Source organism: Schistocerca americana, chromosome 2 (assembly GCF_021461395.2).
Source record: "Schistocerca americana isolate TAMUIC-IGC-003095 chromosome 2, iqSchAmer2.1, whole genome shotgun sequence".
NCBI classification, from domain to species: Eukaryota; Metazoa; Arthropoda; class Insecta; order Orthoptera; family Acrididae; genus Schistocerca; species Schistocerca americana.
In genome coordinates, this window is record NC_060120.1 from 965159522 (window position 1) to 965447879 (window position 288358).

Sequence of the window (288358 nt, forward strand, 5' to 3'; positions counted from 1 at the left end):
AAGAGGCGGATAACATTACATGGGTATTCATAAAATCAATGGAGTAGTGACAACCAAACGACTGTTCGGTTGGTGTGTGGAATATATGAAACTCGCGACGTACAACGAGACTTTCGTAAGAATGTTACCCACACAATTCCGAATATAGCAAAGACCGATAAGCGTGAGAACTATTACATAGTCAGCTTAAAAGTTCATGCGTCCAAGGTGCTGACAAGAATAAGATATAGAAGACTGGAAAAGAAAGCTGAGACTCTGTTACATGATGAGCAGTTCTGGCTTTAGAAAAGGTAAAGGAATCAGAAGGTGGTTCTGACATTGCGTTTGGCAATGGAAGCAAGACTGAAGAAAAATCTAATCGCGCTCACACCATCGGTCTAGAAAGGGATTTCGATAATGCAGAATGGGGCAACATGTCCAAAATTCTGAGAAAAATAGGAGTAAGCTAAAGACGGCTAATACGCAGTACATATAAGAAACAAGGAAGGAAAATAAGACTAGATAACCAAGAACGAATTGCTCAGATTATGAATGGTGTAAGACAGGGATGGAGTCTTTCGCCGCTATCGTTCAGTCTATACAACGAATAAGTAATGAACGAAATAAAAGAAAGTTTCAAGGGTGGGATTAAAATTCAGGGTGAAAGGATATCTACGGTAAGATTCGCTGACGACGATGCAGTTCTCAATGGATGTGAGGAACAACTGTAGAATATGTTGATTGGAATGAACAGATGAAGTCTAATGATTACAGAGTAAGGATTGAGAATAAATCGGAAAAAGACCAAGTAACGAGAGGCAGCAAAATGAGAGCAGCGTGAAACTTAAACACTGTTGATCATGAAGTACGCGAAGTTAAGAAACTTTTCTACCTTGGAACCAAAATAGCCATGATGGACGAAGGAAGGATGACATAAAAGCAGAGTAGCACAGGCAAAGAGGGAATATCTGAGCAAAAGTAGTCAACTAGTTTCAAACACAGAAATTAATTTGAAGAAGAAATTTCTCAGAATGTGCATTTGGAGCACGGCGTTCTGTGATAGTGAATCATGGGCAGTGGGATAAAAGGGACAGGAGAGAACAGAGAGTTTTACATATGGTTCTACAGAGGAACGTGGAAAATTAGAATGACTGATAAGGTAGGGAATGAGGACGTTCTCCGGATAATCGCTTAAGAAAGAAAGATATGGGGAGAATGACAAGAGAAGAATAACCTCCACTGTTCTAGAGGGAGCTGGAGAGCCAAAAACAGTAGAAGAAGACAGAGACTTGAATACAAACAGCAATAAATTGATGCCGTAGGTTGCAAGTGCTATTCTGAGAGGAAGAGATTGGCACAAGAGATGGAATACCTAGCGGGATGCTTCAGAATAGTGAGAAGAAACATGACATAAAAAAGAGTGCAATTAATATGCACCTTTCTCTTGGTGGCCGAATAAAACGAAAAGTATAATTTCAGTACTATTAAAACACATTACAGTGGCCAGCACTTTAACGCAGTAATTTTGTTGAACTGCTACCAGACGTCCATGTGCATCATACTTGGTCTCCTGTAGCATTTGTTTTACTTACATATGAAGATCAACCCCATACGCTTCTGTGTAGCCCATACCTGACGGTGTCATTCCTCACCATAATATACTACAGTCGGAAGCGAGGGAAGGGCTACCGTCTGCTTGTTTCCGTGTTTGTCGTTCTCTCTCCTCCATTATTTTCATTGCCACTACATCAAAGGCAATAGAACTATTAAGCAATTCACGTCGGACATTGATTCTCTTAATTTTAACCAACAAAGTAGCTCGATATCAGTGCCGTCTAAGATTCCCGTTTACAAAATTGTTGGTGATTTCGTGACCACATGACGTATTGTATGTGCGGTTTTGTCTCTGGATTTTCCGTGTGACCTTTGTTTAACAAGTTCTCTGACATTCCGCGAGGACAGGAGCTTGGGATTGTCAAAGTTTCACGCTCCATTGCTGGTACCTGTCGGTATGACGTCTGAGGAATGCAAGTTCTTGTTGCAGAAAAGAGCTACCACTCGCGTTTCTTTTAAGGGAATTCATAGTTCACGAGCAGGACAACAATTTTGGCAGCAACATAAAAGCTTCTAAATAAATGGATCGTGAATACCTCTGCTGTAGCGAGTGACTGTTGCAGGTAGCAAGGGGAGAACCATAGCGGTAATGACCAGGGAAAGGCCCTCAGTCGTTGGCACGACAAGTACATAATTACAATCTCTAGACGTAGGCTCGACTCCATTTCGCCACCAGCAATGGGGCGTGAACTTTGGACAATGCCACCCACTCGTGCCGCCGAAACGTCAGAAATGTCGCCAACAGACGACACGTTATTCCCACTTACTGCCTACATACGATCCCAGCAGCGCGCAAGTAAATTCTTTCAACGACTCATTTAGGGCAACCCTATTAGTACTGCAAATACTTGAGAATTGACAACACAAAAATTTCATATGCGGTCTCCTTAACCAATGCGCTTCATTTTCCCAAACATTTAACAATTTGAGGCTTAATACCGCTGTTTTTGCCTGTTCATTTCATTGACTATCATTTCACGATATGAGATAAATTTAACGTGAAGTACTCCAGGAGCTTACCATCAATTAGCCAACGTTTCACAGTCAAGTAAGGGGATGCCTTATTTTGTTATAGAATTTCGTAATTTTATCTCTCCCAGCTTTGTTTTCTCTTTTCTAAGGGTCTCCCTGTATACAGGGTGTCCAGGAGGAGTAGTCAAGTATATGATAGGAACAATAATTCGAATCGAAAAGTATAGAAAATATGGGCTCTAAAATACGTACCTTAAAGAGCTGTGATCACTTGTTCGTCATCGATACTGTGAAACAAATCTGTTCTACTGCAAGCTCTTTGCCTTCTATATTTTTGGAGAAGATCGTGCGGACCAAAACAAGAAAAAATTATCTATTAAACATGCATTTGCGTTCTCATGGCTGCAAGCAGCTGTTCGCAAGAAGAGAAGTGTTTCACAGTATCGAAGATAAACAAGTGCTCTTAACTCTTAAGGTATGTATTTTAGAACCCTTGTTTAGCGCATTTTTTCCTTCCTTTGGTTCGTACTAAATCTACAGCAATATTCCGCAGGTCACGAGACGAAGTGTGGCAGAGGGTATTTTTCGTAACACTAACTGATCCCCAATTTCCTGATCCACTCGCGAATAGTGAGTGGCAGAATGATAGTCGGTAATCTTCCGCATTAACTTCAGTTTCTCGAATTTTTTCTTCCCCGAAAGTACTCTCGCGAAACGTCAATAGTAAATCTCTCAGTGATGTACAATGCATTTCTTGTAGCACCAGCCATTGGAGTTTGTTGAGTACCTTTGTAACGCTCTCGTGCTGACTAAGCGATGCCATGACGAAACGTGCCGGTCTTCGTTGGATGTTCTTTGTCTCTTCTATCAGTCCTGCATGGTAATGGTCCCAGATTGCTAAAAAATACTCACTACCTCTCAAGATATGGAAGGAAAAGAGCTACTGCAATAGAAGAGATTAGCTTCACAACATCGTAGATAAAGAAGTGCTCATAGCTCTTATGGCACGGATTTTAGAGCCCATGTTTGCTAGACATTTTCGGTTCGCATTATCGTTCCTATCATATCGCTGAATATTGACAATTCCTACTGCGATATCTTGTTTTTAAGTTTTAGGGTTTACCGTCACTCTACAATTGTGGGGGCAGTAATATCATACAACCCAGAAACTTCCAGTATATTGAAGAGTATTGCACAAAGGACTGTGCTCTGGTTTTGAATACAAAGATGATGGGGGAGGGGCGGTGTTCACCCACTGGGGGCCGAACCGCACAATGACCCTGGGTTCGGTGTGGGGCGGCGGTGGGGTGAGTGGACTGCTGTGTTCTTTTGTGGGCTTGTGAGCCACAGAGGGCAAGGGCGGGGACGAAGCCTCTCCGTCGTTTCTAGGTCTCTAGTTCCATACAATACAATACGATACAATTGTTTTCCTTCCATTATTATTTATGTTACTACGTATCATCCTTTCTTACACCAAGTAGAAGTTTCATCTATTACTCTTTGTATTTTGTCATCATCATCGAAGGACGTTACATGTTTATAGATGAAAGTATCCTTGGCTAACAGTATGACTACTGCTGACTCCATCTGATGAAGTGATTATATATACGCCGATCAAGTATCAGGACACACACATATAATGGGAAGTTGACCACTAGATGTCACGGGAGGTGGTCCCACAAGTATAAAATGAGACGAGGAGTGTTTCGTTGTCAGCAGAGAATAAGTAACAGCAGAATGGGTCGGTCAAGAGAGCTCATTGTCTTGGAAATGAACTAGTCGTTGGATGTCACCTGAGTACGAGATTCATCAGGGACATTTCGTCTCTTCTAAAGCTGTCCAACTCGACTGTATCTGATGAGATTGTGAAACAGAAATTCGAAGTAACAGTCACAGGTAGACCAAAGCCAAGCAAACATTATGTGCCGATGAACAGCTACGTCGAGCGGTTTCGAGTTTCAAAGCAGTCCAGCTAGCGTAATCACTGTACGTAGTGAGTTAGAAAAAATGTAGTACAATGATCAAGCAGCTCCTCATTAGTCACAATTTTTTCACTCAGTGATAAGTGACAGGTGAGGTGCTGTATAGAGCGACGTCGCTGGATAGTGGTTGACTGTAAACGACTGATTTGGAGTGATGAATCACGCTATATCCTGTGCGTATCCGATGGGAGTGTTTGGATATGGCGAACGCCTGGAGAACGTTACCTTCATGTGTAGTGACAACAGTGACGTACAGGCGAGGTTTCACATTATCAGGGTATTTTTATTGGGTGGTTGAATGATCAATGAGATGATAACGTTCTACGAGTCGGGACGTGGAATGTGAGAAGCTTGAACGTGATAGGAAAGCTAGAAAATTTGAAAACAGAAATGCAAATGCTCAATTTAGAAATAGTAGGGGTCGGTGAAGTGAAGAGGAAAGAAGACAAGGATTGCCGGTCAGATGAGTATAGGGTAATATCAACAGCTGTAGAAAATGGTATAACAGGAGTAGGATCCGTTATGAATAGGAAGGTAGGGTATAGAGTGTGTTACTGTGAACAGTTCAGCGATAGGTTTGTTCTTGTCAGAATGTAAAGCCAAACAACACCAACAACGATAGTTCAGGTATACATATCGACGTCGCAAGCTGAAGATTAAGAGATAGAGAAAATGTATGAGGATATTGAAAGGGTAATACAGTGCACAAGAGGAGGAGGTGTACTTGTAAATGGCCGGGTGATACGGGAAGATTTCAGTTAGATTACCTCATGGTCAGACAGAGATACCGAAATCAGGAGACACAGACTCAGATCACAATACAGTAGCGATGAAGAGTAGGCTGAAGTTTAAGACATAAGTCAAGAAGAATCAATGCGCAAAGAAGTGGGATACGGAAGCAATAAGGAATGACGAGATTCGTTTCTCTAAGGCTATAGATACAGGAATAAGGAATATCTCAGTAGGCAGTACAGTTGAAGAAGAATGGCCATCTCTGAAGTGGGCCATCGTAGATGTCGGGAAGGAAAACATAGGTATAAAGAAGGTACCTGCGAAGAAACCATGGGTAGCAGAAGAAATACTTCAATTGATCGATGACAGGAAGAAGAACAAAACTGTACCGGGAAACTCAGTAACAGAGAAATACAAGTCGCTGAGGAATGAAATAAATAGGAAGTGCATGGAAGCTAAGACGAAATGGCTGCAGCAAAAATGTGAAGACATCGAAAAAGAAATGATTGTCGGAAGGACAGTATCAGCATACAGGGAAGTCAAAACAGTCTTCGGTGACATTAAAAGCAAGGGTGATAACATTAAGAGTGCAATGGGAATTCCACTGTTAAATGCAGACGAGACAGTGGATATGTGGAAAGAATACATTTAAAGCCTCTATGAAAGGGGAGATTTGTCTGATGTGATAGAAGAAGAAACAGGAGTCGATTTAGAGGAGATAGAGGATCCAGTACTAGATTAAGAATTTAACAGAGCTTTGGAGGACTTAAGTCAAATAAAGCAGCAGGGATAGATAACATTCCAGAGAATTTCTAAAATCATAGGCGGAAGTGGCAACAAAACGACTATTACGTTGGTGTGTAGAATGTATGACTCCGGTTACATACTATCTGACTTTCGGAAAAGCATCATCCACGTAATTCTGAAGACGGCAAGAGTTGACAAGTACGAGAATTACCGACAATCTGCTTAACTGCCCATGCATCCTAGTTGCTGACAAGAGTTATACACAGAAGAATGGGAAAGAAAATTAAGGATACGCTAAATGACGATGAGTTTGGCTTTAGGAAAGGTAAAGGCACGAGAGAGGGAATTCTGTCGTTGCAGTTAATAACGGAAGCAAGAGTAAAGAAAAATCAAGACACGTTCACAGGATTTGTCGACCTGGCAAAAGCGTTCGACGATGATAAATGGCGCAGGGTGTTCGAAATTCTGAGAAAAGTATGGGTAAGCTATAGGGAGAGACGCTGTAGAACAGCCAAGAGGAAATAATAAGAGTGGACGACCAAGAACGAAGTGCTGGTATTAAAAAAGGGTGTAAGACAAAGATGTAGCCTTTCACCCCTACCGTTCAATCTGTACATCGAGGAAGAAATGATGTAAATAAAAGAAAGTTTCAGGAGTGAAATTAAAATTCAAGGTGAAAGGATATCAATGATACGATTCGCTGACGATATTGCTATCCTGAGTGAAAGTGAAGAAGAAATGATCTGCTGAACAGAATGAACAGTCTAATGAGCACAGAGTATGGATTGAGAGTAAATCTAAGAAAGACGAAGGTAACGAGAAGTAGTAGAAATGAGAACAGCGAGAAACTTAACATCAGGGTCGATGGTCACGAAGAGGATGAACTTAGGGAAATCTGCAACCTAGGCAGTAAAATAATAAATGACAGGCGGAGCAAGGAGGACATCAAAAGCAGACTAGCAGTTGCAGAAAGTGCATTCCTGCCCAAGATTAGTCTACTAATAACAAATATCAGCCTTAATTTGAGGAAGAAATTTCTGAGAATGGACATCTGGAGTACAGCATTGTATGGTAGTGAAACATGGACTGTGGGAAAACCGGAACAGAAGAGAATCGGAGCATTTGAGATGTGGTGCTACAAATGAATGTTGAAAATTGGGTGGACTGATAAGCTAAGGAATTTGGTTCTGCGCAGAATCAGAGAGGAAACGATTATGTGAAAAACATAATCTGTTAAGACACAAGGGAATGACTTCCATGGTGCTAGAGGGAGCTGTAGAGGGCAAAAACTGTAGAGGACTACAGAGATTGGAATACATTCAGCAAATAATTGAGGACATAGGTTGCAAGTGTTACACTGAGATGAAGAGGTTAGCACATGAGAGGAATTCGTGGCGGACCGCATCAAACCATTCAGAAGACTGATGACAAAAGAAAAGAGTGTGGTCCACTTGTTACGCTTAACAAAACGCTAAATACACAAGATTATTAAGACATTTTTCGGACGTACTATAGAGGAAAAGTTCGGAGACGATGGTCGTTTGTATCAGGATATTAAGGCATAAAGCAACGTTTGTGAGGCAATGTTTAGTGGAGAAGGAGAATCCGGAAATGGACTGGCATGCGCAGAGTCTCAACCGATACTCCAGTATCTCGACCTGAACTTAACGGAATATCTTTGGGATGAGTTAGAAAGTCATCTTAGCTCCAGAGAGAGGCGTAAGACATAACCTTCTCTCGTTTTGGCTCTTGAGGAAGAATGGGCTTACATTCCTCTAGACATTCAGACACTTCATTGGAAGTGTCCCCAGCAAGTTTAAAGCGTCTAAAGGCGAACGGTGGCCTCTCATATCAGTGTCCAGTAACGCGTGTCCTTATACTTTTGATCAGGTTGTGTATTCAGAATATTACATGCATCATTATACTTCTTTTGTTTGGACACAGCACATGTTACTTTAGTTTCTGATGAAGATTCGGTGCCCAGTATAGCGTGGTGGTTAGCGAATAATAACTGAGCCAATAGGTTGCCACCATAGATACTCGGTGTAAGTGTGTCTGGTTTAGTAAACTACGATGTGCTCCAGAGTGGAACACCTTTCGGAAATCTAGGGAGACGTTAGTTACCGGCTCGCATGCACGTTCTCTTTGCAAGATGTCGTGTATGAATCAAGCTAGCTGTGTTTCGCACGTTTGGTTTTTCTTGTAAACTTGCTGCTGCTTTAACAGAGACTTGTTTTTCTACAGGGACGTGGTCATATGTGATACTCTACGGTCCTGCAACAGAAATACGTTGACACGGGTCTGATGAAAGTTTGTTATTTGCGTTTCGGGAATTTGTACATGCTTTGATGTCTCAAACGTCAAGCGACAATTTTGAATCTCTTATTATTCACCCGCAGTCTTTGGTCAGAGTAGCTGTGTCTCTGAAAGATGGGATCGTTTTGTCATCGCTGCTTGGCACCGAAAAGCGCGGAAGTTCTATCGTTTGAGGAGCAGAGAGGCAAACGCCGAGCAGAGCCCTCGTGGCAGTGTAGACGTAAAGTTAGGTGCATTTATGTTTAGTAAATGCTTTGTGTTTGAATATTGTGAAACAGAGGAGAAAGATTCGGTTAGTGATTCAGAATGAAAGGAGCTGCAAAGAGCATATAAAGAGGAAGTAAGGTAATATTTTTTATTTAGTTGCTTTGCAGTCGCGCGTAGTTTGAAACCGTTGTTGAATGAGACAGCCATATATATGGACTTCAGATTTTTCATTAAAGACTGAGTAATTTTCGGTGTAAGGTATTTTTCATGTTTATTGATTATTTTTCTAACATCTGTGAGAGTAAGAGTTTGATAGAAGTGTTGCCCTTTATTACTGTTAATGAGTGTTGTAACATGAATTTCATGCAAGTAATAATATAGCAGATAATTTAAAAACAGTTTGTTAAAGAAATATGTCGTCTAAGATCATTGTCCACAATCTCCATCCAAACTTTTTTTTTCTCTCTCTGGTGCCCGCAGTGCAAAATATCTCTTCTGATGACACGATGTGTATAAAATAATCTACTTGTTGACTGGAGCATTGCACAAAGCGCTCAGAAACTACATTCAGAAATTTACTGCTGAGGTACAGAGAATAGCAAGCGCAGCGTTTCCAAGCAATTGCAGTACGAAGTAAGATATTATCATTTCAGTACCAGGTTGCTACGAAAACTGTCAACGCACAGGGACCATTTCATCAACAGCATTGTTAGGCAGGTTATTAACGCACAGGGACCACTTAGTTTAATGAAAGAGATTAATAGTAAAATTCTGGATTCAGCCAGTTTGCACATTCTGGGAAATACTATCGACCAGTATCAAATTCATTTTGTGTTCTCGCAGGAAGCTGTATTTGGTTTTTCTCGCAGTGGAATATGCACGAAGCCACCAACGCTAAACGATAGAAAAGTTACAACCAACTACGCAAGCCAGTATGAGTTCAAAATCAAACAAAAATAATTTTTATATGAAGCTTTTAATGTCAGCGATACTGATAACTAATCCTGTGAGGCTGATCTTTTGTCCGTTTTATAAACTTCTCTAATCATACGGGATTATTCGCCGCGCAGGAGATTCTCCACGAATATGAGACATTAAACGAGCTACTTCTGCAGCGTATTCAGCATAAAATCTAACTGGAATTTCATCAGGGCCTAGTATCTTGAAATCTGTAAGTAGTCTTCATTGATTGTCAACAGTGGCGGTGATAATACCAACATCTCCATTTGCGAATATGTGTGAAGATTATTTCTGCATCGTACTTCCGTTTTAACACCAGACGGATTGAGTAATTGAAGGTGAGATTTACATCCATCAACTGACTTTAGATATGACCATAATGTCCTACAAGTTTCTGATAGATCTTCTGCCAGGACCTGACTGAAAATTATAAGTGGCATCACCCTTGGGCATTATTATTGATGCAATTAACTTGTCTCTGTCAGTTTCCCTGGAGTCTCCACTGTAGCGAAAGTATAGTAGACGCCACACATTCATATTATAGTAGTCTGTGTTTCCGCTTCTCAGAATTGTACCTTTAAACCGAGGTGGGTTTTTGACGTCTTTACATGATACATACGTATTTAGCTATACAGCGCTTACGAGGTCTTTCACCTTCAGTTATAACTGTTCTTCGTTTTACAGGATCACAACTAAATGTTCTCAAAATATTCCTTTACATAGTATGTCTACGGCTATAAATTCGACCAAACACAAATACTCTACCGTTTTTATTAATAATGTGATCTCTTATATATCTTTGACGTCCAGTACTAACGTGGCTGAAATTGCATTTTACAATCATTTCCATATGTAGTCGCAAAGATAATTAGGTAGCTACACAAAATACGGAGGTTTGTGCTACAGCTAGTGCGAGTTTTATCTGCTTTGGGATATCTGTGCTTCGGAGAAAAAAACATCCGAAATGACTTTTACAATAACTGACGTGATGCACAACAGCTCTGTATCAGTGATAGAGTTTTTCTTTTCTTTGCCTTGCGTTCAACGTAGAGCATCAAGAAGATAGCACATCAAGAAGATAGCGGGATTCATTTATTCCACATTCTGGGCGGAGGTAATGTTGCAACTGACACATGCGCGTTTCGGTGAACCACTCGCATCTGCGTGCATAACAGAAATTTCATGTGTCTATTTTTGCTGGTTAGTGGTCGCAATGAGCTGCTCGCACAAACATATTATAGCGGTATATTGCTCGAAATTTAGTTATGTGTTTGCGCTGTTGACTAACTGGAGTGTGTAACTGGATGAACAACGCGGCACAAAAAGGCGTAATACAACACAGAGCCAATTTCATAACCAGACAATTACGTTTGAGTCTTTCGGATGAGTTGGCTATAAACAATAGGCAGGGAGGTTGCATTCGACAAATAATTTCGCCACCGCAGCAGTATCATTGCTGATTTGTCAACACCAAGCGAGTAAATGGAACAGCATCTCAGACAGCGAAACACTACACAGCTGGTGCCTGAATCGTTGTATTCTCAAGGCGATAAATTTCTTCTTTCTTATCCCAAAGAAAATCCATTTAACTGTTTTGAGCTTTCCCAGTGGGATATCAGTAGCTTTTCCTTTTTCATTTATTGTATGAATATATTTATCCATTCAACTGTTTTGAGCTTTCCCAGTGGGAAATTAGTAGCTCTTCCTTTCTCATTTATTGTATGAATATATTTAGTTTTCACTCGTCTGATTGTTTTAATGCAATCTCCCGTTTCATTCTACACTATATCACTTTGCTCTTATGCGTATTTCACTTCTTATATTCAAGAAGAATGATTATACTCTACAACTCCCTAGATGGCAAATTTTCTAGAATAAACGATCTAATTGCACCAGAAAGTACGCCGTGAAATTTTTTGGAAGAGCAATTCTGTTGCAAATTAATCATGAAATCCGACCGCGACCTTACTTCAATGGCCCAACTGGCAAGGACAGTGCGTCTTAATGACGAACGTTTGATTCGGTCGTGTCCGGCTAACGATTTTAATCTGCCAGTATGTTTCTCGGTCAAACTAGTTTCCATTTATTTGTGTTACAGAAATTCATTCTGTTAACGTCTGAGGGTAAATCATCCGTTGCTTGATGATTACCGCTAAATAGGCTCTAATTTCATTAGAACGAAACATAAGAACAAACTGTGTTGTATCCTGTCTCAGTGCTTACAGACGTAACGCCTGGGTATCATGGGTATAATTCATTACACTAGAAATTGTTTCTGTTGTATGAGGTCAAAGGAATTGCTGTAAATCGTAGATATGTAAAAAACTTAAAAATGTCATAGTTAATTGTAACTGCATTGTACAGTAGTTATTAATTTTAGATTTGTTTGCGCCACAGAGTGGACTGCCGAGGCAGCGTGTGAAAAGGTTATTATACTGATAATCTCTACTGATAATCTCTGAGTTTCTTTCCGCATTAAAAATACAAAATACAAAGCACACCAAACACACAACTAACACTCATCGAAGGTTTTCGGCAACTTATCTTTGTTTGTGACGTCTATGCTGTTGCTGCAATCCTCTCCCAGACATTCCCAATAGAGTCTACCTTTGTTTTACTTCCATTTGGGATTTAATTCAAAAGAACGATAAACTCTACTACTGCATGCCTTGACCGTATTGGTATGGAATGAATGAGAAAAGTCACTGTCTTATAAACTCTTTATGTGGTGTCACCGCCGGACACCACACTTGCTAGGTGGTAGCCTTTAAATCGGCCGCAGTCCATTAGTATACGCCGGACCCGCGTGTCGCCACTGTCAGTGATAGCAGACCGAGCGCCACCACACGGCAGGTCTAGAGAGACGTACTGGCTCTCGCCCCAGTTGTACAGCCGACGTTCATAGCAATGGTTCACTGACAAATACGCTCTCATTTGCCGAGACGATAGTTAGCATAGCCTTCGGCTACATTTGCTACGACCTAGCAAGGCGCCGTATTCAATTGATATTTATTATGTGAAGCATGTATCATCAAGCGCGATGTTCTACAATTGTGGATTAAAGTTAAGTATTACATCATCTACGTACTTTATTTGACATTCTCAAGATATTGTCCTGTTCCAGACCTCACGCCAGTCAGCGTGTAATTAAACGCGTGCATTTCGGCCTCCTCTAGAAAAACAGTGTTGGCTCTTCTGCCAACACTACAAAACTTTACACCACTACGGAATTTTTACGGATGGTTAGCAGATAATTTTGAAGAACGATATCTTAAGAACAAGAAAAGGTGAAGTTTAAAAATTGTTTTTGATAGCGACTGTTCATCATGTGGCTGAGCAAGTTGCAACCAAAATAACGTGTAAAATTAATACATGTCAACAGACGTAGACACAGACAGTCGGTGGTATTTTGTTGATAAAATAAATACGTTACAAAATATGTTGTAACATTCAAGAACCGTTATACTTTATTAGACTACCACTGGCCGAAGAAACTTTTAAGACTGCAATGGAAATTGGGCGTGGCAGTAAGTTAAGTCAGAGTTCATCCCAAAAAAGGTATACATAAAACCGAATGTGAGGCTGAAATTAACGTGAGATGAAGCAATCTACCCCACACAACATCTGAGATACATCATTTAGTGATGAATATCAAACTGATCACTGTTTATAGCTAACTGATGACAGGATCACCTCTGTCGAGTTACATTCTAGAGGCGACAAGTACTTCCAACCATTATAATGTATCTAATTCCAATTACAACACTGCAGCTTTTTTTACATTCTAGCGCACGTATGCTTCCCCTTTCACTGGTAGCAGTGCTCAACCAGGCTGTCAGGAAAACCATCAAGTAGAATATCTGGACCCTGGCGTGGAGCTTGCCCCCCGAAATGGGTGTCAGAAATAAAACCAGGAAAACCAAAATACAATGGATTGGCTTTTCTTCATTAAATATATACATTACAATGTACATTGTAACATACAAGAAACATTATGTACTACTGGATTACCACTGGCGTAACAAGGTTTTAATTAACATTAAAACGTTATACTTAGGGTTTTATACGGGTACAAGATTTTTGGATGAGACACATATTTTAAATTTTAAAATGGGATACGGAAGTTTACTGCACTACATTTTCGAATCTGGCTATTACTGTTGCACAGTAAGAGAAAAAGTGTTCTATATGAATCAGAATTTAATAAAGGATCACAGTTTTTAAAGTATGTAGCTTACACATATTCGTAAAAGACATACATAAATCTCTGGTTATAGTTTCTCCAGAATTTTATACATAGTTTACCAAAGATATAGCGGTATTGCAGTGACCAGATACATGAATGTAGCAAAAGTAAAACTACAAGAATTTTAAAACCAGATACGTAAACTAAATCACAAACATTTGGAAACACTCCTATTACTTTCTAAGGTGTGTAGGAATCCAAGTAAAAGTCAATATACACTCCTGGAAATTGAAATAAGAACACCGTGAATTCATTGTCCCAGGAAGGGGAAACTTTATTGACACGTTCCTGGGGTCAGGTACATCACATGATCACACTGACAGAACCACAGGCACATAGACACAGGCAACAGAGCATGCACAATGTCGGCACTAGTACAGTGTATATCCACCTTTCGCAGCAATGCAGGCTGCTATTCTCCCATGGAGACGATCGTAGAGACGCTGGATGTAGTCCTGTGGAACGGCTTGCCATGCCATTTCCACCTGGCGCCTCAGTTGGACCAGCGTTCGTGCTGGACGTGCAGACCGCGTGAGACGACGCTTCATCCAGTCCCAAACATGCTCAATGGGGGACAGATCCGGAGATCTTGCTGGCCAGGGTAGTTGACTTACACCTTCTAGAGTACGTTGGGTGGCACGGGATACATGCGGACGTGCATTGTCCTGTTAGAACAGCAAGTTCCCTTGCCGGTCTAGGAATGGTAGAACGATGGGTTCGATGACGGTTTGGATGTACCGTGCACTATTCAGTGTCCCCTCGACGATGACCAGTGGTGTACGGCCAGTGTAGGAGATCGCTCCCCACACCATGATGCCGGGTGTTGGCCCTGTGTGCCTCGGTCGTATGCAGTCCTGATTGTGGCGCTCACCTGCACGGCGCCAAACACGCATACGACCATCATTGGCACCAAGGCAGAAGCGACTCTCATCGCTGAAGACGACACGTCTCCATTCGTCCCTCCATTCACGCCTGTCGCGACACCACTGGAGGCGGGCTGCACGATGTTGGGGCGTGAGCGGAAGACGGCCTAACGGTGTGCGGGACCGTAGGCCAGCTTCATGGAGACGGTTGCGAATGGTCCTCGCCGATACCCCAGGAGCAGCAGTGTCCCTAATTTGCTGGGAAGTGGCGGTGCGGTCCCCTACGGCACTGCGTAGGATCCTACGGTCTTGGCGTGCATCCGTGCGTCGCTGCGGTCCGGTCCCAGGTCGACGGGCACGTGCACCTTCCGCCGACCACTGGCGACAACATCGATGTACTGTGGAGACCTCACGCCCCACGTGTTGAGCAATTCGGCGGTACGTCCACCCGGCCTCCCTCATGCCCACTATACGCCCTCGCTCAAAGTCCGTCAACTGCACATACGGTTCACGTCCACGCTGTCGCGGCATGCTACCAGTGTTAAAGACTGCGATGGAGCTCCGTATGCCACGGCAAACTGGCTGACACTGACGGCGGCGGTGCACAAATGCTGCGCAGCTAGCGCCATTCGACGGCCAACACCGCGGTTCCTGGTGTGTCCGCTGTGCCGTGCGTGTGATCATTGCTTGTACAGCCCTCTCGCAGTGTCCGGAGAAAGTATGGCGGGTCTGACACACCGGTGTCAATGTGTTCTTTTTTCCATTTCCAGGAGTGTATGTAAACAATGCAGTACTAAAATCAAATGTTAGAAGCAAGTTAGAGACAAAGAACTATTATACGAAAATACTATAGTAGGAGGCAAACACACGATCCACCTAATGTGACTGTAGGTTCATCTATCGTTTACCGGTGGGAGATCATTGCAAACGTATCTGGGGCTACAATTACTACTCTGCAGAACATACTCCGCCGGAAAACATCTACAGAAACAGCCTAAACCTGTTACTCCGGGTCTTTCTTACACCATTACTCCTTAGTGTAATGAGGTATTAATTGGTACCGCCACCGTCATCAACATTAGTTCCCAACGGACCTTTAGAATGAAAAAGAATTTTCTTTGTACACTTATTTTTGAAATGACGATAGATGAATAATATCGCATTTATTTAGATGTTTTATTAAACCACGAACTGATGTGTCAACGAGGCATTTGATACTGTTTACTTCTAACAAACATTTTTTGTTTTATAGAATGACGAAGGAATTCTCAGTACATCGTGAATGCTACCTACAACTCCTCAGAAAAGAAAGCTAACTATCCACATTAAGAGTAGACACTAGTATCTCTGCACTACTAATCTCCCTAGAAATACTCGATTCTCCCACACCCTTCACAGCCATTCACAATCAAACAAGCTAAAATGTAAATCACTTGATTGCTAGACTTCTTAATTCTGAACTGCAGCACTGTAGTACTTCAGGGTGATAATTCTTTGTTTTTGACTACTGCCACTGAAAGTAACAGGTAGAAAACATGGACTACATGAGGAAGAGAATAATAATTATTAGCAAGTTATGTAATCAGTATTTCAAGCTCCTGCGGTAGTGATAACAGTAATAATCTTTTAAATAATCTGCTTTGATTTGATGGTGCTTTTGTTTTTACCCTCTCCCCCCCCCACCCCCCTCCAAGAGAATTTCATTCTACCGACCAGGGTACCCCGGTGGTCCACACGCGTAGTATGGTGGCTTTCGTGCCCCTCCTCAAGGCCGTGATTCGGAGTGAAAGGGCTACTGTCCGTTTGTAGTTGTCCAGTACAGAAATCGCGTGAAGTTTTCTGGACTGAAAGGCTTCTGCCCACTGTTCAGCCGCCCTCTCAAGGCACAAGGCGCCTAAAGTTGAGGTGGACGCGGACTGGAACGAGCTGGTTAACGTGAGTTGCCCTCTCAGCGCTCTCCAGCGGCTTTTGTCGGCTTTATTTGGCTCTCAAACCATACAGCTTCTCGAGGAAAATGGCGCGCTTAAATTATTTGCGTTACCTCTGTTAGCGATTGTCGAAGAGGAGCAGACAAAATCGCGCAGAAGGTACTCGATTCATCGTTAGGTCGAACAGCGAATTGCTGGTGGAGGAAGACTACATAATGCTGCACAACGATCTAAGATACATAATAATATAAGTTACTTGTTAACTCACAGAATTTTCATCCCATTATCGGTTTTAAGTTGAATATAAATAGTTAACGTATACCGTTTACTGTCAGTCTGTATGCATAATATTCATATTGTCGAAGTTACACTGACTGCCAACACTCTTGAACAACGTAGTTCATCGTATGAATTTAAAATAAAAAAATGGTTCAAATGGCTCTGAGCACTATGGGACTTAACATCGGAGCTCATCAGACCCGTAGAACTTAGAACTACTTAAACCTAACTAATTTAAGGACATCACACACATCCATGCCGAGACCGAATTCGAACCTGCGACCGTAGCGGTCACGCGGTTCCAGACTGAAGCGCCTAGAACTGCTCGGCCACACAGGCCGGCATGAATTTAAATATCGAGATTAATTTTGTGATGTCTTTCGCGTGAAGGAAGAGATTTTTTTGAAGCCTCTGACATAATATCGACTTTTGTGACAATACATCAGTTAAATTAATAAGAAACACAAAAAAATTTGCTACTTTTCTTTCACAGTTCAGGAGATTACGATGCTATCAACCGTGGTTTCGTTAGAGCACTGCACCTCTGTATATGGCATAGACACTCTAGTCATTGTGTCTACAAATGTCATTGTTTGATATTGAATAAGCAGATTGTATCAAAAGGACGCGCCTTTGATAGGTCATCATTGCGCCCTAGTATTGAAACGGTATACTTTCCCTGCTCACAAGTTATAACACTAAAAAAATCCCTTACCTACCGATATGCAGTTTCCTGTCATTTTATTGTGATCAATCATATCAAAAACGACACGTTTTCGAGAAATCTTCAGTTTGCTAATGCTATGAAACAACTTCTATTCGTACCATCACGTACTTTATGAGAAATGGAACCGACAAAAGCCGATGTTTAACGCCGTACAGTATGGCAGCTGCTATGTTCTGCTTGTAACGGAAACTGATGTCGCATCTTAAAGGCCACGTTCCTTTCCACCAGTCAAAAAGCTGGCGTGAGAGATTATTTATTTCAAAAATGGTTCAAATGGCTCTAAGCACTATGGGACTTAACATCTTAGGTCATCAGTCCCCTAGAACTTAGAACTACTTAAACCTAACTAACCTAAGGACATCACACACATCCATGCCCGAGGCAGGATTCGAACCTGCGACCGTAGCAGTCCCGCGGTTCCGGACTGCAGCGCCTAGAACCGCACGGCCACCGCGGCCGGCATTTATTTCAAGCTCGGCAGTGTAGTGGAATGCGGAATTCCACACTGTGACGTCATGCCCGTGTGCGTTTTAAAGTCCCGTGAGAGGACGACTTTACAGTTTCCTAGAGTTGACTACTCCTGTCGTGTGCTGAGGGAGAGGGAAAAAAGGGGTTACTGATCAGCCTGCGCTCCTGAGCGGTACAGAGCAGAAGGCAGAAGGACAATTCACAGTGAAGGCATTTGATTGTTTTCTTCTATCTGAGCTAACACTTGTACAGGCATTTACTAGAAATGCAGATGGTGAGACTCAGTACGGAACTCGTTGTGGAGACTCTTGGACAAACAGGGTTTTGAAATAGTTGTTTATTCCAGACAAGACTAACTAATACACTGGAGGCTAGTTATAGGGTCAGGAAAAGCATGAATATCACTGTTACAACAGAAGTCAGTGCAGAAGTCCCAGGAGGGGATGCCAACCACAGTGGCAAACACTATCAGCATCTTAAGGCAACAACTTAGTTGCAAAACAAATCATACTGAATGTGACACTGTTCGCAGAGGCACTACGAGAGAGAAAGAGAGAGAGAGAGAGAGAGAGAGAAAGAGAGAGAGAACAGACGTACGCAGAGCTGGACCGAGGCTGGAGTCGACGGGTGCGGATTCGGCGCCCAGATCGTCTCAGTGATAACTCTGCCAAAATCTTGATTCTAGGGGTTTTAAACAGCAGCAAACATCCACACCCTACAGATGTGGATGTTCTACTAGGCGTAATCGATGTGGGTTTTCCACATTGCACTATCTCACTCTTTGTGATTAATCGTACTGTAGTGCGTGAAGGTCTACCTGTTAGAGGACAAAACTCGATCAAAGAAATTGGGGCCTCTCTGTATTTGCTGAAGCGACCATTGCCAAAACGTTACTTAGTTCTGGACATTACTGCCACGAAGTTCGTGGAGGACGGAAATATCAAACGGGTGATTTTTTCTATGTTTCAAAATTCGTAAACAGTAATGTGACTAATTCCTGATTCACCATTTAATAGCTGAGGCTGTTGTGGGGGTTATCATTCTCTGCAACTAATGTCGCAGTTTCATTATTCTCTCCAGCAACTCTTCTTCGACTGTTTCTCTTTCGTGACTGTACAATTCCGTCTGCGGAGAACTGTCGATTAACCCGCCAAATGTGAGTGCGTGATAGTACTCCGTCCGGAGAACGTTGAATATAAAGCGTTACAATATTTTCAGTGCTGTTGTCCACTTTCTCCATCTATGTAAACTGTTTCAGTTTCCTCTTCTATCTGTTTTCTCTTTCTCTATAGTCTGCCTTCTACACTATCCAGTCAAACTAATGTGACACCTGTCGGAAACCTTAATAAACACTTTTTGCAGCGTGGACCGCTGCAAGACGTGCAGGGAAACAGGGAGGATCTGGGCGGTACCAACAGGGATGTGGAGCCATACCGACACCAATGCAAGTGCAGTGCCTTAGATGGCAGCTGGCAGCTGGCCGCTCCAAGTGGTCCCACAGATTCGCGGTGCGATTTTTACCCGGGTACTTCGGTAATTGGGGGAGTACGGTGCTCTCAGAACCACGTTCGTACACTGCGAGCTGTGTGACTCGTTGCGTTTTCCTGCTGCTAGATGTCATCTTACGAGGAAAAACGAACTGCATCTAGGGTTGTAAATGGCCCCAAAGGATAGGCAAATGCTTGCGCTGATCCGCCGTGCCTTCCAGAATGACGAGATCACGGAAGGAATGTCACGAAACCCTTCCCCAGACCGTAATGCTCCCTCATTCGGTCTGGACCCTTCCGAAAATTGTTGTACGGTGTTTCAGACGTTTCAGACTGAGAAACAAAAAACATCATTCATTTAAAAGGCAACCTGTCGCCACTCAGTCGACGTGCAAATTCCAGCCTTCGTTGCCGATGTACAGCAGTCAATACGAGTGCATGTTCCAAACGCCTGCTGCAAAGGTCCATACTCAGCAACGTTCGCTAAATTGTCTTTGAGGAGACACTACTGGGAGCCCCTCGCTTCATTTGGGGCGTCAATTACACAATAGTTGCGCGTCAGTTCGCCCGTACACATTCGCAACCATCATTTACACCTGCTTTTCATCTTTATTGAGTTTCGATTCTCCCCGAAGGGGCGGGCTGGCAGCAGCTTAGTATGCCGCTCTTCAGCTTACAGAATTGGGTTTAAAAAGACGAAGATAATAAATAATAAAAACAGGCGATAAAATCGGAGACTTAAATGGTAACATGGCGGAAAATCGTGGAACTTAAAACATAGGGTTGATGCTAATGAAATACATATGAAGCAGACAGGTAAAACAATAGATAACTGAAAAATACGGCGACAGTCTGGTTTCTGTTCGCAACACTTTGGAAAGACGAAACAACACTGAACATTCACTTGAACACTGTACCAAAAAGTTGGCACAAATATGACATACCACAGCCGAGGGCAGACGGGGGGGAACCTGGACAGATGCTGGAAAAAAAAGGGGGGAAGGAGAGAAAAAACGAAGGGGGGGGAGGGGGTTACCCCTCCAATCTAAGGCCCATTATGTACCACAGATGCCTCGGCGCCGGTTTTGTATAGCACCGTTTTCGCCACTCACTGTATACTTTACTGTGGCATCAAGCCAACAGTTTACAGAATTAGCCGTGTCGTCAAAAGCCTATGACTATGCCCGTTTGGACTTCAGATGAATCACTCCGTTTCCGCAATACGACAACGATGCTAGGTTATCAGCCTCCCAACGACACGTTGTATTCACCCTCCACTGCTAGTGCTGCCATCTGTGAGTGGTTATTGCACCTTGAAATCAAACATAGGCTGTAGCCACGTTAAACTGACTAGCCTCTATAACTTGTAACACAGTAGGGTTATGAAGGAACGTATTTAAGAGATTTGGGACGACTGCGCAATGCGATCAACTCAGATAACAAATGAGTGAATCCATCAAACAGCTACATCGGGAAAACTGCCAAAACAATGAGATGTTTCCCACGCGCATCTGTTTTTGTGCTTTTTGATCTAAAACATTTTGCTCGCCATACTACAATTTTGAAACAGAATTTTATTTGGCGATTACAGCCCCATCCATCACGCAACGACAAAAGTTACATATTTTTCCCGTGTACTCTACAATAAAAATAGAACGTTACTACATTAAATTTCAAATTGTTCTTTTGTCCCAACCCCTGGGGGCGGGCAGAGGGTCAACACCGGTATCGTCGGATAGCATTTTTAAAAATAGTGAGTAGGTATTTTTCACTTATTAATCCGAGGTGTGGTTTTCGAGTTGTCTCAAGATGAAAAAGCTCACCTTGTGTACATCATCCCTTATCAACAGTTTTAACTTACTCTTAAAACATCGAAAAGCCTCACTGCTCTAAATGAACCTGTCTCAGGTCTGTTGCGTACTATACCTCTATTTCCATTTTTCCTATGCCTACTTCCAATTACTGAGCACAGATTTTTCTTAGAGACAGATCTACGGGATGACATGTTTTAAAAGATGGTTTTCCCTGTCGCAATTTCTTTCTATAATTTAACTTGGTTCCCATTACACCCTGGTGATTTGTTCATTTTACTGATTTCTGCTATTTCTCAACGCCACTGATTAATGACCACTATTCACCACAGCAGTAGCATGAGAAGAAATAAATTGGTCAATATTTTTGGATTTTCCTTCATAAAGGATTATTTTTAAACCGAGTTAAGCGTATTTGCTTGTGCTGTCCTACTCTCAAACTGAGTTCCTGCGTCATCCATGAATGCCACCGACTGCCCTTACATACGACCAGAATTTCGTAGAGTTTTGAAAATGGTCTTTTCATAAGGTGCTGTTACAGTAGTCGTGGAGGGCATCAATTTTATCCTACCGTCACAAAAACGAATTTCATGAAGCGTTTAGCCGTATGCTTAGCTTTACACCGTTTCAGTCCGCCTGCTTAGCTGGGTGGTAACATGATCGCTTCCCATGCAAGCAGGCTTGGGTTCGATTCTCGGCCTGGTTGGAGATTTTCTCCGCTTGGGGACTGGGTGTTGTGTTGTCTTCATCATCATTTCATACTCATCACCGGCGCGCAAGTAACCCAATGTGGTGTCGACTGAAATAAGACTTACACTTGGCGGTCGAACGTCCTCCTGGCCAACGATGCCATACGCTCATTTCCATTTACACCGTTTCATTTACGAGATTCTTTTCAGGTACTGTATTCAGTGTTGGGCACCATCTATCAAGAACTGTTCTGCTAGGTATAGCGCTTGGTAAAATGCTATTCTAAACTTTATCCAAAGTTCTTGTACATGATCCGCTCAGAGCAAGTGCTTCACTTTTCCCTTTTTATCGAGTATCCTGAACGTATAAATCTTTCAGCATTAGTTACCCTTTGTATTTCGTTAATCAGTCTTAATAGAGATGAAATTAGTCTCAATGTGGGCATCATCAAAGAGATCAGGTCCACTTCTTACGATTTCCATCATGAGTGGCCTTACGATCTATCTGTTCCAGGTAGTTCCCCGAGAACACAGTATTGTTTCACAAGATTTAAAAATGGTTCAAATGGCTCTGAGCACTATGGGACTTAACTTCCGAGGTCATCAGTCCCCTAGAACTCAGAACTACTTAAACCTAACTAACCTAAGGACATCACACACATCCATGCCCGAGGCAGGATTCGAACCTGCGACCGTAGCGGTCGCGCGGTTCCAGACTGTAGCGCCTAGAACCGCTCGGCCACACCGGCCGGCTGTTTCACAAGATATCTTGTTGTAAACACCACTGACAAAGCTGTATATATCACTGCTGATCGTTGTATGATTAAAATCTTATACGATGCTGACATTTCGTTAGTACATGTAACACCGCTGGCCAAGGTGTCCATCAAATAATCGCTTACACACGACCGACTGCCGCAAGCACCTGGCTTAGTAATACGCAACCTTTCACTCCCCGTCAGAGTGATTAAGTGCCACCTGGGGTTTCTATGCGAAAACATGCTGTTTCTGGCTGTGTGTAAATAGAACCCGCGAAACCGGAAAGTGGCGTCAAACTGGTGATCGTTTGTAATGTATCCCTCGAAAAGAAATACTAGTTATGAAATAAATTTAGTGGAATTCAATCCTTCGAAAGCTAACTGTTCGCAGTCTGGATACATCGGAGTGTTCTCAACAGTACAATAAAGGTAAACGTGTTAATAAATATCAGTTCTCATTAACATCAAACCTTTATTGCTAAAGACATTCTGTTACCTGCTGTAATTTTTTTTAACTTGGAATTAGTTGCAGAGTCGTTACTGGGGAGCGGAAAAGCTTGATGACGGCAGGCTGTGATAACACGTTGTGTAACGCAACAGAATGATACATAGAATGTCTTGCATTACACTAAAGCAGTAATCGGACTTCGTGGCAAGAAATATAAGTTCCAGGTGAAGCGTATCTTGTAATAATTGTGTTAGTTTTTCACGTTTTGGGTTAATTTTTAAAATGAACCTATTACTGTGCAAGGACAAATATTTCACTATCATCATCGTTTTCAAACTCCAGTTTCCCGGGTGTGGTGTACAAGCGCTCGCCATCTCCTGTCTTCATACATCTTCTACTCCAGGACAGCTTCCCATTTGTGTCCTTCCTCTTCCACATCTGGTCTTACAGCCTCTATCTAGCGTTTTCTTGGTCTTACACGTGGTCTTATTCCTACGAGGCTCAGGCTGAAATACATTCTGGCACGTCTTGGGCTGTTCACTCTGATTATGTGCCCATACCACTGAAGCCTGCGTCCTGTATGACACTTGTAACAGGAACATCAATATCAGCTACTTTTCTGTTCACCTCAGTCCTGATTTTGTCCTTTCTAGCTGTCTGATTCATAGTTCTAATGAATCTCATTTCTGCTGCCCGAATTCTACTCAAGTCTTTGTTTAGTAGGGAACATATTTTTAAACCATACGTTAGGATTGCTACAAAATAGGTGTGGTACACGCTTTTCCTTTTCGTGGCATTTTATCATCCGAGAGAAGACTTCTGATTTGACTGTAAAAATTAGATGCTTTCTATGTCCTGCTGAATATTTCCTGCTTAACGGTGTCGTCTTTCGAGATTATGCTTCCTGGGTACTTGAAATGTGAAACAGATTCTACTTTGATTCCATTTAGAAATATATTTGAGGTTGCTCCTTGCCTGTTGATGATCATTTCTACTGTCTATATTTTACTTACTTTTATTCCGAAATTTTTGAATGTGTTGTTTCAGTCATTAGATTTCTTCTATGCTTCAGCTTCTGTCCCTCCCCCCACTATGAAATCATTAGAATAAACAATGGGATTAGGTTCACTGTCTCTTTACTTGGTAGATTTTGTGATCTTGTCCATTACTATCATAAACAGGAGTGGTGATAGCGCACTTCCTTGTTGGACACCTCTCTTTGTTTCAAACCATTCTGATCGTACGTTGCCTATCTGGACAATGCTGTAACACTTTTATGTCAGCAATCTTACTGCAAAAATAAGATTCATAGTACCTCGTTCTTCCTCAAGCGAAGGTTCTACTATCTTTCTAATTCTCATTTCTATGATCTTTTCTAACAGCTTCAGGGTGTGTGACAGCAGCGTGATCCCTCCGTAATTTCCACATTTTCGTCGACTGCCCTTTTTGAACAGAGGGATGACGACCCTTCACTTCAGTCTTCTGGAATTTTGTTTTCTTTCCAAATCACTGATAGCAATTTATATAACCGGTTTAAGTCTAATACTCCAGCTGCCTTTATCAGGTCTGAACTGAAATCATCAAACCCTGTAGACTTTTCATTCCGCATGCTCTATAACGCTGTTTCTATCTCACACCGTGTTAATGGGTACCCTTTGGTTTGCATTTCATTAACTATTCTACAGCCGTTGATAATTGTGTTGTCCTTGTCTCCATTTAGCAGCATGTTGAAGTACTTTTTCATTTCACGCCTAATCCTTTCCTCTGTTCGTAATAAGTTACCGTCTTGTGTTTCCAGTGCATGGATATTTACATATACGTTTCGTTTACTCTTTAGTACTCTGTATAATAATTTCCTACTTCTCCGACACATTTTCTTTAGTCTTGTAGTAAAGTGGTCCTAGGAGGTTTCTTCCTGGATCAGTCTTTTTACAGTTAATTTCTTTATCCATTATTCCTGAGCTATGTTCAATTGCTAATTCATTTCGTGTATCTTCTGATTTCTGTTTTTCATGGTCTAATATTCTTTTCAGTATGTTCCTATGTTTTACTGCTGACTTTAGCCGATCATTCCGTCAAGGTGTTTCCTTCTCTTTTGGTGTGGCACTCGTTTTTCCACATAAGTCCGTGGATTCTCTAACAAGGGTTTCTTTGAATAAGCACTATTCTTCTCCTACTCCCCATTTCTCAGTTTTTGGTAATTTGGCTGCTATTTGTGCTTTGTACTTTTGTTCTTTTCCATCTCCTTCAACAACCAAGTCTTAATATTTGACATTCTCTTTTGTTTAAATTTTGGCACTTTAACATGTTCTAGGTGAGTAGCTGATAATATTTCATAGAACATTTCATATGTTAAAAGTCGTGGAGTCCATATTACATGTAAGGCATGAAATTGCAAGCGAAGAGTTAAAAAAACATTCTCTATGACACATTTTTCTCAAAGCAAAATATAGTGGAAAGCGGAATGCCTCGTCTGCTGTTACCGTCGACATGACAGGAGGTATGTGTGGCCGTGTGGTTCTAGGCGCTTCAGTCGGGAACCGCGTGACTGCTACGGTCGCAGGTTCGAATCCTGCCTCGGGCATGGATGTGTGTGATGTCCTTAGGTTAGTTACGTTTACGCAGTTCTAGGGGACTGATGACCACAGATGTTAAGTCCCATAGTGCTCAGAGCCATTGAACCATTTCTTGACAGGAGGTATGTTTCCAAGTCTCTCTGTACATTTTATTACTTGTTTTGTTCAAATAGTTTCTGCAATTCGTTTATAGAATCCTATAGGTGATGTTTTGTGAGTTTTTCTATATTTCAGATATATGTATTGGTATTGTATAGTCACTCTTTGAGAGCAGGAGGACCGAATGCTACAGTATCGTGTCGTTTAAATATTAATTTCATACAAATTAGAACCTGCATATTGTGACGTCGGAGCCATTTGTTACGTTGTATACAACATATGTATTTTATATATTTTTATTTTTAATTTATCATCATGAATTTTTCTTTTGTGATAGCATGATTCTTTCTCTCAGGGATATTATCTTTTTTTTTATCACTTTTACTTACGTGCATAACTAAATATGAAACGGGTTCTTGAGGGGCCGCTGTTATTCATGTACTAACTTTAGATTTTGAACGTGGTGACTGAAATATAGTTGCTGTTAACTGAATTGAATGTAATTTAGTTAATTTCTATTTATTGATTGCAGGGCAAAGCTCGAGAGAAATTTGATTGTTGCCGTGGAGCGGCCAACATAAAACTTACTGAACTCATGGAATCTGTATATTTTAAAAAATGAACTTCAACGTAAATTAATTATCTGTTGCAATTTAAAAAGGTTCCTATAACTAAATCTCTCGCATTTACAGTTACTGTTAACACTTTGAAAAATAAATTAATACTTCGGCGCTTAATGGCCGGCCAGAGGCTGCATCGGAAGATGAGCTTCTCGCAGTGCAAATTACTGAAAAAATTGCTTATTAAAAATAGTTAGCCACTGCGAACATTTGAGGTGACAACTATTACAAAGAAATTGATTTTGTGATAATAATAACAAATTTATTATTGAATAATACAGAATAACTTACATAAAATATGTGTAGCCGCTCAATGGCTGCCTTCCGTATAGCGAAACAAAACTGTGTGTGTACCATAAAATATGTCCTTTCTCCTAGGCTGTACAATCGCGTCTCTTTCGATCCTTTTTTATTTACATAGACATTAAATAAAGATGCTACTCTTAAATTATCGCTGCACATCAGTTTTTCAAGAACATTAACTGTATATTTTAAACTAATTATATTCATAAAATACTTAACTACGGTTTACAACCTATAAAAATGTCAATATTTATGTAACGTACCGTCACAATATCCTTTTTCCAGAAGTCCGACGTAATATTTGCTGCAACGTTTTCTTACGTAAATGTCAATACCGAATGTGACCGTGGACGCGAGGCACAGTTAAGTTGCCAGTAATGACTGCGGACTCAACCCAACAAGAACGCTCCGCTCCGAGCCACACAGCGTTTATCACAAATGTGGCTGGGATCCTGACAGCGCACCGCCACTAGCGTTTCTGGGTTCGACGCCAACCTGCCAGATGTATTTGGGTCTGGAAGTCGCCGTCCTCTGTTCAAGGCGAATCAATGAATCTGGCTGCAACGTGAGCATAGCTCCTGCTCCGCGCTAGAGAACCAACATGCTCGGTCTGAGGAGGTCAGTACGGCCACCATGACTAGTTTACCCCTGCTCCCCCACTGTCCGATGTGGCTGACATTACCGAACAGTGACAAATATGTTAATTACAGTATGTACTAGAGAAGTGACGTATTCTCTTAAGTTTCTATTTAGATCTAGAGGTAAGTCTGATGGTCGATAGAAAGTTTTGATCATAAGTTTATGCCACCACTGAATCTAAACAATCTCGCCTGCAACTACAGTTTATATTTCGGTGGATCTGAGTTTGTCTACTGCAACAAATATTCCACGTCGCCGGCCGGAGTAGCCGAGTGATTCTAGGCGCTACAGTCTGGAACAGCGCGACCGCTACGGTCGCAGGTTAGAATCGTGCCTCGGGCATGGATGTGTGTGATGTCCTTAGGTTAGTTAGGTTTAAGTAGTTCTAAGTTCTAGGGGACTGATGACCTCAGACGTTAAGTCCCATAGTGCTCAGAGCCATTCTACGTCCATTTTCCATTCGTGTATCTCTCCGTAACACACTTCCCTCTGTCACAAAAATTTCACGGCTGTTAATTTCGCATATTAACCAGACCTCTGTACATAGTACTGTGCGAGGTCCTGTGCGTTTTAGGAGCGCTTCAAGCTCTGGCAGTTTGTGGCGAATGCTTCCCGTAAGTTGATGCTGAATGCATTTTATGACAGCCATGGTTTTGGTGCAAACCGGCTATGAGACTCTGAACACGAGGCGTCTTGGGAAGCAGTCCAGTGGGTTGTTTCTGCTCTACGAGAACGCTCCACCTAATTCCGCGCAGGACATAATCAACACTACTGCATCTTTGGGCTATGAAGTACAGGTTATTGCAAATGACTGAAGTGATTTCACGGGTTTGCTATAGCAATATTATTTTACATATTGTCACAGGGGTTTGCACGTATGTAGAAAGCTCAAGAAAGAAGTTTTTTTTTTAGTATTGCAAGTGCTCCATATGTGTCCCTCTACTGCTTCTGCAGATATCAAGTCGACTCTTGCCACGTTCTGACGCAGCGTGACCCCTTCATTATTACAAAAGTACTGCTGATGCGAGCTCGCAATTCTGGTCGATTTGTTTCTGGAGGAGGCGTGAACACTGAATCTCTTACATAACACCTCACAAAACAGTCGCATGGAGATTGGTCAGGAGAGAGTGGAGGCCATGAGATGAACTACTGATCATCAACCCCATTACAACCGATCCTTCAGTTTCTCGGTTCCTTATTTAAGAATTAACGAGTATTATAATAGAAGTGGGGTGGAGCACCATACTGGTGACAGATCAGGTCCACACTGTCAGTCTTCAGTAGTGTCCATTAAAATTATCCGGGCTGTTATGCCGTGGTCGGTTGATGAATTTTGTCTCAATTCCCAACGTTTCGTCTCCGACTGCAGGAGACATCTTCAAGGGGGTCCGTAGGTCGATGGAAGGTCCAACACACCCACTGGCTCGCTACTGACTGCCGCTAAACTCCGTGTCCGCGCGCTCCCGCGCCGCGGCGTGACGTCACGTGTTTTGAAAACGTCAGTGCAATTGGCCGCTGTCCGTCATCGTTGATCGCCGTTGCCATCATCCAGTAGTGGACGGGTGGTACACATCTTCTTTAACACCGGCATCCATATGCCGTTTAATTTCACGCCCTCCTCCTTTCGGTTGAAATTATTTGGGTGTTTAGCGATTTAGATTGCCTCCCTGTAGAGCCTTTCGTAGTATCCGCTTGTGGCCGCTAGTACTTGGGTCTCCTCGAAACGAATATTTTGGTTCCCTGGCTGGAAAGCATGCTCCGCAACAGCTGATCGTTCCGTTTCTCCTCTTCTACAATTTCCCTTGTGCACTTCCAAATGTTTAGAAACAGTTCTTTTAGTGGTACCCACATAAACATCACCACAGCTGCATGGGATCCTATACACTCCAGCTTTTTCCAAAGGCTTGCGAGCGTCCTTGGCAGGCTTAAGGTATTCCTGTATCTTCCTGGTGGGCTTGTAAATTACGGTAATATTCCGCTTCGTCAAGATCCTCCCTATTCTTTCCGTTACATTTTTAACAAACGGCAGGAAAACCTTAGATTTTGCAGTAGCCTGTACGTCAGTATGATTTCTGCGTGGCTGCCTCAACGCACGTTTTATTTCGGCGGACGAATATCCGTTCTTCATTAGTGCATTGTGGAGATGTTCCATCTCAGCGTCGAGCAACTCAGGTTCACAAATATTTCTAGCTCTGTCCGCTAACGTCTTGATAACATCCCGCTTCTGTTGTGGGTGGTGGTTCGAATCCCGGTGCAAATAACGGTCCGTGTGCGTGGCTTTGCGGTGTACTGAGTGGTCCAAACTACCATTTTCGTTTCTAAAAACAAGCACATCGAGGAAATGTAATTTGCCGTCTACCTCCTCCTCCATTGTAAACTGAATTCTCGTGTTTATACTGTTCAGATGTTCGTGGAACCGGCTTAGTTCCTCCCTACCATGTCTCCACAGCACAAACGTGTCATCCACGTATCGGAACCATACATTTGGTATTTTGCTGGCAGTACCTAAGGCCTGTTCTTCGAATTTCTCCATAAAGAAGTTTGCAATCACGGGACTTAGGGGGCTTCCCATAGCCACGCCATCCGTTTGCTCATAAAACTGTTCATTCCACTTGAAGCATGTGGTCGTCAAACAACAATTAAACAGTTCTGAAATATCGGCAGGTAAAATTCGATCCAGCTGTTCCAATACATCAGTAAGTGGAACCATGATAAACAGCGATACCACATCGAAGCTGACCAATATGTCCTCCGGCTGGACCACTATGCCATTCAATCTGCTGATGAAATGTGTCGAATTCATTATATAAGATTCCGAACGGCCCACATGTGGTTTCAACAGCGTAGTCAAAAACTTGGCTAACGAGTAGGTGGACGAACCTATGGCACTTAGTATCGGTCTTAACGGCACATTTTCTTTATGAATTTTGGGAAATCCTTAAAACCTCGGTGGTAGCGCAACCGAATTGCACGGACCTTTCTGTACACTCTCTTCAATGGAGGACTTTTTTATTAACCACGACACAGTTCTGAGAACGTTGTTAGTTGGATCCTTATTTAGCTTCCTATATGCTTGCGGATCCAGTAGATCAGTAATTCGTTTCGTGGAGACGCAAGTACTAGCTTCCACAAGCGGATACTACAAAAGGCTCTACAGGGAGGCAATCGAAATCGCTAAACACCCAAATAATTTCAACCGAAAGGAGGAGGGCTTGAAATTAAACGGCATATGGATGCCGGTGTTAAAGAAGATGTGTACCACCCGTCCACTACTGGGTGATGGCAACGGCGATCGACGGCGACGGACAGCGGCCAATTGCACTGACGTTTTCAAAACACGTGACGTCACGCCGCGGCGCGGGAGCGCACGGACACGGAGTTTAGCGGCAGTCAGTAGCGAACCAGTGGGTGTGTTGGACCTTCCATCGACCTACGGACCCCTTTGAAGATGTCTCCCGCAGGCGGAGACGAAACGTTGGGAATCGACATAGAATTCATCAACCGACCACGGAATAACAGCCCGGATAATTATAATGGACATGATATTTCCGGCCGTGAAAGTCTACATTTTAGTATCAGTCTCCAGTAGTGGCATGAACCAATTTTCCAGCACGTCCATATACACGTATCCTGTAATTATCCTGTAGAGAAGGGATCACAAACTGTGAACAGGGAGACTGCACAGAATGCGTTACTTTTGGTCAGTCTTGAATGTGCGCCACGATAGCGTGGGAATTATCTTTCCCCAAGATTCGCACGTTGTCTGTTTTCGCTGTGCCACCCACAGAAAATGTTGCTTCACCACTGAAGATGGGTTTCTCACAAAACCGATCCCCTGGCATAAGCTGTTGCAACTGTGTCGAAAATTCAAGGCATCTGACTTTGTCATCTGGAGTCAAGGCATGTATCAGTTACAAGCGTTAAGGCTTCAGCTTCAGTCGTTTCCTTGAGATCTTCCAAACAGTCGATTGTGGTACGTTCAGCTCTCTGCTTGCTCTGTTCGTCGACTTTTGTGGGCTAGGTGCTAAACGCGCCCGCACGCAGTCGACGGTTTCTTAACTCACTTTAGGCCGACACATTGATTTCCCCTTGCGGAGGCATACTGCAGCTTTGAACTGCTCACACCGTCGTCAAATGGAGTATGCAGTTGGTGGATTTTTGCTGAACTTCGTTCTCAAGTGTCGTTACACTGTTGCGGCAGACTGATGTGAATGAAACTCGTACTGATCCACCCTCGTAAGTTCCTAACATAGCGCAGAGCGACTTTTTCCTCTTTCCCCTGATGAAACAACCATTGCGTGCCAGCAGTTTTTAAAATGACGATGAGGTGATTTTCGAGGTGGAACGTTTCCTGAACAGTCAAAAGACCGACTACTAGAGCCTTGGTCACCCATCGTTGAAAAAAATAAGTGGCTTTGAACGGTGATTATGCAGCGGACTAACACGAAGGTCTATGGTCATGGAGGACGAACACTAAGACCAAGGCTGTAGTTTCATTATTTCAGGGTGATAATTAAAACGGCTGGTGTATGCCAGCTAATGTTCCTATAGAATTATCATGTTGAAGTCAGGGCGTACAGCCTCTTGCCTCTACGTAACAACTTCTTGTTCATATTCGGCCTTTAAAGACCAGGATACCCCATATGGTAAAAATCAGAATCCTTTGAGAAAAGTTAAGCTTATATATGCATATCAAGAGGTCAAACGGCAAGCCAGTACTAAACAAAGAGAGGAAGACTGAAAGGTAAAGGGTTACGTAAAATCACTATATAATGGAAAGGAACTTCATTATTATGGAAAGGAAAGATGAAATGGGAGATATGATGCTGCGAGGAGAATTAGACAGACTACTGAATGACCTAAGACCGAACAAGGTATCACGACTACACGATAAAATTATTAAGGAGCAAACATAACAATACCATTTAACCTGGTACACACGATGTACGACACAGGCTAAATAAGATCCTAATTTCAGAAAAATGTTATAATTTTGGTTCAAAAAATGCCAGGATTTGACAAGCGTATTACAAAAACATCTGTTTAATAAGTCATGAATGCAAAATGCTTACAAAGATTATTTAAAGATTAGCAGAAGCGGCCCATGGCAGTGGTTTGGTTTCCAGAAATATGTAGGAACATGAGAGGTAATACTACCCCCACACTCTCTTAAAATATAGTCTACAAACGGCAAACCAACATTTACGCCATTTGCAGAGTGAGATAAAGCGTTAGTTGAAATCAACGGTGATGCACTGTTTGAAATTCTGAAAGTAGCACTGGTAAAATGTTGGTATGGAAACTGGACTGCAGTAGGAGTTACAGAACCTCACAGGCAAGCAGTAGTTGAGGACGCTATGAGACAAGGTTATCATCTATCCTCAATGATTTATAGTCTGAGGAAGCAGCAAAAGATATGAACGAAAATTTTGGTAACGGATTTAATTTCTCAGGGAGAGAAAATATAAACTCTGAGGTTTGCCGATAGCGTAATTCTGTCACATGACATGGACATTTAAGACCAATTGAATGGAAAGATTAGTGCCTTGAATGGGCTTGTGAGATCAGGTCAGTCAAGGGTAGTGGACTTATATTAATTCAGGCGATACTTAGAGAACTAGATCATGTGACAATAAAGGCAGTAGATTACTTTTGTTCCTTGGGTACCAAAGTAACTGAGGACAGCCAAAGTAGGGAGAATATAAAATGCAAAGACACAATAGCAGGAAAAGTATTTTCGAAAAAGAGTAATTTTTTTACATCTTTAAAAATTTAGGTATCAGAAAGCGGTTTGTCATTGCTTCTAAGGAAGTAAAGTATGGACGGTAAACAGGACAAGAGAGAACAGAAGCTTTCGAAGTGAAGTTCTGCGCAAGGATACCCCTCACTCACGAACACTACAATCTATCTATTTCTACACGAATTACGTTTCTAGCCCATCCATAGCTTTCGTCGGAGTATCAGTTCGGTATCTAATAAGACTTTATCTATCAGGATGCGAAAGTTACCTAACTACAGTGCATACATCGTCCCTTGCAAACACTTCTCTATGTCTCTGGTCACCTCCATGTAATATACGAGTATATTGTCAATAAGAAAGCATTTAATTAAGTTTAATGTAACAATAGGTAAAAAATTAGAGTAATTTACTTTAAATTAGCAAGACAATTTAACAGTCACGTGTGGAATTTGTGGTAGAAATGTTCCAAGGGTGGGCGATACATTAACATCTGATCATTGAACTGTATTTTTGAAACAAATTTTGAAGTGTCAAACTTAATGCTCATATCTGAACCAGCAGTGTGAGGAAATAGAACAGGCAGTTTAGAAGCTACACTATGCAGGAAGTTTGTAGGTATACTGTCGGCCGTCATAACAGCAATGCATATGATTAGCTTTTCAGCAACTGCACAAAGTAGAGGGGGTAACACCAACTACTTCTGCTTATAGAATTAATTTGATCAAATCTGAATATTTGTAGCTTTGCAAAAGATCGTTTTAAAGTCTGAGTAAGAAAGAGAAACATCTACCACTGCATATTGGGATTCGACTACGGCATTACAAGACGTTGAGTATGGCCCTCTTGAACACATAAATCACATTTTTGTATGACAGTCGAGGAATACTGATCAACAAGAGCAGCTATATCGTCTAACGATAAACTGCAGGCTTCATAGACCGTGAATATTCTGCAGTCGAATCCCAACATGCTGTGGTACATGTTTCTCCTTCTTATACAAACTTTAAAACGATCTTTTGGAAACCAACAAATATTTAGATCTGATCAAATGATCCCTATATACAGAAATAGTTGGTGTTACCCCACCTACTCTGTTGAGTTCTGCTGGAAAGCTAATCATCTGCGTATTCTAGCAGGTAGTACACCTCATCCAGCGTTCTGAGTGTTGCAGTTATGACGGCAGGCAGTGCACTTGCTACCTTCCTCCAGAGTCTAGACTCTAGACAATTTACATTAATGCCGCTTAATTTATTTCCTCACACTATTAACTCTAATATCAGCGTTACATTTCAGACATTCAAAATTTATTTCAATAAGACGTTTGAATAATTATAGTACTAATTATGGATGTTTCTCTCACAAATTCAAAATGTGATTGTTAACCTGTTTTGCTACTTTAAAGCAAATTTATCTAATTTTTTGCTGTTCTTACTTTAAACGTCGTCAAATGCTTTATTGTTAACAATAGACTCATATATTGGGGATGGCTAGAAATACAGAGACATGTTTGCAAGGGACGATATATCCTCCATAGTTAGATACGTTTATACTGATTGACAGAGTCTTATTAGATGCTGAATTGATACTCCGACCATAGCTACAGATGGAACAGAAGCGTAATTTTTATAGAAATAGATTATAGTGTTCGAGACCGAGGGGTAACAACACGCTACAGCTGATGTTCTCAGGTAATTTTAGTAAGTCTAATATACAGGATACAGTGTCACAGTTCTCCGGGATATAAGTTCACACAATTTGGTTCCGGCTGAAATTCAATCACAGCGTTTCACTGGAGTGTTCTTACATAGACAAAGTCCTTGAGGTCGTGTCAGTATTGAGCGATAGGCTGCTCGAGGATGGATTGAAGACAGAATCCATCTGAGGCAGTGTGATACGATTCTCGTTCTTCTGCAGAGCAGCGGGGTAGCGCACTAAATACCTGTCCAGCGGATGGATACTTTAAGATCCCTAGTGGTGAGACTCACTTTTTGGAACTATCTATAAACTGATGTAGATTAAGATCCCAGATATCACACACTGAAACCATTCAGGCTGGTGGGCCCTCGTTTACAAGTAATTGATGACACAAGTTACCAACTTTTTTTTTTTTTGGGGCCACTGAATAGCATTTAAAAAGGCGTGTTATGTGATCTGGTTGTGTAATATAGTGGATTGGATAACGGCTTCACAAGCTGGAGGTTGTGTGTTCGAATTTCGTACGGAGTACTAATTCCTTTAATGTTTAAATCTTCATCGAAATGACTTTGATTACCATTTTGTTCAATTATTTGACTTAAATGTAATTTTTTTAATTCCATTCCTTTGTCACATAATTTTAATCATAATGTCAACTCCTTTATTTGCTCTCATTTATCTTCCTATCATTCTTTCTCCACCTGAAATCTTTGTCCATGCGTTTTTAAATAATTTTATATATTAACTTCGCTTTAATTTCTTTTGTTGTATCATCGTGTTTTTCTTTTCAGTCCACTTTATTATTAAGCCTATTTCTCTTTTTTCTTGAATTTCGTTTTACTTATAAATCCGTCTTTCAGTTAAATTTTCATCTGCGTTATTTTGTCCATAGTCCAATAGATATTTAGGTTACGTTTTAAATGTTTGCATGTTGATTACCGTGCAAAAAATGCACATCTGGCAAAAAAAAAAAAACATTTTTCGCACCACTGCACGAATATAAATAGTTTACTTCGTCTTTTGTTTTTCAGCTGACGGATCGGAATTTTCAAATACTTGAATGTTATAATAGATGAATACAACTACATTCATATTCCAGGTGGAAAAATAATGATATAAGTAAAAATGAAACCATAGAAAAGGTTCAGACCGTAGTTAAAATGATGTGACAAAGGAACAGAAATAATAACTTCCATTCACACCAATTAGTTGAACAAAAATAATGATCGTAGTCATGAGCCAGCCTTTGTGGCCGAGCGGTTCTAGGCGCTTCAGTCTGGAACCGCGAGACCGCTACGGTCGCAGGTTCGATTCCTGCCTCGGGCATGGATGTATGTGATGTCCTTACGTTAGTTAGGTTTAAGTAGTTCTAAGTTATAGGGGTCTGATGATCTCAGATGTTAAGTCCCATAGTGCTCAGAGCCATTTGAACCATTTCGTAGTCATGTCGATAAACATTAAGAAAAATGTGGTATACATGGCGAGAATTGAAACCAACAACCTTTTACATGTGAAGCTGTTATCCTATTCATTTCACTACACAAGCAAACCGTCTAGTGCGATCTATATAATGCTACTGCGCATCACACAAAATTACTATTTTTTTTCGTCATCTATTCACAAACGAAGGCTCACGATGGTGAATGGCTGCAGTGTGTGATACCTGGGATCTTGACCTACACCACGATACAGATAGTTTCAAAAAGTCAGTCGGACCGCTCGGGACCTCTCCCTGTCAGCAGTGAACAGGCACTCGACTCGTTGAAGCGAGCTATTGGACGCGGTGGCAGTGAAGTTTACGGCGATGTTTACACCTGTGGCGGCGAGGCTGGCGCTACACAGTACCATGGCCACTGCCGGAAATTCAGCTGAAAATAATCTGACGTTTTTGTGTCATTTCCAGACAGCTTTGATTTTATCTCCAGAGGAATTACCCGGTAAGGCTATGTGGTAACGCAGCAGTAGCAGGAACGAAGTGGGTCACATCACTAGGTGCAATCACACTTCGAGTAAAGTAGAGCCCACTTACAATGTCGCATAGTAGTGGCAGAAGGAGAGCGTAGAAAATGCTTTCGCGGGCAGACATGATGGCTTGTGGTTAACGTGATTAAAAATGTTGATGATGAGCTAGAGAAGGGATTATCGTGTCGGCAGAGAAGGCGAGTTAACATTCAGCCAATGTGTTAATGATGGGCAAGAGGATGATTTAAAGATTACGGAAGAAGAGACACTAAGCTGAGAAGAGTGGAATCCAAGCAACGAGAGCAAGTGGTCATAATCAGTGTTCCAGTGACCCGGCAGCAATTTCTACGCTATCACGAACAGTATAGAGAAATACAAGTTTTGGGAAAACTAGACTGCTTTTGTCACATACAACTGTCTTTGCGTCTGCTACAAAACTCTAAGAAAAGTTGTTTTGTCTATGGTATTTAGGTTTTCAAACTAAAGGTGGGAAAATAAACGTTTTATGTCTGGACGAGAGGACTTAATTGCAAACAGGGTATACTTCATTACGTTTTACGGAAGAATGAAACATCAGAACTGAAGTGGCCATTGGTTTGCTTCCATGAAACATGGATTCACACACTTAACACCATAAGAAAATGTTGGCAAAGGGACAGCGTGCGAGGAGTATCGTCGCATGAAAGTATCGGTCAGCAGTTAATTATTGTTCATGCAAGCAGTGTCATGGGTTGATTATTAAGGTTCATTTCTCAAATGTGAGTCCAAAACCAAAACTCCGACCTGTCACTCAGAAATGGACCATTAAGTATTTTCCTAATATACACAACTTGCCATTAAAATTGCTACACCAAGAAGAAATGCAGATGATAAACGGGTATTCATTGGACAAATATATTATACTAGAACTGACATGTGATTACTTTTTCATTCAATTTGCGTGCATAGATCCTGAGAAATCAGTACCCAGAACAACCACCGCTGGCCGTAATAACGGCCTTGATACCCCTGGGCATTGAGTCAAACAGAGCTTTGATGGCGTGTACAGGTATAGCTGCCCATGCAGCTTCAATACGATACCACAGTTCATCAAGAGTAGTGAATGGCGTATTGTGACGAGCCAGTTGCTCGGCCACCATTGACCAGACGTTTTCAATTGGTGAGAGATCTGGAGAATGTGGTGGCCAGGGCAACAGTCGAACGTTTTCTGTATCCATAGAGGCCCGTACAGGACCTGCAACATGCAGTCGTGCTTTATCTTGCTGAAATGTAGGGTTTCGCAGGGAGCGAATGAAGGGTAGAGCCACGGGTCGTAACACATCTGAAATGTAACGTCCACTGTTCATAGTGCCGTCAATGCGAACAAGATGTGATCGAGACGTGTAACCAATGGCACCCCATACCATCACGCCGGGTGATACACCAGTATGGCGATGACGAATACACGCTTCCAATGTGCATTCACCACGATGTGGCCAAACACAGATGCGACCATCATGATGCTGTAAACAGAACCTGGATCCATCCGAAAAAATGACGTATTGCCATTCGTGCACCCAGGTTCGTCGTTGAGTACACCATCGCAGCCATGGTCTAAGAGCTGATAGTCCACGCTGCTGCAAAGGACGTTGAACTGTTGGTATAGGTGGTTGTTGTCTTGCAAACGTCCCCATCTGGTGACTCAGGGATCGAGACGTGGCTGCACGATCCGTTACAGCCATGCGGATAAGATGCCTGTCATCTCGACTGCTAGTGATACGAGTCCGTTGGGATCCAGCACGGCGTTCAGTATTACCCTCCTGAACCCACCGATTCCATGTTCTGCTAGCAGTCATTGGATCTCGACCAACGCGAGCAGCAATATTGCGAATCGCGATACGATAAACCGCAATCGCGATAGGCTACAATCCGATCTTTATCAAAGTCGGAAACGTTATGGTACGCATTTCTCCTCCATACACGAGGCATCACAACAACGTTTCACCAGGCAACGCCGGCCAACTGCTGTTTGTGTATGAGAAATCAGTTGGAAACTTTCCTCATGTCAGCACGTTGTAGCTGTTGCCACCGGCGCCAACTTTGTGTGAATGCTCTGAAAAGCTAATAATTTGCATATCACAGCATCTTCTTCCTGTCGGTTAAATTTCGCGTCTGTAGCACGTCATCTTCGTGGTGTAGCAATTTTAGTGGCCCGTAGTGTATTTGAAGGGAATCACATTTTATCATTACGAATCAAAATTAACTGGCGATAACATTATTATCCTTCACAGCATGCTAATTTTTAAAATATTTTACCTTCTTTCACTTATAGGCTCTTTATTACTGGTTACAAATTAGTCATTAACTCACAAGCTGAGGAGTGGGGTCGAGTTTTGAAATGCTCTTTAAAATGATGGGCAAATGAAAAAGCTAAAGCTATGATTAAAATGTTGCAGCAAACGATCTTCAATTTAAATACAAGTATTTGAATTAAAAAAATGACTGAAGTCTTTCTGATAAAGATTTAAAAATAAAAACTACCAAGGACGAGAAGGGTTTCGACCTCACAATATTTTGATACTCAGGTAGGCCTATACATCTTCTACGGTTAAATTAAGCTACTACACACGTCCGCACGATCCGTTACAATGTTCTTGAGTCTAGAGCATCATGCAGATTCCTTTTCTTGATTATTCACAATGTCTTTACCCATTAGCTACATTTCTGTCAATTGTAAGTGTCCTAAATATTTGTTTACAGTAATGATCAGCCAGTGATCGCTTCGCAATTACTTTCCATAATGAATGTGATCTGGCGATAGTAATACAACGGTATCGCAAGGGTAAGATTTCCAAACAATCTCCGCTCTCTACTAAACAAAAGAACTACGAAGCCGCTGATAATTTCACTTCACAGAGTATACTAAATTGGAACAGCACATTTATATAATCCATTCGTGTTAGGCAAGTGACACTCTGACATCGAAGTTTGGTGGGGTTAGGAAAATATAGGCCTAATAAGTAGACAGCAAACGTTCGTAACATGTGAACAGGACAGCAAACATTGCATTTGTGTTTCAGAATTTGATTCTGTTTTCCATATACTATGTCGCGTGTAAACGTACCGATGGATGTGTGGGATGTGACGCCGGCTCGCTTGTAAGGATAGTCCCCGTTCCTAGAGCTTAGATACGTTGCTGCTGCGACCATGTCGAGGTGACAACTCGCTTTGCCGAGTAGTAGATCGTGATTCAAAAAGAATTTCACAACTTTGAAAATCTGTGTTTAATCAAATAACCATGATGGAAACTTGGATAATTAATCAATGTGAAGAGTGCTTAACAAAGTTTTCTCTTCAGTAGAAAATAAATTCATAAATGTTCATTATGAGCCCCTCCGGACGCTCGAGTGACATTAGCCCGTTACTTGAACTCGTTTCACTCTCCCTTTAGAATTTCCAGCGTTACAGTTTGGGTATCTGCAGTTACTCCCTTCTTTTAGTTCCCCAATTTAAGCTGCTAGAGGTGGTCGAAGCACCATATCTTTAACATATCCCCACAGAAAAAAATCACATGGGCTGAAGTCGGGGATTCATGGAGGCAAGTGATGAAGTTCTCTGTTACGAGCTGCTTGGGGGCCCACCCATTTCTGCTGTTATCTTTCATTTGAAGAGACACAGATAGATAAGTACCAACGGGGTGGTGTGCCATCCTGTTGGAATACTAACTGACGAGCTTGTTCTTAGAGTTGACGGAACAGCCAGTTCTACAACATTTCCAGATAGGTCTGCCAAGTTACAGTTCTACTTTCGAAGAAATAATTAGCAGTAACTTTACTGGCTGAATTGTACAGGAAACCTTCATCTTAGGTGAATCATGTTCGTGCTGACTTGTATCGCGCGGATTCTTAATGCCCCATGTACGGACACTGACGATTGACTTTCCCTGTTGGGTGAAATGTTGCCTCATCGCTAAACACTAGCTTCGAAATGAACCGATCATCTGTTTCCATTTGCTCAAGGACACTCGCAGAACTCGATTCTTTTCACCTATCAGCTTCGGGAAGGGCTTGAACCATATGATTTCATTACTTACCTTTTCCTTAGGACTCTCCAAATGACCAGTTGCGCAATTTGCACCTCTCTGCTAGTTCGACGGGTCGATTTTCGTGGACTGCGAGCAAATGCTTCCTGAATGCGACCAACATTTTCGTCACTCGTGCTTGGCCGCCCCGAACTAGCTTTGAGCAAACGCCCCTCTTTGTGAACTGTTTATACCAACAGACTATTCACAACCATACCTGGTTCGAAATACACGCTGAACAACCGTCGTCCATTTACTTCTGCCGTACTCGATACGACGAAAAGTTTTTCATTGAGAAATCGCTATCTTTGCACTGACAACAGAGATAAAGGTTATGTGGCCAACAGAGCTACTAACGACGAAACGAGCAGTCAAATGAAACATCAGAGATTCTTTCAATCGACAACAGAAAGAGCGTAGCTCTCCTTTTCTTCTTTACAGAGTTTTCGATTTTCAGAGTTGCTGTATTCTTTTTGAATCACCCTGCAGTGTTGTTAGCGGACTAGAGTTTTGGCAGCGTGCGGTAGACCACTTCATGGGTCGTTCCTATGTTACAGGCGGTAGCTTCGGAGTGCAACAGTGATTGAACATACACTCCAAAATTAATGGCGTAGATTCCGTCACCGATCAGTTGTTAACGTGTATAACGTCGAAGCTGTTCTTTACACAGATCACACATTCAATTGGCTACCTTTGTGAAGCGTATTGGGATGCGGGAGGAGAGGGGGGGGGGTTTAGAGCTGTAATGTCCATTTAATGTGGACACGGGCTGACAGAGAGAGGATTAGGACTGCCGTCCCAGACCAGAGCAGCCGGGCCTGGCGCTGTTCGTCAGAAGCAGGCGGCCCCGGCTGTCTTTGAAGTGATGCGAAAGCGGATTACTCGGCGGAGCAAGTAAAAGTTTGTTGCAAGTCTTTAGCCGATGAGGACCCATTAGTAGCTTCGCTGGAAAGCATGCGCCGTTTCATTACGTTAACCACTCCTTCTGCTACAGAACACAGAGACACAAGGCTCTGAAGCACTGCTGTAGCAAGTAGTATGAAGTGAAACAACTGCACTGATTGATATACCTGCTACGTGGAGGGATAACAATTAGGATGTTACTGATGCTGAGGCTCCCGGACGTTGCGCAGCAAGGTGTCACTAAAGTAGGTCACCTCGGCACTTTCCCACTGTTCAAGGCAACACTCGTGATGAACTAGACACCACATTTACCTAGCCATGTGGTGCCTTTATGCGAGGGACGTAGGTATGGCAAAGTATCGAAGCCGATAATGTAGTCTAACAGGAGATGTCCGAGTCAAAAGCGGGCCGCACAAGGAGCTAATGAAAAGGAATTATTTATTATGCTGGTCGAGAATGCTTGGCAGTCACTTTTCGCATGATTCATTGGAATGCTACACTCGAGGCTTACAGTTACTGTCCAGTAGGCAATCAGTTTGTAAACAATTTCAGGCAATTCGTCGTCCCGGTTACGAGTGACTACTACCTCAGTTACGAGAGGTCAAGGGCGTCTTTGCGATGGCGAGTGAACAAATTTTTAGTAAGGAGTGTCCCTTTTACTCTCTTCATTAAAATTTATTTTCGCAGTATCCAATTATTTTTTCATACTATTCCCACTAGTAGCGTTATTTAAGGAACGCTTCGTGTGCTACAAAATGATACGTGAGACGGCTATTATTCTCATTGTACGTAATATTACATTAATTTTTACGGGGATGGAATATAAAACGCCCATACGTTAACCAGTGTTTCATTGCCGGTGCCGAAGGAGAAATATTCCTCCGTCACTATTCCATCCAGAATAATAGGCTCGATCTTGGTAAATAATCTAACAGTGCAACATGCGGTTAACAAAAAGCAATATTGGATAACTTTTTTGGGCAGACCATATAGTGAACCAATACAATTCGAAGGATTCCGAAATTTGTAGCCTTCCTTTCTTGAGTAAGTGTAAGTATTTAAGCGAAGTTTTGAAGAGATTTTATGTCCTAAAATCTGTCTCCAGGAAATGAACTTGAACCATGGAATACGCGATCGGCGTTTTTGATAAAGATAGGTGGAACGTAGCTCACGCGAAACGCAACAAAATGGAGGGAGGTTGCTAACAAGGGAAGATCACGATATGTTGTCGCGAAAATTATATCATACATAGCGCTCTCAACAGTGCAACAAATATGCACACACCATAAAAACTGTAGCTGCTATGAACTATTAGAACAGAACACTGTAAGTATGAATGATTCATTAAACAAATCGATTATTTCAGACAGAGAGACAATAATATGACATGAAATACTGTATAACAGAGTCTATTTACTTGACCACGCTTTCGGAGGCAAAAGCAAGCAAGTCAGCAAAAACAGCATGGTCAATACATATACAGTTCCCGCATTGTCTGCATGTGATGAAAGCAGGTTGGTCAGTTTTCATAGTAACGCTCTTCCGTTATTCCTTCACCGAAGCAGTACTCCAAGGGTGACCCCACAGCAGTCCTTGATAGCAGCGCTGGAAAAATATGAATTTGATTAAGTTGAAGAATCATGCAACCGATAACTGAAAATATACAAACGATTAAGGCGTAAGCAGTGGTCCCTATAACATATGATGTTAACGTAATTGTCACAAGACACAAAACTGCGTCTGTTACAAATTTCACAAAATTTTTGTATGGATGGAAGAAGAAAACATCAGCAGGTTGCACAGAGCCAGTGCACTTCCCTGAAATCAGCTTCTTTATGGATTCAACGGCTTCAGGAACTGTAGAATGCTATAGCCCGTTATCTCTACTGGCTGTCGAGGAGCCAACCAAAAGAAGGGCTTTAGTTTTTTCTCGTGCATCTGGTCACATTACTTATTGAAGGAAAACTTTTTTATCCCTCTTCATGATATTTGCAGATTTACCAGCAAACGCTTTGATGTTACGTAAATTTATACTCATATTTGCAGGAAAATGGCGTGTAGGTTCCGATACAAAGACATGCAAATCGTATAGCAGCGTACCGTCCACAACAACCCCAGGCATAGTCGTATAAGAATGTGTGGGTGCCGCTATGGCTCCAACCGCACCAAATACATGCTTGCTTCCCTTCATTTCCAAAGTCCGTCCAAATCGTAACGGTTTATCAAATCTTGATTGGTAATAATTAATTACTTGACCTGGTACAGACGCTTTTTCTCAATGAGAGACCTCATTTCTCTCACAAATTGGTAAGTTTATGTTGAATGAAGGCATGTTCTCTAACCAACCACTTGCTAGGTTTGTGGATTATTCTGCACAAACAATCTTATTCCTAGATTTAGATTTCTTTACCCACGAGCAAGAAGCTCTGTACTAGAGGATCAGTTCTCTTCATCATTTTCAGTGTCCAATATGTCAATCTGTGTCATGTGTTATTGTATTTTCCTGTTTCTTTGCTACAGAATGATCATTAATTGTACGGGATTAGCCGAGCGGTCTAGGGCGCTGCAGTCATGGACTGTGCGGCTGATCCCAGCGGAGGTTCGAGTCCTCCCTCGGACATGGGTGTGTGTGTGTTTGTCCTTAGGATAATTTACGTTAAGTGGTGTGTAAGCTTAGGGACTGATGACCTTAGCAGTTAAGTCCCATAAAGATTTCACACACATTTTGAACTTCTTTTTATCATTAATTTACGATTTATCATATCCTGTATAATTTTTAGGTTTGATAAATGACGTTGTTTTTGCCTCTTTTCAAACTTTTGTAACACAGTAGACGGGGAAGGGGGCAACATTTCCATCTTTTTCACTTGGTTGTTTAATCCATATCTTGTACACATCAGGCAGATATCGTACTAGAAACGTAGTTAGTTGTCTTGAAGTCGATGGCCTATAAGATGAACCACTACTTCCCTGGAAATCCGCCAGTGGTGGCATTGCTTTAGCCCTCATTACCAAGGCACTATCATTTCTTTCATCTGATGCCTCTTTATCTGATATCTCTTCATCTGTTAAAAGTGTAGTAATCCCGCCTACTGCAGTACCCTCTTCTGTCAACAGCTGTTTTATTTGTTCATAAATAACATGATCTTCTCTTGTGGATACATTTTCTGCAATATCAAAGTATTCCAACAACAGTTTCACAGTTATCGCCCGTCTCACGTCCAGGATGAAACACTTACTAACTCTGTAAAGACACTTTCACACAACGAAGATAATCTGATATACTCCGATGGCGGACAGAACCCATTTGACGTATTGTGACCACTGCTCCGCTTGCAGACCGATACGTAAATGCCGGCCGGTGTGGCCGTGTGGTTCTAGGCCCTTCAGTCTGGAACCTCGTGACCGCTACGGTCGCAGGTTCGAATCCTGCCTCGAGCATGGATGTGTGTGATGTCCTTAGGTTAGTTAGGATTAAGTAGTTCTAAGTTCTAGGGGACTGATGACCACAGACGTTAAGTCCCATAGTGCTCAGAGCCATTTGAACCATTTTTTTGATACGTAAATGGAGAGCCTTAGTAGAGAGGGGAAACCTATTGCCGCCCGACATCTTCCTCCCTCTTTTGTCAATACTGTTGCACCACAGCAGCTAAAACTTGACGAGGAATTTTTCTTACTAATCGGTAAATAACAAAAACAGTTTTCACAATGAGATTTTCACTCTGCAGTGGAGGGTGCGCTGATATGAAACTTGCTGGCAAATTAAAACTATGTGCCAGACCGAAACTCAAGGTCATACAAACCCATGAAAGTAGGTGAAAACTCCAATGGATGCGAATATACTCGAACGCGGCTGAATTTGGTAATATCAGGAAAAATGTTAATTATTAATGTACGAGGTCTAAATACGGTTGATAAAACATATCATTTTCCAGTAGACAACTAATACAGGTGTCCTCTAGGGCAGCGATGGATAAACATCGAATAAGAACCAATATCTTAATTTCACAATAAAAATATTATTACCAATCCTCTGAAAACTTAAAATGAGCAAAAATGCTACTCGTAAGTCACTTGAGAGTTTACAGAGGTCTAACTCAAAGACAGATTGAGATCACCAAGTGTTCTGAATCAAACAGAATGTGAAGAAAGACACGATAACCCTCTGGAGATTTGCCCATAAATGCTCACAAAACAGTACTGTAGGGGGCGATCAAAAAGTTACCGATCGAAGGTCATTTTAACCCCTTGTATATTTTATATGTGCTTAAAGATCTACACCCGTGGTCTAGGGGTAGCGTCTGTGATTGATAATCAAAACGTCGTTGGTCCTGGCTTCGAAACCCATCAGCGCTTAAACTTTAGCAATCAGCATAGGCGGCCGAATATTTCCGGCATAAGAAGTCACGCTCACTCTGCCAACGGCCTTGTCAAGGAGGGCGAAGAAGCGTATCAGAGCACTCTCTTGTCCTTGGGGTGGGAAACTGCCCCTAAAGGTGGAAGAATTAGCAATGATCAACGGCATGAGGATCAGAAGGCAATGGAAACCATTCCATTAAAGACACATTTCGAGTATCCATAGGGTATGTGGCCTATAATTGAAAGAAGTGTCATAATGATCCCTCCATTGGAAAAAGATTACGGAATAGTCCTCTTTCGGATCTCCGCGATGGAACTGCAAAGGGTGAGGTGACCATGAGAAAAAGACTGGATAACCAACGAAAGGATAAAGTTCTAAGAGTCGGGGCGTGGAACGTCAGGAGCTTAAATGTGGTAAAGAAGCTATTGACAACGATACATCATGTATACATGCCGACATCGAAAGCTGAAGATGAAGAGATAGAGAAAATATATGAGGATATAGAAAAGGTAATACAATATGTAAAGGGAGATGAAAGTGTAATAGCCATGGGGGACTACAATGCTGTTGCAGGGGAAGGAGTACAAGAAAGGTTACAGGAGAATATGAGTTTGGGTCAAGGAATGAGAGAGGAGAAAGACTGAGTTCTGTAACAAATTTCAGCTAGTAATAGCGAATACTGCTCTCAAGACTCACAAGAGGATAAGGCCAGGTAATAGGGGAAGATTTCAGTTAAATTACATTCCAAAATCAGATACTGGATTGATGGAGCAGATAGAGACTCAGATCACAGTTTAGTAGTGATGAAGAGTAGGTTGAAGGTTAAAAGATTTGTCAGGAAAAAAATATTCCAATAACTGGGATACGGAAGTGCTAAGGAATGACGAAACACTTATGAGGTTCTCTAAGGCTGTAGATACAGCAACGAGAAGTAGAAGAAGAATGGACATCTCTAAGAATGGCAATCACAGAAGTTGAAAAGAAAAACACCTACAAAGTAGGGAACTGCGAAGAAAGCATGGGTAACGGAAGAAATATTTCAGTTGATCGTTGAAAGAAGTACGTACATAAATGCTCAGGGAAATTCAAGAACACAGAAACACAAGCCGCTGAGGAATGAAATAAATAGGAAGTGCAGGGAAGCTAAGACGAAATGGCTGCATTAAAAATGTGAAGAAATCCAAAAAGAAATGTTTGTTCCGAAGGACTGACTCAGCATATTGGAAATACAAAACAACCTTCAGTGAAATTAAAAGCTGAGGTGGTAACATTAAGAGAACTATGGGAATTCCGTTGTTAAATGCAGATGGCAGAGAGGATATGCAGAAAGAGTACATTTAATGTCTCTATGAGGATGAAGATTTATCAGATGTGACAGAAGAAGAAACAGCAGTGGATTAGAAGAGATAGGGGATCCAGTATTAGAATTAGAATACAAGAGACCTTTGGAGGATTTAAGATAAAAAAAATACAGAGGAAATAGATAACATTCCATCGAGATTTCTAATGTCATTGGGGGATGTGGCAACAAAACGACTATTCATGTTGGTATGTACAATGTATGAGTGTGGCGACATGCTAACTGACTTTAGGAAAAATGTCATCCACACAATACCGAAGACAGTAAGAGATGACAAGTGCGAGAATAATTGCACAATCAGCTTAACAGCTCATGCGTCCAAGTTGCTGACAAGAATGGAGAAGAAAATTGGGGACTGTTTGATGACGATCAGCTCTGTTTTATAAAAGGTAAGGGCAGCAGAGAGGCAGTTCAGACTTTGCGATTGATAATGGAAGCAAGACTAAAGGAAAATCAAGACACGTTCATAGGATTTGTTGACCTGAAAAAGGGTTCGACGGTGTAAAATGTTGCAAGATGGGAAAGTAGGGGTAACCTATCGGGAGAGAGGTTGAAACGTCCCCTTAGAAAAATTATACATGACTGTGCTTAAACTGACACAAAATATTTTTAGCGCAACGCATTCTGACTTTCAATAATCCCTACAAAAGAGTGGCCCCGACTAACATTAATCTATACCTATCACAAATCACTTACCTCACAAAAATCTTCGTTACTGGAACTACTGCAATACAGCGACCGCCACTACTGCCAGCTAAATAAAAGATTCAAACTACTGAAGGCACTAACTACTGATAGGCATAGTTAGAAAATGAAAGATTTTCATAGAGAACAAACAATGTATTTACCCTAATAGTGTTCAAAAGTCATAATATATATAGCAGTTCATGACATCCAGTCTTACAAATTTCAGAACTCCGCCATTTCTAGCCACCACTGCTGGCGGCTCACCTCCAACTGCGCAATGCTACGCACTGTTAACAGCCAACTGCCCAACGCTACAATAGCGAACAACAATGCAAACCAGCCACAGACTGCACACAGCACAGCCAGTGATTTTCATACAGAGCGCTACGTGGCGTTACCAATATAAATACCTAAACAGCCTACTTACATAGCCCCCCATGCTTCTCACAAAAAATTTTACAAATTGTTTTGGGCAGTGGCCAATACAGATTTGAAAAATTTTTTCGTAATTACAATGACAAAGATATCAAATGCACACAGTTATTGATACAATGTTGGTCAAAAGCTAAAATTTTCTTACAGTCCGTAAAGACCGTCCCGATCATTCATCACAGTAGTAATTACAGTTTTTTTTCAAAATGTCTCATTAGTAAAAGAAAATGCACATGGAAGTAGTGGATTTCCATGCAGTCTTGAAGAAGTAGTGTTGTCCTTCCAACGGAAAGACAGTGCTGACTCTTGACATGCAGACAGGTAATGGGCCACAACAGAGCAAACCCACAGCAGAGTCAGTCGAAGTTTTGAAGAATATTGGTAGGTAGGTCATCACAGAGCAGACCCACTGTAGTCCTAGTGGAGATTATGGTATTGGTGGGCCACCAGAGGTGCAGACCCACTGCAGTACTTGTAGAAATAATGGTATTGGTGGGCCATCGAAGGTGCAGACCCACTTCAGTCCTTGTAGAGATTATGGTATTGGTGGGCCACCAGAGGTGCAGACCCACTGCAGTCCCTGTAGAGACGGCCAGCAGCCATATATTGCGACTGTGCAGGTGCACAATCACCATCGAAGAGTCTTGCGGACAATATAGCAAGTCCATAAACCACCACTTGTGCGCTCACAAAGTTTTTGGAATTGTCATTAGAATCAGCAATGCTGTTATCCAGTCCCTTGCTGAAATATTAACACACGTGCCAACACTAACAGTCCCAACTTCTCACATATTGTGCATTACTATGAGCAACAGAAACATGTGCACTGAAATGAATGCTTACAAGTTACTTAATTTGCTGAACTGGCGTCCATTACAATTTTATAACATGAGAATAGAATTACAAAGATACAGAAAACATCATTAAAAACATAATAATACAGATAACATTTGTAGTAATACAGGCTTTACAAAATAATAGAAATAAACATGTACATCAGTGTTACAGGAATTATGACATAAGTAAATATATAAAATAATGAGAATAGTTTTCGAAACATTAATTTCACATATGAGAATTGAAACAGAATTGAATTAAAAATGTGTAAACATCTTCACAAAGAAAATGACATATTATAAATACAAAATTTATTTGAGGATAACAGTATTCCTCATCATAGGGAATGTAGCTTAGTACTAGAAAAATTCTACAACATGAATCTTATTAACTAAACACATAAAGACAGGAAGAACACGAATAGACAAGGGTGCACAAACACATAGCGGAATAACAGAAAGGGAAAGGACAGGTTTTGTTTTACTGCAGTATCTTGCAAACAAAACTTTCTTTACTTCTTGGAGATCTCCCTTCGTTCTTTATTATTTCAAAAAGTGCTATCTGTACCTGCTTTCTGTACTTTTTTCGTAAAACTTCTCAATGCATTTCTTCTAATTCATCGCAACTCATTATTCCTCACCTTATCACACATATACATATTCAGCAACACCTCTTCAATATTTCATCATAATAAATACGTAGCATAATCAAATTCCTCATATAGCATCAGCTTATTGATCATAAACATACCTCAACAGCATAATACACATCATCGTCGTAAAAGTAACATCATAACACCTCAGTCAAATCTCAAAAACGTCGTAGCTTTTTGCAATAACGTCAGAACCTAAAAAAAATTCTCTGCTCATTTCAATAGTGTCATCTACCTCAAATGTACTTTAAAAATCATGATCCCATACCAAATATATCATTCAAAGGACTCATAGTATCACAATGGTTCCAAAAAAAAAAAAAATGAACAGCTCACAAAGTACAGACAAAATACAATTTCATAAGTGTGAAATTATCCAACTGTGTAATTGCGTAAACATGTGTCACTGAGATAGTAAAAAAATGTTCCTTTCTCTGTTAAATAATCAGCTGTGTAATTCGGTGTTAGAGGAATATGGTACCGATGTGTAAGTTGTATAAGCAAATACCATATTAGCTAAAGCTCCTTGTGCTTGCCAAACACATGGTACACAAAGTAAGCGTGTACCCCCCTGATGATTAATGTAATTATACCCTCACGTGTTACAGATTACAGCAATGGAATGAAATGTATCTTGGAAAACTTACTTTGTAATTCAAAAATCTTTAAAAATAAATGTTTTAAGTACAAAATTAATCACTCAAATGCGTGTCCTGTAGTGCTAAATGTGCGTCTTGCTGTAAGATAATTCTGTGGAAGTGTCGTAGTTATCGTCCTCTATAAGCAAAGCTCTGCTGAAGTCAATGTACTTACCTCATCATAAACGAAAGTAAAATGCTTTGCGTATAGATATCGTAGTTATTACGTACCTTACCGTGATCAAGAAAGTACTATAATGTAACGTATTATTGTGCTACGGAAAAGGCTGTCTCATTGTAGGTATACCACAAAGGTTACTACTAAAACATGTTTTACTTTCCAGAATAATACAGAAAAACTGCAGATACAAAACAGATACACCGCAAAAGCAACAGTGCAAATTGTCACTCATTAGTAACGTCGTGATATAATCGTGTAGCTGTCACATAAACTAACCACTGTGTCATCTGGTATCTCTCAGAAAGCACTTTAAATCCATAATGTATTTTCAAGTAAACCAAAATGTTGCAGTAAACTCTCATTAGCTGTACTGGTATATGTTCTAAGTATGTAAGCCTTATAGTCGTTACGTAATCGTCCAACTAACAAGCAAGAATGTACAAATAACAACACTGTGTCGTCTGTTCACTATAACAATGCATTCGTAATTTCTGTTTAAATAAGTTCTCTTGGGTCTTGATTGGATATTTAACTTCAAACATTGTTGCATGGTAACAGTTTCTTAAGTCTGACAAAGCATACTAGAAATGTGAAGTGAAAAGTTTTATGGCAAAGACAAAGTTAAAAGCAGATTATCTTTCAATAAACGGTTATACATGTGAAATGTGGTGTACACTTTTACTCTTCCTAGTACGCAGACTTTCAACTTCAACGCTATTATCATATGGTATACGTCGGATTCTGTAAGGTCCATTGTAAACTAGCAAGAATTTGTGACTCAAGTGTTTCTTCTTATGTGACAATGAATGAGCTTTAATGAGAACTTTCTGACCAATATAAAATTTCTTTGCATTTGCTTTATCGTGTAGTTTTCTCCTTTTGTCTGCTGCAGATTTTATATTTTTAATAGCTAAATCAATTATGTCTTTGTGTCGAAGTTTTCGTGTATTCGGAAAAGGTACAACCTCTCTGATTCTGTTCGGTGGTTCTTCATTCTTTAGTACAAGAATAGGTGGTAAAGCAGTGGAGTCATGAGGCATTTCATTCAGCACGTTTTGAAATAAGTGTAAATATCTGTCCCAATGCTGATGCTTTCTGTGACAATAAAGCCTGCAAAGATTATTGATTTCTTTCATAATCCGTTCAGACGGGTTACAATGTGGTGAGTACAATGAAATAAAAACAGGTTTGATTTTATGGTCCCGAAGCATGCGTGACCAAACAGCAGATCTGAATTGCGGTCTTATCTGAAATGACTTTACTAACGTGTCCAACTTCACGTAAGAAATTTTTAACAAAGGCGTTGGATACAGACTGTCCAGTGGCTTTACGTAACGGAGTGAAAGAAACAAATTTTGAAGTAAGTTCAACAGCGACTAGAACCTACGAAAATCCATTCGATGTTCTGACAAGGGGTTGCAAGAGATCAACAGCAGCAAATTCTTTTAGTTTAGAAGGAATGATAGGAAACAACGGAGCACGATGTGAGACAGTAGATGGTTTCGCCTTTTGACCAAGTTTACAAATAGACAAGGCTCTTCGAATTCTCTTTCCCATATTGTTAAAATAACAAGTCGTTCGAAGAATACGATAACATTTTCGTGGACCAAAATGTGTGTAGCTGAAATGAATGTACCAAATGAGCTCATTAACAAAATCATCTGGAACTCAAAGTACCCATAGCTTGTCATCAACAGTGCAGCGTTTGAAGAGTATGTTGTTTCTAACCAGATAATAATGCCGAATCTGAGTGTGTGTCTTTTCATGCCATTTACTTTTGATGTCTTTCCAAATCGGATCTTTATCTTGTTCATGAGCAATGTCCTTTAAAGATGTGGTGATGAAGTTTTCAAAGGCGACTTTCTGTATGTAAAGAATACTGAAATTTTTCTCGAGGTTGCCTTCTGTGTTACTTTTCTCAAGCCCAGCCGGTGCGCGTGACAGTGCGACCGCAACAATGTTCTCCTTGCCGGGAATGTAGACTATTGTGAAGTGGAATTCTAGCAGAAACAATGCCCAACGTTTTAACCTGTTATGATTTAATTTTGAAGACATCAGAAATTGTAATGCACGATGATCACTGTATACTTTTACGTGCTTACCAGAAAGAAAGAAACGGAATTTGTTAAATGCCCAAACGATAGCTAAAGCTTCTAATTCAGTAACGGAATAAATTTTTCAGATTTTGTTAGCACTCGGATAGCAAAAGCAATGGTTTTCTGAACAGTAGTGTCATATTCTGTGGCTTCTTGAAATAAATGGGCACCAAGGCCGACTTTAGAAGAATCCGTGCTAAGGCAGAAATCTTGTGACAGATCTGGATGAGCTAGTATTGGCGCGTTAAGTATCGTTTCTTTCAAAGAATTGAATTCCAACTGTGCTTGTTCGTCCCAGTTCCAAATAGTATTTTTTCCGGTGAGAGAACAAAGTTTTGGTGTAACTAGAATTTGCATATTCAGAAAACGACGGTAAAAAGTTACGAGACCTAGAAAACTGCGGACTTGTTTTTTTGTGGATGGAACTGGAATGGCTCTGATTGCTTCTAACTTTTTAGGATCCGGCTGAATGCCTTCAGAAGAAATAATATGTCCCAAGAACTTCACCTTTGTCCTACCGAATTCAGACTTTTCCAAGTTAACTGTAATTCCAGAGTCTGCAAAAATGCGTAACAACCAGTTGAGGATGCGATTATGTTATTCCCACGAGGATTCTGCTATTAGAATATCATCCACATATAAGGTGATGTGACGTTTTAAGAAATCAGGTAATATGGAATTTAGCCCGCGAATGAACTCTGCCGAAGAAATGTTCAAACCAAAAGGAAGTTTCCGAAATTGATAACAAACGCCGAAACAAAGGAAAGCTGTGTATTTTCTACATTCTGGATGAACTTCGATCTGATAGAAGCTGGATCTGAGATCAATAGAAGACAACACTTTTACACCATTAAAATTTTGAAGAAGTTCTTCCAACGTTTGCGGCCTGTCTGTTTCAGAAATGACGATAGTATTGATTTCTCTCGAATCTAAGACAAGCCTGATCGATCCATTTTTCTTCTCAACATCATGTAATGGATTGTTGTATGAACTTACTGCAGGCTCAATAACGCCCTCGTCAAGCATAGATTGTATTTCTGTTCTAACACGGTCCCTATAATGTGCCGGAATTACGTATGGTCTAACACAAAATTTAGTATGCTCACGAACATGTAATTGGTATTGAAATCCCTTGATTGTTGCTGTTTTGTGAGTAAAAACTGTGGAATGTGCTTGTAAAATCTCAAAAAGGTCTTGCCTATCAGTGTCACTACAATTCTCAATTGTATGAATTTTATTCTGAATTAACTCATAAGTATCAAATGCGCCTTCAATATCATCCCTGTCAGTACAAGCAGAGTGATTGTTAGTGTCAAGTTCCATCGAAAATTCCGAACTGTTGTCTAACAGGAGGTAAAGCCGATTAATTTCTTCGTCATGGTTTGAGAGCCAGTCTTCAAATTTCAAATCTATTGACTTACCTTCCTTCTCTAAACTTATTTCAGCATCATGAAAGTTTAAGATTGCTTTGTATTCATTAAAAAAGTCTACTCCCAATATAATTTCCGTCGACAATAATGGAACAATAAGAAAGTTCATAGAGAAGCTGTGGTTTTGACAAAAGAATTCTAAGTTGGTTTGTTGGTGTACATCTACACTTTTACCAAAGACTGCACCTTGTAGTTTAATCTTACGTAACGGAAGTGTGGGGCAATCGTTCGATTTGCTGCATTTGCTAAAGGCTGTTTCACTAATTACTGAAATGGGACTGCCAGAGTCAAGTACTGCCGTAAGTTTTACGTCATTTACTGTAATGTGAATCACAGGGTATGCAATGTTGTTATGTTTTACGTCGTGTTCCTGGAGTAAGATGTCCCTAATGTCTTCCATTTTTACGTAATTACTAGCTACGGCAGCTGCGTCGTCAGTTTCATAAGTACGTTTTGTGGCTGCCAGCGGTATGAGTCATTGCCTATTGTGTCTTTGTTGGCGCACGTCGTTATTGGGATTTGGAGACCTAACTTCTACAAATTCACCTTGTGGAGAGGGCCCTGCCTTGTTTGAATCCCGCCAGTTCTGATGCAATTGAAGTCTATCGTTACGATCATATCGTCTGTCGTCATGTCGGTAGATTCCATAGTTTCTTTCTTATCGGTCACGTGGTGGAGAATTTCTCCCTGAATCGTAATTGCGCGCTGGACCGTTGCGTCTAAAGTTATTCTGTCTCCCTTTATAATAATTTTTTGGTTCCCATATTGTCTGTTTCTCTGATTGTCTCCTTGATAGTCACTACCGCAGAGAGGTGATCTTTCCCTGTAATTATTACTACTCTGCCAACGGTTGTCATACGGGTGGTGTCTGTTTTGGCCACGATTTGTGTTGTGAGAATAGCCTTGTCGTGTCCAGTTATTATTTCTTTCATCGCGGAATTACGGCGGATGTGGCCTGTAATTGTTGTGTTCCTGTTTTCGCGTTCCGTGATTGTCAGTGTCAATTTCTAATTCTTGTAAGAGTCCCTGAAAAGCTTAAATGTCGTCTTTGCAACGTCCTGCCAAAATAATATGTCGTAAATGTTCAGGTAGTTTGATTAAGCAAATGCGGTTGAGTTCTGAGGGGCTGTATGGGTTTGACAGGTACTGATTCTTGTGCAACATGTCTTCAAAATATTTCACAAGACTGGAAAATTCAGATTGTTCGAAATGTTTCATCATTATGATGCTATGTTTTACTCGGTCTTGTGTCGCTCGAGACCAATATGCTGAGAGGAAGGCATGATAAAATCCTCCTTCACTGTGGCAACCGTGGATGACTGATCGCATTCTTACAGCTGGTTCATTCTCTAAATAGCCACACATATATTCTAATCTGTATTCTAATGACCAGTTGGGAGGAAAACAATGAGAGAATTGATGAAGCCACCCTTGTGGATGAATGTCGTTGGCGGAATTCTTAAATGTTTTGAATTTACTTGTAGTAATAAACAGTTTATAGTCAAAATCATCATGTAGGCGAGTCGCATGTCGGTCATTGTTACGTCGTTTCGGCGATTCCATCTCAAAATTCGGTGTACCTTGCCAATTTCCGAAGTGCCCTGTGTTATTATTTAGTGGCTGTTCCGTATTTCCTTGTCCCTCTTCCCGTATTGGAGCGCGAGTGTCCTCTAAAATATGTAATTCTTGTATTACCTGTGTCAACTGATCTTGTACTTCCCGGATTTCTCTTTGGTGTTGCGTATTAATTTGATTCTGATTTTGTTTGAATTTCCTAAATTTGTTCGCACTCTTCTGTGTCATTAAAGACTACCGGTTTTGTGTCATTCAGATTATCATCTACCATCGTAGATAAATTATTTAGCTGATCCGAAAAGCAACTGCTTTCTCTGATAATGAACTAATTTCCTCTATGTGTCTTTCTGAACCAATTTTCAGAGTATCTACTGTGTCCTTTAAGTTTTCCTGAGTTTTTGCAAGTTGCGTAACCTAATCGGTAGATGCACCTGAGTCAATTTTAGCATGCAATGTCTAATGATTTTCATGAACAATAGTTTGCACTTCTTTTATGGCTGCTTCGTGGTTCTGTAATGCATTTTCATGCCATGAAAAAATAGGTTGCAAATGCTCACAAATTTGTGTTTTTACGTCATTACAGACTTTTTGACATTTCGATTCAATGTTATGCAACTCAGTAGTTAAATCTTCACGTGTTTGTTCAAGCGTGGTGTCTAACTTCCGAAGATTATGTTCCATTGTGTCTAACTTTTGAAGCTTTTGCTGTGTTTGTCTCTGATTTTGTTCTATTGTGTCTAACTTTTGAAGATTTTGTTCTATTGTGTCTAACTTTTGAAGCTTTTGTCCCATTCGTTGCATTAGTTGTAATAACAATGCTGTGCTGTCTGAAACATGTTCCTCAGTGCTTTTCGGCAGTGAATTTGCACCGGCAACATTCACATTTTGACAAGCAGAAAATGTGTCTTGACTCATTTGAGAAAACGGTGAGGACCCAAAACCTGAGTCTACAGTATTTGCAATATTGTGTTCTGTCATTTCGGATTCCTGAGGCGAGCTGTTGCCGGCCGATCGATCGATAATGCTGCCCTGTTCACTACTTGTTTCACTGTCTACACCATTATCTGCCGCCCGCTCCATTTCCCTATCCACAATTACCAAACTACTACTTTGAATGTCTGTTAATTCATTATACAGTGGTGCTGATAAGCTACGCTCATCGTCACTATTATTTCTCAGTTTACTTTGGAGTCTAGTTTTAAGTTTTTCACACGCCATTATTGTCACAATATTTCATACGATAACACAGAAAAGCACAATTTGTAGAGCAAAAATAAGAGAACACATTAGCATAGCACTGAAAATAATATCTAGTTAATTGCAAGCGCAGCTGCGAAATACTTGTTGCAAATCTACATGCATGCCACAACTGTTTTACTGTACAACAATGAAAGACTGCAACTACAAACGAGATTCTCTCTACAATTACGCGCTAGCAATAAAAAAAAGCTACACTAATTACACAAACTACAAGAAAAAGTCAGAAGATTCCAGTGAGGTATCCTCGGCTAAGGGTCGACATATGAAACGTCCCCTTAGAAAAATTATACATGACTCTGCTTAAACTTACACACAATATTTTTAGCGCAACGCAATCTGACTTTCAATAATCCCTACAAAAGAATGGCCCTGACTAACATTAATGTATACCTTTCACAAATGAATTACCTCACAAAAATCTTCGTTACTCGAAGTTCTGCAATACAGCGACTACTGACAGGCATAGTTAGCAAATGAAAAATTTTCATAGAGAACAAACAATGTATTTATCTTAATAGTGTTCAAAAGTCATAATATATATAGCAGTTCATGACATCCAGTCTTACAAATTTGAAAACTCCGCCATTTCTCTCCCCACAACCACTACTGCTGGCGGCTCACCTCCAACTGCGCAATGCTACGCACTGTTAACAGCCAACTGCTCAACGCTACAATAGCGAACAACAATGCAAACCAGCCACAGACTACACACAGCACAGCCAGTGATTTTCATACAGAGCGCTACGTGGCGTTACCAATATAAATGCTTCCCTGTTCACTACTTGCTTCACTGTCTACACCATTATTTGCCGCCCGCTCAATTTCTCTATGCACTATTACCAATATGCGTGGACGACCAAGAACGAAGTGCTCGGTTTAGAAAAAGTGTAAGACAGGGATGTAGTCTTTTGCTCCTACTGTTCATCTGTACATCGAAGAAGCAATAATGGAAATGAAAGAAGAAGGAGTGGAATTAAAATTTAAGGTGGAAGCATATCAATGATACGTTTAGCTGATGACATTGTTATCGTGAGTGAAACTGAAGAAACGTTATATGATCTGCTGAATGGAATGGACAGTGTAATGAGTACAGAATATGGATTAAGAGTAAATCGAAGGAAGACGAAAGTAGTGAGAAGTAGCAGAAATGAAAACACCGAGAAACTTAACATCTGGGTTGATGATCACGAAATAGATGAAGTAAGGAATTCTGCTACCTGTGCAGCAAAATAACCAATGACGGCATTTCTGGCAAAGAGAAGTCTACTAGTATCAATCATAGGCCTTAATGTGAATGAGAAATTTCTGAAAATGTACGTGTGGAGCATTGCATTGTATGGTAGTGAAACATGGACTGTGGGAAAACCCGGAACAAAGTACAATTGAAGCATTTTTGATGTGGTGCTGCAGGCGAATGTTGAAAATTAGGTGCACCGATAAGGTAAGGAATGAGTCTGCTCTGCGCTGGATCGGAGAGGAAAGGAATATGTGGAAAACACTGACAAAGAGAAGGAACAGGATGATTGGACATTTGTTAAGACATGAGGGAAAGACTTCCATGGTACTAGAGGGAACTGTAGAGGAAGACCGAGATTGGAATATCTCCAGCAGATAAATGAGGACGTAAGTTGCAAATGCTACTCAGAGATGAAGTGGTGGGCACAGAAGATGAATTCGTGACGGGCCATATCAAACCAGTCAGAAGATTGATGACTGAAAAAAAAAGTTGTATACCAGCATCGGAGTTGCGTTGGGTTGCATAAACGCTGCAGCAACGCCCACAAACGAAATCTTTTTGATCGCCCCTGATGCATAGTTCCCAATTGACTAAACCGATTGCAAATCTTGCAGCTAGCTGCAGTCTTACCAAAAGTTCCAATACTTGGTGGTCAAATGATCTCATCATCGCACTAGACAAAGAACCTGCAAGACTTTTTTTGCACCATACTGGTCGGGAGACGACAAGAAGGAAGTAACTCCGCTGTAGGCGAAGAAAACGAAGGAAGTTTGCCAAGTGTCACGAAACGTGGGGGAAGGAAAATGAATTCTGCCACTTTGCAGTTTAACTGGCTGAAGCCGATCCAATCCCTTTAGCTCTCGCTAAGACAGCCATGCACTCTCCCGCTTTTGTTACCGATACCTCGTGCTGGAAAAAAGAGACGACGAGCTACTAAATTTCGATTTTCTTAATCGTATCAGTATCCAGAAGGCAGCCACCGCACAGGCTGGGGCAACGCACTTTGCAACTCGTAGCTTGTGTTCTCAGCTGTCACAATTACTAACATGTATGTGGCAAACACACCTAAGCGTTTCGGCTTTTAGATCCAACATATTCGTGGATGATGTTTAGGAGGGCCGTCGTCTGTTGTTTGACATAGGAGCACAGGAACGTATTTTAATCGGTGAAGTGATGGCAGATCGAGATTTTAACACACACTGGACATTCGTCATTGATGATGGTTCTTATCAACTGAAGAAGGATGAGAACTTTGTCAAGCCACGCCAACTGTTAGACTGATAGCGTTACGGACTTCTGGATTTTCCATTCAGTTTTATATTTCAATAGTTTTAACACATGTATGTAAGACCTGTTATACTACGTGAATTGGTCAGTCAGTTATGAACATATACTACTACGCATTTAATAGTGTTTTTTAGTCATGTAGAGAACAATGTGTGTGAAAAGAAATACACAGCTCATAGCCGAGCACCAGTAAATAAAGTACTTAGTCTATGCTTATGTTATTCGTATATGTCGTAATTCTCTGTTTCCTTTCCATAATTAACTGATTAATTGGTTTGGTTCAAATGGCTATGAGCACTATGGGACTTAACATCTGTGGTCATCAGTCCCCTAGAACTTAGAACTACTTAAACCTAACTAACCTAAGGACATCACACACATCCATGCCCGAGGCAGGATTCGAACTGATTAATTGTTATATATTAAGTCATATCTTTGCTTAAATAAAGAGAATAAATATTTGCTCAGAACATTTAAGATTTAATTAATTACAGGGTTTAAAAATCAATCAACACATTCTTATATCAGAGTTTCGTCTGTTCCTCTGTAGTAACGCACGCTCTCATGTCGTGTTACGCTCAGTCACGGAGGGGGAAATCAAATGTACTAAACCACTGTAACATCGTTACGTTTATAAAAGTATATGAATTCCAAATCTGTGGGTTATAGTCACCATTTTGCTGCTAGCAGTAACCTGCAGGTTATGGTTTTCTGTACCTAGTGATAACATACCTGGAACATGCAACGAACAAATAATTACTGAGTGTATCCACCCCTCTGACCAATCATTACCCAAAGTATTAGTGCAACCTCTGTCTGGCTACAATACCAACAAGATACTGAAAGTTAACCGTGGGGCTGACTATATAAAATGATTGAGAATGGCCCGCATATCGTGGTCGTGCGGTAGCGTTCTCGCTTCCCACGCCCGGGTCCCCGTGTTCGATTCCCGGCGGGGTCAGGGATTTTCTCTGCCTCGTGATGGCTGGGTGTTTTGTGATGTCCTCACGTTAGTTAGGTTTAAGTAGTTCTAAGTTCTAGGGGACTGATGACCCATAGTGCTCAGAGCCATCTTGATTGAGAATGTATGCAAAATTAAGTTTACTGACAACATTCATTTTCCCAAAACAAAGACGGACATAAATTATGCTTAAGAAGTTATGACTGTACACTGTAAACAATTAACGGGCGGTTTAAGACTACAGTGGACAAGGATCCAGGGTGACAGAAGTGCGTCAAGAAATCTCGCCCTAAAAAATGTGAATATCGCAATCTGAATTGATCTGACTTTCATTGTTCAGATCTACAGAATTTCCTCTACATAGGTGATTGAGATCGGTTCGATCTGACAAGGCCGGAGCAGCAGTACGTTACCCTGTCTGCTTTGTGCAGCGACGTATCTTGCAGCTGGCGGGATGCGTACAGCGGAGGCGAGACGTGAGGCAGCGGCACCTGTGAATCGATCGCGGCCACAAAAGAAGCACAAAAAACCTCATGATCAGGCAGACGGAACGCAATTTACTCTCTACCAGAGCCCTGAAATCACGGTACATTCCAGTGCGTGACACACCCGTTCGCTGGTCCTACCAATGACTAATTTGGCTCACTTATACAACAGAGCGCACAAGGATAACAAGACTGGTAAACACGAATAAGTGTGCAGCAATTATTAGTCTGTGACGTTTGTAGTCACACTGTTGGTACAGTGAGAACTTCACCACAGGCTCCCCAGTCCAAACTACTCGAAAGGGAAGTCACTCTCAGAATAGGTCCCAAGCACCAACCACACATGCCAGAGTATCGATCAGGAGACTTCTTATCAGACCAAAGTCCAGCACCCGAGTGTCTCGCACCACTCCAGAAAAAAATTCGTTTTCCCGCAAAGTGCGTGAACGACACCACTTTCACGCTGTCTTGAGCCAGTCACAGCGCTATAGAGGTGCCAAATTTCCCCTACCACACGATAGCACAAACTCCTGTTGAACCAGGGCAAGAGTCAAGACACCTGCATCACTGCAAAAACAGGAAACCGCCAATCACTGGCTTTTTTAAGTTTTTGCAGAGGAAGAAAACCTTTTTCTCTGAAGTCGCATAGCTTCCCACGGCGACAAGTGAACAAGTACAATCTTAAAGGTCTTTATGTAAATCGCCTGAACCTTTAGCTCGTTAGTCCTAGATATGAGGTGTAATAATGATTCTGTCTCTAAACACTTCACAGTCGTCAGAGTTTCTTATGTAACCGAGGTGGCCAATGGAAGTAGGTCACAGGTGTCTTTGCAGTATTGACAAACACGAAAACTTGTGAATTTTTAGTTACATGTTGCTCTGCACACAATGTTTATGACTCCACTGTGTAGATGCGTCCCTTCAGTCCGTCGTCCCCAGCCTAGCCTTTGTCTAGCGCCAGTGCAGGTATCACGGCCTTTTCTGCTGGATACCTGTCTCGGCAAGGGGCTGCTCTGACTGCCTTGGATGGCTGTGGGCCTGTTCGGCAAGATTTACTGAGTGATGGGCTGGCTGCCAATTCCTTCCAGCTCCACAATTGCTGTTTCTGAAAGCTAAGAACCATAAGAATACCTTATGCTTTTAGTGCCCTACCAGGCTCCATAAACGTCTGCTCAGGGCGCTCAAGGTGCATGAGATCGTAATAAAATCTTTAATAATGATCTGTATATGAAAAATAGGTGAGAGAGTGACTTGTCCTCTCTCACTGCCCTCTACCTGCTGTCAATTTCTGTATGGGTAGTGTCTCACTTCAATATTGTTTAGTAGGACACAAGTGAGAATAAATCATAGAAAATAGTAGGAGACTCTTATCCTTATAACCGATATCTATGTCAAAAAGGTAACTTTGCCAATCAGGATTGCCCATGGCTAAAATACATCCTAGCTTCACCTCATTCATTCCACATGAAGCTGCAGGCCAGCAAGAGTACATATAAACATTGCCATGAGTAGTATGAATTATGTTAGATGCCAGGGGTCTTTGCTAGATCACAGACTTCTGATAAACATTTGGTAGCCGGTTAAAGAGTCTTGCAACAAAGAAATTTACGCATTCACACCATATCCACAGGTCAGAGAGACTAATGTTCCTAGTCATTTACTACATCCTGAACAATAAATTGTTCTCTGCTCATTAATTTACCCCTTCTCTGTCACTCATTTGGTCTCAATCATCAAACACATACATTCTCAAATTCTCAATGAACAAGGAAATCACATGTGTAATCTGTTTGTCTTATTACCTAAGTTGTGTAAAATGGTTCAAAGGCTCTGAGCACTGTGGGACTTAACTTCTGAGGTCATCAGTCCCCTAAAACTTAGAACTACTTAAACCTAACTAACCTAAGGACATCACACACATCCATTCCCGAGGCAGGATTCGAACCTGCGACCGTAGCGGTCGCGCGGTTCCAGGCTGTAGCGCCTAGAACCGCTCGGCCAGCTCGGCCGGCTAAGTTGTGTACATTTGTGTATTTTTTCTACGACATGACAATAAAAATACTGGCACATAATCAAAGCATTAATAAATGTGCAGATAAATATATATCTCACAATCTAGACATTTCAATTGATACATACCAAAGCAGATTTTATAGAAAGGTATCCTATAGCCCCCTCCTTTCACACGAATTGAAAACATGTCACGTAGGCACACGCACAAACTGTGACTGGTAGGATGGAAGAACAGCAATTTGCACCAGAGTGCAATGGCCTCTCACTCAGTGCATGACGTGGCGGAAGTGGCAGCAGAAGTCTCTTGCGTTTCTTCTCTTATCACAGCATCTGTTGTCTGGGCAGCAACCGGCATCTTGGACAGCTTTTGGACCACGGCTTGGCATCATCCTGGTCAGGCAGCAGTTAGCCATCAGTGACTGGCGTGAAGTCATAGCATTTGACCCGCCCCCTGGAGTAAAAATCCATTCAGTGTTAGCAGGACGTGGGGCAGCCCTGGTCTTTCCGATCGCCTCTGCTTCGGAACACACCTGCCGTCGCGGGACATCGGATTAGTTCACCTGTTGTAAACAGGACACGTCACTCTCAGCATCCCGATGAGTCAGTTAGGCTCGGTGCATGCGCCGACTGTGGTGCCACGTGACTCGCTTGTCCCTCAGTTAGCAGTGTGGCCGACCACAGGCCGCTAGGGGGTTGCTGTCAGCGCGAAGTGGCATCCCGCTATCTGCACTGACTTGGTACTGGTAGACGACTGGCTGTGTGACGTAGGTGTATCAGCTGGCAGGCCGGTTCAGTCGCAGCAGGTGGTCTGGTTGTACATTAACCTGGGCTGCTACAGGGACTCACTATGCCTAGCCGCTCCCTTCTCCCCTCATTGGCTAGCGTAGGACGTGACGTCCAGTCTGCTGTATTGGTACCGGAGTCTGCACAATCCTCAAGTGTGGTCAGGTGTCATACTCTCTCACAAATTTCATTACATCGATATAATCCATTTACATAAAAGAAAATAATTATGAATACAATTTTTCTTTACTTAATATATTTATTTATTTTATTACAAAGGAAGCAAAACCAAAAATAAATTTAATGACTGTAGGGCCCTGTTAACGTTATATTGACGTAAATTATGAGGCGTGAGGTGTCTTTGTTTGTGTGTGCATGTGCTTATGTTAGTTTTCGGTTAGTTCTACTCCTGTCACGCACTTTAATTTTACGCTAGCACTACCTCTATACCTCCACCAAACGTGCAGACTTCTCCCAAAACTAAATCTATCTTATTGTACTACCCTATGCCTTTTCTAATACTACCGAAGCGAATTTTCAGGCATTTTATTCTTTGTATACTCCCCGTTTATTTTTCGATGTGCCGGTGTTGTCTGCTGACTCTGAAGTGGCCAGGAAGTGCCTCTACTCCATCAGGTGCTGGTGATTTGCCTGAAACCTTTGTAGAGGCATTAATGATTATGTACACGTAATTTTACATAGTACAAGGATGCTTCCGGTCTCCTCTGTTAGGATCGCTGCTGCTGAAATGAAACAAAAGCATACTGAATTATATATACAAATGAATTTTTTTCTAATATAAATCTCATCCATGGTCCATCATTTCGTTTCTGCTTCCTATTTCCGGGTCTGGGGTTCGCTACTCTGCTATGACTTGCACTAGTCCGAGCTAATTTCCCATACACAATATTTCGCCGACGGCGCTGGCAAAATTCCACCGCGAGACAGGCTACATCCCACGACAGGTGATGGCTCATGTCACACCGAGTCTTAGCGTCCACACGCGCCCAAAGCGTGGACCGCTAACACCATACGAAACACATCCCAAAATCGAGACACACATGCTCATAGCACACTGAATCTTAGCGTCGACACGCACCCAACGGTGTGTGGCGGAGGGCACTTTACGTGCCACTGTCATTACCTCCCTTTCCTGTTCCAGTCGCGTATGGTTCGCGGGAAGAACGATTGCCGGAAAGCCTCAGTGCGCGCTCGAATCTCTCTAATTTAAATTCTTGATCTCCTCTGAAGGCATTAGTAATGGGAAGCAATATATTCGATACCTCATCCAGAAACGTACCCTCTCGAAACCTGGACAGCAAGCCTCTCTTGCAGAGTCTGCCACTTGAGTTTGCTAAACATCTCCGTAACGCTATCACGCTTACCAAATAACCCCGTGACGAAACGCGCCGCTCTTCTTTGGATCTTCTCTATCTCCTATGTCAACCTGACCTGGTACGGATCCCACACTGATGAACAATACTCAAGTACAGGTCGAATGAGTGTTTTGTAAGCCACCTCCTTTGTTGATGGACTACATTTTCTAAGGACTCTCCCAATGAATCTCAACCTGGCACCCGCCTTACCAACAATTAATTTTATATGGTCATTCCACTTCAAATCGTTCCGCACGCATACTCCCAGATATTTTACAGAAGTAACTGCTACCAGTGTTTGTTGCGCTATCATATAATCATACAATAAATGACGCTTCTTTCTATGTACTCGCAATACATTACATTTCTCTATGTTAAGGGTCAGTGGCCACTCCCTGCACCAAGTTCCTATCCGCTGCAGATCTTCCTGCATTTCGCTGCAATTTTCTAATGCTGCAACTTCTCTGTATACTACAGCATCATCCGTGAAAAGCCGCATGGAACTTCCGACACTATCACAATGCGAAATACACCCGCAAATCGAGAGGCACATGCTCTATGGCACGGTTTACCTTCTTGGCACCACGAAAAACAGAAAGTGACGTACATCCGTCCCTTGGGCGGTGTACAAGAAACCACGGAAAGTAAACAGAAACAATATCATTGGCCATGTGATACTTGTGAAGGCTCTTCTTCGAGAATGCTACGACAGAGAACGATGCTCAGTTGCGGAAATCGGGCAAAAATTGTGAGGTCCAAAGAAATTACAGCAGTACTCAGTTTTCTGGAGTTCTCAGCATTGATATGCCACAAATAGTGCAAATTAGTGATGACGTATAACAGGCAACGGAATTTCAATTCAATCTGCCACCTGCCAGTGAATTTGGCGTGAAGATGTCACAAAAACGTAACTCATTTTACAACGTTCAAGAAGGACTCATGCTGAAAACTAACAGAAATGACAAACAAACAAAATAACACTGAAATATTACAAATGGAAAATTACGCTAAAAAACACAGTATCAACATTAAATTACGTTGAACATTTCGTCCATGGAGACTATTTACATACTGAACCTTCTCTTCCCGTGGCAGTTCTCTCGTATCTGCGATCTCTAACAGGTTAATATCGCTCGTTCCGATAGTTTCTGCGGCATTTTTTTGAGCTGAGTACGCAGCGGCTGTTTGAATTTTCTCTACGTCACCCCTGGCCTCAATTCCACATATTCGCTATGTTATTCATCCCATTGACCTTGACCGTTGTATGTCCTGCTATTGCTTTGCTATTGGTCCCTAGAATCCTGTCGATCCTGGTTCGAGTTCTGTTGCTCTCTCCAGTTTCTGTTTTGTCGGTAGCCGTTGTGGTTTTGACCATAATTTCCGCGCATTGTACTATTTTTCCATAAAGGCTGGTTATTCCCACTGAAATTTGAATTTTAGTTTCGATTCGATCGATGTTTTTCCCCATTTCGTCCATCGTCATTCCTCTCTGGCAAATCTGGCCCGTTACGGTCATTATTTCTACTCTTTCCCGCGAGTTGTGAATTTCATTCACGTACTCGAGTTCGCACAGCGCACTCCTGAAAGCTTCAATTGAATCGGTGCATCTATCGATGAGCAGTTGCTGGTAACGTAATGGTAGTTTAATGTAGCAGTGGCTTATAATTTCCTTGAGACTGTACGGTTGATCCAAAAATCGGTTCTTCTTGACCAGGGATTCGAAGAATTTGACAGGACTGCGGTATCCTGACGCTTTTAAGTCCTTTCCTAACATGATATCCTGTTTTATTCTCTCCTGTGTATCTTGCGACCAATATGTACTAAGGAATGCGTCCTTAAATTCTTGGTAGGAACGATAACTCTCCACAACTTCGCGCATATGTTCTGCAATCGATCCTTCTGAGAAACCACAGTTAAACTGGAGCTTGTACTTCAGTGCCCAAGATTCTCGTAGCACGTGATCGTACTGTGCCGTCCAGGTCTTTGGATGTAGTGCGTTGTTCGCCTCCTCCTAGACTTGAAAATGCTGTGTAGCGGGACTTCGAATTTCGCCGCGCTACACTCGTACCCTCAGATATAAATTATACCGTCGCAGCGGTGTGAGCGCTCGACGGCAGAGAAAATACTAAAATTGTAACTCTTTTTTTTTCTATCCGTCTATTGTCTCTCGAGAGCGGAAGCTTAATGCAGACGTAAAAAACGTATTAGCTAGTCTTGATCTGATTTTAATGTGTAGACATACTGTGGAAGTTGTTATGAAATTCGGAGGATGGAAGTAGCAAAGTAAATTAAATTGCATTCAGTATCAAGATGATTTTAATTTGTATAAATTAGTGATTCCTGGACGATTGCAAGATTTCGGAGCAGACTTTTCACGCAGAAATGAAGTAGGAGATTTTTGAAGACCTGGACGCCGCACGAAAGAAGACATGTTAACATGGTAAAGGATGAACTCTTATCTACGCCATTTCCCCCTGTTAGTTACATTTGTTATTCTCTGTCTTTTTTCAAATAATTTTTGTAGTGGAAATTGGTTTGACGTTTGCTCAGAAACGCCACAAGGACCACCCTAGCAATAGCTTTTCCGGATCACGAAGTCCGATAACTTTTCTGTAATACGAAGTCCGATTTGCATTTCATTCTTTCCCTTTTTCACTTTCACTAACGATTTTAAAAACCCCTTTTCTTATTCACCATTTCTTCCCACATTTTCAACCTTTTCTATTCTTCTCTTCTCGTTTTCTTTTTTATTAACCACTACAGCTGGATGGTCAAGAAAAGTTTGTGGTCGAAAGGTTCGACGTATAAGCCCTACGAATTTTCCCTCTCGTCTGCAGCGCATGATTCCATGTATCCGCGCCCCAACAATCCTCTTGCTTTGTTACGGTATTCCCTCGCGTTGTCGGCTTCACCTAATAACGTTTCTGACCCCCGTAGACGTGCACAATTGTTTTCGGGCCCGGTCTCTGACATGCTGTGTGCTACCGACTGAGCATTTTCTACTACGTTCCGCCGCGGCAGGAGCATATTCCTGCTCCATTCGACCATCTGCAGGAGGTGTGTCCTCTTACAGCGGTTCGGAGAGTCGCAAAACGTTTTCTTCACTTCTGTAATTCTCTAGTTGGTGCTCTACCGGACGAGATTGTGTTTGCAATTCCGCGACCCGCTCATATGTCTGCTGTTCGTTCTTTGTCAACTCTTTTGTTGCGTGGCGACTCGGGTCTGCTGATCTTTAACTTCAGAGATTTCGGCCGGTTCGATTTCTGTCTGTTCGATCCATTTCGCAGCTTCACTCATTTTTCCCTGCGTCTCTTGAACTCCATTTTTGCCTTGCTTTTGGAGAGTTGCAAGTGCCTTTTTTGTCTTACACGCCTCAGTTCTTTTCGGCTTAATTTGTTCTTTGGCCAATGATGCGTCCTTTCGTGCGACTTGCGCTACCAATCACGCTGTTTTGGCATCGCGCTTCGCCTGGTCCGCGATCCTTTCGTTTTTTGACATTCTCTAGCTCTTCTGGGATTCCCGCGATCTCTTTCTTGACTCCATCTATACCGTCTGTGAGCGTTCTATGACTAATTTGTGTCTTTCGTCCTCTTCCTCCCGTCGCTTTTCCTCTGCTTCTAGTTTCTTTCTTTCTGCCTCCTGCATGAATTGCATGAGAGTCTCAAACTGAGATCCACCGCTAACACTTGCAGGACTAGATGGACGAGATTCCATCATTCTGTGACGTCTCGTTCGTGGTTCTGGTCTGCCAGTCTCACTGACGGGGCGTCTCGTACCAGCAGCGCGTACATTTCGTTCTGCTGCGGTCTCCCGTTCACTTTCACCGGACTGAGACTTGTCGTCATACTCTGCAGGTTCTACGTTTGACATTTCTGGTCGATCCGCAACCGCATTTACCTGAGAATCCCGTGCAGTATCTGCCTGGCCGCCGCAAATAATCTGGCGTGGATCCATGGTTAAAAAAACACAATTACTTCCGCTACTCTGTAGCAAACATGCCTTGCTTCTTGTAAGCATGCACTCTAATTTTGACCCAAATGAATTAAAAAACTACACATTCATGTGCCACACAGATTTCACTCTAAATTACGCTCCCACGAACTACTGATTCCTAGTTCCTGACACTGAATTCAAATAACAGCAAGCTTGTCTACACTCACAAACGAAAATCTCAATCCTAACAAATCAGCACAATGCCGTTCGCCGTCAGAAACAAACAAGTGATACAGAAATAACAACCACAACATGAAAATACACACATACAATAATTAAATATTAGTAGTGTGTCTAGGCGCCAGCAATGCGAATCTATTCTACCCAGTGCACCACATTAAATATGGGGAACAGAAACTTCACTATGCAACACTATCTACGATCTGACGGTCACAGAAGGTGCCATCAATCCGACATCCTGGCAGGGGACATCACAATGAAAGTTAGCCTGTGGGGAAATTATATAAAATGATTACGAATGCACGCAAAATTTAATTTGCTGGCTACATTTATTTTTCCAAAACGAAGATAAACATAAATTATGCTAAGCAAATTGTGTTTGAATACCGTAAACAACTAACAGATGGTTAAAGGCCACAATGGACAAGGACGCTGGGTGGCAGAAAGGAGTAAAGTTCTCTGGCCCTAAAAAAATTTTTGGATAAAGCAATCTAAATTGATCTGACTCTGAGCAGACTTTGAATGTTCAAATCTACAGAATTTCCTCTATATATGAGCAGCTGATAGTAAGTGGCGATTGAGATCTGTTCGTCCTGACAAGGCCGGAGCAGCAGTACCATACACAGTTTGCTTTGTGCTGCGATGTAACTTGCAGCTGGCGAGATGTGACGGCAGAGGCGAGACGTGAGGCGGCACCTATGAATCGATCGCGGCCACAAAAGAAACACAAAAAAATCTCACGGTCTAGCAATCAGGCAGACGGATCGCAATTTACTCTCTACCAGAGCCCTGAAATCACGGTGGATTACAGTGTGTAAAATACCCACTCGCTGGTCGTACCAAGTACAAATTTGGCTCACTTATTCGACAGTGCGCACAAGGATACCAAACATCAAGACTGGTAAACCGAAAACGAATAAGTGTGCGGCAATGACTAGTCCGAGACGTTTGTAGTCACACTGTTGGCACAGTAAGAACTTCACCACAGGCTCCACACTATTCAGTCACAGGACAGCTCCTAAGCACCAACCACACATGCCAGAGGATTGACCAGAAGACTTCCTACCAGACTAAAGTCCAACACCCGAGTGCCTCGCACCTCCCCAGAAAAAAATTCGTTTCCCACAAAGTGCATGAACGACACCATCTTCACGCCATCTTGAGCCAATCACAGAGCTCTAGAGGCGCTGAATCTCCGCTCTCACACAGCAGCACAAACTCCTGTCGAACCAGGGCAAGAGTTAATAACCTACCTCGCTGCAAAAAATGAAACCGCCAATTATTGGCTTTTTTAAGTTTTCGCAGAGGGGGAAGATGCTTTTCTCTAAAGTCGCATCGCTTCCCACTGCGACTAGTGAACAGAAACGATCTTAATGATCTTTATCTAAATCATCTTTGCCTTGGAGCTTGTTAGTCCTAGCTAGGTGTAATAAAGATTCTATCTCTAAACGTTTATCAGACGCCGGAATTTCTTATACAACAGAGATGGCCAATGTAAGTAGGCCACAGGCCTATTTTCAGTATTGGCGAACACAAAAACTTGTGAAATTTAATTTTGTGTGCCTCAGCACACAATGCCCAATTTACGACTGTGTAGAAACGTCCCTTCAGTCCGTCAACGTGAGCCCAGCCTTCATCTCGCACCAACGCAGGTATCGCAGCATTGTTCTGCTGGAGACCTGTCTCGATGAGGGGATGCACTGACTGCCCTGTCCGGCTGTGGGCCTATCTGGCAAGATTTACTGAGGGATGGGCTCGCCGTCAATTGCTTTTAACTCCAAACATGCCGTTTGTACGAGCTAAGAACCATAAAAATACCTCATGCTTTCAGCGCCCTACCAGGCTCCATCAACGTCTGCTCAGGCTGTTAACTTTCTAGTCTCGCTCAAGGTGCGTCACGTTGTAATAAAATCCTTAATAATACTCTGTAGACGAAAAATTGGTGAGAGAGTAACTTGTCCTCTCTCATTACCTCTAATAGCATATCGGAAGATACAAGTCAGCTCGCAGTATTGCAAGGTGCCATCAGATATCAGGTTGGGTAAATCAACGCACTAAATCCTTGAAAAAACTTTTTCCAAGAGTCTTTAGGTCAATGCTTTCTCAATATTCTGTCACACTTCCAACAGAAACACTTACACAACACAATTTGTAACGAGACATCCTCCTCTAGCGTTACTTTTATTCAACAGTAGTTGTCGATACCAGTATTATTTTTCGTGTTTTGGACAGTTCAGTATTATCTCAGTTGCTTTTTTGAAAAGTCTGATTATTTTTCAAGCTAATCTTTACGAAAAGGAATTACTTTGTAAAATATATTAGTTCCAATGTTATAATCGAGAAGTACTACTAGTACTGGATGTACAGTTAAAATTATTTTTTTTAGAAACATTTGAAATTAAGAAATATTTGCGCATTTAAAATTTTTATTATTAATTACGCAATCCTGTACCGTTTACTATGTTTATTTTTGAATTCATTTATGAAATAAATACATAACAAAAACTAGTAGAAATTCATTTGTGAAGAAAAATTGTAAACCGTTTTGAATATTGTTATTTCCAGCAGAGTGAGGGAATCGTAAGCATGTCTCTGATGTGATCGGAAGTATTTTTGTATTTTCGGCTTTGGTAATGTGACAAACCAAAAGAGTTAATGATGTACTAAATGTAAGAAAATATATTTACGTAAAAACAAAAATTCTGCAACAACAGTCTTCAAATTTATTTAATTCAATCGAACCGTGAGGTCCTAAATGTGAGATTTTCAGCTTCAAGAATCAGACCCCTAGATTCAACGTGTCAAGTTAAGTAAACTAGAAAGTTTATTGTAATCTTCTTGCTCTCAAATCTTCGTAAAGGCCTTTGCTTATTGCTTAATTTCGACAAAAGGTGAAAGAGGGACGGAGAGATAGATTACATGTTCCACCGTGCTTTTCAGACCACCACTTCCTTTAGTGAAACTCAATCGCAGAACCCCGCTGCTCGAATGGTCACAATTCCTTCAAAGTTCCGAGGTCAATATATTTTATGTCGCTGCATGGCAGCCATTCCCTTCTCCACGGTGGTGACACTCCGTCCGTGTACCTTCCTCGTCACACCACGGACCCGCTGTTGGCACCAGTCCAAACAAGATCTCGTCTCGTCCGCTTTGCCTGCAGACCCATTCCACACTCCTCCCATGTTGCGCGCACAAAGGGACTCGTTGAGAAGAGGCCACTCTCCAACCAGTACTGACTGACCTCTCTCTCTTTCACGCCTCAGCCCAGCGATTATATCTACGGTGAATGTCTTTGGGAAAATTTCGTTGGAGACGCTTCAGATGTGACGCAAAAAAAAAAAAAAAAAAAAAAAAAAAAATCGACCAAATAAGATGACTCGTATTATCTGGTTTTGTACTATGCGTCAGCAAAAATAGCACGATACCACATCTTTCTCTGGTCTTGAATCTGTCTCCAAACATAACGACAAGTAGAATTCTCCGTGTTTCAAGCTTGCACAAGGCAGCTGGAATTTCCATCTCTTCAGAATAGCGCATGGCGCAGAAGTTTGCCATTTTCGTGTGCAGACAGCCTTAGAGGCTGACCCGTTGTTCTAGCAGGACAATCTGCTGTTCAGAGTAGACGTTTTTGGACATACAAAGAGACATCTAACCTTCCGCTATTTTGCAGCCCGTACTCGATCTTGTAAGTCTTCGAACGTGTCATCTGCAACCTTCCCCAAAGATGTGACGTGACACGAAGAGCGGCTGTCAGCTGATGAACCAGCTCGCGCAGACTACGGCAGACCTCTGTAGAAGAAGAGGTTCAGCCACATTTCATGTCGAGTACAATTCTTAGGTGAAAGATAATGACCACTGCCCACTTTTGGTAGTGGATGACTCTGGCGTTGCAGGGACGTGTATATGATGTCGTATCGTATCACAGGAGAGGTTTCAGGTCAGTCTGCAATTTCCCAGGGGTGAGGAGTAAATGCAGAAAGATAGATTCCTAGCGAAGGCAGGTTGATGACTTGGATCTGCACCAAACGCTGTCACAGGCAGCGTACAAGAGGCCTGCAGGATGCTTTCAGCAGGAGACTTTGGAATTCAGGGATCTAATTAACACTATGTACTAAGTACTCCGTTGAAAGCTACTTCCAAACATTAGAAAAAGCGAAGGAGACAACTCGGTGCAACAGAAGTGAGTGCCTGAATCCATGGGGGGTGGGCTCTGACAGAAGTAGCGAACACTAGCAGCGTGTTAACTACAAACTTTAGAGCAGCACTCCAAGTCAGAAAAACAGACATGTCTAAGCTTACCGAGGGTGGCCACGAGCGATTCGGAGCTGGCGCCCCAAAAATCTGATTGATGACTCGCTCTGAATACAAAAACTTGGTTTTTTAAAGAATTGTGGTGGCGCACTATTTCTCCTTTCCTATAGTCGACCCACCAATCCACCGGCACTTAACAAGTTTCGTCCAATCTGGCGAGTCGCTCTGCTTCTCTAGAACGCCTATGGCCAACCACATTTAGATTCATCTCCTATTCGTACTTCGTAGTAGGGATGCCTCTGGACTATACATTAACAAAGTCCAAGTTTGTTAGGAACATCGTTCAGATGAAGCTGAACGTTAGTATCACTTCTATTATGGCCAGCAACAACTGTGTTTTAGGTCACTTGGCTCCTCCCTCAGACCCTTTCTGAGTGGGGACTGCTCTAACAGCGCTGTAACTTGTGTAATCCCACTGACGTCGCGATGCTCAGGGACAAGTATCAAGCTTCCTGCCTCTCATAAGAGTGCCTGTTCGTAGTCATCTTCTACTGTGACACCTTACAATAGCGTCTAGGCGGTGGATGGAGTTACCAGGTAATTCTCTGCCCATAGCGTCCGCAGTTTGCAAGGCTATACAGTGTTGCTGTTTAGCTACGGTAACCTAAACGCTACCTTTCTTACCTGCTCTCTGCATTGTGTCTCTGATTTCCTATCTTGGAGTGCCCTCGATAGCTCCCAACAGGGTTCATCGTAACAACATACAAGTCATTAAGTCTCTAATACCTGACAACGAGCGGGGGAATGCATACAAGCGGAGTAGAAGGGAATGGGAAATCACTCTAGTGACGCTACAGGTCGCAAATGGGGAAATCCACTGATATAAGCGACTTTTAACAAACATAAGAATTATTCTGGCTCGTCGCCTGGGAACGGGCATCTAGGAAACGGGGAAGGTGCTCGGCCATTCACGTGCTACCGTCGCAAGCACCTGTGGAAAGTGATTGAGAGACGATGAAACCGCAAACTGACGACAAGGTGTTGCATGTCTTCGTCTCGTCACAGTACATGTGGAGGCTTATTCGTCTGTAAACCCGGATAGGCGGCAATTTGTGGCAGTCATGAAGAAAGAGTACGGTGCGGATACAGACACAAGTAGTGTGTCTGACCACACCATTCAGAGCACATTGTTGGGACTCCGCAGAGGGCGATCAATACGTGTTCTCATGTTGACCCAATGACCACGTCAATTTTACAAGTCGTACTCCATACGCTGTCTAAAGGGAATCTCCAGTGATTAGAACATATGAAGTAAAAGAGATGTTTTTCTGTGCATTCTGTTGAGCGCTACGTATATGGACATGATCATGTGCACAAAGTGCTTTTTGATTTTAAGTGGTTTATTTACGACATACCTTCATATTACAGACTACATTTTATCTACGTAACAACTTGGCGTAATGTCCAACTCAAAATAAACCCATCTTAAAACCAAAATTTTTGAATACCTGAAAATACAGCAAATGCTGTTGAAACTTGTTGTTTGCAAATAAAAATAATTTATGCGATCTTGGCTTTAGAAAGAGTTTACCAGTCACGTTTTTGTTACACCAGGCACGATTGTGTCCGGACATGCCATCATTCATCAGAACGGCTGCTCGCAGCGCTTAACACGCGACAGTCACATTCTGGTTAGTACACTGTTGTACTTTTAGGTCATTCACCTTGACTTCCGTAGGAGATATGACAGTAATCGAAGGCACCATGATAGCTGTGAACTACTTGAACATTACTGCGGACCACTTGCTTCCTGCCTACCAAAGACTTGCGGAATCGATGCTACGGGGAATCGGCGCTGCATTGTTTCCCAAAGGTGAACTAACACTTTATTAATAAGATGGCCATAAAGTTTTGGCTCATCAGTATGCGTGTGTTCGCTGTACTTTTCTTTTTGTCTAAGCTTTAGAACCGTAGTGCCAACGAGCTCTTCCCGTTAGATTTTTATAGACAGAGTAATGGTTCTCTTGCCCTCACCGCATATGTGTCACATGTTAAAAAGTTATCTAGTGTGCGCAGCACCACCATAGCACCGTGGCCATTCTTGGATTTCGAAGATTCAGATATTCTTTCGTCCATCGATATTGTTAGTGATAGGAATACTTATGTTCGATGTATTGAAGAAAAAGGGATACGAGGTGGAAAGACAGGCGAGATGTCTCCAGTAATTTTGATGAAATTCATATCAAAAAAATATGTGTGACATCTGGTTGTCAATATTTTGCGGAATAGAGAGGCACTAAAAAGATTAAGAGACCTCTTAACTGCGAAGTGTAATAAAGAAAGAGTTGATTTGGTGGCTGTTCCTGTAGCTTTTAAGGTGATCCTAATTCGCGTATGGGACCAGCGTGTTTCAGTGCTGGATAACTGACCCGCAAACAAACGATAAAACTCTGCAATCAAGGTGGCTAAGCGGCTAAGCTGCCCTGCGTCGGCTTGTGAAAATCTTCTTTGTGTTTATCGGCAAGAGTGATACATGTGATGATGAAGCGTCAGGAAGCAGTAACGACGGGAGTGGAGCGTACGATGCGAAGTACGGTAAATGTACGCAGTCTGCAGTCTAAAATAGTAAAAGCCGGCAACGTACACTAACCTTAACATACTTAAAATAAATATATGGCATTTCAGTCTTCGATCGCTATTTTTTATTTTCAATGACCGGTTTCAGGCTAGCTGCCCATCTTCAGATCATATATTGCAGTTACAGAGTAACTTGTCTGTACAGAACTATCGGTTCACTGTCATAACTAGCGATCAAAGACTGAAATGCCATATTTTTATTTAAAGAACGATCGCGGAAATCCCATTAAGACAATCATGTCTAGTTTTGCTTAACATACTTGCCACGGAACTCTTTTACTGTACTAGGATTCGACTGGAGAACATTATGGAGCTGTATTCGTGGCAAAGTCCTTATCCTCACCGTAATACCGACGTTTTTCTTTCTAAAGAATGAAATGTCCACAGATAATTTTTGCACCTTGCTCCCAACTTGACATTTGTGAGTGTACATACAGCTCGCCGTATGTATTAGCAAATACAACATACTAGCACATATATTCGTGTTAGTATGGCCAATAACTAAGAAATTATATGCTTTTATCACGAGTCATGGATCACACGTTATTGGTCAGTGACAAACAGCAGAGAATGCTATTTGCTACGAACTGCTCTATAATCGTGGAATATGTAAGTGCATATTCAATTACGAATCCTGATAGGTTAGGTTAGTGTTTTTAACGTCCCGTCGACAACGAGGTCATTAGAGACGGAGCGCAAGCTCGGGTTAGGGAAGGATTGGGAAGGAAATCGGCCGTGCCCTTTCAAAGGAACCATCCCGGCATTTGCCTGAAACGATTTAGGGAAATCACGGAAAACCTAAATCAGGATGGCTGGAGACGGGATTGAACCGTCGTCCTCCCGAATGCGAGTCCAGTGTGTTACCACTGCGCCACCCCGCTCGGTACACGAATCCTGATACTGAAAGACAAACCTGTAATATGATGAAACCGTCTCACTGGGGGTTCGTACCGTACCAACCATAGAGTGAAGCACTTGTTATATCACACTGAGTCGCAAGTATCCAGGAACCAGTGTAAGCTGAACGTGAATACTTATCTGTAGCCTAGAAATTCTTACTAAAAAAAAAAAAAAAAAAAAAAAACCTTTCCTGGCATATCAAGCTCTGAACTGAATCAATGTAATTAATCTCGCCATAGTAGCAAGCAGCACAGCACAATATGGCCCATCTGTAGTTCTGCCATGGGACCTGTAGACTGTCTGCTGCGAAACGTACCTTAGAACTTGGAATGCGTACCGTGCATGTAGCTGATATCACTGCCAGATATAATATTGTGTCCAGGCCGGGATTCAAAACTGAGTCCTTTGCCTTTGGCGAGCAACTGCTCTAATAACAGAACTATGGAAGCACGACTCATGTCTCGCCCTCGTAGCCGTATTTCCGCTAGTACGTCTTCTCCAATCTTCCGCATTTCACAGACGATCTCATATACACCTTGCGGGGGTAGTACTCAGAAAGAAGGATGTTCCCGAGAAATGGCTTAGCCATAGCCTGGGAGATTGTTTTTGAATTGGTTTTCCCTCTGCAGTGGATTGTGCGCTGATCTAAAGCTTTCATATACACCTTGTGGGGGTAGTACTCAGAAAGAAGGATGTTCCCGAGAAATGGCTTAGCCATAGCCTGAGAGATTGTTACAGAATTGGTTTTCCCTCTGCAGTGGATTGTGCGCTGATCTAAAGCTTTCTGGCAGATTAAAACGGAAGTAACGCTGCGAGGGTGCTGATAGTGGGTCGTGCTGGGATAGCTAAGTTGGTAGAGCCCTTTTCTGCGAAATGCAAAGGTCTCCGCTTTGACACTTTTAACCGGCCAGGAAGTTCAGATCAGCACACAAGCCTTTGCCTTTGCAAAGGGAACATCAACTGCGTATGCATGTTGGCATTTAAAATCTATTCATCATAAAATAATTTGAGAGTGGTGTAATTGGGTACTGAGGAGAAACGAGGAACATAAAACTTGAGTTACAATACTCTAATACCGATGGCTTCCGTCAGTTACTATTACCAGAGAACGAAAGGGTTACAAGACACAGTACATCATTACTTTTAACATATGTGATCCATGTGTGACGATTCACAGTCTAGAACGTGACCACCTGTTCTTAAACTGATACACTCTAAGACTAACAAACAAGTAAATAAATAAATGACGCTTCAAGAAGAAATAACCCGAATGGGACGGTGGCGGTAGCTGTACTTGGGCGGGCAAACAAATGCTTACAATTTCAGAAAAATTAGATGACTTTTTCAGGAGAAACAGCTTCACAAATTGAGCAAGTCAAAAACACTTTAGTCAACCTCTGACAATTATGCAAGCAGTTATTAGGCTTGGTATTGTTTGGAGGAGCGATTTAGCCCAATTCCTTTCCAATTGACGCGTTACATCATCAAAATCTTCAGCTGTTTTGAGGGCCCTGCCCATAACGTTCCAAACGCTCTCAATTGGGGCGGAATCCGGAGCCGTAGCTGGCCAAGTTATGATTTGGCAAGCACGAAGGCAAGCACCAGAAACTCTGGCCGTGCGCGGGTGGGCATTATCTCGCTGAACTGGGAGCCATGAAGGCTTGCCATGAACGCCAACCAAACGAGGCGTAGAATATCTTAGACGTACCAATGTTCTGTAAGGGTGCCGAAGATGATGACCAAAGGGGTTCTGCTATGAAAGGAAATGGTACCCTGGCTGTCGGGCCATATAACGGGCGACAGTCAGCTTAGTATCCCACCACTATCCGAGGCACCTCCAAACACGTCTTCGTTGGTCATCCGCAAGCTCAGTTCGAAGAGGGATTCATCGATAAAAAAATGAGATTCCAGGCCAAACAAGTGTCTAGAGACGCCCTGCACAGCGGCGGGATACCAGCCTGGCTGTAGACTGCCGAATGGCCAACCAGCAGTGCTGACGTGAGGTGGCATTTCATTTCATACCAGAACCCCTTCTGTTGCCATCCTCGGCACCCTTAGAGAACAGCGGTTCGTAGACGATGTTTCAACCCCCGTTTTGTTTCCTTTCATGGCCAGGCATAGTGGGATACATCTCAGCAAGATAATGCGCCCCTGCACACGGGGAGAGTTTCTACTGCTTCTTTTCGTGCTTGCCAAATCATACCTCGGCCAACAAGGTCGCCATTTCTCTTCCTGATTGAAAACGTTTGGAGCATCGTGAGCAGGGCCTTCTAAACAGCTAGTGGCTTTAGCGATGAAAAGCGTCAGTTGGAGATCATTTGTGGTGATATGCTTCAGGAGGACACGCAGCAACTCTGTTAATGAACGTCAAGCCGAATAACAGCTTGCAAAAGTGCCAAAGCTGGAGCAACCTATACTTCGCTTGCTCAATGTGTGAAGCTCATTCCTTTGAATAAATCATCCAACTTTTCTGGAATTGTAAAAATTTGTTTGTCTGTACATCTACATCATGTCCACCAATTTCCGTCTCGTACCGCCATTCGGGTAGGTCCTTCGTTGTGCGTCTTTCTTTATTATCTGTCTTTCAGTGTATAGTATTAACAGACTGAACGTTCTGTTCATACATACACTTACGAAAATAGTTGAGAACTGAGATGAAATGACATAAAATAATAAGGAAATGATACATGTCAACATGGGCTTTCACACAAATCAAACTACGTGAATTTCGTTACAAGTGCATAGAATGTTGCTGCTGTTTATTCGCAAAAGCTTGTTAGTACTTTGAGCAGATCATTCATTTAGTTCCTCTCAGTAACCGACGAAACAGAGTGGCTGACATCCGAGGAAAAGTGGCATCAGGAAGCAAAGAATAAATATTGGATATAGTACACATTCTCGCTGAGAAACAAGTGGCTGCAAGGAAATTTGAACAGACGCGGTGCGGTAATTACGTGTGCTCAGATGGGAAATAGGCTTAATGCTGATCATCGACTCGCATAACGGTACATAGTTTAACCAGGTCCCTTACTACTCGGTAATGTTCATAACCAAATGGCCACACGAGGCAGGCAGTCCTCCTTCCTCCGAAACGCAGTGGCGATAGATGACCTCATGGGGAATAACTTTTTTTAGAGACAAAATGTTTTTTGACACTTCCTTGCGACGCTAGCCATCCTTTGGTATTGGTAATGCCCCTGAGCCGTAGACATTCTGTGGTGTCTGTCTGCCTTGTGCGTTGCCTGTAATCCAGTCATCGGCTCCGTATGAAAGGGTGTCCGTCGACCTTGCAAAATTGAAGTTTCTTTCTCTGTTTAGGTTTTCCTGTTGAGAATCAGTTTATCAATGTACTGGGTTAGGCAGTACGCAGCACAAATTATTTGATGATCCTGCTAGTTCAGTGGCATCTTGTCGTCTAACGGCCAGAAAATACTAAAGGATGGTAAGGTTTGTTGGGAAGTGTCGGTGAACGTTTTGTCGCTAGCAAAGCTTGTTACCCATTACGTGGTCCTTCATCCCTACACATTCAATGCAAATGCTATGAAGCACCTTATGTACCGGCCCTGCTCTCAGTAGAAGCTATTATGAAGTCACACCAAATTACAATTCTCACAGACGCAGTGGAATCAAGGGCGGATATGACGATGGAAGCGATCTCTTGGCCTATGTTCAGAGACATTCCTGTTTTGAAAAGACCGATAGTGGATGAGGACTATACGTACACATCAGTGGCGGAGGGGCATATAGAGGGCCAGGCAGAGAGGGTGCTGAGACAGCACCCCTCAGATACAGAAATTAAAGAAAAAAGTAGAACTATCCGAGAAAGCCACGTGAGGTCGTCTACCCCATTGTATTCCCATCTACCGCCTACAAGGAGAAGCCATTCCCTCGGATAGTCGGTGTAAATCCACGCTGCTGTCTCAACGTCATTTGTACAGTGTCGTTCCGTCTAAGTAGGTTCATAAGAACCAACTACACCCCGAAGGATACCTGTCGTTAGCATGGTTTCCACCCGTGGTCTAGGGGTAGCGTCTTTGATTAGTAATGTAAACGTCGCCGGTCTTTGGACCTAGCCCTCGGTTTTCACAAGATGTACAGAGAATACAGATAAATATTAGGAAGAATAGAATAGAAATGTCATAGCTGCTCATTTCACTCATAACAATTCAGTCATTTGTCTTTAATCAGACTGAAGTCATAAGAGTGAATATATTCATTCTAGAAGGAGACCGCTTTTATGCGTAAATAACATCGAATATTTCAGAATACACTTCTGTTACACTAATAAGAGGAACCAGACTCTCTTACAAATATGAAGATGGGAAAAAATATTACAACATACCAGGAGATGAGACTACTTCGTTCGCCTCCATATCACCACTTCCCTTACTCTTTGACGACGGCGAATAACAGCAGCTTTGATCTTCGGATCTCCTGATGGTTGTTACCACCACTGTGTTCCTAACGGACATTCATCTGTTACAAATCTTACTAAAAGTGACGTGTTTGTGACAAATCTTCAATGTGCAGTTTTCTTGAAACGGCATGGTGACATAACACGCTAGGAGAGAAGGAAATAGCCTGAAATCCAATATGGAGTTTCTAATGTACTTCATGTTTCGACCGTTTTCGAGTTTCATGGTCGCATTGAGTGACAAATCATCCTGACGTCACTTTACAGTAAGCTCCTAGTGTCATTACCTTGTCCCCTTCACCATAACTTGTAGATACCAAAGATAGGGAAGTTGATGTTGAATCAAATAGGTTGCTTCACCGAAGGATTCCGATTTTTGTCGATTTCTACCGACTGACAAGTGGATCACAAGTGGATCAAAACCGGAGCCGGATGAAGCAAGTATTTAAGGTGCTGTGGAGTAAATAAGACAAAATTCAAGAATAAGTCATCCGTAGCGATCCTGATTTAAGTTTTCCTTGATTTCATAATCACTCCAGATCAGTGCAGGGATCCATCCTTTCAGAATTTATCCAATGTGTAATTTACCTACGAATGTTATAGATGGTTGCATGCAATATTTTTTGTCGATATAGTTCATTTATTTTCATTAAACTACTTAAAAGTTATAAGTAAGTAAGTAAGTTGCGTAGGCGAAAATTGGAGAAAAGGTTGCAGTTTTGGCAGTTCTACCAGGGGGCACATGATCACCCTGGTACGGTTCTGCGCATGCAAGGTGAACATTAATAACACCGACAAACCGCAAGGACGGATTTTTGATTGGAAAGGGGGGAAGAAGGGTCCTATGCAAATGTGCCCGAAAATGCATCGTTGGCACGGTAGATGGTGCTGACGAATGAAAGTTCCTCTGAGTAAATGTCATGTGTGTTGCAGGCTGCATCATTGGCGTGGCGTAATGAAGCAGCAGAATAATCAGTTATTCATGTCGGGAACAAGCCGAGATTGTGTCTGTGTAGGTACAAGCAGATGGAAATGGTCGGGAGGCAGCACGACTATATCACAAGTACCCTCACAGACACCAACCACATCACACATTTCATGCCCTTTTTGGGCATTTGCGTGATCATTGGTTCTTTCAGACAGACGAACGTACAGGGAGGTGACGGACTATCCGTAAACCACATATCGAGGACTGGGTTCTACAGAATATTGAGACGAACCCTAGCAAACGTTGCAGGCAAGTGGTACGCCAACATGATGCAAGCCAAAGTACGATTATGTGTATCCTGCCTGATAACAGCCTGCAACGATTGCAAGGATTATCAGCAATGGATTCCCATCTACGGACAAGATTACAGTTATGAGACTTCTGTCATCAGTGCCCTTTGCCGACGAAGCGTTTTTTACCAGAACTGACGTCATCAATCTCCATACTCGTTATCTGCGTGCTACAGACATGGCACGTAGTCAGAGAACTTCCATTCGTCAGCGCCATCTACAATGACAATGATGAATTCCCGGACGCATGTTCATAGGACCTTTTTTCCTCAATTTCCAGTCAGGAATCCGTCTCTGCAGTTTGCCAGTTTTATTGATGTTCACCCTGGATAAATGCTGCAACGTACACTCCTGGAAATTGAAATAAGAACACCGTGAATTCATTGTCCCAGGAAGGGGAAACTTTATTGACACATTCCTGGGGTCAGATACATCACATGATCACACTGACAGAACCATAGGCACATAGACACAGGCAACAGAGCATGCACAATGTCGGCACTAGTACAGTGTATATCCACCTTTCGCAGCAATGAAGGCTGCTATTCTCCCATGGAGACGATCGTAGAGATGCTGGATGTAGTCCTGTGGAACGGCTTGCCATGCCATTTCCACCTGGCGCCTCAGTTGGACCAGCGTTCGTGCTGGACGTGCAGACCGCGTGAGACGACGCTTCATCCAGTCCCAAACATGCTCAATGGGGGACAGATCCGGAGATCTTGCTGGCCAGGGCAGTTGACTTACACCTTCTAGAGCACGTTGGGTGGCACGGGATACATGCGGACGTGCATTGTCCTGTTGGAACAGCAAGTTCCCTTGCCGGTCTAGGAATGGTAGAACGATGGGTTCGATGACGGTTTGGATGTACCGTGCACTATTCAGTGTCCCCTCGACGATCACCAGTGGTGTACGGCCAGTGTAGGAGATCGCTCCCCACACCATGATGCCGGGTGTTGGCCCTGTGTGCCTCGGTCGTATGCAGTCCTGATTGTGGCGCTCACCTGCACGGCGCCAAACACGCATACGACCATCATTGGCACCGAGGCAGAAGCGACTCTCATCGCTGAAGACGACACGTCTCCATTCGTCCCTCCATTCACGCCTGTCGCGACACCACTGGAGGCGGGCTGCACGATGTTGGGGCGTGAGCGGAAGACGGCCTAACGGTGTGCGGGACCGTAGCCCAGCTTCATGGAGACGGTTGCGAATGGTCCTCGCCGATACCCCAGGAGCAACAGTGTCCCTAATTTGCTGGGAAGTGGCGGTGCGGTCCCCTGCGGCACTGCGTAGGATCCTACGGTCTTTGCGTGCATCCGTGCGTCGCTGCGGTCCGGTCCCAGGTCGACGGGCACGTGCACCTTCCGCCGACCACTGGCGACAACATCGATGTACTGTGGAGACCTCACGCCCCACGTGTTGAGCAATTCGGCGGTACGTCCACCCGGCCTCCCGCATGCCCACTATACGCCCTCGCTCAAAGTCCGTCAACTGCACATACGGTTCACGTCCACGCTGTCGCGGCATGCTACCAGTGTTAAAGACTGCGATGGAGCTCCGTATGCCACGGCAAACTGGCTGACACTGACGGCGGCGGTGCGCAAATGCTGCGCAGCTAGCGCCATTCGACGGCCAACACCGCGGTTCCTGGTGTGTCCGCTGTGCCGTGCGTGTGATCATTGCTTGTACAGCCCTCTCGCAGTGTCCGGAGCAAGTATGGTGGGTCTGACACACCGGTGTCAATGTGTTCTTTTTTACATTTCCAGGAGTGTATTTATTACAGGGCATGTATTTCAATGATGACGGTTGTGAACACACATGGTAGGCGTAAACACTTTCCCTGATTACAAAAATTAATTTTTAAGGCACTGTTCTAGATGAAACATTGAACTTGGGGAAAGGCAGGAAAAGATGTGGACGGAGCCTTACTCAGTTACCGTTGGTTGCTCAGTTTTTTTCTTTTTTTAATCATGTACACTTTATTCGGAACCAATTGCATATAAGGGTGACAACAAGGAAAAATTATGAAATTTGACTGTTAAGACAATGTATAATTAAAAATTCCTTAGACAAATTACATTCACGGCTGACCGCCTTATTGATCAGATACCAAAATTATTTGTCGGCTGACGGCCACGAGCAATACTGCAGATCAATTAACGGCTGAAGGCCTGAATTACAAGTGAGGAAGGCAATTACACGTTTAAAATACCAAAATCATTTTTAAAACAATCATATTAAAAACTGACTGTAACACAAACTACACTGACGGCTGAATTCCTTATTAAGAAGAATTCAAATTGTTTGTCGGCTGAAGGCCAAAAGCAATAGGAATAATTTAAATAAAATATTATTTGTAAAGAAATGACACAGTCAGACCAAATAAAGAAGGGAGGTGATCCCCAGACACTGCTCCAAGAATCGACCTGAGAAAAAGTCCCTACAGCTGAGTAAGCGGTGAGACAGGCAGCCAGGTGTCATGCTCACTTAATACGATGGCAACTCAAACTAGGGACAGCTTAAACGCCGGCCAACACACTCGCAAAATCAACCTGAGATGCGATAACCAATGTCACGATAGAATAACAGTTGACATCGTCAAATGACAAGCATTTAAGTACACAAGTTGGCTGCACCAAATCCTTGTATGCAGACAGGGTTAAGACCAAACTGACTATCCAAGATCTGACTAGATGCACATGGAACCGCAAAAGACAATTCCACAAACAACTCAAACAATGCTAAAACAGTCACACTACAGTAACAAGACAAATTGCGCGTAGACATCAACGCTAAGAACACAGAAACGGTCGAAAGTCCAGATACACGTCGTCCACTGAGATGACCGACGTTGCCAGTCAAGTCAGGCAACGGGAACGAAGTATAAAACCGCCAACTGACAGCTTGATGGCATGAGGTCACTTCGACGAACGGAGACACACACACAAGCGAAGGTTGCACTACAAGAATCTAACGATCCATTCAACTTAAACTCGCTGAATCCCGACCTCGACGTGGTCGTGTACTCTCGCGACCACATCCTTTCATCAGGAAGTGCATATATCGCCAGCTCATCCGGCGAGTACTGGCTCTATCAGACCTCACTGCTGCTCCGTCCTAACCGAGCTGCTTAATCCCTCACGCAGACAGCTCACTCAAACCACACAAGATACACACGGATCCGCGAAAACAATTCCACAAACAACTCAAACACTACTAAAACCAGTCACTGTGGATCAACAAGGACGAAGTACAAGTCGACACAAACATAGAGAACCCAGAAGCTGCCGGAACACCAAATACACGTCGTCCGTTGAGACGACCGACCCGAACGTCCAACCAACGGTCGCTCTCGATCAAGTCAGGCAAGGGAAAGGTCCCAGTATGAATCGTCGACTGACAACTTACTGCCATGAGGTCACTTCGACGGACGGAGACACACACACAAGTGAAGGTTGCACTACTGGAATCTAACGATCCATTCACCTTAAACTCGCTGAATCCAGTCCTTGACGTGGTCGTGCACTCTCACGTTGGGCAGTGCTTGTATGTCGCCAGCGGTCGGGCGAGCACTGGCTGTGCGGACCCCACTGCTGCTCCGTCCCTCACTGAACTCCGACACACGACGACCCGGAAATACTAGATGTCGCTCCAAAGATAGTACCACAGTACGCGCTATCGATAACGCCGCTGCCGGCCGGTGTGGCCGAGCGGTTCTAGGCGCTACAGTCTGGAACCGCGCGACCGCTACGGTCGCAGGTTCCAATCCTGCCCCTGGCATGGATGTGTGTGATGTCCTTAGGTTAGTTAGGTTTAAGTAGTTCTAAGTTCTAGGGGACTGATGACCTCAACAGTTAAGTCCCGTAGTGCTCAGAGCCATTTGAACCATTTGATAACGCCGCTGCTGCCACTCACGGACAGACAAAGCGAGCAAACATAGTGGCGCCAGTGAACGCACTAAAAAAACCAAAGGTCACAATCCGAATACACGACGCCAAGCTGTCAATGGAACAAACGCGAGCCAGAGCACGGCTCACTAGATATACCTATGTGAGTTCTTGTAAATGCTAAATCATAGAGTTTTTCATGGATACGCCTCCACATTGCCTTCATTTGTTGGCTGCAAACATCTCTTCCATCACTGCCTCTACAACATATTCGTGCCATATCACGAGTTGGTTCCATGTGTGGGGTAGGACACAGAATTTTAGATTATTCACTCATTTTCGGGTCTCGCAATTCGACTGTTTTTGTGCAGGCACACTGCTACATGGACAGTTGTAGAATTCAAGTCTATTCCCCGGTAGTTTCGATACATGAATCCTCCTTCGGTGCATGTTATCCATAATATATTCCAAATTGGTATTGAGTTTTTCTTTCTTAAACTGATGATTATTCGTTGTGGGAGCCTAGGTGTTCTCAACCACGAGTGTTCTGGGTGAAGCATGTAGTATTTCCCTACTTATAAGTGGATAGATCTCAGTCTGCAGAGTGGAGACAAAAAGTTACGCAGTAAAGTTGTTTTTAACGTCCTGCAATTGCATAACGTGGTGGATTTTAGGACTTTGGGATATTTGATCAAAATAAGTCCGTCCCCTGATTAATTTTCCAACATGTGCATATGCCTTCAGCATTCGTTGGTCGTATGTACATTCACTAAATTTCTGTGGATTTTATCGGGGTTTGTACATATAGTGGCATGTGCTACCAAGTGCTGTACAGAGTGTCTTGTATCTTTGGAAAAGATTCTCTCTGTTGAGTACGCATTGGTTTTCAGGCTGGTATAGGAAGTGAGGTAACTGAGTGTTTATTTCAATTTATTGCAGTATGCACGCCTGTGCAAACACGAGATTGGTTTCAGGATTCACGTATCCTTTTATTATCTCAGCTAACCTCAATAATTCTTTCAGTTTGGTGTACTGAAAAAATTCAATTAACTTTTGTGTGCGATACAGCCCACATCAGTGCATCAAACAGTTATATATCAAATTCATTGTCTATACATGGTTCACTTCTAATCTAATAGTTCAGTAAATTATTCATACCATTTGTTCAAAATTGATTCGCATCCTCTGCATTGCAGCCCCCATCCCCTATCCCTAGAGCAGTTTCGTCAGAGTAAGCTTAAATCGCCATTAATCCCATATTCCATCACTTCGATAAATATATAAAATGCAAATGGCGCTATCCACTGCAATTTTGTAAAGTAAATGTCAGGTACAAACAATGAATGCGCCAGTAGATCAGTTATTAAAGAAAAAGAGGTACATAAATTAAAATAACAGCTAGATATATTTAGTTATATAGTAGTAATCTTTTACCTGGCAACTCAACCAAGAAAGGCAAAGTGTAGAATCATTTTAATAACTCTCCAGCCAGCTAAGATGACTTTCTGACAGAGTAGGAATCTTTCGAACCAAACACTTCGTCCTTAACGTATCCCCACAAAAAATGTCAATGATGGTCTTGATGTTGGTCCGTCTGTACTGATCCTTCTGTACGGAGATGTATCACCCTAAAACGGCCAAAGAAGTAACCCTCAGTGCTGCGGGCCTCCATTTTCTTGAAAATCTTGTAACCGAGGTGTCACAGCACATATAGAATTGTATCCATAAAATTTGATGTTTTAGGCTACCATCTACAACAAACCGCACAGATATGTGGAAGTGTCCATAAAAATGGGTTGAGCTACCATTTGCAAAAAACCATATAGCTGTATATAGCACAGTCCCTTAGAAATATATTTTTTTAATCTGGGAAATACTGTAAGCTCATCCTAAACAGCCACATTTCGATATTTCCATCTTTAATGCGTAAGTTGTAGCTGTAAGTCGCGTTACTTTTCCGACTGTGTTAGTTGTGATGCTTGCGCATCTTGCTCCTCTTTATAGCTTTGAGTGACAGTTTCTTCTGGTATTAGCGTATAATGTTGCTCTCTTTGACACTTAGACTCGCCCTGAAGATGGATGTAAAGACGGGGTTCAACATGCAAAAGAAGTCAGGTCTCTCGGGCACTACTCGATTGGTCTCAACGATGTTGCACGTGAAAGACCCCCATACCTGTGGTGTCACTCGAGTAATGTCACTTTCACCCACGCCGTTATCAGTTATAGTAACTGTAACTTTTCGACGTAGCTTTCCTTCCCCTCCATCACCGACTATCCTCATTCGATAACCACTTCGTGTCTGGACTTCAAAGCACCACCGTTGTATTCTGATTTTCGTGTTAGCAGATCACGTGTCTAGTGAATCTGACGAAGAAAATAATAGAGTTTCTGACAGCAGTGTAATTTCCGTCTGACTGTAGCTTTCCATAACGGACCATGAATATCCAGTCACCAACTACTTTACATTGTCTTTAGTGTACTTGCACAAATAGTAACAGAATTCGGAATGGTATGACTTTAATATTTACATCTCCAACGTCTTGTTTAACCATACATTGCGGGTTGCATGAATGAAGATATTAACTTTCAAATGAGTCTTCAGGCCATCGTACATAGCACGAGAGAGTTGGCAAAACTTCACCACTTCTGAAATTTTATTTACTTTAGCCTAAACAGTAAGTAACAAAATTATTTAAGCAATTACATCTTCAACTGCAGGATGTTCTTACTGGTGTCTGATTAAATAAAATGGAAATTATGAGGAAAGAAACAAAAGACACTACACATACTTTTCCAAACATCTGTAGGTGGTACACATTAGGAATTGGGTTTCCTGTTTTGTGTCACTGGGTGTTAAAATTGTGCCATCCTTGTAAACTATGTCCCTGCCGTTGAAGATTCTCACTGGTCTAAGGAGATGTTCGATATTTTAGTTCTTACATCACTAATTGCAAGTATTACAATATAACGTTGTCATTCCTTTCCACATCCCTGCATACTCTTCCTGAATCCACAGTTAGCATTTCATGCATCTGTTCATGTCTTCCATTCGATATTTGTCACACAACTCCCAATACTTATCAGTTTTACAAATGAGTTTCTGTGGTGACTTCTCCGCAGTCTCTCCAAAACAGTTCATTTTCACAGGTGAAGCTGTTGTTCTAGTTTCCTCTACTTTCCTTCGGTTAACCTTTGTTTTTGCCACGTAAGTTACTCGTCAGCTCACTGGCTATTTAGGTAGGCCTTGAAGTTTTTTTCAAACTGTCACCACTTCTTTCGGATTTGGTGATATTTATTTTATGCCATGGCTTTTTCTGCATTGAAATTTTGCGGCAATCCATTTGTTCCTGCTGTATCGAAACCACGTTTTGTTACCTCAGAAAACAGAAGATCGTCTCTTGAAATGAATGAATATGCTCTTCCAAATCCTATTCAAATTCCGTGGCCAAAAATTTGTATATCCCCGTTTGCATTTTTATTTTCAGCATTCCTCTTAAATGTTAACTTAGGCACATTCTATATCCGTGCGCACTCATTTAATCCATGATCCCCGTTTAGATATACAATTAGAGCGAAATGCTTTCCATCTGTGCTCCACTTCCCATATCGCTTTTTTATTGCAATACTGTAATACAAAATGATTATTTAATTAGTAATTTAGGGTAAAGAACACATCAGAAAATTCACCACATCCTTTCAAAATATTACGCTGTGATAACAATGCTAATTGTATTTCTTAATGCTCACTATACGAGCAAGTTTCTTAAATTGATCTGGAAAGATATCGGAAACTTGCAACGATATATTATACAAAACCAATGACAAAGAATACAGCTGCGTGACTGTCTGAGAAGTAAGGTTACTTCATATACTTTCAACCATAAATAAAATATTATATTGCCACTTACTTTAAAAGAGTAGTAACTTAGCCACGCACACAAAATGTGAGATGAAAACTACGACAAAATCAACGCTGTCTTCCGACGATCTGTTCCTCAACACACAGCGCTCATAGGTGACAACATGGCTGCAATAAACACGTAGGTTACGCTGAACTGTCTAAACGTCGAATAGTACAAGATGTACCAAGATGTACCAATTGTATAGTAAGGACAAAAATTAGGAGTCGGTACAATACAGGGAGCTGTCCCCTAAACTTGATAGATGGCAAGCATTTCTAATTTCAGTATCGAAGTTTTTTAATGAAACTTGATATGTAGGTCACAAGTAATCGAAATTCATCTTTGTTATTCGAAAGTGGTTCACGAATGGAACTTCGTTTACATGTGCTACTTCCCCTCCCAAATGGTTCAAATGGCTCTAAGCACTATGGGACTTAACATCGGAGGTCATCAGTCCCCTGGAACTTAGAACTACTTGAACCTAACTGCCCTAAGGACATCACACACATCCATGCCAGGGGCAGGATTGGAACCTGGAACCGAACCAGCGAGCGTAGCAGCAGCGCGGTTCCTGACTGAAGGGCCTAGAACCGCTCGACCACAGAGACCGGCCACTTCCCCTCTCTCTACTCATCTTCTCCTTCCCCTATCTCTGGCTTTCTCTTCCTTCCCCTCACTCTGTCCATCTCTTCCTTTCCCTGCCCATCCCCTCCTCAGCTCCCTCTGTCTATTTCCCCCTCCCGCTGTCTCTGTCCCTCTTCTCTCCCCACTATCCGTGTCTGTCTCTTCCTTCCACTTCGTCTCTGCCCATGCCCTGCCGTCCCCTTCTCTCTCCGCAGCAACGATCTCACATCAGTAGAACTTTGGCGGTTATTAATCCCAGTGTATTGTTTCCAGATCGTAATCAACATGTATAGCAAATTTCAGCGAAATCATAGTAGGGTTTTATGATGAAATTTTTACCCGTAACTTCACGCGTACTCACATTTCAACAATATTTCACATATTTCACGCGTAATTGCACATATATTTCAACTCTATGTTTAACGAATTTCGCACTGGAGTTTCATTTTCATGTAGCTTAATTTTTATGATGTCTCACCCTCTGAAATGTATGCTGTGTAGTGATATAATTTTCCAGGTACATCTAGTGATATACATTACTGGCCTTTAAAATTGCTACACGAAAAAGAAATGCAGATGATAAACGGGTATTCATTGCACAAATGTATTACACTAGAACTGACATGTGATTACAATTTCACGCAATTTGGGTGCATATATCCTGAGAAATCAGTACCCTGAACAACCAACTCTGGCCGTAATAATAGCCTTCATACGCCTGGGCATTGAGTCAAACAGAACTTGGATGGCGTGTACAGGTACAGCTGCCCATGCAGGATCAACACGATACCACGGTTCATCAAGAGTAGTGACTGGTGTATTGTGGCGACAGTTGCTCGGCAAACATTGACCAGACGCTTTCAGTTGGTGAGAGATCTGGAGAATGTGCTGGCCACGGCAGCAGTCGAACATTTTCTGTATCCAGAAAGGCCCGTACAGAACCTGCAACATGCGGTCGTGCATTATCCTGCTGAAATTTAAGGTTTCACAGGGATCGAATGAAGGGTTGAGCCACGGGTCGTAACACATCTGAAATATAACGTTCACTGTTCAAAAGTGCCGTCAATGCGAACAAGAGGTGACCGAGACGTGTAACCAATAGCACCCCATACCATCACGCCGGGTGATACGCCAGAATGGCGATGACGAATACACGCTTCCAATGTGCGTTCACCGCGATGTCGCCAAACACGGATGCGATCATCATGATGCTGTGAACGGAACCTGGAGTCATCCGAAAAAATGCGGAAACTTTTTTAATTTTATGGTTTTTCTTCAATCGAAATTTTATCTTGTTCACAAATTACAGCACCGTGCAATCTTTTCATGCTAATAAAAGCCATTGAAGCATGGTCTTTTCCAAATGTACTCATGACGTCATTCTGATAGCTGGAGGCCAAGGTTTGATGTAAATCACGCCGTTTCCGTTCTTGTGGTGACGTTTCCAAAGTAACTTTCATTCCTTAATATATATTTCTTTGTATCTAACAGAGAAGTGAAATACCAGTTTCATAGATATAGGTTTAAAAATCCATGTACACTGACGGGAAGAAACCGCAACGCCAATAAGTTGAGCGACATAAACGAAGGTTGGTAGACGAGTTTCTACATCTGAAAGATGATGTATATTCAGATTTCACGCCAGTCGCCTAAGAATAGCTTTAGTAGCGATAATGTGAGGATACTTTAAATACACGTGTAACGGCTGTGAGCGTTACTTCGTTCGAGATTGGATGCGGTGTCAAAGACACCATTATGAACACCTGACTGAGTTTGAACGAGGTCCTGTAATACAGCTGGGAAAAACCTTACAGCAGCCTGACTGTAAATTGGTACGTCAAGGCAGTGATTCCACCTGTTGTGCTACCATTCATGAACAGCATTCTGGGAGGTGTTTTCCAAAGATAACGCTGTCCCCCATGCCGACGTTCTAGCCCAACATGCTGTAGAGAGTGTCGACATGTTGCCATGGACAGCCTGATCACCATATCTGTCCCCAGTCTAGAACACATGGGAGATCATCGGACGATAACTTCAACCTGAATCACGAGCAGCATTAACCCTCTATGTACTGGTGGACCATGTGCGACAGGCATGGAACTCCATGCCAGAAAGTGACATCCGGTGCCTGTACAATATAATGCAAATCAAGTTTGGATACATTATTCCGTTACAACGATTATTAATGTACCAATATTTCATTTTTGCAGTGACTTACCTGATGTTCACACTAATCTGTGACCTTGCAATGTGAATCACTTAAATATGTCATCTAGACAAATGTATTCCCGAAACTTCATTAAGCCTACTCTACACTGATTTTGTTTTGGTGTTGCGATTGCTTTCCGTCAGTGTATATTGAAGAAAAATATTGCATACTATCAAATTAAATGTATCATTGTCGTAAGTAACTTACAAATTGTATACACTTTGAAAAAACGAAAGGAATGTCAGTGTTTAAACGTCTGAATTGAAATATGGAGAGGGTGTGGTTTTCATATTGTAGGTGTTGTTTAAGAAAAGATTTGTCGAATTTCAACCCTAAGGAACTGAAATATGGAATGAAATGTTTTTTGAAGACATGTCTGTGTATTCGTCTATTCTGAAGCCAAACCTAGGAAAAATTTCTGTTCGATTTCTTGGTCAGAAATAAAGAAATTCATGTTTCAGCATTTTTGGAAATTTACTCCTGTTGGCGTGCGCTGGAGGATGAAAATTTTGTTTTATAAAATAAATCACTATTAAAGAACTACTAAAGCATTTTTAATGCTATGGCTATGAAAACTGGTTGTTCACTTCTCAGTTACATATAAAGAAGTATGTTTTAGGGGATGAAAGCATCTATGGAACGCAGAATGCATGATTAATAAAAAAATGTTGTACTCGAGCTAGCAGAATCTCTTTTTGATTAGAAGATCATCTGTAAAAAAAAAATAAAAAAAGAAAAAAAACATGCTTCTATGGCCTTAATTAGCGCGAGAAGTTTACACGGTGTTAGAATTTATGAACAACATAAAAATTGGTTTGAAGGAAAGCAAAAAAATCTGTGCAAACCAGTCTATGCGAGTCAAGCAGCGGGTGCTAAACTAGTTTTTAATCTATCGAAGTAATTTTTAAAAATTTATTTTTAAAAATTTCATTCCCTTAGGCACTGAATTTCCAAAAACACTGAAACATGTCCTTTTTTTATTTCTGACCAAAATATCAAATACCATTTTTGTATATGTATTTCCAAAAGTGCTTCAATAATTATTTAATAATGATTTATTATTTAAAAAGCTTTCATCCACCAATTTACCCTGTCTGCGTTTACCAAGAAGTTGCTTTGATAGCAAAATATTTAGAAAAAAATTTCATTTCACACTCTTAGGAATGGAATTTTCAAAAGTCGCATCTTAAACGACCCCTACAGTATAAAATCAACGCTCTCTCCAAATTTAAAGTTTCTGTCCTTGGTTATTTGGGCTGGGCGATGATGGGCCAGTCAGTCAGGACACTGCGTTCTGTTTTCACAATAAGTTACTTTCATAAAATATTCCATCCCCTATTTCACCCCCATGGTGGCTCAATTTAAAAAAAATGACTAAAACACATTTCTTCTTCTTCTTTTTTAATCGAGAGGACAATTTTCATGCACGTAGCATCAAAAATACTGTAGTAGTTCGTTGCTAATATGTTGTTTTCAAAAAAAGTTTCACCCACCATTTTAGCCCCAATTTTCCAAAATCGCTGAAATTCGTGTTTCTTTATTTGTGACCGAGAAACAGAGTACGGATTTCCGTAGTTCTAGCTTCAAAATTGCCTTAATAGTGACATATTTCAAAAAAATTGAAAAAAGATGAGTTTCATCCCGTATTTCACCAACTAATTTACCCCCTTAGTGTTTGTAATTCCAAAAATTTTGGAACACGTCTGTTTCTTATTTCTGACTGGGAAACCAAATACCAGTTTTGTAAGTTTAGCTTCAAAGCTGCTTTTATAGCAATATATTTTGAAAAAAGGTCTCATCTCCTATCTAACCTCTTTAGAGGTGAAATTTTGAAAAATCCCTTCTTAAACAACGCCTACAGTATAATATCAACACCCTTCCCGTATTTCAAGTTTCTGTCCTTGGCGCTTTGAACTGGGCAACGATGAGTCAGGACATTGTCTTATATATACACTGCTTACCAAACTAAATTGACACTCGGCGTGGTGACTGATTGGAGCGACCGTAAGTGGGAAACGCCTTTGCGGTCGTTCCTATAAGCCAGTGTGCAGGGTGTCAACTTAGTTTGCGCGAGTAATATATAGATTTGATATTACGTTACTTCTGTCCGAATCCACTTCCAAATTCGACATTTATGATTTCTTTCCTTCTTAACGGATCTGGCTTATATCTAATGTCATAACCTAAATAACAACACCAGCGTCACGACCGAATAATCTTACCCGACGCCATATAGGAAACGGTGCCGGGAGAGTATTTACAGTAGTGTGTGGAAGCAACAGCATACGTCGCCACTTTCGTATCAGCAATCTTGGTGGCGGCACATAAGTTGCGTGCGGAAACCCGATTTGAGGAACGCAGCTGCAGTATCTCAGCAGGATACGTTGAAGCCCTAGATACATACTCGAAAAATGGTGGAATGCTTTATCCTAGAGTCAGTGGCTGGAGTTTGCTGACAGCGTCGCGGGGCGAAGCCGGCGTCGTGCCAACGCCTCGGTCGCGCAAGCCAGGCCGCGAGATCCCCGCTAAGCTAATGAAGACTGATGCGGGACCGCGATGCCAGGTGCGCGCGCACCGCCCCGCTAATATCACCCTAGAGCCGCGTCAGCTATGATATACTCGGCGCTCCGTCCTAGCGCGTCCGCACGCCGACAACTTGCGACGCGGCGAGTGCGCTAGGCGGCTGCTGGGAAATGCGATAATAATTCAGACGCGCGCCTGTCATTAACCCACCGCGAGGTAAGTAACGTGCCCGACAGGCTTAGCCAGCTGTGAGAAATGCCCGCCCATACCTCTGCGCTGCGACGTTAAGCCGGCTCAGAAACACAGCTAGAATGAGGCGAAACCGAGCCCCGCATACTAGCTTACTATTTAGAGGTTGCTAAATTGCGGTGCCGCCACATCGTTCGAGTTCTATTTCTGCAGATTGCTCCAGCCAAATTTGAGCTGACAAGTCATGATTTGTGAATTAAGGGGACTAGTAAGTGAATAAATTTTATAAAATAGCTTTTTTCAATTTTGTGGATAAAATTCACTGTTGTTTCCTCGACAAGAAAAGTTCACTTCCACGAAATTGTATTGAAGCCTCAAAATTAGACGAATTTAGGAGTGTCGGTGCACGTGGCAACGCCCCCATGTCACGCTCTGTTAAAAACAAAATTTGGTTCTCAGCTGGCTTTTTTATGACTTTTTAGTCAGTAATGTCTCACTAACACGGGATTATTAGAGAAATAGTTCATGGTAGGACTCAAAACCGAAATGAGAGTTTCAACCACTGTGCGGATACGGGTACCGAAAACTATTCTGGTTTAATTAAATAATGTTCTGCTATGTTTCAATGATTGTGCAGTGTCAACGTTTAAAGTTATGGAATTGATGGGAATGCCTAATGGACAAAATACGCAAAGTTCTTTAATTGCCATCGACCGCAGGAGATTCTTCGAAGCAGGTAAATCGTTGCTACAAACCAGCAAAAAAAGAAAGAATAAGAAGATGTCAAGACAAGAAAACGGAGGGACAGCAATACCAGAAACAAGATGAATATAGACCCGTGTTACAAAAGTTACAAATTTGTGGTAAGATCTTATGGGACCAAACTGCTGAGGCCATCGGTCCATAAGCATACACACTACTTAATCTAAGTTAAACTAACTTACTCTAAGGACAACACACACACACACACACACACACACACACACACACACACACACCCATGCCCGAGGGAGGACTCGAACCTCCGACGGGAGGAGTCGCGCTGACCATGACAACGCGCCTAGACCGCTCGGCTAGCCCGCGCGGCAGATCTGTGTTTCATTAGTGTTACGCCAGGTAGGTAGAGAAAAAGCTTTAACTTGAAAATACCGGAAGATCAGTTTTTATGTTCTTGGATACCGGAAGTTAACTTTTTTATGTTCTTGGACACAGTGGTTGAAAACTGTTACATATAGAGGACTGAAATTTTGTACAGTACTTTAAAACATACTTAACTAAAAAGTTGACTAGTTTTACAGCTTAAATTTGAGAATTAAAGACTTTTTAAACAAAAACATAGAGTCAACTATTGAAACCTCTGATAATCAATATTTAAAAAAAATTAAACTATAATTTATGACAACAGCATATTTTTGAGTCTCCTTTAAATATAATAGTGCAAAGAACTTCCAGAAAAAAATCAAGCTTCTACTTTGCTTTTATTTGGAGACGTGTGTACCAATGCTGTAGATAAACAATTAACAACCTTTGCTTCACTTGCTAAAGAAAGTACAGTACAGAAAAAGTGAGAGACCAAACGCTGTGGTTCATACATCACACTATCCCTAAATTTGATGGTAAGCATTACATGGGCTTACAACTCTTATTCTTTGAGCTGTACTATTTAGAGAAGTGACAAATTTTTCAAGATTTCCCCGGCTATTCACGAATGCGTCCCTTGAGGATTCACCGTGCGGAAATTGAGAAATTTTCCACTACCGATTTCTCTGTTAAAAGAACTTTATCGTCCCAATGGTAAAGCCCAACATGATGTCTACTAAATACAATATTTTGCAAAAAAAAAAGAAAAAAAAAACATGCGTGATATCACTCCGCAAAGCCTGCAAAACCCACTTCATGCGTAAGAAAAAAAACTCCTGTACATTTAGTTTTCAAAGCCTTTACCTATTACTCCACAATCGTCCAATCCCCTACATAAACACAAAAATCCACTCATTTTTCAATCCCACAGTTTCACATAACAGCTAAATGTGGTGATTACATTCTATCATCATCAATCATACACATACATATATTCAAGACTCTCATCCCCCCAAACCCTATCTACGTGAATGTAGCGTAGGCACCCGTTCTTCTCAAGTTTTAGCGCTGCCTCCAAATTTTTTAAAGACATCCACTTCGCCTGCTTTTCACATTTGCTTACGTTCTACCACGTGTTCAAATGGCTCAAATGGCTCTGAGCACTATGGGACTTAACGTCTAAGGTCATCAGTCCCGTACTACTTATAACTACTTAAACCTAACTAACCTAAGGATATCACACACATCCATGCCCGAGGCAGGATTCGAAATTGCGACCGTAGCGGTCGCGCGGTTCCAAACTGTAACGCCTAGCGCCTAAAACCGCTCGGCCACTACCACGTGTATCCTCTACTGATTTACAAGGCTACAACACCTTCATGAACATCAATAACCAACTTCACGAGCCCTGTATCTCTCGTAATTTGCACTCGCAACACACGACAGCAACCTTCACCCTTGACAACCCTGCCGTGCTGCCGCGGTGATGTCAATATACCGTGTCAGCTTTCCTTCATTTGAGAACTCTCTAGATACTATTCATGGCAATATTAAACACCGCCCGCATCTCGTGGTCGTGCGGTAGCGTTCTCGCTTCCCACGCCCGGGTTCCCGGGTTCGATTCCCGGCGGGGTCAGGGATTTTCTCTGCCTCGTGATGGCTGGGTGTTGTGTGCTGTCCTTAGGTTAGTTAGGTTTAAGGAGTTCTAAGTTCTAGGGGACTTATGACCACAGCAGTTGAGTCCCATAGTGCTCAGAGCCATTTGAACCATTTTTTTATTAAACACCTCCCTCTCACAGACGATGTAACAGTTCCTTAGGACTATCGATCTCATCAACATCTACCTGTCCTATTCCAAGTTAAGAATTAACCCTTTACAACTCTACCTAACCTGAACACCTAATTATTTATTTCCTACATCCGAACTGTTAGTTCCTGGGAAGATAAATTACTTCACTCCCATTTGAAAAAATCATGTAATATCGTTAATTCTGTGTTTCATGTAGTTACGATAGTAAACTATAGGCCCTACAAAACTACATGAAAGTTAAGCTGAGTATGAAGAAGTCGCTTTCTCTCTCTCTCTCTCTCTCTCTCTCTCTCTCTCTCTCTCTCTCTCTCTCTCTCTCTCTCTACCTCTCCCCCCCTCACTCTCTTTCTCTCTCAGTGTATTTAGGGGATTCATGATTCTAGACTGCACTACGACGACATTTTCGGTAAATATTAATTACTATATGTAACAATAAATGGCAAATTTATGCTGAAGTAAAATGTTTTTCAAACCTAGTAGATAAGGGAAGGAAGGCTTCGGCTACGATTGTGGACGGAGTCGTAATCAGTTACTATTGGTTGCCTTTTACAATTACACAAATTTATATTAAACCAATAATTCCAGACTCAACAATAAATAAAAATACCACACGTTATTAATGAAGGAATAAACAACTGTGTAAATAATAGTGATTTTAGTGACTTACAATTTAGAAAATCACCTTTAATACAGATACAGTAGGTAATGTTTAAAAAGCAAGTCACTGTGATCTAGGCAGAAGGCCTTACACGTCAGGAATGGCAATACATTAAGAATTGTTTAAAACTCTCTGCAACTTACAAATTACAGGCATTGAAATATCAAAGGAAAATGGCCACAAACACAGCAGAAGGCATCAGACACCAGGAATGGCAGTAAATAAGGTTTTAAGGCTTACTGCTAAAATACAAATACCAAATTAGAATTTTAAGGCAAATGACCACAATCACGACTGAAAGCCTTACACACCAGGAACGGCAATAATATAAAAAACGTTGAAACCTGCTGTAAAACAGCAAGTAGAATAGCAAAGGTTAATTAAAAAAACAAGCAACTGATCACCAAACGGGTGAAATAGGATGATGGTAAACTTTGTAACACCACCCCTAACATTCACTGAACACTACACTGCTAGATTTATTCCAGAAGGCGACCAGAACCATGAACTAGACGTATATAATCTTTAATGTAGGCATTACAATATGATGTAATAAATAATACAATAATAAAACACAAGGACCAGTACGTAAGTTCCTTAAAGGGTACTGAGGCAGATCATACCCGCAGAAGGCGTTGGCTGAAAGAGCGTTACACTGAACTACTGGCCATCAGACCTTCTTTTAGAACACACATGTCTTACAACAACCAAGCGTCCCCAGAATACTGTGTTTAGAGCGCATGGAACGAGAAAGGAATCACTGCCACAAGAGTAGAAGAATCACCAACCGGCCTACAATCGAGAAAGCGGTCAAAACTACACTCCTTACCGGACAGCAGCGGCAAGGCAAGGAAAAGTACACTGCTGTTACATACACTAAACTGGGGCGTTAGCGGCCACCAGGCAAGAAAAATTACCGCTGGTTGAACTTAACAAATTGTAACAAGTTGAACGCAGTAAATAGCAATAAGCAGTTCGAGGAAATCTAATCAGATCCACTTTCCCCAAGGACTCCACTCGCTGCTCTTCGTCTCGGTGACACTGCGAGCAGTAACACGAACCCAAGTCACTGGAGAATCGCGAGATGTCACAATGGTGGAGGTTTCTCTACTTGGATTGAAATGCACTCATCTTAAAGGTCACTGGATCCGGTTTACGACGAGGTCGTGCACCCTCGTAACCACATCCCTTCCATTCGGCAGTCCACGTGTACCTCCAGCCGTCCCAGCGTGTTCTGGCACTGCGCGGACCTGGCTCTTCCTGAGTCCTCAACCGAACTGTCCACTCACACGACCCACAAAAACAGTGAGGTCGACCCAAAGACAGGGCAACAGTTATTACATATCGATAAACGCAGCTGCTACCACTAGCGGACAGGCAGCGCTTGGGAAACCGAGTGGCGCCAGTCAACACGAGAAGAAGACAAAGAATCGCAACCATGCCAACTAAACGATACCGTCTGGCCTCCAAAAGAGGGCGGAAACCCACAAACAGCACCAACGCGAGCCGCAGAACGGCTCAGTTTTAACTGTATCCATTCTGAATTCACTATGATGTTACGTAGCAATAACAAACTGGAATAAAAACTGATCTCATTTTTGCTTGACATCCGGTCCAGATATTTGAAAGTATTTATAATATACGAGGTGTATTGCAGAAAGTATGGAGAATTATGTAATTCCACGTGTTTCGTGTGGGTTTTCAGTATTGGTCTGAAATGTACCTGTACACTTGTAGCGATATTGGATATTTAGTCTGTCGTCACTTGACAAGAAGGCTACATGTGTTGCCTTACGAGTGGTGATTATTGATTTGTTTTAAAAATGGATCACAGAATTTGCATTAAATTTCGCTATAAGAATGGAATAAAATTTAACAAAGTTTTAGAAGTGTTTAGTATTGGTTTTGGTGAGACTACTGTGAGTAATACATGGGTTTACGAATGCTACAAGCGTTTCCAAGATGACAGTGAAGAATGTGAAAACTACGAACATTCGGGACGCCACAGCACATCAAAAACCGATGAAAACGTAGAAAAAGTGAAAGAAATGACTTTCAACGATCGCCGAATAACACAGACGTTTATGACGATGTTGTCATATCAGTACGCCATTGTGCCAGAGATGTTGAATTTCGAGCAAAAACAGCGAGGAGTGTAAGTTGCTCTGGAGTAGCCAGATAAAGTCAACAGGGATTAACTACTGAAACCGGTCGTAAAAGGTGAAAAATTTGGAAATTTGTGGTTAGTTCCTATGGCACCAAACTGCTGTCGTCATCGGTCCGTAGGTTTAAACACTACGTAATGTAACTGAAACTAACTTACGCTAAGGACAACACATACATCCATGCCCGACGGAGTACTTGAACCTCCGACTGGGGGAGACGAGCGAACCGTGACAATCCGCCTGAGACCGAGCGGCTACCCCGCACGGCTGCAAGGTGACGAAACATGAGCGTATATGTAAGACGTCAAAACTAAGGCTCATTCGTCCCAGTCAAGGTATCCTGTAGCTGCAACACTGAAAAGAGCTAGGCAATTGAGGTGGAATGTGGTGGTTCTGCTCAACGCTTTCTTTGATATTAACGGCGTACTGCATCTTGAAATCTCCCCAAATTGTCAAACGATCAATAAGGTGTACCATCTACGACTAAACACGGTTTTCGGTAAGCAATACGAAAAGAAATCCTGATCTGTGGCTAAATAATTCGCCGGCGAATGCTGGTTTACAAATCTCTTGTCAATGTGGAAGGCACTCTTGGTGCTTCGACATCTTCTGGTAAGGGTAAAAAGAACGAAGTAAGGGGAGTAGGTAAAACTACTCAATTTGTTCTTATTCATGGACCTACTTTATTTTGTGGTCCGAAGTTAAATTTTTCTTTAATGAAAGTTTCTTCTTCTTCCAGTTTGGGTAACGGATGGATAACAGTTGCTTTCGTTGCTTGTAACAATGCAGGGAGAGCCGGTTTGGAATCCTTTGAAACTCGTGAAATCTTAGGTGAAGGCCGTGAGACTCTTGACGCTTTGGGTCTCGGAATATTGAATTCCCTAACGATTTCCGAAACGTAATCTACATTCCCCTGGTTCCAACTACCGTTTCATGTTCAAAGTCTGTTAACTGCCGCCGTTCGACCATAACGACGCCGGAAACCATTTTCACATGAATCACCTGAGTGCAAACGACAGCTCCACCAATACACTGGCCTTTCATTCCATGTGTACACGACACCACCGCCATGTATATGTGTGTATCGCTATTCCATGACTTTTGTCACCGCAGTGTAAGTACGTAATATCCAACTGTATTACTTTTAAGGAGGCAACATAAATGTAGACGAATAAATAATTTTTTTCCAAAAAAGAGAATTTTTCAACACGTTTTGAACAGATCTCGTATTTAGCTATATGTACTTTTGTAATTGTTTTCTGATGTTTTCAAATACGTTTGTTAGGTAATTAATACTTTGTATGTTTCATGGGTCATATTTTAGGCTGATAGGTATAAAGTTGAAACTGTGATTTGGTTTCTTTTGACTATGAAAGTATGTCTACATGTTAGCCAACAACAACTGTGGATTTTTGTTTCAATCTTTATTTAAAATAAATTTTCGTAAACATGCACTTTCACATACTATTAACACATATGTTCATCTATGAAGCAGAAGAGGTTAAGTGAGATGATTTCAGTTTGTGCGCCGGCCGGGGTGGCCGAGCGATTCTAGGCGCTACACTCTGGAACCGCGCGACCGCTACCGTCGAAGGTTCGAATTCTGCCTCGGGCATGGATATGTGTGATGTCCTTAGGTTAGTTAGGTTTAAGTAGTTCTAAGTTCTAGCAGACTGATGACCTCAGAAGTTAAGTCCCATAGTGCTCAGAGCCACTTGAACCACTTGAACTCAGTTTGTGCTTAAAACTGTCGACCCCAACATATTTATGGCTGTCATAAAACTGATGAAGGACAAATAGAACTAATCTATACTCTTTTCTCCATACTGTTATGTCCCTACCGGAGAACAGCAGCAGCACACTTTTTTCTGAAATAACACATTTTAGTAATGTCAGACAGTGAAATACCCGCGTGAAATATTTATGTGGCGGTACCAGTGGAAACTTAAAGGAGTATACTGTTAGGAAACTTGCACATGTACTGTCTCTTTGAAAGTATGTGAACATCTAATAGTGGGATGCGTCCAACCTTCGCCTTTATAAAGGCTTGAACTGTGCTGGGAACACGTTCACTGAGTTGTCTGATCTGTGTGAAAGAATGACAGCCCTGTCTTTCTCAAGAGCCGCAACCAAAGAAGGTGGTGAGTTTGGAGGCAGTGCTCTGGAGTGAAATCGACATTCTGACCCATCCCAAAGGCGTACCGTTTGGTTCAGCTCGGGACTTTGGGTATGCCAGCCCAAAACCATTGCTTCAGAGATGCTGCTTTGTGACAGGTTGCGTTGTCATGCTGATACTATAATCGTGTCACAACTGCTCTACACTATAAGTAGGACAAAATGCTGTAAAATGTGTTCATATCCTTCCGCATTTAGCAGTTTCTTAATGCTTTAAAGATCGCATGGGCGGCATCGCTTTCCCTAACATTTTTCCCCCCTTTTTTTGTCTGACTAGGCCGGACTGAGTTCGCGCCATTTTCTGTGCTATTCCGTTAACTCTCCAGTCTGTTAACTTCAGCTATTATTGGCCTTCAGTTTTCATATGAAACATTATTAGAAGTTGTGGGAACTCTGGTACTACCATCTAAAATAAAGTAATTCAACACACCTTTCATGTGCGTAATTTTAGGCTTATTGAAAGCAGTTACAGTTAATTTACTTATTACCTAGAATGCTTAGGTAATAAATGTAAATATGTTCCTTACTTTTAGTTTGTGAAAAAAATATCAAAGGGAAAAACAACCAAGGAACTAATTTAGCAGAGACTCTGATGTATGGCTGGTATGGTTCAATGAGCTGTCTCAGAAAACGATGATCGTGTACATGAAAGCGGTTGTGATTCAGGAATGGAACAACAAGTGTCATAAAATGATGAATTTGAAGTGCATGAAAAAGTAATTCAGAAACACTTGTGATTTTTAGGAAAGGATGGAATAACCGTATGGAGGAAAAGTAAATATCCTATCAAAGTTAGAACAAAATCTTATAATATTTTTACGCTTATACCTGAACCTAAAAATGAATGTCTTATAATAAAGTGAGAAATAGAGATTGTGATGTTAGTCTTGGACGAAAACCTAATGCGCATACTTGCAAAGTGCACTAATACTTACATCAATGAAATTCGTAGTAACTTTTGTAGAAAAAAGAATGCTAAAGAAACCGATGTTACAGAGATCAAAGTAACTTCTGTGTGGATCTCCAGGATGTTCTAGAAGTAATTAATCGAAATTTTATGATAATTCAAAGAGCAATAGACGAAGGGGGTGGGGGGGAGTGAATCATGATTCCAGAATCAAGTGAGTGAGAACCGATTAGAGTTTGTCTTGAGTTGTTTCATGTTCGCTCATATCATTAATAGGCGTGTTCTGCACAAAGACTGACAAGTTGTCCGCTATCAGAGAGGTACTAGAACTATTTACGAACAATTGCTAATTTGTATCCTGTTGTTCCTTCCGTGAACCATGGATCTTGCCGTTGGTGCGGAAGCTTGCGTGCCTTAGATATACAGACAGCCGTACCTTAGGTACAGCCACAACGAAGGGGTATCTGTTGAGAGACCAGACAAACATGTAGTACCTGAAGAGGGGGAGCAGCCTTTTCAGTAGTATCTCGGGTAACAGTCTTGATAATTGACTGGTTTGGCCTTGTAACATTAACCAAAACTACATGGCTGTGCTGGTACTGCGAACCGCTGAAAGCAAGGGGAAACTACAACCGTAATTTTTCGGAAGGGTATGTGGATTTTCTCAGTGGTTAAATGATGATAGCGTCCTCTTGGTAAGATGTTCCGGAGTTAAAATAGTCCCCCATTCGGATACCCGGGCGCGGACTACTCAGGAAGACGTCGTTACCAGGAGAATGAAAACTGGCGTTCTACGGATTGAGGCGTGGAATGTCAGATACCTTACTCGGGCAGGAAGGTTAGAAAATTTAAAAAGGGAAATGGGTAGGTTAAAGTTATAGTGGGAATTAGTGAAGTTCGGTGGCAGGACGAACAAGACTTTTGGTCAGGTGAATACAGGGCTACAAATACAAAATCAAATAGAAGTAATGCAAGAGTTGGATTAACAATAAATAAAAAAAAGGAGCGGGGATAAGCTACGACGAACAGCACAGTGAACGCACTACTGTAGCCAAGATAGACACTAAGCCCACACCGACCACAGCATTACAAGTTTTGTATGCGACCTAGCTCCGCAGATAATTAAGAGGTTGCAGAAATATATGATGCGATAAAAGAAATTATTCAGATAGTTAAGGGAGACGAAAATTTAATAGCCATGCGGTAATGGAATTCGATAGTAGGAAAAGCAAGAGAAGGAAAAGTACTAAGTGATTATGGCCTGGGGGTAATGAATGAAAGAGGGAGCCGCTTGGTACAATTCTGCACGGAGCATATCCTAATCGTAGGTGACACTTTATTTAAGAATCATGAAAGAAGTTTGTTTGCTTGGACGAGGCTTGTAGACACTGGAAGGTTTCAGATTGATTATATAATGGTAAGATAGGGATTTAGGAACCAGGTTTTTAATTGTAAGGTATTTCCAGGGGAAGATGTGCACTCTGCCCACATTTTATTGGTTATGAACTGTAGATTAAAACTGAAAAAACTGCAAGAAAGTGGGAATTTAAGGAGATGGGACCTGGATAAACTGAATGAACCAGACGTTGTAGAGAATTCCAGAGAACGATTGACAAGAACAGGGGAAATAAATACAGTAGAAGAAGAATGGTTAGCTTTGAGAGATGAAATAGTGAAGGCAGCAGAGAATCAAGGAGATAAAAAGACGAGGGCTAGTAGAAATCCTAGGGTAACGGAAGAGATAGTGATTTTAATTGGTGAAAGGAGAAAATATAAAAATGCAGATAATGAACCAGGTGAAAAGGACTACAAACGTCTCTAAAATGGGATCGACACGATGTGCAAATGGCTAAGAAGGGATGTAGAAGCATATATCACTATGGGTAAGATAGATACTGCCTACAGGAGAGTTAAAGAGACCTTTGGAGAAAAGAGAAACACCTTTATGAATATCAAGAGCTCAGATGGAAAACCAGTTCCAAACAAAAGAAGGAAAGCAGAAAGGTGGATGGAGTATAGAGGGAGTCTATACAAGGCGATGTACTTGAGGGCAATATTATGGAAAGGACGTAGATGAAGATGAGATGGGAGATATGATACTGTGTGAAGAATTTGACAAAGCACTGAAAGGCATGAGTAGAAACAAGGCCCTGGGAGTAGACAGCATTCCCTTAGAACTACTGATTGCCTTGGGAAAACACTCTACCATCTGGTGTGCAACATATTTGAGAAAGCCGAAATACCCTCAGACTTCAGGAAGAATATAATAACTCCAATTCCAAAGAAAGCAAGTCCTGACGGATGTGAAAATTACTAAACTATCAGTTTAATAAGTCAGTTTGGATTCCGTAGAAATGTAGGAACACGCGAGACAGTTCTGGCCCTACGACTGTTCTTAAAAGATAGATTAAGGAAAGGCAAACCTACGTTTTTAGCATATGTAGATTTAGACAAAGCTTTTGACAATGTTGACTGGAATACTCTCTTTCAAATTTTGAAGGTGGTAGGGATAAAATACTGGGAGCGAGAGGCTATTTACAATTTGTACAGAAACCTGATGGCAGTTATAAAGAGTCGAGGGGCACGGAAGGGAAGCAGTGGTTGGGAAAGGAGTGAGACATGGTAGTAGCCTATCCCCAATGTTATTCAATCTCTATATTGAGCAAGCAGTAAAGAAAACGAAAGAAAACTTTGGAGTAGGAATTAAAATCCATGGAGAAGAAATAAAAACTTTGAAGTTTGCTGATGACATTGTAATGCTGTCAGAGACAGCAAAGGACCTGCAAGAACAGTTGAACGTAATGGACAGTGTCTTGAAAGGAGGATATAAGATGAACAAAAGCAAAACGAGGATAATGGAATGTTCTCTAATTAAATCACGTGATGCTGAGAGAATTAGATTAGGAACTGAGACACTAAAAGTAGTAGATGAGTTGTGCTATTTGGGGAGCAAAATAACTGATGATGGTCGAAGTAGAGGGAATATAAAATGTAGACTGGCAATGGCAAAAAAGGGTTTCTGAATAAGAGAAATTTTTTAACATCGAGTATAGATTTAAATGTCAGAAAGTTTCTTCTGAAAGTATTTGTGTGGAGTACAACCATGTATGGATGTGAAACATGAAAGATAAATGGTTTAGAGAAGAAGAGAATAGAAGCTTTCGAAATGTGGCGCTACATAAGAATGCTTAAGATTAGGTGGGTAGATCACGTAACTAATGAGGAGGTAGTGAATAGAATTGGGGAGAAGAGGAATTTGTGGCACAACTTGACTAGAAGAACGGATCGTTTGGTAGGACACGTTCTGAGGCATCAGGGGATCGCCAGTTTAGTTCTGGAGGATAGCATGGAGGGTAAAAATCGTAGAGGCAGACCAAGAGATGAATGCACTAAGCAGATTCAGAAGGATGTAGGTTGCACGTAATGGACAGTGTCTCGGAGATGAAGAAGCTTGCACAGGACAGAGTAGCATGGAGAGCTGCATCAAACCAGTCTTTGGACTGAAGACGAAAACAACAACAACATCGTACTCTGGACGAATAGCTTTAGGCGTTTAAAGAAAACTGCCAATGCAGGCAATATATTCCTGGCGAATTATAGATTAAAAGTACTTGCTTTGGTTGATGTAAGTCTCCACGCCAAAATTCCAGGCCAAGGAACTAACATATGCCGAAACAATAAGAAAACACAAGAGAGAAATTCCGAAAGACTTTCTACCAAAAATGAACAGGAAAACAAATCACCTATCTTCGGATTTCAACAGAATTGTGCAGGGCTGTCATAGTGGACAAAAAAGAAAAATAGGACCTTGTTGGAGATGACACAAGAAAAGTTAAACTAATGGAGACCCTTCATGAGACCCGACCAGATGAAATTTGAAGAAGGGATAAATTACTTTTAGGCACTCAACAAATTCTGAAACAGGCGGCAAAAGCAACCCGATCTCGTGTCAGTTGTTATACGTGTGGAAGAGCAGGAAATAAAACAACCCGTAGATTATAACAATCTCCTTGCGTGGCAAGACACGACCAGGCCTGTACTTGTGGCAAAGCAATAGTACCCTTGAGGCTGTCGTTAGAGACATGCAAATCTGTCATATCTCGTTTGTTTTCTGAAACCCACTAAAGTTTCACCTTCAGAGATGGCTCTTCACTTCAGTGTAGCGCTCCGTTGCGGGATCGTACACAGAGGGCGGAGTCACCACTGTATTGGCGATATTTTGAGGAAATCCTTAACTGCCTAGACTGCAGTGAAGAACATCACAGTTAAACTACTTTAAAGAATGTCATTAAATGAGGCTTGTGCCTTTAATCACATAACAGTTCACTGTTGTTATCAATACTTCTGATATTGTCCGCAGATGACACTTTAATTACTTCCAACGCACATACGTGAACGCACTACAGATCGAACCCCACCTATGCAATCGCGAACAATACCTTTAGTGAGAGTTCTCAACAACTGAAGGGAACCACCACCGACCGGACTGTTCACTGAGACCCCTGATATCAGACTGCTTTTATAGTGCAGTAATTGATGTAACTGGCAAGAGACACTGCCGATACGATTGCTCATTGTGATCCACACCACCAGAATCTTCCTAAACAAGATGTTTGATGATAATTATCCACAAATGTTCGGCGCCACCAGTCATCCGACCGTCTACCGTGTCCCCCACTTGCTGACCACCGCTGCCAGCGAGCCGTGACCTGCGTATTCCTGCTGACACAAGTGAGCTACTATGTCGTTCGTTTCACCCAATTTCAGTCACGGAATTTTTTTGTTACTGTATAAACTGGTGCTCTGCCCAGCCAGTAGCAAGCTTCTCACGTGAGTGACAGCATAACACCAGGCCACATCATAGAGGTGCTACGCCGGAACCTCCACGTCATTCTGATGCCATAATATCCCTTTATGCTTTGCGCAATATTTCCAATTTTATAAAGCGTTACATGCGTGTTATCTAACATAAGTGTGAGAAGATAGTGTTCTACAATCACTAACAGGACGCGTATTTATCATCTGAAAGACATACGCGAGAAATATGTAGTTAAATAATTTGTTCACTCCTTCAGTTTTTTTTTACACTTTACCTCCAGATTACTCTTTCTGGGTGCCTATCAGTAAGGCCCTTGTTGTGGCTCCGTACCCTTTCCCGGCCTAGTAGCTGACGATATTTATATCGGGTCTCCGGCCGCAACATAACGTCATCTTGACACAATATTCAGGCGGCGCACCAGGCCGCCATCTTCAGGTGAGTAAGTCATCGCACTAACTCGCCGTAGCTGAAATCAAACCGCAGCAGAGGCTCCTTTGTACACCCACTGAACGTCCACCGCAGTTGTCTTCTAGCACGACAGGGAAACGTTGGTGAAAACTCGTGGAAACGATAAATCGATATCAAACATTGTTGACGCCTTTTGACGACCGAAACAAGCCCTTTGTATATTAATGTCAAACAAAACCGGGTTTCAACTCTTCCTTAAAGGATACCCTTTATCTCTGTTTATAATATTGTTAGATAGCTGTCAGTGAGTTCTCTCCCTACACAGTCCCAATAATGTCTCTCACCGTACCACATTTTATATCCTTCAGTAAGACAGTGTTCCGCAACCGCAGAGTTTTCTGGCTGAAATCATCGCATGTGGCGATGTTCTGCACGCATTGGTTCTGGACCATACGAATAGTTTGTCTAGTAAAGGCTTCCCCGCAATGGTAGCGAATTTTGTAGACACTAGACTTCCTCAAACCCAAATCATCCTTAATTGAGCCAGACAACGCTCTAGTCTTAGCTGGCGGACGAAATACACTTTTTGATACAAAATATCTTAAAATTTGTTTCTATTCTGCAAGATAAGCCTCCAGAGAATGGCAGGAACGCCACTGATTCGTCTGTATCATCCGCTTCCAGTCTGTAGAGCACGACGGATCTCACTGTCGGTACTATTCTGCTTGAATATTGGTATGAGGTGATGCAGTTCTCGTGGCAAACTATCTGCGTCTGAGATGGAACAAGCTCATTTTAGCAGTGTACGTAGGACCCCTTGCATTGGTACGATAGATAACTTTATGCATGAAGATACTGGTCCGCATGCGTGGACTTACCATGAATACTGTGTCCTAATGTCCCATCATCCCTCCTGTAGACCAAGACATCTAAAAATCGAAGTTTTCAATCCTTTTCAGTTTCCATACTGAGATCAATTTTGGGATACAGACAATTAAAATGATCTAGGGAACAATCCAGAGCATGCCTCCCATGTAGCCATACCATAAACGTATCGTCGATGTATCTCCAAAAACAAGTTGCGGGATATGACCAGTATCGATGCGCAGAGAACCATCGCCGCACGTGGTTATTTCAGTCAGAAAATATGCCGTTGCGGAATACTGTCTTACTGAAAGATATAAAATCTTACATCATGAGGCACAAGTGGTTGCTCCTGCGTCGCATTATTGGGACTTTATAGTGAAAGAAGCTACGGAAATCCGGTTATCTGACAATATTAAAAACATAGGTAAATGCTATCCTGTAAGTAAGGGTTGGAACCCTGTTTTGTTTGACATTAAAAAACGACGGTCTTTGTTTTGGTCATCAAAATGTTTCAACAGTGTTTGGTATCGGTTTATCGTTTGCGCGATTTTTAACTACCTGTGCGCTGCGCTGTCGAACCTTGCGCTAGACGGCAGACATGTTGGTGTACGCGAGGTGGACCTACGGACGACGCATAAAGGAGCCGACGCTGCACTTTGATTTCAGTCCCGGGGCGTTGGAGCGACGGCTTACTTATCAGAAAATGGCGGACGGATGGACCGCCGAAATATTGTGTCCAGATGACGCTATGTTCCGGCCGGAGACCAGGTACGAATATCAGCTAGGCCCTTGCTTGAAATAACCTTTATCAAGTTCTTTACATAAATATTTGCTTTGTTAATATACCTTAATGTTTAGGTGGAAAACAAGTTATAAACTTTGCACGAATTATTTCAGACCTTAGAAGATTCATAGTATCCAAGTAGACTGTTTATGTGGTAGATGACCCCTGTCTCCTGCGCGAGTGACTGTGTCAGGTATTACCACGCAGATGACGGAGGTTGAAGTGTATTAGGAAGGCCACATTCTAACACGATGAACTCACCCTAACCATTACACCTCCTCCTCCGCAATTCTCTGTTGGCACTATACGGTGTGCAAGTAATGCTCTCCAGTCATTCGTGAAACCCAAACCCGTTAATCGGATTGCCAAAGAGTATAGTATGAGTCATCATTCCAAATCACGCATTCCCAGGCATCCACTGTCCAGTGATGTTGCTCTTTATACCACCTCAAGCGTCGCTTGGACTGACTACAGAGATGAGTGATTTGTTGGGAGCTGTTGGACTACTGTACTGAATTCTTTTCAACTCCCTACGCACAGGTACTGTGGTAGCTGGACTATGGTAGCATTTTAGAAGTCAAGAGTGATTACTTCCACTGACTTCAGGCGATTTATTACTGCCCGTGTTCTTCAATACATTAGGTCCGCCTTGTCTTGGTGAGAAGTGGTTGTCCCTAAGCTTTTCCATTTCACAACCACAACACCAACAATGATGCTGGGCAGCTCTAGAAGTGTTGAAACGCCAGTGATGGACATGTCGGTCAAGTGACATCTAAACGACTAGTCCACATTCGAAGTCATTGAGCTCTCGTAGCCGATCTAGGCTGCTATTACCGCTTCTACTAACAACAATATTTTCCCCGTCTCCCTTTATATTGGTCAGGCCACGGATCGTGGCATCTGGTGGTCAGTTCCGCATTACATTGGGGTCTCGAGATACTTTTTATCAGTTAGTGTATGATGACCGTAGACAGCCGGCCGAAGTGGCCGTGCGGTTAAAGGCGCTGCAGTCTGGAACCGCAAGACCGCTACGGTCGCAGGTTCGAATCCTGCCTCGGGCATGGATGTTTGTGATGTCCTTAGGTTAGTTAGGTTTAACTAGTTCTAAGTTCTAGGGGACTAATAACCTCAGGAGTTGAGTCCCATAGTGCTCAGAGCCATTTGAACCAAGCCATGACCGTAGACATACTTTGTCCTATCTTTAGAGCAACAATCGTTCCATGTATTATTGAAAAAACAATAAACTGAAACGGATATAGTCACAGTAACAGCCTATGTATTAGACTTCAATCAGCAAGAGTAATGGTATAGATACGAGTGTACGGTTCGTGTTTTGAAATCACATTGAATGAAACGTATGTCTGCAGAAATGCACAGTTCGCTTCATATAAGCCTGTAAACAGTCAGGAATACTAAATCTTTCATCTCATGACGATAAGCCACCTGAACAGCGTTTATCTCAATTAATGTTTTGAAAATCACGATGTCTTTCCCATTTTTCTCATGGTAGCCGTAATGGCATGTTGAGACTATGAAATAAGTGAAAAAATAATGGAATGCGCCTACTGCCTTTTACAAAAGATAGTAGATGTATCTTATTGTTGCATTTCCCATTTACCTTCGCTATTGAAGGCAAGACCAGTTTCCCAGGTGGAAAGATAATGAACCAAGGCACCTCAAGTACAGGCGAGACAGAGTGCAGCACTTGCTGTCCTCTTAAGTCTACATCAGACGAAAGTAGCGAGAACGAATAGCAAGAGCTTTCCGCACGTGTGCGCACTTTCGTACCGTTTTTGCAAGTTATGGAGGAAAAGAGCCTTCGTCCTAGTCGACCTATGTCTCTTTTACAGCGTGTGTTCCGACTCCTGAGGGAATTGCTGTGTCCGACTACTGCAGCAGACGAGATTACTTTTCAAGAGGCTGCTGCAGACAGTTCGGCCGATGTGCAGCTTCACAGTATGGACCAACAACAGGTACGCCTTCTGTGTAGAGGCACTCCAGACAAAAAAAAGTCACCCCTTCTGGCTACTGCACTGCCTCCGAAGAATGAAAAGGCAAGTGTCACTGCATCTGTAGGCGGGACATGCTCACAGGTTTACATCGCACAGTGAATATTCGGCTCTCTTTATATACCCACCTTTGTCATCTGCCTGTTGCCAGTGCAACCTCCTGCTCATTCCGCTACCTCTTTATAACAGAATGAAAAGTTCACTGTATAACTTTAGTTTATCCATGGTGCTTGCACCTCTGCGCCAGCTATAAAATCATTCCTAAACACTGATAGTACAGTTAGATGTATTTCAGTACTGACTCAATTTTTGTGATCATCGGTTTCCAGTTACCATCAGTAACCATCGGTTTCTAGTTGCCCATAGAAACAACGTTTATACAGTATACCGTACCACGAATCAAAGATCATCCATTCATTCTCAACCGCTTCGGTCCCTTCTTCCACACGTGTTAACATTCGGACGTTTTTTTTCCTTCGTAAATAGACGTATTTTTCCGCTTATGGAGCTATGGATGTGAGTGTGGACGTTCTACTTCTTAATTTTAAGACTAGGCCGCAGCAACTTGCAATGTACGATTCGTGTGTTAGTTTACAGCCGGTCGTATACAGAAAATGGTTACTTCTACAAATCGGAATGGTTTGTAAATAACATATCTGCCTAAGAATTGGACTGAGAACCTAACGCTGGCTGAAAAATGGCTCTGAGCACTAAAGGACTTAACATCTGAGGTTATCAGTCCCCTAGAACTTACAAATGCTTAAACCTAACTAACCTAAGGACATCACACACATCCATGCCCGAGGAAGGATTCGAACCTGTGACCGTAGCGGTCGCGCGGTTTCAGACTGATGAACCTAGAACCGCTCGGTCACAGCGGCAGGCCTTAACGTTGGCTATTCTAGACTTTTAGAACTAGTCATATTTGTATAAATTTGGTTCGTTAGCATGAAATAACCCATTTTCGGAAGGCCCTCGTACGTGGACCTCAGATCACAATGCATATCTGCTAAATTAAATTTGGTCTTCGATAATGGAATGCTGAAATAGCTGTTGTTTCTACACTTCGCAGCAATGCATGAAATATTAACTGATGAGGAACGAGAAACTGTTTTAAAGACGGCAATAGGTAATTATCTGACTGGGAAGATGATGAATTCTCGCTTTTGATTGAATATTGTCCAGCTAAGCTTGGTGAAACTGACAGGTAAGCAATAAGTATGGTAAGATGTCGTTCCAATATCTGGGGGAAGAGCACGTCATTGTAAAGTGAATTACTCTCGTAGTGAAGATGTAAGTGACGCAGAAAACGTGAATTAAAAGCCAAGAAGAGCTGTGTTGCAACAAATTTCAGTTGGTTAGCTACCAATACTTCTTTAGCCAAGGAACGCCTCAAAATGCAGGAAACCTGACTTCAATTTCAGTATAAGAGAAAGGTGAGTCACATGTCTAATGTATTTTGTGTATTGTGAAAATTAACTGTTTTTAAATTTACCATAAAACACAGCATAAACATTTATTTACTGTCGGTAGCAAATTATTTCTTGCCAGAAATAATTTTATGATGATCTATTTCTTCCATTTATGATGCCGTTTTAGAGAGTCAACTAGAATCTTTATGGAAGTCATGTGTTTCAAAAATATTAACATTCAGAATCCTGTTTTCTGTGTGCATTAGTATATACAGTTTACTGTTTCAAATAAGATAAGTAATTGCTGAACAAAATGTTTTCATTTATAAAAGGGGATAAAAAAGCCTTAGCGAACCATCAAAAATTTATTTCTTTTGTATTTTTGTCGCGCTTGTTCATTAGCTTGCTGGAAAATACGAAAAGAAAAATTTCCTGCTTTTTTTTCTAATCTCAGAAGTGAAGAGGTTAGATTGCATTTGAGTGGTGACTTATTTAAATACCGTCAGCATCTTTTTTATCTGTTTACGCAAACGTGTAACAGCGCACAGGGAAATAATTTTCTAAGCGAATGTCCACAAAATAAAACTACACTAGATGATTCGTCTCGTCAGAGGAAAGAGTCGCAAAATTTTATCAAAAGCCTCTCATCTGTAATTTTCTCGTGTGGGGAAAACCTACGTCTGGCCACTCATTCGTGCGTGACAGCTTCTCTCATCTAAATAAAATTAATGAAACAAGGCTACAAAAATCAAAACCCTAAAAATATTTGCCTTTTCATTCTAAATCAGTAATTTTGACGTTAAAGTCTGACAAAGAAGTTTTTCCCTGCATTATTTTGATATTTCATGATGAAAGCTAGACATGCAAAATGTAAAACTCTACAGAGAGGAAAGAAATTACCTGAAAAAAAATGGAGAGTCAATATTAACTGACAGGAAAGCAGAAACAGGCAGGCAGATGAAGTTCCCTTTCCATCACAGCAACGCGATAAAATAAAGCTTAAAGGACTTGCCAAGTTCACGCCTCTGTTTTAGATCAAAAAAATAGCTTCTGTTAACGAAACATGAACGCTATCCACAGTCAGCATCACAACTACTACCGACAAAAATACATAAGAATACCGTAAGGATTTAAACAAATGTAAAGATACATGTTGCTGGCACGTGATTACCATATGTATGAACTATTTAGTTCTCTTTACGAAACTGTAGTTCTTTATCATTAAGAAAATATATTTAAATACTGCAGACGGAAACTCCATATTGTTAGTTGAAGTATAAACAGTTTTCTGCGCAATTTTGATATGCAATTGATATACAAATTAAATAAAATGATCGATTAATCACGCCCTGCCCCCGCCAAGCCCCGTCCCACCATTGCCACTGGATGACTTTACGTGTTTTCTTCACCTGCAAGTGTGTTCCAGCCTCTTCCTCCCCCTCCCCACTCCACATCCCCAGCCTCCTCAACCTACCCTATTGGTGGAAATTTAGAATTTTGTCTAGAACTTCGAATTTAGGCGGAAATTCATTTGCCCCAGGGCTGTGCTGGCATCCCACCTCACCCCCTACGTGGGAATTGGCGGGAAATTAAAATTGGAATCTCAGTTTATGGGACTCGAGCCCTAGTCCTCCTGGGCAGAAAGCCCAAGTACACCCCTCCAACACAATTAAACCACCAAAGTTGCGTAGAAGTGACGGGAATTTAAAAATGCCTGTGCCTTTCCGGGACTCGAACCATGATCTAATGGATGGAAAGCCCAAATGCATCCCTAACACATGGATACTGTCCAGACGCGGGGGAGGAAGGTTAAGTTAGTGAACTTTATTTATTTTTGGTCAGGAAACTGACGGAAAGATCGATCCTAATTACATAATTAATCACAAAGATCGGACCTAATTACACAGCCATATGGACAGTGCTACACAAGGGCGCCATAAAATCGCAGTACAACGCAAAAACTGACAATGAGATACAACTGGTGTTATCCTGCTGGGAAAAAAATTCGCAGTACCACTGGAAACTAGCGACAGACACACTCAATCTCCACCCTACACCTACAAGCTCATGGGAAAAAGGCAGGAAATATGTTCGACTGACGTGATGCTGGTGTTTAAAAAGAGTATTACCTGTAAGCATATAGTATCTATCGCTGTTTGACACCAGAGTTCGCTACAGACGCCTGCTCAAAAACCACCCACAGCCCAGATAAACAAAGCAATACACGATACCATCGCTGATGGAAAAAGAGCATCACAGTTCTAATTACACTTCGAAATTGTCGCGAAAAAACCAGCACCTGTAATGAACGGGTCATCACGGAGCACATGTACTGGGGAAAATCGTCATCCTAAAAGACTGCATAGGTGGCAGTAGTTGAACATACGTTCTCCTCGATGAGCAGAGCACACCTGCGGTGGTAACCCGACACAGACAACGCAGGCCCCCAACGCATCCAACAGGTCTCTCGTTCCGTGATGAAACACACTGTTATTTAACGTCAACTACTCTTCCTTGCAATCTGTTAAAAGTATATCTCGGAAAGACCGGAGGCCTTTGGAACAGCAGCGAAATTCTGAGGATGGTCCAGCTAACTGGCCGCACTCAGCTCTCCACCATCTGGATGCCACCTTGGGACGATGCTCCTAGGCATGCACCAAAGTGTGTATAGTCAATTAAAGGGACAGTCGCCTCAAGTGCAGTAGTTCGTCTAAAATATACCGACAGAGCCCCACGTACCGCCCTCTGGGCAGAGAGTGGCTGTGTCTGGCGACCACTCACAGCAGATGCGCCCCCTTTGTGCCACTTGCGATACGGGGCATGCCTTTGAGGTCCCCTTTAACCAATGGGATGATGTATCATACTCGCGTTTATGAAACAAATAGTGAGAGCCTGTCTGGCCCTGTGTAGGAGGGAGACTGAAATTTAATTAAAATATATTGCCGCAACGAAAAAAAAAAAAAGAAATGCCTGTCAAGATTTATTCCGTGGCAACCTAGCCATCTCTTCCACATACCATACAATTGATATTAACTTGATAAGTTAATTAATTAAATTGATCATGAGATTCCCTTTGCGCGGTGAATAATTATTTTTCTGCAATCAGGTTAATCGGGTTACACTCGCCAAGTAGGACAACTGGGAATCCATGGAGGGAACACGATATTCTTTTTGTGGAACTGTATTGATAAATGACATCTGAGGCTGACCTCAGTGGGATCCTACAGCCCACAACATACATTTCGTGTAAGGACCACGCTATTAAAAAACACAATCATAATGCCTAAGTTAACATCACAATGTATAAAAAGCGATCTTGAGTCTACAGAGGCACACACAAGACGCTGAAAGTGTTACACTTTCAGGTAGAAATGCTGCCTGCCATTTGGAATCAAGTCTATCCATTCTACCACGTACTTGCATTGCACCTTGTTTAGATGCTATGTCCGCGGACCTAACCGAATCACACGCGCCCTGCCGTCGCTCAGCCCGGCCGCACATGCACGGTGGTCGGCCTTAGCTTCACGTTGCGGCCGCCGGAGGTTCGTAGCGTTATCTCCGGCTGAAGACGTCGCGCCAATCTATGGTTCTTGCCTGCAGCTCCCTCTGTGGCCACAAGATATAACGGGAGCACCGACCTGACGCCACGGCGAATCGCTCTTGCTCACTAGCTGTGTTAATATCGAAGTGTTAATGTAGAGATCTTATATGACAACCTTGGGCTTAGAACTTTGTTACGATCTGAATTGCACTGTGGATTTGTGACTTGTATTGTGAACTTAATTACGTAGCTACTTGCTATGAGAGCAATAGACGGTGCCTGCTTCAGTGTAGAGAATAAAGATAAGTAATCTTCCTGATCACTGGCGCCTTACTTTAATCTTTTGTCGGCCATCAGATCTTGCGTCATACCCCGGTCACGTCTTGCTACCAATTCCATCTTATGTTTGCCACTCCAGGCAGACATAAAAGTAGAGACGTGTTTAATGGTTACCGCCACTGTTGAATCATATTCATGCCACTCTCGTATCTCGTATTGCGCCACCTTTTCTCTTTTTCTGCTAAGGATCCCATACACCAAGAACTCCAGTGCTGTTTTTTCGACCGTCCCTCTGCCTCTTTTAGCTGCTCCTAAGTCTCTGCCCCGCCGTCCCTGCAGCTTAGTCTATGTGATCGTCCCAATTTAAGCCCCACCTGTACGGAAGTCGGAGAGGACTATATCTAAGACCTTCTGCATCTTGTGGGGAAACAGGACAAGCTGAATTAACGCAACAGGAGCGCTTGTTTACCACTCGTTGGAAATGGGAACATGGTGTCATAGCTCTGCCAAACGTGTACAGTGTGTAAGACCAGCGCCAAACGAAACTTTCCTATACAACACGATATAGTAGAAGAGATACTGGTTGTGTTACTTGTTGGGAAAATTAGGAAGACTACATATCATACACGACATGGAAGAAGGACAAAGTGTTTGCTACTGCATTGAGGCACATCTCCAAACTACATACAGGTAGTCCGAAGGAGATATCTGTCTGTATCGGTGTCTGTCACTCAAACATATGCTGAAATCCTATTAAATGTAGAGGTATTGGTTCATTGGAGCACATGGCCCGTGAACAAAGCCGCTTCCAAAGACTGGCGTAAAGTTTCATTGCCTGTACTGTAGGAGGTTCATATCCAAGAGCTTATCAATCACACAGGAGGGTTCCTGTATAGTTCCTTCATAAGCAATTAAATACGTTATTTTTTCGGATGTAACACCCCCAATCAGGGTACACTGCCATACAGTTTGTTTTACCTTACCATGTCTTAAACATCTGTGTCAGTTGCTGCTAAACTGACATAAAAACGTTTCTATCCTCTGGCTCTCCCAGATAGCTGGACATCGAATGGCATAAACTATGCAGCTACTGCAACACAGACTGGTAGAAATTAAACACTGAAGCAATGTTTCTCATTAACAAAACTGTGAAAGACATTGCAGCAATTCCAACAGCTATCCAAAAGTGATGGCGTATGCAGCTAATCTCATCTTCCACAGTAACGGTGTAGTAGTTGTCTGGTGTTACATCAAGACTCCCACAAATTACTATTGCAAAACACAAGTGCCTGACCCTACATGATGTGGACGCTGAACACAATATGCACCGTATTGCCAACCAAGTGCTGTAACTAACATCGCACAGATAGTAGGTCCCAACCAGAACAGGGTAATCAGATCAGACGAATTCGATGGTTATGGACTGTTCATCAAACGAAAGTCAATTACATGGTTAATGATCACTGTGTGTGGGTTGATGAATATCTAAAATGTATTGAAAAGCGCTAAAGCATTGTTTACTAACTTAGACTGGAATGAGCATGCTCATGTACTGTACCAGCCTGACTCACTACATCAACGTGACACTGCACTCCTACTGAAATAGAACGAGCGAACTTCTTCAACCTAAGGATAGAGTTATTCCTGAGCTGTATGGAAACCAAACGAGATAAAACTGAATGAAGGATGAGTCTTCTGAAACGGAATCCGACGGGGACTATACTTTCGGTTACTTTTGAGAGGGTATACATGCAGTTAAATTCTCTATCTGATTACAAGATCGATCAGTTGGTGAAGAGACTCTTATTACATCCCCAGTACACAGTATAACAGAGAGAGGGATATTGGTGCTGCCATGGAGATCAGCTAGTGGCTTCAAAGTTATAGTGTAAATTGAGGATATGTAGTTGGGTGGAACGCTGGTCGTAACTGAAATAGACGGAACGAAGCTGTGCAGTTGACATATAAATATCGAAGGTTGTTGGCAATTTAAGTACAAAACATTCCATCTCTGCATTTGCACCTTCGGCCGCGACATTGCTAGTGTATCATTTACTCATGGTGCATGTTATGATGAAATTAGCAGCTGTAGAGGCATGACATTTCGTATTTCTAAAGCATCAAAGACACATTCGCTGCAGTGGTATACTCTGAGGTGTATATATATATATAGAAAACATATAGTGCTTTTTCTAGATATATTTTACTTCATACATCAGTATTACATCATCATCATCATGACAATCTTTTTTGTTAACATGAAAATAGAATGAAATTAGTTCCATGCATCACATAGACACAACATCAGTTATGCACCGTAATCCGCCACGAATTTTCTGTGTATTAGCAGACGCTGTCATAGGTACCTGGCGATTTCAGTCGGATAATATCGCTTTTGTATTGAACGTCGCTTGTAGTTATCGGTACTCGCAACTGCAAGGAGCACTAAAGATTACCAGATGTAAGCTGTATATTTAGGAATCAAATATCGTCGATATAAATGGGAAATGACGATGATGTATAATTTGATATTTGATGTCTGTAAGCTGTAGGGAAAAGAATGACCGAATCAAGCACCTTTAATAGATTGAATCGAGGTTTCGTATGCCAGTAGATGGCTAGCAAAATATTAATGCGCGAAGCACATAATTCCCACCGTCACACCTTAGCAAAATATCTGGTAGGGTGCCGAGAAAATTTAGGCTGTATGCAAAATCGGTAAGCGAGTCTAAGGATTCCATTCAGTCCCTTGTTGACCAGTCTGTTGCGGCAGTTGAAGATATCAAAACCAAAATCTAAGCTTTAAATTTCACGTTTAAGACGTCGTTCACGCTTGAAAACCGTACAAACATCGTCAATTACAGCAGGTCTAACGCGTTAAATGGGAGGGCCTTCAGGAGCCCCCAACCAGAGATTCTCGTTCAACATGTAGGCATCCTGATTGTACGCTTCTCATCAAATTCAGTGTATTGGTTATCTATTAGTATTATCAGTTCTCGTTTGGTGTAAAAGGTCTATTTTTCAGCTACGTGATATAAGTTAACCATGTATTCAGCCAGACCAGATATCCCCAACCACAGCTAGTAGGTTAACTCCAGGGCATCTCGTTCAATAGGGATTGCCCGACCACCCACTCCACTCCCACCCCCACCATTCTCGTAATACCACAAATCAGTCTGTGTTCTGAAGTGACACGGAAGTAAGCATGAGTCCCAGAGTTTGCTGTAAGTAACTCTTTCTCCATAAGAAGCTTCAGTTCCGTGTATTTATTTCTCCTCATACATATGTAGCCCGAAAGGCTGTGATTGCGATTCTTTCATTTTTGTTCCAGCCCAGTTCGATGAGGAGGTTGCACCAATTCATACATATGTATGGGTGGGTGTAGCTGAGGAAGAAGGAGAAACAGTATCGACAGTAGATACTGTGGAGTTTGTTGGAGGCAAGTAACCTAGTTGCGGCATCCTCAATCAACATTACATATTTACAGAAAAAAAAAGGTGCAGTGGTTTAACTTCCTGTTGCTATCCGCAGGGGTGCTCTTCCTGCCATGAGAGGAGGAAGAAAAAGAAGAACTGGGGTGGAACTGCTTGTTGGTGAGTGCATTCTTTTTAATTTTTTTCTGATCTAGTTTACTTTTGGTGTCCTCCATGCAACGTTCATTATTGGTTACTACTATGTCTAGGTAGTAGAATTGTTTAACTTCATCTACTTCGCGACGGTCAATCCTGATTTTAAGTTTTTTGCTTCTGTCATTTCTGCTACTACTCATTACTTTCATCTCTCTTCGCTTTACTCTCAATCCATATTCTATGCTCCTTGGGCTGTTCATTCCATTTAGCGGATCATGGAATTCTTCTCACTTTAACTCAGGATGGCTTTACCGTCAGCAAATCATGTAATTCATATACCTTCACCTTCAATTTTAATCCCACCTCTGGACCATTCTTTTACCTCCTTCAATGTATAGATTGAACATTAGCGGCGAAGGACTACATCCATGTCTTACACGCTTTTTAATCCAGATACTTCGTTTTTGATCGTCCACACTTATTATTTTTTTCCGGGTCAAAAAATCAATGAACATATACTGATTTTTCTTTCGACTTGCGTGCATTATCGCGCGCAACGTCAGAGTTGTCTCTCTGGTGTCTTTACGTTTCCTAAAGTTAAACTGATAGTCATCTAACACATCCTCAATTTTCTTCTCCATTCTTAAGTGTATTATTCCCGCCAGCAACTTGGATACATGTGCTGTTAAGCTGATTGTGAGGTAATTCTCGAATCGGTCAGCACCTACAGTGTTCAGGATTGTGCGGACGATATTTTTTTTTTTCCCGAAAGTCACATTGATATGTGGTCTGACTCATACATTCTACACACCAAGGTGAATAGCCGAATTACTGTCACTTCACCCAATGATTTTAGAAATTATGATGGACTGGCGGTCCACCAAAACTCTCTTAATTTCTGGTTCTAGTACTGGACCGCTATCTCTTCTACATCGACTGCTAGTTCCTCTATCATGACATCAAGCAAGTCTTCGCTATCGCAGCCACCTTCAGTGTAATGTTTCCGTCTATCCACCCCCGCCTCTGCATTTAACCGCGAAATCTCCATTGCACTCTTAATGTTACCAATACAGTGATTAATACATAAGAATATGATCTCGCATACTTTCCATATTGTTGAAAATACTCCTGCACATTTCCAATCATGCAAGTGTTTCAATAAATTTAAGTGCATACATCATTTTGGATGACATTGTCAGATGAGGAGCCATGGGATGAAGCCACTGAATTTAACTTTGAGGACAAAGAGAAGGAGATGGAAGAGGCCTATGGTAAGTGCATAACAGTGTTCATAAGTGGTTGGGTCTGAGTCACAGACGTAGCTTGAATGAGCAGTCAGATCGACACAGTAATTGTGTGTGTGTGTGTGTGTGTGTGTGTGTGTGTGTGTGTGTGTGTGTGTGTGTGTGTGTGTGTGATTAATCAAGTCGAAGTTAGTAGACATCACTTTAACACTTCACGATGCATCTTAGCTCGCAATCAAAGCGCGCGCGCACACACACAAACATACACACACACACACACACACACACACACACACACACACACACACACACTGATCACCTCGCATGTAACTGGCTGCACTCAGTGTAAATCGCAATATTCGAACACCAAAGCGAATAACAACTGATGGTGCACTGCATACTTCCAGCTACCGCAATCAGCACCCAGGTCCATCTTCGAAGTGATCCAAGTTCCTGTGATCTTGACAACTTAGTAAGCTGCTTAGCGAATGTTCTATGTTAGCAGAATGACTACAGTTCATTACATGCGATAGTTCTCGAGTGCCTTAACGCGGGTAATGCAGGTTATTGCCTTAAACGATCTTCATCGAAGCCTGACCTGGTCATCAATACTGAAAAATGGGAAAAAACTATTTTCCTTACCACTCGCTGTTCAATTGGATTCATCGGCATACACAACCCAAAATGCTACCCAGCTGCTGTCAGCTCCCTATTGACTCCATTTATGTCACACTGTGATTTAAAGGTTCAAAGAAATTTCGAGGATGAAACACTTAGATACACATGTTAGTAAAGGCAAGTATCGCTCGTGATTGAAATTCAATCAAATGATTCAATGGACCTGATAACATCAATTTACGTTCTCGTTATGACGGTGCAATATGACCGCCGTTTATCACGTGATACAACCTCAGACGCGAAATTATATGCATTACGGAATCCTCTCTGTAAATTCGTCAAACCATAATTACAACCCTCAAAATATTTCGAGCTACGTGAGCTTATCATTTAAATTTATCTTTCATTACATCAACGGCATTATTATTATCAACATCCATATTATTTCTATTTACTTAATTTTCCGTGTCCAGATCAAATTTTATTTTTCCAATAGTTAGCCACCGCTACGGCTTTGTCGTTGGCTTGTAGTAGGTCACTAAAACTGTAGGGCTCCGGCAGTGGTCGGCACATGAGCAGATGTGTCTCGTCTTGTACCTCTCCGCATCCGCAAAGAACGTCGTCATCGTTAGTCAGCAGTCCCCACTTGCACAGATTAGTTTTGCGTGTGGGTACACCAGCCCTCAGCCTATTTAGTGTTCTCCACACTGTATGAGGAAGTTTGTTTCCAGGTGCCATTTGCTCTTTTGGTATTATCTGCAGTGCGGTTTGTTCATTCTCCCATTTACGGAGTGACGTGGCCATTCAGTGGGTGTCGAGAATCTCTTTCTTTGTTCTCTCAGCGTCTGCTGCCACCTGCCTTCTGATCTTGGGTGGGGCAACTCCAGGAAGTAGGTACAAATTACCCGTTGGTGTGGGTCTGAGACAGCCTGTAACAATTCGCATTGTCTCATTTACACTTACATCAACCTGTTTAGCATGTGCAGATGCTTCCCATACTGGCGCTGCATAGTCTGCTGCAGAAACACACAGAGCAAGTGCTGATGTTCTCAGTACTGATGGTTGAGCTCCCCATTCATAGTTTGTCAGCCTGCGGATGATGCTATTCCTGGAGCAGACTTTAGCCTTGGTGTTTTGGCAATGCTGCTTGAAGGAAGGCGTTTGTCAAGTACAACCCCACGGTATTTAGGTGTTGGACAGTGCTTTAGCTTCTTACCCTGCCATGTAACGTCGGGCTCAACTCCAGCATCTCTATTGGGCAGATGGAAAGCACATACTTGGGTTTTGTCAGGGTTTGGCTTGAGGTGATTGGCGTCGTAGTATTGAGCCAGTTCTTCAAGCGCTCTAGAGAGATTTCCAGATGTTGCATCAAAATTGGACCCCTGGCCCATCACAGCTGTGTCATCAGCATATACGAACAGTCTTGCATCTTGAGGTATAGGTTGGTCATTAGTGTACACATTATAAAGGATGGGAGAAAGTACACTTCCCTGTGGTAAGCCATTCTTCTGCAGTCATCATCTACTGTTATTAACATTTAGGGAGACATAAAATCTTCGATTCTGCAGAAGACTACCAATAACCATCGTCAACCTACAGTCCCCTGTGAGGTGATATAATTTGCGCAATAGCTTTCTGTGGTTTACCGTGTCGTACGCAGCAGTAAGATCTATGAAAGCTGCTCCAGTTATTAATTTTTTTTTCAAACCCATCTTCTATATGTTGCGTCAGATTAAGTATTTGCCCACAACAAGATCTTCCCGGTCTGAAACCGGCTTGTTCCTTTATGAGCTTTCCATCTGTAGTTTCTGCCACCCGGTTGAGAATCATCCGCTCCAGTATCTTATAGAGATGGGGGTACAAAGAAGGAGCCTCCTAGAAGATTGTGAGCCTAAAGACTGAAGACAGGCACAATCGGGCGTACCCTGGAGACGGTGAAAAATTTCACCGCCTAATCCTTCTAGCACCAGATCAAGTTAAAGTCCAAAACCAAATTAACATCAAGATGCAACGGCCTTTATCAAGACCACCCCTTGTGACGATCTCGATAAATATTGAGGGATTCTCTAGTCATAAGAGTGTTTTATTAGCAGACATGTGCCATAAGCATAAATGCGACGTATTGTTGGTGCAGGAAACACACCGTGGAGCCACCAGCCACAGACCTAAAATAGCAGGAATGGATTTGGCCATTGAAAGACCTCACGACAAGTATGGGAGTGCGATTTTCATCAGACCCGGGCTCGACGTAACATCAGCCGCAATGACAGAAGTAAATAACATTGAAGTACTTACCATTCGCGCTAAGAAGTTCTCTGTGACGTCGGTGTACAAACCACCAGATGTAGACTTTGCTTTCCATGAACCAAACAATTTTACATATGACCATAATAATTTTGTCATGGGCGATTTCAACTGCCATGGTGAAGCATGGGGATATAATGAGACTGATGAGAATGGTGTACTGCTTGAATCCTGGGCTGACACTAATGACCTACAACTCATTCATGACCCAAAACAGCCAGCATCGTTCAACATCAGAAGATGGAGAAGGGGATATAATCCTGACAACATCTTTGTGAGTAGGAAGTTGGCAGCACAGTGCATGAAGCTTGTTGAAGAACCTATCCCAAGTACACAACACAGACCCGTCATTTGTGTTGTGAATGCCATGGTTAAACCAGAGCAGGTGCCTTTCCGAAGACGGTTTAATTTCAAAAAGGCAGACTGGCAGAAATTTAAAGAGCAATTGGATGAAGAAATTGAGAAAATCCCTCCTCGACCAGATGAGTATGGTAGATTTATCGATCTTGTGAAAAGGATCTCAAGGAAAAACATCCCAAGGGGTTGCCGTACCCAGTACATCCAGGGTCTGACCGCTAGCAGCAAGGTCTTACTTGACACAAAAAGCTATTCACTCAGGACCCCTTCAGCGAAGATACGATGGAGGCTGGGGAGGAACTAATGCAGGCTATTGCTGAGGATAAGATATCACGGTGGTGCAAACTAGTCGAGAATCTTGACATGAAACAAAACAGCAGACGTGCATGGAAATTACTGAAAAACTTAAGTGGAGATCTAACTGACCACCAGCAGAAGAACAACGGGGTAACAGCAAATCAGATTGCTAGCCAACTTCTGAAGAATGGGAGAACCAAAGGGAAAAGGGAAAGGGAAAGAGTTATACCCCAAGAACAAAAAGATTACGGACTCCTCAATGCTTCATTCACAGCAACCGAACTGGAAGACGCCATTCAGAGTATGAAACTGAATAAGGCCGCTGGAACTGATCACCTTAGAACGGAGCAGATAAAACAGTTTGGGCCCAAAGTTCGAAACTGGTTACTACAAATGATGAACACCTGTATTAAAGAGCAGAATATTCCAAAACTATGGCGGAAGGCGTGAGTGGTGGCTTTACTAAAACCTGGCAAGGAGATAAAGGATTCCAAAAGTTACAGACCAGTGTCACTTCTATGCCATCTCTATACCTATGCCATCTCTATTACCTCGTCTACACAGAAATTGTGCATCTGTAGGCCTTCGTCTTTCAGTTCATCCCACTACTCTTCTTAATCAAGACATAGCTAAAACAAGTATATTTTTTCGTATATCAGAGAAAGTAAAGGAACTGAAAATTGCGGACTTACTTCAGATTATGAGGGACCGGAGGTAAATGAACACAAAGCCAAACATGCCAAATTTAAAAAGACGCAAAATCCCCAAGATTGTCGACCATTTACAGGAGCTCGAAATTTAGCGCGGTCTTCAATGCGAGATGCTTATAACAGTTTCCACAACGAAACTCTGTCTTGAAATCTGGCAGAAAATCCAAAGTGATTCTGGTCTATGTGAAGTATGTTAGCCGCAAGAAACAATCAATGCCTTCTCTGCGTTATAGCAATGGAGGTACTATCGAAGACAGTGCTGCCAAAGTAGAGTTACTAAATACAGCCTTCCGAAATGACTTCACAAAAGAAGACGAAATAAATATTCCCGAATTCGAATCGAGAACAGCTGTCAACATGAGTAATGCAGAAGTAAATATCCTCGGAGTAGTGAAACAACTTAAATCACTTAATAAAAGCAAGTCTTCTGGTCCATATACCAATTAGGTTCCTTCCGGAGTATGCTGATGCATTAGCTCCATACTTAACAATCATATACAACCGTTCTCTCGACGAAAGATCCGTACCAAAAGACTGAAAAAATGCACAGGTCACACCAATATTCAAGAAAGGTAGTAGGAGTAATCCACTAAATTACAGGCCCATATCGTTAACGTCGATATGCAGCAAGATTTTGGAACATATATTGTGTTCAAACATTATGAATTACCTCGAAGAAAACTGTCTATTGACACACAGTCAACATGAGTTTACGAAACATCGTTCCTGTGAAACACAACTAGCTCTCTATTCACATGAAGTGTTAAGTGCCACTGACAAAGGATTTCATATTGATTCCGTATTTCTGGATTTCCGGAAGGCTTTTGACACTGTACCACACAAGCGGCTTGTAGTGAAATTGCATTCTTATGGAATATAATATCAGTTATGTGACTGGATTTGCGGTTTCCTGTCAGAGAGGTCACAGTTAGTGGTAACTGAAGGAAAGTCATCGAGTAAAACGGAAGTGATTTCTGGCGTTCCCCAAGGTAGTGTTATAGGGTCTATGCTGCTCGTTATCTATATAAGCGATTTGGGAGACAATCTGAGCAGCCGTCTTAGGTTGTTTGCAGATGACGCTGTCGTTAATCGACTATTAAAGTCATCAGAAGATCAAAACAAATTGCAAAACGATTTAGAAATGATATCTGAATGGTGCGAAAAGTGGCAGTTGAACCTAAATAACGAAAAGTGTGAGGTCATCCACATGAGTGCTAAAATTAATTCATTAAAATTCTGTTACACGATAAATCAGTCTAATCTAAAAGCCGTAAATTCACCAAAATACCTAGGTATTGCAATTACGAACAACTTGCATTGGAAGGAACACATATAAAATGTTGTCCGGAGGGCTAACCAAAGACTGCGTTTTTCGTGGCAGGATACTTCGAAAATGTAACAGATCCACTAAGGAAACCGCCTACACTACGCTTGACCGTCCTCTTTTAGAATACTGCTGCGCTTTGTGGGATCCAGATAGGATTGACGGAGTACATCGAAAAAGTTCAAAGAAGGGCAGAACGTTTTGTATTATGGCGAAATATCGGAGAGTGTGTCACTGAAATGATACAGCATTTGGGCTGGACATCATTAAAGGAAAGGCGTTTTTCGTTGTGACGGAATCTTCTCACGAAATTCCAATCACCACCTTTCTCCTCCGAATGCAAAAACATGTTGTTCACACTGACCTACATAGGGAGAAACGATCACCACGATAAAATAAGGGAAATCAGAGTTCGTACGGAAAGATACAGGTGTTCTTTCTTTTCGCGCGCTATACGAGATTGGAATAATAGAGAATTGTGAAGGTGGTTATGGCTCTGAGCACTATGGGACTTAACATCTATGGTCATCAGTCCCCTAGAACTTAGAAGTACTTAAACCTAACTAACCTAAAGACATAACACAACACCCAGTCATCACGAGGCAGAGAATGTGAAGGTGGTTAGATGAACCCTCTGCCAGGCTCTTAAATGTGATTTGCAGAGTATCCATGTAGATGTAGACGTAGATGTTATAGAAAAGTAAGCGAAAAATGACGGTAGTAAAGGGTGCGTTTGCTGCCCTGGACGCATTCGTTACTGCGGTATTTAATTTTTACAGCGCTGATACTTCGTCGACCTAACGGATGATGCTCTGTAACCGCCTGGTATGTTTGCGGTAGTACACATGAATCAAGTAAACATAGACATCCCACGGTTTCGATTTCACTGTTACTGTTGTCACTTTTATGTGTCATTTCAGTCACTGCACCTGATCGGTGTTGGTGCCAATATCAGATAAGTGCGAGACGGAAGAATTTCCTATTTTCACGTATTGTAGTTTTTAAGGCATTATAGAGAATGTAATATCACAGTTTTTGTTTTCTTTGTGCATGTCAATAGCAATGTATGTTTCTAATTATTTGAGTTCAGGAGACCCCATGTATGATTAATATTAAAACATCTTTACTTCAATTCTCGGATGCAGCTAAATCTACAAAGATACTCAACAAACCATCATAAGGTGCATGGTTGGGGGTACCCTGTTCCACTCGTAAATAGAGCGAGGGAAGAACGACTGTCTGTACGCATTCATATGAGCTCTAATTTTCCGTATCTTGTCTTCGTGGTCCTTACGCGTGACATATGTTGATGAAAATAGAATCGTTTGACATTCATGTTCAAATGCCGCTTCCCTAAATGCTCTTCATAGCGTATCCAGAAAACAACGCAGCCCTCCAGGGACTCGCAGTTCAGTTCCCGAAGCATTTCAGTAACACTTGCGTTTTGTTCGAACCTAGAGGTAACAAATCTACCAGCCCTCCTCTGAATTGCTTCGATGTCCTCCTTCAATCTGGTATCGTACAGATCCTAAACACTCGAGCAGCACTCAAGAATAGGTAGCACCTGCATCCTGTACGCGATGTCCTTTACAGGTGAACCGCTCTTTCCTAAAATTCACCCAATACACCGAAATCGACCACAACATTGTTCCACCTCATATCGTTTTGCAACGTTACGCCCGGATATTTAAACGACTTGACTGTGTCAACTGGACACTAGTAATACTGTGTCGGAACATTACAGGCTTATTCTTCCTACTCATCCACAATAACTTACATTCTTTCCACAATTAGGGTTAGATCCTATTGATCACATTAACTGGAAACTTTGTCTGTCATCTTGCATCTTCCTACAATCAGTCACTCAACTTCGATACCTGACCGTACACCACAGCATCATCAGCAAACAATAGCAGCAGAGTGTCGCCAGCCAAATGATTTATCTTTAAAGAGAACAGTATTGGCCCTGTGGCACTCCTGACGATTCACTTGTCTCTGATGAACACTCGCCGCCGAGGACAACATATTGGATACAGCCACTCACGTATCTCTGAACTTATTCCATGTGCTCGTGCCTTTGTTGACAGGATGCGGTAGGACACCGTATCAAATACTTTCCGGAAATCTAGAAATATGGATTCTACCTGTTACCCTTCGTTCGTAGTTCTCGATATATCATGTGGAATAAGAGCATGCTGTATTTCGCACGAGTGATATTTTCCAAAACCATGCTGACTCGCGAATATAAACAGCTTAGCTTCAAGAAAGTTTATTATATTCGAACCGGGAATGACTACAGGGATTCTGCAGCAAACCGGAGTTAGGGACATAGGTTTGTAATTTTGCCGGTCCATTCCTCATCTTCCTTGTATACTGGAGTCGCCCACGCTTTTGTCTTTTTTCCCAGTCGTTTGCGACTTTGTGTTGGACAAGATTGATAGATAGATAGATAGAGAGAGAGAGAGAGAGAGAGAGAGAGAGAGAGAGAGAGAGAGAGAGAGAGAGAGAGAGAGAGACAGAGAGAGATAGATAGAGAGAGATTCACGATAAATGCGGACTGGGTAACGGACCAGTGCCCTAGAGTACTCCTTATAAAATCGAACGGTGACGCCATACGGACCAGATGATTTGTTTGTTTCTCAAATCCGTAAGTTTCTTCCCTATGTCAGGTATATGTCATCCATACGAGGGTCTGTACGAAGGTCCAGAGGCTGCATGTTTGTACGGTTGTCATGCGTGAACGATGTCTTAAACGTGAAATTTAAAGCTTAGGTTTTGGTTTTGCTATCTTCAACTGCCGCTCCAGACTGGTCAACAAGGAACTGAACGAAATCCTCAGAGTCACTTACCGATTTTACATACGGCCTAAAATTTCTCGACCCCCTACCAGATCTTTTGCTAAGATGTGCCGGTGGCAGTTATGTTCTTCACGCATTAATATTTTGATAGCCGTCTATTAGCATACGAAACCTCGATTCAACCTATTAAACGTGCTTGATTCAATCATTCTTTTCCCTGCAGCTCATAGACATTAAATATCAGTCGAATTGTACATCATCCTCGTTTCCTATTTATGTCGACAGTATTTAATTCCTAAATATAGAGTTTACATGTGGTATTGTTTAGTGTTTCTTGCAGTTAGGTGTAAGGATAACTACAAGCGAGGCTCATTACAAAAGCGATATTGTCTGACTCGAAATCGTCAGGTATCTATGACAGGGTTTGCTAACACACAGAAAATTTGTGGCGGATTTCAGTGCATAACTGATGCCGTGTCTATGATAATGATTATCTAACACTTTAGAATGAAGTAATAAATATTCAGTAAAAGCACTATATTTTTATGTAGTACGGTTAATATATATATATATATATATATATATATACATATATACACTCCTGGAAATGGAAAAAAGAACACATTGACACCGGTGTGTCAGACCCACCATACTTGCTCCGGACACTGCGAGAGGGCTGTACAAGCAATGATCACACGCACGGCACAGCGGACACACCAGGAACCGCGGTGTTGGCCGTCGAATGGCGCTAGCTGCGCAGCATTTGTGCACCGCCGCCGTCAGTGTCAGCCAGTTAGCCGTGGCATACGGAGCTCCATCGCAGTCTTTAACACTGGTAGCATGCCGCGACAGCGTGGACGTGAACCGTATGTGCAGCTGACGGACTTTGAGCGAGGGCGTATAGTGGGCATGCGGGAGGCCGGGTGGACGTACCGCCGAATTGCTCAACACGTGGGGCGTGAGGTCTCCACAGTACATCGATGTTGTCGCCAGTGGTCGGCGGAAGGTGCACGTGCCCATCGACCAGGGACCGGACCGCAGCGACGCACGGATGCACGCCAAGACCGTAGGATCCTACGCAGTGCCGTAGGGGACCGCACCGCCACTTCCCAGCAAATTAGGGACACTGTTGCTCCTGGGGTATCGGCGAGGACCATTCGCAACCGTCTCCATGAAGCTGGGCTACGCTCCCGCATACCGTTAGGCCGTCTTCCGCTCACGCCCCAACATCGTGCAGCCCGCCTCCAGTGGTGTCGCGACAGGCGTGAATGGAGGGACGAATGGAGACGTGTCGTCTTCAGCGATGAGAATCGCTTCTGCCTTGGTGCCAATGATGGTCGTATGCGTGTTTGGCGCCGTGCAGGTGAGCGCCACAATCAGGACTGCATACGACCGAGGCACACAGGGCCAACACCCAGCATCATGGTGTGGGGAGCGATCTCCTACACTGGCCGTACACCACTGGTGATCGTCGAGGGGACACTGAATAGTGCACGGTACATCCAAACCGTCATCGAACCCATCGTTCTACCATTCCTAGACCGGCAAGGGAACTTGCTGTTCCAACAGGACAATGCACGTCCGCATGTATCCCGTGCCACCCAACGTGCTCTAGAAGGTGTAAGTCAACTACCCTGGCCAGCAAGATCTCCGGATCTGTCCCCCATTGAGCATGTTTGGGACTGGATGAAGCGTCGTCTCACGCAGTCTGCACGTCCAGCACGAACGCTGGTCCAACTGAGGCGCCAGGTGGAAATGGCATGGCAAGCCGTTCCACAGGACTACATCCAGCATCTCTACGATCGTCTCCATGGGAGAATAGCAGCCTACATTGCTGCGAAAGGTGGAAATACACTGTACTAGTGCCGACATTGTGCATGCTCTGTTGCCTGTGTCTATGTGCCTGTGGCTCTGTCAGTGTGATCATGTGATGTATCTGACCCCAGGAATGTGTCAATAAAGTTTCCCCTTCCTGGGGCAATGAATTCACGGTGTTCTTATTTCAATATCCAGGAGTGTATAAAGGAAACCTCTCTCCTAATATCCACAATCTACAAGACGAGTCCCTTACATCAGAGTCTACCACCGTGGCGCATTTAAGTTTGATGCTTTAGAAATACGCAGTTTGATTCCTCTATAGCTGCTAATTTCATCGTAGAATGCACCGTGAGTAAATGATACATTATCACTGCTGCGGCCGAAGATGCAAATGGAGAGATAGAATGTGTTGTATTTAAACTGTCAACAGCCTTCGATATTTATATCAGTTTACGCACAGCGTCGTTCAATCTACTTCAGTTGTGCCCAGCCTGGTACCTCACTATGTATCCTCAATTTAAACTATAACTTTGAAGCCACTATCTGATCTCCATGACAGCAGCAATATCCCTCTCTCTGTAACACTATGTAATTGGGATGTAATACGAGTCTCTTCACCAACTGATCGATGTTGTATCAGAAACAGAATTTAACTGCATATATGCCCTCTCAAAAGTAACCGAAAGTATAGCACCCGTCAGATTCCATTCCAGAAGACTCATCTGTCATTCAGTTTTATTTCGTTTGGCTTCTATACAGCTCAGGGTTTGAATCCAGCCTTAGGCTGAATGCGTTCGCTCCTTGTATTACACTAGGAGTGCTGTGTCACGTTGATGTAATGAACTGAGTCAGGCTGGTATAGTACACAAGCATGCTCGTTCCAGTCGAAGTTAGTAAACAATGCTTTAGCGCTTTTCAATACATTTTAGATATCCATCAAGCCACACACACTATCATGAACCATGTAATTGACTTTCGTTTGATGAACATTCCTTAACCATCGAATTCGTCTGATCTGAATGCCAGTTGTACTGTTCTGCTTGGGAGCTACTTTCTGAGTGATCGTAGTTACAGCACCTGACGCAGTACAGTGCACATTGTGTTCAGTGTCCATATCATGTAGTGCCAGTGTTTTACAACAGTAGTTTGAAGGGGTCTTGGTGTAACACCAGACAACTAGCCTGTCACTGTTGAAGATGCTAACTGCATAGGTCATCACTTTCGGATAGCTGTTGAAACTGGTGCGATGTCTTCCACATTTTTGTCAATGAGTAACATCTCCTCTGTGTTTTATTTCTACCAGCCTGTGTTGCGGTAGCTGCATAGTTTATGCCCTGCGGTGTTCAACTTTCTGAAAGAGCCAGAGGGTACAAACGTGTTAATGTCGGTTTAGCAGCAGCTGACACAGATCTTTAAGTCACAGCAGAAAAAAAAAGTATGGCAGTGAAGCCTGATTGCGTGTAATACATTAAAAAAACCAGTGTTTTAAACTGCTTATGAAGGAACAATACAGGAACCTTCTCATGTGATTGATAATCTTTTGGATATGATCCTCCTACGATACAGGTGATGAAACTTTACACCGGTCTTTGGAAGTGACTTCGATCATGGACCTAGTGCTCCAATGAACAATACCTGTAGGTTTACTAGGATCGCCACATATGTTCGGGTGATACACATGAATGCAGCCTGAGAGACACAGATCTCCTACGATCTACCTGTATGTGCTACAATGCAGTAGCAAAATCTTCATTCTTCCTCCATGCCATGTATGATGTGTAGTCTTCCTGATTTTTCCAACAAGAAACACCTCTGTGACTGCTCATAATATCTCTTCTACTACCTCGTGTTGCATGGGAAAGTTTCGTTTTGGAGCTGGCCTTACACGCTGTACAAGGTTTTCGGAGCTATGAAACCATGTTCCCATTTCCACTGGGTAGTCAACACGCGTTGCTGTCACATTAAGTCAGCTCGTCCTGTTTCCGCACAGGATGAAGAGGGTTTTGGATTTAGCGCTCTACGTCTTCTGTACAGGTCAGACATAAATTTGGATGATCACATAGAATAAACTGCATGGAGGGCAGGGCAGAGACTTAGGAGCAATTACTAGATGCAGAAGGACTGTCTAAAAACAGCTCTGGATTTCTTGTATGGGATCCACAGCAAAGAGGTTCGAAAAAAAAAAGAGATATGAGAGTGGCAGGGATTCCACAGCGGCTGTAACCATTAAAAGACGTCACTAGTAGCTACAACGTAAGTGTGCGGTAGAATGGATAGACTTGATTCCAAATCGCAGACATCATTTCTTCCTGGTTGCGTAACACTAACAGCGGCTTGTGTGTGCCTCTGTGGACTCACTTTTTTTTGAAGGGTGATGGTAATAGAGGCGTTATGATCGTGTTTTTTAAGAGCATGGTCCTTACGCGAAATAATCCCTCTGTGGTCAGCTTCAGATGTAATTTCTCAATAGCGTTCCTTGAAAAGAACATTATGTTCACTGCATGTATTCCCAGTTGTCCTCCTTGGTGAGTGTAATGCGATTGCTGAAAAGTATATACAGGGTGATTCAAAAAGAATACCACAACTTTAGGAATTTAAAACTCTGCAACGACAAAAGGCAGAGCTAAGCACTATCTGTCGGCGAATTAAGGGAGCTATAAAGTTTCATTTAGTTGTACATTTGTTCGCCATTTCAGCCAATAAAGTTTTTGGTCCCTTTTTCTTCGAAGGTGCTACTGTAACTGGACTACAGTATCTGGAGATGTTAGAGAATTGGCTGTTCCCTCAGCACGAACAAGAAGCATAACAATTCATATTTCAGCAGGATGGAGCGCCACCACATTGGCACTTATCTGTCCGTAACTACCTGAACGTCAACTACCCGAGGCGATGGATCGGCCGCCAGGCAGCCCGTGACAGAGCACTTCATCACTGGCCGCCAAGAAGCCCTGATCTTACCCCCTGCGATTTTTTCTTATGGGGGTATGTTAAGGATATGGTGTTTCGGCCACCTCTCCCAGCCACCATTGATGATTTGAAACGAGAAATAACAGCAGCTATCCAAACTAATACCCCTGATATGCTACAGAGAGTGTGGAACGAGTTGGAGTATCGGGTTGATATTGCTCGTGTGTCTGGAGGGGGCCATATTGAACATCTCTGAACTTGTTTTTGAGTGAAAAAAAAACCTTTTTAAATACTCTTTGTAATGATGTATAACAGAAGGTTATATTATGTTTCTTTCATTAAATACACATTTTTAAAGTTGTGGTATTCTTTTTGAATCACCCTGTATAATCGCTACGCAATGTGACTCTCAGGAGCAATTTAAATAATTAACCACCTATCAAATTGATGTGCCGCTTGGTCTGTGGAAGAGATGACTAGGGTGCCACGGAATGACGTTGACAAGCGTTTCTTTTTTTTTTTTTTTTTTTCGTTGCTGCGATATCATTTAACGAAATTTCAGTCTCCCACCTACACAGGGGGAGACAGGCTCTAACGATTTGTTTCGTAAACGCTAGTATGTTATAGCATCACATTGGTGAAAGGGCACTTGTCATAGTGTACGTAACAGCTACAGTCTCTTGAATTATAGCTTCTTGTTGTCGAATGTAAAATTACTATGTTTTTCTTTTTTAATATTTGCTTTATTATAGGAGTCGAGTTGGTGTTAAACAGTCCAGCGCAGAACGGCAGGCGAGTTCCCTACGAGGCCACGGCTCTCCCTCGGTCGGGATATCGGTCATTTATCACGGTTCTGAGTGATGCCGGTGTCGCGCTTTGTACTGAAGGCACTGCAGTGAGAGGCTGTGCTTGCTTTAGGTGGAGGGGCTTTCTGTTCCACATACAGCTGACTTTTGAAACAGCCATCTGGAGCGTCCTGCGGATGGGCAAGGCTATGCTACTTAATTTTCCTTTTGTGTTGTCTTGGACCGCCGCCTCAAAGGCATGCCATGTATCGCAAAGGGGGCGCATCTGATGTGAGTGGTCGCGGACACAGCCACTCTATGCACAGAGGGCGGTACGTGGCGGCTCTGTCACTACATTTTAGACGAACAAGTTTCACTTCAGGCAGCCATCATTTTAGTTGACTATACACGCTATTGTGCAGGTGTAAAGGCGTCGCGCAAAGGTTGCAGCCAGGTGGTGGACAGCCGAGTGTGGCCAGCTAGCTAGACCGTTCTCCAGAATTTTGTTGTAGTTCCAAAGGGCTCCGGTGTTTCTGAGAAATACTTGTAACAGATTGCAAGAAAGAGTTGTTGACGTTAAATAAAAGTATTTTCCATTGCGGAACGAAAGGCCTATTAGATGGTTGGGGGCCTGCCTAGTCTGTGTCAGATCACCTCCGCAGTTACGTCCTGCCCATCAAGGAGAATGCACGTTCTACTACTGACTCCTCTGCTATCTTTTAGGACGACGATTTTTCCAGGTACATCTGCTGTGTGATGACCCATTCATTACAGGTGCTGGTATTTTCACAACAATTTCAAAGTGTAATTAGAACCGTAACACATTTTTTCCATCAGTTGTGGTTCATGTACTGCATTGGTTACCTGGGATGTGTGTGGGTTTTGAGCAGGCGTCTGTAGCGCACTCTGACGTCCAACAACGATAGATACTGTATGCTTACGGGCAATATGCCTTTTAAACTCCTATCTGTCCAACACCGGCATTCCATCAGTTGAATGTATTTCCTGCCGAAAACAATAAAGATAGTACCTCACGCCCCAGCCTTTTTCTCGCCAGCTTTTAGGTGTAGGGTAGAGTTTGTCTGTCACTAGTTTCGAGTGGCATTACGAAATTTTTTCCCAGCAGGATAACACCAGTTGTATGTTGTTGTCAGGTTTTACGTTGGATTGCGATGTTATGCTTTATGTAATTAGGCTTGAACTTTGTGATTAATAATGTAATTAGGACTGATATTTGCATCAGTTTCCCAACCAAAAATAAATAAAGTATACTAACCTAACCTTCCTCTCCCGCATCTGGACCGTTTCCATGTGTTGGGGATGCACTTGGGCTTTCCATACAGTAGATTCAGTGTTTGAGTCCCAGAAAGCGCACAGCCATTTTTAATTTCCCATCCATTCCAAGCACCTCCGGTGGTTTAATTGTGTTAGAGGACTGCACTTGGGCTTTCTGCGGCGGAGGGCCAGGGTTCGAGTCCTGGAAAGGGAACCGCCAATTTTAATTTACCGCCATTTCCAGAGGGGCGGGGGAGGGGGTTGATATCAGCACAGCCATGGGACAAAAATTTACCACGAAAATTCTAAATTCCCGACAAAATTCGACGTATCTGCCAAAATACAAAGTTTCTGCCAATACGGTAGGTTGGTGGGGATGGCTGTGTGGAGAGGTGAGGGGAATGAGAGGGCTGGGGCACACATGCAGCTGAGAAAAACACGTGACTTCAACTGGGGCTGGGGGTTGGCGGTATTAGGCGGGAGTTGGTGGGTTGGGGTGAGTGGGGGTAGGAGGTAGTGGGCGGGGGCGGAGGTGATTAATTGATCAATTTAATTAATTTGCATATCAATTTGATATTAAAATTGTGCTGAAAACTGCTTTATACTACTACTATTGTCCTTGTTTCGAGTTTCACTATCTGTGGCCCATATAGAGTAGCTCAATAAATATATTGCCTTCAGTTCTCGACTACTTTTCTCGCTCTTCAGTAATTTTCATTATTTCACTTAGTTTTCGTTTCTTCGTTTGTTTGTTAATGAGCAGTTTACTTTTATCCCATTTTCTGCGAAACTCTTAATATTTTGTTTCATATTTCCAAACATTTCATTCTATGTCAAGTCTTTCCCTCTGACATCATTTTGCATTTTACAGCTGTACAGATTGTCTTTATAACGTCAAGGAACGTAATTTAGTTCTATTATTAGTGACCAACAGCTTTCCACCTTCGTCTTCTGACCAAAGCACACTTTTTTTTAATATCGTCCTTATTCAGCTTCTCGTTATCTCACTTTGAACATGCATACTGCTACATAAAGTCTGTTTGATTAATACACTGAACAGCAAAGGGAACTGGTACTGAGCCATGGCTGAGTCACGTCATGCCTTGTTTTTTTTGTCATTGATTCCAGTCCAGTGGTGTCTTATTTCTTCTTCAGTTACCACCATAACGTTGCTATCTTCTCTCCGTGAGTGGCAGCAGCAGCAGCATGCATCGATAGTATTACTGCTGTGCTATCTTTGATGTGATGGATATAATTTCCGGCTGTGCGGTGTGTAGCAGTCGGTCTGTTGGGGTAGAGCAACGAGGAAGTCTCCATGGTGCGTGGTCAGGCAGGACCTGCTGGCGGCATGCACGCGTAGTAGGAGTTGTGAGGCGCTTCTTGCAAGGGTTAAGAAGTTCGTCACACACCAATTCTGGACACTAATGTTAAGTGCTCACTCAACCTACTATCAAGCCTCAACTGCTGTCACATCTCTTCGTTTCACGCTCCCTTTCTGGGAGATTCCCGTGAGCAACAACGTGTGTGCATTGAAGTCGGCTAGAATTGCAGCCGTATTCCTGTGTCGTGTTTAACTTAATTTAATTCATTCCTTCATTAATGAAGTGTACCAGCGGTATCTGCTGCCTTGTGGCCGTTAATGTTCTGGTGACCTGCCCTGGTCGTTGACATAGGTTTTAGCAGTGTATTTTCCTCATCGTGTTAATGCTGTCCAGCAAGGCGTGTAGTTCGACAGCTGAAGTGTTGTCGGTAGTTTTGGGCGGTTATTCTGACTGGTCACCACTATCCAGAACGTTGTGCTATTGACATCTTGTTGTTTTGTTGGTCGGGTGGAGCAGAACTGATGTTGTTGGTTGGTTCGTCGGCTGGCTTCCGGTTGGGTTTCCTTCCAATTAAGGGGTTGTCGGTCTGGTTGCCTGTCTCACCTAAACGTGCATCATTGCTACCTTCCCAGGCCAATCCTTGGAACCTTCGGAGGGCTGCTCCTTGTGTTTTACATAGTGATTTCCTCTTTAGTCTTACGTACTCTGTGCGGCCTTCAGCCGAGTTTTAGCTTATTAAAATTGCAAGGATTTTCTTCTTAGGCCTTACGCCTTAAAAAAAAATTGTTTCTTGTTTGGTAAGTGGCCTTCAGCCGAGTTTCAGTCTTTCAAAATTTAAAATTGAAAATTCCTTGTGCCTGGGCCTTAAGCCATAAATTGGTTTCAAGTTGGTATGTGGCCTTCGGCCGAGTTTTCAGCCTGTTCATATCAAAAGTTGAACCATTTTGTCTAGGTCTTAAGTTGTAAGAAACATTTTCTAGTTTTTATGTGGCCTTCAGCTGAGTTTTAAGCTTAAATTAAAAATTGGAAATTTCTTTGCCTGGGCTTTCAGCCGAGAGAATGTTTGGGTTTCGCATGTGGCTTCCAGCCGAGAGTTATGTGAAGCATTTTGGGATAAAGCCTTTAGACTATTTTAGTTAAAATTTAGAAGCTCTTCCCTTTAGGCCTTAAACCGTAAAACTGTTTTCTGCATGGTGCTTGGCCTTCAATCGAATTTTAATCTCTCTTAAATTAAAAGTCCGAAATCCTTGTCTTGCCCTTAAGTCAGAAGATTGTTAATCTTTATTACGAGGCCTTCGGCCGAGTCTTACACGAAATATTTTAAGATAAGGCCTTCAGCCTTTTCAGATTGAAAGCTCTTCTTCCTATGCCTGAAACTGTTAAATTGTTTTGTTGATATACGGCCTTCAGCCGAGTTTTCAGCCTATTTAGATTAAACTTTGAAAATCTTGGTCTCGGCCTTAAGCCGTAACACTCTTCTTGATTAATGTGAGGCCTTCAGCCGAGTTCTATGGGAAAAATTTAAGCTACAGTTTTCAGCCTATTTATATTGAAGATAAAAAAAAATTTCTAAGGAAGTGAAACCTCCAGATGAACTCATGTACCTCAACTACTTGCTTAGGCCTTGTGCCTTGGATTTTCGATGTGTCCTTCAGCCGATCTACACTCCTGGAAATTGAAATAAGAACACCGTGAATTCATTGTCCCAGGAAGGGGAAACTTTATTGACACATTCCTGGGGTCAGATACATCACATGATCACACTGACAGAACCACAGGCACATAGACACAGGCAACAGAGCATGCACAATGTCGGCACTAGTACAGTGTATATCCACCTTTCGCAGCAATGCAGGCTGCTATTCTCCCATGGAGACGATCGTAGAGATGCTGGATGTAGTCCTGTGGAACGGCTTGCCATGCCATTTCCACCTGGCGCCTCAGTTGGACCAGCGTTCGTGCTGGACGTGCAGACCGCGTGAGACGACGCTTCATCCAGTCCCAAACATGCTCAATGGGGGACAGATCCGGAGATCTTGCTGGCCAGGGTAGTTGACTTACACCTTCTAGAGCACGTTGGGTGGCACGGGATACATGCGGGCGTGCATTGTCCTGTTGGAACAGCAAGTTCCCTTGCCGATCTAGGAATGGTAGAACGATGGGTTCGATGACGGTTTGGATGTACCGTGCACTATTCAGTGTCCCCTCGACGATCACCAGTGGTGTACGGCCAGTGTAAGAGATCGCTCCCCACACCATGATGCCGGGTATTGGCTCTGTGTGCCTCGGTCGTATGCAGTCCTGATTGTGGCGCTCACCCGCACGGCGCCAAACACGCATACGACCATCATTGGCACCAAGGCAGAAGCGACTCTCATCGCTGAAGACGACACGTCTCCATTCGTCCCTCCATTCACGCCTGTCGAGACACCACTGGAGGCGGGCTGCACGATGTTGGGGCGTGAGCGGAAGACGGCCTAACGGTGTGCGGGACCGTAGCCCAGCTTCATGGAGACGGTTGCGAATGGTCCTCGCCGATACCCCAGGAGCAACAGTGCCCCTAATTTGCTGGGAAGTGGCGGTGCGGTCCCCTACGGCACTGCGTAGGATCCTACGGTCTTGGCGTGCATCCGTGCGTCGCTGCGGTCCGGTCCCAGGTCGACGGGCACGTGCACCTTCCGCCGACCACTGTCGACAACATCGATGTACTTTGGAGACCTCACGCCCCACGTGTTGAGCAATTCGGCAGTACGTCCACCCGGCCTCCCGCATGCCCACTATACGCCCTCGCTCAAAGTCCGTCAACTGCACATACGGTTCACGTCCACGCTGTCGCGGCATGCTACCAGTGTTAAAGACTGCGATGGAGCTCCGTATGCCACGGCAAACTGGCTGACACTGACGGCGGCGGTGCACAAATGCTGCGCAGCTAGCGCCATTCGACGGCCAACACCGCGGTTCCTGGTGTGTCCGCTGTGCCGTGCGTGTGATCATTGCTTGTACAGCCCTCTCGCAGTGTCCGGAGCAAGTATGGTGGGTCTGACACACCGGTGTCAATGTGTTCTTTTTTCCATTTCCAGGAGTGTAAATTAAATCAAAGGAGTTCTTTCGTTAAAACCTTGAGAGGTCTGATTCTTGCTTGTGTAACTTTGCGTTTTAAGAAATAAAGTTTATATGTTGAGTGCAACTGACAGTAACTTATTTTGGCCCCTTTCCACAAATATAACGGCATCCGCTCTGTCCTGCTAGCTCCGGGATTTCAGGTACAACCATAGGACTCCCAGTGAGCACGCAGAAGTGCCGCAAGACGACATGGCATGGACTCGGATAGTATCTAAAGTAGTACTGGAGGGAACTGACACCACGAATCCTGCAGGGCTGTCCATAAATCAGTAAGGGTACGGGGGGGTGGAGATCTCTTCTGAAAAGCGCCTTGCAAGGCATCCCAAATATGCTCTAGAATGTTCATGTCTGGCGCGTCTGGTACCAAGCGGAAGTGTTTAAAGCCTGTTCCTGGAGCCACTCTGTAGTAATTCTGGGCATGTGGGGTGTCGCATTGTCATGCTGAAACTGCCCAAGTTCGTCGGAATGCACAATGAACATGAATGGATGCAGATGATTAGACAGGATGCTTACGTACGTTTCACCTGTCAGAGCCGTATCTAAACGTATCAGGGGTCCCATATCACTCCAACTGCACATGCCTCACACTATTACAGAGCCTCCACCAGCTTGAGCAGTCCCCTGCTGACATGCAGGGTCCATGGATTCGTGAGGTTGTCTCCATTGCCGTAGATATCCATCCTCTCGATACAATTTGAAACGAGACTCGTCCGACCAGGCAATATGTTTCCAGTCGTTAACAGTCCAATGTTGGGGCTAGCGGGCCTAGACGAGGCGTAAAGCTTTGTGTCGTGCATTCATCAAGGGTACACGAGTGGACCTCCGGCACCGAAAGCCCACATAGATGATGTTTCGCTGTATGGTTCGCACGCTGACATTGGTTGATGGCCCAGCGTGAAAATCTGCAGCAGTTTGGGGAGGGGTCGCACTTCTGTCACGTTGAACGGTTCTCTTCAGTCGTCGTTGGTTTCGTTCTTGCAGGATCTTTTCCCGGCCGCAGCGATGTTTTTACCTGATATTCACAGTATACTCGTGAAATGGTGGTACGAGATCTCCTTACTTCATCGTTACCTTGGAGACACTGTCCCATCGCTCTTGCGCCGACTATAACATCACGTTCAAACTCATTTAAAACTTGATGGCCTACCATTGTAACAGTAGTAACCTACCCAACAACTGCGCCAGGAACTTATTGTATTATACAGGCGTTTCCGACCACAGCTCCGTGTTATGCCCGTTTTCACATCTGTGTATTGGAGTATGCGTGCCTATACCAGTTTCTTTGACGCTTCAGCGTAATAATTCCAGTTATATTAAAAGTAGGTGTGTACAATTTCTAGTCTCGTCACCCTTACTTTATTTGCTTTGTTACCTACTCGTTGTCTTATTCTAATTATTTAATCGAACTTCGTCAGTTTTATGGTATGGTTACAGGAACAAGATTCGTAAATCGTAGTTTTTTCGAAAAGAAGTCCAGTTTTCTTTGCAACTTTTTTGAGCAGTTTCAGTGGTCTCCCTACTGACATTAAGGTGTCGGATAAACCGAAAGTGCTGTCAGTGAGGGCCAAGCCCTCCACAATGACGTACTAAAACAGTGACACTAATTCGATCATTTTGTATAGGCCCTTCACTCTAAATTTTTCTTCACAGACTTTTATTACTTACTGTAGACTCTACGTATTACCAGAGACACATTTTTTTGTGAATCGCTTACATTTTAACAGTCACCTACGTTTATACATGTTGGCGTAGGGTGCTCAGTGCAAACATTTATCTGTTACGTTTTACCACTCTGCGCTTATTGCTCTGAAACACAGTGAATTTTAGGAAGTGGAAGTCCATGTCAAATCGAATACCATATAAAGCTTTTTACATAGTGAAACTCTAATGAAGGACTTCATTCCATCCTCTTCCTCTATTTCTTATTTACTGGGGCCTCGTTCTAGACAAGCATGCCGAATTTTCCCATTAGATTCCTGTTTTCAAGAATGTATAGTATCCATTGTGCTAATATCTGTCTCTTTTCCTGTTTGAGTATTGTCACTCAGAGCAGTTTCAAATTCTAGCTACATTATTGCTATGTTTGCTGCTAAAGATACCAATAACGCTATTGATATCGATTCTTAGAACATTGAAGACTTCAGTGATTCTATAGCGACACAGATTCAGAACATATCAGTTTCCACACTTCGTTAATTACGTACTTTCTGATGTTCTGCGGGTTGTCGTTTGTGTTTCATACACCCTATTTCGACGAAAAAGGGAACAACTCAGACGAACACCCTGAAGTACGTAGTTAATCAGACACGCAGAGGAAACTGGAGAGAATGGCTGTAGCTCCGTCAAAAGTTTCAATGCAATGCAACTTATGAAGGGGCGACAACCATTTATTTCAATTATAAGACACGTTTCTGACTTATTTTTCACCTGCAGTATACTGCAATTTCGTAGAAGTCAGAGAGATGACTTCTCCACCATATACTGATACTGATGAGTAACTGAGACATCTATTACCGTCATAAGGATAATTCATGTGGCCAGACAACCGTCGTGATTAAACAATTAACGCATTAAAATTACAGATACCAGTTGCTCTTAGGAACTGCTGATGTGATTGGACGTTAGATGAAGTGTTCGACTTTTGGAAGGAAATGGATGAAATGGTTACCAGCATTTAATGTTCTATTCACGAAGTAATCATTAAAAGCAGTCACAATCTCAAATTAGAATGGATGTAGAAAAAATTCTAACGTGCAATTTTCGAAGAAGCCATCCTTTCGTTTTCCTCGATTTAGGGAAACTGAAATACATAAATTTTAAATGACGTCTGGTCGGGAATTTGAAATGTTCTCCGTAATGCGTTAGACAGTGAGAGAGAGAGAAAGGATGGGGCCTAAAGACACTTGTTTGATGTAATTTGTGGTCACAGGAAACAAGTGACAAATTTGTGACCTAAACCCCTGTTTATTACAGTTCTCATCAATTAAATTTGTCTTACAGTTTGCAAAAATGTCTCTGTGATCACGGGGTGTGATACTTCATGAACTATAAGTGGTCTGCATAGAGGAACATCAATGATAGGGCATAACTAAGGATGCTGGCAGTATCACGATATTTCACTAGCGCACCGCCTGAGTCAGCGATATCCCTGCGTCTTTTAGGACTGTTGGAAAGTTGCTGCTCTTGCTGTTGTAATCGTTATTCATGTTGTGGTAACCATACATCTATTTGAGCTGCTTGCTCCATTCATCTCTTGGACTTCCTCCACAATTTTTACACCACTAAACTCATCCCTTCACATTCCTCACTACACACACACACACACACACACACACACACACACACACACACACAAATACACATTTTCCAACTACTTCCGTAGTTACACCACGTTCTTGGCAACAGGAATATGAAGACAGCGCGGAATACGGCGCTGCGGTCGGAAACGCCTATATAAGACAAGTGTCTGGCGCAGTAGTTAGATCGGTTACTGCTGCTACAATGGCGGGCCATCAAGATTTAAGTGAGTTTGAACGTGGTGTTATAGTCGGCGCACGAGAGATAGGACACAGCATCACGAGTGTACTGTGAATATCTGGAGTCGGATAAAACATCAGACCTCCGACATCACTGCGACCTTTGAAAGACCCTGCAAGAACGGGAACAAGGCAACTGAAGACAACCATTCAACGTGACTGGAGTGCAACACTTCCTAAAATTGCAGCAGATTTCAATGCTGGGCCATGAACAAGTGTCAGCGTGCATACCATTCAACAAAACATCATAGATATGGGCTTTCGGAGCTGAAGGTCCACTCGTGTAAACTTGATGACTGCACGACACAAAGCTTTACGCCTCGCTGGATCCGCCAACACCGGTGTTACGCGGTTGATGATTGGAAACATGTTGGCTGGTCGGACGAGTCTCATTTCAAACTGTATCGAGTGGATAGACGTATACAAGTATGAGACAACCTCATGAATCCATGGATCCTGCATGTCAGCAGGAGACTGTTTAAGCTGGTGGAGATTCTGTAATGGTTTGGGTCATATGTTGTTGAGGTGGAACCTCTGATACGTCTATATACCACTCTGACAGGTGACAAGTAAATAAGCATCCTGTCTGATCATCTGCATCATTTCATGTCCATCGTGCATTCCGACGGACTAGGGCAATTCCAGCAGAATAATGCAACACCTCACACGTCCAGAACAGCTAGAGAGTGGCTCGAAGAACACTCTTCTGAATTTAAACACTTTCACTGGCCACCAAACACCCCAGACATGAACATTATTGAGCATATCTGCGACACCTTTCAACGTGCTGTTCCGAAGAGATCTCCACGCCCTCGTACTCTTACGGATTTATGGACAGCCCTGCAGGATTCGTGGTGTCAATTCACTCCAGCACTACTTCAGGTATTAGTCGAGTCCATGCCATGTTGTGTTGCGGCACTTCTGCGTGCTCGCAGGGGTCCAATATCTATCCACATCTACGTGGTTACTCTGATATCTTAATGATAGAAATCCTCCCATTAATCATGGACTTTGGCGAGATCAGAGACTTATGTGCCTTGGCGATACAGATGGCCATACAGCAGCCACAGGTGGGGATAATCTGTTGAGAGGTCAGACAAATGCATAGTTCTTGAAGAGGCAACAATAGCAACAGCCTGGATGATTGATCTAGTCCTGGTACTTCGAATGGCTGAAAGCAATGGGAAACTACCCTTAAGACGCTGTGTTGTGTAAGTAAGTGGTGACATCCTGCTCTTCGGTAAAATATTCTGGACGTAAATAGTCCGTTTTAGAATATCTAAAAGTAACAGTTTCAGATGGGTATCATTATCAGGAGAAACAAAGGTAACTGTCTGCGGGTGAGACCGTAGATTCCTACATTCCTTATTGGGTAAAAAAGTTGGGTAATTTAAAAACGTAAATCAACAGATAGAAGTTCCATAAGATTCAAATTCGTGAAATGCGGTGGCAGGATGAACAGGGTTGCTGGTCAAGTGGGTAGTGTTTTAGGCACTATACCAAGTATGGGTAAAGCAGGAATAGATCTAATAATAACGAATAAGAATATAGCAATGTAAGAAAGCTTCTATGAACAACACAACTGCCAAGATATGGATAATGCCAACATTAACCACAGTAGAACAAGTTTACATGCCAGACAGCTCTGTTGGTGATGAAGAGATTGAAAGAATGTGTCATGACATAACAAAAATTTTCAGGTGGTTAAGGGAGACTATAATTTAATTGTAATGGCGGACTGGAATCTAATAGTAGGAAAAGAGAGATAAGAAAAAGTCAGTAAGAGAACATGTATGGAATGTAATGAGCAGGGAAGTCACTTAGCAGAAGTTTTCGTACAGCATAATCATTGCTGATACGTGGTTGAAGAATCACATAAGAAAGTTGTATACATACAAGAAAACTGCAGACACTGGAAGGTTTCAGCTTGAATATTTAATGCTAAAACAAATATTTCTAAACCAGATTTTAAAATGTAGGACATTTCCAGGATCATATAGAGACTTTTATCTTAATTTGTTGGTTATGCGCTGAAAATACAAGCTGAATAATTTGTGAAAAGGTGGGAAGATAAGGAGATGTGACTTAGATAAAATAAAAAATCAACATAGTATATCGAGAATTTCAGAGGGAGGATTAGGCAATGATAGAAGCAGGAGAAAAGAATGTACTAGAAGACGAATTGGTCACTTTGAGTGGTGAAATATTGAAGGCTCCAGAGGATCAAGTAGTTGAAAAGAGTAAATCTTGTTCAAACCCTTGAATAACAATGGAGATATTTAATTTAACTGATGAAAGGAGAAAGTATGACAATGCAGAAAATGAATCAGGCGGATAGAAATAAATACGTATAAACAGTGAGTCCGGCTGAACTCGCAGAATAGTTAAACAGGACATGACTATAGGACAAATGATAGGTTGGCATGGATGCATGAGGTAGGAACGTTAAAGAGATCTTAGGAGAAAAGAGAAGCACTGTATGAATATCGACTACATCGATAGTTCAGATGGAAATCCAGTACTAAGTAAAGAACGAAAAGCTGAAAGATGGAAGGAATACATAGATGGATAATACAGGGGAGATGCAACTGAAGCCAATATTATAGAAAGGAAAATGGAATAAGTGACGTTAAGATTGGAGATATGACATTGGGAGAGATCACTGAGGGCCCTAAGTTCAGACAAAGCCCCTGAAACAGATCCTATTCCCTCAGGATTATTGAGATCCGTGGGATTGCCAGCCATGACAAAACTATTCTACCTGGTCTCCCAGATATTTGAGACAGACAAAATATGTTCAGACTTCTGGAAGAATGTAATGATTCCAGATCCAAAAAAGATATGCACTGGTATGTGCGAATATTACCGAACTATCGGCTTAACACATCATCCTTGAAAAACACTAAAACGAATTTCTTCTGGAAGATTACAGAAATTGCCAGAGGTCGACCATAGAAAAGATCAGTTTGGTTTCCAGGGAATTGTCGGATCGCGCAAGGAAATATTGACACTACAATTTATCTTAGAAGATAGGTTAGAGTAAGGCATATAGATATTTGCAGCACTTGTAGATTTAGAGAAAGCTTTTGACAGTGTTGACTGCACTACACTCTTCTAAATTATGAAGGTTTCTCTCAATAGAAATAAAGTACAGGGTACGAAACGCTACTCGCAACTTTTACAAAACCCAGACTGCACCTGCTAGAGTCGAACGACATGGAAACAGAGAGGAGAAGGGTGTGAGACAGTGTTCTAGGCTATCCCAACGTTATTCTCTCAGTACACTGGGCAAGCTATAAAAGAGACCAAGGAAACATTTACAATCGAAATTAAAGTGCAAGGAGAAGGGAAAACCAAACGTTGATACAGTCTAGTACTGTCAGAGACGTCAAGGGACTTGAAGGATTAGTCGAAAGGAGTAGATCTCTTTTGTACGGATAATATCAACAAACGTGTAGCAATGGTAATGCAATGCGGAGGAACTAAAAAAGGCGATGTGGAGGGAGTAATATTAGGAGGTGAGTCACCAACAGTAGTAGAGAGTTTTTTTGGTTTGGGCAGAAAGTTAATTGATGTTGGACGAAGTAGAGTGGATTTAAAAAGCATACACAAGAGGAAGAATAGCATTTCAGATACTGCTGTAGCCATGAGTGTTCAAATACAGAGATATGTAAGCAGGCAGAATAAGGCGCTGTGGTCGGTAACGCCTATATAAGGCAATTATTATCTGGCGCAGTTGTTGGATCGGTCACTGCTGCTACAATGGTAGGTTATCAAGAATTAATCGAGTTTGAACGTGCTGTTGTAGTCGGCGCACAAGCGATGAGACACACAATCTCCGAGGTAGCTATGAAGGAGGGGTTTTCCCGTACGGCTATTTCATGTGTGTAACGTGGATATCAGAAATGTGGTACAACATCAAATCTCCGATATCACTGCGGCGAGAAAATGATCCTGAAAGAATGGGACCACCGGCGACTGAAGAGAATCGTTCTTCGTTGCAGAAGTGCCAACCTTCCATAAATTGCTGCAGATTTCAATGCTGGGCCATCAACAAATGTCAGTGTGCAAACCATTCAACAAAACATCATCAATATGGGCTTTTGGAGCTGAAGACCCACTCGTGTATTCTTGATGAGTGCACGACACGAAACTGTTTATCATTGGAAACATGTTGGCTGGTCGGACGAGTCTCATTTTAAATTGTATAGAGTGGATGATGTGTATAAGTATGGAGACAACTTCGTGAATCCATGGACCCTGCATGTCAGCAGGGGACTGAAGCTGGTGAAGGCTCTGTAAGGGTGTATGGCATGTGCAGTTGGAGTGATATGCGACCCCTGATACGTCTAGTACGTAAGCATCCTGTCTGATCCATTCATATACATCGTGCATTCTGATGGACTTGGGTAATTCCAGCAGGACAAATCAACACCCCACACGTCCAGAAGTGCTACAGAGTGCTCCAGGAACACTCTTCTGAATTGAAACACTTCTGCTGGCCACCAGACCCCTAGACATGAACATTGTTGAGCATAACTGGGATGCCTTGCAAGGTGCTCTTCAGAAGAGATCTCCACCGCTCGTACTCTTACGGATTTATGGAACAGCCCTTCAGGATTCATTGTGTCAGTTCCCTCAAGCACTACTTCCGACGTTAGCCGAGTCCATGTTACGTCGTGCTGCGGAACTTCTGCGTGCTCGCTGGGCCGCTACTCGATATTACGCGTGTGCAAATTTACATGTCACGAATGCAGCCTGGAGCTGAACTGATTCGAGGATGTTAAACAGTTGAGAGGAAAGAATAATAGAAGCTTGTGAAATGTAGTGTTCCAGAACCGATAACGTTTTGCCGCGACATGTTATTTGCCACCACCCCTCCCATTCCCCCTTCCTCTCTCAGATATTAATGACAATTCATTTGGTTTTTGGTACGACCTGTAAAACGAAACTTAAACCTAGTTCTCGGGGGAATGGAATGATTTCCCTTTTGAAATAAGTCTACATGGACAATCTTCCGTAACAGAAATAAGTTTCTTAGTCTTATTGCACTGCTAAGGTTTAAAAGAAGAAGAAAAAGTATGTTTTTAAGATATTTACAGCGACCAATGTAAGTTTTCACTGAAATAAGGAGAGGTATTGTACCGATCTAGCAACAAAATATGATTCCTATTAAACTGAATGGAACTCTGTTATTATTTCAATTCAGATTTATTACACGCCGGTAATAGGTGGACAGAAATGGAAACAATATTATTTAATTTTATCTTGACGTGTTAAACGGAATACACATATCAACTGCGTAAGCTGCGTGTTGCGTGTGAATAAAACTCGTAAGTAAATACTGAAGTTTTAGAAATTTTGTCATGTATGTAGTTGAAAATTGTTAAAGATGTTCAAAACGTTTATGGGTGCAACTGAAGCCAGAAACAGAAACATGTGTGTGATGCAAAACAGAATTGTTCTGTTTATAGTCATGTGAGGTCGACACATGGAAAACCTCTTGACAGATCATAAAATACAGAAATTTTAACATCTAACGAGCGATTTTTTTATTTCTGTTAATCTTTGCTGTGTGTGAAATTTGAGCCCAGTTACGTCGGGACTTAATCGAAAAGCTTACATTTCAAATACATTTTTAATAATATTCCATAATGTAATCAGTGGTGGCTCGTAACCCCAAATTCGTATTTTACTCATAAACAGCCAGTTTGCGGACCAGTGTTCACTGCAACGTTTCGCTTCTGTCGCGTTATGTTTTCACCTGTTTCAGTTTTCGATATTAATGACGACATAACCCGTACACAAATTTTGCACTTGGCTACCCCTCTCGCTTTAGCTTTCCGTCCCACGTGTCCATTTGTGTCACTTGCATCTTAAACCGGCCCAGGTTCTACTGACGTTGTTGAGGGTTAGATGGGTAGATTGAGTAAATAATGAGCAACGTCCCATTCCGCCGACGAGCAGGAATTCAGTGACCTCAATCCAATAGTTCAGAACAAAAAAAAAAGTATTATGTTACAAGCTGACTTAAAGAAGGGATAGGTCGATAGAATACATTCTGACGAGTCAAGAAATTGTCCACTTGGTAATAGGGGGAGGAGACAGTGGTGAAAATTATAGTGGGAGGCGAAGGCTCGAATGTAGAATGCAGATGAGTTTAGGCTGCAGTAGTTTTGAAAAGGTTTGCAAAGTGTAGACTAGCGTCGAGAGGTGCATCAAACAATCCCTTAGACCACTAACAACAACAACAACAACTCGCGCTCCCTTAATGAAGTACGTCCTTACCTCTATGGTGATTTTACCTTTGCCAAGGTCAAACTGATAGCCATGTAACAGATGCTCAGTTTTGCTTCCAGTTCTAATGTATTGTATTATTCTTGTTGGAACTTTGTGGACGTTATTCTCTGAAAGTCTAATGGTATGTCTCGTATGTAGGGCCGACTATGGCGCACATTTACTTTCAAGCTTCTGCTTAAGATCGTTAAGTGCAAGCGCACACATGACGTCATCAATGAGCCTTAGCGCATGAAGATGGCAATAGGTGGGAAATTTAAAGATTAGCGGGATATTGAAAGAATGTAAGATGACGTTTATGGGAAAATTACTTTTAGTATCCATTAAAACAATCAAATTATCAAAGTGAGGCCTTTTTAACATACATTAAAATGAAAAATAGTGGCAGTCGCAGAATATTTATTTCAGACGTGTTCATCATCAGTTAAAATGAAGCCACCATTAACAGCTTAGTATATTTTTACTTAAAACGAGAAAAGTCAATCAGTATGTACAACCCCTAATATTCAAAAGTATTCATCATGCTACAGTATTTACACATTAAAAAATATCATGAAGCCTTCTTCATCTGAATTGCGTAAACTGCCATCACACACACACACACACACACACACACACACACACACACACACACACACAGAGAGAGAGAGAGAGAGAGAGAGAGAGAGAGAGACAGTGCAATATTCCATTTCTGTATTTCATATCTCTCTCTGTTTTTATACTCTCTCAACAAAGTTTATGTCACATCCGCCACATCACTAAATCTCATCTGTTTTGTGCACCACTAATGTTTATGCCAAATACTGTAATCCCACTTGTCATGGGAGAAGATCATCATAAATGGGAGACTATTATAGGATTTTCGATAGGAAAAATAATTAAAAAAAAAACAAATGTTATTGTGCAACATCTACATTAATTTATGCATATCCATTTACACGCCAGTAATGTTAAAGAGATAAGTCTATGGTGCACTGAATGGACAGTCTATTAAATTTACTTTTATTTCTTACACAGAGATATTGTTAACAATTTCCACATCATTTTCGATTTAAGTTGGCAACTCTTATCCTCCACATTCTTGAAGAATTTGAATATAGAACATTAAATTCACCACTTCAAAAAATAAATTATTGTCACATTTACTCTGCCATTGTTAAATTCTGTAAATGGCTTTTATGTTACAAGATGCACAATTTCCAAGCCACCACACTTAGATACGTTTGAGCCATTGTTTTCAATCAAGTCCAGATGGGAATAGAAGTTAAGAAACAGAGATTTGTAGAACATCTAATGCAGTAAACACCCATGGATCCTTTATTTTATGCAGTTATTTCAACCTGGGGCCACTTTCCACTGGCATTTACAGTAAATGCTATGATCTCAAATTCCTCAGTCAAAACCAGATTTTTAGATGCTCTTTGTTTAAAATATTTAAGCCCAGTTTATACATGTGCAATTACATATTCTTTTTCGAATTGAAGTTACATTCTTCTGTCATAGCACCTGTCATCGCCATATTCCCCATCACTGTTTTTCGACTTCAGTCTCCTCAGTTTCCAGTTTTTTGTTTCATACACTCGATCTGTAAACTGTACTTGAAGCAGTTGTGGCTTTAATAGGGAATGATTTAAGTCTGTTCGATAAACTGGTCCTTCTTCTTAATACCTGAAGAATAACATTCTTCATGGGAACCAGTTCTAACTTGGCAAAATCTATATCTGATAGTCTTGGGCAGCACAATGTACAGGATTGAGAAAAATAAGTCCCTTTATCATAAATATTGTGTATAATGCTTGTTGTTTCTATTGGACTGTGTGTCAGCAACTTCCATATAGTTTGCAGAAAGATAATTAAAGCTATAGGTAGAAAGAAAACAGTCTATAATAGTTTTTTGGTCTTAATTGTATGAAAGGTTTACTTGTACATCATTCACCTTTTGTGGTTTCTTACTACACCAGTTAAATTGCAGACCGCTGTTAAACATGGCACAACAACTGCTCTATAAGCTGTCTGATAGTTTACAACACACAAATGCAATTAGCGCAAAGTACAACAGAATACTGTTTTTTTTTGCATGTAGCACACTAAAATAGTATAAAAGAGGTTCACTCACCGCCCAGTCTGTAGTTATAAATCGTATGTATGTCCAGTACGGTAATCTTTTATCAAGAAAACCCTGTAGACACATGTCTGGACACTTTATTAAATCGATAAGAGAGCTACTCATATACTTTCTTTCCACTGGCTCTGTTACCTGACATATACATTAGTTGTACATCTTTGTCCATCAATACTGAAACTTATGCACATTAAACAATTCAGTCTAACTTTTTACCATTGTTCGCCATCACAATATTTTGCACCTTTGTATTGAAGCACGCATTAAATTCACTTTTCTTGTTGGGTAGTTACACATTTCCCTTCTGTTAGAAACTTTCTTATATTCAGGTCCATACACGAGTATAATAGTGTTCTCCACCAAGCTGTTACAATTTCCGTGGCAGCTAATCCATTTTTTGTCATTATTCTTCTGACTGGTTGTTTCGGCTCGCCACGATTTCCTTTCCTGTGCTAACCTCTCCATCTCTTGCAGCGTACGCTCTGTATTATTTGCTGGATGTATTACAATCTCTGTTTTCCTCTACAGTTTTTGCCCTTCTGTTTAGTAGTTCTTAGGGATATCTGGAAACTGGATATTCTACCTTGTTTGCTTCCTGCACAACATCTTAAATGGCTGTGCACCTTTCTGCTCGAAACAAAGTGACAAAGAAAAGTGCAGCTAGGACTGAAGCAAGCATCTGATATGAAGTTTCAGTTCCATGTCGAAGGGTACCAATTATATGAAACATTTGTATCCAATGACTCAGAGAGATCATTCCTAAGCAGTGTAAATCATAAAGCCATAGGAAATGGTGAGTACATTAGATTTCTTTGTTTTTGAGTCATCAGTTTTCTGGCTGGTTTGACGCGGCCCGTCACGAGTTACCCTCCCGTGCCAAACTCTTCATTTCGGAGCAGCACTTGCAACAAACGTCCTCATTTATTTCCTGAATGTATTCCAATTTCTGTCTTCCTCTACAGCTTTGCCTTCTACAGCTCCTTCTACTACTATGGAAGTCATTCCCTCATGCCTTAACAGATGTCCTGTCATCCTGTCCCTTCTCCTTATCAGTGTTTTCCACATATTCCTGTCCTCTCCGATTCTGCGTAGAACCTCTTCATTCCGTACCTTATCAGTCCACCTAATTTTCAGTATTCGTCTGTAGCAACACATCTCAAATGCTTCGGTTCTCTTCTCTTCCGGTTTTCCCACAGTCCATGTTTCACTACCATGCTGTACTCCAGATGTACATTGTCAGAAATTTCTTCCTCAAATTGAGGCCGATATTTGATATTAGTAGACTTCTCATGGCCAGGAATGCCTTTTTTGCTATAGCTAGTCTGCTTTTGAGGTCCTCCTTGCTCCACCCGTCATTAGTTATTTTACTGCCTAGCTAGCAGATATCCCTAACTTCATCTTCTTCGGGACCATCGACCCTGATGTTAAGATTCTCGCCGTTCTGAAACCACGATGTTAGGTTACGTATTGCAGCAGTGTACATCGAACAGATTTGGCGATTATTCTCTGGTGCAATAAGCACACGACTTCTCACGAACTTGCAATAATATTCGTAGTGTTGTGAAATAAGAAACGATAAAGGAAAGATAGTTCATGCATAGAAGAGCAAGAGTCCATTGAATAAAATGTCCATTGTAGTTCTATCCATCTTTGGCGTAGTCGATTATTTATAAAATTTAACGTAATATTTAGTTCACATTTTTTTAAACCCAAGTCCACCCAGGAAAAACAGTACAACGTGGGGTCGGCCGTGTTACTATTGGTTTGGCCGTGTTAGTTGCAGAGGTTGGCCGGATGCCTTTCCTGTCACCACCCCTAGCCGGCCGGAGTGGCCGTGCGGTTCTAGGCGCTACAGTCCGGAGCCGAGCGACCGCTACGGTCGCATGTTCGAATCCTGCCTCGGGCATGGATGTGTGTGATGTCCTTAGGTTAGTTAGGTTTATGACCTCAGAAGTTAAGTCGCATAGTGCTCAGAGCCTTTTGTACCATTTTTTGTCACCACCCCAAACCCCCTGGGACGGAATTCGTGTAACCTAGCTGTGCGCGTACAGTGTATGCCAAATGTTTGCGAGTCGTGTAACTGAGGTGGTAAGTATGTGGAAAACAGCCTAAAAACCACATCCAGGCCGACCAGCATACCGGCAATCGTCGTTAATCCTCCGGGTGCGCCGGCGCCCCTACCCGAGTCCTGGCGGGTACTTAAGGTACAGTACGACTGTGAAATACAAGATCTACGTATTTACTGTATATATGAATGAAAAGTGGCTATGTGTATCACTACTCACAGAAAATGGTGAATTTGGAAACGTTTACTACATGAAAGAACGCAGGAAAAATCTCTTTATAAAGCATCCATTTCTACACGCATCAAGAAAAGTTTTTCATCACCTCGGTTATGAGAGATCCGAAACCTGTAGAGAAAATTGGAATACAGATCAACATAAACAGCATTTATGTCCTTTTTATCGGTCATGAAAAACACACATTGTATGTTGTACCACCATACAGAGAGACCTTCAGAGGTGGTTGTCCAGACTGCTGTACACACCGCTACCTTTAATATCGAGCAGCACATTCTTTTGCATTGATGCATGCCTCTATTCGTCGTGGCATACTATCCACAAGTTCATCAAGGCCTGTTGATCCAGATTGTTCCTCTCCTCAATGGCGATTCGGCGTATATCCCTCAGAGCGGTTGGTGGGTCACGTCGTCCATAAACAGCCCTTTTCAATCCATCCCAGGCATGTTCGATAGGGTTCATATCTGGAGAACATGCTGGCCACTCTAGTCGAGCGATGTCGTTATCCTGAAAGAAGTCATTCACAAGATGTCCACAATGGTTAGTCCATGAAGACGAATGCCTCACCAATATGCTGCCGATATGGTTGCACTATTGGTCGGAGGATGGCATTCATGTATCGTGCAGCCGTTATGGCGCCTTCCATGACTATCAGTGGCGTACGTCGGCCCCACATAATGTCACCCCAAAAACAGCAGGGAACCTCCACCTTGCTGCGCTCGCTGGACGGTGTTTCTAAGGCATTCAACTCCACCGGGTTGCCTCCAAACACGTCTCTGACGATTGTCTGTCGAAGGCATATGCGACACTCATCGGTGAAAAAAATGTTATGCCAATCCTGAGCGGTTCACCCGTACCGCGTTATATGGTGTCGTGGTTGCAAAGATGGGCCTCGCCATGGATGTCGGGAGTGAAGTTGAGCATCATGCAGCCTATTGCGCACAGTTTGGGTCGTAAGACGACGTCCTGTGGCTGCACGAAAAGCATTGTTCAACATGGTGCCGTTGCTGTCATGGTTCCTCCGAGCCATGATCTATAGATAGTGGTCATCCACTGCAGTTGTAGCCCTTTTGCGGCCTGAGTGAAGCATGTCATCGACAGTTCCTGTCTCTCTGTACCTCCCCATGTCCGAACAACATCACTTTGGTTCACTCCTAGGCGCCTGGACACTTCCCTTTTTGAGAAACTTTCCTGGCACAAAGTAACAATGCGGATGCGACGGAACCGCGGTATTGATCGTCTAGGCGTGGTTGAACCACAGGCAACACGAGCCGTGTACCTCCTCCTTGGTGAAATGACTGTAACTGATCGGCTGCCGCATCCCCTCCGTCTAATAGGCGCTGCCCATGCATGGTTGTTTACATCTTTTGGCGGATTTAGTGACATCTATGAACAGTCAACGGGAGTGTGCCTGTGATACAATATCTATAGTCGACGTTTATCTTCAGGAGTTCTGGGAACTGGGGTGATCAAAACTTTTTTTGATGTGTGTATTTGTATCTAATTGAAAAGGAAAGTTGGAGTGTACCTAAATGCAGTGGACAGGACATTGTGCACCTAGCAAACGAAAATCAATTGAAAAGTTTAAAACTAACAGAATAGCAAGTAATGAGCGAAAATTAAATTTTTACGTGGATATTCTACAAGAATATGGTACAGAAGAGTTGGTAATGTACACTTAACCATATGTGAAATCCTTTAATTCCTTGAAAAAGGTGTCATTCAGGAAAAAAAAGGCAAATTTAAAATCTCTCAGCATTATCAGGTAGAAAAATGAAGTTAATTGTAAGCGCCATAGTAGATTAAGTTCATGGGAATAACGTTATATATGTATTAGAATTCGAGAATATACCTTCTTTGGTTTTCTCAAATTATTAGCCAGGAAAGAATTTAAGCCGTACGATAAAAATTAAGCTGGATAATATTAAAACTATACCAACAACAATACAGGTACATTTTTCCTGAGTGTAAATTTATGTACATAAATTAACAAAGATTTTGTATGTGAATATTAGTTTTCTTCTTCTGTAGTCTACCAAAAATCCTTCTCATACTTACAATGAGATAATCACACACATCCATGCCCGAGGCAGGATTTGAACCTGCGACCGTAGCTGTCACGCGGTTCCAGACTGTAGCGCCTAGAACCGCTCGGCCACACCGGCCGGCTACAATGAGATACATGTGTGCTTTGGTGATGTTGCAAAGTTGCAAATAGTGGGTACTTGCGTTGTAACGCTACCACTGACCATCTTAAACGGCTATCGATGCTAGGAATTTTTGAAAAGTTGACCGTGAGATAACGTAGTGCTTCAATAACTAACTGGCCTAGTACATAAGGACTCTTAAACGTCATCGTTTGAAGAACCATACTCATTAACAAAACTATATCGGTATGCACGAGAAATGGTAAGTATTGTCATCAATAATTATTAATTAATTAAAGCACAACAAACTATAACGATTTAAATAACAAATGTGCTTTCATAAGCAGTCTTTTGACCTATTCAAAAATATAATTGGCTGTGCAAATGACAACAAAACATTATACTCAAGTTAAACCACTTGCTCATAATACATTAGGATACTCGGAATTAAATTCACTAGGATAGAATTCCTGTCCATATTTGTTATTTGCGATAGTCACGGGTGTAAGATATAGCTGTTAGTAACACCACGATTGTTATTAAAGTCAACCAAGTTTCACAAACACCTGGTCCATTTACAGGGCGCCAAATATAAACAATTTAGTGGAAGGCTGGTGATAGTGGTGGCGCAATTTGCAGTGGCTATTAAACTGGCAGCGATGCAATCATAGCAGTAATCTTGGCTCGCCCTGTTACGTATCTTCTTGGCGTGGTAATTATATTCATAGGCCAGAAACCATGCCATTATAATGGTATCACGGTATGCAGCATCCGAGGGTCATAAATTCTGCCCTTAAGCACTTCTGGCCTCAAAACTCCAGGAACATGAGTCACAATGATCCACTACTGCTAGCGAGGTGTTAACCACGGACTCCTTACCCGTCACAAAGGATGGGCTGCCACTTGCTCGCCAGCCACAGCATTTCTACTCCGTCAGGCTACATCGTAACTGCGTGGCTTCCCCACATCATTTATTCCACCCTATGTTCCCTAACTACGGACAACATCATGTACAGTACATTATCTGGCGTAACCACAATCTCGGGAATGAAGATGTGAAACGAGAGATCAGAGAAGGCAGTGAAGAATCGGCTGCCAATGGTGCAAGGAATCGGACCGCACCGCAGCAGGTGCGCCCCCTACAACAGCTTCATATAAACGCAGTTCCTGCTATGATCGGCCCGAGTCTGCAACGCGATTAGTGCTGCGCTGCCAGTATCAAGTGTTTCCTTGGAATCTGTATATAGTTAGAACGGTTCCGTTTTCACTTCGCCTCTCGCTAGCGACATTTGATGTAAAAAAAGATAAGTATTGTCACTTTGCTTTTTGGAAATAAAACTAATAATGTTGTTTGTTTGAAATTATTGTACAGCATTCCGGGAACGCTGCATCCCGTACGCACTCTATTAGCGACGAGTGGACCATACATCTGGCGACGAGTCTACAACCGGATTAAGTGCCATCAGCCACGGCCATATTTTGGCAGGCGCCTTACCTCTCTCTTGTCTTTTCTTTGTAGGGACGCTCGATTTCCTTTTCCCGTTTCTTGTCGTTTTTGCTAATCAGAGTTTCCAGGTGGGCGTTGAAGAACATTTCTTTCATTTTCTCGTTATTTAGAATTCTTGCCTTGTACCAATTTTTCATTTGTGTCTTCCAATACGGCCACCCCACCTTTCACGCCCCTTGCTCAGACGCTGCAGCTGGAGGCGTTAGATGCCACACAGCTAATGCAGTTGTTTCAGTTTACCCAGATTTATACCCTTCTCAACACGGTGCAGCAGCTGCTCGCGAACGCTGTGCGCCCGACAGAACCAGCTCCGCCGACTACAGTTTGTATACCTCCTTCTCGTAAGTTTTGTGAACGGGGTGTGGAATGGCTCAAGTGGCTCTCATAGTTCGAGGCATACGTTATCGCGCACAACGTACCAGCTACTGTGAAACTTCCCTATCTATTATCAGTGGTGGGAAGTGCAGCCTTCTTCCTCATTCAAGAACTCTTTTCTCGCGCCACTCCAAGTGAACAGTCCTAAGAAACGGTGATCTCTTCGCTAACTACATATTACGAGTAACAAGTGAATGTGGCAGTAGCTAGGTATCAATTCTTCAATTGCAAAAAAACTGTCAGAAGTAATATATCGCGAGTGAGTCACAGATTTGCAGGGTCTGACAATAAAATGCTAATTTTAATGTGCTTGCCTGAAACCCCCGCTAAACCTGCTGGGCAGAACAGGTTATAGGATTGTGGAAAGGACCAAGGGTTGAAGTCAGTTTTTGCTTCTGATTGCCATTTATTGTAATTTAGCAACTCTTTCACGGCTCATGGCCTCCAACAAGAAATCTTAACAAGATAAAAATCCAATTAAGATAGCAATAAAATAATTCGAAAAACAACAAACGCTAAGTGCAATACAAATGGCTGAGGGCAACAACTAATTTCCAAAATTTTAGAATGTATTACCATAGACCATTAAAGGCAGAAGGCCAACAAGAAATCTTTAAAAAAATCGAAAATACAATTAAGATAGCAATAAAATAATTAAAAACCCAAAAGGCAACACATACAAGGTGCAACACAAATGGCTGAGGGCCAAAATTAAATTTCAAAACTTCAGAATATATTACCATAGACCTTTAAAGGCAGAAGGCCAGCATGTTTATACTTGAAAGGTAAATTTAAAAATTAATTCTGCAAAATTTTAAGAAACAAACAATAACCACAAGCCTAAAATTTAAAATAGCTGACAACAGCTAATTAAACACCGGTGGCACTCAGAAGGCCTCCAAGGAGGTAGGTATGCCCTCGTTCACTTAGGTCAGACAGGTGGTGAGCCCAACTATACTTGATGCGTCGGAACCCAACCAGGAGGCAGCCACGGACCGACCGACACAACTACTTTCTTCCCCTCAATCAGTACATGAGAACCCTAACCGGCAATGTTACAAACGTGATAACCCATAATGGAGTACGCATTAGCTGTCAAAACTACACACAATGTTGAGCAGCGACAACAGGTAGAAAATGACGCTGCCTGAAATTACGTTTGTGGCCAGGGTAGGTAACCGGAACACTAACGGCCACTAGGCAGAAAATTCCGCTGGCACACTTGAATTTGAAACACGATAGTAGTTAACTCGCTCAAAAGAACACTTCCTGAATTTACGTCAGTGCCCTGGGCAGGTAACCAGAACACTAACGGCCACAAGACAGAAAATTCCACTGGTGCTCTCAAATCGTAGTCGACCATAATAGTTAATTGTACCGCATGGCGGCTAAATCTCAACAGTAGAACTACTCGATGTTGCCCACAGCAACCCCCCCCCCCCCCCCCCCCAACAGCAAATCACCGAAACGAATCACCACAACACGAATGGATGTAGCTTGGTTAGTTGAAATCACTACTGAACTTTGGCGTCCCGGGTCAATGAATCACGAAGCTCGTAGCGATCGGACAGCTCCACACACGCTCCAACACTGCGCAGTGGCTGCCAGCGGCCCCAGCCGATTGCACCGCTCGGAGACAACTTCCCTCGTCCGCAGCAACCGACCGACTCCACTCAGAATGAGAACATCATCTAAAATCGTCGTCAGTAGACATAACGCCAACTACACACACAACCTTTCAAACACTTGCACGAAGAGCTGAACGATACACAACAGTAGCTAAGCATGCGCGAAGACAAATTGGGAGTCGATGCGCGCGCACACACACACACACACACACACACACACACACACAGCCGACTCATGAACGATCGGCGAGCCAAAACGCGTCGTCCAGTTGGACGACAGACCGACGATCCACCAAGACCGTGGCCCGGCTCAAGTGATGGGTGGCACCAACGGTCGGGCGAGCCATGTCGATGCAGACCTCACTGCTCCAACCCGACTACACTATAGTTCAATTCTTTTATCTTGGCGGCTCGCGCATGCCCGAACAGACGCGGGAGATTGCTGCGTTGCCAGTTGCACACGACGCACGCGCCGAGAGAAGCAGCACCATAGTATAGCATAGTTCGCAAGCTTACGTTTAGGGGGGAGCGCGCAGTTCATGAAGTAATGCCACCACGGCCGCATTAAGCCTTTCGCTGCTACAGAGACGTGCTCCCCGCATTCCGTGCTGTGCGTAATTTTGTCACTGCACTGCTCGCCTGTGCAGACACACTTTTGTTGCAGTCGCGAAAGATGGAATATTTCTCAATTACATACGACACCTATGTGGTACTTAAATTAAATGAGATATTGTTACACAGTAAATTTTATATGAAATTTAGGTATCTTGTCCACATTTCATTCTCAACATTGTGGCAACTAAAATCGACCATACGGAAAGTATACTCTATGGACATTTACCTCTGCAAACTGTTCAAAATTTCGTGCAATGGTTTACTATATTTAATGCTGCACAATAACTGGGTTGAACATCGAATCAAAATTAAGTCATTTATGGGGGGGAAGGTATCAGTTAAGAAGATGTGTAAAAATCTAATTTTTGGGCCAGATAGTTTTTGTGAAATCGAATGATAAGTGTGTCAAAGCAGTGAGAACACCATGTGTCTGCACAGGCGAGCAGTGCAGCGATGACAAAATCGCGCACAGCGCGGAATGCGGGGAGCACGTGTCTGCAGCAGCGAAAGGGTTAATGAAGAGACAAAGCACTAGAAATTTCAAAAAATTGCATTCAAACGAATAAAATTCGTGAAGTAAGACGCTTCGATATTGTTTTTAAATAAAGAAAATAATAAGCACCCCACAAGGTTTGAACTCTACACCGTTCGCTTACTAATCTAACGTCTTTTTTTTTTTTTAATTCTCATTTTGTTCGTTTTAGTTCGTTGTATGTGCTCGGGGCGGACGTCGTAACACATCTGTTTAAGTTCGTCTTTGATCGGTTACCTCAGTTTTTTTATTACAGAGAGCTGCTAACCCTCTGACCGAACATGCTGAGCTACCGTGCTGGCTCGCCTTAACCGTTACGCTACCGCAACTCGTCCTACAATGTAACACCACGAGATAGCTAACACGTCATGCAGAATACTGACAAACACTGTTGGTATGATTATGAATTACTCACACTTTGTCGAAGTACAATAGGAAATAAACAATTACGGCTGTTCTTTATTGCGAAAAAGCGGTTCGTGAGATTGATACAAACACCTTTCCTTGCTATCGCCTGAATTAGAAGGCTTATTGCTTGTGTGCTTTAATTAATTAATAGAATATGAAGCAATTGGTATAAAGAATGCTTTTTCCAAACTTTCTATAAAAGAAAATCTGCTATCAAGACATTGCTTTTGTTCTATTACTTTATTTATGACTGAACGTTTCTAAAACTGAAGACACTCGTCCGTGCTCTGCTCTGCAGTCGAGATCTGGCAACGTCGTTCTCTGTTCATTGGCTGACTGTGTTTTGTGACGTCAGATGCGCAGAACAAACCTAAACTCGGCCGCCAACATATATGACGCGCACTTTAGTGCCGCATTGCAACACCCTGACTGGCAGGTTCGGACTGCGCTCTCGACGCATCCCGAAGCCACTGGCAGCCCGAACTCCCAACACGAACTCGAGACGTGAACTTCCCTACGACAGACAACGACTGGGAAGTAATAGCAGTCAAGCACAGATACTACGAGAGGGGATATATCGATACGCGCTGCTAACGCCGCTCACGGTCAGGCAAAGCAGCAACTCAGTGACAGTAGTAATTTAAATTAACGTAGTGAGGTAGAAATACGTTTAAAAAAACAGGGTGTAAAACACGTAATTGGCGGGAACACGAGCCACGCACAGCTCATTGCCGTTCTTTATATTCAGATGTAATGTTGCGTGATGCGATCGTGTACAATGTGCCTGTTTTCAGAATAAGAGAACAGATTTTACAGCAGTCTGATCCATCATTTCAGCAGTAGTGCAAATACTAGACCAGCACGATTCCGATGCCTTGTCGGCTCATACATTTCAGCAGATAATTGTTTGTCGGGTCCCTTCGCTGTGATCACCCCATTCCGCACCGAGGGTGTGCGCTAGCAACGCCAAATAAAGAGCTTTCCACGCCACGTACGCAGTTCCTAAACAGGCGGCTACGAAGGCGAACAAAATTAACTTTTGCCCTCGCTGTTATACAGGGCACAAATGCCATGACTGCCCTTCCCGACAAGCTCAGTGTTACGCTTGTGGTAGGAAAGGACATGAGCAATCCGTATGTCTGCAACTGAACAAACATCAGAATTTAGCCCCCTCACAAAACACTCGTCACAAGGTCCATGCCGGCCGGGGTGGCCGAGCGGTTCTAGGCGCTACAGTCTGGAACCGCGCGACCGCTGCGGTCGCAGGTTCGAATCCTTCTTCGGGTATGGATGTGTGTGATGTCCTTAGGTTAGTTAGGTTTACGTAGTACTAAGTTCTAGGGGCCTGAGAAGTTAAGTCCCATAGTGCTCAGAGCCATTTGAGTAAGGCCCATGTTATCAGTGAGGTATATTCAAAGTCTGCAACTAGCAAACGTGCAGTTACGTCAGTGATAAGTCAGTCAAATAAACTTTTTGTTCATTCACCTATTTGTGGGGAAGATGTGAAATTTCAGTTGGACACGGGTAACTCTATCGCATTGCTAAAACGTCACACATATGAACTGTTAGGCTCCCCACACCTATCTAAAACTAGCACGCAACTGACGGCTTATAATCGACAAGACATTCTCACTCTGGGAACATGTACTTTGCCTTTTATGTATCACTTGCATACGCAACAGTGACTTTTACAGTGCTACAATCACGCTAGTGTGAGAACATATTTTGAAACTACAATGAAATGAATACCCGTAGCTGCATACAGGCGTTTATATGTCAACGGGGACAGTTGGAAAACGTGCTCCCCGACCTGGACTCGAACCCGGGATCTCCTGCTTGCATGGCAGACGCACTATCCATCTGAGCCATCGAGGACACAGAGGATAGTGCGACTGCAGGGACTTACCTCTGGCACGCCTCCCGTGAGACCCATGTCGGACATGTCCGAAAGAACAGAGACCATCTTCATGTATAAACATATGTTGACTTGACTCTTTTGACTTTTTTGGTTTTAACATTCAGGAGAATGTGTTGTCAGTGTCTGCATTCAATGTAAAGGACAGCGTAGCTGCCTTGCTAAAAGAATTCCCAGAACTCTTTTCTTAAGGCTTAGGCAAAGCTAACAATTTTATTTCACATATTACGATACGGCCAAGCTAACAAACAAGACTGAGCCGAAATTTTGCCGGGCCAGAATTGTTCCCATTGCGTCATGGGACAAAGTTGCTGCTGAACTTAAAGAATTGGTTCAAATGGCTCTGAGCACTATGCGACTTAACTTCTGAAGTCATGAGTCGCCTAGAACTTAGAACTAATTAAACCTAACTAACGTAAGGACATCACACGCATCCATGCCCGAGGCAGGATTCGAACCTGCGACCGTAGCGGTCGCTCGGCTCCAGACTGTAGCGCCTAGAACCGCACGGCCACTCCGGCCGGCCTCAAAGAATAAGATAGCAGAGTTATTGCGCCCTTATCAGCTACTCCATGGGCAAGTCCACTGGTTTTGCTCCCCAAACCTTCAGTTCACATTTGAGTCTGTGTTGACTTCAAGTCTACAGTCAACACACAGAGTGTGATTGATACTTATCCATTACCACGCCCATAAGATCTTATGGACAAATTAGGCTCTGGACGCTACTTTTATAAAACTGAATTGCGCCCCGCGTATCTTCAAATACCGGTAGATGAAGAATCTCAAAAAGTGTGTGTAGTAATTGCTGTTTAGGGCTTTTTTAAATATTTGCGTTTGCCTTTTGACAGTGTTTCCGTAACCGCCATTATGCAACGGTATTTTTTGGAACAGCTGACTGCACAAGTTACAAACTGTTAAAATTATTTGGACGATATTGTAGTTGCAGGTCGTACACCTAATGAAATTAACTTGGTTATGTCATAAACAGTCAAGGTGAGCATCCTTTGCAGTCGCATTTGTTAGCCATACGAGACTTGCCAGTTACTCGTAATATCACAGAATTGTAGTCAGTTTTAGGAAAAATAAACTATTATATTCTGTTGATACTGAATGCCGCACAAATGGCAGCTCCATTGTATCGCTTACGTCTGTCCTTTGTTTGGACAGATGCGTGCCAAGTAGCTTTTCAAAAACTTAATGCTGCAACGCTCAGTGATCGTTACTAAGTTCACTTTCATCCTGACAAACCAGTGCTAGTGCAGTTTACCCTTCGTCTTATGGAATCGGTGCAGTTCTTTCGCACAGAGTTTGCGATAATAGTGCGCCGATACTTTGCACGTCCAAGCCGGCCGTTGTGGCCGAGCGGTTCTAGACCCTTCAGTCTGGAACCGCGCGACCGCTACGGTCGCAGGTTCGAATCCTGCCTCGGGCACGGATGTGTGTGATGTCCTTAGGTTAGTTAGGTTTAAGGGGAATGATGACCTCACATGTTAAGTCCAATAGTGCTCAGAGCCATGTGAACCATTTTTTGCACGTCCACGTAGCCTCGCTATACACAAAAGTGTGATTATTGTTCAGTTTGACAATGGACAGTCACGTGTATTGACCCTGAAGTTTTGCAAAAAGAAGCGTAGCAGTTACTTCACCAAGGATACAAGGGGATTGTTCGTACGAGACAGTTACCGCGTCGACGCTGTACTTGGCAGGGCATGGACGCCCAAATAGAACAAATGACGTCACAGTGTCACGCAGGTGCTGAAAATCAGTCCGCTGCGCCTCAAAAATTTTCTGCTTGGCCTAAGTCGCAATCGCTACGTCAACGTCTGCACATAGACTTTTCGGGACATTTTTGGAACACTCGCTGGTTGATTGTGTTAACTCATATAGCAAGTTTCCTTTTGCTGTGCCAGTGAACTCACAACGTAGTATAACACAGTTCAGGTGGTGTCTTCCACGTTTTGCCTCGAAGGTTTATGTGAAGTCGTTGTGTCAGACAACGGACCTCAGTTCACGTCAAATGAGTACGCAACATTCTGTGAACGCTATGGCATACTGCATCTAACTACTGCACCGCTCCATGCACAGTCAAACGCCGAAGCGGAACGTTTAATCGGAACACTGCAGCAGCAGATGACCAAAATTCGCTCCGCACACACCGTGGATCAAGCCTTGTTACTCTTTCTCGTCTCGTATTGTTCGCACCCACGAGATGGACCATCGCCGGCGGAATTGCTTCATGGCCGCCGCCATCACACAGTGCTCCACCTGCTCCACCCTCCTCAGCATCCGGCGCCGCAGGATGGCCGCAACTATCGCTTCGCGCCGCGTGATATTGTCTTTTACAGGGTTTTTAGCGGCAGCAGACTGTGGGCGCGAGGCGACATCATTCGTCGACTAGGCCCTTGCATGTATCTTGTTTTAGGTGCGGATAGTTTGCAGCGCCACCAACAAAATCAACTTCGCCCGCCTCTGTCACGTACACTATGACTCCCCCCCCCCAGATACACTGGTCCAGAGGACAGCGTGACGGTCCGTCGGTCCGTCGCTTTGGGGAGGGGGGAGGTGGAAGGAATGTTCTGGCGTAATCACAGACGCCGGAACGAAGATGCGGAACGAAAGACCAGAGAAGGCAGTGAAGAACCGGCGGCGAATGGTGCGCGGAATCGGACCGCACCGCGGCAGGCGCGCCCCCTACAACAGCGACATATAAAAGCAGCTCCTGCTAGCCTTGGCAGCACATGATCGTCCCGAGTCTGCAACGTGATTAGTGCTACGCTGCCAGTATCAAATGTTTCCTTGCACTCTGTCTATAGCAAGAAGTGTTCTGTTTTCACGTCGTCTTTCGCTAGCCACATCTGCTGTAAGGAAAGTTAAGTGTTGTCAGTTTGCTTTCTGGAAATAAAACTACTAATGTTGTTTGTTTGAAAGTGTTGTAAAGCATTCCGAGAACACTGCATCTCGTAGGCACCCTATTAGGGACGAGTGGGCAGGATCTAACACATTACATAACAATAATTCCATTATTTACAGTATTTAAACCAACAAGCATAATTTAAACAATGCCGTTCAAAAGTTCACATAACTGAAATACGTATATAAATTCTGAGAATTTATATGACAGATATACGATTATAAATTAGTAATACTACAGACTGACAGATCGATACAGATAAAAAATAGGGAAAATATAGGTGTTACAGGTGACTTTGAAGAATTGTGGAGACGCGTATTCGAAAGTACACCGATCCTCGCTTCGCACCTATATGGATGTCAAATTGCACCAAAATTGGCGTAGTATTCCTGTGCTCCAGATTCATAGATTGAAAAATCAACTCTCATTGTCATCTGACACGTTTCCCGAAGTAATTATGCTTTCTGTCTTATACTGGAGTCCCTTTGTCATATCGTCTCACTTGAGCCTCTACTACTCCAACAGTGAAGTCTTCACTCTTATAGAGGCCTTCACTGTAAATTTTCTACCTATCCGCTGTCACCTCAGCCTTGTGATCGGAATTTATCTTGCATACTTAATGTTGACACTCTCGCTTTTAACTGTACCGAACCCTGTTGAAGCTTTTCTATGTGCTGTAACATTCCTTAAGGTGAATGTTTCTTCTTCAGTTTCTTCACATTTCTTCTGCAGCCATTTTTCCGTGGTTTCCTGTACTTCATACTTATTTCATTCTTAAGTGACTTATATTTGGTGACTTATATTTGTCTGTTCCTGTCTTGTCCAGAACATTTTTGTTCCTTCTTCATTCGTGGATCACTTGAAACAACTATCTTACCTATGGTTTCTCCGCAGTTGCCTTCCTTGTACCGACGAATATTTTTCTCCAACTTCTGCGACTGCCGTGTTTAGAGACGTCCAATCCTCTCCATCTGAACTGCTTACTGTGATATTCTTATTCCAGTATCTACAGCCTGAGAAAGCTTCAAAAGTACCTCATCATTTCTCAGTACCTGAGTATCTCACTTCTTTCCATATTGATTCTTCCAGACGATTCTCTTCACCAAGCTGTGATCCGAATCGTTTCATATATTCTAATGTCTGGTTTCGAAATCTTTGTGTAATATTAATATAATACAGCTGAAATTTAAATTTTTTAACAGTGTGTTCACTATTTCAATCTGAAATTTATTGCAGAAATTATTTATTCGTCCCTCCCTCTCAGTCCTAGAGCCGAGCCCGCATTCAGCTATAATTCCACTTTCTATTCCTTACCCTACCGTAACCTTCCATCACACATGATTGTTACACTCCCATCGACCTTTACGTACAATTACAAATTGGATATTGTAGCGTTGCTCTTGGGGGACAAAAAATAAAAAGAATTGTTACTTTTTTTTAATGTCGAAAAAGTGAATATTTTGGTGGGCCACTTGGCAACAGAATCAGGGATTTATTACACTATTATAATAACATACGTTGACCATTAAATACCTGAATAAGAGCAGCATATTGATATATATATATATATATTTGAGATCGCTCGGAAGAAACATTATCATTTCTGTGCATTTTTATAGTCGCGATGTAGTCATACCCGGATCAACACTAAGGGACCAGAAGATTTATAGACGTTAAAAGAAATGCAACACTACACAATTAAAAAAGAGTTGGTTCAGAAATAATAGGAAAACGATAATGTTCCTTCTGCCTCATGCTGCGTTCGGCCCATCAGCGTGATCGTAATTTCTGATGATGAAGTAACACAAAATAATTAAGTTAAGTAAATAAGGAGATGGACTCATCAAGGTTAATTTACGAAAATAAGCACACTTATCTTTAACACACGTTTTTTTTTTTAATGCTACGTACCTTTTCATATTAAATTACAATAGATGACCATTGTGGTTAAATACTTTATACATAACAGTCAAAATGTCCTCTTGATGCTGTCTGTTCGTAATCAGTTACCAGAAACTACATGCTTTCTGATTGACAAAATAACATTTAGCATTTTCACTCAATATTTTCACATAGAATATAAAATACAGTTGCGGAACACAGCAAGTCCGCGTCCGCCTCTCATGGAATACAATCAGTAAAAGGTGAGGCGCCAAAAGCCTCATTTGTCTTGAAACAACAGAATTCTTTTTTTATACCATTAATCGATACATGTACATAGAGATTTACTGGCACCGCGCAAGAACGGTAAAGATAAAGAATAATAGTTTCTGTCGATGCTATGCGATGGTTCATTTCTTTTACTTTACAATTGTTCGATAACTTTAGGCCATCAGGCGTTTACTATTGAGCGTATATTAATGTTTGTGAGGCGAAAATTACTAATATTACACTGCCTCCCATGAGGAGGGAAGGAATACCGAAGGTATTGCTTTCATCCTCATGCACATTGGAATATTTGTAATTTTCGAGTGTAACATACAGGTTATTAAAAGTCTCATTTCATATTCATTCCATAATAAAAGAATTAACGTTTCAATTTGTAATTACTGACGGTGGATCATTGTGAATTTGTTGTGTGTTTCTATCAGTGTTTGTATGGATTCAGTCTTTCTTGGTGATTTTTAAAATTAAGCCTATAAGTACACATATTTACAAAATTTATAAGGAAATAGAGTCACACTTCATTTTCCATCGTTGCAAAAGTAATTTGACTACCACAACTGGTACACAACTTTCTGTTTTGACAGTATTCATTATATTGTCATCGTCTTGTCGATTGATTGCCTTGTCCGTCGTCGCATTTAATTATACATTTATTTTCGTCGCACATACACTATTTATGATAGACTTGGATTGTAGAGAAAAGCAATATGCGCGTCGCGAACCTACTCATTTTTTATATGTAGTGCCTCACTTCCTAAGCACACGTGCATCTTTACAAGTTGATCCTGAGGAGTGGATAGGATCAAGGATCTTAAAGGATTTGCACTTAGGAAAGGGATTCAATAATCACATAATCACAGAGAAAACAATAAATATTGCAGTGCACACTTAAAATAAAATCTATCACTTCAAGCATGTATATCTAATATGTATCTTGCTGCAGCTTGCTTACTACTCTTTGCTCATTTCTTAGACTAAGTCAAGTTTATGCATTACGCATTTAGGTATTAATTATCATTTGTATATATAAGCCTCTCACTAGAGTGTTGTTTGCTGCTGTCGCTACCTGTGAAGCTTGGGCGAGATCCTTATTCTATGTGCTGCTAGCTTGTGAATTTGCAGTATCGCTAATGCTCAATAGTACCGTGAAGTTGGCATAATAAACCATGTTACTCATATGTTCTTTTACTCAGCTTGTTTATAGTCTGGACTCATCTTACTTTGCGTTATATAATAAACTTCCTTTTTATTCCATCACGCTTTTACTTAAGGTTAACGTCAGGCCTTTTTAGAACAATTGCACTGCGTTATCAATCTGTTCATGCTTAATCCTAGGTATCTGTTCACTTCAAAGAGATGTTATTTTATCGCTGGCACAGCACTGTGCTGGAATTTACAAGTTAAATCTACCGACTGTTTTACGCTAACAGGTGGTGCCTTATTTACGTCACCTTTGAAAATAGGGAATATCCTCATGGAATCGAATCTTTCTCACAACTTTCCTCTTTTGTCTGGACGTTTAAGTATTTCCTTTTAAAACAGGTCATTAATTTGTCCTCGATTAAATTTCACTTACTAATACTAAGCACATATAATCATCATTTTCATATTACTATTTAGGGAGAGAAGTGCATTATTCGCTCCTTCCTGCTCATTCTCAAATTACTATTTAGCGAGAGAAGTGCATTATTCGCTCCTTCCTCTTTCCTCATTTTAGTACCTCGGGGCTAATTAATACCTCTCGAGTACATCATTTTCCTTACATACTAACTTATAACTAAAATTGAAAATCGCCTCTAGGACATGTCCTCCTGTTTACATAAAGATTATTCATGTAAATACTTGTCTACAACTTATTCTGTATTTTATTTTCCAGACACGTTGTTTTGATACATAAGGTTTCCTTTTAGCACCGGCTAACGTCCGTAGTCAGTTCAGTTCCGTTCTTGTTACCCATTGGTTAATCCTGATCTCCAATACCTTAGAATTTTCTTACAGCTTAAATTAACTTAATTCCTGGCGTTATAAAATTTTCTTAAATCCTGATGGTGGAACAACCCTTTGATTTTATTCGTGGCAGGGTCAGATAACAAATAGCTACCAATGTGTGGTTTCCTCATTATCACAAAGGGACCTTCATAAATGTGTTGCCACTTACGATTCTTCTTTAACAACAGGGATGGTTTAAAGTGAGTCCTGACTAATACCTTTTCTCCTTCTTTGAAATCTATAACTCTGTTTATCTTCTTATCAAATGCCTTTTTTCGGAGGTTAGCATACGTTGTCAATGATATGAGAGCTTGCCTGATTTTTGCGTCTAGGTCCAATTCGTTGTCTTGTAACTTTGGAAGGGGGTCTATCCATTCATTCCTCTCTTTTGATCTTGACATTAACTCATGTGGCGTGAATCCGGTCGACAGATGAGGAAGGTGGTTTACAATCTGTTCGAATGGTGTTACGAAGTCTACCCACTTAGATTGCTTATTCGGAATGTACGTCCTTATAAATCTGTTAAATTCTTTGAAGATTCTTTCTGTCGGATTCGATTGCGGTCGAAACAGGGATATCAAAATTTGTTTGATTCTATGGCGAGCAAGAAATGCACGCCACGGGCGTGATGTGAAATTTGAAGCATTATCAGACAAAATTGATTCTGGAACCCCGAATCGTGGGAAATAATCATTTTCAATGCGACGAATTATTGAATTTGCACAAGAAGATTTTACTGCGTACAGTCTTATGTGCTTAGAAAAATTGTCCAGGATTGCTACTAAGTATTTAGCGCCTCCCCTACCGGTGGGTAGTGGACCTGCTAAATCAATACTAAGAAGCTGGTTTGGCCTTTCAGCAACTATTGGATTTAGTGGAATTGAAGTGGAAATGTTTAAGGATTTTGCCTTTTGACAGATGACACAGTTTCTCAATAATTTATGAATTCTCTGGTGTAGATTCGGAACATAACAGTAAGTCGAGATTTTCTTTTTACATTTTTCTGGTCCGTAGTGACCCCATGAAATGTGAGTGTACCACAGAAGATGTTCAATGAAATTTCGAGGGATGCAAACACACCACCTCTCAGATGACTCAGACGTCTTATGAAATAGCACTTGGTTATGAACTTTATAAAACTTGGACAACTTGTGGGCTGGATTTTCGTGAAGAATTTGTATAACCTTTTTCCATTTTGGATCTGTATTTTGAAGAATCTGAATCTGCCTACATAACTGAAGAAAATACTTTCTGTGAATTGGATCTTTCATTAACAAGACTTTATAATTAGACATTTGTTCCACCAGTTCGCTGGTTTCTAGTAAGCCCTCAGGTGAGCGAGAAAGTGCGTCTGCTATAACATTATCTTTACCTTTTATGTATACAATGTCAAAGTCATATTCCTGCAGGAATAAGCACCATCGAGTAAGACGAGGGTGTTGCAACTTGCATGTAAGGAGGAATGATAAGGCTTGATGGTCTGAATAGACTTTAATTTTTCTTCCATAGATATAATAGTTAAATCGCCTAAAAGCCCATATTACGGCAAGTGCCTCCAACTCCGTAACCGAATAAGACTTCTCACACTCTGATAACACTCGACTCGCAAAGCTAATCACTTGGATTTGCTCGTGTCCATTTACTAATTGAATCTGGAAAAGACAAGCGCCGATACCCACAAAGGAAGCGTCTGCAGTAATACAAAATTCCTTATCCATCTGAGGATGATGGAGAATGTTACTGTTAACCAGACTGTCTTTAATTTTCTTAAATCCGTCTTGGCATTCCGGCGTCCAATTCCAATGTGAATTCTTTTTAAAAAGGTTGTGAAGAGCGGGATTGTTCAATACCTGATTGGGAACAAAACGTCTGAAAAATGACGTAAGACCCATAAATCCTCACAGTTGCCTTTTTGTAACAGGGGTTGGAAAGTTTTTTATAGCAGATAATTTTTCCGGGTCGGGTTTAATTCCTTCAGGGGTGATGATGTGCCCTAAAAATTTAATTTCACTTTTTCCAAACTTGGATTTCTTAAGATTTGCTGTAACACCATACTCTCTGAATCGTTGAAATATCTTTTGCAGAAGGGCCACATGATCTTCCCAATTTTTCGATGCTACAAGAACGTCATCCACATAGACTGTTACCTCATCTAAAAGTTCAGGACCTAGTACATAGTCAAGGGCAGAAATAAAAATTCCGGAACTCACATTTAGTCCAAACGGTACAACTTTGAAATGGTAAGATCTACCTGCAAATATAAACGCAGTGTACTTCCTAGACTCCTGCGCAAGTTTTACTTGCCAGTAACTGCTTTTCAAATCAAGGGTACTCAAATACTTAACTCCATGAAACTTCTGCAGATGCTCTTCAAGAGCCTCTGGTCTCGTTCTTATGGGTACTATAATTTTATTGATTAATCTTGCATCTAGGACTAGCCTTACGCTACCATCTGATTTTAGCACAGACAATAAAGGACTCGAATAAGGTGAATGAGATACTTCTATCACATTCCAGCGTAACATTTTCTTGATCTCGCACTTGACAGCTTCGCGTCTCGCATATGGAATGGAATAGCTTGTTCTACAGTAGGTTGAATGGGGCAGGACATCCATTCGATATTCAAAGCCTTTTATTAGTCCAGGTTTCTTAGAAAATACTTGAACGTAATCTGTTAACAAATTGTAAAGCTCATTCTTCTGTTGTTTGGATAATTCAATGGACTCACTAGCTTTACCGTATAATTCATTCTGACCGGGAATTAGGTCTTTATACTCATCGTCATTAACACTTTCAAGATCTGTCATGTCTTCTGTCTGACTGTACTGTTGTCTTTTAGTCCATGGCCGTACTGCTGTTTGAAGCACCCCAAAGTTTGTCTTCACCTTGCTTCTTAACAAATTTACAGTTACTTGTTGCTGGCTCGCTACTAGAGTACAGATTCCACACTCGATGTCAATTTTAGCTTTCGTCTGCCTCAAGAATTCCATACTCAGGATACATGGCACTGATAGGTTTTTAACAATAAGAAAAATGCACGTTACTGAAATAGACTCTATCTGGATTTGAAGCTGAGTCTGAAGATTTAAACGTTATGTTAGTGGACCAATTGCTCCCGATATGGTGCAACCTTGAATTGGAAGTGATAAAACTTTGCATACAGAGGATATTTGCTTAAATAAACATAAAGATAAGACATTTATATTAGCTCCTGTATCTACAATAGCTGTTACTGGTATGTTGGCAATTGATACCCTTATGGAAGCTTGAACTTGTTCGTCCCATACGTCATCATTGTCTTTCGTCTCAATGTCTGCTACTAGATCATCCCGTAAGTTTGTCTCTTTGTCATACCTAATTGCTTTAATTTCGTGTGGACTAAGGGACAGGGTGCCCCCATTCAAACCTGCAGCATCCTCTAGGAGGCTCAAAGGTGCTGCTTTTAATTTTCCGCTCGACGCTTACTTTCCTGCTGATTTATATTTCTTAATGTTTCTTCCGTCTGGAACTGGTGTTGGTTTTGTGGTACGAACTCGGTTGGAAACGGATCTTGTTGTCCTGGCGTATTCGCTTGCGCATAATAAATTTGCGTATTATGCGGGCGTTTAGGCTTCAGAGTTCCCGAAGGTCCGTTCGCTTGTTGCGTGAAGTGTATATTTTGTGGCTGAAAGGTATTTTGCTGTGGCTTGTGTTGATTGTAACCGTTAGTGAAAGGTGTACATTGGTCTCCACCTTGATTATGCCATTTATTTCTTTTCCACTGACGATTTGAATCGTAAGACTGATCGTTTTGATAATTACCGTTGATCGGTTGCGTGTTTCCGTATTGATGGGGCTGTGTGCTATAATGTGTATTTTCGTACTGAGGTGGTGACGAATTATATATTGGATTGTATCTCTGGCCGTTATTGTACTTATTTTTGTATTTGCTGTTGGAGTACGTAGTGTGTTTATTTTTGAAACCGTTGTGGGGTTGGTACTGGCTGTCGCTGTGACGCGCTTTCGCTCGGCCACCATTGTTGCCTGCGTATTCTGTATTGTGCTGGCCGCCTGCACTGAAGTGGGCGTTGCCAACATCAACTCTAGCGTCCTCGTAAATCAGATCTAACGAGTCTAACACAGATAGGAAAGTGTCCGTATCGTCCTCAGACACGTTTACTAACTTTTCTCTGATCGCAATCGGTAGCTTAGTTTTTAGAATCATAATAACGTCTTTGGCGGTGATCGGCGAATCCCAGAACTTGATTTTCGCTAAATACTTTTCAAAATATCTTCTCAAACTACCGCGCTTACTGTTAAACACTTCGGCGTTGTAAACCTCTTTTCTCAGGCGCTGCTGCACACCAGAACTCCAGAATTTAGCTAAAAACATCTGTTCAAACTCTTTGTAACTTTTACAAGAGTCGACCATTTCGGTTCCCCATAAGGCAGCATCGCCTACGATAAATCCACTAACAAATTGAATTCGCTGGCGGTCACTCCAGCTACTCGGGAAAATTCCTGAAAAATTTCGGAGGAACACTATAGGATGAATTTCTCTTTTCTGTGGGTGAAAGGTCGGAAAAATACGATGTTTGATCACGCTTTCCTCCTGCATCAAACTGACAAAAATGGATGGGCTGGTAGTCTGGTTAACTTGTGCTTCTATAGAACTATGAGTTTGAGCGTTATCAAATGGTGAACGGTTATGTACCTGCTGTTGTTCATTACTTCGTGGTGAATTATTCCAGTTTCCTGACACGGGAGGTGGGGAATTTTCAACTTGACATTTTAGTGTACGAACTTCATCAACTATCTGTTGACGCCATTCAGGTAAATCTTGAGCTAACGCTCGTCTTATCTGGCCTAATTCTGACATCACCGTGTCTCCTGTTTTTCCAGGGGCTGCCAATATTTCAAAGGTCATGTTTTTGACAGTTTCCCTGAGTTCGTTCTTGACCTTGTTTTCTATGAATCCGTCTTTGTTTTTAATCCACTCTTGGTAGTGATCAGACAATGCTTCAGCATGTGCCTTAACAGTATTCTTTATTTGGTCCTCTACATTAAGAGTCTCAATCTGTTTCGAAAGATCATCAACAACATTCTCGATCGTGTCTACTGCGGTTTTAACTCCTTTGACCTCATCAGAGATTGCAGTATAATCTTCTTTTAAGGTCGCAGCTTGTTTTTGATATTCTATCACTTTTGAATTTATCTCCCCCTTGGCTGCTTCGATTTTTTCATCTAACCGTTTTGAAATATCCTCTATTTTTGACTCTACTTGTGTGTCAATTTCTAGCCTCATGATCGTGATCTGACTGCTGATTTGGCTTTGGACATTACCCAACAGGGTATTTAAATCAGCTGTTATGTCTGCCTTTAGTTCGGCCTTTACCGAATTTAACCGTGTATTTAGGTCATTTATCTCCGTTTGCAGATCTGTTTTTACTGAATTTATGTCTGTTTTTACCGAATTTATTTCTGTTTTTACTGAATTTATGTCTTCTTTTACTGAGTTGCACAGATTTGTAAGGACCTGATTTTTATTATGCCGTCTTTCGGCCTTCTCTTTTTCTTCGCGGGCCTTTTCATCTAATTTTTCCTGCTTTTCACGTTCCTGTCTTTGCGCCTCTCTCTGTCTTTGACTTTCGAACTTGCGTTCCATTATTGCTTCGATCATTGCAGCCAAGTCATTTTTTTCAAAAGCGGGAATAGTTTGCACACTAGGACCAGCTTCTAAAACTTCGGTCGAGGCTGCTTCTGCCTCCGCTCGTGTACCTATCGCGCGTGATCGTAATGGATAGTGAGGTCCATTCGCATCACCGCTGTCGTCTGGTTTTGTTTGTGTCCGCTGTTTACCGTCAGCCATGTTCATGAATTATTTGTCAAACGTCAAAATGCTACAGATATTGTTTGTCACTGCCGTCAGTCGTTTGTCTGTGACGTAGTGCTATGGCTTACTGGGACCTAAGATAAAATTTTAACTCTGGGTAACAACTGACGTTCATTTACGCCAAGAAGACAAGATGGTTCCTACTAATCACAAACAAATGAAATATCACACGTTTTACCAGTTTTGAGCGTAGTTATCCGCCATATCGTAATTTTTTTTATGCACTGACAACAATGGTACACTTTCACTGAATTTAACTACATAGGAATGGACTATGGACAAATTGAAATAAAGCTGTTTCAAGGCAAGGAAAGACAGGTTTACGTTCTGATCAACTCGAAAGATGCTACGTCACTACGAAAGCTTGGCTACTGCGTATAAAAATTTGACTTACTATGGCTGTCTTGATAATGATACAGCTGGATACTCGCGTTTTTTGGTAATTTCATCAATCGTTCTTCTGAATTAATTAAAAGGTTTTCCCACTTCTCTTTCTCGGTTGAATTGCATCCACATGAAAAAATGAAACAGTTATTAGAACAAGCAAAGAAAATTTTTTAAACACATACATGAAATGATTTTTTGATCAAGTCCCTGTTCGGGCGCCAAGTGTAGCGTTGCTCTTGGGGGACAAAAAATAAAAAGAATTGTTACTTTTTTTTAATGTCGAAAAAGTGAATATTTTGGTGGGCCACTTGGCAACAGAATCAGGGATTTATTACACTATTATAATAACATACGTTGACCATTAAATACCTGAATAAGAGCAGCATATTGATATATATATATATATATTTGAGATCGCTCGGAAGAAACATTATCATTTCTGTGCATTTTTATAGTCGCGATGTAGTCATACCCGGATCAACACTAAGGGACCAGAAGATTTATAGACTTTAAAAGAAATGCAACACTACACAATTAAAAAAGAGTTGGTTCAGAAATAATAGGAAAACGATAATGTTCCTTCTGCCTCATGCTGCGTTCGGCCTATCAGCGTGATCGTAATTTCTGATGATGAAGTAACACAAAATAATTAAGTTAAGTAAATAAGGAGATGGACTCATCAAGGTTAATTTACGAAAATAAGCACACTTATCTTTAACACACGTTTTTTTTTTTTAATGCTACGTACCTTTTCATATTAAATTACAATAGATGACCATTGTGGTTAAATACTTTATACATAACAGTCAAAATGTCCTCTTGATGCTGTCTGTTCGTAATCAGTTACCAGAAACTACATGCTTTCTGATTGACAAAATAACATTTAGCATTTTCACTCAATATTTTCACATAGAATATAAAATACAGTTGCGGAACACAGCAAGTCCGCGTCCGCCTCTCATGGAATACAATCAGTAAAAGGTGAGGCGCCAAAAGCCTCATTTGTCTTGAAACAACAGAATTCTTTTTTTATACCATTAATCGATACATGTACATAGAGATTTACTGGCACCGCGCAAGAACGGTAAAGATAAAGAATAATAGTTTCTGTCGATGCTATGCGATGGTTCATTTCTTTTACTTTACAATTGTTCGATAACTTTAGGCCATCAGGCGTTTACTATTGAGCGTATATTAATGTTTGTGAGGCGAAAATTACTAATATTACAATATCCCCATACACTTTCTCTATCTCTTCTTCTTCTGCTTGTGACTTCGGCATGTATACCTAAAGTGTAGTTAGTTGTGATGGTTTATTGTTCATTCCGATAGGAATGATCTTAGTACATGTCCAAAGTACCCCACACTGTGACCTACCTTCCTATCCATGAAGAATTCTACTCTTATTTCACCATGTACTGCGTCTCTTCCGGAAGCTTAGAGGTATGCCGGCACGGTAGCTCAGCGTGTTCGGTCAGAAGGTTAGCTGCCCTCTGTAATAAAAAAAAAAACTGAGTTAATTGATAAACAAAGAAATGAAACGAGTGTCTTGCGACGTCCGCCCCGAGCAGATACAACGAACGAAAACGAACAAAATGAGATTTAAAAAAAATGCTGATGCAACTAACGGAAACATACGAAAACGCAAAAAATGAGATTGAAAAAAAGTGGTTAAAAAAAGTGGTCAGCGCGACGGATTGCCGTCCTACGGGCCCGGGATCGATTCCCGGCTAGGTTACAGATTTTTTTTTCCGCTCAGGGACTGGGTGTTGTGTTGTCTCCATCATCATTTCATCCCCATCCGGCGAGCTGGTCGCCCAATTTGGCGTCGAATGTAATAAGACCTGCACCAAGGTGGACGGACTTGCCCTGCAAGGGGCCTCCCAGCCAATGACGCCAAACGCTCATTTCATTTCACCATATACTCCTACTCATATTACTGAAATGACCTGAAATCCTCCTCTCGCCATTTCATTTCACTGATAACCAATAAATCTAGTCTGAGACGTTGAGACATGTGAGGTAACGGGCGAGTTGTGGCACTCTGAAAATATTCTGAGTTTGGAGTTAGCGTGGCCGCGCTGGGGCCTTCCGGCGGGTCGTGGCCCGGCAGCAACCACGTGGTGCCGAAAATTAGCTTAGCAAGAATTGTATCCTCAGAGCGTGGTCCAGCTGCAAGGCTGGGAATTCCATGGTGACACTGTGTCGATGGAGGAGACATGCCGGGAGTACCAAAGATGGCGGACTTCGAAACATTAAGGGCAGACAGTTCGTACAGGTATTATTAGAAGCCAGATGGATCATGATACCTCAAAAAGAAACGTATAGATTACCATTGTTTATACGACGATTCTGATAGTGTTGTCATATTTTCAATATCTTTATTAGTTTAAAGTTTAGTATCTGACGATAAATTATACAAGTAACACCCAGCAACGAATTTCCAAAATCTAAACGGCTCATCCAATTCAGTCGTTCAACGTGTCTGTGGAAAGCTATTAGTGTAAACCTAAATTGGTATAAATTACAGGAATGTAACTTGAATAGTACATGAGTTACTGGAGGTCAACGTGGCCGATTACTACCGATCGCGTCAGGCCTTAAGTACTCCACAGTTACACGAAAAAACGGTAGCAGCATGCTTATAAATATATTTATTCATCCATGTCTTTGTTTATATCATATAATTCATGAAGAATTTGGTCAAATATTTATTGTGTTTTAGAAAGCACGGAGACGTTAGGCTATTGGCATACTTTTGCTTGATAATCCGTTGGTATATGTTTATTTAATTTGTTTATGTGGATCGTGTTAATGGTCCAGCCACAGGAATATTTATTTAATTTCAAGCTATTTAAATGTAAGTCCAGTATTTCTAATGTATACATTATATCTGTGAATGTGCGTTAGCTTGGGGACATGACGGAAGCGCTATCGCCAATCACAGCGCTCGTGTATGGGGAGACTGGATGGAAGTGGGAGGAGCACGGGAGAGGACATTGAAACACGTATGTTGTGTGGCGTCAATGGCGAGGCATTGCAGAGTCTCTGACCAGAGAGCCATTTATCGTGGCTAGTCTGCGCTTGACCGCGCGAGAGTCGAGTGCGGTACTCTGTCAGTAGTAGTCGTGCAGTACAGTTGCGAGCAGTATGTCGGTAGTAGCAGCCCAGTGCAGTTGTGTGTGAGGGGCCGGCGGGCGTCGACATGGCACTCTGGTCAAGATTCAGGATGAGGTATATTATTTTTAAATGCGCTCAGCTAATAATGTAAATTAACTGTAACTAATTTGTGCAATAATCGCCCCAATAATAATTTTGATTTCAATGCAATATTTTTAACAAAAGAACTATTTAATTGAACGAACGATTTCCTTCCATTTCCTTTAAAGAAAAGTTTCAGTTAAATTTCAAAAAAAAAAAAAAATTATTACTTGCGATGCAGTTCCTCCAAGCCGTGGCCAACAATAAGAGCAGAAATTTGACATGCAGTTTCAATGAGGTAAGAAATTAATTATGATTTTTTGCACAGGGCCAAAGACCGATATTTCGGTTTAATTGAGTTTACATTGTCACTGAAGTCTCATTAGCATTGAATTGTTTTTCAGTATTTTCGTGACAGCTTACACTTCGAGTCAGATTGCGATTCTCATTTTTATTCTCATCATATTTAATTGCTAGGGAGATTACGCTTGGCTCCATTTCTATTAAATATTGTCTTTTAAATTTCGTGGGGAGGTTACACTTGGCGACACCCAGTCCAGGATCGTATTTCGTTGAGAGTCTTTTGAAAAACAGTCAGATATCTGCTCTTATTTGCTTAGATATAATTAGGATTTGGCGCAACGCTTTTACTAATCTTGTGACTTCCTTTCTACAGGTCAACGGCAATTCGTTGCTCTGTTGTATTTGTTTGTTGCCTTTTTGTATTTGTGCTTATTTGTTTTGTGAATATTTGTGACTATTGCAAAAATGCCGCGAAAAACTGTGAATAGTGTATCGCGAGGTATTATGAATGAAATCACCGACTCAAACAACTTTACCGATAGGACTTGTGACACGTAGTGTAGTGATGACAATCCTGCTTTCACTGAGAATCAGTGCATTCCAACCGCTAATGATGATATTTATCTTAATAATGAACAAGCGAACTCAATTGTCTCCGGTGTTAATTTGACGACAATTGATGATGTGGGGAGCTCTATTGTTATGAGCGCTGCCCAGCTTAACACACCTGTTTTAGAAAATTCAAATAATGTACAGACAAATTTTTCTAGTGAAAATGAACAGTGTACTGAAAGTACGACGGATCTATTTAATTCCGAAATAGTGTCCGACAGTGTACATCCGACTGATAAAACTTTTTGTAAATTACAGAATGACCAAATGGTACACAAAACGAGACAATTCCAGATCCACCATTAATTAGCACAGAGAAAATAAATGCTAATTTTGTGTCGGATCCAATTCTGGCATTGTTGCTACAAAGTATCAAAAGACTTGAAGAAAGTTTCAATCTGACGAACGAAAAACAAGACAACCTTAACGAACGGAATAAACAAGTTAGTGAACAGAGTGCAGCTGTTACCGTGCAATGTCAGGACATTAAAGAACCATTACGTGTGAATACTAAGGCTTGTGCTAAAAACAGTAATAAAGAAGTTGGCACTGTTGCACAAGAATTAAGTAGTACACGTGTAGGCACAACAGAATCACACAAAGACGAAATTAATGCAGCCACTGAACAATGCCCTAAAAACGCAGTACAGATACGCGACGAGTTTAATTTAGAGTCACTGGAAGTTTCACACACTCCGAATACGGAAGTCAATAATAAAAGTGAACGACAGAACAACCAAAATGTCGAAAGTTTTAAAGTAACAGAATTAAAAACTATTTCAGTCACCAACACGTCACAGAATCCGCCACGTTGCGAGCATTTATCAGAGTCACGCAGCGCGTATAATGTGTGCAATTTACAAAGACTACGCGACTTAAAATCCGAAAAGCCACGCGACTTAAAATCTAAAAAGCTACGTAACTTGAAGTACGAAATGACACAGACGAACAGATTCACACACAAACCTGAACGTGTTATGAAATTCAGTGACGAGAACGTTGATTACAAGCAATTTGCATTTGTAAGAAAATGTAAGGATTTTAATAATGACAGAGCACAGATACACGATTTGCACTGTATAAGACAATTTATTTTTGTACTTTCACCGCTATTACCTGTAATGGAGAAACTAGCTTTGAACCTGAGGCGACAATTTGCTATTGTATTTTCATCAGCATTACCTATTATGCAGAAACTGGAATTAGCAAGAATACAGCGATTTAGTTTTGGAATTTTACCGCTATTGCTTGCAACGCAAAAGCTAAAATTTATTTGCAGTGCGTAATAGACCTCAGGGGATTCATTACGCTTTAATGAATATGTGCCGTAACGTGCATAGGGCCCCGAGCTGTAGTAGTGCTGTTTCATCTTTAGTTTTCTGCACTGCTGCCTTCTCTTCTACTATACTTTATATCTATCAAAACAGCTCTTTAACTATTGCTCTATGTAGAATTAAGAAACGTTGTAATGAAAACCCGATAAGACAAATTTTTACGGAATGTGACAATTTTCATTAGGCACTCGAGAGATGACAACTACGAGAACTTTAATAACAGATAAAATCGTAATCATCAGTATGTACAAAATTTTCGGCAGTCGCAACCACATTTTAGTAACAATAGATGTTTTTCACTACAATAGCATGAAAGTCAGCCGCTTAGCATACCTAACCAACAATGCAGTCTACAAGGTCAACCAAACTTTAATGTTTCGCCGCGTGCACGTATAGTCCCACATCCAACAAATAGTAACGCACGGCAGCAAAGGAACAACTACGTACAGATAACACAGTATTTCAATTCCTATCGCAATGCACCGTATAGGAATGACTATTACGACAGACGTAAAAATAATGAGCACAATTATCAGCGTACATTTAATAACAGTCTATCTTATCAGCAGCAAGAGTATTAGCAACAACAAATAATCATGAATGAACCAGGCAATAGGTGTCATCTATAGCGTAACACGTCAGTAAGAAATAACAGAGCGGTTCAAATAGTCGAAATGCCACAGCATCCTCCCGTAAATAATAGCACGTACGACAGAATTTGACCAGACACAGTACAGGTTGTATATTCCAGTAACGTAAGCAATAATTTAGACACGCAGAATTTTGTTCACGAAAATGTTTTTAATTTTGACGCCATCCGACACACGTTTGCATTAAAGACAGAATCACGACGTACGTAGACGACATTTTCATTGCAGAAGCTAACTGGTCTGAACACAATGTGATTTTAGAACAACTGTTGCAAACTTTTCATGCACAAGGACTCACAGTTAACCTCAGTAAATCGCACTTTGGCAAAACTTCCATAAAATTTCTTGGACACGTAATTTCAGCAGAAGGCATTGCGCCTGATCCGGAAAAACTTCAAGCTCTACGTGACATTACTATTCCTACGACAAAAAAAAGCAATTACGCAGTTTTTCGGCTTAATTCACTTTTTTCGTAAATTTATTCATCACTTTGCTTTAGACACACCCAGATTATGCCAATTAACAGGTAAAAACACTATTTGGTCTTGGGATAAGCAAGCACATTCTGAATTTGTGAACCTGAAACATACTTTGTTGAATGCTCCACTTTTATCGCACCCAGACCTTACCAGAAATTTTTCCATTGCCACCGACTGTTCTAACACCGCTTTAGGCGTACACATTTTTCAGGAAATTGAAGAAGATGGTTCAATAGTAATTAAAAACATCGCATTTGCAAGTCGCATTTTGTCACCTGCTGAACGAAATTATTCCGTTACAGAACTGGAAACATTATGTGTTGTATGGGCTTTCACGAGATTTAGGCACTTTCTTTATGGCAGACATACCACCATCTACACAGACCACAGAGCGATACAATTTTTACTTTCGGCTAAATTCACTCACGACAGATTAAGCAGATGGAAACTTTATTTACAGGAATTTAATTTTACAATAGTTCACATTCCCGGCACACAAAATGTTATAGCAGACGCACTATCGCGTTCTCTCAGCAACAATCAGCAAGACGTAGCAACCAACTTCTACAAAGCAAATCTCGGTGTCATATACACTCAACAAGTTGCATTTGAAAATTTTATTTCATCGTCATTACAGGACATAGCACAAGAACAAAATAAAGACAACGTGTGGAAATAAATTAAACACCTTTGGCAAGATAGGAATAATGTTACGATTAGAAACCATTACACTGTACGCAATGACATTCTGTTTCGCCGCTCTCATCCAGACAGCAACAACTGGTTATTATGCATTCCTGACGAACTGGTTGACAAATTAATCTGGTACACTCATTTAAGTTACGCACATTACGGAGCACAAAAATGTTTTCTTATGCTGAGACAGAACTGTTATTTTACCAACATGGAGAAACGTATACGACGAGTTTTAGCGTCTTGTAAAATTTGCCAGAAAGCTAAGTCAGACACCACTTCACATATTCCTCCATTATATCCCATTATACCTGTTAAATTAAGACATATGGCCGCTGTAGACATTTTTGGTCCAATTCCGAGAACTAACAGAGGTTTTTGCTACATCTTTGTCGGTGTTGAGCTCACTTCAAAATTTGTTACTTTCACTCCGTTACGCAAAGCTACTGCTAAAGCCGTTTCGAAAGCATTTGTAAAACATTTTCTATTTCACGTAGGGCATGTGTTGAAAGTAATTTCTGACAATGGATCACAATTTAGTTCTGCTACATGGACACGTATGTTACGAGCTAGAAACATTTCTCCGATTTATATATCCAAGTACCATGCTTCTTCGAACCCCTGTGAAAGATTAATGAAAGAAATTGGTAAACTGTGTAGAATATACTGCCACAAATGACATATTAATTGGGATACACACATACTCTCATTCCAAGATGTAATTAATTCCATTCCAAATGAATCCACTATGCTATCTCCGTCTGTTATACTGAAAAACGTTGAACCACCAAACAAAATTAAAGAGTTAGTAAACTTCCCTACCTGTCGTCGACTAAGACACCACGAAATAATTGACATTGCGCTGAACAACATCAAACGTGCCGCAGAGCGCCGGAGAAGACAGCAAAAACAGATTTGTACACGCCGCGACTTTCACGTTGGACAGAAGATATTAGTACGTACACACTATTTACCCAACAAAATAAAAGGTAGGTGCAGTAAATTTGAACTTCTATACGCAGGTCCATATCGGATTCGCAGCATTCCTCATCCCAATGTGGTACACGTCGAAACTTTGAGAACCAGAAAATCGAAAGGCAACCACCATTGGTCAAATATTAAACCCTTTATTGAATGAAGACACTGTATGATTCAACACACTATGATGCCATTTACTAATGCAATTATATTCACATGACTAATTATTGATGATTATCGTATTTTTCTTGGCAAGTGCCCGGCGAGGTAAGGTTAGCAGGTCGCTTTTCTTGTCGTTACACATCAGATCGTGCATATTTTTCCAGATGAACTTACGTATTTTATGAATAATTATGCACTTCTATGTAATGACGTATAAATTTTATCAAATTCTCTCTCCATTAAAGTCTTTAATTTTCGCCTCTATTAACTACACTACATACAAGCTGAACACAACGAACGTCACATTTTGTCTTTTTATGTACGATTGTTTTCATGTTTTGTTTATATGCACTGTGAAATAGTTAAGGTATAACACACCAGTTGGTTTTGACATTCTTTTTCCTTATGACATCTCAAGATCGTGACTGTTTTACGTTTTTTGCTGCTGCATTGTATTATCCTGTGTACATTTTTGCATCTGAACACTGTCAATGTCTTTGACATATTACGTTTTCTGTCATGTTATGCTGTATGGTTAATTATGTCACCATAAACCAGTCATTATTCAGTGGGTATATGATTTAAATGCAAGACAATCTTTGTTCATCACTTTCAGAAAGAAATGATGCGTGTAAGAAATAAATTCAACAGAAATGGGAATTTCACCTACGGAATAAACGAAAGAAGATGCAATAACTTTATGAGGAAGAGTAAATGGATCAGGATTAACAAGCATTAACAAGAATATACTATACTCATCGTAGAATAGCAGTCTTAACTAATTTTTTCTTTCAGAATACAAGGTGATTGATGCAGGCTGTCAGACAGAACTACACATCTTAGTTTTATTGATGAAATATGCTAGAGATAAGGAATAGTTGTGTAATGAGTAATGAAGTGATTTTTTGCAGATGATAATGAATAATGATGAAGAATATGCTACTATGAATAATGAAGTTTTTCTTTACAGATGATGATGATAATGGAGTTTTTGATGATATGGATAATGCAGTTTTCTTTGCAGATGAGGATAATGTTGAAGTTATATTTAGGCTATGTAGTTATTTAAGTATTTGTTGCAGTTCGTTTTGACAGCAAGTGTTATATTGCACAGTATAATGACTGAAGGTTTTGGAAAGGACAGCTATGGAACACATTTTTATACACATTTCACTACCTGTTAATTTGAAGTTCACTACTTTTCAGCATAAAATGCATTTCTCTTTTCAGCTTAATAATCCATTTTTATATATTTTTTGCAGGAGAAATTATTTATGAGATTAATGTGCTATAAGCAGTTGTTCATTAAATCTATGAATGTGGTTACATATACTCTACTTGTTTCATAATCTTGCCACAGCTGACTTATGACGAATGACGTTACACATTTTTCATTTATACCAATAACCCAGAAGCAAATTCTTTTCTCTTGCTTTCCCCTATAATTACCTTAAGCAATGCATTGCTAACAAAAAAATGTATTACCAGTCCCAAATAATGTTACTAGTTTAAGAGAATTCTGAATAATAGTGATCAGCTCTGAATAGTATGTCACTTCAGTAATGACTTCTTAATGATACAAAAAAATATATAAAATAATGCTTTGTAATGGGCAAATAACTGCCACTGTTTATTGTAATGAGACTACTTATAATGCCCATGATTATTAATGCTATGACTGTAATTAACTGATTTTTAATCATGACTTCTTAATGGTGTGTATCACCAGTTTCAAATAATGCTACTCATTTAAGAGAGTTCTGAATAATACTGAATGATGAACAATGTTTTATACTATTCAATACTAAGTGGCCACTGAGTGCCAATAATTAATGTCACTAAAAGAATTATGTTATTAATTATGCCATTAATTAGCTCTTGTTTTCAATGTTGACTTTTCATGTTTTGGTAAATGGCCAATGAGTGCCAATGATTTGTATCACTCAATGTATTATGTTAATGCTAGGACAATAACTGACTTTTTTTTCAATGAAGACTTCTGATGAGCATTATTCTGTCATACTAAATATGCTTTGTAACTGGCCAAGGACTGCCACTGTTTATTGTAATACGATTACCCATGATGTCAATAATTTAATTTTATGAACATTATTCTGTAATACTACATACTTGGTACAGAAATGTTCAATAACTGGGCTATGAATGCCGCAAACTACTACTGTAATTCTCAATGAAGCCTATTATGTGAATTAATGTCCTTCACCTTATGAGCTAACTACCCTGAATTACTGCTATATCCATTTTGTCCTGTCTATCCTAGTGATCATGGAGCACTATATTTGGTTTTTGCACTAACTCTACGTTGGTGTGCCTTGTAAGAGCGTGGTGTTGACACGACATGCTGTCCACCACCATGAGCGATGAAGACGTTATTATGGTCCCACTGTTTGGTGTACCTAATGTACTGCCAAAATGAAAACATGGAATATTACTACGACAGTTCAGTGTCTTGGCTACGCTGATAAATTCTGATGGGAAAAGAACTTCAAATTGTGTCACTTGGTGTTGTACTTCTGTGGAAAGATATAGACTTTCAGAACAGCTGTGTGCAATCTAAAGTGCTACAACCATGATGCAATCCTTCCCTTTCCTATCCTAATTCTTGTCACATAGTGAAAATCATTTTTTGCTAACATCATTTATGTTCATGGGCTATACATTTTTTTTCGATTTGCTGAACTCCAATGCGAGTACACTTATGTCACTTGTCAACATGATTTTTTGCCATTCTGTTTATTTGTTCTGAAAATGCTAAAGAATTTTTTCAGTGCGTGTGCACTTTGTTATCTGTCAAATAATTTGTATATACATTTTTCTGATCTGCGAATATGTTTTGTACTCATATCTTGTCTTCGTCTGAAATGTTTTGTACTCGGTGCATGTGCACAACATTTAATTCATGTACTACATCTAAATATTCTGTAAATTGTAAAAGTTCATTAATTAAAGAAAAAATTTTGCTGCGCTTGGCAAGTCCAAATGACTCACCATCGCTGCCAAATTTTTGCCCCCCCCCCCCCCCCCCCCCCAGTGGAGGGTTATGAAACACATATATTGTGTGGCGGCAATGGCGAGGCATTGCAGAGTCTCTGACCAGAGAGCCATTTATCGTGGCTAGTCTGCGCTTGACCGCGCGAGAGTCGAGTGCGGTACTCTGTCAGTAGTAGTCGTGCAGTACAGTTGCGAGCAGTATGTCGGTAGTAGCAGCCCAGTGCAGTTGTGTGTGAGGGGCCGGCGGGCGTCGACATGGCACTCTGGTCAAGATTCAGGATGAGGTATATTATTTTTAAATGCGCTCAGCTAATAATGTAAATTAACTGTAACTAATTTGTGCAATAATCGCCCCAATAATAATTTTGATTTCAAAGCAATATTTTTAACAAAAGAACTATTTAATTGAATGAACGATTTCCTTCCATTTCCTTTAAAGAAAATTTTCAGTTAAATTAAAAAAAAAAAAATTACTTGCGATGCAGTTCCTCCAAGCCGTGGCCAACAACAAGAGCAGAAATTTGACATGCAGTTTCAATGAGGTAAGAAATTAATTATGATTTTTTGCACAGGGCCAAAGACCGATATGTCGGTTTAATTGAGTTTACATTGTCACTGAAGTCTCATTAGCACTGAATTGTTTTTCAGTATTTTCGTGACAGCTTACACTTCGAGTCAGATTGCGATTCTCATTTTTATTCTCATCAAATTTAATTGCTAGGGAGGTTACGCTTGCCTCCATTTCCATTAAATATTGTCTTTTAAATTTCGGTGGGGAGGTTACACTTAGCACAATGTCCATTAGCATTTTTAAATAATACCAGTAAAATTTTCGTGGGGAGGTTACAACAGGAGAGTGCTGGACGCGACGGCGCGACGGACGCACGGTCGCGAGAGAGACTAGTAGAGTGTGGCGTTTTGCGTGTCGTCGCAGCGAATAGAAATATTTCGGGGTGCCGACCTGTGGTCTTGTGTGACTTCTGTGGCTTCTACATCTACATCTACATCTATACTCCGCGAGCCACCTTACGGTGTGTGGCGTAGGGTACTTATTGTACCACTATCTGATCCCCCCTTCCCTGTTCCATTCACGAATTGTGCGTGGGAAGAACGACTGCTTGTAAGTCTCCGTATTTGCTCTAATTTCTCGGATCTTTTCGTTGTGATCATTACGCGAGATATATGTGGGCGGTAGTAATATGTTGCCCATCTCTTCCCGGAATGTGCTCTCTCGTAATTTCGATAATAAACCTCTCCGTATTGGGTAACGCCTTTCTTGAAGTGTCCGCCACTGGAGCTTGTTCAGCATCTCCGTAACGCTCTCGCGCTGACTAAATGTCCCCATGACGAATCGCGCTGCTTTTCGCTGGATCATGTCTATCTCTTCTATTAATCCAACCTGGTAAGGGTCCCATACTGATGAGCAATACTCAAGAATCGGACGGACAAGCGTTTTGTAAGCTACTTCTTTCGTCGATGAGTCACATTTTCTTAGAATTCTTCCTATGAATCTTAAACTGGCGCCTGCTTTTCCCACTATTTGTTTTATGTGATCATTCCACTTCAGATCGCTCCGGGTAGTAACTCCTAAGTATTTTACGGTCGTTACCGCTTCCAATGATTTACCACCTATGGCATAATCGTACTGGAATGGATTTCTGCCCCTATGTATGCGCATTATATTACATTTATCTACGTTTAGGGAAAGCTGCCAGCTGTCGCACCATGCATTAATCCTCTGCAGGTCCTCCTGGAGTACGTACGAGTCTTCTGATGTTGCTACTTTCTTGTAGACAACCGTGTCATCTGCAAATAGCCTCACGGAGCTACCGATGTTGTCAACTAAGTCATTTATGTATATTGTAAACAATAAAGGTCCTATCACGCTTCCCTGCGGTACTCCCGAAACAGTGAAAACTTAGTATACGTTCAAAAGTGAATATCTCGCGAGCTATGTTGGTGTTCGTAACTAATTATGCGAAGTAGGACTCTATTGTTTCCCTGTTACTCAACTGATGTTTTATTTAATTGCTGTACCATCAACCCCAATGATTTTTTTGCAGAAATATACCGTATTCTCAAAAGTACATCTACTATCATACTCATCATATAAAGTCGTTAAGATAGTACTTGCAGATTTATTTAATTGCATTCTTTCATTTATAAATTTATATGTTACATACATAATTCGCATTTGCTGAGTGATAGAAACCTTCGACCATTCGATTCATGTGTGTATTCTTATCGTATACTCGCATTCGGGCGGACGACGGTTCAATCCCGCCTCCGGCCATCCTGATTTAAGTTTTCCGTGATTTCCCTAAATCACTCCAGGCAAATGCCGAGATGGTTCCTTTGAAAGGGCACGGCCGACTTCCTTCCCCGTCCTTCCCTAATCTGACGAGACCGATGACCTCGTTGTCTGGTCTCCTTCCCCAAAGAACCCAACTCTTATCGTATACTGTAGATTCAGCAGTATTCTCCGTGAATGTAGAAGAGGGTATCAGTGATCATAAGTCAGTGGTTGCATCAATGACTACAAGTGTAATAAGAAATGCCAAGAAAGGAAGGAAAAATATATTTGCTTAACAAGAGTGATAGGGCACAAATCGCAGAATATCTGAGTGACCACCATCAAACGTTCATTTCTGAGGAAGAGGATGTGGAACAAAAATGGAAAAAAATCAGAAACATCGTCAGTACGCCTTAGATAAGTTCGTACCGACTAAGGTCCAAAGCGAGGGGAAAGATCCACCGTGGTATAACTATCATGTACGAAAGGTACTACGGAAACAAAGAAAGCTTCATCATAGGTTTAAGAGTAGTCGAATCATAGCTGATAAGGAAAAGCTGAACGAAGCGAAAAAGAGCGCAAAGAGAACAATGAGAGAAGCATTCAACGAATTCGAACATAAAACATTGGCAAACAATCTAAACAAGAACCCTAAAAAGTTTTGGTCATATGTAAAATCGGTAAGCGGATCTAAATCCCCTATTCAGTCACTCGTTGACCACGATGGCACCGAAACAGAGGACGACCGAAGAAAGGCAGAAATACTGAATTCAGTGTTCCGAAACTGTTTCACTGCGAAAAATCGTAACACGGTCCCTGACTTCAGCCGTCGCACGGACGCCAAAATGGAAAATATTGAAATAAACGATATCGGAATTGAAAAACAACTGCTATCACTTAGTAGCGGAAAAGCATCCGGACCAGACGAGATACCCTTAAGATTCTACAGTGATTATGCTAAAGAACTTGCCCCCTTTCTATCAGCAATTTATCGTAGATCGCTGGAAGAACGTAAAGTACCTAGCGACTGGAAGAAAGCGCAGGTCGTTCCCATTTTCAAGAAGGGTCATAAATCAGATGCGAATAATTATAGGCCTATTTCGCTTACGTCAATCTGTTGTAGAATAATGGTACATGTTTTGTGTTCTCGTATTATGACGTTCTTAGATAATACAAATCTCCTTCATCATAACCAACATGGATTCCGCAAACAGAGATCATGTGAAACTCAGCTCGCCCTATTTGCCCAAGAAATTCACAGTGCCGTAGACACTGGCGAGCAGATTGATGCCGTATTCCTGGACTTCAGGAAGGCATTTGATACGGTTCCGCACTTACGTTTAGTGAAAAAAATACGAGCTTACGGAATATCGGACCAGGTTTGTGATTGGATTCAGGATTTCCTAGAAGAAAGAACACAACATGTCATTCTTAACGGTTCAAAATCTGCAGATGTAGAGGTAATTTTGGGAGTACCGCAGGGAAGCGTGATAGGACCTTTATTGTTTACAATATACATAAATGACTTAGTTGACAACATCGGTAGCTCCGTGAGGCTATTTGCAGATGACACGGTTGTCTACAAGAAAGTAGCAACATCAGAAGACTCGTACGTACACCAGGAGGACCTGCAGAGGATTAATGCATGGTGCGACAGCTGGCAGCTTTCCCTAAACGTAGATAAATGTAGTATAATGCGCATACATAGGGGCAGAAATCCATTCCAGTACGATTATGCCATAGGTGGTAAATCATTGGAAGCGGTAACGACCGTAAAATACTTAGGAGTTACTATCCGGAGCGATCTGAAGTGGAATGATCACATAAAACAAATAGTGGGAAAAGCAGGCGCCAGGTTGAGATTCATAGGAAGAATTCTAAGAAAATGTGACTCATCGACGAAAGAAGTAGCTTACAAAACGATTGTTCGTCCGATTCTTGAGTATTGCTCATCAGTATGGGACCCTTACCAGGTTGGATTAATAGAAGAGATAGACATGATCCAGCGAAAAGCAGCGCGATTCGTCATGGGGACATTTAGTCAGCGCGAAAGCGTTACGGAGATGCTGAACAAGCTCCAGTGGCGGACACTTCAAGAAAGGCGTTACGCAATACGGAGAGGTTTATTATCGAAATTACGAGAGAGCACATTCCGGGAAGAGATGGGCAACATATTACTACCGCCCACATATATCTCGCGTAATGATCACAACGAAAAGATCCGAGAAATTAGAGCAAATACGGAGACTTACAAGCAGTCGTTCTTCCCACGCACAATTCGTGAATGGAACAGGGAAGGGGGGATCAGATAGTGGTACAATAAGTACCCTACGCCACACACCGTAAGGTGGCTCGCGGAGTATAGATGTAGATGTAGATTTGGCTTGTAATGCGGCAACTACGATACCAGCCCCTAGACAACGAAACCAGCCAAAACTTTTAATATTGCAACTCTAAGTCGGAGTGAACGTAGTTCTGGGCCACCACCACTCATTTCATCATATGATTTGTATGCCCGTAGAAAATACATTTCCGTGCCACATTCTGGCTTCAGACATGCCGTCCTCAGACTCGTGATACGTTACGTTGGTTATTCAGTCTTCTGGCAGTCCCCTCCATGAAATCCGAAGGGGGATTGAACCGGAATCTTTTTCCAATGCAGAAATCATCATGACACCTGCGAGGTGCGGGGCTAGCAGTGTATCTAACACTAAATTCTTCTAGAATCTACATATGTAAATGATGCTCTAAGCCCCCCCTATTCTAACTCCGACTTTTGCTGTTGCACAAGGATTAAAAAAATACGCGAACTGACTCTAATCAACCCTGCCAGTGGAGTAGAAGAGAGTTTGGCACCTGCAATAATTTAATTTGATAAATAAGTTAAATAAACGAAGGTTTCATTAACATAGTGATGAATGATAGGGTTGCTCTACCGATTAACAAAATGAAAGTTCTGTCCAAAACAACAATATGATTTATTAAGACTAAACAAAATAATAAACAAAAACACATGAAACATTTACAATACATCAAATTGGCTCAAATTGGATACGCAAACAAACGCTGTGAATGTGAAGTTGTCCCTAAACTAGATTGTGAGGATTATGACGAAGTGGTATGTGGACCCAATTCCTTGCACCTCAAATCTTAAGAGAAAACACATAGCTAACCCAACATTAATTGCTGCTACCCAAGACAGAACAAAGAAAAAGACGAACAGGCGCGCTCTGCTGAGCTCTGATTATCACCTAGGAAAATCCCTGTCTGCCGGTGCTGCGGACATACCTTACCAATCTTTCTTAACTGCAAGAACATGATTTGGTGTACTGGAGGCGATGGTTGGTTGGTTCGACGTCCTCGACAGAAAGACGAGAGCCGACTACATAGAGCATCCGTACAGCCCGAACACACAACATTCCCGCCCCCACGACAGTGGCCGTGGTTAAACGTTCCAATCAGCAACTCGAAAACCGGCGGAAAATTCCACTCCATTGCCGGAACACTACCACTCCACCAATGGAGATTCTTGGCGCCAATTTCTGCGCTGACTTTGCTACGTCACGGAGCTATGCCATGAGCAAGCCAATCGCAGTTGTTATTTTGCAGAAAGCGCGGGAATTTTCCTGCCACAACTGCCTGGGTACACAAGTCATTCCCACACCTCGCTGGTAGCCCACCAGAAAATGTTTTCGCTGTTTCTGCGAAGTAACGGAACCTCTAGCCCAGCCGCTACTTCAGAGCCCTCCGGGCGTGTCTTTTGAAAATGTCGGCGTCTGCAAAGCATTCATTCACTCGACTTCCTCACACCCGTCGGCTTAACCCTTTCCAGATCAGCAGTGCCCGCCTGTCACCGGACCACCCGGGTGACGAGAGACGCTGCGTGGGAAGTCCGCGTGGGAAGGAATAGCGACTTTTCACTGCATGCAATTAGAGAGGAAAATCGTAAGATAGAAATATGAGAGGGGGATCATGCCACCTCTCACACCTACAAGCAGCACGTCCAGTGGATACACGTGATGTGTCTTTAATACAGCGGTTTTCTCTGGATAGACATGCCATTCATCATTGCTGGTACATCCGGCTTTTGGCGGCAGTTCCAGTACGTGTTTTCATACAATTAATGCTCCATTAGTTTCCATAATAGTAATTCATTACAAGTGTACGTGACGAGTATTCATGAACAGTTTCAGATGATCATCTCGTAATTTTGCCTACATGATAGAAACCACACTGATACCGCTGTTCTGGACTCTGATTCGTTGGTTGATTCAGGGAGGGGACCAAACAGTGAGGTCATCGGTCCCATCGGATTAGGGAAGGATGGGGAAGGGAGTCGGCCGTTCCCATTCAAAGGAACCATCCTGACATTTGCCTGAAGCGATTTAAGGAAATCACGGAAAGCCTAAATCAGGATGGCCGGACGCGAGTTTGAACCGTCGTCCTCCCGACTGCGAGTCCAGTGGACTAAGCAATGTGCCACCTCGCTCAGTGTGTACTAGACTCTCATTTCGGCCTTAATGGGAAGGTTACTGCGAAGTTGCCGAACTTGTAAGCTGTTCTGGTGTCAGTTTTTCTTGGAATCTCGCTCGAGATATTGTTTGAGTATGAGTCCTGTACTGTTCCCTGCGAAATACACTACTGGCCATTAAAATTGCTACACCAAGAAGAAATGCAGATGATAAACGGGTATTCATTGGACAAATATATTGTACTAGAACTGACATGTGATTACATTTTCACCAAGTTTGGGTGCATAGATCCTGAGAAATCAGTACCCATAACAACCACCTCTGGCCATAATAACGGCCTTGATACACCTGGGCATTGAGTCAAACACGCTTGGATGGCGTGTACAGGTACAGCTGCCCATGCAGCTTCAACACGATACCACAGTTCATCAAGATTAGTGACTGGCGTATTGAGAGGAGCCAATTTCTCGGTCACCATTGACCAGACATTTTCAATTGGTGAGAGATCTGGAGAATGTGCTGGCCAGCACAAAAGTCGAACATTTTCTGTATCCACAAAGGCCCGTACAGGACCTGCAACATGCGGTCGTGCATTATCCTGCTGAAATGTAGGGTTTTGCAGGGATCGAATGAATGGTAGAGTCACAGGTCGTAACACATCTGAAACGTAGCGTCTACTGTTCAAAGTGCCGTCAATGCGAACAAGAGGTGAGCGAGACGTGTAGCCAATGGCACTCCATACCATCACTCCGGGTGATACGCCAGTATGGCGACGACGAATACACGCTTCCAATGTGCGTTCAATGCGATGTCGCTAAACACGGATGCGACCATCATGATGCTGTAAACAGAACCTGGATTATTCCGAAAAAATTACGTTTTGCCATTAGTGCATCTAGGTTCGTCGTTGAGCACACCATTGCAGGCGCTCCTGTCTGAGATGCGGCGTCATGGGTAACCGCAGCCATGGTCTCCGAGCTGATAGTCCATGCTGCTGCAAACGTCGTCGAACTGTTCGTGCAGATGGTTGTAGTCTTGCAAACGTCCCTATCTGTTGACTCAGGGATCGAGATGTGGCTGCACGATCCGTTACAGCCATGCGGATAAGATGCCTGTCATCTCGACTGATATTGATACGAGGCCGTTGGGATCTAGCACGGCGATCCGTATTACCCTCCTGAATCTATCGATTCCATATTCTGCTAACAGTCATTGGATGTCGACCAATGCGAGCAGCAATGTCGCGATACGATAAACCGCAATCACGATAGTTTACAATCCGACCCTTATCAAAGTCGGAAACGTGATGGTACGCATTTCTTCTCATTACACGAGACATCAGAACAACGTTTCACCAGGCAACGCCGGTCAGCTGCTGATTGTGTATCAGAAATCGGTTGGAAACTTTCCTCATGTCAGCACGTTGTAGGTGTCGCCACCGCCGCCAACCTTGTGTGAATGCTCTGAAAAGCTAATCATTTGCATATCACAGCATCTTCTTCCTGTCGGTTAAATTTCGCGTCTGTAGCACTTCATCTTCGTGATGCAGCAATTTTAATAGCCAGTAGTTTGTGAACAGGAATGAACCAGTTCTCGAACGCTATACTAACTTTTCACGAATCCCGCGAAGGATGATTGCAATGAACGAACTGTGGGTAATGTGAAGGAATCGTGTAGGAGACAGTGTTGTACCTCGAGCACAGTGTATCTAGGAACACATGAAGTTTTAAAACTAGTTACATCAAGTGTGCCGGCCGGAGTGGCCGGGCGCTTCTGGACGCTACAGTCTGGAACCGACCGACCGCTACGGTCGCAGGTTCGAATCCTGCCTCGGGCATGGTGGTGTACTTAGGTTAGTTAGGTTTAATTAGTTCTAAGTTCTAGGCGACTGATGACCTCAGAAGTTAAGTCGCATAGTGCTCAGAGCCATTTGAACATCAAGTATGGGTTTCTTCGGTAGGTTCCCATTATGTAGTCTGAAACGGAAGAAATCGTCTACCATGGAATGTACTTAGGCTATGTAAAATAAGAGGTATAGAACGTAAATTTCTTGGCGTGTGTGTGTGTGTGTGTGTATGTGTGTGTGTGGGCGGGGGGGGGGGGGGGGAGCGAGAGGGAATAGAAACAAAAGCTTTTCTTTTCTGTGACGCAATTGGTCAATTCAAACTGTTACTTTGAATCATCTGCAAACATAGTTACTGTGTCTATTGTACTTGGGCTTAGTCGCACTCATTTGAACCTTTCAGAATAGAGTAATACCAATATACACACTTAAACACAGAACTGAGAAGACATTCCCGACTACAACAGTTTTAAATTTGAATAGAATATTTGTTCGTAGCTATATGACCATGTCACCCCTTGGAACGGTTTTTGACATTTGGGGAAATCTTAGTTTTCTGGAGTAACTTTTGTAATTTAAGAAAAATGCTGCATCACACATTTCAGAAAGGAATAGGAAAATAATTAAACCTCACCTACAAGGCTGGCTAGAGGCAGCAGCCCGAAAAGTGTTCCTAGTACGACACTCCCCCAACTGTGAGCTCAGGCTGAGGGCGATAGACTCGTCTTTACAGATATATTCTTAACAGCAAATCTATTACAAAAAAAATATGGTCAAAAGGGAGTATCAACAGATAACTCTCATCTTTATGTAATGTATTATACTTTTAAGTGTTACCTTAGAGTTAATACATTTCTGTATATTTCTACATCCACGTGGAAAATATAGATTTCTGTACAAATCTGTGTGAGACTCACTATTGTGACAACTACTGTTACTAGTACTTGCTGCAAAATTTTCCAGATTTTTTTATGCAGTATTGTTACTAAGTCTGTTTAAGTAACATAAAATAGGAGCTATAGAATGTCCGTATTCTCGGTGAGGATGGGATGGGGGTGGGGGGAGGGAGAGGGAGTAAAAACGAAAGCTTTTCTTTTCGGTGACGCAATTGTTCCTTCCAAACTGTTACTTTCATACCATCTGCAGGCATAGTTATTGTGTCTGTTGTACTTAGGTTTACACGCACTCATTTGCATACTTCATACTGTTTGCTCTTAAAGACTTGGCCGACATGGTGTGAAGAGCAGTCCGCTACATCTCTCACGTCTCTGTAGCTGTGATATTTACTATAAGCTATCCCTAGTTTCCCAGTTTATTGTGTGCTAGCTGTATCCGATCATGTTTTGCTGTGGCTCAGTCTGCTTAAATGGAAAAGAAATAAAAGAAAAAGCAGAGTTTCCTAATATGTATGGGAATTAGATTTAAGTCCATATCTACCTACTTACCTCTCTCTCTGTCCGTCATCGCCTCCCTATCTGTGTCCATCTTCTCCCCCCTCTCCATCTCCTCCTGACCCCTCTCATCCCCCTCTCTCAGTCCATCACCTCCTCTCCCATATCTCTGTCCATCTTCTCACCCCCTTGTCTCTTCATCTCTTCCTGCCCCCTCACTCTGTACATCTTCTCCTTCCTGTTTTTAAGTCCATTATCCCAAACCCCTCTGCCCACCTCCTCTTTCCCCCCTGTCTGACTGAGCCTTATTTACTGATATTGCAATACAGATCTGTAGAATTATTGTAATTATAATCCATTAAGCCCTAAATACACCTTTCCTGTTGGCCGACGACATTACACACACACACACACACACACACACACACAAACATGTAACCAGACACACACCTGTATTAGAGATCAACGTTGTGTGAAACATTCGGAGAATAACGATTTTGAAGAAAGCGACATTTACATTTTTATAATGTTTCCATTTTTACCACATACACATTACATATACATAATATGGCGTTCTAGTAGGTATATAAAACACGTGAGTATTTGAGCGCAACGTTGTGTCTAAATTACAAAACAATTCATGTAGAACTTCCAGAGATTTGAGATTTAGAAGAAACGAACATCTACATTTGTACTTATATAGAAACTCTAAATGTTCTTCATCGCAAATCTCCGAAAGTTTTTGACTGAATACTTTGAAATTGTAACAGAACGTTGCATTGGATTACACGTGTGTCTTTATAAATTTACTAATAGATAACTGTTCTTACAAAAGAATCCCAAAAAGCTACACACACATACTGTGTGTGTCTAAAACATGCCTGTATTATTTTCTAATGACTTCTTAAAGCTATTTTCTTTATTTCCTTTACGTTTGTACAATTTCGGTCTTAGGCCATTTTCAAGTATCTGAAACGGAAGTTTCATACATTGGATACATTAGTGACATTTGTGATTTTGATGTAGGAACAGGTTATATCTTTAGATGTACTAAGGGCATTATAACTTACTGTATGGAAGATATTTTAGTAACAGATTATGACATATACCTCTTTGCTCCTATGACACCATGTTATGCTCATAATTTAGTGTTCATGCTATTTTAGGAGTACGTTACTTTCGAGCAGATTTTGCTAAGCTCATATATATAACGTACTTAACACTAGGAAGATTACAATTATTTTACAGAATTTTGCTACTTAGCTTGCATATGCTTTTGCTCTCAGTTATATATAATTATCGTTCATCATTGGTGTAAATATGACTATGTAATTTCTTTAAAATAACTGGTAAAAATTTGTTCTGTTACTGTAGGAGCACGTTTGGAATTTATGAGCATAACATGATGTCACAGAGCAACGCCGTCTATGACCTAATCTGTTACTAAAAAATTATCCATAAATTAAGTTAAAAGGCGCCTAATATTTCTAAAGATATGACCTGCTCCTATATTAAAATCACTAGTGTCACTAATGTATCTAATGTATGAAACTTCCGTTTTAGATACTTGAAATGGCCTAAGGCCTAAATTGTACAATCGTACAGGAAATAAAGGAAATCTCAGCTGAAAGCGTCAAGAAATCATTCAAAAAATTCATCGCAGCTGTTGACCCTATCGATTGAAAATTATAGACACCTATTAGTTTGCAACCATGTGTCAAAATTTCAAAGCAGGCGGTCAAGAACTTTCGGAGACACACGATTTTGAAGAAGCGAATATTAACTTTTTATTTATATACATTATGTTCCAAAGCACTAATGGCAATACCTACATCAACAATGCCATCATTCACCCTCCACATAAGATTCCAACTGACTTAAGATGATCATAAGTGGAACTGCATCCAGATCTCAAGTCATGCCTACAGCTATCTACAAAAATATATGACATTCACATGAATTAAAAAGAGAGAGCCATTTTCTAAACAACTACTTTGCACGAAAGCTGTCCTAAAGCATTATATTACTAATCGGTGGGCGAGATGTGTAGTAGTAGTTGGATCATCATAATTTGGTGTTTTAATAACTGCACTTATTTACCCCACGCGAACATTACAAGTATCTTCGCTCAGAAACACAGACGAGTCCGTGCGCAGCCTTGTGCATCTGAGACAGCACTCCACACTTAGTTAGCCTGTTGTCAAATTATCGCTGAAGAAAGTAAATAAGTAAATAAAATAACGAAATGAGAATGCAGTCGATATGGAAAATCTGTGTCATCATAATAAAACATAGCCTTCCCTATGTTAAGAGTTGGTAATAGCCAATAGCACTCTCGGCGCATTGAATCTAACTCCGTGACCTAGCATATCCAATTATGGTCTGAGAGAAGTGTTTGGTTTGCAGCCATTACAAAATTAATTTCAGGTTCTAATCTATTTCGTTTACAGTACCTTCCATGGGATAGCGTACTGCTTATGAAATTCGACTAGAAAGTAAACTGGAGCAGACACAGATAATTTTCACAGGCAAATTTCTTTCAAGCTGTTTCATCACCCTTCACATTTTAGTGTACACCAAAGTGTACGTTTGCTTTTACTAGCATCGGTTACTGGAAACTCGTGGGATTAATGTATTTAATGGAATAGCAGACTGCCGAAGGAGATGAAACGAATATACGCAGCAGCGCCTGTGTGGTATTTAACCGATATTAAGCAGATTTCGGAGTTCATTTACTTCGAAACTATCCAGTCTCTGGAACCAGTGTGTGCTTTGATAAATTTGTGAAATTATTTTACACTGCAGTTTTATCTTTGCACTTACCAGCATAAACCAAGCCTACTATTATCAAACCACAAACTGGTTCCATCACCTCTAATGTATGCACTGCACTCATCCAGAATTGTGGAAACAATGAACAGTAAAAACAGTAACATATGTTAACCGCAAGCTGTATCCATGGACTATAATAGAGGAATGCGTCCTCATTTGCTGACTTTATTCTGTAAGTTGTTCCTAATAGAAAAGAGCTTGCACTAGAAGAGATGCTTTTCTCAGTACTAAAGATGGACAAGTGCTCATTTATTGTAGATTTTTCTTGTTTTTTTTTCAATATTACTATCTCTAACAATAAGGAATATTTTTTGTAATACACTGTGTACTTCGTGTAGGCACACTGCATAATGGGACGCAGTGGGCTTCTTGTAACTAAATTCTTTTATTCTATAATCCTATCTGGGATGATACAGTTAGTTTAGTTATCTGTTCCAACTTCTTATCAGGTCATCAGTTCACGTCTATTTAGAAATAATGATGAATGGGCACAGTTCCGTTCTAAAATTTATGTTGCTAAATCAAACTAACTTCCATACACCTCTATACAAAACTGCATGCTTTACACAGTAACTCGCCAGTTATTCAGGTCAAGAAAGGTGATCACATTTTAAACGTACCTGCCCTTTTATTGCTGCAACTGTTCAATATGAAACAGTATGAAGTTAGCAACTCTTAAATCGCGAACTTAAGATTAAAAAATTCACTCTATAAACTGGACTGTGAGAGGAAGTCTTCTCAATGTGAAAATTAGTTATAAATTACGTAACAAATGGTTTAGGTAAGACAGACACACGCTAGTATCATGACAGATGGCGCCCACATACAGACGCTATCTGCAAGTAGCAACAAACTAGTAGTTGACCTGCAGTCGCAAGTGTACTACATAGCTAGAAAACAACTGTTAAATTAAGATACTATAACATGCTTGAAAGCCGGAAGTAAAAGGAATCTGAAAATAGTGAAAGGAACATTTTTTACTGAACTTAGGAAAGTATGAATTATCCACTGCGCTTCCATTTTACACAGAAGCTGACATTTAATCCCTGTATTTGTAAGCGTTGTTTCGTGTCGGTGATGTACATAAACTTACCTATTTGTTCCTGGCTGTTCGTTCATTGCACTGTTTTGTCAACAAGTGCTAGGCGTAGAACACTCAGTCACCAGAAGATATGATGAACCAGATAAATCTTGCCACTTCCTTAAGAACTCCATTATTTACCTGAAATCTGAGAAACTGATACATCCATACACAAATGAGTTGGTTTCAGCAGATTTGCTGTGGTGTCACCGAGTATTCATTTACGAATCCAAAGGTTTGCATACGAAGAGGAGATGATCCGAATGGTTATGAAAGATGCAAAATATTTTTGTTTCTTCTTTTGCTGTCCGCGAGGTGGAACAAATGCGGTACTGCGTAGGATAACTGTGTGTGAAAATTTCTTGAGAAAAAAGTTCTATAAGAAACTTTCTATCAAGCAATTGGACATTCCTATTATTTAATGGTATATCTTCTAATTACAACATACAAGTGGCAAAAGGGCACTGAATGACTAAACAAGTACGTCAGTACTGAACATTGCATATATGACACTCTGGACAGTGTTGTTGAATGGGATGACTTGTGTACTACTTAGCACACGACAGTAGGGAGAGGTGGACTACAAACTGATGCGAAAACTGTCGACCTAGGAAAGCTGGACAGGAGCAGAAATGACCAGTGAACAAGTAAAACAGCAAACACAAAATTGGTTTAACTTGTATTTCTCCAGGCTTATGAAGACTCATTAGAAATGAAGCAACAAGAAACAGAGTACATCTATCTCCATGTCAACACGTGTTAACCACCAAAGATGTTCCGTGGGCCTAAATACATTAGTAAATGTTCTTTATGCCATGAGACTGGGCGCTAACACATGACTAATGACGGACACCTTCGAATGCACAACTGATAGGACCGAGTGCCGAATCGCAGTCCCTTACAGCTTTCAAACAAGGATTACAGCTCATCAACTAGATGGGCTGCCACAGACCCCAAGCACTACAAAATCTCGACATAAGGTTCCCATTACGAACTATTCATACATCTTAACAGGTTTTCCAAGTGTACCCCAGTTATACACTGACACGCTGGACTTCACACTCTGACTAAATTTTTAAATTATCACATTTCACCCAAGAGGCATCTACTTAGCGTATTTAAATTCATGAGATACAAATCCATATATATCCCTTTGATCGCTTAGCAGTTAACCTGCACATAAAAGTTCGACAAGTCAGGTAGTAGATATCCTACAGATGTTCAAGAGCGGACTCCAGATACCGTGTAGACCACGATATGTTGCACAGACAACACACGGACCGTAAAAATAATATATCGACAACCAGAAATAAAGATGTCGCAGCAGGAATGATTAATATTTAGGTACATGAGAGGAACGAACTTTCGGAGCAAACATCGGCTCTAAAATACTTACCTTAAGAGCTGTGAGCACTACTTCAACTTAGATACTGTGACACAAAATATTCTGCTGAAGATCTTTGCTTTCCGTTTTTCAGGAGGAAGCAGTACGGACCAAAAGAAGAAGAAATAGTGAATTAAAAGTAGGCTCTAAAATACATACCTTAAGAGCAACATCATCTTGTTCAGTGAGATGTGTTTCACAGTAACGATGATGAACAAGTGTTCATAGCCCTTCATGTAGGCAGTTTAGGGTCCATGTTTACAGAACAGTTTTTCTTGGTTTGGTCACTATCACCACCTCTCAAAATATGGAAAGTAAAGAGCTTGCAGTAGAAGATGATTGATTCATAGTATTGAGAATGAAGTAGTGCTCGTACCTCCAAAGACATACGTTTTAGAGCACATGTTTACTAGACTTTCTTGCTTCGAATGATGTTTCCTGTCATTTTTATGAAAACTGATCATTCCTCCTGGGACACTCTGTATGTTGCGGAGACACATTCTTTCACCAGGAGAGCCTGTATCCCGTTAAATGGGCAACAATGGTAAGTTCTAGGATACCTACGACATGTGTTAAAACCTTGCACTCGTAATAAAGCATTCATGAAGCAGGGCCGTAAAATCGGAAATTTTTCATTTTGCAGGCATTTAGGTAAAAGTTTGCCCTAAAATCGTAATAGCTTCATCTGTGAACCTCATGGTATAGAAGAGGATTTGTGAACTGTTTTCGACTGAATAGAGAGTACAGCTTTTTTTTGGTTGAGATCAGTTCTACAATTAAAAATATTGGTTACGTGTGTGTCACAGTAGTATTGCAGCTGCTGTATTTGCCACGCTGTGGGATACACACAGCGGCACAGCCTGCGGCGTGCTTATGCAGTCAAGCTGTGCAGAAAAACATGCGCAGCTGACATGAACTGCATGTCATCACGATATAAAACATGCGCATCTGTTGACGCAACTGTCCCTTGCCGGCACGCTTTGATCACTTGGAATGCAAGGTCGACCCATGCCTGTGGGAAGCAGAGACACCGTAACTAGATCATCATACAGCAGAGCTTGAAACCCTGTCTTCATACGAAGCTTACTACTGTTTAAACTAATCATGTATCCCCGATGACACACAGGTGTGGCTTTGCGTGACTTTATCTGATGTGCATTATCTACTAGGGTTATTCGGAACATAAGGAACGATCGGTCGCGAAATGGAAACCACAGTGAAAATCCAATGAAGTTTTGCACAGGTATGTTGGGCAGTATCCCTAGTATGCCCGTAGAACGCGTTACGTCCTTCTTTTTATTTCTGAGCACACAGGGAGGACATAGAGATATCTAGAACAATAGTGTCTCCCACCATGTACGAGGGCCTGGTGAGAAATTTCGCCTGAAGCTATGCAGCCAACATTACATAACTGTCGTGCGTTTTCTTCTTCAAGACAATTCTCAGCCGCGTTCTGCAGGGGCAATGAAGATGCTCCTGCATCGTTTTCAATTGGAAATGTTTGATTATCCACAATACAGCCCGTAATTGTCTCCCTCTGAGTTTCATCTCTGCTCACATGAACCGCTGGCTATGAACACAACATTTTGGCACAGACAACGAACTGTAGGACAGCGTAAACAATTGGCGGAAAGCACAGGCGGCTGCCTTCTATAACGAAGGTATTGGAAAGCTGGTACAACGCTACGACAAACGTCTAAGTGAGACTATGAAGACAAGTAGCTGGAAGTTGTAGCTAACTGTTGCAAATAAAATGTTTTGATTTTCACTGTGGTTTCCATTTCGCTACCTATCATTCCTTACTTTCCGAGTAGCCTTCGTACATTATCTCCAAGAACGTGACCCTTTGTTAAGATGCAGAAGTGTAAGCTTTGAAGGATAGCAGTTGTTACTTTAAGTTTGATTAAAACCCTCTCTACATAGTTGTGGGCCCATTCCCCTGAATACGTAACTCTGCTGATCGTTACAACAGATAAAAGTCGGTAGGCTTTATGCTAGTTCCCCTCAGAAGAAATTAAGAAACGTAGAATGAACAGAAACCAAACAAATTGCAGTGTCTACCGCAGTAGTTGTTAATTGAGGTAGTGTTTTTTCATGTCCATTATAATTATCCGGGCTGTTATGCCGTGGTCGGCTGATGAATTCTGTGGCATAACAGCCCGGATAATTATAATGGACATGATATTTCCGGCCATGAAAGTTTACATTTTAGTGTTTTTTCAACCATAAGGTTGGTTTTAACATTCCAGTGGCACGTTTGTGTTTATCTTAGCCATTTTCTGTGGTTCTCTCTTCCTGGTGCTCGATACATATTGGCCAAGATATCTTAGAAACATCTTTTATGCCATATCTTGAGGTAATCATTGGAAAACAGCTATTAAAAGCTGATAGTTATATGCTTAAAAAGGAGGTAACTTCTGAATGCAACTAATATCCTCCGGGTATTGAGGTACGTGTTGCGACGTGATTAAAATAGTTTCCGTAGTTAACACATGTTTTTAAGTTTTCGTGTTGTCCATTACAGTTGCTCGGACATCATGGTTCGATAAGCGTTTTAAAACAGGATTAACACCATCATTGTTGAGTATGTTATCACATACAAAAATTAAAAATGTGCTGTCGTACGGCACAGTTCTGCCGAGAAAATTGAAAAGTTAATAACTACGGTCAGATTGTAATTGTTAAGTAATATTTCCACACGAATCATATACGTTGCCTAATGTGACGTACTAACCGTCTTATAATCGAAATTATTTTGCTGTATTTTTCAGTCGTGATCACACAAATGGTGCCATAACTCTTTTCTACTTCATAACAAGACATCATCAACTGGTAATGGAAGCTAGTGGAATGGCGCCCATCTAGATATGTGAAGCATGAATGCCACATATTTCCAGCTGGAATCCTATTTCCAGCTGGAATCCCCGCTGCTGCAGTAGCAACTCAGGGGATATGTGCCTGATAACAACTAGGTCCTCTAATGAATAGGACCTAAAAATCCTCTCTCTCTCTCTCTCTCTCTCTCTCTCTCTCTCTCTCTCTCTCTCTCTCTCCCCCCCCCCTCTCTCTAATTTCCTAGACTTTTGGTTATGGGTTATGGGGACACTTGAAGGAATGGGTCTACGCCACGCCAATAAACGATGCTCTACAGGGTAGCGTCTTCATGGACGCCACTTTTTACACCTCCTGTAAACACGTTCGTCGCAGAAAGTATGCATTTTCAGACTCATGTTAACTGGACTCATTTCTCTTGTTCTGTTAATTACTACCACCTTTATTCGACACCTTTTTGAACACAGGTAATAGCTCAATCTGGTCGTTCTTATTTACCAGTGGTTTCTGCAATTCACTTCAGGCGAATATTAAGCTGTCTACGTTATCTATCCTGTCCTTCTGAGTTAGTGCTTCGTGCCTAATAACCTCGATGAAGACTAAATGCTAAAGCATAACCTCAATACTTCTGTGCGTCGAATTTGCAGTTAAAGCATTGTTTCTCTTGGGGAGCTCTTATCAGTCTTGCACTAAGACACTTGAATTAAAATTTGCCAATTATCCTTTAATACAGAAGATGTCTGTAAGACATATTAGTGTCTTCCACCTCCTGAACTAGCATTCTGCGCCAAAAAATTCTCGCCTCTGGGCAGAGTAGCGTTAAAGAAAATATCAAACTACCATTGAGTTCCCCAAGACGAAAGCATGCAAATGAGTGGCTGTGCTTCATGATGTATTATTCAAATGGACAAATATTATTCTAGACTTCCACTCACTCATGCAAGCAAAATATTTTCTCAAGCGAAGTGCCGTTGTCCATCATAGCCTCGTCGAAATAATTTTGTGGTTGAGAGACATCCGTGGCCCGTGATTATCAGCTCGGCAGTTCTGTGCGTACCACAAAATACTTCTAATTAGTTTACACGTACACTTGCTTGGGAGGCTGATTCTGTTACTTTAAATAATAATAATAATAGGTATCGTAAGCAATCGCTAAAGTTTAAGTCCTTTTTACTTACTCCGCGTTTTGGACGCTTTATTTCATCATTAGCTGGTACATAAACTGGTTAGTTCAGGAGCACATGTATCGCGAAACCTGAATGTACACAGTGAAAATGTGAAAGTCGAATTCAGTGGTCTCGAGGGAAGCACACGACGGAAATGCACAGGACCGAAGATATTTCGACATCAGGGCACCAGATATGCCGTCGAATGATGGAGAAAAGCATACAAAACGGGTGAAAATGAAAAAAAGTCAGTTTAAAATTTCACGGGTTAGGACATGTTATTTATCTATATTTTTAAAAGTTATTGCTTCTATCGTCAACAGTGATTGTGAATGTAGCAAACGATGTAGTAACGGTGACAGACATCGTGATCAGCGTGCAAATATCGTACCTACATAATTAAACATGAATAGCTGCCATAGCAATGTGTAATATCTCTTTATATTCTACTAATTATCCCTGCACAATTCTATGAGTGAATTACGTTTCCTACTTGACCATTTATAAACTCACAGAATCGATGCGCAAAGTAGTACAGTATTATTACTATTCCATGAGCTCATAATTACTCTTTGTAATATTCTTTCTGGTGTGTGTTGAGAGACATTGAATAATTGTAATTGTTCCATCGAGATTACTAGAAGAAAGAGATTGGAAATATATTGTATGCTAATCAAGAAAATATATACTGAGCATTTACATCAAAGGTGTGTATTATATATGTATTCTCTAATTGGAAATTTGCACGGACGTGTCGTTTCGTTGGTAATCAGAAGGGAACTTCCGATGAATTGGAAACGAAGCTGCAATTATTAGATCCAAGAGCTCCATTATTTCATCGGATGATTAAACTCTAACAAAGCAAACTTTCCGCTTGATCTGAGGTTTCCCGGCTGATTACACAACGCAAGAAAACCAAGACATTTTATTTACACAGGATAGCAGATCGCTTCGAATCATCGATACTGCGGACAAGGGAAGTCATCGTCCGATTCTGATTAAACAAGTAAAGCTTAATTATAACTTTCTTGAGCGTCTGTGATGACTCTGATATGGCTGCTTATGAATGAGATCATTAATAAAATACTAATAACTAACTTTCCTCCTCACCAGCAACCAGTATAAAAAACACTAAATTAGTTAAAATTCTATTGGCACCAGTGTGATAGGACTCTTTCGGATTGTTCTATAATATATGTATTTTCTGTTTCATGATAAACTACGAGAACCAGCTGGAACTAATCTGTAGAGGTATCCTGTGCTGACAGTAAAGGTTGCCGATAGGAAAGGATTCATCTACTAGACAAAAAGTGGACTCCAGATAAAAGCCACAACAAACCAATTTTTAATTTTGTAGTTAGAATTTGAAGTATCTTGGAAAGAAGTTTTCCAGAGAGTCGTTAGCTTGTAGAATTTTAATTTTGTGTGATTATTATTTCGTGTGTGAGCATTTAACTTGACTACCTCAGTGAATTAATATGAACGTTAAACTTGGTTAAGGCATTAATTTCGATACAATATTCTATGATATATAAACTATGATAGATAATTATTTCATGATATTAACTAGAGCTGCATATAAATCGTCCACGCATTAGCAACAAGACGTGCAACAGCCTTCAGCTGTTTGCGCCGAAGTAGAGGCCACAGAGAGCAATTCTGAGACTGTTGTGGATAGCGGTAGCAACATAGAAACCCCCGCTGGTTCAGACAATGTTCCTTCGACATCAGATCAAAATGCTGTGGACCAGGTAATTGTGATTATGCAGCAGCTATCCCTCTCAGCAGAAGGGGAAACCAAATTACAGAATCAGTTACGAGAATAATTAACTAGAACACAGGTTAAATACCAAGAGACAGGAAATAAAAGAACAGGCAGAAAGAACCGAACAAAACCTCATTGCTCAAATTGAGCAGGTCCGTCAGCAATGTCAAGGAACTAACAGTAAATTAAAGGCGGGACTAACAGAATATCTATCTGTCAAGATAGACACGATACAAAAACAAGTGGAACTTGTTCCTCAATTAATACAAGCACAAGAGGACATGCAGTGTGCCGTAGCTATGATACCTGAAATAATAGAATCACAAGACAATCTAAGGAAGCAGTTCGACGAAGTCAAGGAAAACTAGACGAATTGTTATATCCTAGCCAGTAATGCCACCCGAGCCCGCTGCCAAAAGGTTGGCAGCATCAAAGTCCGGACGCCGTCCGCATAATTAGCGCCAGCGAGACAGGAAATCGCCGCAAGTCTGCGCGCGCCACCGCTGGCTTCTGGCTTCTTAAGCGCTGGAGTCGCGAGCGCTAGGACAGTTCTGTATTCGTCGCTCAGTTGCATACTCGCCACCGAATTGTGTACTTGCTAGTCAGTTGTGTGTTCATCGCAGCAGAGTTGTTGTTTGTCATCCGCCGACGCTGACCTAGCCGCACCGACTCGAACTAGACAGATCTCTGTAGACACGGAGTTCACTATTGTGTTTCTGTATCTTCGACAATAAAGATAAGTACCGACTTTTATTTAACCAGAGTGTTTGGGTTTTCATCTTTCTGTTCACTGTTCCAGCGGACCGGTCGGCCCGCTATTAAAAGTGGGGCGGTGACTTCGTAAGCCGTTTCTACCGCGAATTGTTTGTCGCTACGAACACCGCCACAAAACGAATGTTGACCATAGAGTCAATGTACTTACCGGAAAATTTTCAGAAACGGATGAATTTTTATTCTGATAAGATCGAAGAAACAGAAAAAGTAGTTTTGCAGTCGATTTCTGTTAGTTCCGAAGAGAATTTCTTTAACAAAGGGTTGAAGGAAGTCCGTGACCAACTTGGTGAGGAAATTTCGCGTTGGAAGGAAAATATTGAAAGATCGTTAAATCTCTCGCAGGAAGATTTGGAAACCGCGTGAAGCAAGAAACAGAATTCTCAATCTATGCGTGATATTCCGTCAACGTCAAGGTCAGACACAGACAGAAGTATAACGTCACAGGTTAGAGCTGATCGACCAGATTGTCACCGTGAAGATTCTGAACAGCATGATCTTGGAATCGGAGTGCGGTAGAAGAAAACATGATTAAACAAAGACAATTCCAAATCTTTAATCCTGATAAAAGGAATGTTCATCCTGTAGTTTTCATTAGAAACTTTAGAGGTCTATTTCCACGATCTTGGAAAGAATGGCAAAAGATTAGTTTTGTGTCAGGATATATTCAAGGATCAGGAGCATTGTGGGCATCTGAGCAAATATCGCCCTGTAAAGTATATAAAGAATTTGAGCTGGTTTTTCTATCAAAATACTGGTCTGCTGGAATAGAAGAAACACTAAGGCAAGAAGTGTTATATCCTGAGCCTTTCTCACACTTTAGAAGACCCCTAAAGAAATATTTTGAGAAATATATTAACAAATCATTATACTTGGACGTACCAATTCCTTTACCTGACATACTCAGAATACTTAAATCCAGATTACCCACGAATATAAGGAATCAGCTTTTGTACATAAATGATAAGGACTTAGACTCGTTTATGACCACTCTTGATCACATTGATTTAATCGAGGAGGACGATCAAAGGTCAAGAGAAATGTTCCATCAAATAAGACCGATTGAAGCAAATCCGAGCTACACCAGGAACGGAAAAGGCAATAATAGTAACAGTACCAATATCGCGACCAACCATCTTATCCGCGAAGTCTTAGAAATGGATTAAATGGAACCAACAATTATTGTTATAATGGAAATTTCAATAACAGTGCCGCGAGGGGCAGTTTCAGGAACAACAAATATTTTAATTGATTTAAGACAGTTCTGCCAACAGCCGCAGAATAATAACAATAACTACACGAACAAATCGAGGCAATACCGGCCAAATTCACCTCAACAGACAGAATGGAATCACGACTCACCACAACAACCGATCATTACTGAAATAACTGACGATACAAATAGCAGTCGTAATACAAGTCAGTCAAATTAATCGTGACCACATCGTGCCCCCGAGGAGCGGTCAGGGGATCTGTTAGGGGCGAGTCACTAAAAGTGCAAATGTTACGATATAATGACGGTGAGCTATCAACTGAAGAAGGGACAAAAGATTTAACAATGTGTCAGATTGAAAGATCGAGTGTTTCTGTATTGGAGGTATTTGTCGATATAGAGGAGAATCCAACGAATGTAATACTAGACACCGCCGCTTCCGCCAATGTCATCTCAGGAGATCTTTTTAGGAGAATTGTGAAGAAGGTACCAATTTTAACGGTACAAAACTCTAAAATCATCGGAGCTGTAGGAGCACGCTCTCCCGATGTCAAAGTACAAACCCAATTGGAGATGAAGATAGGACATGTAGCAATAAGATGCACGTTCCTGGTAGTAGAGAAGTTATTAGTGGATTGTATTCTTGGTATTGCGAGCATGCAGGAGTACGATTCTAAGATTGATTTATCGGAATGGAGAGTTAAATTTAGAATAAATGGAGGAGAAATAGCACTGGACTTAAATAGAAAGGAGACAGTGTGTAAGAAGTATTGTCGCGGTGCCACCATTCAAGTAATTGATTGATACTACAAACGGTCGTTGGAACGATTTTTCAAATAATTCGATGCAGAATGAAGACTTTAATCAAACAGCAATACTTAAAGCCAGTGAATCAAATCAGCTGACCATAGAACAGAGGCAGCAGCTTCATCATCTGTTAGCGGCTTATAAAGAGATTTTTGTTGAGAAACTGGGAATTATCAAGGGGTATATTTGCCACCTGCAAGTAAACCCACATCAAACTTACTGTCACACGAACTATCCCATCCGCTGGCGATTAAAACAATCTGTTGAAAAGGAGATAAATGGAATCCTAAAATGGGACCTGATTGAGCCATCAACGAGCGCATATTGTTCCCCGTTGTTAGTCGTTCCAAAACCTGGAGGCAACGTAAGATTTGTTCTTGATGCGAGAGAAATCAATAAAATAATAGTACCTGTGAGGACCCATCCGGAAAATATTGATGAGTTAATTCAAAATTTTCAAGGTGTTTCGTACTTTACTAGTGTCCATCTGAGAAATTGTTATTGCCAGTTCCCCATGAATGAAGAATCTAGGAAATATACGGCATTCATCTATGCAGGCAGAAGTTACCAATTTAAAATGGTCTCGTTCGGACTCAATATCAGTGCCGGAATATTCATTTCAGCGTCGGATTATGCTCTTGGGTCAGAATTGCGAAGTCCCATAACTGTATTCGTTGACGATTTATTAATACCCACGAAGACATGGGAAGAGCGTTTACATATTCTGGAAAGGATTTTTGATGTCTTCAAGAAGGCAGAAATTACAGAAAACCTACAGAATTTCTGGCTAAACCATTTGCTAAAGCATGAAGATCAAAAAATAACGTGGGAGGAAAAGATTCGACTAACACTTGTCATGTGGCTAAACCATTTGCCAAAGCATGAAGATCAAAAACTAACGTGGGAGGAAAAGATTCGACTAGCACTTGTCAGTTTGACTGAAACGGCAGCACCACAGAAGTTGACATATGATCCCAGGATACACCGGATTAAGACGTTTCATCTCGGAGAAAAGGTTTTATTGAGGCGACGCCTGCATTCCTCGAAACTGAGAAAGAACACCAAGAAATGGAATCTTATATATACCGGACCATATGTTATTGTCAGTATACCAAATCTGGGATCATACTTGTTGGCCTATCCCGATTTCAAAGGGGTAAAGGGTTTATTCCTGCACAATGATATCAAGTAATTTTTGAAGGATCTTAGAACTTCTACACCGATCTGAAAGAAGAATCAAGAAAGGATTTTTATTATTATTGGAGCGAATATATATGGTTGGTAGGTTAAGAGACAGTGAGATTACTCCTGTGATAGTTTAGTATAATCTTTAGAATAGGTATCAGACTGTATCATATGCTAGTGTGTGTACGTATTGACTGTAAGTAAAAGCCATAAGGAGTGTTAATGCGAGGTTATGTGCACCTATATTCTCTCAAGACATAACAATCATATGAACATGGCGTGTGAAACTTTAAACGTAGTAATTATGTATGGAAGTACGTTGAAGGCAGGACGCGCGCTGTTCGCGGTAAAAACAAGTGAAGTGTGAAGTGAAACTACAGTTGATAATATCACCGCTACGAACGGTTAAAGAGACTCGCTGGTCGCACGAGAGAAAATTTATTATATTTAAAAGTTCTCATTATGCATTTTTTTCAGTTGAATTAAAGAGTTTTAATTGAATTTTTAAGAGTTGGGTTTCTTGTGTTTTCATATTATTGACATGATTGTTGAAAATACGTTTTCCATTAATGTTCATGAGAGAATGACAAAGATCCTACGAGTGGATCCTGAGCTAAATGAGCATACATCACCATTAATGCTGTTTAATTGAAGGTAGATCTGCAGATCAAATAACGATAGTAACAAAGATTAAAATTTTTCAGATATTTGTACTGGAAGAATATAATTTTATGTGTATTCGATGTCACACGCCTATATTTTAAAATTTTCATCATATATGAACTTCAATTTTATCTATAATTTCGTACTTGAAAACAAAATTCGGATAGATTCAGTGCCTTTCTTCCATCTGAACTAAATAAAATCGAAGATTAGATTAAGAAAATTTTGGGGGGGAATACATTTGGTACATGCTACAGCAAAATTAAATTAACACAGTTTCTTTTGCAGTACTTCGGACAATCTGCAGTTGTGATTCTGAACAACTTCAAAATGGAGGACGACAATAAAATTCGCGATTTTCAGGACTGATGGATATTCCAGTCTAGAACAGATGGAAGAATAAGTGAATCAATTCCTACTTTGAATTTAACGATGAACTATGGACTTCATTGCCATAATCCACTCTCTTCCAGGGATTTATTCAGTCAGAACCTTATCTCATTCCACTTTAACTTGTTCCATGTTCACGTCCCTGACCATCTGTTCCTGAGACCATCTTGCAGTTTCTACGGCACATTACCAGCTTCTGTCCTGTACCACCACTCATCGCCTGTCCTCCGTGCCGCCTCCACTAAATGCTGTACGTCGCCTACCCGCTGTCCGTACCCAGTGTTCCTGTTTCATCGGCTCCACTACGAGATCTCCATCCACACCTTTGAAAGAAGGAATTAAAAAAAAATTTTTTTGAAACACTGTTGTAATGATTTTTTTTGGCTATGAGGCACTTTTCTATCTACCTCATCTATCAAGTTTTATACATTTCAAAATCACTTTGTTTAGGCTTTCCTATCGTCTTTAACACCTGAGCTGGGGTCCGTTCTTCCGGGTTTTCCAGGGTTTCCCTGTGAAGGCCAGCTCCCAAATGGGCAGACCTTTTCCGCGATCATACTGATTTATATCTTCCCTGGTTATGTACACGGGATGCCGATATTCCCCGGTACATGTAAAAGTCACAGCCTAGGTATTCTGGTAACATACAGTCTTAACATCATACACTATGGTAAATTTCTAAAAAACTAATCTTAGAAATAATTCTCTTTTGAATAAACGAGCAAACAAAATTTACGGTTATCTCGCAAAGTGTATTATCTTTAACTTTGCTCGCTGTGGGGGGCAATTGTAATATCACTTTATATTCTACTAATTATCTCTGTACAATTCTATGAGTGAATTACGTTTCCTACTTGACCATGTATATACTCGCAGAATCGATGCGCAAAATAGTACAGTATTATTACTAATCCATGAGGGCATAATTACTCTTTGTCATATTATCTCTGGTGTGTGTTGAGAGGACTTCCAGGATCTTTTCCGTGCCGAATAGCCGCATGGAATAATTGTATTTGTGCTATCGAGATAACTGGATGAAAGAGATTGGAAATATATTGTATGCTAATCAAGAAAATATATACTGAGCATTTACATCAAAGGTGTGTATTATATATGTATTCTCTAATCGGAAATTTGCACGGACGTGTCATTTCGTTGGTAATCAGAAGGGAACTTCCGATGAATTGGAAACGAACCTGAATTTATTAGGTCCAAGAGCTCCATTATCTCATCGGATGATTAAACTATCAAAGCAAACTTTCCGCTTGATCTGGGGTTTCCCGACAGACTACGCAACGCAAGAAAACCAAGACATTTTATTTTTACAGGATTGCAGATCGCTTCGAATCATCCAGTTTGCAGACAAGGAGAGTCATAGTCCAATGTGATTAAACAAGTAAAACTTAATTATAACATTCTTGAGTGACTGTGATGACTGACATGGCTGCTTATGAATGAGATCATTAATAAAATACTAATAACTAACTTTCCTCCTCACCAGCAACCAGTATAAAAACACTAATTAAAATTGTAAATGCACTCATTCTCTAACATTATATGTACTGTTCACGAACAGTAAGTAGAGAGAGACGAATGGTTTGAGATTTTTTGAACGGTGTATGTATGAAAAGCAAGATTTCAACAATTCAAAGACTAGCAGTTAGTGAGGAAGATGAATAAGGATACATAGCATAGCACATTTAACATGCGTCTTTTCTGCTGAAAAACGGCGGCTCCCATTAAACGATATATCGGATGTTCCGATCAGATACGACTGAAAACCGGAGAATGTGAATAAACTGAAAGTATTAATTTCATCAGGACATTCTTTCATGTACTGATTAGAATCTATTCGTAGTTTTGAGAAAAGCTTTTTTAATTTAAGTCAGTTGGTCACCAATAGCGTCAATAATTATTTTATTGTATAATCGCCATAAATAAAGTCTCATGCTATTTTATCGAAATCGGCGATGGCAGAGACTGCAGCACCACTCGCCAAGTACGTCATGAGACAGAAGAGACTTTTTCGCATATTCCTTTGGGCATCGAAAAACGTTGATGGAAAAAGTAAACAAATCAGTGTGACTTGGGTTGGATAGGAGGGCTTATCTGAAGGTCACTGATAAGAATTTTTGGTGTCAGCTTACACTTGATCTTGAGAGAGGGTATCATGTTACAGCTGAGGCAATTGGGAAAATTATATTGAAGGTCACCGCCCACCCCTTTGGTCCACCCACGTTCTTGCTCACAGTCCTGCCCATCTACTTGAGGCACTGCCTGATCAGGCACCAAAGTGGTTAGTAGTGGTTGGATACTCAGATAAGACTTTCAGCAATCCTGCTTGCACACTGGTATATCGTACATTCAAGGTCACCTCCTCTCCGGTTCCCGGGTTCGATTCCCGGCGGGGTCAGGGATTTTCTCTGCCTCGTGATGGCTGGGTGTTGTGTGCTGTCCTTAGGTTAGTTAGGTTTAAGTAGTTCTAAGTTCTAGGGGACTGATGACCATAGATGTTAAGTCCCATAGTGCTCAAAGCCATTTGAACCTCCTCTCCCCGCCGTCCCCTTCTCCCCTTCCCCCCCTCCCCCACTGTGGTGTCTCCGCCAGACACCACACTTGCTAGGTGGTAGCTTTAAATCGGCCGCGGTCCATTAGTACATGTCGGACCCGCGTGTCGCCACTATGTGATCGCAGACCGAGCGCCACCACAAGGCAGGTCTCGAGATACGGACTAGCAGTCGCCCCAGTTGTACGGACGACGTAGCTAGCGATGCACACTGACGAAGCCTCGCTTATTTGCAGAGCAGATAGTTAGAATAGCCTTCAGCTAAGTCAATGGCTACGACCTAGCAAGGCGCCATTAGTAACATTGCATGTATCTAAAGAGTCTCACTTGTATCGCCACAATCTCCAGATGTACCAAAAAGGATGGATTAAAGTTAAGTATTCCAGAAGCTACGTACTTTTCTTTATAGCATTCATTACGTACCCTGTTTCAGACCTCACGCCCATCTGCATGAGCGTAGCGCGTGCCTTTCGGCTTCCTCTCATTGTGTCTAGGCTGTCTTGTCTATACACAACATTTTTGACGACGAGTCAACGGAAAGGGTCTTGTTCTTTCTAATTGCTTACATTTACTTGTGTCATGGCTTCGCCAGATGTACTGTCCGAATTTTATCGCTTGCAGAATCAGCAGACGCAGGCGTTATTGGATGCCCTTGGACAGCTCGTCCAGGCTCAACGTGCACTGCAAAACGATGCGGCCGCCGCCGCTTCATCGCTACCGCAGCCACAACATGCAGTTGCACCCCCATTCCGTAACTTTCACGCAGACGTGGAAACATGGACGGAGTGGTCACGCCAATTTGGATTTCATCTCGCCGCCTACAGAATTCAAGGTAACGAGCGGCAGCCTCATTTATTGGCGTGTGTAGGGGTGCAAACGTACCGTGTGATAGTGAAATTGTTTCCCCGACGCGACGTAGCAACTCTGTCCTACGAAGAAATTTTGTCTGCTTTAGATGCCTATTTCAAAGAAACAGTTAATGTAGTTGCAAAAAGGTATACGTTCTTTCGTACAACACGTACGGCCGGTCAAACTAATCGGGAGTGGGTTGCAACTTTGCAAGGCCTTACAAGGGATTGTGCTTTTGAGTGTGAATGTGGACTCCCTTATTCAGATACAATGGTACATGATGCAATAGCACAGAACGTTTCTGATGTTCGTATACGGGAACAAATTTTGAAACTACTTAATCCCTCCCTTCAACAAGTGATAGACATATTAGATAGGCAAGACACACTTGACTTTGCACAGGAATCTTTTGAAACTTCGCCAGCCGTGCGTCACATTAACCGGCCCGCCGGGCGCGCTGCACGGACCGATAAACAGCCCTCGCGCTCGTCCGCGCAGCTGCCGCCTAGCTCTCCACGTGTGCCGTGTAAGCGGGCAAATGCAGTGAAATCATTCCCGCGGTGTGCTACTAGACATTCGCGTCACAATTGCCCGTCACGCCAAGCTATTTGTTTTTACTGTAATAAAAAAGGACATGTTCAAAGTGTTTGCCAGAAACAGCTCAGATCAGACAATCACTACCATTCCAGGCCCTTTGCTTCTCGCCGGAATCGAACCAAGGACACTCAGGCTCGTGAACCTTCACCCATGGACATTCATGTAGTTAATTCCACTCTGTCCAGTGCCACTTTCTCTAACAGTGACTGTGTTCGTCCCACAAAAAGTGTGTGTCGACGTCGCCGGAAATCACGTCAATTAGCAAGTGATGCTGTACCTGTATCAGTTCAAATTGCACGAGACAGTCGCTCTTGTCGTCATCAGGACAATACACTTTTTGTAGACTTGGACTTTGAAGGCAAAGTGATCCCATTCCAGCTCGATACCGGAGCTGCAGTTTCATTGATCACTCACGACACGTACAAACAACTGGGCAAACCTCCGTTGCGTGCCGCAAATGTTAAGTTAAATAGTTATTCAGGTCAGAATATCCCTGTGTTAGGACAGTGCACTCTTCTTGCAACATACAAGGGACAATCAAAACTTGTGTCAGTTTACGTTCTTCGTTCTTCTTCTGCAGTGAACTTGTTATGTTTGGATTTATTTCAATTGTTTAACATGCCTATAGTAAATCAGGTCCTATCAGTGAATCAGACTGTGCCTTCGGACAGTGTTTCTCGTCTGTGTGACGAATTTGCAGACATTTTTGCACTGGGCCTTGGTTGCGCTAAGAACTATGAAGTACATTTGGAACTGAAAGTCAACGCGCAACCGAAATTTTTCAGAGCGCGCAATGTTCATAACGCATTGCGTGATGAGGTCGCAAAACATTAAACGATTTCGAATCACAAAGTGTGACTGAATGTGCGCAATGCCTCTTCCCTTTCAGCTCCGCTTCATCGCTTAAGCCAGCCAGGTGTTCCGTTCGTCTGGATGACGGAATGCGAACGCGCCTTTCGCCAGTTGAAATCGGCGTTGCTTTCAAATACTTGCCTTACGCCATTCGATCCCCAGAAACCCCTTTTGTTGATGGTAGATGCATCGGATTTCGGGATCGGTGCTGTGTTTGCGCACAAAAGATGGACCGCATGATCGCCCTATTGCCTTTGCGTCAAAATTGCTCTCGTCTGCACAAAGAAATTACTCGCAGATAGAGAAAGAAGCTTTGGCTCTCGTCTTTGGTGTTACAGTTTCATGATTTCTTGTATGGTCGTCACTTTACCATCATCACAGACCACAAACCTTTGCCGTCGCTTTTTCATCCGAACAAGCCTGTACCTCCGCGTACAGCGCAGAAATTCATTCGCTGGTCTATTTTCCTCTCGCAGTACCGCTACGATATCTTGTATCGGTCCACTGCTAAGCACGGAAACGCCGATGCGTTGTCCCGTTTGCCTGTTGCTGAGGATAGAGCATTCGATTCTTCCGAACTTGCTTGCATGTTCATTGATTCGGAAACCGATGAAGTGGTCGAATGGTTTCCGATTGATTTTCGTCGTGTAGCTACAGCCACAGCTGCTGACCCTGTCCTTGCTACCGTTTTGCGTTTTCTTGCTACGCAATGGCCTTTGTCAAAGTCTCGGTTCGAGGATCCGTTGGTTCGCCGATTTTTTGCTCACAGGGAGAGACTTTTTGTTCGACGTGGTGTTTTGTTGTTGCATTCTGATAATGATCAGTCCAGAGTCGTGGTACCACGTTCGTTACAGTCCTCTGTCTTAAATCTTCTTCACCAAGGACATTGGGGTATAGTGAGAAGGAAACAACTTGCTCGTCAGCACTGTACATGGTTCGGAATCGATGCTGCGATTACGAATATGTGCTCTTCTTGCATGGCGTGTGCCAAACAACAATCCGCGCCGCCGCGGAAAGTCTTTGCATGGCCAAAACCCACTTCCCCTTGGCAACGATTGCACATAGATTTTGCTGGTCCATTCTGGAATGCTCGATGGTTGGTTCTGGTAGATGCCTTCAGTAATTTTCCTTTTGTTGTCCAGATGCCTTCCACGACGTCAACTGCCACCATCCAAGCGTTGTCTGCTATCTTTTGCACTGAAGGTCTTCCGCAGACTATTGTTTCCGACAATGGCCCACAATTCATGTCCGCAGAATTTCAGTCATTCTGCCAGGCCAATGGTATTCAACATCTGACATCCGCGCCGTTTTCGCCTCAGTCAAACGGTGCCGCTGAACGATTGGTCCGGACTTTCAAGTCACAGATGTTGAAATTGAAAGAGTCGCATTCTGGGGAGGACGCGTAGTTGCTCTTTTTGTCATCGTATCGCTGTAAGCCCCGAGATGGTCGCTCGCCGGCTGAGTTGCTCCACGGTCGTCCTTATCGAACCTTGATGTCTTTGCTGCATCCGCCGCATCAGGTTCCTGTGCAGCGGCAGACTCCTGCTTTTGCCCCAGGCGACGTTGTATTCTATCGCAACTATCGAGGTTCACGGCGTTGGCTCCCAGGGCGCATTCTTCGCTGCCTCGGCCGCGCGATGTATTTGGTTTTGGGGGCCTCTGGTGAGGTGCGTCGGCATCTCAATCAGCTGCGCCTTTGTCGTCGCACGGGTTCTGCCGCTACCCGTCTGCTTTCAGCGGCGGTGCCGTCCGGTCAGCGCCCTGGGGACCCATCTCCGCCTCAGCCCCAGGTGTTAACGACGCTGCCTTCCATTTTGCCCCATGGCATCGCGCCGCCGCCGCCGCCACCTGTTCTCCTGCCGGCGCCGCCCGCAGTGGACGCTTCGCTGCAGCCGCCAAGCGCCTCCCTTGGTCACGCGCCGCCGATCGCTTCCCGTGACCAGCTGTCCTCCGCCATGGAACTCTTGCCCGCTCCGGACCACATGACGTCATCGCGCGTCGGATTCCCCGACGCAATGGAGGTCGACCCTTCGGCCCCTCCTGTCTCTTTACGGGCGCATACACCGCATGTTGACGTGCACCCTGGACTAGGTTTTCAGGCGTTTCCTAGATCCCCTCGGACCGGATGGCCGGGTGCGGGTGGCACAGCCTCGCCTGTTGTTAGGCTCCCCACCTCATCGCATACGTCAACATGGGGTCCTCCCCACGGCGGGCGGAAGCCTTATAACACGACCGTTCGCCGATTTGCGGGGGAGGAATGTGGTGTCACCGCCAGACACCACACTTGCTAGGTGGTAGCTTTAAATCGGCCGCGGTCCATTAGTACATGTCGGACCCGCGTGTCGCCACTATGTGATCGCAGACCGAGTGCCACCACAAGGCAGGTCTCGAGATACGGACTAGCAGTCGCCCCAGTTGTACGGACGACATAGCTAGCGGTGCACACTGACGAAGCCTCGCTTATTTGCAGAGCAGATAGTTAGAATAGCCTTCAGCTAAGTCAATGGCTACGACCTAGCAAGGCGCCATTAGTAACATTGCATGTATCTAAAGAGTCTCACTTGTATCGCCACAATCACCAGATGTACCAAAAAGGATGGATTAAAGTTAAGTATTCCAGAAGCTACGTACTTTTCTTTATAGCATTCATTACGTATCCTGTTTCAGACCTCACGCCCATCTGCGTGAGCGTGGCGCGTGCCTTTCGCCTTCCTCTCATTGTGTCTAGGCTGTCTTGTCTAGACACAACACCCACAATCCTGAAACAACTAGATTCAAGGCCGATCTCCCCTTATAAGAAGAGGCTGTGCATGGGATGCGTCAGCTGAGATCTGTACGTCATAGTGAAAGTATCACCTTGAAGTATGACACACCATCCATCACACATCCCCTCCCTTAGCACAATAAAGTGCAATTAACACCTTCGTCCAATAATTAATTGCTATTTACATACCGTATCCATCCTAAGATACGTTTAAATACGATATGACACAATTATACCAGCTCAATATGTATCAATTTACGTCGTTGTCTCAACTTAAACCATTTCCACGGTGTTTTACTAACATCAAACTCGCCCTTGGCTGTACCTTTTACGCCGAAGAAATTATGCCAACGTCTCGCATTAAAAAAATTCCGCAGTGCGTTATTAACAAAAACTACACGGTTGCTGAGCCTTAAAAAATTTTGAATGCCACAGCATTATATTCAAACAAATAAACACTTGCTACAGACCGAAGTGCAACAGGAGTAGACAGCTACCCGCAATGCAGACACCTTGGCGGCGGCACTCCAGTCCGTGTGGGGCGGAAATTCGAAGTTTCAAATCGGCCAGCTCGCTAGCAGACCAAGGCGCGCGCACAACGCTGATCAACGTGCTTAGGCCGAACTATTTCCTACTTACGCCGAAACAAGTTTGAGTCAATCAAACAGAAATATCACACTGCGAGACGCCTATTTAGGCAGGTCGGCCAGTAAGTCGTCTCTGACCCCGACAGGAAGAACAGTGTACTGGCAGATGCACTTCAGCCCAGTTTCACAACGGTAGTAGTTGTTGTCGATGACGACCACATCCGGCATCTCAATGAACGGCTGCTTACCTTCCTGGCCGCCCGTGCCGATGTCATCCCCCAGATCCCCAAAGAGGAAGTTGCGAGTAGCTTCGATCCCTCGTCACCAGACCGACGGGAGCAGTGATGAGATCGTCATCGTTCTCCTTAAGAACCTGCCGCAGGGGGTCTTTCAGCATCTGGCCGACGTCTTCAACCATTCTCCCTTTGGAGGCCTACCATTCCACGAGGAAACGTGCGGGAGTTGTTGCCATCGTGAAGGCCAATTACGACCTCCGGCTGGCATCCCTCTCGAGGGGCTTTGCCTCTGGCTCCTACAGGTACACGTCACCGCGGAACGCCTCCTGCCTGACGAGCTGGTTGCCTTCAAAAATGGCCACCTGACTGTAACGCCTGGCTGAAGGTGCCATGAGGGCGCTGGATGCGTTTGAGTAACTTGGAGTGGTGCTCCTGGACGTATCTAGGGCCTCTGACGCCATGTGACATGATGGCCTCCTGTTTTGGTTGGCAGGAGAGCCAACACCGTGTTACTAGAGGAGGCCTAAAGGCACGCGTTTTAGCTCACGCAGGCTGGCGTGAGGTCTGGAACAGGACAAGGAAATTAGAATTAGAAAAACGGACGTAACTGGTGGAATACATAACTTTAATCCGTTAATGAAGAAAGTCGGTCTTGCCGGTACATGATTCACAATATCAATGGTAACTGGTAATGGCGCCTTGCTAGGTTGTAGCAAATGACGTAGCTGAAGGCTATGTTAAACCTCCGATACAAGTTCTTTGCACAAGTGGTTCCAGCGTCACTGGGTCCTCCAGGAGACCTATGTTCCCGGCACCATCTTCCACGTATGGACTGAACAAGGGCGTCCACTATGATTGACAATTCGTGCAGGGATGCCGAAGGGGTCGGTGCTCTGCTCCTCTTTGTACTCTATCTGCAATGCCGAAGCACCGTTAGTGGCACACGTGGAATTGGCTCTCCGTGCCGTAGACACAGCGTTCTTCTCTCCCAGTACGAATATCGACAACATGGGCCGCCGTCTCCAACTTGGCTGCTAAGCTTTGTGTTTGGTTCACTAATCCCCCCATCCGACCCCAGCAACCTTACCGGCAAGTATAAGAGCCGTGCTCTCTTACGTGGCATACAGATGAAGAGGACTAGAGGTGCTTCAACAAGATCTTTCATGAAAAGTTTTTGCAGTCGGGAGCGATCACGCCTAATTTTATTTTGCGTCAGACGCAAATTACAAAAATTTTAGCTCTACCAGATCTTCAGTACTACAATGGAAAACATGAAAACCAGGAGAAGCACGATATTCAAAAATAGTTCCTCCTCTAGTTAACGAAGCATACTTTAAAATAAATACAAAATAAAATTTGACCGGTACCCACTGATCAGTGTGTGATACATGTGGTGTACTTAAAATACCTTGCCATACAAGTATCAAGCGGGAGTATGCATGTATATAGATGTCATAAGGTGCACAAAGCTTCTTCCCCCGCTCCTAGAACTACATGCGCTCTTCCTGTATGTATAACTTCAGAATATGAAAAGAATTCTGTTCGTGAAACATCCTGGCTTACAAAAACAGTATGCCTGAATGGGACTCGAAACCGGTAACTATAGCTTCTGCGGGGAAGTGCTCAACCCTTTCATTTCGTTCTGCCTATGTTTTTCTTCATCATTTTTCGTAAGTATCTCTATACGGATGTCGCATGACACTTCTCAAACACTATCGATGCCAACTTCTCATTTTATTTTTTTTTCAATTTTTTATTTCTTATTTATAAATTTCTTTGTATCATAGAGATTGGTCAGCCCTCAGACCGAACACGCAGTGCTACCGTGTCGCCTCCGACTGAACTACTCCACGCACGACTCGTGAGCCATCCACGCAGGTTTAGTTCCGCCAGTACCTCGCCCACACTACGCGAAAGTTCTCCTGCGTGACTTGCTGAACTACCACTCCTGAAAGAAGCACAGTGTGGAGACATGGCTTAGCCATAACCTGGGCGACTTTTTACAGAATGAATCCTGGAATGCAGTCTGTAGATTTTCTTTGTAGTGCAAATTCTGCATGCCATTGTCATTAGAGCCATATGGAAAATGTATGAAAATTATAAAATTATATATATATTCCGATAACAATTACTTGATACTTGGCACTTAACGTGTCGTAGGTGGTTTCTTCCTATCAGAACGCTCAGAGTCACTCCCGAAATGATCGCCTTTGCCAAGCGGCCACAACAATTAGTCCACTTCCAACTCCCCGTCAAGCTATCTTTCTTGATGTGTTTCGATTCCGACTCCTGTGTCTGGCGCTGATCAGGGGTCAGTGGCTTCCACCTTGCGGGTCTCGGGGCGAGTAAACCATGTCTGTTCAGTCGTCTGTAGACTGTGCGTCTGGAGACAACTGTTCCAGTGGCTGCGGAAAGGTCCCGAGTAAAGCTATCTGCAGTATTCCGTTGCAGTCTGCAGGCACTGATGGTGAGATATCGGTCTTCTTGTTGTGTCGTCCCGTCCCGTACTGTAGCGCCTGGACACGTTCCCTGTCTGCTGGAATCGTTGCCATAATCTTGAGATCAAACTTTGTGGCACATGGAGGGCCCGTGCCACGACCTGCTGTGTTAGACCAGCCTCCAGTCGCCCTAGTATTCTACCCCTCACAACGTCATCAGTATGTGTTCTTTGAGCCATTTTAAACACACAGTCACCATTAGCACGTCTGAAAACGTTTGCACACTTACTCCCTACACTGTACTCTGACGTGCACCAACACACCTCTGAGTGTATGGACTGCTGCCAGCGCCACCATGCGACGACCGCAGGTCAAATGCACCGCATGGTCATACTCCGAGGTGATTTAAACTCGCAAACCACCTACCAGACCCTTGTTTCACCATGTATCAGCATTACCCTTAATTTATGAGCATGAGTGTATTTGATCATCTGATCAAATTATTTGATTATCATTTTTATTCAGTTAAATGGTTTAAATTTAATTTTTCTAGTTCTATTACTTTTCCACACCATTTTCATCATCGTTCCGACTTTTTTATTCGGTATTGTTTTTCTTCCTATCATTCTTTTCTCGTTTTGAATCTGCTTGTGTCGCCTGTAACCATCAATCAACTGTCAAACAGGACTGAATATCGGTTGGCATTGTGACACCTTGTGTAGCCAGTGTGAGGATAGTCTCAGGGGACTGATGACACCAAAAAATTACAGTCTGCTTTTGCCGCTGAAACTGAAATCTTGTTGCGTAAGATGGCTGTGCAAATAAACGTTTTATGAAATATTTCTGCACTGCGTTTAGACGTAGACGTTAGCCTTAATTCCGTGAGCAAAGCGATCGTGATTTTGGTTCTTCCGCACATTACTGATCCCTGTTCGCTCTGATACACTGAACATCACAAGGTTGTTGTTGGGTTAGGCCATCAGTTTAAATTCAGGGCTAAAAGAAGGTATCGACTGCAGCAGTTCTGTCACTGTTGACTTAAAATCAGCTGCCGACAAAGCGTCTACCATTTTCGCTATACGTCGTGGTGACCGCTTCCAACAATGCCCCACGTTACACATTAACAGCGTTTATGTCGATCTGTGTGGCCGAGCGGTTCTAGGCTCTTCAGTCTGGAACAGCGCGATCGCAACGGTCAGAGGTTCGAATCCTGCCTCGGGCATGGATGTGTGTGATGTCCTTAGGTTAGCTACGTTTAAGTAGTTCTAAATTCTAGGGGACTGATGACCTCAGATGTAAAATCCCATAGTACTCAGAGCCATTTTAACAGCGTTTAGGAAGTTCAAAAATGGTTCAAATGGCTCCGAGCACTATGGGACTTAAAATCTGTGGTCATCAGTCCCCTAGACCTTAGAACTACTTAAACCTAACTAACCTAAGGACATCACACACATCCATGCCCGAGGCAGGATTCGAACCTGCGACCGTAGCAGTCCCGCGGTTCCGGACTGAAGCGCCTAGAACCGCACGGCCACCGCTGCCGGCGTTAAGGAAGTGATTCGTGTTTTGTATCTCACCCATGACCGACCTGTAGCTGGCAGAGAACGTCGGAAAACTCTAGAGGCAAGTGACAGACATTAGCTATCAAATATCCTGGTACCTTCCATTTGGAATGTAGATGCACTCAACGACTGATATGTCTTTCAAAATGATGAAGCACAACAATCCGTCGTCCATTTCTTTCTGGCTTCACTAAGCAAATGTTGATTTCGGCCAGTGGCTAGCCATTATCAATTCACTATTTCATACTATCTATGCATGTTGTAGTACGTCAGTCCTAGGTTGTTTGGGCTTGTGTCAGAGTTCATTGAAGTAGTCTTACCCTTTCGATTCCTCTTCCTAAATTTCCTATCATTCCATCGTCACTTCTTCGACATACAAGTAGAACAACGTTGTTGATAAGCTACAAAAAACTGACTGACACAGTTCTCAACAGCAGCTTCTCTTTGTTGACAGTGGGAACCATTTATTACTTTAAGTTTGGTGCGTGAAAACTTTTTAACCGCCTTCCTTCTAATTTCTCATTTCCACTCCAGCTTCCTATCCTGTCTTAGCATTCTTATCTGAGAGTAGCATTACATCCAATAATTATGCTTACCATATTTTTTGGCTCCAAAAAAAAAAAATGGTTCAAATGGCTCTGAGCACTATGGGACTCAACTGCTGAGGTCATTAGTCCCCTAGAACTTAGAACTAGTTAAACCTAACTAACCTAAGGACAGCACACACATCCATGCCCGAGGCAGGATTCGAACCAGCGACCGTAGCGGTCTCGCGGTTCCAGACTGCAGCGCCAGAACCGCGCAGCCACTTCGGCCGGTTTTGGCTCCAACTCAGGAGTTATTTTTGAAATTACTTAAAATTCTTAAGCGTTTAATGATACATTAAACTTTATTCAGTATAGTATTAATGAGATACGACTTTTTTCAGAAATGGTTTGTTTGATTACATCCCAAAATTCTCGACGAAAATGTTGTTCACGATTAATTTTCACATCTAACAAATATTTAACAAGAGATACTGAAAGTCCACTCCTTTCGGGAGACCAAGTGTTCCTCGTAACTGAAAAAAGTTTCTCAAGTGGAGCAGAGGAATCGTAAACTCAACTACTTTAGAAACATTAAAAACTAAACTCCACCCGAATAGGCCATGAAGGCCCAACGATACCGACAGGTCACCGTGTCGTCCTCAGCCTACAGGCGTCACTGGATGCGGATATGGAGGGGCATGTGGTCAGCGCACCGTTCTTCCGACCTATGTTAGTTTCCGAGACAGGAGTCGCTATTTCGCAATCAGGCAGCCCCTCAGTTTGCATCACAAGGGCTGATTGCACCCCTGCCAACAGCGCTCGGCAGACCGTATGGTCACCCATCCAAGTGTTGACCCAGCCCGATGGCGCTTAACATCAGTGATCTGGTGGGAACCAGTGTTACCAATGCGGCAAGGGCTTTGGAATATTTTAGAAATAGTACAGAACGAAATATCAGCCTTTTGAAACACCTTTAAAATAGCTTTCCTATTGTATTCAGTAGTGTCCAATTCTTTTTCAGAGCCTGTATTACAACTATAGTCCATGTTCTTTCACGTGGTCTTCAATGTCAAGGTTCTCTTTACTCTCATTTTTATATAAATATATATATATATATATATATATATATATATATATATATATATGTATATATATCCTTTAGTTTGCCCATAGCTAAACGATGATTCAAAAAACAAAGAAAGATCAAATGATCAAAAACTTGTAGACGAGTTATTTCCACGCGAAAGCAACGTAAATGCATTGCCGTTGTTGTGTTGCCAAACGACTGACAGAGAGTGAAAAGTTGTAGCGGAACCGCTAATGATGGCCCCATATTGACGCCAGCTCTTATTTCAAGATCGTCTGAGACAGCCAAAGCCATACGAGAAAGTTTAAAAAAGTGATGTCGAACATATGTTTCTAAAACTTTTTTTTAAATGAAACCTCGGCAGTGACAAAATTCTCAAACCCTTGACATTTTTGCACCCCCAGACATTACCCCAGATAGCACTGAAAGTCCTGCACTGGCCAGGCTAATCCCGGAGGTATCGTGAGTCTACCAATTGCACAATGTTTTTGCCGTTTACAGCTCCTGATGTTTTAACACATATCCTGTATTCCTGACCCTTCTTGTAGTCGGTGTTTTTCACAAATTCCCAATTTCTCCAAATCTGCAGGAAAGCTCCTCATTTTGTCTTACCAGTCCACTTAATTTTCAGGTTTTTTCTGTAGCATGACATCTCAAACCCCTCGACACTCTAGGATAAAGCATGACACACTTCCATAGAATTCTATGCACCACACCTACATTCTCACAAATTTCTGCCTCAAAGTAAATTCCTTACACAAAGGAATGTTACTGCCCGTCCTAGACTGCTTTTTATATCCTACCCATTATTTTATTTCCAAGTTAGCAGAATTCTTCCACACAGTGTAGCATCTGGTCATCAACTTCGATGTTAATTTAATACCTAATTTCACGTCTGCTGCTCCATAGTACTTTAGCCTATGTTTCGATTAATTTTTTCATGTTGCATTTTCGAAGGCTTTCTCTAGGTACACGAATGCTACAAAGGAATCACGATTTATCTTCAGTCGCCCTTCCATTACTAAGAGAAATATCGAAATTGCTTTTCTGATAAACTTCTCTTCGTTCATTTGTCTCATTTTTTTTTCTGATATTTCTTATATTATTTTCATCAACGGTTTACAAGTCCACACGATGCTGGTGCCGTGCCAGGAAGAATAACACGTTCGGGAATCCAGAAGATAATGTCCGAGCCCTAATACCATAAGCTGTGGTTCCGGGGTCGAGTCTTTCCAAAAGTATTTGAAGTTTGTTCGAGGACCATCTGCTGTGTCAGAGCTTTGTTAGTGAAGTCTTTTTTCTGGATTTGTGGGTCTTCGTTAAAAAATAAAATAAACGCGCACAAACTGCTAGAAACACCAGCACGTAAGACTATGTACAAGCAACTATTGTTGAATAGCCCATAGCAGGCACTTTTCTTGCTTTCGGAAAGGGTGCGTTGATATGTTTGTTGTTCTATGAGCGAAATAAAGTGTGTCAGTTGTGTACCCGACTGTACTGTAAATTACAAGACGAACAAGGACAGGTCTATTCCATTGTTTTCATTAGCAAAAGATGACATCCACGCTAAGTGGTAGCGAGCATTGATCATCCAGATTACTCACCTGGAAACAATGCTGTTGTTTGAACTAAACATTTCTCCAAGAAGCAAATTATTGCACGTGGTAAAATGAGATGAGCAGGTTGTTCTGTGTTAGTAGTTCGTAGGGAAATCCGGAAACTGGATATTGTACCTTGTTTGTTTCCTGCACAACATCTTAAATGGCTGTGCACCTTTCTGCTCGAAACAAAGTGACAAAGAAAAGAGCAGCTAGGACTGAAGCAAGCATCTGATATAATGTTTCAGTTTCCTGTCGAAGGGTATCAATTATTTGAAAGATTTATATCCAAGGACTCAGAGAGATCATTCCTAAGCAGTGCAAATCATAAATCCATAGGAAATTATGAGTAGACTAGATTTTTTGTTTGAGTCGTCAGTCTTCTGACTGGTTTGACGCGGCCCGAAAGGAATTACCCTCCTGTGCTAAACTCTTCATTTCAGAGTAGCACTTGCAACCAACGTCATGATTTATTTCCTGAATGTATTCCAATTTATGTCTTCCTCTACAGATTTTGACCCCTACAGCTCCCTCTAGTACCATAGAAATCGTTTCCTGGTGTCTTAACACACGATGTCCTGTGATCCTGTCCCTTCCTCTAGTCAGTGTTTTGCACATATTCTTTTCCCCTCCGATTCTGCGAAAAACCTCCTCATTCCTTAGCTTATCAGTCCACCTAATTTCCAACATTCGTCTGTAGCGTCACATCTCAAATGCTTCGATTCTCTGCTGTTCGGGTTTGCCCACAGTCCATGTTTCAGTAGCGTACAATGATGTGCTCCAAACGTACATTCTCAGATATTTCTTCCTCACATTAAAAGCACTCCGTCTTCAGGCCATGAGTGACCTACCGGGACTATCCGACCGCCGTGTCATCCTCGGTGGTGGATGAGGATAGGAGGGGTGTGGGGTCACCACACCGCTCTCCCGGTCGTAAGATGGCATTCTCTACTGAAGCTGCTACTATTCGGTCGAGTAGCGTCTCAATTGGCATCACGAGGCGGAGTGCACCCAGAAAAATGGCAACAGCGAATGGCGGCCTGGATGGTCACCAATCCAAGTGCCGACCACACCCGACAACGCTTAACTTCGGTGATCTCACGGGAACCGGTGTATCCACTGCGGCAAGGCCGTTGCCTTTCCTTAGATTAAGGCCCATTTTTAATACTAGTAGACTTCTCATGGCCAGGAATGTCCTTTTTGCCAGTCCTAGCCTTCTTTTGATGTCCTCCTTGCTCCTTCGGTCATTGGTTATTTTGCTGCCTGGGTAGTGCAATTCCTTGTGTTGATCTACTTCGTGACCATCAATCCTGATGTTAAGTTTCTCACTGTTCTTATTTCTGCTCCTTGTCATTACTTTCGTCTTTCTTCGATTTACTCTCAGTCCATATTCTGTACTCATCAGACCGTTCATTCCGCTCAGCGCACCCTGTAGTTCTCGTTCACTTTCACTGAGGATAGCAATGTCATTAGCGAATAGTACCACTGATATCATTTCATCTTGAATTTAAATTCCACTCCTGAACCTTGTCTATATGAAACATATTAAAGGAATCATTTCGAAAAACATCGTACATGAGGATATATTTTCATAAAAATTATTCTGAATTGAGTAACAACTGCCTAGTAAACAAATACAGAGAGAAGATACATTAAAAAAAAAAGTCACATTTCAGAAGAACCGTATGCTATTTCCATACCAGTTTTCCCTCCTCAATGTTCGTTTTTACCACGTATTATAAAAACTTTTAGCTCAACTTATAAGGTCGCACATTTGAGGAGAGCTTAGAGGTGTACCAGTTATTCACCTGAGGGGTAACTTTCGTTTAAAGTAATATTGCTGAGCAGTGTCTATAATTATTTCCACCTCTGAGTAGCTTTACAGCGTAATGCAATCTCTGTGAAATGCACAATCTGGGACGAATTACACTTTTGCACCAACATTTCAAAATGAGAACACCACCGTGAACTGCTAATGCCGTAGCACTCGAGCTGCGACATCACCTGAGGCAGTCTAAGGTCTCCTTCGACGCAGGCCCCTGGCACAGGAAAAGAGACCACGGCGGGAGCTGTGTCGGCGGACAGCTCGCAGGCCTCGCCACGCAACGCCGCTCGTGTATCTCTCGGTGACCCGTCGTCCCCGCCACGTCACCAGAGAGTCGGCCACCCACGGCGACTGGCAGCCACCAACGGCAACCCGGAAATCCCACTCAGCGCCCCGGCAGCGGCAGCGGCGGCGGCGGTAGCGGCAGGTGGAACTCGACGGAAATAGACGCGACAGCGGGACGTCGCTCCGTGCTAACAAGCGCAGGCGGGCCGCACGTTTTTCACCGACCCCTGTGTACTCGCACTTTCCTCTGAACCGGAATTAATTCAAGCGAAAATCACACTACGAATGAATGAGGATTTGTTATTTCTTTATGTTTGAAGAGTACCGTAGTATGAGAGAGGGTTGATTTCACTGATTTACAAAGCGTCGCTAGTTTTCGCTCTTGAAACATAGCATACACAGTGTGGTTCACCTGCGCCTACCGGTATGGCCTTATGCAACCTGCACTACGTCTTTACCAGGAAATCTTTCTAAGTTCGTGGGGCCTCCCGGTCATCAATGCCATACGATCATTTCATGTGCCTCTCACAGCTTTGGGCGACCGTCATCAAACTGAATTATACTGCAAATAGTGCAAGTGAGGATTGACCAGCAATTAGAGGTTATTTTGAGACTAAGATACACCTTCCTTCAGCCACACTTATGCAAGTGTCTCCATTCTTTCTTCGGGTAATTAGCGATGTAGTCATACAGATTTTGGTTGCTTTTTACTTTCTTCATCTTCCACGAATGATTCAGAAACGTTGCCTTAAAAGTGTGTTTCACCATCGGAAACAGCGAAATTAACAATATACACCGCGGTCCATTGATCGTGACAGGGCCAATTATCTCACGAAATAAGCGTCAAACGAAAAAACTATAGAGAACGAAACTTGTCTAGTTTGAAGGGGGAAACCAGATGGCGCTATGACTGCCCCGCTAGATGGCGCTACCATAGGTCAGACGGATATCAACAGCGTTTTTTTTAAATAGGAACCTTTACTTTTTATTACATATTCGTGTAGTAAGTATATAAATATGAATGTTTTAGCTGGTCCACTTTCTTCGTTTTGTGATAGATGGCGCTCTATTAGACACATACATGTTGTTGTTGTGGTCTTCAGTCCTGAGACTGGTTTGATGAAGCTCTCCATGCTACTCTATCCTGTGCAAGCTTCTTCATCTCCCAGTACCTACTGCATCCTACATCCTTCTGAATCTGCTTGATGTATTCATCTCTTGGTTTCCCTCTACGATTTTTACCGTCCACGCTGCCCTCCAATACTAAATTGGTGATCCCTTGACGCCTCAAAACATGTCCTACCAACCGATCCCTTCTTCTAGTCAAGTTGTGCCACAAACTTCTCTTCTCCCCAATCCTATTCAACACCTCCTCATTAGTTATGTGATCTACCCATCTAATCTTCAGCATTCTTCTGTAGCACCACATTTCGAAAGCTTCTATTCTCTTCTTGTCTAAGCTATTTATCGTCCACGTTTCCCTTCCATACATGGCTACACTCCATACAAATACTTTCAGAAACGACTTCCTAACACTTAAATCAATGCTCGATGTTAACAAATTTCTCTTCTTCAGAAACGCTTTCCTTCCCATTGCCAGTCTACATTTTATATCCTCTCTACTTCGACCATCATCAGTTATTTTGCTCCCCAAATAGCACAACTCGTCTACATCCTTAAGTGTCTCAGTTCCTAATCTAATTCCCTCAGCATCACCTGATTTACTTACAGTGTATATTCCATTATCCTCGTTTTGCTTTTGATGATGCTCATCTTATATCCTCCTTTCAAGACACTGTCCATTACGGTCAACTGTTCTTGCAGGTCCTTTGCTGTCTCTGACAGAATTACAATGTCATCAGCAAACTTCAAAGTTTTTATTTCTTCTCCATGGATTTTAACTGCTACTCCAAATTTTTCTTTTGTTTCCTTCACTGCTTGCTCAATATACAGATTGAATAACATCGGGGAGAGGCTACAACCCTGTCTCACTCCCTTCCCAACCACGGCTTCCCTTTCATGCCCCTCGACTCTTATAACTGCCATTTTGTTTCTATAGAAATTGTAAATAGCCTTTCGCTCCCTATATTTTACCCCTGCCACCTTCAGAATTTGAAAGAGAGTATTCCAGTCAACATTGCCTTTCCTTAGTCTAGCTTCTAAGATAAGTTGCAGGGTCAGTATTGCCTCACGTGTTCCAATATTTCTACGGAATCCAAACTGATCTTCCCCAAGATCGGCTTCTGCTAGTTTTTCCATTCGCCTGTAAAGAATTCGCGTTAGTATTTTGCAGCCGTGACTTATTAAACTGATAGTTCGGTAATTTTCACATCTGTCAACACCTGCTTTCTTTGGGATTGGGATTATTATATTCGTCTTGAAGTCTGAGGGTATTTCGCCTGTCTCATACATCTTGCTCACCAGATGCTACAGTTTTGTCAGGACTGGCTCTTCCAAGGCTGTCAGTAGTTCTAATGGAATGTTGTCTACTCCCGGGGCCTTGTTTCGACTCAGGTCTTTCAGTGCTCTGTCAAACTCTTCACGCAGTATCATATCTCCCATTTCATCTTCATCTACATCCTCTTCCATTTCCATAATATTGTACTCAAGTACATCGCCCTTGTATAGACCCTCTATATACTCCTTCCACCTTTCTGCTTTCTCAAGGAACTAAATAGCACGCGTGCAGAAAATCTGTCATCATGCCGTAATTTCTCTTGCGTCCAGTGGCAGAACTGTACACGACGTTCAAAGTCGTCGCCATACAGTTCCTGGCGTACAGAAATATGGTACGGGTGCAATCGATGTTGATGTAGCATTCTCAAGACCGACGTTTTTGAGATTCCCGATCTCACGCAATTTGTCTGCTACTGATGTGCTGATTAGCCGCGACAGCAACTAAAACAACTACTTGGGCAACATCATTTGTTGCAGGGCGTGGTTGATGTTTCATATGTGCCTGAACGCTTCCTGTTTCTTTAAATAACGTAACTATCGGCGAACGGTCCGGACACTTGAATGATGTCGTCCACAATACCGAGCAGCATACATAGCACAGGCCCGTTGGGCATTTTGATCAGAATAGCCATACATCAACAGGATATCGTCCTTTCCCGCAATTGGTAAACGGCCCATTTTAACACGGGTAATGTATCACGAAGCAAATACCACGTACTTCTACATTTGTGATGCCATCTATCACAAACCGAAAAAAGTGGTCCAACTAAAACATTGATATTTAGTTACGTACTACTCGAATATGTAATATAAAATGGGGGTTTCTATTTAAAAATAAACGCTTGATATCCGTTTGATCCATGGCAGCGCCATCTAGCAGGCCAACCATTGCGCCATATGGTTTTCCCCTTCGAGCTAGACGAGTTTCGTTCTTTGTAGTTTGTCGTTTGATGCTTATTTGGTGAGATATTTGGCCCGGTCACTATCAGTGGACCACCCTGTATATAAAAATGAGAGGTATGGAAGTAACAACTTAATCCATACTGAACTCTGTCCGAACCGCCCGCCGTATCATCGTCAGCTCACAGACGTTACTGGATGCGGATATGGAGGAGCATGCGGTCAGCACACCGCTCTTCCGGCCGTATGTCAGTCTACAAGACCGGAGAAGCTACTTCTCGATCAAGTAGCTCCTCAGTTTACCTCACGAGGGCTGAGTGCTCCCTGCTTGCAAACAGTGCTCGGCAAACCGGGTGAGCCCCCATCCAAGTGATAGCTCAGTCCGAGAGCGCGTAACTTTGGTGATCTGACAGGATCTGGTGTTACCACTGTGGCAAGGCTGTTGGCCTAAGTAACAACTTACCAGTATAAAAGAAAGATTGGATAGACTTGTATAAGTTTGGCAGAAGTAAGGTACATCTTAGTCCAAAGATAGCGCGTAACTCATAGCCAAATCTTTTGCACTTTTACTTTCTCTTCTGTACTCATCTTACACAATACTTTTCAACATTTTCATGCTTTAAATTCTAAAGTGCCAAATAGCTAACCAGGAATGTCTTCAGGATAAATGTGGGAGGTAAAAGTAGGTGAATATGAGAGATATGATACTGATACAAGGGTCCGACAGAACACTGAAAGACCGAATTAGAAACAAGGCCCCGGGAATACACGACACTGCCTCAGAGTTATTGAAAATGTCGGGACAGTCAGCCATGGTAAAACTGTTCCACCTTGTATGCGAGATATATCAGTCACGGAGAATGCCCTCCGAGTCCGAAAGAAGTGTGTCATCATCATGTTCATTTACTGACATCTTCACCAATCAATTTACAGCTGATCACACCAGCTTCTTCGTAGTACTCCTGTCCTTCTCCTGCCACTGGGTCTGTAGTCGTGGGTTTGCTTTGGTATTAAGCTTTGATTCAAACATAGTACATGATGAGGCCATTTTTTGTTCTTGTATTAGAATAGTTACTCTTAAAGAATTTAATTTTTTGTTTATTATCTTGGCGTCTATCTCATCCCAACAGTTTAGCAAGCTTATACCTTTACATTTGTTGTCGTATTTCCAGATTTCTTTTTTAAATTTAGTTAGGGCTGCTGAGCTTGTCAACCTTCCGGATAATGGCCATTCTTCGAACGATTTATAAAATTTATAAGGCTAATCTTAAGATTTCCGTGGGCATGTTTAATAGGTTCCGAATGTGTTTTGTCTTCTCTTGGACACTTTGTACTTTTCAGGAGCATTTTCACATCTTCCGTTTCTTCCTAGGACGTTGGTTCTACACTGACATCTGATTGAGCTGTTAAAATATTCTCTTCTTTCCCTGTCCATTGGTTTTTGAAATATTCTAGCCATATTTCATCGGAGATGTTATTTTATTGTAAAGCATTTTCCCTATTTATTGAGAGGGTTTATTATTTTATAAATTTTTATTGGTTTTCCATAGATATCGTATTCTAAATATCCAAGGAATTTCTCCAAAGTCTTCTATTTCATTCTTCTCGTTTCTTTTTTTAAGTAACGCTATTTGTCTTTTACATTCAGTGTAATCTTGTACGCTTCTTGCATTGAGATATTTTAAATAAGCATCTTTCTTTCTCCTAAGAGTCTTTCCTTGGTCTTCAATCCTTCTCTCGCTCTTATATTTCTCCCTCTCTCCTGCAGCATTTTCAGTTGATTTTATTATATCACCAATTTCGCTACATTCTTAATTTATGTTTAGGTTCAGTTTTGGATATTTTAACATTTCACTCTTTCTTTACTTACATAAATGTATCTTTTAACATTTCGTTCTTTCTTTACTTACATAAATGTCTCACGCTGGAATCCTGCAGAAGATGAATTATGAAGACTTCAGCGCAATGTGGCAATTTTATTCTAGGTACATCGGAGAGTGATCCGAATCTGCATCGTACCCTCTTCGTATTCTGGTATATCGTACTAAATGTGCCGTATTCTCAGTTGTGGGGATATACTGAGTCACTGACCTGCTATCTCCTCCACACCATGTAATTTTGATAGTCTCAATTTTTTAATGTTGCAAAATATCCTAGCTGTTCACCGTTCCGGTTCTTGTAATCTTCTCAGTTAGCTCCACGTGTCAGTTCTAAAGACGTATTTTATAATCTTGCATTAAAACCCTCAGTGATTAAACTGTTTTCATGAATAGGAAGCTTATCTATCACAGAATGAAGGGACTGATGAAACTCGCGTGTGTTCTCATTTCTGTGTTCTTCGAGTGTGTATATGCCCATGATGTTAATGTTCTGTACGTCTGACGTACGTCTTTTTTCAAAGCCGTTATTACAGTGTTGTCAACAGCAGCACTTGATGTTTTGCTCATATCCAGGCAGCTGTCAATCAGAACATGATCGTTTCACTAAACTGACCCTCTTTGTTTGGTTTGTGATTCAGTTATTACTGCCTTCAGTAGTTCTTGATTAAATTCTTGTCCTTCTCTGTAGAAACACTTATATTCCATGGCTGTCTTCCGTAGTTAATTACTCAGATTACTTTTGGTCCTTTTCACAGGCTGGTCGTCACATTAGTGTCAGCCAGACTATCATTACTTTGGTTGTGGTGAGTAAGTGATTTATTTCTCTCTTACAAGTTACCGACCTGTAGCCAGGGAAAATAGTTGGTGGGGCTGGCCAGTTTAGGCATCCTAGCAAGCTTGATAACAGTAGAAAATACTAATTCGGAAGCTTATACCGTCGGTGTGGGGAAAACCAAAACTAAGCCAAGGGAACCTGATACGATAGAGTAAAGGAGAGTCCTGACACAAGGAAGTTTAACGAATGTTGCACGTAACTAAGGGCTCATGTGCCATACACATAGTCCCAAAGCGGGAATGCAATAATTCTGCTGTCAACTGTGAATACGAGTTATGTAAGTGAATATGTGTTTAGTAAGTCATCATCGCACATTATAAACTAGTAGGGAACGAGCTCTCGGAAGATCGGTTTTGGTCCCGGAGAAATGAAGGAACACAGGCCATACGCAGCCTAAGACTTATCTAAGAAGATAGACCGAAGAAATGAAATCTATGTTAACAGCACTTGCAGATGTACAGAAAACCATTGTCAGTGTTGAATGGAATAGACACTCTGAAATTCTGAAGAAGTAGGGAATGAAAGTATATCTACAACCCGTACAAGTGAAATTGCACTTACGAGACAGGAACGACGTGAAAGGAAAGCAGTAGTTGAGGTTAGAGTGAGACCGTTAATCTGTATATTGAGCAAACAATAAGGGAAACAAAGAAGAAATGTAAAAAGGGAATTAAAGACCGTGGTGAAGGAATCAGAACTTTGAGGTTAGCCGATGACAGTGTAATTATGTTGGGGGAAGAACTATTGAACGGAATGAATAGTGTTTTCCAAACGCTAAAAATGAAAATCAGCATACGTAAAACAAGAATGTAGCCGAATTAAACTAAGCGATTCTGAGGATATTAGTTTAGGAAATGCGACAAAAAAAATAGTAGGTGAGTTTTGTTGTTTTGGCTGCAAAATAACTGATGACGGAAGAACTTGGGGAGATGTAAATTGCAGACTGGTTACACCCAGAAAAGGATTTCTGGAAAATCGGAATTCGTTGACATCTAATGCAAGTTTGAGTGTTAGGTCGTCTTTAATGAGGGTAAATAAAATGTAGCCTTGCACGAACGTGAAACGTGTACGATGAGGAATTCAGGCAACAAGAGAATATATAAGCCTTTGAAATGTCGGGCTGTAGAACAATATTCAGGATTAGATGGGTAGCTCGAGCAACTAATGAAGGGATACTGATACGATTCCTGTATAAAAGAAATTTAGGGCACAACTTGACTAAAGGAAGACAACGGTTGGTAGCACACATTCGAGGCATCAGAAATTAGTTTGAAAACAGAGGGAAGTAAGGGGAGTGAAAATTAGAGAGGAAGACAAGGAGGCATGAATGCAGTGATCAGATTGAGACTAGTGTGCGTTGCAGTAGCTATGTAGAAGTGAATAGGCTTGCATAGGGTAGATCAGGGTTGAGGCTTCGGGCTAAAAACCACAAATAATTATTAACATAATTTTTCCTTATGAGTGTTGTACAACCAAGTTTTTTTCTGTAACAACCACTATTAGCAACGAAGGAAAAACCCGTCGCCTTGAAAATATGCCAAAACAGTAATAATAAACAACGTAAGTAAGCTGAACACCACATTCATAATTGTATCAAATGTAAGCTGTACTGTATTCTATACTTATAGAACCACCACTGATAATGCTTTCGTAAATGAAAGCCGTATGCGTGTACTGCATCACACTCTTAAGCTGCAATACAGTGAAGCGTAAAAAATAGCAAACAACAGGTACTGCGAAAGATGTCCCTCCAAACACATTCAATGATATAGACGCAAGGAATGGTTCGAAAATGAACGGAGTTGTTCGAAAATAGTCACCATTAAGGAATGTATATGAAACTAAGACAGGAAACTAAATAAATAACAAAAAGCAGTTGATTTTTTAAGTAAAGGCAATGTTGGAGTTCCACAAAGCACGATAAGGATTCAACTAAACTATCACACTGAGAAACTACGATACAGCTGCACACATTGTTTACCAGAATGTGAATTTGACCAAAAGGGGAATAAATACTTCTAGCATTAACAAGTGTACTATTCTTCATCACTGAGAACAGCCCACACTTTTAAGACTCCCTGTAATCGGCTCCGATTCATGAAACATTTTCACCGTGTGACCAGTGTACAAAGCTCCGTCAATAACTCTGGGAAATGTAGTGGACATTCTGATTTATTCAATACCCGAGGGTGTATTACGAATATTTATACTCTGTTCACTAATCAAGCCAAACAGATAAACGTAACGTTGGGGACTGCATTTCCCATGAGACAATGTGATTTGGTGTCATGTATGAATTCCATACAGCTGCACAGCCAACAGTCAGCTCACAAAAACCTGACAGAATACTGCATTTCCTCTGTTTTTAAGAAGAATATGATTTGGTGTCATGTATGAATTCCATACAGCTGCACAGCCAACAGTCAACTCACAAAAACCTGACAGAATACTGCATTTCCTATGTTTTTAAGAAGAATGATGTAATTTTCCTTCGGTCATTCATGCATGTCCGAAGGAACAATGCATCGTTCTTATTAACAACACAGGCACTGCAATATTGTAGTTATTCGCTGATGTCATCCCCTGTACGGAAATCACATAATATGTGCGCGGATAGAGGTTGTGTCTCAGTAACAACTACATATGAAAGCACAAAGCGGGAAATCCGGTTTGAGTGCCAGCCCGGCACAAATTTTCAATGTCGACATTCCCTTATATAGCTGATGGTTGTTCGTATTAGCTACTGGGAATGTATGTATGATGATAACCCGTTGTGTGGTGACAGCTGGCACAGTTTGATGAAGGAAACATGCTGCGTCTGTTTCCGTATAACATACACATGTTAGTAATACGTGAGTTAACGTTCCAATAAAAATTCGTGTACCCTTTTGCCTCTTTCCGTGTTATACTCTTCCTACCACATTTTCATTTTGATTTTTTAGCATCCATAGCATCATAGATTTACCGCATAAATTTCGTCAAAGTTCATTTTTGACTGATGTTATGCTAAAGTGCAGTTTCAGAACTCTACTTCTTGATTTCATTTCTGTAACTTATGTTTGTTAAGAACACTTATTACAATGGATTTTTCTGTGTCATCATCCATTAAGAATAATACACTGAGGTGAAGAAAGTCATGAGATATCTCCCAATATTAATGTTGAACCTACTTTCACCTGGCGTAGTGTAGCATTTCGACATGGAATGAAATTAAGTCGAAATATCGAGCTTTTCTGCCTCTATAGCCGTTTATAACTGCGAAAGTGTTGCCAGTGCGCCGGCTAGAGTGGCCGAGCGGTTCTAGGTGCTACAGTCAGGAAACGCGCACCCGCCACTGTCGCAGGTTCGAATCCTGCCTCGGGCATGAACGTGTATGATGTCCGTAGGTTAGTTAGGTTTAAATAGTTCTAACTTCTAGGGAACTGATGACCTCATCAGTTAGGTCCCATAGTGCTCAGAGCCATTTGTTGCCGGTGCAGGATTTTTTGCACGAACTGATCTCTCGATTATGTCCCATAAATGTTCGATAGGATTCATATCGCGCGATCTGGGTGGCACAAATCTTACGCTCGAATTCTCCAGAATGTTCTTCAAACCAACCGCGCACAATTAAGGCCTGGTGACATGGCGCATTGTCATCCATAAAAACTACATTGTTGTTTGAAAACGTGACGTTCATAAACAGCTGAAAATGGTCTCCAAGTGGCCGAACACAGCTATTTCCACGAGAGGGCCCAGTATATTCGATCTACTATATACAGCCCACACCATTATGGAGCCATCACGAGCTTGCACAGTGTCTTGTTGACAACTTAGGTCCATGGCTTCATCGGGTCCGCACCTACCATCACCTCTTACCAACTGAACGTCAGGACTCATACGAACAGGCCACGGTTTTCCAGTCCTCTAGGGTGGGAACGATGTGAGCCGGATCCCAGGACAAGCGCTGCAGGCGATGTCGTGCTGTTCACAAAGGCACTCGCGTCGATCGTCTGCTGCCACAGGGCTTTAACGCCAGACTTTGTCGCAGTGTCCTCATAGATACATTAGTCACACGTCCCACATTGATTTATGCGATTATTTCACGTATTGTCGCTTGGCTGCTAGCACTGACAGCTCAGTGCAAAAGCCGCTACTCTCGGTGGTTAAGTGAAGGCCGTCGGCCATTGCGATGTCCGTGCTGAGACGTAATGCCTGAAATTTTGTATTCCCAGCGTACTCTCGACACTGTGGCTCTCGAAATATTTAATTCCCTAACTACGTCCCGAATTGAATGTCCCATGCTTGTAGCTCCAATTATCATTCCGCGTTCTAAGTCTGCTAATTCTGGTCGTGCGGCCACAATCATGTTGGAAACCCTTCCAAATATATCACCTGAGTGCAAATGATTACTCCGCTCATGCACTGCCATTTTATAACCTGTGTACACGGTACTGCCGCCATGTGTATATGTGCATATCGCTATCCCACGACTTTTGCCACTTTAGTGTGCTTTAGAATCATCCTCCATGAACATGTTCGTAACTGAATCGTGAGTATGTCGTAGAGTTTCATAGATCAAACAGTGACAGTAACATATTTTGATCGTTTCGGTTTGACACTCATTGCGGTTTACATCTATATTCCATTTGAGTCTGCAGGCATATCACTGCACTCCACTGAACAGATTATTTGAATGTTGTGCAAAGGCTGTCGAATTTAGTGAAACTCAACTTCTAATTGTTTTTATAGGTCCGCTAACTGACTTCAGAGCATTTCTGCTCAAGCTGGAGAGGGTTCTTGGTTCACTTCCTAGGAAGTACCAAAATTTATGTAGTGACTTCAGCATTAATTTTTTATGTGATTGTGCAAGAGAAAGGATGCTGGAAGATCTAAACTCATATGATCTGATGCAGCGTGTGTGGTTTTCCACCAGGGTGCAGGAGAACAGTAGCACACCCATAGACAATTTTTTTTCATTCTTCATTACTAGATGGGCATTCTGTTAATGAAAGGGTGAACGGCCTTTCAGAGCATGATTTACAAATTTTAACACTAAAAAGGCTTCTGTACTCAAAGAAATGTTATATATAATTTCGAAATACGTAGAAAAGCCAATCCAACGGCGACAGAGAGGTTTTTAAACATCGTTAGGGAACAGGAGTGGCAGGATGTTTATAGTGCCGATGACATAGACGACAAGTATAATGTTTTCCTTAACACATTTCTCATGCTCTTTGAGAGCTGCTTTTCATTAGAACGCTCTACACAGGGTACTAGCAGTAAAAAAGATGGCCTGAGTGGCTGACTAGTGGGATAAGAATACCATGTAGAACAAAGTGGGACTTATATCAAAATGTTAGAAGTAGTTACAAACGAGCTACAGTAGCCCATTACAAACAGTATACTTAGGTGCTTAAAATGTTATTAGCAAGTCAATGAGTATGTGGCATGCAAATAGAATAGCTAATTGACAGGATAAAATTAAAATCATATGGTGGGTTGTGAAGGAAGTGTATGGTCAGTTGAAAAAGATCAACGATATAAAGTTAGTTAGTAGTAAAAATATTTCTGTTACAGATAAGTCAGATAAATGTACAGTACTTAACACTCATTTTCTGAACATTATTGGTGAATTATATAAAAAATTTGTTTCTACAGGGAATCATATAACTGTCTTGGAAAGTGCCTTTCTGAGAATGATGTCTGAAACACTACTCTGTGATACTGACAAGGGGGAGATTCAGTCAATAATTAAATCACTGAAGACTAACGACTCTCATGGAAATGGCTAAGCCATGTCTCTGCAATATCCTTTCTTTCAGGAGTGCTAGTTCTGCAAGGTTCGCAGGAGAGTTTCTGTAAAGTTTGGAAGGTAGGAGACGAGATACTGGCAGAAGTAAAGCTGTGAGTACCGGGCGTGAGTCGTGCTTCGGTAGCTCAGATGGTAGAGCACTTGCCCGCGAAAGGCAAAGGTCCCGAGTTCGAGTCTCGGTCGGGCACACAGTTTTAATCTGCCAGGAAGTTTCATATCAGCGCACACTCCGCTGCAGAGTGAAAATCTTATTCTGGCTTTCGACGCTATGCATCTTCTTTTGTTTAACTAGGGTGTTTGATTGTGATGACCACAAAATATTGCTCCAGAACTTGGACCATTAAGGAATACGGGGTGTAGCTCACAAATGGTTCACCTCTTACTGTGACAACAGAGAGCAAAAGCCATTGTTCACAGTGTTGAGAATGGCTGGGATGTGAGGTGTGAGAGGGACAAGGCCAAGTGGGAGGTGCTCCAGGGGTCAGTGTTGGGACCACTCTTGTTCCTTATTTATATGAATGATGTGCCCCCAGTATTACAGGTAATTCTTAAATATTCATGTTTGCTGCTGACACTAGCTTGGTAGTAAACGTTTGTCTGCAACATTGGTTCTGTTTCAAATAGTACAGTTCATGGCTTGTAGACAATAAACTAACGCTAAACCACAGTAAGACTCAGTTTTTAGAGTTTCTAACACACTTCAACAGAACCTGACGTTTTAATTTCACATAATGGGCTTATGATTAGTGAAACTGAACAGTTCAAATTTATAGGCGTTCAGATATATAGTAAACTGTTGTGGAAAGCATACGTTCAGGATCTTGTTGAAAGACTTAATGCTGCCATTTTTCCTATTCGGACGGTATCTCAAGTAAGTGATTTTTCGACACCAAAAGTACACTACTTTGTTTATTTTCGTTCGCTTATGTCGTATGTCATCTATTTTTGGGTATTCTTCCCATTGTCATAGGATATTTTATGGCTCAAAAACGGACACTTCGGGCAAATAAGTGGTGTAAGTTTGCGAACCACTTGTCGGCCCCTGTTCACTAGTCTCGGTATTCTGACATTGGCCTCTTATCATATATATTCTATACTGTCGACTCTTGTTAACTACATCAACATATTCCCAAGAAGAAGCAACTTCCACTCAGTTAATACTTTGCAAAAATCCAATCTGCATTTTGATCACACTTCCTTGAATCTTGACCAGAAAAGTGTGCATTACGCTGCTGCATCCATTTTCAATAAGCTACCACAAGAATTCAAATATCTTAGCAGTAATCCACGAGCTTTCAAATAGATATTTTAAAGTGACCTCGTGGGTCTCTCCTTCTATTCTGTCGAGGACTTCCTTTATAAAGTAAGCTGATTCGTGTATTACACTGTTGATTAAGTTTACTAAAACTTATGGCTTGTCTTTTTTGGCTTCATAAATATTTTATTTTATTTCTTATTTTTCTTATGTTGTAATTTCATGCACTGAGACGTTCCATGACCTTGAAGATTTGTTTAATTTCGTCCTACGGAACTAGACGCGTAAAATAAAATGAAATAAAGTAAAACTACTCTGCAATTCACACATAAGTGCTTGGCAGAGAGTTGATAGCACCACTTTCAGACTGTCGAATAGCACACGTGATGAATGAACATATAATACTTTCCTTGGGAATTCTGATTTAGAATTGTCGTTTCACCCTATGTAGGTGGGAGTCAACAAAATATTTTCTCATTCGGAATAGAAAACTGGTGACTGGTATTCCCTTAAAAAGCCTGGCAGCAGTGAAAGACATGCTTCCTTTAATGACTGTCATTCCAACTCTCCTATCACATTCTTAACACTCGTTCCACTATTTAGTGACAATACAAAACGAGCTGCTTTTCTTTCGATTTTTTCGATGTACTCCGTAGTCCTATCTGATAAGGATCTAGGATCACATAACGCGTAGCAATACTCCAGAAGGAGACGGACAAGCTTTGTAGATTGTTTATTGTATCTTGTAAAATTTCTGATCCGCCTCCATCGTTGTGCTATCAGCGTGACTGACTGCCGCGCGGAAGATCAGGGTTCAATCCCCGGTACTGATAGCGATGCTTCCTTGGTGGGTGGACTGGAGTGGTATCAACTCATCCTTGTGATGCCAGCTGAGGAACAACTGGAACTGGAGTAGCGGCTCCACTGTGTGCAAAGCCGACAACGGCCGGGAGAGCCGCGTGCTGACGTCACGTCACTCCAAACCATGTCCGAATACGCCATAGAGTGAGGAAGTCAAACAATCATTCGATCACTATTGACCCGTCTGAGACCAGAATAGTGAGGCAGAAAAAGGAAAAAGAAGTGTTCTCCCACTAAAACGCCTACCGCACAGGATTTTAAAATGGTTCAAATGGCTGTGAGCACTATGGGACTTAACATCTGAGGTCATAAGTCCCCTAGAACTTAAAACTATTTAAACCTAACTAACCTAAGGACATCACACACATCCATGCCCGAGGCAGGATTCGAACCTGCGACCGCAGCGGTCGCGCGGTTCCATACTGAAGCGCCTAGAACCGCTCGACCACAGCGGCCGTCGCACAGGATTTTCTATGTGACCATTCCAGCTTAAGCTGTTCGCAGTTGTACTCCCTAATATTTATGTGAATCGACAACCTTTAAACAGTGTGATTTATTGTATAACCGAAATTTGACGGATGCTTTTGGTACTCATATGCAGGATAATGGAAATTCTTACAGCTTTAATTCAAAAATTTTCGCCTTCGCGTACTGAAGACACCATCAGACGCAATAAAAACTGAGGCAGTAGTACAATCAGACACAAGCTGAACAAGTCACACTGATACGCATCCAACAACCGATTCGTGAAGCTGCCTTAGATCGCAAATTTGCGCCGATTTGTTTTGGAACTCGTAGTGGGGAAGCGTTGGGACCGCTCAGATATATATATTTCTGGAAAAAGAGGGGGAAGTCTCCTCGACATTTGTTTCAGTGCGAATACAGTAATATTGTCCGAACTGCTATGGGAATCAGGATTTATGAGTAGTGAGTTTAATGGATGGGTAACGCTGCATTCCGAAATGAGGTAACTTGGAAACTTGAATCAGTCTGGTACCGTGTCCGCTGATGGAACGCGGTAAATCCGGGTTCGAGACCCACTTCGGATAAATCTTCTACTTTCGCCATTGCATTACCACAATGTCCTGTACGGCTAGCCGTCACTCGTTCCCACCTGCCCCTCCCTTTCCTTCCCCTGTCTGCATTTCATGTTCACCAATCTCTTTATTTGGCATTACGTTATTGTATTCTCGACGCAGCTTTGAGCACACAGTTAGCGGGAATAGCCTGGGTGACCGTAACACTGAGAAAACTGCAGCAGTTACAGCTCCGATCAACTGCTGACTCTATGATGCCTGCTGCCGTTGTCAACAGAACTCGGCCTCCACGTTACAAGCAGGTGTCTGCTCCTTACCTATCGTAAGCCTCGCTCCTCCTCCTCTGCCTCCACAGGCCACGCCTTCACTAGCGCTGTTCGCGACTGACTATCGGCCAGGCGCGACCATGCGGTCGGCGCTAGTCGTCTTACCTGCTCTTCACCACGTTCCTCATCGTTTTCTTTATTCTTTATCCAGATTCCGTCCTAAGATTCTTTTCCAGTCTTTCCCACTTCCTACACATGTATCACGCTGGTCTAAAATGTTATCAGTGTAAAGTTCTCACTAGCGGCTTTACTGCTGTTTCGAAGCTATGTTATGTTTCTTTCTTTGTTGTTTTGACACAGTCTCTACAGGACAGTCTGACTTCATTACATTTTTCAGACTTGCGTGTCTTTCTAAATTTTTAATCTTTATACTATAGGTTTTTTTATTTGAGCATGTGGACTTTTACAAAGAAAAATTTGGTTTCTCAGCATCGAGATTTTGCGCTCTTTTGCGAACCGTTTCGACTACGTTCAGCTGCGTTTCCATTTCTGTTATGTTGGTGGTGTGTGGCATGCATCAACAAATAAATTTCATTGTCGTACTCTTCCTCTATATTACACTACTGCCCATTAAAATTGCTACACCAAGAAGAAATGCAGATGATAAACGGGTATTCATTGGACAAATATATTATACTAGAACTGACATGTGATTACATTTTCACGCAATTTGGGTGCATAGATCCTGAGAAATCAGTACCCAAAACAACCACCTCTGGCCGTAATAACGGCCTTGATACGCCTTGGCATTGAGTCAAACAGAGCTGGGATGGCGTGTACAGGTACAGCTGCCCATGCAGCTTCAATATGATACCACAGTTCATCAAGAGTAGTGCTGTCGTATAGTGACGAGACAGTTGCTCGGCCGCCATTGACCTGAAGTTTTCAGTTGGTGCTGGCCAGGGCAGCAGTCGAACATTTTCTGTATGCAGAAAGGCCAGTACAGGAACTGAAACATGCGGTCGTGCATTATCCTGCTGAAATGTAGGGTTTCGCAGGGATCGAATGAAGGGTAGAGAGACGGGTCGTAACACATCTGAACTGCTACACTGTTCAAAGTGCCGTCAATGCGAACAAGAGGTGACCGAGACGTGTAACCAGTGGCACCCCATACCATCACGCCGGGTGATACGTCAGTATGGCGATGACGAATACACGCCTCCCATGTGCGTTCACCGCTATGTCGCCAAACACGGATGCGACCATCATGATGCTGTAAACAGAACCTGGATTCATCCGAAAACATGACGTTTTGACATTCGTGCACCCAGGTTCGTCGTTGAGTACACCATCGTAGGCGCTCCTGTCTGTGATGCAGCGTCAAGGGTAACAGCAGCCATGGTCTTCGAGCTAATAGTAAATGCTGCTGCAAACGTCGTCGAACTTTTCGTGCAGGTGGTTGTTATCTTGCAAACGTCCCCATCTGGTGACTCAGGGATCGAGACGTTGCTGCACGATCCGTTACAGTCATGCGGATAAGATGACTATCATCTCGACTGCTAGTGATACGAGGCCGTTGGGATCCAGCACGGCGTTCCGTTTTACCCTCATGAACCCACCGATTCCATATGCAGCTAACAGTCATTGGATCTCGACCAACGCGAGCAGCAATGTCGCGATACGATAAACCGCATTCGCGATAGGCTACAATCCGACCTTTATCAAAGTCGGAAACGTGATGGTACGCATTTCTCCTCCTTACACGAGGCATCACAAGAACGTTTCACCAGGCAACGCCGGTCAACTGCTGTTTGCGTATGAGAAATCGATTGGAAACTCTCCTCATGTCATCACGTTGTAGGTGTCGTTACCGGCGCCAACCTTATGTGAATGCTTTGAAAAGCTAATCATTTGCATATCACTGCATCTTCTTCCTGTCGGTTAAATTTAGGGTCTGTAGCACTTCATCTTCATAGTGCAGCAATTTTATTGACCAGTAGCGTACTAAACGGCTAACCCCGTTCACAGTGGTCGATTCCAGTTGCGGGTTGCCTGGCTAACTTCTTCTAGACTTACACTAAGATGTCACAGTCTACGGTGTTTCATATAATTACTGACAGAATTCAAAAATTTTAACTGCTGTCATACTCTACTCATTAACAGATGTAGCCATATGTTAAAGGTTAACGTATTCATATGTTAAAGGTTTAACGCAAGTTTTACATTTCGAAATTGTGCATCTATCTTGAGGCAGTGTAATTCATAGGGGCATGGTACGCTCACTAAGTTCATCCAGTCTTTGAGAATGAGACCGCCTAGAAACTTTAAATATAATTTTAAACCTTTCTGTGGTTTATGTGTTTGTCGTTAAATATTTAATACATTAATACATATTTAATAAAATGTGTGAAACTGTTTTATACGTGGGAGTTCAACTCTTTCAAGAACTGGTGATATGGGTCTATTGGTCAAACCTACTGCAGTAACTTATGCAAGGTATGTGATGGATAAACGCTGATATTTATTTTACATCCAGTTCACATTGGTAGCACGGAAGCAAGTTTCTGAAACACCAGACTAACACGTCTACCCTTAAGGCACACAGGCCAATCCTGTGTAACATACCTGGGAACAAAGCCTAGACTGTCAGTTTGCCTCACCCAGTCTCAGCTCCACCTTACCATGTTCAGCAAAACTTATTTATTTCTATCTCAGCATATATGGTGAACCCAAACTCAAAATGAAGAAATTTCAGAGGCTGTTCACGCGTGTTTCTGAGTACTTTGGTACAACAGGCCCTTGGCAGAGCCCATGCAGTATACCATGGCCTCTAGATGCTCATACAGCAGGACAGACATGGGGACAGCGATAGTGGTGGAGGCTGCTGGCAGGCGCTGTAGGGGAAATGCCGTGCGCTGGAGGGGAAGTGCCGTTCTAAAGTGAAACCTATACTCACATTTCTTGTAGATATTATTTGAGGCCGCCCCACCCCCATGCTTGCATGGTGACCATTCAAAAAGATCTGTCGCCTCCGCTTTAGTTAGTATCTAAGATGAATTCAGCCAAAAAAGCAGTGATTTTTTAAATTTGCATTGGTTTTTAACCATTAGTAACTTTCAGAGAAGTGTCATGAGTCGCGAAGTTTGAGTCAAACCTACACATTCGTTGCCATGTTAAAATTTGCATCGTTTGACAAAACACAGAGGAGTTTACACGGCGTTACTTCACCAATATTTCGCGCAGACAAAACTGCTAGGTAATTCTGAAACAATGGTTTATTAAATTTAATAAGTGAAGAACCGAGGAAAGGTAAGGTCAGTGGCTTATGACAAAGCACATCCTCGTTACAAAATATGTGTAAAGTCTTCACTTATGTTGTTCCAAAACTATTGCACTTTTCGTTTCACTAGCTATCGACAATCCTTAAAAATTGCGTACTTTCGTCGAAAAAGTATGTAGTTAGTGGAATAACACGGTAGATAATGAAGTTTTGCATAATAACCATACGGCAAAATGCTTTTTGCGTGATATAATTTGCTAGACTCTCATTTCGATATGTCAAACCATTTATGAAATATGAGGAAAATTGTCGATATTTCAGTCTGGCTTTGTGGCTGGTGCGACGCTATCGCTAATGAGTGTGCCATGTCAGATCAGTTTTCTCAAGATTAGTGACAGATGGAAACTTCCACCCAAGTCTAAAGAAAGATTCAATATTCTAGCTAAGTTTCGTACACAGAAACAAATTATTTAATGTGCAACCAATGCAAAATCATGCAGACCCCTATTTTTCATTGCAAATTTCTTCGAATTTCGTGCAGTCTCTTTCATCCACATAAATATCACAATAGCTATGACCATTAACAAAATGATGTGGACATCACCATGAACCTGACATATAAAGATATAATTAAAGCCATTCTATTGTATTGCATTGTATGTTAACCAGGGGCCTAGAAACGACGGAGAGGCTCTGTCCCCACCGCAGCTGCAGTGGTCCACAAACCCACAAAGATTACTGCAGTCCACTTCATCCGTCCGCCACCCCACACCGAACCAGGAACTCCAGGGAACATCTCACTCCAGACGAGTGTATCCCCTATGTTTGCATTGTAGAGTAATGTTGGTGCATGCGTACATGGGGAACTTGTTTGCGCAGCAATCGCCGACATAGTGTAACTTAGGCGCAATAAGGGGAACCAGCCCACATTCGCCGAGGCAAATGGAAAACCGCCTAAAAACCATTCGCAGGCTGGCCAGCTGACCAGACCTCGACACAAGTCCGCCAGGCCGATTCTTGCTGAGGACCAGGAGCTTCTTCCCCATCCGGAAAGTCATGCGTTAGATGGGCTTCCCTTCTGAATAAGTAAGTGGTCTCGCCCTGTGCTTTGGACGAAAACTGGTCACTGTGCATTGGCCACTGCAGCCTGTGCAGACTTTACCCAGTGGCTCACTAAAGAATATTCATGTATTCGTGTTTCTATGAAAATACTTTTACAACACCCAGAAAATCTTTAATATGTAATCACCAAAGCGTACAACACAATAGACAGTAATGCTACAAACCGTCAGACGCCAAATTAATATGATGTCTTTTATGAAATGCATGACTTGCAACTTTCTGTATCTCCTTTACTGCCAGTAATGACTTTGTTTAATAAGCAACATCACAGTACTTCTGTACAGAAAAAAAAGCCCATGAAGCAATCTGAAATACATAGAGTACTGGACATGATTGTGACATATTGCTATGCTATATTGTATCATTTTCTATCATTATTTTGTGCTTGTTTCATTGAGTGTACTGGATATACGTGCCTGGGTGGGAAGTTTTGAACTTTTCTCGTTAGGAGGGTGCTCTTTCAGTATGGTCTCGCTTCCGTTTTCGGCAGGAGGCAGCGAGTGAGTCGGCTTAAGGCCGGTTGCCACTAGGGTTGCCGGGTGGCAAAACGCGTTGCAGTCCCTTGGTTGCCATGGAAACGCCGTCGATGGCGCGGCATAGCGGCCTCTGCGTCTTGGTTTGCCCATGTCGAACCACTGCTTCAACCGCGTGCCGCGCTGCAGGTCGCACCGCCAATCACAGAACGCGCTGAGTGTGACGTCAGGTACGGAACCGCAGGCCACACGAAGTTTCGCCGAACCGCTGGCGCGGCCGCGGCGGCAGCTATGAAATGTTTATCATCCGATTTCAAGGAGACTACTCGCTAGAAAATTTCTCCATGTTACAGCCTGATATCTTCTCTCCATAAAGGACCGAATTTCTTTTCGTTATTCGTCGTGGTTACTTGCTATATCACATTTACGTAAACCATTACACGAAATTTTAATGTGTGTGCAAAGGAAAAAACGCATTGCATGGACTTTGCAAATAGTTCATTTTAAGTAATACATTGAAATTTAGTCAGCAAATCGAAATTGTTTTTAAAGCTGAGAGCAGAACGATAGCTATCACTGTTCTCGAGGTATTGAATGATATGTCGGCGGACGGGCTGTGCGGTGATTGCGCGCGGGTCACTCGCGATGCGACCGATCCTTCGTCCTGCTCGTCGTAAACCATGTGGTTGTTCAAATGGTTCAAATGGCTCTGAGCACTATGGGACTTAACATCTATGGTCATAAGCCCCCTAGAACTTAGACCTACTTAAACCTAACTAACCTAAGGACATCACACAACACTCAGTCATCACGAGGCAGAGAAAATCCCTGACCCCGCCTGGAATCGAACCCGGGACATGTGGTTGTAACAGACCCAAAATTTGTAAACAGTTCAAGAAATCGAAACTTCTTTCTTTTTTTTTTGCAGATGATAGTTTGTAAGGAGCCATATATTTCGCCACATGATAAAATTCAAATTCTATTTGTGTACCGATATATGAAAGTAACTACAATTCTTCAAAATGGATCGATGAATTTTTTAAATGGCATTTAATAGCACGTGAAATGGGAATTACAGTGACATAGAACATGTTGGTATATTCTATACAGGGTGTTACAAAAAGGTACGGCCAAACTTTCAGTAAACATTCCTCACACACAAAGAAAAGATGTTATGTGGACATGTGTCCGGAAACGCATAATTTCCACATTAGAGCTCATTTTAGTTTCGTCAGTCCAACGTGATCAAATTGTAAATTTTCACAATCAACATGTGTGGGCTGACGAGAATCCGCACGCAATTGTGCAATCACGTCATCAACACAGATTTTCTGTGAACGTTTGGGCAGGCATTGTTGGTGATGTCTTGATTGGGCTCAATGTTCTTCCCCCTACGCTCAATAGAGCACGTCATCACGATTTCATACGGGATACTCTACCTGTGCTGCTAGAACATGTGCCTTTACAAGTACGACACAACAAGTGGTTCATGCACGATGGATCTCCTGCACATTTCAGTCTAAGTGTTTGTACGCTTCTCAACAACAGATTCGGTGACCGATGGATTGGTAGAGACGGACCAATTCCATGGCCTCCACGCTCTCCTGACCTCAACCCTCTTGACTTTCATTTATGGGGACATTTGAAAGCTCTTGTCTACGCAACCCCGGTACCAAATGTAGAGACTCTTCATGCTCGTATTGTGGCTGGCTGTGATACAATATGCCATTCTCCAGGGCTGCATCAGCGCATCAGGGATTCCATACGACGGAGGGTGGATGCATGTATCCTCGCTAACGGAGGACATTTTGAACATTTCCTGTAACAAAGTGTTTTAAGTCACGCTGGTACGTTCTGTTGCTGTGTGTTTCCATTCCATGATTAACGTGATTTGAAGAGAAGAAATAAAATGAGCTCTAACATGGAAAGTAAGCGTTTCCGGACACATGTCCACATAACATATTTTCTTTCTTTGTGTTTGAGGAATGTTTCCTGAAAGTTTGGCCGTACCTTTTGTAACACCCTGTGTAGACCTAGGGAAGTTGAACCGAAACTAATTTGCTGGTGTGTCATAAGATGTCATTTGATAAGTATGTACAGCTATTGGTTATTTCCTTTGGTAAGTAACAAACGCCTTTTTCTTGCTCTAGTGTACTTTGTTTGTTCAAGACGCGTTTCGCCTTTTACTTTAAGGCATCTTCGATGAAATCTATAATGATTCAATTTTGTTTTGATATGTGATACTTGCAGATTATAAAAGAGTTCATTTTTTCGCGTGAATAAGTGATTACTTAATCGAGTTTTTGTTGGACATCAGCGATTCCCCTCACTTGGTCACGTGCTGGAGGTTGAACTAAAACGTAGCTTATGGAACATGAGCACATTTTCACTTTCGCTCATTTTTCTTCTGTCACTAGCTGTAGACATTTTACCGAAAATTCTGATTTAAATTCGTAACTACAGTGTGTTCACCTCATGTCTCTTCCTGTTTGGTTTTTTTATGTGCATGTTGGCAACTTAAGGAATTATATGCTCAAAAACAACGTTTGTTTATTTCTGTTCTCCTTATACCTGTATGTGTATGTGGCTAGTCAGTGATAGTTACAGAAAGTTGAAAGTGAATGCAGTATATGTCAGACAGTGGTTGAAAGGTTTGGTGTCCAGCTGATTTCAGTTTAGGTTTTAAATGTTTTGTGGATAAGTTCATGTAAGTGTAAACTCACTGCTTACATTAATAGATAAAAATAGTAGAATAACATTTCAACAGGTGATTATCATCAGAATACTAGCGCCGAACCCCTTTGTCCTTACTCTTACATGAACTCCTCCACAAGAAATTTAACACAAAACTCTAACGAGTTGAACACGAAAACATTCAACAACACTCTGGCATATATTAAATTCACATTCAATTTCTACAACTCAGCCTGACTAACTACACGCACAACGTAAGCAAATATAAAGAAAACAGAATGAACAGACTTCATTTTTCAGCATATACTTAGTTGGGTTGGCAACGTGTACATAAACAAACGAAACAAGAAGAGACATAAATTGAACACACAGTAGTTACGACTCTAAATCAGTTTTTGGTAAAATATTCGCAGCTAGTAATAGCGAATACCCTGTTCAAGAATCACAAGAGGAGGAGGTATACTTGGAAAAGGCCGGGAGATGCGGGAAGATTTCAATTAGATTACATCATCGTCAGACAGAGATTCCGAAATCAGATACTGGATTGTAAGGCGTACCCAGGAGCAGATATAGACTCAGATCACAATATAGTAGTGATGAAGAGTAGGCTGAAGTTCAAGACATTAGTCAGGAAAAATCAATACGCAAAGAAGTGGGATACGGAAGTACTAAGGAATGACGAGATACGTTTGAAGTTCTCTAACGCTATAGATACAGCAATAAGGACTAGCTCAGTAGGCAGTACAGTTGAAGAGGAATGGACGTCTCTAAAAAGGGCCATCACAGAAGCTGGGAAGGAAAATATAGGTACAAAGAAGGTAGCTGCGAAGAAACCATGGGTAACAGAAGAAATACTTCAGTTGATTGATGAAAGGAGGAAGTACAAACATGTTCCGGGAAAATCAGGAATACAGAAATACAAGTCGCTGAGAGATGAAATAAATAGGAAGTGCAGGGAAGCTAAGACGAAATGGCTGCAGGATAAATGTGAAGACATCGAAAAAGATATGATTGTCGGAAGGACAGAGTCAGCATACAAGGAAGTCAAAACAACCTTTGGCGACATTAAAAAAAGCAACGGTGGTAACATTAAGAGTGCAACGGGAATTCCACTGTTAAATGCAGAGGAGAGAGCAGATAGGTGGAAAGAATACATTGAAAGCCTCTATGAGGGTGAAGATTTGTCGGATGTGATAGAATAAGAAACAGGAGTCGATTTAGAAGAGATAGGGGATCCGGTATTAGAATCGGAATTTAAAAGAGCTTTGGAAGACTTACGGTCAAATAAGGCAGAAGGGATAGATAACATTCCATCATAATTTCTAAAATCATTGGGGGAAGTGTCAACAAAACGACTATTCACGTTGGTGTGTAGAATATATGAGTCTGGCGACATACCATCTGACTTTCCGAGAAGCATCATCCACAAAATTCCGAAGACGGCAAGAGCTGACAAGTGCGATAATTATCGCACAATCAGCTTAACAGCTCAGGCATCGAAGCTGCTTACAAGAATAATATACAGAAGAATGGAAAAGAAAATTGAGAATGCGCTAGGTGGCGATCAGTTTGGCTTTAGGAAAAGTAAAAGGACGAGAGAGGCAATTCTGACGTTACGGCTAATAATGGAAGCAAGGCTAAAGAAAAATCAAGACACTTTCATAGGATTTGTCGACCTGGAAAAAGCGTTCGACAATATAAAATGGTGCAAGCTGTTCGAGATTCTGAAAAAAGTAGGGGTAAGCTATAGGGAGAGACGTGTCATATACAATATGTACAACCACCAAGAGGGAATAATAAGAGTGCACGATCAAGAACGAAGTGCTCCTATTAAGAAGGGTGTAAGACAAAGCTGTAGCCTTTCGCCCCTACTCTTCAATCTGTACATCGAGGAAGCAATGATGGAAATAAAAGAAAGGTTCAGGAGTGGAATTAAAATACAAGGTGAATGGATGTCAATGATACGATTCGCGGATGACATTGCTATCCTGAGTGAAAGTGAAGTAGAATTAAATGATCTGCTGAATGGAATGAACAGTCTAATGAGTACACAGTATGGTTTGAGAGTAAATCGGAGAAAGACGAAGGTGATGAGAAGTAGTAGAAATGAGAACAGCGAGAAACGTAACATCAGGATTGATGGTCACGAAGTCAGTGAAGTTAAGGAATTCTACTACCTTGGCAGTAAAATAACCAATGACGGAGGGAGCAAGGAGGACATCAAAAGCAGACTCGCTATGGCAAAAAAAGGCATTTCTGGCCAAGAGAGGTCCACTAATATTAAATACCGGCCTTAATTTGAGGAAGAAATTTCTGAGGATGTACGTCTGGAGTACAGCATTGTATGGTCGTGAAACATGGACTGTCGGAAAACCGGAACAGAAGAGAATCGAAGCATTTGAGATGTGGTGCTGTAGACGAATGTTGAAAATTAGGTGGACTGATAAGGTAAGGAATGAGGAGGTTCTACGCAGAATCGGAGAGGAAAGGAATATGTGGAAAACACTGATAAGGAGAGGGACAGGATGATAGGACATCTGCTAAGACATGAGGGAATGACTTCCATGGTACTAGAGGGAGTTGTAGAGGGCAAAAACTGTAGAGGAAGACAGAGATTGGAGTACGTCAAGCAAATAATTGAGGACGTAGGTTGCAAGTGCTACTCTGAGATGAAGTGATGAAGTGATAGGAGAATAATTGTGCTCCACACCAATTAAAGCAAAGAACATAAAATTTGTGAAGGAAAAAGTTTGCAACGTGAAAAAGTACTTACTTCTCGTAAGTGATTTTATAGTGCGATCTGCAGCCTCTGATCAAATAAGAGGAAACGCAGATGCCAAGCGAAATTTCGATTAACTGTAAGTAATCACTTATTCACGTAAAAAAATAAGACCTTAACTGTTTCATAATCTACAAACATCACAAAGATTACACTGCAAGCGCCTTAAAGGAAAAGGCGAAAAGCGCATGTAACAAACAAAGTACGTCACAGGAAAAAAATGGTGTTTGTTATTTACAAAACGAATCTTTCTGTGCTTGCTGCAGGTGATGGCCACGTAAACAAATTTCTTATTTTTTATTTTGTTTTGCTTTAAGATATGTTGTTTATTTGCAAAGTTTAGAGTAATTACGTGTAAAACCAGATTGCCAATTACTCTTTCCAGCATCGCTAAAACAGTCCTTACAGTCGGGATGTATAGCCTTTGATAAATCGATTTTTTTACCGAAAGATTTTACATCCTTATCGAATCTTTGTGTCAAACACTGTGGCATGAAGTACCAAATATGTGAATCGTTTTCAATATGCAAAAAGTCTCACTGATCACAGTCTTGCAAGTAGTTATGAAGGACCAGTCATAATAATTGCTTTCACCGTTACGACTTTAGGCGTTATAATCCCGTTCCCGATTGGTTGCCAAAATACCGTACACGTTTTTGGGTAACCTGCTTTCCCCGAAGAAAACGGTAATTAAAAATAGTTTCATAGGACGTTCGTGCATCCATTAGTATGCCTGAGAATGGTCACATTACGTCTGAAGTCAGCGGAAAAGCTTCCACTGCACAAAAAACGTATGGCAGCATATGTGAAAGTGCACTACGATAAATTTGACACTGATGACTTCTACACAGTTTGAGAACTGCTAGTGCATTCGAAAATCATGCATAATAAGTAACCATTCATTGGTTATTGTTTCATGAAGGAATACATGTCTTATGGAAAATGCTACAAATGTCAGAGGGGCCATAACTGTAATTAAACTTCATCATTTGCTGGCATTCGCTATAAGAAAACTGCATTCAAGTTGTAGCTTTCCCCCAATAAAAGGCTGTTTGCAGACACTAATAGGGATGTATACACAAATACATTACAAATATATGTGTTAGAGGCTATATTTAACAAATATTAACGCAATAAATACGCAACTGACCTACTTAATGAAAGCTTATGTTATTTGCTGTGGGCTGCATTAACAAGAAATACAATTCGTCTGTGTGTTGATACAGTTTCCCACACTAGTCTATCCTCTGTAGGCCTCTTCATCTCTACATAACTACTGCATCCTACATCCATTCTAATCCGCCTACCGTTGGCAAGCTTTGGCCTCACTCTACCATTTATCCTCCATTACCAAACTGACGATTCCTTGATGCCTCGTAAGCCCTGTCAACTAACTCCTCTTGTAGTCAAGTTGTGTCATAATTTACCCTTCCTTTCTCTATTTAATTCAGTACCTCTTCCTTAGTTATACAATCCTCGTATCTGATCTTCAGCATTCTTATTTATCTTCACGTTTTGAAAGCGTCCATTGTCTTCTTGACAGAACTGTTCATTGTCCACGTTTCACTTACATACAAGGCTACATTACACACAAGTACCTTTGTAAAATACTACCCAATCATTACAATTTATATTCGGCGTGAACAAATTTTCTTTTTCAGAAACGCTTTTCTTGCCATTGACAGTCTTCATTTTATATCATCTCTACTACTGCCTTCTCAATTACTGCTTCCCTTTCAAGTCACTGAAGTCTTAGAAATGCAGTTTGGTTTCTGTACAAGTTGTAGATAATCTTGTATCTCTGTGTTTTATCGATGATACCTCCAGAGCTTCAAAAATGTTTTTCAATTAAGAGTGTCAAAACCTCTCTCTAAGCATGCAGATGCTATAAACACAGTTTTGGTGATCTTCAGTGCGTCTACATAGCTAAGTGGTAGAATCAGTATTGCCTTGCGTGTTCAGACGTTTCACAGGAATCTAACATTGTGCTCTTGTTAGTTTGTATAATCCCTCCCCCTCTCCTCTCTACATATTCCTTCCACTTTCTATCCTTCTCTTATTTGCTTAGTTCTGCCTTTCCAAATGAGTTCTTAACAGTTGCTACTCCTTTTTGAGCAAAGTTTTCTTTCTTCTTCCTCATTTTCATCCTCCTATGATTTCCAAATGCTAATCCGCGTTGCGATTTTTTTACTCTCTCTCTCAGTGTCATTTTTAGACATTTCCATTTCCCATGGCCTACTTTATTTGCTGAATTTTTATATTTTTCCCTCTTGTCAATTAAATTTAATATATCACGTTTTATCCAACGATTTCTACTGTACCTTTTTCTCATTCACATTCTCTGCTGCATCCACCACTTTTTCTCTCAAATGTATCCATCCGTATTGTAGTGGATACCTTCATCTGTTTCAGTCAGTCGTTGCCTTACGGTACCTGAATATCGAAAGACTGTGGGTCTTGACTTATTCAAGTTCCATCTATTTAATTTGCAACCGTTTACTGTCTCTTTAGTTGTAAACTGCAGCTCGTAACCAACAAATTATTGTCGGTTTGCGTCTACACAGGGAGATGTCTTAAAATTTCAAATCTGGTCTCGAAAAGTGTGTTCCATATATGTATGATTCTCAAGAAAGGTGTTGGCGATAATTACATTATGCTCTGTTCGAAATTCTATCAGGTGGCTTCCCCTTTCATCCCTTCCCTCAAGCTTTTGTGCTCTTACTTTTACATTTTTGTCTCCCTCAAATATCTGAATAATGTCTTTTATCGTACTTTGTTTCAATGTGTTATGAGACAGCGAAAAATCATGAACGGTAGTCATGAAATCTGTTCACGGTGAAACGAGAAAAAATGCATAATTAAATGTGAAAGAGCACATTGTGCAGAAAATGAAAAATTGGTATGTCTTCACCAAACTTCGCCTTTCCTTCATGTAGGTGCACGACATAGTTATTCAAGCGCACCGGGCGTTTCAGTGGGTCCAGCCCCGTACTTCAGTGGCGGTCTTGTCATTGGCTACCACTGGCGTCTGCCGCTTCCAGATGGGAACACGATTTCCGCGAGCCACCTCGTCAAAGCGGAAATGCTTGCCGCTGCCATTGTCGCACACCATGCTGCCGCGCTCTAGTGGGAGCCGGCCTTTACGATGGGCGAATGCGTCATACCGCGGCCTGATAGGTGCTTTTGTTGGCAGAACCGCCACTGTCCAATCTCAGGGTATATTAAACCATGCTGCCACTACCATCCCCAGAGAATAATTCCACACGATATTTTTGCCTTTTCTGTACATGGGGCTGCCATGGCGCTGTCCAATCAGCATGAAAAAATCGGTTGCTTTCCCTCCAAAACTTTGGTGTATCCAGTCCAGTTAGTGATCCCCACCACTGTGTCTGTCATGAAGAGCCTGACCAGTCGAGTAGACAGTGCACAAGAAGAATACCGACCTTATCTCTCTTAATATGCGTTTTGTGTACCAAGATTTGGAAGTTTCTCGTGCATTCCACTGCTTAAGAAAAAAGAAGCGGTATTGTCACACGTCACATTGGCAACAAAATTGAGTCGTTAATTCTTTCAGGAGTTCTTTTCTTGAAAGTGAGCAGCTCAGGATTTTGAATTAAGATTCTGGGAGATTTGTCCCCCCGCCGATATCTGATGCTGATCGGTGCGCGCTAGTTGATTTTTGTGAATATGTGTCACAATCGCAGTAGCGTGACTGATATTATGAGCAGCTTGTTACTTACTTACTTTCCCATGACACTTCTGTTGCCTGATCTTTCTTTTTTTCTCCTTTTACACATAAGATCCGCCACGAATTCCTCTCCAGTGCAGAACCTTCTCACCTTAGAGTAACACTAGCAACCTACGTCCTAAATTATTTGTTGACTGTATTTTAATCTCTTCCTTCCTCTCCAGTTTTACCATCTATAGTCCCCTCCACCTCAGTAGAAATTATTCGCTGGTGTCTTAAGGGAAGATCTATAATCCTGACCATTCTTCTTGTCAGTGCTTTCCATGTTTTCCTTTCTTCGCTGATTCTGCAGAAAACCTCATCATCTCTTACTTTACCAATTCACCTAACCTCTAACATCCAAAAGCTTCGATTCTCGTCCGTTCCGGTTTTCCCACAGCCGCTGATTCACGACTATACACTCCTGCTCTTCAAACACACGTTCTCAGAAATTTATATCTCAGATTGAGATCTATGTTTAATACTAATAGATTTGTTTTGGCCAGTGACGACTTCTTTGCCTGTGATATTCTGCTTTTTATGTTCTCCTTCCTTCGTAGCCCTTGGGTTATTTTCCGATGGTTACTGCTAATCTCATTTCTGCTACTTCTCATTACTATTAACTTTCTTCGGTCCACCCTCCATCCATTATCTGTGCTCGTTAGACAATTTATCCCATTCAACAAATTCGGTGATTCTTCATCACTTTCACTGAGATCGTTATCGTTGATATAATTTCACACTGAATTTTAATCTCATTTTTCAACGTTTCTTTCATTTCCATCACTGCTTTTTCCATGTTTACATTTAACAGTAGGTGCGAAAGTCTCCATCACTTTCACTCTTCTTAATCCTAGAACTTCGTACTTGGTGTTTCAGTAATATTGTTCCCTCTTGGTTCTTGCACATATTGTACATTACACGTCGTCCGCTATAGCTTACGCTGACGTCTCATAGGGATTGGAACATCTTGCAACATTTTACATTGTTGAACGCTTTTTCCAGACATACAAATCCCGTGAACGTGCTTGATTTTGCTCCATTGTTATGTCATTACCAACAGCGATGACAGAACAGCCTCTTTGGTTTCTTTACCTTTCCTGAAGCCAAACTGTTCGTCATCTAGCATATCCTCCATTTTCTATTCCATTCATTTGCATACTATTGTTGTCAGCAGCCTTGAGGCAAGAGCTGTTAAGCTCATTGTGCCATAAATCTCGCATTTTTCGTCCTTGCAATCTACGGAATTGTGTGGATGATGATTTTCCGAAATTCTGATGATATATCGCTAGTGTTAAATATTCTGCAGACCAAATCAATCGTTGTTTTGTTGCCACTTCCCACAGTTACTTTAACTATTTAGCTGTTTTAGAAATCCCTATGGAATGCTATCTATCGTTTATACCTTACTTGGTCTCAAGTCTTCCAAAATTCTTTTAAATTGAGACTCTAATAATAATAATGTAGATACGAAAGAGATACGTTATCCAACAATTTTGTCTTGTATCACGTCATCAAAGCATTACTCTCCCTCGCACAGACCTACAGGTTACTCTTTCCGTGTATCGTTTACTTTCTCTGCGTTTAGCAGTGGAATTTCCACAGACTCACAATGTTTCCTCCCTTGCTTTTCATTTCACCAAAGGTCGTTTTGACTTTTTTATATGCTGAATCAATTCTTCCGACAATCATTTCTTATTCTATTTCTTCACATTTTTCCTGCAGCCGTTTCGCCTTGGCTACGTTGCACTTCCTGTTTATTTGAGTTCTAATTGATTTACATATTAGTGTGCATGTCTTTGCCCGAACGTTTTTGTATTTTCTTCTTTTGTTGATCAATTACTTCTCCAAATCTTTCTTTAGTTTCTTTTACTGGTTGATCAATCTACAAACCGAATAACATTGGTGATAGCATACAACTCTGTCTACCACGTTTCTCAACTAATACTTCCATGCCCTTTGACTCTTATAACTGTGGTTTGGTTTTCTAAGAGGTATACATAACCTTTTGTTCCCCGTATTTTATCCCTGCTATCTTCAGTATTTCAAAAAGTCTGTTCCGCTCCACATTCTCAAAACCTTCATCTGTGTTTATAAGTGCAATAAATGTGGATTTGACTTTCTTCGATCTATCTTCAAGGTTAAGTGTTAGTTTTGCCTCCTGTGTCCCTACATTTCTCTGGAGCTCAAACTAATCTTGTCTGATGTCGACTTCTGCCAGTGTTTCAGTATTACTGTAAGTAATTAGTGTCAATACTTTCGGGATCATGAGTTATTAAACTGATAGCTCGGCAGTAGTCTTCACCTGTTTTATTAAATTCTTCTTGAGTTCTAAGGATATTTTCTTTCTTATATATGTTGTACATCAAGTGGCGTAGCTTTGTCACAGCTGGCTCTCACAAGCACCTTAACAATTCTCTGGGGCTATCGTCTATTCCAAAGGCCTTGTTTTGATGTAGATCTTTCAGTGGTCTGTTAAATTATTTTTACACTTCCATATATCTTACCTCCTCACAGTATGGTATCTCCCACCTCCATCTACTTCCACTTTCCTTTCTATAATATCGTTATCTGGGTCGTTTCCTTCGTAGAGCGTCTCTATATATACCTTCCGCTTTCCAAGTTTTCTCTTCTTTACTGAGCACTTGCTTACCGTCTAAGCTCCTGATACTCATACAGTTGCTTCTCTTTCCTCCAGTCTGTGTAATCTTCAGAAAGGATATAGCTGTATCTCCCTCAGTTGTACATGCTTCTACAGCCTTTCATTTTTTCTCTATCCAGTTTTGCTAAGCTGTTTTGCCAATATTTTAGAAGGCTTTATTCCCTTTTGCTTGTTTCATTTGTGATTTCCACTTTTATTCGTTTATTCAAATTAATTAGTTCCTTTGTTATTCACGCATTTAATATATACTTTGGAAATTTACCTATTTAATCCTCTGCTGACTACATTATTTATCTCTCAAAGCTACCTATTCGTCTTCTACCGTATTCGCTACTATGTTTTAGTCAAATATCGCCTAATACTTCCTCTGAAACTCGCCTCCTTAATTTTCCACCTTTTCGCAATCAAATATCACCTAATACTTCCTCTGAAACTCGCCTCCTTAATTTTCCACCTTTTCGAAATATCTTGAGATTTAACTTGCTGTTCTTAACCAATGTATACCACAGGAAATGTTTTACAGTTTAAAATCTAGTTTCGGAATTTCTTACCATCACATAGTCATTTAGAAACCTTCCATTATGTCCCGATCTCTTCCACGTATACAAATTCTTACATGATTCTTAAACCGAAAGTTAGAAGAGTTAGAAAGGAGACGAGGTACTGACGGAAGTAAAGCTGTGAGGACCGGGCATGAGTCGTGTTTGGGTAGCTCAGACGGTAGAGCACTAGCCAACGAAATGCAAACGTTCCGAGTTCGAGTCTCCGTCCCGTACACATTTTTAATGTGCCAGGAAGTTTCAAGAGACATAAATCATTAAATTACGCTCTGTAAAAGATTTTACCACTTTATTTCAGTCCTTCATCACAAATTTTCTTCCCCTTGCCTATCTGAATAATTTCTTTTGGCTCATGATACGATCTTTCAATCTGTGGAGCTCATTGCCATATAACTTTATACTACTGTGGTACATGCTAGTTTCGTATCTATCATGGTTACGATAGTACCTTCACTTTGTAGTTTGTAGTAGCTTATGTCCATTCTTGTTGTGTTATTCTGTATTAAACCTACTCTTGCGCTAATCCTATTTGATTTCGTATTTAAAAACTTGCTCTCGCTTGACTAGGAGTCCTATTCTTTATGCCACCCGATTACACTATTTCCCGCTGTACCTAACTTCAACTTCTTCATTTCCATTTCTAGATTGTCTGACCTCCCTAACAGATTTAAGGATCCAACAGTCCACGCTCTACAACGTCAGTTTTATTTTTCCTGATGATGATTTACTACTACGTAGTCTCCACCTGGATATCCGACTGGAATATTTTAGCCATTTTCAACATACAGTAGAGTGTATATCTTCAGAGAAAGTAACGGCTATAGTCTCGCATTGCTTTCAGCCTTCACCGTACCAGTACAGCAAGCCCATGGCGGCTAACGTTACAAGACCAGACCTGTCAGTCGTCCAGACTGTTGCCCCTACAACTACTGAGAAGGCTGCTGCCCCTCTATAGGAACAATACCTTTCTCTAGCCTCCACACCGATACGTCTCCTATATGGTTGCATCTACAGCAATGTGGTGGAACTGGGAAGTAGGATTAAAGGATGCGGTCGATTAAGGTACCAGTAACAAATTTTGGACATTTATCAAATCACAAGTAAGAAAAAATACATAAAAATCACTATAGGTCGCACCGTAGAGAATCACAAGAAACACTTTTCACTTGATCTCAGGTAAACACAAACCTCATTAACGGGATGAATAACTGAAAAAAAAAATATTCACAAACAGCAGGAGATCAACATCAGCTTACAAGATCACGCTTACCTGACCGTTTTCAAAAATACAGGTTAATGACGTTAAAATCAAACCTTGCAGAACTTCACAATTTAAAAATCTAAGGTTTACATGCTTTCCTTTCATAACGAACTTCGCTATTTCCACCTTTGCATCCTGGACAATGTTGCTGCTACTGTTCCATGTGGCGTGTTTACTTCATACTTTATCTAAACAGTAAATCACGACATTAAATTAGCCATTACCCGACAGGTTATCTGACACTGTTCTGTATTAGAGACAAGCGATAACAACATGTCATAGATCAAACCGGTATCCATTGGCCATTGACAACACTTTCATGAAAGACTTTAAATTCATTAAAACGACTGGTTCTACAGGCTGTACACATTCATATTCAAAGACAACGTCAGTCACTTTGGCTCGTAAGCTCATTACTAACGGGCAATGTATCTCACAACAAGTTACAAGGTCCCAGAGAAGAAAATCGTTCAGTCACTGCGGCTAAGCAAGGGTAGCAGCGGGAAAATGCCAGCTTACTGCATCTGATGGAAAATCGTCCGTCCGATAGGGTAGGGGGCTGCCTTAGCTGCTGTCGCCCTCGCCTCGCGCTCTCCACGCCCAGTAAACAAGTCGACTCCATTCACAGCCAAGTCCCCTCATCCACTCCGGATTCACGAAATACCCTCGTCTCCGTCAGAGGTAGCTAACACCGTTTCGCCCCAGCGATACAAAGATCAAGAGTGGTGCCAACCTTATTACCAAAAACAAAATCGTGTCACCTACCTCTGCAAGATCCATGGTCCTTGGGGAGGGAGAGGTTTGCCTACATCAGTGGTCCCCAAACAGTGAATCGCGAGCTATTTGTAGCTCGTGGGGACATTTGCGGTACATCGCAGTAACGCTAGGTTGGATAACCTGCGTTTTTCCACTGAGCTCAAAGGCTGTTCCGTAAAGAAAAAGAGAAAAATAACAAAAAACTGTCGTTGTCGTGAGTGCCGTCTGTCAGTGAAGAATACTGCATTATCAGTCTGTACGAGGCATGTTCAGAAAGTAAGTGCACTGTGACCAAAACGGACAACGGTTCTTTGGTTTTTAGTGGTAGAAGGGCGACCCTATTACCATAGTGAGCGTCACAGGAACACGGTAGTACGTAAACTCACGTTGTAGTGTCCAGATGCGTGAAAAATGTCGGTAAGAAATCCGTGCAAGTACGAGCCACACACTGTGATCCCCCTCCTGCTCGCTCACAACACCTACCGAAATTTTGCCACAAATAAAACCGGTTTACTGCGAAAGTGTTGTGAACAGAACGAGTGATTTTAAGTGCTGTAAAGAGTTTAATGGAGGCAGAACAAATGTTCATGTCCATTACAGGAGTGGAACACTTTCCATTCTGATTGACGGGTTGATGCAAAAAAAGCGGGGAAACTGTTCATGAATACCGCTGTTGACAGTGGATGAAATTTCTGCAATGTTTCCACAACTATTGAGAATTCACTTATGTGAGATACTCACAGAAACCCCAGGATATCGGAAACAGTACGCAAGATCAGAACAACTGAAAAAGCAGCCAAAGAGAAATTGGCTCGAAAGCGCCCGCCAGTTTCTTGAGCGATGTGAATTACAAGGTACGGATTTTCTGAGCTCTACTGCGAACGTGGAGATGAAACGTGGGTGGCTCATTATGTACCTGAGACGAGCTGCGTCAGCTCAGTTACCCATCGTCCAAAAAATTCAAAAGTACATCTTCGGGCAAAAAAAATTATGGTCTTAGTATTTTGGGACCGACAAGGCACCATTTTGGTCGAATTTCTCTTCAAGGGGAGACCATAAATGCACAACAATATTGTGCCCCCATAAAAACCTCAAAAGGGACATTCAAAAAGAGAGAAATGCTGACGAAATATGTATTATTGTTGCACGGCAACGCCCTTCCTCACACAGCCTTGGCAAACGAGGCACTCTTGGACTCAATTGGTTGCGATGTTTTAAACAACCCCCCGGATTCCCCTTCCTTGGCGCCTTCAGGTTATCATTTTTTCATCTCCCTGAAGGCACAGATTAGTGGAATTAAATTTCCAACCACGATCAGGTGCAGAAAGAGGTTCTGAAGTGGGGGAAGGAGCTGGCGGGAAGTTCTTCGAGATGGGCATAAAGTAGCCTATGCCACGACTCGACGTATGCGTTGAACGGGGTGGCGATTATGTGGGGAAATAGTCAACAAGTGTATCAACAATATACAGTAATTTTTCATATAAACTCGTTTAAAAAAAATAAAAACATCCAGTATGATTAATTTCTGAACATGCCTCGTACACAACCACGCTCATATACAGATATTAGTATACGTGGCTGGCTTAATTCACGTGACACCTAGATTTGCTCTAATAATGGCGTGTTCGAGCAAAATGCTTATCACTTTCATTCGAAGTGAATATATCAAAGTAAAGTTCAAATTTGTTTGTTTACTGTGCCGTGAAAATGTAACGGTTTGGAGGAAAAGGAGCATCGAACATCACTAAGAACCGTGCACTCTGGGACTGGAAAGGAATTTCAACTGTTTTCTACTCCAACGAAAGAAAAGGTATGGCAGGTAAAATCCAAACTCAGTGCTCAACATTCAACTTTTCTTGAACCATTAGACAAAAATATATGAGCAACTGAGGCGTCATTTCAAGCTTAAACAATTATGTACACAGAATAAGAAACGTACAAAGATAGTGAATTAGACAAAACTGCATTTCCTGAAACTGCAGATTCGTTAGCTGATAGTATCCAAAATAAAGCTGAGATAACGTCTGCTATTAGATAAGTAAAGCTTTTTACTAACACATTAATGATGCAGGTTGTGAATTCTGTTGTCACTTCACAACTTAAGACTGACTTTGATCGCTGCAGTTATTTACCACTGCAACTTGATGAATCGCCTGACAGTAGCTGTTTTTGCGAGAATATCTTTCGATAATTTCGAAAGAAAAGGGGAACTGGTAAAAATTACACACCTAACAACTAACTAAAAAATCAGACAGCAACTTAGTTACTGCCAAATTTCCGTGAGGCTAAATTAAGGGTATGTTTCATCGGTAAGCCAGAATAAATGAAATTACAAGCAGCTACAACACCGTACAATTTACAAGGCAAATTCAAAATCACTCTTAGACTGCGCCAACGGCTTAAGTCCCAATGTGAAAAGAGTATCATAATTGGGTATGCAATTACGAAGAACAATTACGATTAAGAACATCAATGCTGAAAGCAATGATTATGTATGGCACCTTCAACAAAGAGCATATGGCGAAATAAAACATACTAAACATGTTCAAGCGAAATGTCCGGTTAACTTTATTAATGCAAACAAGTATTGCAACCAGCGAAGCCGCATCAAGGTTTTCCTGAAATTCGCCCAAAATGCAGGCAATCCGATAGTTAACTAGACTGTGAGGTTTACAGTACAATGGCCAAGGAAACAATAGGCTGAAAGCATAATACAGATTGCTTCTAAACATCATTTCTTAGATCTACTTAAACATTTGACGAAAAAACGTTTTCATATAATCTCACACAATTTATGTAACTGAAAAATTTCAAGAAAGGTAAACCCCCAACCTCGAGACGGCAAGGAAACAAAAACAACAGTAGCTGACCAAATAAATAAACAGAATGAGCAAGGCCCAGTGGGATGCAAGATAAACATAGGCACTACTAACAATATCATACAGGCGGCTGGTTCGACAAGGTAGTAAATGGCAAGTAATAAAGGTTTCATGCAATCAGCTGGCCAGCCGCCTTACCAAAATAGATACCTTGTAACAGTCCTATTAGAAAACTGTTGACTGTCACATTGAAATCGCTGACACACGGTTCATTGAACAGTGACTAATCTGTCCATAGTTTACAATATAGGCAGGCTTCCTTCATCAGTGAGCAGCTGCCAGTTAAATTCCCACCCGGCTTGACGACATCGAGAACAGTCAACAGATGAGGCGACCGCCTTCCAGCAATGTTTGGCCAAAACAGAGCATTCACACGTCCATGTTAAACGCGGGTTTATAATCACCACTTCTGGTAGCCAGTCACTTCACTATAGCAAGCCGAGGACGGGCATATATCCCGTCATCACCTGCTCACGCTTGCAGTCTTGACGCCAAGCGTCCTCTGGTCTCCCAACAACGGGCCCCGGACAAACCTAGCGCACCGGCCGCTGTGGCCGAGCGGTTCTAAGCGCTCCAGTCTGTAACCACGCGACCGCTGCGGCCGCAGGTTCGAATCCTGCCTCGGGCATGTATGTGTGTTATGTCCTTAGGTTAGTTAGGTCTAAGTAGTTCTAAGTTCTAGGGGATTGATGGCCTCAGATTGAAGAATACTCAGTATTGTAGAACACTCAGTATAATTTCGTTTATTGAAACTGAACTAGACTTCTCGAACAATCACTATATACACACAAAACAAATAACTTGTATGGCGTCGGTGAGGTCCATCGGAGCTGGTCCTAGCTCGGCGAGGAACTGGCTGTACTGCTGCTGCGCTGGCCTTATAAAGCCGGCGGAGTACTCCAACTTTCCCTGTGTCTGTGAGGCGACCTCTGCTGAAAAAGGTTCGCATTAGTCTCTAGCAAGTTCTGTTTATTTTGAACAATTGTTTTCCTCTTGGTTGCGCCTGCCAGTGCTTGTGTTTTTTATATGGTACACAGGGGTGTCTTGAGTGTAGTCTGCCCGGCAGGGGCCGCCTGTGGCAGACGTAACACAGATGTTAAGTCCCATAGTGCTCAGAGCTATTTGAACCATTTTGATACCTAGCGCAAATACGATCGATACTAGCAAGGATATCATGTGTGTACAACACAATCGCGAAGAGAACTGGGATTATCTTGCAACAAGACATTACTCAAACGGCACAAAGGTGCACATCATTAATGGACCAAACAAAAAACATACTGGATGGTAGGTGACTGGAGGCCCGTGGTGTGGTCTGATGTGTCATGATTTGGCCTCTTTTCAAAAGATGAAAGGTCATCCAGGCGTTTAACTTGCAGTGTGTGGAGGGTGTATAAGGTGTGTGAAAAAATGCTTTTCTTTTTTTTTTTTTGCTTCGGACAACGTTACTGTCCCCTTGGAAGAATTTCCCTTTAGCAGCTGGACACGGCAGAGTCGTTGTTGCCAGTCTTGGTAGAATCGCTGAAAGGCTTCCTCTGGTAGAGCCTTAACCATGTCTTTCACATTCTTTTGAATGTTTTCCAGAGTCCCAAAATGACGTCCCTTTAAGATGCTTTTCAATTTCGGAGAAACAAAAATGTCCCAAGGACTCAGGTCAGGTGAACAGGTGGGCTGTGAATCAACAGGAATGCCTTTTGAGGTCAAAAATTCAGTGATGGAAGTGGTCGTGTGACATAGGGCGTTGTCATGATGCAGCACCTATTAGTCTACAATGTCCGGTCTCACTCGATTCACCTTTCTCCTGGGCCTTTGAAGGATATCTCTGTAAGGCAATCAGTTTACAGTTTGTCCGAGAGGAATAAATTCATGACACACGATACTGCTAATGTCAGAAAAGCAAATCCCCATTATTTTGACGTTCGATTCGAGCTCTTTCGGATACAAGAGATGTCTGAATGTGCCAGTCCCATATGTCTGAGAATCGCACTAAAAAATCCAGGATTCATCATCTATGATCACACGACTGGACCATCCGTCGTCATTGGCAATCGTCCCAAGAAGATCATCGCACACGATTCTTGGATTTTCCTTCAGCTCAGTCGTGAGGTTTTTCAGCTCCATTTTGGCACAAACCTTTCGCATGTACAAAACTTCCGTCAAAATTTGACGCATGATGAAAGTGTCAAATGTCAGTCTGTTCTCGAAAGACCACGCACACGTTCGACATTTCCTTCGGTTTTTGAACGTCTTTCTGGGAGAGTTTCCTCTTCAACGTTTTCTCGGCCTTCCAAAAATGATTCGTGCCAGCGAGAATCTGGTGTTCTTGACAAGGAATGTTCCCCACAGCCATGGTTCAACTTTTCAAAGGTCACGCTCGCAGATTCCTCAGGTTTAATACTATGCTTCATGATATAACGCTGCTGTAAATTCCACTATTCCATTGCCCTAACACAACAAAAACACAAATTCATCGTTAGTGTACACAAAAATTACATTATGGCTATATGGAGCTGAAATTTGGACAGAACATTTGGAAGGATTGAACACACCGGTCTACCCAATTACAACAACACAGGGTTGTCAGATTGCTCGCAATGCTGTCAGTTTCACTATTTTTTTTGACACACCTCATATTTCAGGCCAAAGTGAGTACATGTGGTTTGCGCGTACTTTTCGTACCATGAGTTGAGGTTACCGTGACCATGAATCAGTATGCTTATTTCAACATCGTCAGTGTCCAATTGTTTTTGTTTCTTCTAAATTTTGATTATGAGTATGACGTGGTCGCTCCCACCCTCTGATGACAGCTGGGTTTACGGTGATGTACATATACTTTCCTGATAGTAGCACATTGACAGGTCAGATAAGTCACTTGATTCCAGTCCTATGGAAAATGTTTGGGACTATTTCCAGCAGCAGGTGAAACACAGTAGTCTGCATCCCCTATATTTTGTAGCTCTACAGGATATCATTAGCAACGAGTGGCTTCAGCCAAATATGACATATTTACTTTCTCTTGCTCTTATTTTCCTGGCCCCACATCCTACAGTCAGTTTTTGGCCTCATCAAGCAGCGTCCTCCACAGTCGTCTGTCGTTGGTATCTTCTTCCCTTGGTCCTATAATCCTTTCATCCTAAGAATAAACCTGATGTAAACAAACACAAACGCGATGATTGGTTAGAAGCCGTAGCACATATACACTGGTGTTGTTGCGCTATTGGAAATAGGTCCTTATGTACTAGATATCTTATTACTAAGTTACGTTAAATGAAAATTTAAGAAATTCAAATGTATTAACAGCCATCAACATTTTTCTTCATCACGCTTTAGCTACGTAGTTTTTATTGCAAAAATCGTCTACAGAGACAGCCTTTGCAGCGTTGTGCTCTGTCTCACTGTAAATGCGCAGTGTAAGAATGTCTGACGCTGCTTTCCGTTCCGTAGTGAAACGCGCGTGGAACATAGTTAAACAGTACCAAGGAATAGGCTGTTCTTAATGTTTTTCATAAATTTACGGAGTTAATCGGCTTTGAAGTTTTCCCAGCTTTGTATATAACCTAATGGTTTGTGAAACTACATGGAACGTGTAGGGCAGTTAGTGGAGCAATGGCGCATCAATCACATGCGGTTATTCGTGCGTTGGTTCAAATCTCCCCAGCACAATTTTTTTCTCGTTCCGTTTGAAATACCTACTTCTCTAAATTATAAATAATGCACGTATTCTTGTTTCTAATTAAATATTGGACGCGAATTTCCTATTTATTTCAAAAACAAATTCTTAAATTTCGATGTTTTATTGAAAGACTGTTCATAATAGTTGTTTAAATTAAGAAAACACAAGAATATAATTTTTAAGGCAAAAATTAAAAACCAAATCCTTTTTGTTTGGACTATGTCCATCGTTTTATACCAAAGAGGTAGAGAAGTATCGTAGAAGCATGAAAAACAAACATTTTCACAGCATCGAGCACATCATACAAATGCTGCATATTTACATTTGCTACTGTACCATTACAATATGAACCCAACAGAACTGATCTGGAGCCAAGCTGTGGAATTTGCCCCTAGAAGTAACAAGACTGTTAAGCTGCGAGACGTAATGGAACTAACGCACGCAGCTTTCCCACACGGCACTGCCGAACGCTGGCGGGATATATACCATGGCTCGTCATAAATGAAGGAGAGAAAATGCTGCGCCTGGTTGGCTTCGTAGATTCTGTTGTTGATAGGCTCGCTATGAACGCAGCAGGTGCCACTTCCAGAACTGAAATGTACTCCTCGGATTCGGATAAGGAAGAAGTTAAGAGATTACTAGACGACTGACTGTAAGTAGTACCTTGAGTGGCTTCAATGTTTAACTATACGGCGAAATCCTTCAATACTCTCTGACGTTACATACAGCTTATGCAGAAAAATTACCCTGCGGTTAAGTCAGGGATTTTCATCATTCTTGTTTTTAATTACAATAGTACGTTAGCTAAAAACGGTGACGTGTTGCGGTTTCCGTTCAGTCGTCTAAGGAGCGTATTGTGGGAGGTTCGCAGTGTATTATTTCATTCTGCTTAAAAATTAAATGACATTCGAAGCTCTGTTGCTCCTCTGCTCCTCCCTTTTCACGTGCGAACTGCAGCCGGCCACGTCACTGCAGGCTAGCTGTACCAACTGACCGGCCAGTGCTGTCTAATTTAAATGCACCAGTAAACCTGTTGTCCCGTATTATCGCTAAGTAACGCACAGCACAAAACGTACCCTTATTATCACACTTGAAAGTGCTCAATACAGCTTGGCTGCAGTCCCACATGAAACGTAAATCCAATGAGGTTCCATCAAACGCAGTAGAATACGTATTGCAATGTTTACATCAGGTTTATTCTTCTGATAAACGGTTTATAGTATCTGAAGACCTGTGCCTATCTGTTATTTACATCTTATTTTCGGTCTAAAGATCTTCGTCACTCGGGTTTCTTCTCTAACCCATGTCTCAAGAATGGTTCAAATGGCTCTGAGCATTATGGGACTTAACATCTCATGTCATCAGTCCCCTAGAACTTAGGACTACTTAAACCTAACTAACCTAAAGACATCACATACATCCATACCCGAGGCAGGATTCGAACCTACAACCGTAGCAGTCCCGCGGTTCCGCATTGAAGCGCCTAGAGCCGCACGGCCGCCGCGGCCGGCTCCATGTCTCAGTCTTGATCTTTCATCTCTTCCATGGACGTGCCTGGCCTATCTCAGCCTCCTTGTCTTGGGTTCCGCAACAATATCTGGTTGTTTATATACCTCCCTGAACTCACAGTCTTTCTTTTTCACCATTCTTCTCTCTCACAAATTGCTCTAAATATTTTCTACAGGATTTTATCTTTCTTTCTGTATTCTTACGTACGCTCTATATTCCTGGCCCATATAGTAATACAGGTATGATAATGGTTTTATATACCATTAATTTGGTTCCTCTTGATAAACTTTCGGATGATAGTAGTTTCTTGGGTAAATATGATGCTCTGGATACCGTTTTTATCCTCACTTCTTTTTATTGTTTCTCATCATTTGTGTTACCACCTCCGAGCCCAGATATAGAAAACGTCTGCTTCTCAAACCACATGGTCATCAATCAGCACAGTTTCCCGCCTTTCTGACTTGTAATTTCTTTTCAACCTCATGGATTTTGTTTTCTCGTCCCTTTCCTCTTATGTAATTTCCTTGATATGACTTGAGGGCCCTATTCCTTGCGGAAATGGGGCCATTAACAAGAGAGAACAGGTGTTGCACGATGTTAATATTACACCCCTGGACACAAGTATTTATTCTCCATTCTACTTATACGGTGGAGGCACTGATTTATTGTTACTGGTTCCGTGAGACCAGTGCATTACATACATCCACGTAACCTGATTTCACATGAAATTCTTTCAACAATCGATATAAATTGCCGCCTTTTCTGTTCTTTTTTGAAACTATCATTGTGCAAGTTGTAGTAGTTTAATGACGGATGATAACTAGGTAACTATGCGGCAGTGTATAAACATGTAATCACTGCAACATTCCGCTGCAGTGAGAGGGACGCAAACCTCGGTCGTCATCACTGGACTACGGTGCAGCAAAGTGAACCGCTCGGCCGACATGGACTTTTCACTTTTAATTGGCTTCCGCCGAGCTCGTTTAATCTCTCCGCCGAAATCAGTTCTCGCGCGAACGACGAACTGAGTTCATTAGTTAATCCAGTTAGCTGGGAGCTGACTTAACAGCGCTCGCCACTGCAACCAGAGACGGGCCGAGGCCGGGCGATTCTTCTCTAGGACAGCAGCATGAGAGAAATCAGTAAGTCTTACAAACAACTGCAAACTAGCTAATCAGTCGCTGATACGGTAAACAAACGCTCATATCGCCACCACGTATTTTGTAACAGATTGTCTCCATCAGTCTGGTGGTTTACTCGAGGTTCATTTATATGAAGCACATAGTGGAATTACAATATGCTTTACCCTTCTTCAGTAGTTGTAATTTTGTGAGTGTGCAACTATGTGGTATACAAGACGACTACAATATCAACAAAGTTCTGCCTAGTATTAGGGAAATAACAGTTTTCTTGGCTACCCATTTCAGGACCACGGTCTCATTACTGCGTTTACTTGCTGATCTATGTCTTGATTAGCGTGCTGATGAGGATATGTCCTGAAACGTGTAGCGCAGAATGTCATTACTGAATTATTACTGAAATTATTTCAACATAGGTCGCAGTGATATACATTGTTGTCAGAAGTTGGGAGGTAAGGAATGTTCTGGTATTCGCATTCGAACAAATAAAGGCATTATTAAATTATTCTTTAAACGAAAAAAAGAATATCTAAAGAATGATTCTTGTATCTCACGGAGCTTTGCCTAGATATAATATAAATTACATGTCAGTGTCCATGACTGCAGTTATTTTAACGCATTACAGATGTTCATCGAGCAGCAAGTGAGGTGCCAACTATGGTGAAAACTGGACGTCTGTCATTCGTCGTGATGACAGGCATCCTTCATTGTCGACGATCTAACCGGTGTTGCCAACCGGAAGGTTATCAGACAATGAATGGCCGCCAGCTCGATGTGTTAACGAAGTTCGTTTCCACAGAGCATGGTTGCAAGTCAGCTGGAGAAATTCTCAGTGACGGCTGAAGCAAGTGTCTATTTCAAATGACAAGCTGACGGAAGATCTGCACGTCAACGGAGAGCTACAACAAAGATAGATAATTTATTGTGTGTGTACTCCTCTTCAGCTGTTTGGTTTCTACTCCTCTGGACATTCTGGGATGCCGGTGTTTGTGCCATTGGTAGAAGTAGTAGCTTATTCCACGTGAAATGGAAGACGTGAGTGTTAGTTAAAACTTTAAATTTCCCCCTAGTTCATCGGCGAGTCTCATTTTATCCCACAATAAATATTTTTCTATGATCAACTAAAAAGAAACCTAGGCATAAAATATACGCGCGCTTCCAACCATGCTGAGCAAGCTCTGCATAACTTTCACCGCAATGTGATACCTGTGTCGCGGTTCGGACTAAACGCTTCTGCGATAGTGTAGTCAAAGAAGACATTGAACTAAAACTCACTGAGAATAATATTAATAAAGACAGTGGCCTAAAACTTATGGCGGCGTGGCACCCAGCGATAGTGAGACTGAAGTAGGCGCATCGAAAGAGGAACGTGTCTGCATACACTGATCAGACAGAACATTATGACCACCGACCTAGCCGGCCGCGGTGGTCTCGCGGTTAAGGCGCTCCGTCCGGAACTGCGCGACTGCTACGGTCGCAGGTTCGAATCCTGCCTCGGGCATGGATGTGTGTGATGTCCTTAGGTTAGTTAGGTTTAAGTAGTTCTAAGTTCTAGGGGACTGATGACCACAGAAGTACCATAGTGCTCAGAGCCATTTGAACCACCGACCTACTATCGGTACAAACACACGCAGGCGATGCAACCAAGGAATTACTGCCATTCAGAGACACACACGGTGCATTAGTATCAGTGAGCGTGCTGTACGTATGAAGAATGCGAATGGCACGCGATGTATCTGAGTTTGAGGACGGGCAGATTGTGAGGGCCAGGAGGTTCGATACCAGCATTTCGGAAACTTTAAGACTTGTCCGATGTTCGAGAGGTACCGTGGTGAGTGTCTTCAACATGTGGCGAAACCAAGCTTAAACTACATCCAGACGCCGTGGAGTTGGGCGCCCACCCCTGATTACAGACGTCGTAGGCTGGGCTTACTGCTAAAAGAGGACAGGCGGCGAACTGTGGCGGTTAAAACATCAGAGATTTTGATGGTGGGCAGAGTACAAGTGTGTCTGAACACATAATGCACCGAAAACTCTTAACAATAGGCCTCCGCAGCCTACGGCTCATACATGTGCCAATGTTAACATCACGATATCGGCAACTACGACTGAAATGGACAAGCGACCAAACAGCAGAGGACATTGGCGCAGAAGCAGAGCATTGCATGGTCTGATGGATCGTGATACCTTCATCATGTCGATGGGAGGTTGTGAATGCTTCCTCATCCTGGGAACAGCTCCTTGAGACATGTACTGCGAGGCGAAGACAAGCTGGCAGCCGTCTCGTTACACTCTGGGGATCATTCACGAGGGCCAGTGGAGGTCGTGCAAGGCACCATGACCTCCAAGGAGTGTCGTGCATTGGTTGAAGACTACGTACACCCCTTCATGACGATCATGTTTCCCGACGGCATGGCGTTTTTCAATAAGATAATTCGCCATGTCCCAAAGCCAGGAGTGATGGAGTGGTCCGAGGAACGTATTAGCGAGTGTGATGGCCGCCCAACAAGCCCCATCTGAAACCCATCGAAGACATCTGAACGTCGTTTCAGGTCTCATTGACCCCGTTCCCCTAATTTACGGGAATTAGGTGACGTGTGTGTAGATGTGGTGCCAACGTCCTCGAGGGATCTACGAAGGCCTCATTGACTATGCCACAACGAGTCGCTGGTGTTTATTCGTGCCGAATGTGGACATCCCGGCTATTAGGTAGGTGATCATAGTGTAGTGGCTGATTAGTGTATACGGCGTGAGCAGCAGGCGGCAGCTAGATTACGTAAGGGCATACCAGCAGCCCGTTAACAGTCTTTCCACTACACAATGCCCAAAGAGGTCCTTGTCGAAAGTTATTGCTATATTAAGCAGTTGACGCCACTGGAAGCCGCGAAACAGTTTATCAAATGCGACTGCCATGAGAGTCTGCATTCCTAAAAAACCTAGACAATTTCCACTATGTCTCAGGATTCTTATGTCTTCTCATACAGCGAATATTGGCTGTATTCAGTATTGTATCAGGCGATGCAATTGCGGTGCCTGTAGGGAACAACTAAAGTGGGCTGGAACTTCATTACCCTCAGCATTTAGTTTCCTGATGTCTTCTTCAATTAAAGGGAGACGTTACGGAGCAAGGAATCCAGCGGATACCTGCGACCATCCCTATCTCTAGAAAATCTTGGGAAACGATATCAAGAAATTACTATTGAAAGCCCTTTAGTGCCCTTTAGTGTTTTGAGAATGGACCTGTGGAATGTGATTACGTAACGTTGACCGTCCTGAGTTGGGAGTCAACGGCCCATGCGGCCTTCTATGCCTAAAATGTACAAGGCGTACGCCCAAAAACGGAGCCAACAATCGCAACCCTGCATTTCAATTGTGTACGTCTTATTTAAAACAAAAACTAATTCGAGAATTCAAGAGATAAAGGCAAAGTAGTTCGGTCTCCACCAAGTCATCTGCAAAGATTCATATTTTTCACAGCCGCAGTTAGTATAAAATGGCATTAAATCTAAATTTGTGTGACAGAAGGGACCGGTCCCTGACTGGCTGAAGAAAAACGTCCTTGCTGGAGCCAATCTGCAGACTATACATAACGATAAAACCCCTTCGTCCTGGATACTCTTGAACATCGAACGCGAAAGACTTCTTCGACACTAGTGACATGAGGGATAGGTTTTACTTTATTACTGGACTACATTTGTAGCATGTTGTGGGTCAGTTAACTTGATCGTTTGAGGTTGCTTTTCCTCATCTTGGAACAATTTGTGACGTAGCCGTTTTACTTCATTTAGCTATCATATGACAGAAACAGAACTTTCGGTATGTTACTGGAAGTATATTGTCGTTAGGGGTGAGACAATGTTGTATTAAAAGTGTTTTAATCTGACTTAGCTTTATTTATCCCGGATTGGTAACCTGGAGCGAACTTGTCGTGTCGATTGGTTCCTGCTGACGTTGATGTACCTGTTGTATGTGGAGTATTAGGTGTATCTGTCGGCCGACAGGGTACAAAAGTGAAGGTGCAGGTGTGGTCAGTTCCTCGAGTAGTACGAAGCAGACATTGACCAGATGGATTCCGCAGCTTATTTTAAAACATAAATACAACAACATCCACAACTTATCACATCGTCGTCAGCTGGATGTTAAACATTAATCTCCCTTCATTCCTATGAAATATTAATGGGGAGGAATTAATGGTTGCTGATAGAGACGTCTCACGAGACAGTCATTTCAACAACGAGCAAGAAATTAAGGTACACTCTTTCTTACTGTACTAAAACAGGTATTCAACATAGCAGATGCAGAGAGTGCCAGAACAAGAAACAGGATGAATCCTTCAAGACGAAAGATCTTAACTGCTTCACACTCGAAATATTTTCGTGAAAATAGGCATTGTTGTAAAGAAAACCTAAGGTTAACGTAATGTCTCGTGTTTCTGCAATCGGTGTTTCTGCAATCGATCAAAGACGACTTAGAGTTTTACATGGCAGGTGTTTGGAGAATTCGGTGGGACTGGCAAATGTTACGCTGTCCAGACTTGTTAGTGTCACCAACTGTCAAAACCTGAGTACCCACAATCCTGGCTGGCAAAAACAAATAATGTCAATAAAATGAAATGTTCAGGAGAAGTTATAAACTGTCTAAATGTGATTCCGCGTTACACCGAAACCTGGAAATTATTTTACACATTTGCTCATAGGAAAGAAAGACTTTATTGAAGTTTTTGAAGTTGAAAGTTTAAAACAGTCCTCTTAAAAATCAAAAATGTACTGAAATTGGTTTGCCTGAAATTGTCACAAAAAGTGTAATATTCCTTACTTTCACCTTTTGTTCAAATGTGTGTGAATTCCTAAGGGACCAAACTGCTGAGCTCATCGGTCCCTAGACTTACAAACTACTTAAACTAAGTATGCTAAGAACAACACTCACACCCATGCCAGCGGAGGGACTCGAACCTCCAGCGGGAGGGGCCGCGCAGTCAGCGCATGGCGCCTCAAACCACGCGGCCACTCCGCTCTTTCACCTTTTAATGCTGCAGAATTTGTCATTAAGTTGCATATAATTCACTGGCAAGATTATCAGAATTTATTCAACGAAACGTGACGTGTTACAGATTTTTTTAAAGGTTTTCTTAGTTATTTTCCTTATATCACGTGGTACAGACAACGGATTAAGAAAATAACACAGTAATGTCACGGTTCACTACAATGATTTTACCCGGCAAACGCATCACTGTCTTCATTTACATTAACATCCCCATCGGCAATATATTCTGGGTTCTCTTCCAGCTGTGTAAAAGAGCCTACTTTCTGGACTTTGAAAAAAATGCAAGCAATAGTTTTAAGTCCTGCAACTTTGTGCTGGAGGACGAATGAGACCTCTATACAGTGGGGCTATTTCTACGCTTTGAGAGAGGACAACTTTACTGGGAATATTGCACTTGTCCCACGCATCACGTTTGAAAACAAAGGGGGTAGTTATCTGATATTTCCATCATGCCAAGATTTCTTAAGGTCAAAAATGGTCTTGGCGTTTGTAAGAATCAAGGAGCTGCTAAAAGTTTCACATCATAAAGCATGTCCTGGGTCACAGTAACGACATCAAATGCAGATGGTCTGCCGCGGCAACTACTTTTTATTTCATTCCAGTCATATGATACTTCTGGTGAAGCATTTCCCTGTTTCTTCTCAACTAGTACAAAATTTTGATCATTGGTAAGGAAGGAATGGCCCCTCATCGGAAAACGTGAGATATTTTCTTGAAGAGATGGAGGCAGTGTACTAATATGTATTGGAAATAGACTATTGTATGATTTTTATTCTGTACAGAGCACCCACCAACAGCAGAATTAAATGATCAGCAGTGATGGCTTTGCTGTTAAAATAATGTAGGAAACACAGGGGTTACTTTATTTGCTCCCCTTTCTTCCAACTATTAATGTGTAAACGTACATGGTAGCACTGCCATCTGCCAAATCGTACACACCAAACACATAATACCAGAGTTGCCTGCAGAAACATGACTGGTACCTAGATGAGGCAATGGCAGGCTATGCATTACATCAAATGAAATTATGATGCAAATCCCTCCTCCAGTAGCTTCTTTGTACGCTCTCTTCATTTCAAAAAAATTATCTGTCCTCCTCAGATGCAATTCTTTCTTCTGCATTAACACGCTCTTTTCTTCACGATCTGATGCATTTTATGTTTTGTAATTGTGATGCATCACATAAGCAACAAGTATTTTTCTGACAGTACCGAATTTAATGTTAAATTCATTGAAAACACAATATTAAAATTTTTTTTGCCACGTTCAATCCAACTTCAAGGAACATTTTGTGCATAAGGCTCACGTTCAGACATTCAGGTTAGCATACGACAGTAATAGTGGGATTCTCTGATCTTAAACGACCTTACGTGCTTTCTAATAAGCGCAAGAGCTGCATCAGGAGCATTGGTTGGTGTCGAATGCTGCTTAGGCCTCATGTCTTTCTGTGAGACGCCCGTTACCTTTAAGGAATGCTGGATCCTTCTTAATCTTGCTGTAGTTATTCCAACTAGAGCAGTCACAGTATTTGATGTCATGGTTATAAGCAAGGTCGATTTTCCCTTTGCACCGACATCTTTTCTGTTTTACGTCGGAAAATGATCCTGCGAGGTAACAATCCTGTTCGTTCTTAGATGACATACTACTGAATCATGCCAGGACTGCTTTATGGTGCTCAAGTCCTATACCCGAAAAGCATTTTAGTCTCTTTCACCTGATAATGTATCATCATCATTAATAATAACTGTCATATTAAATGTAAACGTAGGCTTCCGCGGCCGTTGTCACAGTCAATAAAATTCTTCTGAGATTGAGGCCGCATTGTCATCTGTAAAAGCACTGCACTCTGAGGGAGGCGCCTTGCAACAGTCGCCGAAATGTCGGAATTTTACAGATGACAATGCAGCCTCAAACCCAGAAGAATTTTATTAACTATCATATTACTTTACCGTATGTGAAACGCAATGATTACTGATAAATGAATACCCAAAAGCAGTCGCTCAGTAATGAATCTGTAGTGTTATATATATAATGATGTTTTGTGTGTAGCTTGGCGACAGATTCAGAGACTGATTGAATTATCTTATAGTAACAAGTCACGAGATACCTGACGTTCTTCGGACATGGAGCAGCAGATTAATTTATTTGAGATTGGTAGGAAGAAACATCATCATTTCCGCGCGTTTTCATGACCGCGATGCAGTCATACTCTGATTGACACTAAGGGACAAGGAGATTTACTGACTTTAAAAGAATCAGCACTACACAATTGAAAAAGATTGTTTCAGAAATGTTAGGAAACCGATAATGTTGCTCATGCCTCAATGGTGCGTTCGGTCCATCAGAGTGGTCGTAATATCTGGAGATAAACTGTTACAAAATGATTAACATTCAGGCAATGAGGAGAGGGAGATACTTAAGGATAATTTGTCTAATAAGCACACTTCATATATAACAGACGTTTTTTAATTCTACGTACCCTTTTATTTTACAGTTACAATAGCTGGTGCGTATTAACAAAAGATGTGCACATCACAGGCAATACTTGAGATTAATGTCCTCTTGATGGTGCCTGCTCGTAATTGATTACATAAAACTATATGTTTTCTGATGGAGAAGGCTATTAGCACATTTACGGATTGTTTTGCACAAATTATATGGTTCAAATGGCTCTGAGCACTATGGGACTTAACAGCTGAGGTCATCAGTCCCCTAGAACTTAGAACTACTTAAACCTAACTAACCTAAGGACATCACACACATCCATGCCCAAGGGAGGATTCGAACCTGCCACGGTAGCGGTCGCGCGGTTCCAGACTGAAGCGCCTAGAACCGCTCGGCCACACCGGCCGGCCACAAATTATAAAATACAGATCGCGGAACGAAGCAAGTCCGCATTCGCCTTTCATGGAATAGAAATAGTAAAAGGTGAAGCGCTCAAGGCCTCATTTGTCTTGAAACAACAGAATTCTTTTCATATCATTCATCGATACGTGTACATAGAGATTTACAGGCGCCGCGCAGGAGCGGCAAAGATAAAAATAATAGATTCTGTTGATGCTATACGATGGTTCATTTTTTTTCCCTTACAATTGTTTGATAACTTCAGGCCATCGGGCGTTTATTATTGAACGTATACTAATGTTTGTGAGGTGAAAATTACCAATATTACAAATTATAAACGCTGTAAACGAGCACAAATAACCTTAAAGTTAACAAGCAACATACCTGCAGTCATCTCCCATTGTTTTTAAGGAATTGAAACTCCTTTGTTGCTTTGATGACACACTCCCTTCGTTCCTTTTATCTTGGCGTATTTCTTCTTGTTCTTGTGGCCTTGCTACACTGCACTCAGGATCCCCCTCACCTTCAGACTAATGCAACGGTAACAGCCGATGGCCGGAACATAAGATGGCGGCACCTGCCATAGATTACAAGCAAAAACGTCTTACATAGTTTGACTCTTAGACTATGTGGGAAAGTCAACTGACATTGGTTGTTTCTACTGAATTACCAATATTTCTTGCCCTATAACCCAGTGACTACGGCTGATTTTCTACAACATGTGACGTACCCCGATAGAGAAAAGAGCATCTGATATCACCATTCTACTAACAGTCTCATTTTTAAAACTTTTTGACAATGGTTGTTTTTGCCAGAAAGCCTTCAATTACAGCACGGACCACAGTGAGAAGTGCACCAACAGAGTCCATGA